Below are 224,222 nucleotides of genomic sequence, written 5' to 3' on the forward strand. Positions count from 1 at the left end.
GATATTTGTGGTGCATTGGGCTCCTGTAACTATACGCAGGGCCTTATTTTGTATAACTTGAAGTGATTCGATCTGATTAGAAGCTATATCATCAAATAGAAAACTGTTGTAATCCAGGATAGGACGGATTAGGGAAGTGTATAGGTTAAGGAGGGTGCTGCGATCAGCACCCCAATCCTTTCCTGCTATACACTTAAGTATGTTGAGGCGCCTAGTGCAACGCATTTTAACGTCTTCAAAGTGATGTTTAAAGGAGAGTCTACTATCTAGTGTGATGCCGAGGTATTTGAACGTTTTAACGTATTTGATAGTTTGGTTCTTTACTTTAAGTTCGGTATCAAATTTAAAACGGGACTTATGGGAGAATATAAGTGCTACTGTTTTGCTGGGCGACAAGACTAGGCCCCATTTATCGCACCAGCTATGAATATCCTCCATTGCGTTTTGAACGGAGGCAAAAGCCGAGTCAATGTTTCTTCGCGTTACCCAAATGGCCACATCATCGGCAAAAATAGAATGCTTAAGGCTACTAGGTGGGTTTTGAAAAAGGTCGTTAATCATAATAAGGAAGAGGGTTGGGGAGAGGACACTGCCCTGAGGGAGGCCGTGATCCTGATTAAGATTGGGAGAAAATGTGTTACCGCATCGTACGTTAAATGTTCTATCTTTGAGGAAATTAGAGATATAATGGGCCATGTGGCCGCGAATACCTGTCTTATGAAGTTTGATCAGAAGGGCTTGTTTATTTACTTTATCAAAGGCGTTTTGAAAATCAATGAAAACTGCAAATGTATACATGTCATTTTGGAAGCCCTTCTGGATGTCATCAATGAGGTGGACTATATTGTCTGCCGTGGAGCGGCCGGACCTAAATCCTGTTTGATGTGGAGAGAGGAGGTAGTTACCTTCTAGATATGCCCTAATCCGTCCATTGACCATATGTTCTGTCAATTTAGCAGCGCAACTGGTTAGGGATATAGGTCTATAACTAGAGGGGGAGGAGGGTGGTTTGGAGGGTTTGAGGATGGGGACGATGGTACTGTTTCTCCAGCTCTCGGGGTACAAATTGTTTTCCCATAGATTATTGATTACTATCAAAAGGTTTTCAAGGCCGGATTCAGAAAGGTTTTTGAAGAAAGGATAGGCTATCTGATCCGGCCCTACCGACGTTTCACCACATCGAGATATGGCGTGTCTAAGTTCGAACAAGTCAAAGTGCTTGTTATAATTTTCAGTATTTGCTGAGTCGAAGGAGAGGGTGTCGAGTGTTGTGTCAAAGCTGTCATGTTGTACTTGTGTGTATTGTTGAGCAGAAGATATTCGTGCGTAATGTTGGGCGAATTGTGTCGCAACTTGAAGGGGAGTGGTGTAGTGGGTGTTGTTAATGTAGAGATGAGGAATTTTGTAAGTTGTGCTGCGCCTTGTCGAAAAAACTCTAATTAGCGACCAGATTTTAGAAAGGGGAGTAAATCTATTAAAGCTGTTAGAGAAGGAGTGCCATCCTTCTTGTTTTGCTTTAAGTATTATTTGTGAAGCATCATATCGGGCCTTCCGGAGGGCATTTTCATGGTAATCGCAAATACATTTGTTAAAGACTCGTAAGGCACGCTTCCGCAGAGCTACAGCTCGATTGCAGTCAGCGTTCCACCAAGGGGCAGCTTTGTTTTCACGTGGGGGGTGGGTATGGGGAATATTTTGGTGAGCAGCAGCGAGAATCACGTTTAAAAAGGTGTTGATGTCAGGGGGAGGGGTGGGAGTGTGTTCATCTATATGTTTTTGAAAGGAGGCCCAATCAGCTTTCTTAAAGTTCCAACGAGGAAGAAATGTAAAATTGGCTTGTCCTGAAGGGACATTAAGTTGATAGTGAATGGGATAATGGTCGCTAAACAATGTATCATCTCCGACGTGTTGAGTGAAAAGTGTCGCGGTGTTAGTGTCTGTGAAGGCCAAGTCGATGACGGAGTGTATGACTTGACCTTGGTTGCGTCTGGTGAAAGTGGGTGTGCGGTTGTTAATGCAAATGAGATCAAGTGAATCCATTATCTTATCAATTAGTGTTCCGCGCGCGTTGTTCGTTGTTGAGCCCCAGGATCTGTGGTGGGCATTAAAATCTCCTAGTATTAGGCAGGGGTGGGGAAGCTGGACAAACAATTGGCGGAGTTCAGAGGAGGAAAAGCGGTGGCTTGGGGAAAGGTACAGGGAAAGGATGGCAAGGTCATGTTGCGCTATTTTGACTTGAGCTGCGACCGCGTTAAGCGTGGTGCGGAGCTGAATTTCGTGGTGCAAGAGGTTATTAGCAATATAAAGGGCCGAGCCGCCTCGGCGGGGTTTTTCATTTACGTTATTTGTATATAAAGTATATCCACGTATGTTAAAGTTGTAATTAGAGGAATCTGAGTCCAGAAAATGGGTCTCCTGAATGGCGGCTATCAACGGTTTTTTATTTAATATATAGTTCTTGAATTCGCCCCAGTGGCTCACTAGAGAGGAAGTGTTCCACTGGAGGACGAATTCATCAGATCGATGCATGTTTTATGTGTGTTGAGTGTTAAACAGATTTTTCACGAGCAGCCGCCGCTGCGGCTCTGGTCTTCATCCCCTCTGACGGGGTTGGGGACGGGGCGCGTGTCGTGGCTCGCGGATGCTGAGTGTCTGCGTTTACATGCTGGCTCGCCGCTGAGGCGGCCTCATCCGTCTCTAAGTCGGCGGGCGGAGAGGCCACCGGACCCACGATTGTAGAGACGGTCTCTGTGTCAGAAACGTCTGAGTCCGCCCCTGTGTCCACGATACTGTCGACCCATGACTCCATCACCATGTTGCCGGTGCTGTTTGGAACCGATTCGTCGTCGCCGCGGTCGCACTGCGCCTGTCCCGGGGTGACAGCCGGAGGACCGGCCGACGTCTCCGTCTGCTTTCCGTCCGGGCTGAGGGGCGATTCAGTCACCCGCTCCGGCTCAGACGCGGGGGTCTCCACAGCCTCGGGCGCGCTCAGCTGTCGACGGACAGGGGCTTTCGGGGTGCGACTCTGGACCGGCGGGTTTTCGCGACTCGGTACGGTGTCCGTGAGTGAGGCCCTGCGTGGAGAGGACGAGAGCGCCGGATATTCAGAGGCACCTGACTCCGAGTAGGAACTCGGCGGGAACGGTGGGGGCGGGGGTGGTGGCGCCAGCTTGGCTTTGAGCTTATTTTTTTGGTACTCCCATGCGGGGCACATCCGATCCCAGGCTGGGTGCGGGCCACCACAGTGGCCGCACCTGTAGAGGTCCCGGTCGCACTCATCGACCTTGTGGCCGGATGTGCCACACTTCAGGCAGTTCAGTCGCTTTGACCTGCAGGTCGTCTGGTTGTGGCCGAAGCTGCCACACTGTCGACAGAGGCGGGGGCTGGGCTCCCATTCCCTGACCTCCAAGATTTCATATCCCGCGTATATAGCCGGTGGGCAGGTAAGGCCCAGAAAGTGGATTTTGATCCTCGGGTTTGGGGTGGGGCCACGCGAGCGGAGTCGAGTGACGAGGGTGACCCCCTGCGGCCGCAGTTCGTGTAGGAGCTCTGTCTCGTCCATGTTTTTCAGTGATGGGGCAAATACAGTGCCGGCCACCGAGTTCAGTTTGGTGGCAGGGCTGGCGGCGACTTCGTTGCCGAGGAAAGTCTGGATCGAAAGGGCCAGCGAGGCCTGAGCCTTGTTTTTAACCCGGATTAAAAGAGATCCCGATCGGACTACCTTTGCGGTGACAACCGGGCCGATTAAGGTGTCGAGTTCTCGTTTGATTCGAAACGGTGACAGACCCTGGAGGGACCGATCAGGACTAGTCAGGATGATAAACGACTGCCCGTCAGGCACGTCATCTAGCGGCTCCCAGCCTCGACCAGGCGAGCCCGGAGAGGAATCTTCGAGGAGGGGGCGGGTCAGGGGAGGGCGGGGGCGGGACAGGGGAGGGGCCATGTTTAGAGAATGTAGATGGTTGGAAATGCGCCGAAAAAAGCGTGCCAAACGCACGAAGAGGGTTGAAAAAACGAGATCTCACAGGAGGCACACCCAAGAAACGAGTATGAAGGAAACTTTTGATGGAGAAAGAAGCAAATTAACAAAACAGAGACGTAACAGTAAGGAGAGAACAGAGAACCTTACCGGTTTGTTCAAATCACGATTTTCCAGGTGGGAAAATGGCCGACACTAAACCGACGCGGACCGAGCGCGGCGCAGCACCGCCGCCGCCAGAATTCAGCAGAAATTCACAACGATGAGGGCCAAAAAGAGAATACCGAGAATGATAATTTCGAGAAAGTACTGGGAAAGCTAGCCAGTAGCCACGCAACAACAATCGCTTAAGATTTCTCTCATATCACACCTGCTGCGCCGCTTTAGTCGCGAATTGCATAATATCCAGCGTAAGTCAATTTCGGTTTCTTGTTGACATTTATTATTTCATTGACGTCATTAAACCCTAGAGAAAAGTAGCCATGACTGAGCCCATGAAAAATTATTTTTCGGGTATGTATATGCTATTTAGCATGCTTATCATTTCACATTCTTTGATCAATGATAAAATATTCTTAAAATGGTCTAAACTCAATTAAAAAAATCGTGGTATGTGTGATTGTGATGTCATACTCATTTCAACCATTTCCGTTAAAAATTAAATCAATAAGCATCCTTGTTTTGAGTCATATATTTTTGATCGAGAGTTGTACTCTGTGAATGGTTTGGTTTTGACTCATTTTTTGAAAAAACTGAGCATATTTTTTTAATTATTAGGTATAAAATCAACAATTTTAAGTTCTACGCCTCAAACAGGAACGAAAATAGCTCCATTGGATAATTGGATTTGTTGTTAAAAAACTGCATCAGATATGCACATTTTGTGGTCTTAACAATCAATTTAATAATTTGACCTCACTTGACTTGACCTTGACCTGACCTCGACCTGAAGTTCATCAAGATTAGTCCATATCCTTAATTGAGTTAGCTCATTGAGTTCCATGAATAAACTGACCCACAAAACCTGTGACGTACATGTCTGTTTCTATATTCCATTTTTGGTGACCTGACCTTGACCTTGACTTGCATGACATTGTATGCAAGGCATCTCGTCTTGGTAGGTACCTATCCAAAGAAGAAGAACACGTTTGGAGTAATCAGTATTAGTCCATTCTTCGCCAACTGCGCTCGAAAGCTGATAATATAGAAATTTGCCATTTTGTACCCTTGACTTCACTGGTCACCCTGACCTGACTTCTGACCTACTTAGGCAAAAAATGGTTCAGAAGGTCTGTCTTGTTGTGCCTAACATTCAGGACAGACCTGGGACTGGGAGGCAGGCGGTCTTCCCGGGTCCAGCGTGACCTCTCGCCAGCTGGCTGTATATAGAAACGCGGTTTAAACGGTCCTGGAGCTCCCCGGTCGGGAACTTGCTGCATTCGAGTTATGTGAAGAACGTCTTATCCACTAGGCTCCACTAGGCCACACGGATGACGATGGATGAATAGCAAACTCGGTGATAACAATGCACATATTGACATTTACAGCTTTTCCATTCTGTTGGCTCTGTTCCAGGTAGCTGATCCTCAGCTGTATTAATTGCCTGGCCGGTTCTACACAGTCATGTCCCAGGTACTGGGCCGGCTGTGTGGCCAGGTGGCAGGAGATGCCTTCGGTCCGGTCGTCCAGTCCGTGGTCCAGTACCTATTCACGGCCGGATCGCGGCCACTGCCGGCCGTCATTGTCAACTCGCCCTACCAGCGCAATGAGGTAAGGGCAGCCTGTGCCAAGCTGCTGCTGTATATTCCCTGTGATGTGCCATTGGTGCCTTGAATCTTGATAATCATCATCTCACGGATATTGTTTCATTTACGGTATTTATCGAACCTGCACCGAAATCCCGTCCCGTCCACTATCATCGGCCCTCGCTATCTTCCACCGCTCCATCCATTTGAGCTCACTCGGGCTATCCCTCTTATCTTAAGTTGTCCGCTCCTCGTAACCTGCCGTCACTCGCTCCGACCCTCTGGTTTCATCTCGCCCGCTCCCCCAGCTGACATCCCCCGCGCTCTGTCACATCTCCATGCTCTGTCTCACGTCCACCTCTGTCTGCAGGTGAAACTGGCGCTGCAGGTGCTGCTGCAGCACCACATGGTGACGTTCTCCGTGACCCGCACCTCGATGGTCGAGTACACCCTCCATCCGGACCGGGTACTGCTGCTCCTTCGTTATGCCAGGTGAGAGATTGCCTTCCCCGCTGGCGCCGCATTGTTAGGGGTTGTGAACTGGCTACGAACGGGACTGATACAGTGGTTATCGTGATGGTTGGGTGCTGATAGGTGCTGGCTCTGGCGATTTCGCAGGTTTCTGCTGTTGATCAAGACCCGGTTTGGCGTGGAGCAGGAGGTGATTCTGGACGAGCTGCTCCGTCAGGGACAGGACTCGGCGTTCCAGCTGGTCGTTCGGGTCACCAAGCGGATAAACGAGTCGCTCGAAGGTAATAATAGTGGTAATTACATTCTCTACATTTTCAGTGTAGAATAAATGCGGCTGCTGAGACGACTTTTTGTCGGTGTTTGGTCTAGGCTGACGCAGATGCCTCATTTCGCGCTGTTTTTGGACGAAATGGTTACTGTCCTGACATCCATGCGGCCAGTAGCATTGGTTGCTATTCGCGTATTTCCAACCGTTTTGGGCTACAAGGCCATGCTTGGAGTACTACTGTATTGGCTACTTAAAATTTCATGACGTCTTTATTGACACCTTAGAATGCTGCTCCTTTGACGAATAAGCATTGGATCTCAAAAATGATAATATTTTGTTACTGTCATTTTGTTGTCCAATTTTTGTCTTTCTTGTCAGCGAAATATCTTTACTTCGTAGTCTTCCGTAGTCAATGCATGCATTGTATACTTGCTAGTTGCTGCCCCTCCGCCCCGCTGCTTTTCCCACAGACTGAACTCCCATTGCTCCCCCTCCCATTGCTCTTTCGCAGAGGGCGGTAAGCGCGTACAGCCCTCCACGATCCGTGACAAGTTCTGTGAGCTGGTGCGCGGCCACTACCTGCAGCGGTGTGCCTCCCTGGCGCCGCCGCCGGACCCGTCGGCTCCCCCGCCGGCCGAGGACGCGCCGCCGCCGCCGCCCGTGGTGGAGGGCGTACCGCCGCTGGTGGAGCCCGAGGGGGAGCGTGCCTTCATGCCGCCGGCCCAGCTGGACATGGGAGCCGTGCAGCGCGCGGTGGACGGGAGGCCCGGCCGGCCGCCGCCCGACGACCCCGTCCGGTGGAGGGTCAACTTCTCGCGGCTGGACGAGGAATTCCGGTGAGCGAGGGTGGGAGACGGCCGCCCTGTCACCGACGAGATGAGGGATATTAAGAAGACCTCGTATTGATGTTGGTGTAGGACGTAGCGCCCAAGGGGGCTTCGGAGACTGACAACGCAGAACATTTGCTGGGAGCATTACCGACCTACCGAGCAATGCCGAATTTAAAGGAATACTGTATAGAAAACAACTTTTGTATTAAAAATCCGTTCGTGATGCTCGTACGTATTTACCTGACTCGTATTTCTGCGGTAAGTGTGGGCTGTTAGCAGCGAGATGGGCTGATGGCTCTCCCCTCCCACCGTTCTCAGTCACCAGCTGGTGCTCAACTCTGTGTCCCGCACCTGCGGCGAGCCGGCCGCCGATGTGATGTATGCAGCGATGGACTGACGGCTCTCCCCTCCCACCGTTCTCAGTCACCAGCTGGTGCTCAACTCTGTGTCCCGCACCTGCGGCGAGCCGGCCGCCGATGTGATGTATGCAGCGATGGACTGACGGCTCTCCCCTCCCACCGTTCTCAGTGACCAGCTGGTGCTCAACTCTGTGTCCCGCACCTGCGGCGAGCCGGCCGCCGATGTGATGTATGCAGCGATGGACTGACGGCTCTCCCCTCCCACCGTTCTCAGTCACCAGCTGGTGCTCAACTCTGTGTCCCGCACCTGCGGCGAGCCGGCCGCCGATGTGATGTATGCAGCGATGGACTGACGGCTCTCCCCTCCCACCGTTCTCAGTGACCAGCTGGTGCTCAACTCTGTGTCCCGCACCTGCGGGGAGCCGGCCGCCGATGTCATGCGACACCTGATGGCGCTGGCGGCACAGACCAGCCGACCCTGGTCGCCCGAGTGCGGCCCCGTGGCGCTCACCGAGCTCAAAGACCGGCTCACGCGGCTCTCCAACTCAGTGCACGCCGACGCAGTCCGCTACTGCGAGCAGTACGTCCGGATCATGAGTGAGTTACTGCGGGCAGGACGTCCGGATCATGAGTGAGTTACTGCGGGCAGTACGTCCGTATGATGAGTGACTTACTGCGGGGCGCGGGAAGTAAACAGGTTTACATGGGGTGCGTCTGCTGGGCTTGGTTCGAATGGTGCTGCCACCTGCCATATAGTAGATAAGCTATGTTGAACTTTGCTGGGCGGTCGGTGTATGACGTTATAGTTTGCCCGTTTCTGAAGTATGTGTACCCGAAGAATTTCTGTTAAAAGTAGAAAGTAGCGGACTGCATATCTCCCCCCTCGTCCGCAGCGGACGGTCAGCGTCTGACCATGCTCCTCCCCTCGCCCACCTCTCCCCGCTCACTAGGCGAGGGCGAGACGCCTTACCTGGTCCGGTTCGGGGACGCCGGCGGCGGACAGTACACCCTCAACATGAAGCGCGTGATGCAAAACTTCGGCTGGGCCGTGGCCGAGAATGTCGTCCAGGAGAGGTTCGGCTCGCGCGCCGGCCGCATATTCCGGTAAGGGTCGGAAAGGGAAGAGAGTTGGAGGGATGGACGGATTATTATGGTAATTGTAGTCTGGCAGGACGAGTATTTTTAGGCTCATTCGATCTGACAAGACTATTTCAGGGCCAGAAGGATGATAGGAAATAGGGGAGACTTTGGTCTGGGCGGGCACACTAGGGGCTGAGCCCATCCAGTGGACACTGGACAGGCCACCCAGCCCCGTAACACTCATTGCACCCTGCTACGGGCTTGCTCCTATGGGAGCTTCCCGCATGAGATGAAATTTCCCGTCCAGCCCGGAACAGGAGGTTGAGGCGTAGGGGAGAAGGATTTGGCTATTCTGAGGATGGAGATGACGGAACGGGTGGAATGGGGTATTCCGTGGCTAGCGACTTTCGAGGTATGGTAGATGTTATGGCTAGTGGAGTCAGGGTAGGGAGAGAAAGATGAGCGGAGGGGCAGAATTCCGATATGCTTGAACGTTTGTCTACTGCTCATGAATCATCTCTGCTTGGCAGGTCGAATAATTCAACTCGATTAGGGTAGATTGTATTAGTTTTAGAAAGAATACTGCCCGTCCAGTAGAGTTGGTAGTCAGTAGCTGGAAGAGCGCTTTTTGGAAGCACAATTTAGTAAATTAATAGATGGATCTTGGCCGATTTGCACTGATCGACTGTATGTGGATTACGTAAGGCCAATGTATGCGTGCCTCCTAATGTTCGGCCTCGCTCAGCTTAAGGGTACTGTCAGCTCATTCTTCCCCAACGGAAGCCAGTAGCGTCCCGAGTAATGACAGAACTTCGTCCATGGACACTCAGGCTGATCCGGTCCAAGCGGTACATCGAACAAGACAAGATCCATGAGTGGGCCATGATCCCGCCCAAGGAGGCCAAGTTGCTGACCTACCAGCTGCACCAGGCCACCTTCGTCAGCGTCTGTGACCTCCGCAAGCCTGGTCAGCAGGTGGCGCCCGGCCGGCTGGTGTTCCTCTTCCACCTGGACTTTAACCACGTGAGTGGGCCGGCGGATGAAGGGGAGGGGAGATAGTTTGGGACTGGGACGGAGATTGGGTGTGCGGGCTTGTGTTGATGTGGGAGTGCAGTACGGGATGTGGTGTGTGGAGAGATAGGATCCATCTGTATGTCGGACTCGGTACTGGGGCTCGCGGGTCTTTGGTCACGAAGCTGGTTACGTGGAAAAGGACAGTTGGATGAGATAAGTCCCATTTTCTTTTCGTTCTATGTGTCGTGCTGATGACATGTTTCACTTGGCGGCACCAGTAAGTAGTAATTAGTATTTCCAATGAAATTTAGCAAAGTTAAGCCTAGCAGTAAAACGACGTTTAGTTCCATGCTTCATATCTATTACAATGCGTGCTCACATCCAAAAATAAGTTCCTCTTGCGGTAACCGCGGTTACGCTCGTCCCCAATGACCTTTGGTCTAGCCTGGTCGATCTTCCTGCCTCTGTGACTTGCTGTGAACGGCGAGAGCTCTGAACAGTGTGCAGCGTGCATCCTGCACACTTACAGCGCGGCTGTGGGACCGCCGGGACGTGGGCGGCGGTAGCGCCGTTAGGGGCACGGTCCGCCCTTTCTGGGGGCGCTCTGCACCCTGAGTAGTTATAGCGCGGCCTCCGTCGCGATTGGCCGGTGATGGAGTGAGTTCAGTCACGGCGCTGAACACACATCCAGGCGGTCGATACTGGTCGGCGCCCGACGGTCAGGGTCAGCGTATTGTACCATGCTATACGGCGGCGCAAGCACGGGTTTAGGAATAAATACTCAATAACGGAACAATGATGCTACTGGATAACGTATAGTTAGGTGGTACAGATTAATGACCACGGGTGGTACGGGCACACTACATCTTGCCGGACACAGTTGTGGCAAATGTGTGGTCAACAGCTCGCTTCACGGGATACTGCGGAATGAATGAGTGACCTTCAATGAAGTGACTAACACGATCCTTTTGCTTTGGAGACGCTGTGCCTGTCGGCAGTAGCAAAGTCTGCACCGTGAAATGCGCTTTGTTGTCCTGTTGCGATTCTGCGATCGCTCTAATCATGTGCATAGTCGGGACTGGTAGGTTTCACTGCCATCCATTTCACATGCGCTCGTCGACTAACGCTTGTCGAGAGCTATTCGAAACGATCCCAGCGTTGCTTTTAGGTCATTAAAATCGTGGCGTTGTGGCCAGTCATTCGCCGGCTCAGTCCATTTATGAAATGGTACCATCCTTGCTGGCGTGGCGAGCTGCTTAGTCGGTGGCTAGGCTGGTCGGCGATAGCCAGTTTCTGCATACTTCCCCTCCCCCTTCAGTCCAATTGCCACCCGTGACCGTGACCATGACGACTGACCGTCCTGCTGGCCAAACAGTGGCAATAGGGACTCGTATAATCAGCATATAGGCCGCCCCACTGGCTACTCAGACATCACATTTACATTCCTCAGTGGCGGCTCGCCTGCGATTCAGAAATGTCCGAGTAGTTGGGTATGTATCGTCTTATGACTTTTGTATGATTTCCTGTGCATTTTTGTTGCATGTAATTGCCAACAAATGACGCTATACAACTTGCTGAAACTCCCAAACTGTATCAGCTCTCGATCTTGCCTCATTTTATGCTATTGCTGGCCAAACGTCGAGTAGTTTTGCGGCTATTTTGGATGCTACGTTCCATATGTCTCCATGCGTTTCAACCTATGGCATTCAGCAAGTGGACGAGGCAAGACATTTGCCGCGACACTACACAAAGGTTTTGTGCGCACTTGACGCAAACATCAATAACTAACCGGTTTCGTGTGCCGGCTCCCCATGGCCGTGTTCCTCGCTCTGTCATTCTGATGGAAAACTGTCACGGGGTCGTCAGTTTGCGATCAAAGGAATTCATCACCGCGTATCAGGAATAAAATAAAGTAGGATGGATGGAGTGGAGCGAGTAGCTAGATATATGTATGAAAGAGCAGGTTCACAAGATTCAAACGCCAAATTACAAATTTTTGTTTCATTTTTCAATTGGTTATTTGTTGCCACCAACAGTGGTCACTGGTCACTTGGCAATGGCAACAGTGGTCAGGTCGCCGCTCTTCGCATGCCATTGCACCTAGAGAGGCTTGGGATCACCGGAACAGTTCCTTTCAATCATATCGATGGTTCTAAGAAAGATAGTTCAATTTGGGTCGATGGATGGTTCCATAGTGCTGTTTTTAACTTTTTATGATTTTACGGAAGAAGCAAAACACTACTGAGGCGGCCGTGACACACAAAATCACTTAGAGCATTCTTGCACTCGATAGTAAAGGACAGGAAGCAGCTAGCGATACGGATGTTTTTCTTCCTGCGCTGCTCGTCAAGCTGAGTCGACTGGTTTAAGAATATCAATATTGATAAATTTGATACTAAGGATGTTATGCTGCGAACCATAAATACCATCACGTCTCTGTTCCGTATGAACGACAAGTCCCAGGGCATCGAGCGGCACCGGCTTTCATTTGCTGGGCTGATCAACGCTTGGGCCACATTACTGGCATTATTTATGACCCTTTGCCTCATCGCTGGAGGCGCGCCTCCCATTTCACGGTTTTGATGGCCACTTTGATGTCGCTATCAGCTGACGTCCAGGCGCACTACCTGATGCCACAGTGGCGTTTTCGCACTATATCTGAGCCCATTGGGTCATTCTGACGCCTCTAATGCCGCAGTTTGGGCCGCTGGGTATGCCAGGAGGGCGTTCTGTACGGGTCCTGCCCAGCCCTGTCGCCGTCGCTGGACGCGTATTCAAATGTCGTGGTGGTCGCCAGGCAGCGGACGGTGCGGCGGGTCACCTCGGAATGTGATTGGTTTCAGTCACACACCCCGGTGTCGCGCCGTTCGGTAGGACCGCCCGTCCGCCCGCCGGCCGGGTTGGCCGCTCCATGAGTCGTTAGCTGGCACGCCGCTGACCGGACGGGCACGCTGGCGGTCCGGTCAGATCCGGTCCGAAATGATGTGGGACCGAACTGATGGGGACACGGAAAGGCATGTTGTGGCGCTCTATCCTGTTAAGGGTTATATCGCATCGGCTTATGGTTATAATTGTTTACTTGAAGTGCTCTCCTGAGTCCCTGACCATCACTTTATCACGGAGTCTATGTCCCAATAGATCTGTTCTGTCCATGCGGTAGTCCATCTGCCCCGACTAGTCCGTGGTTTATTGACCTGTCCGTTCCCTAGCCGACCTGACCTGCCTCTGCTGCGTTGGCCGCTGCTCTACCCTTTGAGTGTCCTGTTCATATCCTAGCTAACCTTCCCCGCCTTGCCTGTGTCCTAATTTTAGCGTGCCCGTCTCTGACCACTTAGTCATCTGACCTGTCTCTGCCCCAGTTGACCTGCCATACCCTGATTGTGTCACCAGCTGACCCGCCTAAGCCTCCTGTTGCGGTTGACCTGTCCGTGCCCCAGCTGACCCACCCTCCTCTCTCCGCGACATCAGCTGACGCGGATGCTGATCGAGACGTGTTACCGGGCGCTGCTCAACATGCTGACGTCCCGCTCGGCGGAGGCCAGCCGGCACCAGCGGCTCTACGACAAACAGCAGCGGGTGGAGACCCTCCTGGCCACGATGAGGCAGCAGGGCGTCGACGACGACCAGATCGCAGAGGTGAGATAGTGCGAGCTGCGGTTGTAGCCGCATCTCCAGACCCAGCGTGTCGAAATCCAGTATGTCTTAACGGACCGTTTATTGGACCGAGTGAGCTAAGTGGATAGCCCACACGATCTCGAGAGTAACAGTCGTTGCTGGGAACGAAACACAATACACAAATCAAAAGACGTATAAATAAGCGTTACCAAACGTACAATAAATAAACGAAAGGGGTGGGCAAACAAAGAGGGCTTAAACGTACCAATAAATGATACACCAAAACAGGCCGTGAGGGGCCCTACCACAGATAACACAGCATCCCTGCGTACTGACATCAAATGAATCGTGACATTTCGTGACCTTTCTTAACATTCGTGACATTTCGTGACATTTCCTAACATTCGTGACATTTCGTGACCTTTCCCAACACTCGTGACATTTCGTGACCTACCGACAAATGTGCCTTCTGGGTCGCTTCGCGGCTAACGTCCATACATCCAGAGGCATCTTCCCAAGCCAGCCTCACATCTCCGACGCCATATCTACGAATCCAGACACCAGTCAGGTCCACTGTCGTTTACCTCAGTGCAAAATATCATAGTCTCGGTTTTAATCATATTGGCGCTGAAACGTCTTATATGAAATTGACAACAGAATATCTATACGAGCTAACAGATCACACATTTTAACGCATCATAGTGAAATACAACTGCTCAGCCACTTACCATCGCTCGCGCAAACACAGACACGACACGACCGCCTCTGCCGCCATCAGCGCGAATGGTCCAGAATCATGGCCGGGCATAGAGCCGGGTGGCACGTCACACAACAAACGAGTACTGAGAAGTATTGCAGAAATTGCCTTCTAACAATACGCCAACGAACAATGAGCCATCGAATATTCAAACTAGCAAATAATCACGCGATACATTTCAAATTGGTCGTTTACGACAATCAACATAGTACAAATGATACAACGGAAAAACGCAAAGTACAGCAAAATCAAGTACAAACAGAGTAAAAGCCATACGAAAATGTCCACCTCTAGGACCATGGGCGATGCTACTCTCAAACCGAGGGGAGGTAGTCCCGGCCGTCCCGGCTCTCCAGGCAGGCAGAGCGGGGAGGCAACCGGGGCAGAGAGAAGAGCGAGCCGGCTTGAGCGGAGCGGCGCACGACTGGGAGCCCGCACCCCCGTTCCACCGCGCGCCGCAGCGGCGCCGCCTACACCCGCCCCCATGTGCGCACCATGTGCGTCACATTACTTATTCTACATGAGAAACACTAACTTCGAGATCGGCCTCTTCAAGACGCTGCTTGCCGTTTTCACCATAGCGGAACGCACAAGACCCTCGCTGTCCGGAAACACCTCCAATACGCGTCCAAGAGGCCATCGACATCGCGGGCTGTTAACGTCAACGACCAAAACAACGTCACCAACAGAGAGGTTCTTCCGTGTTCTGACCCACTTCTGGCGCTGCTGAAGAAGTGGCAGGTATTCCTTTACCCAACGCTTCCAAAACAGGTCGGCGAGATATTGCACCTGCTTCCACCTTCGACCAAAGCAGCTGTCCCCCTCGCTGAAGATGCCGTCTGGCACCGGACCACCACGCAGTAGTAGCAGGTCGTTGGGGGTGAGAGGCTGCAGATCAGCTGGGTCACTTGATACCGTCGTTAGAGGTCTACTGTTGAGCACAGCCTCCACTTCGCATAGAAGCGTGCGGAGCGACTCGTCAGTCATCGTCTGCTCCCTGAGGAGCGCATTCAGGACTTTCCTGATGCTCCGAACTTGTCGCTCCCATATACCTCCTTGCGATGAGGCACCTGGAGGGGTGAACTTCCACGTGATCCCCTCTTTCAGTAAGCAGTCATGAACGCTTTTCTCTCGCAGCTTACGGACTTCTTCTCTCAGCTCTCTCTCAGCGCCTGTGAAATTCGTCCCATTGTCAGACCTGATAAACTTCACTTGACCCCTCCGAGCCTGGAATCTGCGAAGAGCATTAATGAAAGAGCTTGTATCTAGGGTTTCGCACACCTCGATGTGAATAGCCCGAGTTGCGAGACACGTGAAAAGCACACAATATCTCTTCATCTGCTTTCGTCCCACCTTGACATAGAACGGACCAAAATAATCGGTCCCAACTCGACTGAAAACTCCACCATCTGGCGCCGTTCTGTCTTCCGGTAGGTTCGACATCTGCTGTGTCACCACCGAACCCTGAATCTTTCGACATCTAACGCATCTTGACAGAACTCTGCGTACTGCAGAGCTTCCAGACACAATCCAGAACCTTCGGCGCAACTCAGCCAGGACATGTTCCCTTCCAGAATGTCCCTTTCTCTCGTGCATGTCCCGTATAATGAGGTCAGTGACGTGACCATTCTTGGGAAGAATCAGCTGATGTTTTGCAGCGTCTGGAATCTGAGCGTTTACGAGCCGTCCTCCGACTCGTAGAGTTCCGTCAACCACACAAGGATTCAGACGGAACAAACGGCTCGACTTCCTCACTGAACCGGACATTTCTTCAGGAAACGCCTGTTCTTGAACATGTCTCAGAATCGCAGCTTCTGCCATCTCAAGTTCTTGTACGGACAGCCTAGGTGAAAGAAGATCTTCATCACGTGTACCGGACTCCTTCCTGCCGGCTACTCTCTTCTGCAGCAGCTGCTTCCACCGAAGCACCCATGCGACACGTTTCTTCAGCTTGAACCAGTCACTTGTGCTGTTCAGCAGCTGTGCAGTGTAGTCATTACCTTCTGTAGCTGTGGTGGCGCTGACTACGCTTTTCTTGATCTCAAGCTCCTCTGTACTGCCCTGAAGCTGTTGGACTTGTGCCTGATCCGGCCATTCACAGGCGGCGCTCTCGAGGAACGCTGGGCCAAGAACCCAGCGAGATGCAAGAAACGCTGGTCCTGACTGACCACGGGATAAGCTGTCTGCCGGATTCAGCTCTGAAGGGACGTATCGCCACTGGTTAGGACTTGAGCCATCATGGATGACGGCTAACTTGTTGGCCACGAACGTCTGGAAGCGAGATGTGACGTTCTGTATGTAGCGGAGCGTTGAGACGCTATCGGTCCAAAAACACACCTCATCGAAATGCAGATCTGTCTCGGAGAGTATTTGAGTGCTCAATTGTACTGCCAGAGCGGCAGCCGTCAACTCCAGGCGAGGGATGGAGCAGGTCTTCAATGGGGCTACACGGCACTTGCTCATCAGTAGGGATGTCGTAATCCTTCCCGCAGCGTCCTCTACTCGAACGTACCCAACTGCTCCATACCCGACTTCACTCGCATCTGCGAACATGTGCAGCTGGCGACTCCGAGCCTCACCATGCAGTGGGGCGACGCTTCTCGGAACGGAAAAATCTCGGAGGTCTGCAAGCTCTTCACACCACTGATTCCACCGCTGGAGATGAGAGTAGGGAATTGGATCATCCCAACCCAGCTGTAATCTGCACAGGTCCTGAAGCAACACTTTTGCTGGCAACAAAAATGGAGCTCCAAATCCCAAGGGGTCGTACATGGCACTCACAGTGGACAAGATTCCTCTCCTCGAGGCTGGACCACGCTGTACCTCCACTCTGAAGCTGAGTGTGTCATGATCGACATCCCACTGTACTCCTAGAGCTCTCTGCGGAGACAGCACACCTTTAGTGAGGTCCATTTTGTGACTCGGAGCACGATCTGTTTCAGGGAGACATGACATCACCCTTGAGCTGTTGCTGACAAAACCCGTTAACCTGAAACCTCCTCTGGCACAGCACTCACGAACTTCCAGCGCGAGCCCTGCTGCTTCGTCCTCAGTTGACGCAGACTTGAGAAAGTCGTCAACGTAGAAGTTCCTCTGTATGCACCTGGCTACCTCTGGTCGATACAGCCCTCCGTAGTCCTGAGCCGTCCTTCGCAGCGCGAAGTTCGCGCAGGATGGCGACGACGTCGCACCAAACAGGTGAACGTTCATTTGGTAGTCTTCCAACTGTCGAGATAGGTCGCCGTCGGGCCACCAGAGGAATCGTAGCAGACTTCTGTCTCTGTCAGCAACTCGAACTTGGTAGAACATCTTTTCAACATCTCCCATGATGGCGAAGGGTTCCTGACGGAACCGCAGCAGCACTCCGATAAGTGAGCTGGTCAAGTTGGGCCCCTGAAGCAGTCGATCGTTGAGAGACACACCTCGGTAGCTCGCTGAGCAGTCATAAACTACTCTGATTTTGTCCGGTTTCGCTGGGTGGTAGACACCGTGGTGTGGAATATACCACGTTCTACCCCAGCAGGCGTCCAAACTCTCTCTGGACACCTTTTCCGCGTAGTCCTTCTCAATCAGCTCACTGACGAACCCGCTGTAGTCCCTCAGATACTTCTCATCACGCAGCATCCGCTTCTTTAGACCTTGGGCGCGCTGCTCTGCTTGCTGTCTGTTGTTAGGAAACACCTGCTCGTCTCTGAGGGGGACTGGTAACTCGTAGTGCCCGTTGATGAAGCGCGCTCCAGTCTCCACCTTCTTGAGCCACTGCTGGTCCTCTCTAGACAGACCGACGTCCACAGCACTACCATGGTCTTCGAAATCCTGGTTGTACAAAGCCATGAAACTGCGATGGAGATCGGAGCTCTCATTGACAACCCTGATGCGATTCACTCTTACTCTGTCGTTCTCGTTCTGACAAACGCGTCTTGGGCCCTGCACCACCCATCCTAACTCAGTCCGAAGCGCGAACGGCCCACCATCTTCACTTCGTCTTACCTCTAGCGGCTGGAGCGCCTGAGGACAGTTGCTACCTATCAGGAGACCAATTTCAGCATCGATCCGCGCCAAATCAATGCCCTGCAAGTGAACCCACTGGTTTAGATCCTCGCTTGACGCCATGTCTTCTAGTTTCACTGGAATTGTGCTGAGAGTGTACATCGGAGGCATCGCAATGCACGTACTTCCACCCAGATCCGATATCTTGACTCCCTTTATCACACGACTGTCCACTTGCTGATTGTCAACTGACGCGGTAGTCATTGAGAGCTTAACGTTTTCGCCAACAGCTCCGATCTGCTTCAGCAAAGACTCCGAGCAGAACGTCGCTGAACTGCCTCCGTCAAGAAACGCGTACGTCTCTACTTTCTGGCCACCATCAGTCCACATCTTCACGGGTACGATAGACATCATAGTAGATGACGAGTCAGCACACGTCTTGGAAGAGCTCCTCAGCTTCACTCTGCCATTTGTTACGACTTGGCTCGGGTTCTGCGGCACTTCACTACCTGCATGGCCGTCAGAGACGATTCGAACACCGTGCTCTGGCGGTGGTCTGTCGTTGTGCAGTGCTGTTGGATGACGGAGTCTGCAGATTGAGCAGGTTCTCCTTTTCGCACATTCCCTCACCAGGTGACCCTTGCAGAGGCACCCAAAACAAAGTCCCTGCTCTCTGATGAAGGCACTCTTCTCATGAGGTGCCCTTCCTCTGAACTCTTCACATTGGTCGAGGTAATGTGCCTTTGAACAGAACAAACACTTGAGCGATCCCCGCCGCTGCTGAGCTCCTGGCTCGATGACTGTTGCCGATACAGTTTGAACCTTTCTCCGCTGACCTTCCTGTTCTCTTGTCCTGCTGACACTGTGCTGACGACCAAACATCGGATTCGTCTGGATCCTTACTTCTCTCTCGACAAAGTCGACGATATCCTCAAAGCGCGCTCGTCTGTGCTCCTGTTCATGGATATGGTCCGCTAGGCGGCGCCACTGGTCCTGCAGGTTGTAGGGCAGCTTCTCGATGATTTTCCGCATGGTCTTTGGGTGGTCTGTCTCCCTTGCTCCGGGTGATATTCCACTCATTACGTTGTTGCAAGACCTCAGCGTCAGTGACAAACGATCCATTCCTTCCAGATCTCCTGGTTTTACTTGTGGCCACTCCACAAGCATATCCACAAACGCACTCGTGATTGAGTCCTCGTCTCCGTACCTCCGATCAAGGAGTCTCCTGGCTTCCAGGTAGCCCGATCCAGTCGTCATGTGCAGGCAGCCCCTGATTATGTCCTGTGGCTTACCACTTGTATATTGCTCGAGAAAGTACAGCTTTTCTTCGTCGTCATCAGTTTTGGAGGAGATCCGACTGTCGAATGCACGTATAAAAGATCTGTACTTCGTAACGTCTCCAGTGAATATCGGTATCTCAGCCTTGGGCAGCTGACTTCTTTCCAGATGGGCTAGGAGAGCCTGTGTGGAGTCCCCGTGCTGCTGAGCTCCAGGCTCATCCCTGCTTGCTCTCCTTCGTTCACTTTCTTGATTTTGTGCTTTTCTTCCTTGTTCGTATGCTCTTTCTTCTTGTACACGTGTTCTTGGATCTTGTGCTCTTTCTTCTTGTACACGTGTTCTTGGATCTTGTGCTCTTTCTTCTTGTACACGTGTTCTTGGATTTTGTGCTCTTTCTTCTTGTACACGTGTTCTTCTTGGTTCTTGTGCTCTTTCTTGAACACGCGTTCTTCTTTGATCATGTGCTCTTTCTTCTTCTTCTTCTTGTGTCCTTCTTCCTTCTTGTTCTTGTGTTCTTCTTTCTTCTTGTTCTTGTGTTCCTCTTTCTTCTCGTTCTTGTGTTCTTCTTTCTTCTTGTTCTTGTGGCGTTAATGTCTCAATTCTCTTGAAGGTTTCTTCCTTATCAAACTGAGCCAATACACCTTCCCTTGCCAGGCTTTCATCCAGTTCAGCTTGAATTTCCAGTTCCTCTTTCCTTCTTCTCAACTGCTCTTGCATGTCTTCGAGCTCATGCTTTTTCCTCAACGCTGCTGCCTTAGCATGCAGCCCCGCTCTTCTTGCTGCCTCGAAGGCCCGTTCTGAAGCAACTGTGGCCTTGCTTGATGCCCTTGTTGACGAAGAACGGGATGACTTCACCGATTCAGCAGGGCTTCCAGTGCCAGGCCTGGTACCAGACGCATCAAAGTGGTCAACAGAGAGCGACCCACCAGCCTCCTGGCCTGGAGCGACTTCCCGACTACGGACACCCGCCCTGTCTAGCTCTTCCGGAACATCTAGCGGCGGAGCTCCTTCACCAGTCTGACCATCAAATCCTACACCGCCTACACGATCAGTGTGTTCGAATCTACCAAACTCTGTGACAAATGTTGCCAAATCAACGCCTTCCTCTTTCAGGATGTCCTCCAGACGATTCACCAGCACCGCCTTAGGTCCTCTACTATCTTCACCTCTTCTCGACAGCTCAGCCTTCAGCTGATGAACCCTTAGTTTGCCAAGCGTATCCATCTCGTGACCGAGCCTGGGCACAACCAACTACCACAAATCAAATTAGAAAGCTCTTCTGGAAACTGGAACTAATCAGCAACAATGCTATCCTGGAATCTCTATCAATCAACAGGTTGTCCTTAACCCCTTAGTAGATCACCGAACACAAATACAATGGAAACCATACTCAGCATAACTCACACCACAATAAATGATCACACACTGATGCACTAAGTGTCTGTCGCTTCTCAAGATACTGTTCTCTTCGACTCGTTTACCATGAAGGCACACACTTTGCAAGATAGTTCACATTTGATCACCAGTTTGCCTCCAGAGTCACTGTTTTTGTGAACCGTTTATCAGAATGTCACTGCGCCACTGCAAGTACCATACAGCCCGCTTACCCCAAATATCAGCAGAAGTAGAGCACTCACTGATGAGCAGGGGCGACTCAGTCCTCACCAGCACCAGCCAGCAGCAGCAAACCAGCCGCCTAACGAGGCCAGCAGAGCCACCAGCCGGTGTGAGCGTGCTGCGAGGTCCTCCCGGTGGGTGGTCGAGCTGCCTTCACGCGTAGCTGCAGAAGTCGCTACTCTGCCGTGGGCAGCTCGTCGCCGTTGTCGACACTTGTCGCAACTGTAGCCGCATCTCCAGACCCAGCGTGTCGAAATCCAGTATGTCTTAACGGACCGTTTATTGGACCGAGTGAGCTAAGTGGATAGCCCACACGATCTCGAGAGTAACAGTCGTTGCTGGGAACGAAACACAATACACAAATCAAAAGACGTATAAATAAGCGTTACCAAACGTACAATAAATAAACGAAAGGGGTGGGCAAACAAAGAGGGCTTAAACGTACCAATAAATGATACACCAAAACAGGCCGTGAGGGGCCCTACCACAGATAACACAGCATCCCTGCGTACTGACATCAAATGAATCGTGACATTTCGTGACCTTTCTTAACATTCGTGACATTTCGTGACATTTCCTAACATTCGTGACATTTCGTGACCTTTCCCAACACTCGTGACATTTCGTGACCTACCGACAAATGTGCCTTCTGGGTCGCTTCGCGGCTAACGTCCATACATCCAGAGGCATCTTCCCAAGCCAGCCTCACATCTCCGACGCCATATCTACGAATCCAGACACCAGTCAGGTCCACTGTCGTTTACCTCAGTGCAAAATATCATAGTCTCGGTTTTAATCATATTGGCGCTGAAACGTCTTATATGAAATTGACAACAGAATATCTATACGAGCTAACAGATCACACATTTTAACGCATCATAGTGAAATACAACTGCTCAGCCACTTACCATCGCTCGCGCAAACACAGACACGACACGACCGCCTCTGCCGCCATCAGCGCGAATGGTCCAGAATCATGGCCGGGCATAGAGCCGGGTGGCACGTCACACAACAAACGAGTACTGAGAAGTATTGCAGAAATTGCCTTCTAACAATACGCCAACGAACAATGAGCCATCGAATATTCAAACTAGCAAATAATCACGCGATACATTTCAAATTGGTCGTTTACGACAATCAACATAGTACAAATGATACAACGGAAAAACGCAAAGTACAGCAAAATCAAGTACAAACAGAGTAAAAGCCATACGAAAATGTCCACCTCTAGGACCATGGGCGATGCTACTCTCAAACCGAGGGGAGGTAGTCCCGGCCGTCCCGGCTCTCCAGGCAGGCAGAGCGGGGAGGCAACCGGGGCAGAGAGAAGAGCGAGCCGGCTTGAGCGGAGCGGCGCACGACTGGGAGCCCGCACCCCCGTTCCACCGCGCGCCGCAGCGGCGCCGCCTACAGCGGTAGTGGCGGTCCTAATAGGGGACCTTGGTGCATCCCCGTACCCAGGTCACAGCCCTCCGACGACGAGCAACTGGCAGAGCTGGTGAGACGGCGCCGGGAATTACCTCTGCTTTAAGTGGTAATGCTGGAAACTGTTTTTTGCTGAATACATTTTAGCATAAGTTACGTTGCTCCCTTTCAGTTTTTTTTTATTTTTTCATTCTTTGTCCGTTTTCCTTCCTTTACTCGTTCTTTTCCAATAGCGCCTGAAACTACCTGTGATTCCATTTCTGATCGGGCGTGTGGTTATCGAGCTGGGCCGTTTCTCCCGAGCTCCATCACTTCAATCAGGGCGACAGAAGCTGTTACGAACCGTAATACGATTCTCAGTACCAACTCCACTACGCGCTCCGTCGGCTTTGGTTTCAATCTGAGTAGAACTCCTACCAACCTCCGGTGGTCGACTGATGTCCGTCTGACCAGCCCACTCCCATCGGCCTTCCCCGCGCGGTTACTGATTGAATTACAAACGACCGTCGGCTGCCCGAGACCGACGTGCCGAAATGGCCTGACCGACAGCTGCCGGTCCGATTTGGCGCTCATTGCTCCCACTAACTACGGCATTCATTTCGAATTACTTGATTGGAAGTCGTGCTACTTTCATTGCCAACATTGGATACGACATTCGAATGAGTTACGCCGCTCTGAACACTCGATAATTAAGCGGCTGGATTGGCGGTATTGATTGGCGGTAGTCGTTTCGCGTGCACGATAACAACAAAACTGTTACCATATTTTACACAGCTCCTTGTAGAGGTCGGGGACCCTGCCGTTAGCCGGGGAGGGGAGGGGAGGGGTTGCAATGGCTGCTTACCAGTCGTTGGCTGGAGTGCATGTTGTGCAATGAGTCTGTGCCAACCTCGGGCGGACAGAAAGGGGACCGCATCGCCTCCCCTGCCGAATGCCCGTCCCTTCTTCACTCACTTGCACCGGTGCGCTGGGGCACGGATCTCTCTCCCTCCCTCTCTTTCCTCCTTTTGCCCTCTATCCCTTCTCTTTCACACTTTTTTATCGACGACCAGTTGGCCGCTCTGTGCTTTCAGAATGACCGCTGTTCATCTTTCCGTTCCTTTACTGGCTTAACGACTGTCGATCTCCCATAGATTAGGTGCCAGTCACTGCCGACAAGCCGCTGGTATCATTTAAAGCGCTATTAGCGCTCCCACTAACCCAGTCTGTCCGATTGTCCCCTGACTGTCCTGTTGAAACCAGTCTCTGCATAAACCACAGGCGGCTGTCGGTCGACCTGGGACGAACGAACAGCGACTCCGACATACCGACATACCGAATTGTGGTGCCGTCCGCTGGTGCATCACTGACTAGAAATTCCTGTGACATTGTTAACGGATGCATCATGCACGATTTTGTGATATACACTATACAGCTTGCACAATTCTATATCTAGCATGGCTGTAATACTGCAGAAGCGTCATATTGCGTTCCGAGGCGGTGGGTGGCAGGAAGCAGAGTGGCGCAGTGGAAGCGTGCTGGGCCCATAACCCAGAGGTCCGTGGATCGAAACCACGCTCTGCTACGTTTTCGGTCCTGACGGACGAAAATGTTAGGGGTGCGCTGGACTGTTGTATTGTGATAAGTGACGCTCTGTGTCATACCATTTTCAACTTTCAATGCCAGAGAATGCGTTAGCTCATTGTTATCTGCAAACAAATTAGATGTATTTGAGCGTGCACAATGCACATATAGCTTGGTCCGGGGACCCGCGGTCCAGGCAACGCAACAGGAAGTCTGATGATCTCCGGAACAGCACATTACGCCAGTATTTGACGCCTGAATTCAAGTGTACCGGGTGTCGCAATGTTGCTAACCGTTATTTCGCAGATGGCGTTAGTTTGACAGCCTGGGGGAATGCTGTACCGCATCGCTCGAGGCGACGGCACCTTGTAGTAGGTATTCCTGTCAATAGATGGCGTTAGCGACGGCCCGGATTTGACCTGATACAACACCGCATTACTCGGTGTCGTGATCTCGGCAGACATGTGGTTGTGTGACCTGCTGCCCCTCGCTGATAATCCGTCGACCTGCTTTTGACCCCCTGTGAGTTGTGACTCGTTCGCCGCCTCCGTTATGTAGGGAAGGCACCGTCTGTTACCAACTGTGACGCACATGACACTGTGACCATACGAATTCCCACGTAACACTGTAACCCCATGCAACTCACGCTCACGTGATCATTGACCCGTGATGACCCCGTGTGACCTCCATGTGACGTATCTGCACCCTCCCCGCCAGGTGGAGGAGGCTCTGACGGAGCCGGAGCGGGCCGAGCTGGCTCGCGCCGCCGCCGTCACCGACCGGCTCTCGCTGGCCGAAACGCAGCTCGACCAGACCCTGTTCCTGCTGCAGACCTGCCTGCGCTACAGCGCCATGAAGTGATACACCGACCCCACACTGTCGCTGTTATTGTAAAGGAACTGACTTCCTTGGGCTCATGTGTTTGTTATTGGTGTGTACGGGTGTGATTCAGGTGACAATATAGACGATGGTTTGTACTCACGGATTGTGATGAGTGGGTTGGTCGCCACCGAGCGCCAAGGATGCAGAAGCATAGTTGACAAACATGCCGCTTTGGTGCTGTAACTATCCTCTTACGGAGTGACGTTAGCCGCCGCTAGCCGCCGCTAGCTGGACGGGGGCTGAGGGGTTGCCACTGCCATTAGAGCTAACCGCAAGGGATTCAGGGGAAAACAACAACATTTTATTGTCGGTCTGGGTCTTCAGAAATGACGGCATGTCTAGGTGGTGTGAAAAGACGGTTAGTCGGTGGCCATGAAAGGGCATTTTTATCAGTATGGCCCTTAGAGCTTTGTTGTGTCTGAGACAATGCCAGACAATTATTTGCCTACGTAGAAACGGTGTTAGGAGGTTTGAAGGTCAAGGTCAGGCAATAACTAGGAGGTCATACATAAGGTGTGTTGTTACTTTTTCTTAATCAGTTCTGTTTACAAGTAACAAAGGTCGGTGCTCGGTACATGCTATTAATGTCGAGAAGCACAACAAAATTACTGTCATTTGCACTGTTTTCATATTTTTAACGTGCACCGTGATGATATGATAGCTCTGAATACCTTTATCCTGTGTATGGTGTGGCAGTGTCCTGTGTGACATTTGGTGACCTTCAACTGCCATGTGACAGACGGTGTCTTGTGATGGACTCAACTTGAATGACAGTACCGGCTGTGGACGGTATAATGATCCGTCCGACGGGTGGTGGCCGCCTGTTTGCCATTGCAATAATTGATCTGTCGGTCGGACATCCTCTGCACACACTGTGCTATTGTTTTACCGGTAAAGAACACCACTTTTCCTCGCATCAGTACTCAGTTGGGACACCCGTCTCTTGACGTCCCAAAAGGAAGCTTTCTAGTGTGACAGGACTACGCGATCGGACATAGACCACTATATGCCATCTGCAAAGGTATATAGTGGTCTATGGATCGTAGTATTCTTTGGGCCCGTCTTCCTCCAGATGATCTTCATGCGAGGAAGTTTCCTGCTGTACGCCGTTGTCGCTTATAGTGATCTGGCCGGACATGGCGCCTAATCTCCGTGTTAGCGAGCCACCGAGGTGTGTCTGCGCCCGCCGCAGAGCCAAGGCCCAGCCCAGGTACAGCCTACGGGGTTCGAGAAACAAGGTTGTGATTGCCCACAATGCGGTCTTATAACGTGTCTGCTCATCGAGCCTGGGTATCGAGCCTGGAAGCCATTGAGGGTAGGTAATTCGAGGTAGCTTTAAGCGGCAATGATTTCTGTCAGTTTCGCTGACCTTTTGCTCTGTGCGTATTGGTACTATGCAATGCATACTTGTGCGCATGTTGTTCTATATCAGTGACCACTCATGCATTGCGTCAGTGGCTGGACGAGGTCATGACCCCATTCAGTATGCAGTGGGCGCTGTGTTCCTGCTACTGAGCCTGCGTTTACCAATGCACGCGGTGGCCGGTGGGTCGGCTGGTCTCCGTCCGGCGGCGGGGCGTCAGTGGCAATCGGGCGCTCGCCATGGCGGGTCGCCTGCCCGGCCCGGGGTACCCTGTGACCGGTCAGCGCCTGCTACTGCTGCTGCTGATCTGTATCACCTGCTGCCGACCGGCCGGTGAGTCATCGGGATCAGTGGGGTGGTAAATCACATCTGAATCGTCTCTATGTTTACAGTGACAGCCCTGTTTTCAGAGAGAACGGCGTCGCTGGGCTGGTTGCTCTCACTGAGAAATGTCAAAGGACCCAGTGTTGCCATAAATTGTGTTTTGCCGTCTTTCAACTTGTCTTACTTTGTAATGACATGCATGGCGTGGCTTAGATTCGGGCACGGGACTCTGAATTTTCCCGTGATGTTCATTATCAGACTTTCGGTCATTTTTCTCTCGTCTGTGTTGCATATGCATTGCCCTCCAAACGACCCTTTTGTTAGAGGAACTAAGTGATAACAATTTTGGCTACTTATTTTTCGTGCTTGTTCTGTTATGTTCAATTTCTGTTCTTGGTTTTTGTCCAGGGCACTATAACAAACTCCTGAAAATATGCTGTACTGGAGGGTTTCCTTCTTTAAATGTGATTCCTGCTCCTAGATGGCACTGTAATAGACGCCTGAAGTTATGCTGTGCCGGAGGGCTCCTTACTGTAACTGAGATTTGCGCTCCTAGATGGCACTGTAATAGACGCCTGAAATTATGCTGTGCCGGAGGGCTCCTTACTGTAACTGAGATTGGCGCTCCTAGATGGCACTGTAATCCGCGCCCGAAGTTATGCTGTGCCGGATGACATGGCGCGGTACAGTGACTGAGATTGCCGAGGGGGTTCAGCTCTCGTACCTATCCCGTCAATAATAAATAAGATGTAGGACGTGGCACCATATGGCTGGGGTTGTAGGTAAGTAGGTATACATACTCGGATTTATGCGCTGAACGGTAGAGCCATAGAACGATAGGTATGCTATGCCTACCTGTGCGCTGTAATTTCTTTGTCATCACCGTTCCATGCTTCTATCCTCAGGATACTGAAATTCTTCTCCTCCGGGCTGGACAGGCAACTTTATCTCATGCGGGCCGCTCCCTTGGAGCGGCACCGCTGCTCCCGAGGGAGCGCACCCCGTAGCCGGGTGCAGTGAGTACCTTGGGGCTGGTCGGCCTATCCTTCGGGCTGGGTTCAGCCCCGGTGACTCACTAGGGTGCCTGCCCAGACCAATGTCTCCCCCTAATTCCTAACATCCTTCCGGCTTTGCAATGGTCTAATTGGACCGAAAGGGCCTAACCCAACAAAACAAACAAACAAAATTTCTTTGTCTCCCCGCACGTCGCGGAAAGTGATTGTATGATTGCTTCCCTACCTACCCGACTTTGAACACACGCATGCCTACATTTCGCAAACAAATCAGGTGGCCGATCGATTGGGATTTGTTTTGTTTGAACGGGTTGACACTTGACAGGCGTTCACGGCCGGGAATGAGGAAATCGTGATAGCACCCCGCGGATCTGTCCTGCTACAGATAGATGACCTGACAAATTATCCTCTCAGTCTCAATCGTGGCAGGAGATAGGTATTTGTATTAATCTTTGGCAGGGGTGAACAGCGACCGCCTCTCAACTAATGACACCTTATCTTTGCTAATCTGTCCTGTGTCCGGCAGGAGCGGCCCGCGACCGCCGCTCGCTTCAGCGCCGCTCCTGGACACTCGCCCGACCTTCGCTGAGCTGACCCCTCCTCCCTCGGCAGGGGCGGCCCGCGACCGTCGCTCACTCCAGCGCCGCTCCTGGACCAGCGACGGGTTCGACGTGGAGGAGGTACGGCTCAGACAGGCGCGCCAGCAGCTCTGGAACCGCACACTACAGGTGGTCACCATCCATGTGAGTTTGATACCGCTGCCGGTCGGCTACCCTGCGGTCTCACCTGTTAATTAACAGGTGAATAAACGCGTGCTGACCTTTTACCGAATTTGGCTGGACGCTCATAAGCCACGATTTAAATTTTGCAATGTCGTAAATGAGATAATTGTTCTTCAATGTAGCGTTTGAGCTACAGGGTGTCTCAAAAGTTCGTTCACACATTTCCCATGCCAATAAAGCATATAAGAACCGGCCAAAAGTATAAGGTTTTGGTGTCTGTGTGTACACTAGACAAATATGCATGCTTTGACAACTGATTAAGAAGGTTGGAAACCAACCCCTTTGCTGTATCTCCAAAAATATTTGCCCATACCGATTTTTGTTGCTCCGTCAGCTGCCGGAGGCTGATAAAAGGGTACCAGCTTTCAAGCTCTTGCAGGAGAATCCCCTGCACTTTCTGCGTCGGATTTAGTTTTGACTAGCTCCCCGGCAACATCTGATTTTCCCTGAAAGCCGACAGCTTGCATCGGCACCATTCTTGAGTATTTTGTAGGCATTCTCTGGCTCTAACTCCTTCATGAATGACTGGCGCCGACATCCCAAGCGCCATTTTCCTTTTCAAAACGACCCCAGTCCTGAACAAACGGGAAGTGCCAGGAGTAAATTTTTCGCATCATATGGTAGCAGAATGTGTCGGACGTCTGTTTCTCAGACACATTGTGCAAATTTTGCAAATTCCAAGTGCTCGTCATTACCCATGCCAAGACCTTCGCTCGGTTGCGGAGTGTTTTCCTCGGGAGATGTTCTGCTTTGTAAACGGCCCAAACCTGTCCACCGTGTGGTTTTATCGGGATTTTGTGTTTAAAAGAAAATTATTCGCTGCAGATCTGCATCTTGAAACTTCGTTAGATAAAATTTTACAATAACTGACACTTTTGGAGGGTCAGGTGTCCTTGGCATTGACGATTTTTGTGTTATTGTCACCCAAAATTAGCGTTATAGATATTATAAACAATTTTAAATTATAATTTGTCTTTATTTTACGATGACCTGCACTTTTTGAAAATGGGTAACCTCTGTCTGTGACCTTCTTGCCAGTTTTCAATAGTTATGACCGCATTTTCAGCTGCTTTCCGGAACACGAGTCTGCTGTCGTGCGAGGGTCGTTCAAAACGCCGTTAGTCTCGCATGGTTTCGTCCTTCAAAAATTTTAGCCACCGTTTTTATGAGATGATCATCATGTTGCGCTCATCCTCGCCGACACTTAGCCATGTGTCATTTCCGACTTAACCATTCCCATTACTCCTGAAACAGAGAGTTTCACAACATACCCGACTTTGCAACCTACATTTTCGTGCCTAACCCAAGGTCAGAGGTGAACCCTTTTTGTGAGCTCATGAAGGGTCGAATGCACTTGAAAACAATGAGACTGCTTGAGGAAGGTTGTCACCAATGCCCATGCAAAATTTCGACTGTTAATTTCTTGTTGATTCATAATTATTGACAAAAAAGCATGGCTGGTACCTGTGAACGAACTTTTGAGACACCCTGTACATTACATATGATCAAACAATCATAATAGTTTTATAATCCGTTGTGTGGTAAGGCACCAGGCCATGATCGCATTGATTCTACGAACAATCAGTGCTTATGTATTGTGTAACCCAATGTTATTTAGGTTCGACGCCGGCAAGATATAAATAAGTGAACGTATCAACGTGAATGAAGTAAACTATGCACATTGAGTAATCGGAACTTCAAACAATTCATGATATTAATCGCAAAATTCTTGTTGCAAATGAATGCTCGACATCCTTTCCACAATGCATCAAGGGCCTATATCACATCCATTCATTGTGCATCGAATCTTTCGTTTAGGAGGAACGGGGAGCCGAAAGTCGATATGCGACGAATACAGCATGGTCGTCCTCATATGGTTTGATCAGTTTTGTAAAGAATTCCATTGCCTATCAGACATTGTCGAATCCAGAAAGGAGGTATTGGGCGATGCGAGCGGGGGCAATCACCCCAAAAAGTTTCGCAACTTCCAAAAACTTATCAGGTTACGCTTCATTTTCCGCTGCTTTGCAATGGAAATTATCTGTTTTGATTCAAGTTGTAATGTTTGGTTTTCATTAGATGCGAGGAAAATGACAAATTCCCACCAGGCGCCAGCTTCGGACGTTTCAGGGAGGTAAATGCTCCAAAGCCCCTCCTTGGATCCGCTCGTGGCATCAGATACCTCTGTCTAAAATGGAAAATGTTCTGATATAAATGAAGCTATGGCCGTTCAAGCAATTGCCTTTCAAAACGTTTTATTTGCTTCCAGAGGCCGCCGTTTATTATCCTGAAGATGGCCACAGACGGGAAGACAATACTTGACGCACAGGGCTTCTGCTTCGAGATGCTGAATGCCCTAAAGGAAAAGTACGGTTTTAGGTAAGAGCTCACCCATTCTAAGCTAGGACTATTGGCAATTCATGTTAAATTCTTACCCGCTCATACAATGTTAACGACAATATTAGACGTTTTATTAATTCTTAGCATAATTCTGACAATTAAAAGGCGCATTTTTTCGCTTAGGTGAGGACATGGTGTGGAATCTTTAGCCACCTACCACACAAACACCTCACAGTTGTTCAGGGATCGGGAGCGGGACTGGACAGACACCAAATCAATGTGTTATCTTTTGCGCAGCCCTAGCCTGACTCTCTTGCAGGACGGAGCTGCGGCTACCGTACGACGGCAACTGGGGAAAGCGGCTGGAAAACGGAACATGGAATGGCATGGTCGGCATGGTTAACAGATCCGTGAGTTTATATCGACAAACGCTGGGCTTATTGTTCATTATGTAATATGTATGAGAATTGAATGTGTAATCTTATCAAGTTTGTATCAGCACCACATGTATGAAACGAAACGCGAAGAGATATATCTGTTGATAAATTTGGTACGCTATGCAGCTCCTGTAATTTATCAAAAGAGCGAGACATTGGTTTTGATTGATAGACGTTAAAAATGTGTGCAGTAACTAAACCATCCCCGGTTCTGCTCATTTGGTTCGGAGTGTTTGATTCTTGTGTGGTGTTTACATTGGCGTGACGTACATACTTTAAATTTGGCTCCTACATTGCCGCCATTCCGTTCGCGCAGCAGCCACACGGCCGGCTTTGTCAATAGTAACAGCTTTCATGACTGGATGTGCCAGTAGATTTTGCGGTGATAGCCGGAATGTATGACGCCAGGTGTAAATACGTACCTAACTAGCGGGTTGTTTGTCCAGGATTCCCTTGTTGCACCGGTATGCCGTCAGACCTTAGATCCAGGTCAAAGTCGCCTGTTTCATGTCTTAGAGGTCGATGCTGATAGGCAGGTAAATAAACAACAATGAACTCGGCAAACAGTAAATCTTATCGATATTTCATGAGCTATGAATGTGTTCAAATGTGAGTAGACATGTCTCTATGGAATGTGATACCCGAAGTAAGAGTAACTGTGCCATACGAAGCAAATTCGTATTGACTCATATAATATGTATTATGGTTATGATACATGTGATTATGATGCATATGATATTTTCTATTATGCTAATAAAATATATCAAGGGGTAGATCGGCGTAAATCTGGCAAAAAATCGCCCGCAGTCTGATCCGATCCGGCGTGTGTTTCCAGGAGGTGAATCTGGGCGTGGCTGGCTTCACCATCAGCCAGGTCCGCGAGGAGGGCATCGACTTCACCATCCCCTTCTACGAGGAACCCTCTGCCATTCTGATGCCGCCTCCGAAGCCGGGCAGCAAGCTGTTCGCGGTGGTGCGGCCCTTCTCGTGGGGAGTGAGTACAGCACGGGGCCAGGAGGAGAATATCAACTATAACGAAAACTATTGTGCACCTGTAGTCCTATTCCTAAGCATCATCTGCAGGGGATAAATCTGTAAACCGATCCGCTTGAATAACCACTTATAAAGGAGTAAAGGAGAAACGGGAACATGGTTTTAATTTTCCCACGGTCCGCTACACTTTTCGTAAAGATTCTGTTTCCCCGTTCTGAAAATTTTAACGTCTTTCCGGCATGGAGAAATGGAAGAATTCCGCTACGCACCCTAATTCTTAGTTCTGTATTGCAACGGTGAGGTCTGACAGCTGTCATTTTACCAGGGATGCCTACACAGTTATCTCCCTCATAAGTCGTGTTACATAACTCATGCTTTTTATATGTTGATCTAGCATAGGTGTAAGTTATAGCATCAAGAGTGTTCCAAGGTCATAGCGAAGTCTCATGAGACCGTTTGTAGGTAAAATGAAGGCTTAATGTAGAAGACATTGCCAGGGAATAAAAGCCCGGATACTGTTCCGATTAACGCTTTTGACATCCACGTCACTCACACTTGCGTCAGCTGGGCATGGGTCAGATCGCTGCACAATGGTGACGTTCACTTTTAGTCCCCAATAATAAAAACCGTCTACCAGCGCCACGATAGACGGACCTCGCATTCATAAGGCTGCGCCGTGTCGCGGGAACATCTGCAGGCGGAGCTCGGTGCCGACGACGCACGAGCAGATAGCCGCTATCAGGGCCGGCCCGCCCAGCCCCTGGGAACGCGCCACCTGAGCCGGTCACAAAAGGCGGCGTCCGGGCCAGGCCGCCGCCACACCCGCGCCCCGCTCCGACCATGTCCCGTGTGCCGCTGCTCTGGGCCGCCGCGCTGCTGGCGCTCAGTGCCGGCGCCGCCGCGCTGCCCTGCTCGCCCCTTACCTTTGACGAGGATAGCGTGGTGTGCGTGTGTAACGCCACCTACTGCGACACGTTCCCCGAGCTGACGCCGCCGTCCGGCGCCGATGTGCTCGTGGTCACCTCGTCCCGTGGTGGGGACCGGTTCGCCGTGACCAGCGCCCAGTTCGGCCCGGAGGCGTGCCCGCCGGAATGGGTCACCGGTGTCCGGGTGCCGCAGGCCGAGACCCGCCAGCAGGTCAGCGGGTTCGGCGGCGCGTTCACGGACGCGGCCGGCGTCAACATCAACAGCCTGTCTCCGGAGGTGCAGGACCAGCTGCTGCGCGCGTATTTCGCCGAGGAGGGCATCCGCTACAAGCTGGGTCGGGTGCCGATTGCCGGCACCGACTTCTCCGAGCGACCCTACTCGTACGACGACAACCCGGGCGATGAGTCTCTCGAGCAGTTCGCCCTTACCGAAGAGGACTTCCTCCTGAAGATCCCTCACATCCTGGCGGCGCGGGAACTCGCTTCCGACCTGCAGCTCTTCGGCTCGGCCTGGTCGGCGCCGGCCTGGATGAAGACCAACAACGACTTCATCGGCATGGGCTTCCTCAAGACCGAGTACTACCAGCTGTGGGCCGACTACATCGTCCGCTTCCTAGAGGAGTACGTGGCCAACGGGATCCCGATCCAGGCGATCACCACGCAGAACGAGCCGACCAACGGACTGGACTCGTACGGCTTCTGGAACACCATGGCCTGGACGCCCGAGATGCAGCGCGACTGGGTGCGCGACAACCTTGGACCCACCATCCGCGGCAACGCCAACTTCTCCGACACCAAGATCATCATCCTGGACGACCAGCGAATCCTGCTGCCGGACTGGGTGAACACCATCCTGGATGACGCCGACGCCGCTCAGTATGTGGACGCCATCGGCGTTCACTGGTACCGCGACGGGGATGCGCCGGCCTCGCTGCTCACCGACACGCACAATCTGCACCCGAACGTTCCGCTGATCGCCACCGAGGCCTGCGAGGGCTCCATGGTCGAGAAGAAGGTGGCGCTGGGCGCCTGGTCGCGCGCTGATACCTACGCCGCCGACATCCTGGACGACCTCAACAACTGGGTCACCGGATGGGTGGACTGGAACATCGCGCTCGACATGACGGGCGGACCCAACTGGGCCGGTAATAAGGTGGACTCGCCCATCATCATAGACGCGCACGGCGACCAGTTCTTCAAGCAGCCCATGTACTACGCGCTGGGCCACTTCTCGGTGCTGCTGCCGCACGGCACGGACATCGTCGCCATGGAGGATCCGTCCGACAGTCTGAAGGGCGTGGTCGGTCTGCGTGCGGACGGCCAGACGGTGGTGACGCTGCTCAACAGGGCCGAGGAGGCGCAGCAGGTGGTCGTCACGGACGCGACTCGCGGCTCCGTCAGCCTGACGCTGCCCGCCCGCAGTCTGACGTCCGTTCTGTACGCCACTGCCGACTGAGCGCCCGGCCGTATACTGTACGCCATTTAATTTGGCGTTAATTTTTCCAACGACAATTTGATTGGACATGTACCTATCGTTTATAATACAGAGATGAGTTACCTCAGTAGTTGTGGTATTTCTTCAGAAATCAGCATTTAACGGTACGGTAGCCACAAATGCCAGCACTACAACTTATCAACGTATCGATGGGCATTCATTGTTTGCCCATAGATATTCTCGCTTTGTAAGGAACATAAATCCCATTTTAACTCGTTTAACTAAAATGGGCAGCCTGCTTTTAGATTGCTATTGGGTAGATGGCAGACCTTTGATGTATCTTTATTTTGCACATGCGTGAAAATTTGACACAGGTCACTCAAGGTCAGGTCACCAGTTCATGTCCAGTCACAGTGACAAAACTTAAAGTTTTCATGCTCGTCAGAGCTGCGCTGACGGACTTATTTCTTTGTGGTTCCCAGGGATTGATAAGGATGCAGAATGTACGAAACGAATGTCGCGTATTTTCAATATGGTATGCGTGTCCTAAGGTTCGGTCAATTTTGTAACCTCTCCATGATAAGTAGTAAATGGGATAAAATGGAACGTACTTTTTACGAATACCATTCTAAACGCGTCGACAACGTCTAAGAGTATTGAATTGAATATTATTGAATATTTATATTGAATATTATTCAATATTGAATATTTACTCGGTAAATTGGACCCATGACCCAACCTTATAGACCTCCGAGGGCATTTTAGGTCATGAAAGTTAACTAGCAGTTTTACGACAATGACTTTTGATAGAGATATTTTATAGAGCGTAAAAGCACTCGAATGTGGCCACCTTAACGATACAGATCGACTGCGATAGTGCATGTAACATGACCTTGTCCGGTCTGGTCATGACCTCGTGCTTTTGTCAATTTTTTAGTTGCCTTTATTAAAGGTCAAATTATAGTTGATTCGGTGCATCTCGACGAGAAGAACACGGTGCCGATAAATTCAACGACATAAAAACTTAATTGGTTCCTATATATTAAAAGCTATTGAAGATTAAGCGAATCCAAAACGATAAACGATAACAAAAGCGTCAATTTGAACTTTTTTGTACCCTGGATGGTATTGCTACACAATTGGCCTTTGATCAAATCTAAGGACATTCTTCAGAAGAGATTTCAAAAGGCTTTCAAATGCAATTTTCCACTCTATATTCTTTCCAGAGTTATCCACCGATTTGTTAAAAAGTGTCAAATTGGGCAAAAGCTGACCTTTGATGACCTCTGGTGACCTGACCGTTGACGTGACCTAATAATTGCATTAATTGAATGCCCTCCTCCTTATTTTGACACTTCTCTGAATTTCGCTGACCAAGTGTCGCTACGTGGCCCGGAGGTCGAGTTAGTCGGGGGGGGGGGGGGCGTGTTTGGGTTAAAACATCCCCGCGGTCCAGCGAAGGTGGCGCCGAACACCCGAGGCGCTATAGTTAGTCGAGAAAGACAAACCCGAGTTTTTTTAAAGCCGCAATCCAGATTGCAATAGACGATCTTGACAGCTTACGTCACTCTGCAGGCACGTGCACACCGTGTGCCGTGATAGGCTCCTTAGAAACAGATCCGGCTCCTTTCTCATTATCGTGCACAATACAACAGCTGCTACTGTTGCTGCGTCGAGTGTTGGAACTGCACTGGGAATCATGCAGCGTGGGAAATCATGGTTTCTTTTTCATTTGATAATTTGTTAAATTAGGTATGACATTAACGACTATCGCTGCAGCACGTTGCCGTCTACGTTATACCCTGATTGCCGTCTGCGAGTAGACTGCGCCGCCGGCCACCGAAGCATTGGTACAGCCTACCCAGAGCCTCCGTCGCTGTTACGCCCGACCAGTCACACGATAAATAAAGTTGTGCAGCGTAAAGCGGGAGAGCTGGTCAATGACTCAATACTGCCATGCCATCAGATGGGAGAGGTCAGGGCTACGTGGAATTTGGAAAAGCTAGAGGTTTGTGAAGGTACGTGTATGGCGTCTATGGAATAAATAGTCGGTTTTACCAATGATAGCCGGATTACCAGTTATAAACAGGGAAACGCAGGGGCGCGGGAACTACTTTCCGACTGGGGGGGGGGGGGGGGGGCACACCATAATAGAGATCAACCTAGGGTACCCCCAAATCTAGTTTTCTCACCGGTTTTAGGCCACTTATTTTTCACCCCTCGGCTTTTTCAACAAAAAAGAAAACATTTGCAAAAAAAAGTGTGGTATTCCGTCTCAAAGCTGTGGGGGCACCGCCCCCACGGCCCCAGAGTTGGAGGGGGGGGGGGGGGCAAGCTACCCCCACTGCCCCCCCCGGCTCCCGCGCCTATGGGGAAACGTCTTTCGATCCACGCGAACTATTAGGACGTTTGTCTTCCTTGACCTTGTTAAGAATGTTATAAATACCCACAGCCGCGTTTTAAGTCTATTTTTTGTTAGGGTTTGTTATACTTTATAGCATATTTGCCGGTAATGTTTAACCATGGAAATATCATGTATGATTATGAGTTATTACTGTAAAGTGTAAACCATTAAAATTTGATTCAACCGCGAATCAATTGTTTCCTAATGCCGAAGTGTAGGTATAATAGACATGATGATTACCTATCTGTTTGTTTCAGGTGTGGGTGGCGGTTTTGCTGACTCTCCTACTGATCGCTCCGGTGATGTCTTTCCTGGACCATTTCGCCGAGCATCTGATACCGAAACTGTACCCGCACCGGCCTGACGCCAAAGTCCGCTACTTCAGTATTCAGTGGTACATGTTCGGCGGTCTGCTGTCACAAGGTAAACGGAACGCTACACCTATTACATCCTACAGAGAGGGGGGCTTCCGCGGTAGGACAAATCGCTAAATAGACGGGAGAAACAGACGAATCGGCGTAACGCTACATTTTTATTGATGTTGAATGTTGATAAACAGGCCGATTTGGAATGAGCTGAATTGAATTGATGCATTTCTACCTTGGATTTAAGTGTCATCGTTAAAAATTTCACGACGGGCAGATATTTTGAAATGTAAGACGTTAAATGACACGGAGTGTTCTTATACGGCATGAACTTGGCAGATTGCATTTAAAACATACCGTTAAACTAAAGTAACCAGCGTCACCGACAGCTCGGTCTTCATGACGGCTTTATGGACCGGGGCTTGATCAGAGGTGTTACCGATTGGGCTAGCTGTAATTTTATGTTGTTCCGTTCTACACATTCCCATATGTTGGCTCGTGAATAGAATAGATCCGCAAGCCATTCACGAGCTTTGATAGAATCTGTCGTCAGCGGGTGCTTGGTATATCAATTTGTTTGCTTCGATACGCTCGACGGTCACCACTGGAAACGTTATAGCATAGTGTAATAAATAACAAGTGAAGACACTTCGATCATTTTGTGTAATGCGTTTTCTTCTGCCGGAAGTGCTCTTTCAGAAAATCAACGATATCTGATGACGATTGATGACGTTTTCGTCATTGTAGTGCAAAAGTTTCATTCCTGTAGTGAAAACTTCTAATCCAAGAAACTACTATCCAAGCTTGTAGTTATATAAGTGTTGGTTTTAACAGCTAATTCACTTTTATTTACGACAAAACACGGAAAATGAATCCCTCTACACGCAACTTGAAATGCAATACCACTTAAACATAATGAGAAGACCAAAAACCTATTTTTACTACATATCTTTATAAGCTAAGAATGTCTTATTTATGCCACAATGGGTATAGTGTGTGAACACTGGACAGGCACCAATGCCTACACAGCTCGCAATACCTAAGAATTCATGCTCTCTTATCAGGCATATCGTTCGGAAGCTGTGTAAATGCCGACGCAGTGTTAAAATGGGCCAAACAGCTATTCATCAACTGGCATTTCACCGGGCTGACACGCATCGATGTCCCCTGATTTTGCATATTATAATGACACCACAAATAAATATGAATGCATGCAATAGGAACAATGAACATGTGATAACTCTCATTCAGTTCGCGCAATAAAAAGCATAGGCTCTCAAGTCAAAGTGAAGGAAAAGACGGATCAAAATGACTCGTATAATGCAGACTGCTTAGATACTCTACACATTTACTATGTATTTCAGACCCCGTGAGACCCTGTTTTTCGGCGATAATTTCTTCAGTTTTTGTCTAATTGACTTGAAATTTTGACATTAGACATTTCAGCTCAAGCGCCGATTTTCATCAATATGGTCTCTTAACAAAATGTCAATATTTAGAGCACTTGTCATTGGCTCGTAATGCTAATTAGATTTTGCACCCGGATAGAGGCTCGTTCGCTACCGCAGCGGATTGGATGGGAGCGCTGGCCAATCACGTTGCGCCGGGCCCAACTAAGCTCCGCCCACTGGCCGTGGCCGCGCTGGGTCTTTGCCGGCTCAGTCGGCGGCAGCACCGCGGAGAGGTCGCGCGGGGGCCGTGCACTGGAAACATACATGGAATCGACAGGAAGTGCCTGAGCGAAAGCTTGCTCTTCATTTGGGGAGTTGCACCAACTTCCCTAGAACCAACATTAAATAGAGAGCTGAGTCATGCACTATCTGAATATCTGAATGAATGCACATTCTGGCGCCTACTTCATGGTCAGGTTGTGCCACTATTCTGTCACCTATGACATCATGCGAAGCCTCTGCACTACTCGAAAATATTGATATGGTTGGCTGCGTCAATTGTTGTTTCTGAAGACCCTGTTATACCTAACTATGCAGAAAAAAAAACAGAGTAGGATTATTAGTCGCGAGCACTTCCGATTGCCTCAGACATCGCTCTACGAGCTGTGTTCGTTATTCGGGAAGCGTTGAGAAGGGAGCAGAAATGTGATGTGCGATTTATTGCGCATGGTAGAAATGTGACATCAGAATAAGGGAAACAAGCGCATAGGCTAGTAAAGAAATCGCGTCTTTTTGTGAAACTTAAGTAACATTTCAAGCACTCCAATAGTGAGGCAGTAGCGTACTTACTTGCAGGTATCATAATTATTTGCAGTTCAACACGAAAGCCTGGGGTCAAGTCAGTCCGGTGACCTCAATCTAGCCAATTAAAAAATGGGCTAATTCTGAAGGTGTTCAATCACATGAATCCATCTCAGGCATACGCATAAGCATAATATATTTCATATTTTAACCACACTTCAGTTGGTTAAAATATTGTTTACCATGTCTTGCAAATTTGACGTAGGTTGACCGACGTCTTGCATCAGTTCACAGTCAATTGACATCAACGACCTTTTTTAATGACGTTCAATCAAGCAAAAATGCAGTCACTAGCCCTGAACTTAGTATTAAAGTAGATATATCTTTATTGATTGACAAGGTTTAGGTTAATTTGCGATAAATGCAATACCGAAGGCTAGTGCGCTAATAACGAGCGCTAGTTTCTGCTGTATCGTTATTACTGCAACGGCAACCGCAAGGCAGCCACGTCCAATGCGAGCCGCCCCCGTCCGGCATTACGGCCTTGGGTGCGGCGGCTACTGCCCCGTCGGCTCCACGCATCCGACTGACCGGCCAAGGTCACCGCTCCGTCCGCCGGGGGGGGGGGGCGGAGCTTAATGGTCACGTGCCTGTGACGTCACACCTACGTACGGATAGCCTCTACTCCACTGACGGATTTACGGAGCTGATTTTAACATTACGAGGCAACGACAAGTACCCTAACAATTGATATTTTGTTAAGAGACCATATTAGCGAAAATTGGCGCTTGAGCTGAAATGTGCTGTGCGAAAATTTGAAGCCAATTGGATAAATATTAAATAAATTATCGCCGAAAAACAGGGTCTCATGGGGTCTGAAACAAGGCCTCGTCTAACATGTTAACTGGGGGGGCCAAACCCCCGCAGTCATCGGCCTGGCCCCCCCAGTCAGGGCAAAAAGTCACTACTGGGGGGGGGGGCCGGCAATAGCCAAAAGGCAAACGAATTTTTGGCGTCAGTGCACATAAAAGCAAATGTGTAAACGAAACATGGGTGCAATGTGAGCACATTGATACCTACCCGATTACTTGGCCTGTCATCAAGTGTTTATTTTGTTTACCTGACCCTGAACCATTTTTTTTTTTTCGCTCAGCAATACGTTACATTTCGTCTTTTCAGGCGCCCAACTCCGTGTCTCGGATATTCTTTTTTATAAATTTAGTCCGAACCTTTTGAATGGAAGGATTCACAAGGACAGAGCCCCCGCTAAGCAGAGCTTGTTGCGTTGGCCCTGCCCTCTACCCTCCGATCGCGCAATTCATGATCTATGGCAGAATTTAGAGCCCAAAGTTTAACGTATGCACATAGCCGCGCATGGCCGGTCGCCTCACTAACTTCGACTGGTTACGGCCTGCCACCAACCGTAACCATACTCGCCAGGAGGCTCGTAGACATCGAGCGACTCTGTCGCGCTTCGAAATCGAACCCGGACTGTTATAACCGGGACGCGTGCCCTCACCACGTGGAGTCCAACGCTCTACCGACAAAAATGTCTCCTTTACGCAAGGCCGTATATAGCCTTTACGTATCAATCTGTTGTTTCTGTCCTCGGGGCGTCACTTGTTTTTGCCTATCGTCGTCCTCACTATGCGGCGTCCAACTTCTGGCTGGACAGTCACCGGTGTGCGGCTAGGTAGCTGCTAATCGTAATGAAGCAGGCTCCCGTGGTGGTCGTACGTAGGCGCAGATTGGTGGTCTGTCTGTGGGGACGGGAACTGGTTACTGGATTATCTAAAGAAGTCGGCGTGGAGTCCCGGTGGGCAAATGCCAGCCACTTAGGGTCCCAACGGGCCTCAAATTGCACTACTACACGAGGAAATCTTCATTTTTTGTTTAGTTTATAGCCTCTGACGACCTTAATTAACCCTATTCCTGGCGGGGGGGGGGGGCCTCAGGAGCCCCCCCTGAGGTTTTTTGGTTATTTCTCCCAAACGCGTTGAGCTAGGAAGCTCAAATTTTCTGACTTTTCCTAAAAGGCTTCTACGCAACATGTCTGAAAATTTTGAGTTGATCTGACCTCAGGTCAGGTCACCAGAGGCGGTTTGGTGACCCTACCTCAGAAAAGTTTGCAATCACGCCAGAGCTAGAGTTTTTGACCGATCAATTTCTTCTCTTCAGGCTTTAGTTAGGGTACCAGTATGTGCAATTTGTATATCTCGGAATTTTGATATCGGTGACCTAAGGTCAGGTCAGTTTCGCGACCTCCCCATTATAAGTCAATGGGGGAAAAATCAACTCCCTGTTTTTACCACTAAAACGGGTCGGAATGGCCCCATATACCATACATGACTTCATATACGATCAACCTTCACTACCTTGAGGTCTGTTTTGCTGTTGGGCAGCTGTGAGGTCATGTGACGTCATCAAAGGTCACCAAAGGTTTTTGGCCAATAACTCCGTACAGGAACAAGCAGGCATCGGTAAAATCCTTTTTGAAAGGATTGCATTCCCAATCCACATTCCTAGTGCCGAAGTGGATTGCATTCCTACCCGCATTCCCCTTTTTCACTTGGATTGTGATCAAATCCGCAATCCTTTTTTGCAATCCTGTTGTATTATTATGTGCACTAGTGGATCTGGGGGAGGGAGGGGGGCATAGGGCCGTGCTTCCATCCCCAAATCACCCATTTCTAGTACCTAGTATTGCGAGTAATTCCTATCTAAGGCACAGGTATTTTATGGGAAATATTTTTGCCTTAAACACTCCCACATTTAAACTTCTACCCAACCACTGTTTTATATTTTTAAAACTCGCCCTCAAATACGTAATTTTGCCCTTCCTATGTAGGGGAGAGTGGGGTAAGCGCTGGCTGGTGATTGCATGTTTTTTATTTGCTGCTTTCAAAAAATATTTTGGTGTCAAAACATTGTAAATATCAAAGAAGGTAGATAATTTTTGCGTCCCTTGCTATAGTCGTGATAAATTAACATGCGTGTACTGTGTCCCAAACAGTTTGTTTCAGGGCGTAGTTTTATGGCTAACAAATTGTACTGATTTAATGTTACTTCGGTACCTTGGGGTAAGATGCCCCCTGTCCTGATGGGGAAAGACGCCCCCCTAAATCCGTAGGCTGTCCTTCAAGCAGCCCGTCAAATCATTTATTACATACCTGTGATGAGAGACAAAAGCCGATCTGGGACTATTGAGAGTCCAGTACGGTCGGGTGCTCCCCATGCCGATCTCTCGGCCCACACAGCGACTTTTTGGGGCGGCATCTGACTCTGAGAGCCCTTACGACGGCCTCTGTGGGCCACATTATTGGCTCCAGGGCCCCTCACGACATCCTTTGAGAGCTCCCACGTTGGCTCCACGGGCCGCGCTGGCATCTGAGGTCCCCACGATTGGCTCGAGGGCCCTCAAGCATCATGAAGACCTATAAGGGCCCCACAGTGGTCTCCGAACGCCACCACGGAGGCTTGTTTGGCCGCGCTGGACTATGATGGCCCTAACGATGACCTCTGAAGCCCCTTACGACTACTTTTGAGGGCTCTTACGATGACGTTTGGTGTCTACTGCAGGCCCGAAGGGACTACTGATTCGTTCAGGCGATTCACGTGCCCATTTATGTCACTTATAGCGCAGGGGGCATCTTACCCAACGCCATGGGGCGTCTTTCCCACCCTGTGGGGTAAGATGCCCCCTTTCACTTGTTCAGGAAAATGCTTAGTAGCAAAAAAAGTTATCATATTTCAAGCACGAAAGTGTGATATTTTTGGAGAAAAATGATGTCGGCTTCCGCTGAAACTACAAGTTTTTTCTTTCCGATTGTCATTTTCGAATAATATATGACATAGTAAAACCCTGGGCATCTTTCCCCACTCTCCCCTACCTAGTTCATCAACGTATATTATTTTGAGCGTTTAAATTAAAAGCGTTTAAATTATTTCAAGTTTCGATATAAAGCCCTTGATAGCAAAGTACATTAGGCCGATGAAGCCGATCTCATAATTTTCAATCGCAACAAACCATTTCAAAGCACTAATCAAACACAATCCGGATTGGATTGCAAAAATTGGAAGTATGATGCAATCCAATCCGCAATCAAATCCTGTTTTTTGGAATGGATTTCAAATCCAGGTGCAATCCACCAAAAAGGAATGCAATCAGGATTTTGCAATCCTGCAATCACAATCCTACCGATGCCTGGGAACAAGATACAGACGCGTGGATGGTCTCATTGTGTTCAGCTCGTCAAGACGCATCGAATGATATACATGATGACCTCGAGGTCACGTGACCTGAGGTCAACCTTTGACCTTGACCTTTCGAGGTCAACATATATATCATTCGATGCGGATTGACGAGAGGATCACGATGATGCCCTTAGTTTGTTCCTATCTTGACTAATTCGAAAGTTATTCGAGAAAAACTCTCTCCATATCTAGCGCCGCCATTTTGACTTTTTCGACCCCTGTGACGTCATCTTTGACCTGACCTGAAAATGACCTTTGTAAAAATTGTAGATCTTGACCGTGCGTATCCGATGCCGTTTACCGCTTGTCGCTATCTTGCTTCGTTCTCGAGATCTCAGGGGGGGGGGCCGAATCGGCCCCCCCCCCCGCCAGTTTCTTGTCCCGGCGGAGCCCGCCAGGAATAGGGTTAAGGTTGTGTCGGAGATCCACGGCGATTACGGAGAATCCACCTGAGAAGCCATCAGTCTCCAAGTTGATGCATAGGCATTACACTAGACTGAGGGGGCCCTAGTGGGAAAATACTGTCTCAACTCAGATTGACCCTTAAAGCCTGGTATGGATCATATAAACCAGTGTGGGCTACCATAGAGGCCGGCGTGGGTCCAGAAGCTGGTATTAGCCCTCAGAGCTCGGCAGAGCCCAGAGTCAAGCGCTCAGTCTATCAGCGTGTGGGCCCCCGACATAAAGCTCGGCATGCAAATTCCTTAGACCTGGCACTGCCACTCAAACAAACGCTCAACACCGATAAGTGTAATTATTACTGTCTGATGGGGCAATGTGAGGAGGCGAGGCTACAAACTAATATAAAAGCATGGGTCGGATGGCCTATTATTTTTTCTTTAGTTTTCAAAAAAAAAAATGGTGTCAGGGCTAAGATGAAAATAAGTGGTCTAAATCCGGTGAGAAAACAGGATTTGGGGGTACCCTAAGTTTGGCTCCTTCAGGCTCTGGCCCCCCCAGTGAAAATTCCTTAGACGAGGCCCTGGTCTGAAATGCATAGTAGGGGCCGGGACTGTTATGGTGTCCTCTATTTTTGAATATTTTCATACCGGTTCTGTCACATTGCATTCAGTAAGCGACCATACATGCAATAAAAACAGTGGGTTCTCGAGAGTAACGGTACAGTAGGGTGACCCTTTTTGCAACTTTTTTTTGAGAAGCTAGCCAGCACGCCCCTAGATCGACGTGGCTTGATGCCCTGAGCACGAAAATACCATTTTTGACCAGAATTTTTGAATTTGAAAGCCCGCCCCAAAATTTAAAGATGGGAAAATGAGCCTGTTTTTGGCGATTCTCACATTTTCGGTGCAGCTATTCAATAGTTTCTATTTAAAGAGCATAGTGAAATGGCATAATATAAGTTACCACACTAATTCTGCGCCGGCATGGTAAGTTTCATACCTCTACTCCCATTTTACCAGTTTTTATCGAAGATTTTCCGATGAGCTTCGGCCGCCCGTTTAGCTCGAGCTTTCAGAACCGGTCAGTAGATGGCTGCACATTCGTACCATGGACGGGACGCCTGTGATTGGCTCTCGACGTGGTTTGTATTATTATTTCCTCTTCAGCAGAAGGAAACTTGTACATTTCGATGTTTACCACATTTCCATCACATTCATTTCACCTTGCATGCATACTGAAGCATGAAAAACACGCGTGCCCGAAAAACGATGATGCGTTTTTACGCTCAATAACATGTTTTAAAGTGTGTGGATTTTGAGTACCGGCTTTATGGAGGGCTCTCAGTGTGTCTTTTATTGTCATTTCCATATCCGCATTAAAAATTCATATTTTTATGTTTTTGTCTCCATTAGTCTTATATTTTATCCTATATAGTATGGAAATCAGATGGATTAGTAACCTTTTGCTCATAACTAATGTAAGCCAAAAACAAATCCAATTTGTTTTTGTTTGTTTCAATTTGTTTGGATTTGTTTTTGGCTTACATTAGTTATGAGCAAAAGGTTACTAATCCATCTGATTTCCATTATAATCATAATCATGCTCAAAAAAACGTTTCACACCATTCAATCTATATAGTATGTATAACAACTGTTATAGGTATGCATGTTATTCTCTTTCAACCACTTGCGGGAGCACTCAGTCTGTTACGAGGGACATTGCTACTAGCAAGGTAGATGCTTTGTTCAGATTTAGAAAATTGCGGTTCGTCATAAATAAATCCAGCAGCTCTAGGTCACATGTCAGCGCCCGAGGCGCCGCTCGCACGTAATGGGTCAATCTCATAAAGGGCGGCAGTCGCTGACACAGCTTCGCCATGGCGCCAAGGGATGACCGGAGACCAGTTGGAGAAGTTTTTGGAGACCCCGCTCCTGACCGGACTGCCGTGCCATACGCAGTCCACGGAGCGAGCCGTCAAAGTGACGACGGAGGCGGCCGGGCAGGTCAGAGGGGCTCGGCGACAGGACGGCCATGCGCTAAACAAGCTGGCGTGGAGGAGGCGAAACCCAGGACAGGTGGTGAAGAAGAAGTACCGCCCAGTCAAAACCACAGCAGAGAAGGAGGGATAGACAGCTCGGAGAGCTGAATGCACCAAATTCAGCAGCAGACCGGGAGTCGGGCGCGCCGATCGGGGCGACAGGAAAAGCCAGGCACGGACGATAAGAAACTTATTTACTGCGCAAAGACCTTGTACATACAATGCTGTGTTTTCCGTCGTCCCGCTGTGATGAGTGCTGCTTGTCTGGCGCTGTGCGTCCGTCGTATTTTATGTGAAGTATGTTATGGGCACACAGTGCGGTAACTCGTGCAATACAAATCTCATTTGTAGACAATTGTCTTTTTCAGGCTGCACAGCGCCGTTAAATGGCCTAGAGACGCTGCAAACTATCACACTTTCCTGGCAACGTCCATGGGATAATTAGTGTTTATTGTCATAGTTAAAGCGGACACGGTGCCCCAGTGCTCTCATGTTCCATTTCCTAGGTCCCAAAGGTTCCAGAGCCCATGGTCAGACAGCTTTCATTTGCCGTTAGACACGTTACTGGAAACAACCGCGAGTTAAATGCGATTTTTCGCTGAATTGTGTAGTTTTCAAGCTGGAATATATTACAAATGTGATCAAATATAGGGCTAATGGCGACAAAAACATAAAAACATGCCAGTTCCTTCATACTGGAATGGAAACAACACTAAAAGACACTCTGAAAACCTTCCCCAAAGCCGAGACGTGAAGCCCATTGTGCTGCCATCTATGGACAGATCTATGAAACTCGGGAGCTGCGGGCGGCTGACTCTCGTCGGAAAAAAACAGCGATAAAAAGCGGTAAAACGGGTGTAGATGTCTGAAACTTGCCATGCCGGCGCAAAATTAGTGTCGTAACTTATATTATGCCATTTCACTATGCTTTTTAAATAGCAACTATCGAATACCTGCACCGAAAGTGCCAGAATCGCAAAAATATGCTCATTTTCCCATCTTTAAATTTTGGGGCGGGCTTCCAAATTCAAAATTTCTGGTCAAAAATGGTATTTTCGTACTCAGGGCATCAAGCCACGTCGATCTAGGGGCGTGCTGGCTAACTTCTAAAAAAAAGTTGCAAAAAGGGTCACCCTAACGGTACAGAATAGACTGCATGCTGATAGGTACGATGTTCATCATGTTGGAGCGCAGTTAGATCGAGTAGGACTTTCATCGGGCTATGTCACATCGATGTCCTCTGATTTTAAAAATTTTCACGCATTTGATAAGGAAATACGATTATTTTCTTTCAATAAATGCAATAAAAAACATGGGTTCTCGAGTCTATGTCAGTCAAAGGTCCGATCAAAATGGGTCATGTTTTAGGGACGTTGTCAAAATACCCTACACTTTTAGGAGCCGGTGGTCTTATGATGTCCTCTGTTTTTGAATATTTTCATACCGGTTCTGTCACATTGCATTCAGTAAGCGACCATACATGCAATAAAAACAGTGGGTTCTCGAGAGTAACGTTACGGAATAGACTGCATGCTGATACGATGTTCAGCATGTTGGAGCGCAGTTAGATCGAGTAGGACTTTCATCGGCCTATGTCACATCGATGTCCTCTGATTTTAAATATTTTCACGCATTTTATAAGGAAATACGATTATTTTCTTTCAATAAATGCAATAAAAAAACATGGGTTCTCGAGTCTATGTCAGTCAAAGGTCCGATCAAAATGGGTCATGTTTTAAGGACGTTGTCAAAATACCCTACACTTTTAGGAGCCGGCGGTCTTATGATGTCCTCTGTTTTTGAATATTTTTATACCGGTTCTGTCACATTGCATTCAGTAAGCGACCATACATGCAATAAAAACAGTGGGTTCTCGAGAGTAACGTTACGGAATAGACTGAATGCTGATACGATGTTCATCATGTTGGAGCGCAGTTTGATCGAGTAGGACTTTCATCGGGCTATGTTACATCGATGTCCTCTGATTTTGAATATTTCCACGCATTTTATAAGAAAATACGATTATTTTCTTTCATTAAATGCGATAAAAAACATGGGTTCTCGAGTCTATGACAGTAAAAGGTCCGATCAAAATGGGTCATGTTTTAGGGACGTTGCCAAAATACCCTACACTTTCAGGAGACGGTGGTCTTATGATGTCCTCTGTTTTTGAATATTTTCATACCGGTTCTGTCACATTGCATTCAGTAAGCGACCATACATGCAATAAAAACAGTGGGTTCTCGAGAGTAACGTTACGGAATAGAGTGAATACTGATACGATGTTCAGCATGTTGGAGCGCAGGATCGAGTAGGACTTTCATCGGGCTGTGGGCTGTGGCACATCGATGTCCTCTGATTTTGTGTGTACCAAGCCATTCTGTAAGAAACTGGGATTATTTACCTTCATTTAGTGTAATAAAAAACGTGGGTTGTCATGTCTAAGTCAACTAAAAAATCCATTATGACGGGGCATGGAAGACGATGATATAGGCTGAGGATAGCGTTCAATGATTTAGGAAGTGACGTTTTATGACGTTTTATTACGTCATACTACAGCGTGAGTAGCTACATAGCCCACTCCCAGCTGAAGAAAAGTTGTTACACGAGTTTGCATTATAAATTGGTGAAGTGTCTTCACTTGTTATTTATTACACTATGGTTATAGGTACCCAACTAATCGGTGGACATAAAAAGTAATGAAAAGCTGGCGAAGCTCTAGCCTCTGGCTTGTCTAACCGCTATTTGTCGCTGCGCTAGCAGTGTTTGTGTGCTGCCTGCTGGACTGCAAGCGGGCAGACGATACCGACCCGCACCAACAAGTCCTGTCTCCGCCCTAACCTGTCTCTGCCCTGACGGCCGTGTTACCTTGGATCGCAGGCGTGACAGGTGATACGGAGTGCCGGACCAACACGTCCTGTTTCCGCCCTGACCTGTCTCTGCCCTGACCGTGGTGTTATCTATGACCGCAGGCGGACAGGTGATACCGACCAACACGTCCTCACGGGTCCTGCTGGGCGTCTGGTGGCTCATGGCCATCACCATTATCGCCAGCTACACAGGTAAGTCGCCTGACTGCTCACACGGCTAACTATGTGACCATGGGCTCGTGATTACCTGAGAGATAGCCTTGTGCGTAGACCGTAGACGGGTGGCAGTCTCAATACAACAAGCGGGTATATCACTGCGCAGTGCGCACCATGCAGCACACATACTAACAACTGACGGTCCTTTATGGGCGGGCAGTTATTTCTCCGGTGCTATGAACACCGGCTGACGACACCAGCCGATGACCCCTGGAGGCCGGGCACCCTAAGATCCCAGCTGACTGCAGTTCTGCGCCACAGGCACGCTGATCGCCTTCCTCACTGTGCCCACGGTGACGGACAAGATCAACTCGCTGGAGGACCTGACGTCCCAGACGGAACTGCGCTGGCGGTTCCGACGAGACACGGCGCACGACAGTCTGTTCAGTGTGAGTGAGGGAGGTAGGGAGGGAGGGAGTGAGTGAGTGAGTGAGTGAGTGAGTGAGTGAGTGAGTGAGTGAGTGAGTGAATGAATGAGTGAGTGAGTGAGTGAGTGAGTGATTGATTGAGTGAGTGAGTGAGCGATCACTGGTCATGAAGAGAGAGAAATTCTTTGGTAATTTATGAGAGTTCCGGGAGTTTTTCACGGGTCTGATGTCAATTTTTGAAGAACGATGCGATGTATCGCATTGCATACTAGGAAAAAGGCAGGTAACATTTCTCTATCTTCTGTCTTGGTCAGAGTCAGATATATAGGTATATGCGTCGTATTGTTGTTTCACCTCATCATTTCTGCGTCTGACAGACGTCACAGTCGGAGATATACAGGAAGATCGGCGCGGACCCGAGCAGCCGGGTGGCATCGGATGACGAGGGCATAGCCGGCGTGCTCAGCGGACGCTACGCCTACATCAAGGTCAGGCACCGGCGGGGAGCAGACATCAGGGGAGAAAACTGGGCCCGGGTCTGGGTAAATACAACTACGTCTGGGCGGGAAAATGTCAAAGGGGGCTAGGTCGAGTTTTCTCGGGTAGACCGAGTCAGGAGACGGAACGGAAGCGATGTGGATGGTCAGGAACAGTTTGGTGACGGGCTAAGACACACGCTGAGCTCAAATACCTAATGGGTAGTAGGTCACTGGGCGTTATCGTTTTAACCTAGGATGGCACGTATGTAGAGTGGAGGGTGGCTCAATGAGCCCGTTCGGTAATTTTGTTTCTAAATGAAGTCGGCAGATTGTTGGTACTTAATTACCAATAAAATAACTAAATAAAATAACTTTTTTGCCATCGCAGGAGAAGTCGTACTTGGACTTTGTGCTAGACGACGACTTTCGTACGACTCGCCAGTGTCGGCTCAAGATCGCCCGCGAGGAGTTTTTCACGGCCGGCTTCGGCTGGATACTGGAGACTGGCAGTCCCGTGCGGGACCTCTTCAACTGGGAGTGAGTGATCAGTGGTCGTACGTAACCGGAACCTTTTCAACTGGGAGTGAGCCAGTAGCCCATGTATCCGAAATTCCTTCAATTATAGGTAGCTCATGTCCAGAATATCGCTATAACTAAAAATGGGTTAAAAATCATCAGTCTGAAAGTGAGACCGCCAGGGACTGCAATGGATTGCCCACATAGGAAGATAGAAAACTGGATAAAAGAATGAGTAAATGAATGAATGGAAAAATGAATGAATGAACGAGTGAATGAATGAACGAGTGAATGAATGAACTAGCCTGTCAGGGATTTAAAACTCGTTGGGCTCCTGTTCATGTCTTGTGTTACATATTTGTTGTCTAACGCCAATATCTTACCCCAACTACCGCCGGGTTCGATATTAATTGAATCTGTCTCCCTAGGTGATGTGGCCATTACGCTACCATGGTTTGATCATGACATCGCCGTGACGCGACCCGTGGCATGACAGTTACGTAACATGGCGCAATTATAGCGTAACCGTGCATTGTAACGTCATTGTGACTGACCCTTGACATCACTATGACGCCGTCCTGCCATGTCGCCGCCGCAGGTTCCTGCGTATGTCCGAGTCGGGCCTGTTCAGTAGGTGGCGCTCCGAATACTGGCCCAAGCCGTCCAACTGCAGCACCGGGGCCATCTTCACGGACGTCACCACCAAGCCGCTGGTGCTGGAGGACATCGTCTCCTCGCTGATCCTCTACCTGATGGGCACGCTGCTGGCACTGCTGGTGTTCCTGCTGGAGAGGCTGGTCAGGATCGGGCCCGGTCGGCAGCGGGAGGAGACGGAGAAGCGCCGCCGCGGGAAGGCGGCGGAGGCGGGCCGATGGGCGCACCCGCACACAGTGCGCCGCTGGCACGGCCGCTGACACTGAGAGTCGACACTGTCGTAATACCTGATAGTGAGTGTCGGTGCTAACTACCAGAGGCACAGAGAGTCAGTGCTCTTTAGTCATTTTTGCCACACCAAAATATGTGTCTGTTGTGGCAGCACTACTGACAGTGGACACTGATGTGACGCCAACCACTGATGTATTTACACCACCACTGTCACTGATGGCGAGTGTTGACACTTTCCATGATGCTGGAAGTCGATCTAAACTCCTGGCCGTCGTAAGAACCGTTCTAAAAGCTGGCCGAATCTATGTCTGAAGTATGTCCCCTAATATTGGAAGGCAATAGGCATTTAAATCGGTACTCGGCACTAACATTGGACTCAAAGTGTCGAGTCTCAACGTCTCTGGGATGTCAAGATGTTAACTCATGCATCGTTTCGTTTGCGTCATCAGTACCTCGCACAAAACTAGATCTCAGCTGTTGTACCGTGAAATGTTTATCGTAATATGAATAAATGTTACAACGTTTAGGTGCAGATAAAGGTCTTGTTTGGTGATTATGCTAAAATAGTTCAACTTCGGTTTTGTTTGTAGTCACTGCGTCATGATATCGTATTTCATACCGCCTCCTTCCTTCACAATGTTGTTTCAACACGGTACCGCTGCTAAAGAGAGAAGCAATACACATTGTCACTGATTATGGTTGCACATGCGCTTACGATATAACATCTAAATGAATGACTTAGCTCTTGATTTGGAACTGAGTACAACCTAAGCGACCACGTGTCCATGCAGGGAGAAGTGTAATGTCCTCGCTACACCCCCCCCCCCCCTTCACCCCTATGAGACGTAGGTTCAGACTTCAGAGTATAGTCATTAGTCATCATTATCACCGGTATGGCCGGGGTGGTGTTTCACGCATGATAGCAGCACGCTGCTAGTACACGCTGCGCATTACCGGTTATTACCGGTTGCGCCACCTCTGCCCTCCAGCAGTTCCGACCATCACGTGGGCCAGGCCAGTGACGTCACGAGCCGGTCGGCGACCCCAGCGGTCGCCGGGCTCCGTGCTCCGCTCCGGCCGGCGCTGGGACGTGGCTGGAGCCCGCCGCAGTGAAAACTCAAAACACGGCGGTCGGGGGCGGCGGCGCAGTGCGTGACGCAGCGGCGGACGGCGGACGGTCGACCTATCGACTCCGATATCCTGCCTTACCAGACCGAACAGCTGCACAGATGAGCCGGAGTGACGGGTGGACCCGCGCGGCGCGATGACGGAGATGAGAGACCCGGTGTGAATATTTTGACGGCCGGTGAGCTGAGTTAGCCGCTGCGATGGCGGCCGGTGGGGCGCGACAGACTCCGGAGGCTATTGCCGATCAACTGCTGGCCAAGTGCGGGGAGCGCGCCGACATCCTCATCGACTGCGTGCTCTCCAAGGCGCACCATTTCCACCCGGCGGTGAAATGGACGCGTCAGGTGACCGTGGAGCAGGTGCAGCTGGGGCGCCGCCTCTGGGACCGGCCGCTGCTGCAGCTGCTGCAGCTGAGAGCTGCCAGCTGCAGCTGCTCGCCGCTCGGCCGGCTGCGCGTGCTGAGTGCCGTGCTCTCGGGCAGTCAGATGGAGGGCTTCGGTGACGTGGAGGCCACACTGCGGCTCGACTCTGACTTCGACACCATGTTCGAGCTGGGACCGGTGCAGTGGGCGGCTGACGGCGCCGAGCAGACGGGGCCGAGACTGCGGGCGGTGCCAACCGCGAACGCCGGCTTCGTGCGGCTGCTGCAGGAGCCGCTGGAGGAGTGTAGGCACACCGAGCCGCTACCGCTGAGCGCCGCTGACATCCGGCGGCTGCTGCAGCTCTCAGCCGAGGTGCGCCGCCGGCCGGGGGACACTCTGGGCGCCAGCGGACCGGCCACGGCGCTCACCTCCAACAGCAGGCCGCGGCTGGCCGGATCCAACGACGACGACCTGGTGCCCTGTCTGCGCGCGCCCTGGTGGCCGGCCGCAGAGTTCGTGACGCGCCGCCGCACCCGCGACTGGCCGCCGGCGGCCGTCCGGCGCGAGATCCAGCAGTTCGGCGTGCACCTGGTGCCTACCGGGTGTGCCGGCAGCTCCACCGAGCTCTCCGAGTGGCGGCTTTCCTTCTCTCGGGCCGAGGTAGTGGCCGCCTGGCACCTGACTGAGCAGCAGCGCTGCTCCCTGATCGCCCTGAAGGCGTGCAAGGCGCGCCTGGGGCCACACGGCAAGGGCGTCAAGTCGTACTACATGAAGACAGCGCTGTACTGGCTGTGCCAGGAGCGGCCCGCCAGCGGCTGGGCCAGTCCAACGCAGGGCGCGCGCGACATCCTCGACTTCCTGGAGGAGGCAGTGACCGCCGGCCGGCTGCCGAGCTTCTTCTGGGCGGAGATCAACCTGCTGGGTCGCACCACGGCCGAGGAGCGCGAGGGGATGCTCGGCACGCTCAGCCTGCTGCGCCGGGAGCTGCCCCGGCTTCTGCTGGCCGCCTGCGCCCAGCTGCACATGCGCACACTGGGCCCGGTGCTGGTCGCTGCTGGCCAGCCACTCTCAGAGCACCAGCTGCGCACCTGTCTGGCACGCGCCCTGGTCCTCGAGGCCGTCATCCTGATGGCGTCGTTCGGCACCGGTCTCATCCAGAACCAGGACAGTATTCAGGTGACGGTGCCAGTGCTGGTGCGCGCGGCGGCCGCGCCTGAGCTGCGGCGTATGTGCTGGCTGGCGGCGGCGCTGGTCGGGCCGCAGCTGCTGCTGCTGCGCGCGCTGCTCGTGGCGCCGCCGGAGGTGGCCGGTCGGGCGCGGCTGAGTGCGGACGGCGCCGGCGGGCTCCGCTGGGACGCGGCGCCGCTGGTGGCGCTACTCACTGACGACCAGTGGGCGATGCTGGTACGCCGGCCGGCCGCCGTGGCCGCCTGGTGTCGGCACCACGGCACGCTCACCGCCGAGCTGAACACGCCGCGCGGCCGCGCCGACCTGTTGCTGAACGGGCCGCTGATGGAGCGCGCCCTCCGCGCCTGCGCCCCAGAGTTCGTGGCGGTACTGCTAAGGTCCTCGGAGCAGCAGCGGCTCAGTCAGCGCAGCGTGGTGCCCAAGCCACTGATATCGCTCGCCGAGGCGCGACAGGAGGCCACGGCAGACTACCACAGCGACCTGGCCGGCAGGCTGCGGCGCGCGCTGGACCTGACAGAGGCCGCCGCCGAGCGGCTGGCCAGGGACTGGAGACATGACCACCGGCGGTTCTGGAGCGACCCGGCCACGGGTGCCGAGTACGAGAGAATCCGCCGCTCAGTGCCTAACGCCTGGCAGCTGCGTCAGTACGTCACCGGCGGACCGGTGGCGGCGTCAGCGACCACCTGAGGGCCGGCCCAGCGACCAACTGAGAGCCGGCCTGGGGATGTCTGAGGCCGGCGTAGTGGCGAGTGTCTTCTGAGGTCCGGTCCGGCAGTGTGGTGAGTGCTGTCTGAGGTCCGGTCCAGTCAATGTGGTGAGTGCCGTTTGAGGTCCGGTCCGGCAGTGTGGTGAGTGCTGTCTGAGGTTCAGTCAATGTGGTGAGTGCTGTCTCAGTGTAGTGCCGCCTGCCATCTGGTCAATGTGGTGAGTGCTGTCTCAGTGTAGTGCCGCCTGCCATCTGGTCAATGTGGTGAGTGCTGTCTCAGTGTAGTGCCGCCTGCCATCTGGTCAATGTGGTGAGTGCTGTCTCAGTGTAGTGCCGCCTGCCATCTGGTCAATGTGGTGAGTGCTGTCTCAGTGTGGCGAGTGCTGTCTGAGGTCCGGTCTTGTGTGACGAATGCCGTCTTTCAAACTTCAGCTGTCACAAAACGCAGTAAATGTGTGCCGAAATGTGTCCGTGAACCGCATCCTTGCAGAAAAACGGAAACATTATGACTCAGCTCGCATACTCAATGGACTGCTGACGGGTGTGAACATTTGATATATATCTCTTGGTCTGCTCGAATGGATGGCGAATCGAAAAGGCTAAAGGTATGGGTCATGGGAATGAGCGCGAAACAGACATGGTCGCATGCCAAACCCTTGCAGCGAGCGCTATCTCCCAAGACCTACTGGACGAGTTGAAATAGTGCAATATTCGATGATGGACAAAAAACTTTTTTTTTTTCATTGAGATGGAATAAAACTCGGTTGGTACAATGGATTATAGGCTGTGGTATAGGAAAGCGTGAGAGTCGCCAGTGCGTTACTAAAGATAGTTTACGCAAGCATGTTAAGTAAATTACATTAGAACAGCAAGGATATTCACTGTATTTATCATCAAAACATGTACAATTGTCTTGACAGTAGGTAGGTACCATAATAGCCCAAGTCTGACAACGAACAAAGTCATTCGTCTTAGACCGAGTAGAGAAGTGCTAAGTGGCCATACTTTCGTGAAGCGACGGCCGGCGGCGTTCGAAACTCAGGAGAAAGGACGGTTCCGCCCTGTACTCACCCCATAGGTCACTAGCCAGGCGCGCAGTCACCACTCGCCACTGGGCATAAAGCAATCAGCACCGATCATCAGACAGCGTCAACAGTTTCGTGTCACCGAACTCCTAGTCACCAGTCACCTAAGGGTAGTGTCGAGCGGCTATCGTCCCGTCACCGGCCTCCCCTCGCGGCGGGAAGGGAGTGGCACTTCCTGGCCGGCCCCTGGGGTCCGCTGCCCTCCTCCGGCGCTGTCTCACAGGTCAGGTAGCAGGTGACGCTGGTCTGCTTGGTGTAGGTGATGCCGTTGCCGACATACGTCTCGGTGATTACCTTCTCGGAGACGGCAGCCAGCGCAGGGCGGGAATGAGCGGTAAAGGTCCCTGAGGCCGAGACAGAGGGCGTATCGCGGGGTGGAGCGGTAAAGGCCCCATAGGCCGAACCAGAGGGTGCAGCGCGGGGTGGGTCCAGTTCCGTCTCCGCAGTCGTATCAGCGGGGAGACCAAACGGCGCAGATCGAGGTGGATTCGTCCCAGTGGCAGCCGACGACCCAGATGGCGTAAAACGAGGTGGGTCCGTCCCTGTCGCCGTGCTGAGTCCAACTGGGACGACGTGTGGCACAGACCCGGTCAGCCCACTGCAGGGTGCGGCAGTTGTATCATCGGTAGTCCAGTCGCCACCCCGGGTTGAATGGTCGGTTGTCTCGGACGGGCATTGCCCTGAATGGACGGATCGTGGGAAATCGTGTAAAATGGTTGTCAAGGTGGGTGGACACTGGACAGGCAGCCTATTGGCGGAGAACCGTGATGCATATCTACTACACATATAGTGTTGAGTGTATTGCAAAAAACAAAGAGGGACCATATCGCATGACCATTTCATATCCAGTTTGACACACAGAAGATGGCCGTGCTACTCACCCTGATCGGTTGCTGAAGTGTTCTCCGGATTCCGCTCAGAGATAAGTACCTTCTGCACCTTGCCGGGCGGGACAGCAGAGGTCCGAGCCGGAGACTTCTGAACATGTCCGAGTGTGGAGACTGGCCGCCGCGACACCTCCGCCGCCGCAGAGCCCCTCGATGACGCCAGGTAGTGGTTTAGCAGCGCCGCCTCGGCGTCATCGAAGGCGTCATCGTCTGAGTCTGAAGCATTTAGAATAGAGCGAGACGGGAGTTATTGCGCAAAGCGGGATAAGGGGATCCCATGATTCCATGAATCTGAGAACGTACTGCAAAGTACAAAGTGGGGCGATGGGGCGATCTATGTATTCGTAAGCATCGTGTACTTGTGCTCTATAGGAATCAAGATATCGTGCATGTAATCAGCTTACTTTAAATGCAGTACTTAAACGATACCTCTCGTAGATAACGTGCACAAAGTGTTTTACGAGAGTTTCAGTTCAATGGCCAGGCGACTCGCACTCGAGTAGCACAAAGGTTGATTGCACACCGCTACGACAGACCGCGTGATTAGCCAGAATCAGAATTTATAGCGTAAACATAAATAACGGTAGATACCCATCTGACAGTGATATCTTGAATGTTCATCTAAAACGGTTTTCTGTACAGATAAACTAAAGCATTTACATCCCTTTCGGTATATATTCCGGCATCCGGGCAGAGCCCACCCACCTGAGACGTACGACGAATGTCGATCCCGCAGCCGCCCAGCCGGCGGTGGTGCACCCGCTTCAGACCCGTGCCAAGTCACCCTGGAACTGTCGGCCGACCGGGCGGGGGCGGCCCGCTGGCGCAGGGGGCACCTCTTCACGGCATTCCTGCGCGCGATGCTCCTCCCGAACTTCCCTGTTTCGGCGCGCTCCGAGTCTACAGTCGGCCGAGGGGCGCTCATGCATGTTAACTCATCAGGTCCCTGGAAAATCGTCAGGATTAGAGGTGACGGTTTCACAGACTTCGTAACGCTTATCATACTCATCATACTCAGACTTATAATATAAAAGGTTCCAATACTCCGGGTCGCGCAAACATGAACAGGGCAGTTCAGTACCTCAGTGCCGTGTCAGCTCTAGCAAAAACACCCATAAGAACTTAGTATGTCCTTCGCTTCAACTAGTTATCAACGATATGCATGACAATAACGCATACAACGTACCATCAGAACAAAAGTCCAGTCAGATGTCGGCTAGTGCGACAAACTTACCCTGATCGTTGCACAGCCCGCTGATCCCTTCAGCCCGGCGTCGTCACTAGCTCACACCGCCGGCAACCAACACAGACTGGCTGAGCACTGTGAGCAGTCACACCGATAAACCCAATCGACAAGTCTGCACAGATAGCCTGCACAGTGCACGAGGCGGCTGACCTTTGAACTGACCGCGACACTATCGTCAACGAGCAGCGGGGAAACCCTTAGGGATTTGTTTGAGATATCGGAAAACACTCACCCTTCGCTTTTCCCATAGGTCTTACACATAAAACGGAAAGCTGCCCATTGTTTACCGTATATTAGTACCTCAAACTGCACCCTTCTTCATCACAATTATCAGCAATGCTATAAACAATGGATAACTTCATCCATCACAATTATTGCTCATCACAGGATAACCCGCACAAATAGATGGGGTAAAAACCTTACTTCAAACACACATTTCATCCCCGCTGAAACAAATCGATTGTTGTAGGATGCTCGATATGTAATCGTAAGAAAATATCATCATTTACATGCATAATATGCATCCAAAGGCCGGAACGACGCTCATTCAAAACGTCGCAAGAACAGCACTGACCAATAAAACCCGACGTCAAAATTCGCCGTCGAAAGTGATTGACCCTGACGTGTATCGTGACAGAAGTCAACAAGGACAAAAATGAATCACTGCTGCTAACCTCCACCATATATCGACACCTTTTTTTTAACCCCACATTTGTTCTCCCATGAAGTTCGGACAAGTTGTTTAGAAACCTTCAAAAAAAGGTACAGTCACTCGATTTTCTCAAGTTTGTCTGTCTTGGCAGATCAAGCAATGCCAGAGCAAGCTTACGAACACACAAATTTGATCAGGATCGGACGATTGGACACTTCTAAAAAGAGATCTTTCGTGCTTCCCGGAAATTCACCGGAGAACAGATGTGGGGTTTAAAAAAAGGTGTCGATATACCTGATTCCTCAGCACGCCAGGTATACAAAGGCATCAGTATGCCTCCATCTAAAAATAGTCATACTTCTAGTGGACAAAAATGTACTGTACCGTCCTACGTTCTCCGCTGGACGAACATAGATTTATGCGCAGATTGCACAACTGCAATTATGACAATACACATATGTTTTAGAGCTACTGTTTTAATACTTAACAGTAATACTTTTGTGGTCTAATAGACTAGACTAGACAACGTTACGATTCTTCGCTTATGAATACTTTTCTATCAAGTTGCTTAGAACAAAGCACCATGTTCTAATTGACGACTAGCTCGTCCCCGAACCTAATTACCTTCACCTTACCACTTGGACTAATTCCGACTAGCTAACTACGTCCTGGTCCCAACCAACACTACCGTGGCACAAGTACCCGCAGGAGAGGAACGCCCGTGTACCTCATACCGCTCACTCGACAGAATATCGTCAACGGATCACACAATCTCAACTTATCAAAATATCGATGCATCAAACTGACGTGATCAGACAGTCTACGTACCACACACACCACCCCAGACCAGCCACACAATCCACCCTCTCCCTCCTGCTCCCACCCCTCCGCCTCCGCAGTCCGCCCGAGCCAGCCGCTCACGCGTCGTCGCGCCGATACTCACCGCTCTTGCCACCCGACTTGTGCTCCAGCCGCACGTCCGTGATCTGGATAGCCTTGCTGACGGCCTTGCACATATCGTAGACGGTGAGCGCGGCGCCGGCGACGGCCGTCAACGCCTCCATCTCTGCGCCCGTCTGGCCCGTGCAGATGACTTCCGCGCGCACCTCGACGGCGTGCCGCTCGGGGCACAGCGCGAGTCGAACGTGGACGGCGCCCAGCGGCAGCGGGTGGCACAGCGGCACCAGCTCAGCGGTCCGCTTAGCGGCCATCACACCCGCCAGCTGCGCCACGGACAACACGTCACCCTTGGCCACCGCGTTGGCCTTCACCAGGGCGAACGCCTCGGGGCCGAGCAGAACGACGCCGGAGGCAGCGGCGCGGCGCCGACTCACGGGCTTCTCCGAGACGTCAACCATGGTGGCGCGGCCGGCCGAGTCGGTGTGGGTCAGCCGGCCGGCGGACGGAGCGGGGGCGGGGGCGGGCGGGCGGTCAGTGGTGGGCTTGGGCTGCTCCGCCGGTCGGGCGGGGGCGGGGGCGGCGGGCTCGGGCGGGCCGCCGCCCCTGCCCCCGTAGTAGGCGCGGTACTGGTCCCAGTAGTCACTGTGCAGCGTCTCTCCCGAGCGGCGCCGCTGCTCCCCGGCTGCCGTTCCCGCCGGCCGGTCCGAGGCGTCATCGCTGTACTGTCGGACGGCGACGGCACGGCGGGCGGCGGCGGCGGGCGGGCGGAGCAGCGGCCGGCCCCGGCGGCCCGCGCCTGCCGAGCAGAGACACAGAGACGGTCAGCACACAGCCAGACGGGCCGGGACACAGGTGCCATCAGCAAAACAAACAGACATCAGCTGTGCCAACACACTATTGTGTCACTTTTATCCACCGAAAATGTCAGAAAAACGACGCAGCGAAGAGAAAGACCGCGTCCTATGATGGCCAGACAGGTCGGGGAAAGAAACGGGACCAACTAAAATACATTTGAGCATGTTGATTGGTAAAATTATCTAGTAGAGCTAGAACAATTTTTTAAGGGGGGGGATTCCTCATACGCTGAGCCTCCATTTACCAAGGCGGCAATTTCACTAAAAAAGGACAACACACCAGATAGCCCCGACATTCCTATCCAGCTTTATCGATAAGCACTAAAGCCATGCACACCAACAATATCACAAAACATCTGAAGCTTGACAGCTGCAAAATTGTTAGGCATGCAGAGAGAGGAAAGGTGCAAGGCAAAAACTAGGAAGCAGGAAAACTAGCTAGCGAGACTGCGATACACTCACGACGAGACAAACTAGCGAGAAAGACAGAGGAACATTCTACTAGGTTCAGCAGGGTCAGCGGTAGGCCAGTGAGCTCAGCGAGGTCAGCGATAGGTCAGCAGGGTCAGCGGTAGGCTAGTGAGCTCAGCGAGGTCAGCGATAGGTCAGCGGGGTCAGCGACAGGCCAGCAGGCTCAGCGATAGGTCAGCCGGGTCAGCGGGGTCAGCGACAGGCCAGCAGGCTCAGCGATAGGTCAGCCGGGTTAGCCGGGTGGCGAGGGTGTCTCCGCTCTACTCACGCTCAGCGGCGGACCCGGCCCGGGACCGCGCTATCACCCACCAATGAGGATCATCGGCCGGTTCTTCATGGCCGCCAGGTCCAGCATCCCTGTCGGCGGGCGGAGAGCGATCGTCACATCGTCACACTGCAATAATTAGCCACCATCGGCATCGTGCACCATCATCATTCTAGTAACAGTAGCAATAGCAGCAGCAGCAGCGGCAGAAATAGTGACCGACAGGCGGACTACCCATCCGTCCACCTGCTCCCTGTCCGTCACTTCTTTTCCGTCTACGCCTTAGCTTGAGTCCGTCTACCTTCTGAAGATATGTCTGTCCGTCCGACAGTCCGTTCGTCTCACTCCTACTCATCAGTCATGTGTTCTTTACGCTCGTGCCTCCTCTCGAATTTCTGTCTACCCCTGTGTCAGGCCATCCACCAGTCATTCCTGCGTGCTGCTTAGTGTCGTTACCTGCGTGCTGTTTCTTTTTCCGTCCGACGGCGGCGCCGACGATAGTCATCAGCTCCTCGTCCGAGCTGCCCTGGCGCAGCGCGTCCCTGTGGCGACGACACAACATGGGTCAGAGCGAGGTCAGGGCCGAGTCCAGCAAAACTGAATCCAAATAAAGCACAATGGATGAGGTGAAAACCGAGGTCATCACCGTTAAATCGAAACACGGGTTCAATGTGAAATAGGACTGAAGTCAGTATGGGAAAATACGCACGTAGGTCACGATACATGTCAGGGCAGAAATTAGTGCACGGAAATTAAGAGGGGTTAACACCATTGTCAGCATCAATATTGCATACCAAATTAAGCACCAATAAACACTTGCAAAAATATTTCAAATAAAACATATATTAGGCAGCACGATTAACAGCAGCCGACTGTCCTGATGTCCTCGCACCCACACACAAACCCGACATCAACCGACCCGCAGCAGCAGCCGACTGGCCTGAGCCATACACCCACACACACCGAATACCCAGCGGAGGGTGCCCTGACCTCCGACTGACCTGAGCGACACCTCAGAGTTGCCGAACAGGCACACCTTGAGGTTTCCGTCGGCCGTGAGTCTCAGCCGGTTACAGGTGCCGCAGAAATGCTCCGACATGGAGGTGATGAACCCCACCTGGCCCACCCAGCCGGGCGCGCGGTACGCCTGGCGGACACAGCGGGCACAGAGGCCGGTCAGATTAGCACAGCAGATAATGGGTGTGGCAGTGCCCTCCTCCTCAATTATGTGTTAAATGCTTCTTTGAAATTGGTTTTACCGACAGGCCACCCTTTCCTGTGTCGTTCTGGTTATTCCCCATCTGTGGCGAATCACTACCCCGATCTATTATCACTTCTGACGAACTGTTATCCCGGTCTACATATACTAATTGGAGCAATATTGTCATATTTGTCTCAGTCATTCTTCCCGCCCTTGACGTATCCTAGGGTCCATCACTGACACCACTTTGGAGGTTTCGTCTCGGCTATCTCCCCACCTTGAACGTGTCCTTATGTCGCTATCTATCCACCTAAGACGTGTCGCTGTCTTGGCTATCTGTCCCCACCTTGGACGTGTCGTTGGGCCGGTCGGCGATCCGCTCCAGGTCCGGCCAGCGCCGCCGCAGCCGCTCCACCATCTCTCCGTACGGCACCATCTTGCGGTCGTTCCAGCGGTTGCCGTCGAACGGCATGTACTCGATGAAGCGCACGTCCAGTCGGTACGTTTCGGCCAGGGTCGCGAAATCCTCCAGCTCTTCGTCGTTGACACCACGCATCACGACGCAGTTGAGCTGTTGGAGGGCAAGGGGCTGGTCATAACAACATGTTCATCCGTCAGAGAAGGGCAGTAGGGTCAGCATATATCATCTGTCGCAGAAGGCAAGTCAGATAAACACACAGTTCAGTAGGAGAGGTCGGGAAAGATGAGCGCAACGCAATTCAACGGCTTGTTCAAGACCGGGAATCCGATGAAATAAAGGCATAACACAGCTCATTCGCAGGTGGTCAAGTAGGGACTAAATACTGCCAGGTCAGAATATCGCTACACAGATAAACACAGACCAATATCCCTCTCCCAACTCCGTGCACCTCTCCCTCACCTTGACCGGGTCGTACCCGGCGGCCAGGGCCGTCTGAATGCCCTGCCAGACGCGGTGGAACCCGCGCCGGCGGCTGATGAGCTCAAACTTGGCCGGCACCAGGGTGTCCAGGCTGATGTTAAGCGCATCCAGGCCGGCGGCCTGCAGGGCGGCCAGCCGGCGCGCCAGCACCACGCCGTTGGTGGTGATGGCCACCGACCGGATACCGGCCACCGTCTTCAGGCCCGCTGGGGAGGGGAGGGAGGGAGAGAGTCAGCATACACAGGTCACCGTCTTCAGGCCCGCTGGGGAGGGGAGGGAGGGGGAGAGTCAGCATACACAGGCCACCGTCTTCAGGCCCGCTGGGGAGAGAGAGGGAGGGGGAGAGTCAGCATACACAGGCCACCGTCTTCAGGCCCGCTGGGGAGGGGAGGGAGGGGGAGAGTCAGCATACACAGGTCACCGTCTTCAGGTCCGCTGGGGAGGGGAGGGAGGGGAGGGTCAGCCCTCACACCGGCCACCGTCTTCAGGCCCGCTGGGGAGATATGGGACGGTGAGAGTTTAGAACGGTTGCCGTCTTTAGGCCAGCTAGGGCCGGTGGGGGAGAGAGGGGGCAGCTTTCTTTCACGCCGGCAACCGTCTTCTGCAGGCTCACTATGGTGAGAGACCCGAGGACAGAGAGCACACACTTCAATACAACACGACTACCACTTCTGACAGGGAATCGGCGACTAAAGACCGCGCAGCTTTCGGAATCCGGGCGATAACCTTCGTGCTGGCGCGGAGTTTCGACAAGCCTGCCGCGATCCCGCAGAGTGGGGCTTCTGACGTCTGGGTGGGCGGTTCCAAAGTGGCAGCCGGGCGGCCAAGGCACTGCTGACAATGCCACACGGAGAGAGCTCGCGCCTGTTGGATGGTCAGCTTAGCGCAGGACGTGTGCCAGCGCTGGCCGCAGAGGCTGCAGGTGATTGCGGCCTTCCTTGAACTCCGGCTTCTGCATGCCTGGCAGCTGAGCGAGGCAGTTAGCTGGGTGGTGGCCGGTGGGCGGCTGCGTCCGATTGCTGTTTGTCGTTGATGAGCATTTTCGTTAGTTGCTTGATCCCTTCTTCTCTTGGGCTTTTTCTTTCTCGACGCGGTGACCCAATTTCCGTCTCTGGGGTCAAAGCCCTCGATTGGTGAATCAGAATCATCAGTATCCATTTATGCATCTTATCTTTTCCCAAAGCGGGATCTTCTTTTGATAGTTGACACGAGACACAAATGGAAAAATCAAAGGGCAAAACCTTTCCAGACCCGATGCGTTTTTTAGAAATTAGGTCAAAAATTGACAATATTTAGGCGTTTATACTGTGTAAAACGATGACTAAAAAACTATGAAAATGTGACCAAAATATTCTATGTTAGAATAGGAACATTTTTATATACATCACACGGCGTAGAAAATAAGTAATTACGTTACGGCGAACTAGAAAGCGGGGCATCTGCGCGCACGTCCGAACCCTTCGAGAGTCCAACACGTACACACGACTACCTATTTACCATAGAGCTGCCATAGGGCGTGTCTGAGATATCGTGATTGGGGGGTGGGGAGGGGTACCGAAGAGCCCACCGTGGAGCGGAATTACCGCAGGGATGTTGCACGTACCGATGATGTCTGCGAGGTCGGCGCGCACCAGCGGCTCGCCGCCGGTCAGCCGCACCTTGGTGACACCGGCGGCCGAAAATAGACCGGCCAGTCGGATCACCTCGTCCGTAGTCAGCAGGTGCGAGCGCTCCGTCAGAGGCACGCCGTCCTCCGGCATACAGTAGGTGCCTATGGAGGGGGAGGGGGGGGGAGTCAGGGGACGCCTTCCTCCGGCTTACAGCAGGTGCCTAGGGAGGGAGAGGGGAGTTAGAAGCTCGCCATGCTCCAGCATACTATGGGAACTACGGCGGGGCGGAGAGTCAGCATTCCTTCCTCCAGGATACAGTACATTCCTCAGGGGGAGAAGTGTACTGCTCACATCTCATTAGGGTGTGTGCCTTTAGTTGAACATACCACACTCTGTTGGTGAGAGCATGTCCGATATGCCATCAAGGATATGCCATCAAAGGTCGCACACTGGCATACACTCAATGCTACAAAAGCTTACATCTCAGGTTGCAGCGCTCCGTCAGAGAGATTCGTAGGTAGTCATGAAATCGGCCGAAACTATCTGTGAGGAAGTCGCTAAGAGGGGCCACTTCCTGCGCCCGCAGTGCCTCCAGACGAGCATTCTGCCACAGAAAAATACAAAAAGTAAAATGCACTTAACCATACTAAGGTCATAATCAATGGCACCACAAACTTAGACAAACACAAGGCAAAATGAGTAAGCCCTCTGGCAATGGTGAAACATGAAAACATGCTCCAAGAGGATTGTTCATCAGAAAATTAGAGGTAGTCCTATAGGCATAAAAGATAAATACAAACCTTCTTTTGTCCTTTTGAGCCTGACAGGCTTCCTGATATTGTTCTCGTACTAATAAGACCTTGACCAAATAGATGGTTCTTCAAATCTATTTGTCGCAATAGCTGGCCACAAACTGTAGCTTGAGACCTCATCCTGAACCTGATGAGAGAGAAAAAGGCAGAAATAGCATGATTGAATACCATACCGTCAAACTATCCCCATGAACACAAACCCTAAATTCACATGAACCCTGAACTGAACTCGGCCACCGACCACAGCCAGGGATATCAATATACCCAGAGCTAGCAATGTTAGCATAAATGTAATTGCATACATGTACAAAACATTGTTTTAAACCAGTCAGGGGCCAATTGGGCTGATGAAGGCCAGTCGGTGACAGTAAGCTCACAAAGGTAAAATGCAAGTCATTATGAGTAAGCATTGTAACCGCTCGGAATCAAGTGTGAAGTTAACCAATAAAATATAACCCTGTTTAGAGCCATGACCCTCTAACTGGCGCTATTCCACCATCAGATGCAAAACCAATGCACAAAAACTACACATAATAAGCAAAAATACCAAATTCCGAACCAGCCGAACCAGCCCTCACACCAACACATGAATCTCAAAACACGATAAGCATATTCCAATTGTGTTGAGCGGTCTTCGTGAGAGCGGACGTTTATTTTAGTAGTCGTAAGCCACCAGTCTTGTAGATTGTGCGTCATTTTTTGCCCTTAAATATTATTGTTTTTATTTTGCTGACGTAATCGATTTTTGCCATGTTTTGAGTTGTCCTTATTTTTGCAAAATATCTAAATTTTCAAAGGCGAAATTAATGAAATACATCTAAAATATCTAATATTTTGTATCATGTTTATCTAAGGTTATGAAAATGTAACACTAATACTTAGAATAAATTTATTTGATATTTTCTCCGATTTCAATGATGTCATTTTAACTATGATTATATTTTTAAGTCCCGATCTTGCACAAGCCCAGCCTAAAAGAATCACAACACAGCGGGGAGAGAGGAGGAGGCTGGGGTAAGAATAATAGCATTTTTTTATTTAGTGGGTAAGGCATCAGATGAGAGTATAATTTTATGTAACTTATTTTAAAAGTGGTTTAAAGATGTGTTTTGCTTTAATATTAGCCTGTTTTGTTGGATTGAACTTTAATGAAAACTGAAATTAAAGTCTTGGGGTTCTCTACAACATTTACAACCCTCAATTCTTGATAAATGATTTTAAGGAATGGTGATTTGTTTTTTGATGTTTGATACTTTTTGTTCCCAGGTTCTATGGAAAGAGAGGGCAAGAAGGAATAGTTTGTTTGCCAATAGAAGGCAGTTGTGTGACAGCTCTGCCACACGACCAGTTGCCAGCGGCAGCATCTCATCATGTCCGAGACCTATGGTGAGCTGGGATGAGACGTGTTTGGGTTACATCTGCTGTTGGTACCAGAAATGCAGGATTTTTAAATTAAAAATGTTCACTGAAAAGTGCACCGTTTAAGGCTGACAAAGCAAGACAATTAGATGCTAGTTTATAATGTGCCATGGGTTAACACTTATCTCTTCTGGTTTTGTGGCATCTTTTCATTTTTCTTTTGGGGGAGGGGTAAGTGACTGTTTCCATGAATCCTTCTGCCTATATTATTGTTCCTGAGCAAATCAAAATGACTTAGATTTTATTAAACCTTAAGTCTGTTGTAGGAAAGGTAATATTCACCTATGTTTGGTCAACTATGTCCAAATTAGCTGTGAGAGAACACTGAACAGGGGCTGCAAGTGACAAATGAGGAATGAGCTGTATTCTGTACTCCTGTAGTTGTGTAACTGTGTTTTGTCTGGCTGTGAAGCAAAAACAGGAGACCCATCCTTGATGTGAATATGAAGTATTCCAGGGGTGTTGGTTTTCAGGCCTTTATCTATGCACTTTTTGCTTTGCAGACTTCCTCTTCAAGTTTTTGGTGATTGGAAGTGCAGGTACAGGAAAATCATGCATCTTGCACCAGTTCATTGAAAACAAATGTAAGTACTACTGAAATATGTGTTCTAACTTCTAAGAGTCCCTGCCATTGGGGAAATTTACTGTTAGGAACAGTAGTTCAGTTCTCAGTTGTAAATTTATGTGAGAAGTAACATTTCAGGCTTTGAAGGTTGTCTACACAGCTAGTTACTGATTAATTTGTACTGTAGTCTCATTATTTGTTGTTGAATGAGCTTCAACCCTTGGCATTTGGTTTTATATTTCCCAATAATCTTGATTTTTTCTCTTTGTGTGCCTTTTTGTCTTTTGATCATGTGTCGTGAGTCTGTGAAGGGATGACATTTGTCAGCAACTAAAAGTTGATGTTATATAAATGACAATAATATTTTTGTCAGTGCATGATGTAACAGTAACCCATCTTTGTCAGTTAAGCAAGACAGCAACCACACAATTGGCGTGGAGTTCGGCTCGAAGATAATCAGCGTCGGTGGCAAGTCCGTGAAGCTGCAGATCTGGGACACGGCCGGCCAGGAGCGCTTCAGGTCGGTCTTTGTTCTGCCCACAGTCTCCTCTGGTGGTAGCTCGTTTCAGTCCCCACTCCCCGCTGATCTTGGTCTCAGGGCACTCTTCCACCCATTGGCGGCTGGGATCGTACGTCAGAGGGTTTGACAGACTTCTGTCTCAGCTGTCGAAAGCTGGTTGTCTGGCGGCGTTACACCAACCGGGGGTTTGTCGACTCCTGTCCCTGGTGAGGTCAAAGACAGCTTACAAAGGCAGAGCCGGTGATCCGTAGGTGATCCATACGACGTCCGCCGATTAATGCCGTCCCTGCCTGTATGGGCGCAAAATGACCTTTGCAGTCGGCGCGCCCTAAAGCCCCAATAAACAAACAAACAAACGGTCCCTCTCGGCTCTCTGTGACCCTTTTTACATTCCTCTAGCGCCCGTTGTCCTGATACCTACCCACAACTGAGCTTCGAGTCTGAAATTTCGGTCGAACTCCGGTCTAAGCGCGATATCAGCGGTATCGTCGCATACCTTTGGTCTGGAATCGGTAATAATGGCATCACATTTACATGATTGATGATTATTGATCGGTTGTCACAAGGGAAGGGGCCAAGGATATCTTTATGAATTATGAATAATTCATAGGATGCCAAGCATCAACTGAGTTATTTTGTCCTGGTAACCTGTCTGAGGTTGGTACCTGGTACCTCGACTAACCGCTGTGTGTTGACCCTACCAGGTCGGTGACTCGCAGCTACTACCGCGGCGCGGCCGGCGCCCTGCTCGTCTACGACATCACCAGTCGTGAGAGCTTCAACGCTCTGTCGGCCTGGCTGACTGACGCCCGCTCACTGGCGTCGCCCAACATCGTCATACTGATGGTACGGGCCGCGTCCCCTGTCCCGCTGTTGGCCACACAAAGGGGACCGCGCTAGGCTGTATCCGTGAATTGGTCACTTAGATAGGAGCTAGGGAGCGGTACTTATACTGATGATGCAAACCGGATGGTGTGGATGGAGGTAAACGGTTTCTTCATTCTGACGCTTTAAGGACTTGAGTCTTCTTGCTTCTCTCACGAACTACCGTCTAGCCAATTTATACCCTCCTGCCAATCTGGACACAAATCCGTAAATTCATATGCCCAGTCTACTTTGCCTGTAAGCTGCACTCTCTGACGTACCCGCACCCCTGACCGACTCGCACGCCCGGCTGGATCGCAGGTGGGCAACAAGAAGGACCTGGACGCCGAGCGAGAGGTGACCTTCCTCGAGGCCAGCCGGTTCGCGCAGGAGAACGAGCTCATGTTCCTGGAGACGAGCGCGATGACCGGAGAACACATCGAGGAGGCGTTCCTCAAGTGCTCCAACACCATCCTGGCCAAGATTGAGACCGGTGAGTGGCTGTGTGTCGGGGAGAAAGCTGAGGGTTCTCGGGGTTCGATCTATTTATGTATTGCAGGGTATGCTGTAAATGAGAATGCAGTTGGCAGCATCGAGCTTGAGGAGTTTGACAGATTGTCGCTGTTTTGTGTGGCCTATGGCGATGGGGATGTGAGCTGTTATTTTAACTTTTTTTTCTCTTCATTTTGTGCGAATTGAAATCAATGCCGGACCGGTTCTTCGGTCGTCATTACTCGTGACTACAGTTACGCCTTAGAGGTGTTCGGTAGTGATGCCCGGCGTCCGTTCCGGTAAACGTGCGCCCTTTTCCGTCCTGTGACCATCCCGGTCCGCTGGCAGGCGAGCTGGACCCGGAGAGGATAGGCTCCGGTATCCAGTACGGCGACCACGCGCTGCGCCGCCTGAACCGCGGCTCGGCGCGCACCTCGGCCGGACCCGACTGCGCCTGCAAGATCTGAACAGGACGGCGGGACGCACCGCGCGACGGGCGGCGGCAGGTGGGGCTATCGGGGAACCCACCCGCCCTGTGATTCTACACAGATGTTTATTTTTAATGTCGGTAGCCGTGTTTGTTGTATGATTTGGCCGGCCCGGTGGGCGCGCGTCTGTTTTGGAGCGCGGAGTCGCCGCTATCGTCGGTGCGGCGGTGTCCGGTGGTGCGCCATTGGGTAAGTGTCGTTCTCCGAGGATGTGTGCCTTCTCTCCTCTCGGGGTGGACGGCCGAGGCGGGTCGGGGCCGCGCGCGCTGATCTCTCGGCTGGGGCTCCTGCGGCCGACGGTCCGGCGGCTGCCGCAGCAGGCGTGGATTGTACCGTACTGCACACGCCGAGACGGTACGGCGGCGCGGAACGGTCTATAGACAGCTGGCTTTTAATTGTATCGCTTTAAATGATGTTGCAATTCCGCGGGGCGTCTTTGTGGAGCGCGCCGCAATAATTCCTTAGTGGTGATATATTTACACGCGTCTTGCGCTAGGATATTTGATGTGTTCACGGTTGCCGTGAGGTCGTATAAGTATTTATCGTAGTCTCTCACCCGGCCGGCCGGCGGCGGTAGTGTGATGTCTGCCGGCGGCTTCCCGCACCTGCACCCGTCCCTGCCTGTGTTGTAGCCGCGCCCCGCTGTGTTCCGTCCTCTCAGTTCTGAGCCGCATCCTGCTGGAAGGAGCGGCGCCTGTACGTTTGTACAGGCCTGCCCACGGCGGCAACAGTCAGTCGGGCAGCTATTTCTGCCCAGCGTGCGTCATCCCCGTCGCCTCCCCCTTCCCTATCATACACTGGCCGCTGTGCCCCCCCCCCCCCCCGCCATGTTCTCGGTCGAATTCATTGGCCGACCGGACGCGCATTGCGCGGCGTCTGCGATTGTCGTGAAGGCAGAAGCTAGTTCTTATTCCTGGAGACGGTATGGTAAACTGCCTAGGTCGTGGGGTTCCGCTGTTGTCGAGGACCGGCGCCCTTCCTTGCCCCATACCCGGTGTTCGCGGCGCCTATCACGCTACTCAGTCTAGTCTGATAATATATATCACTGACCGATCCAGTGTGTGTGGTGTCTGCCCCCGACTGCCCTGTACGGGTGTCTCCCGCGCCCCGCGGGGTTAAAGTCATGGGGATAAAATAACATGGTTAACAGGAGTGATGATCAAAGGCAGGAGTGATGATCGTGCCTTTGACGAGAACCGTCCGTCTCCATAGCACAGAAGGAAACACATATTGAATTGACAAACGTGGTTGTGTATTAACCGCACTTTCAATGATAAATTACAGAGAACTCTGTAAAAATCGACGATGTGCATGATGAACGAGTCGTTGGTCGGAAATGCACGATACAAAATGAGAACATGAAACATGTAAGGAACAGCATGTGACTAGTGACTGTGGAAGCTCGTAGCAGAACAGGAAGCGTATTTACGTGAACAGCCCTGACTAGGAATCTCCCTCGCGCTCACGCGATACAAAATTGAACATGAAATGCGTGATGGACGGTAATGCTTGATCGGTGTCGAAATCTCGATGAAAGGAAGCACATCATTGTTGATTAGCGTTGACTAAAAAGCGTGTCTCATCGCTACACCTACTGGAACTACTGACTACCTCTGGGACGGCACAAAACGAGATCATCGCCAGCTCTTACTCAAACCCAGTCCATAAGTCGGCTTGAAACAAACTCCACCAGCCTGAACTTGGACGGAAAATTCCTGTCTCATTCACGGACGAGTTGTGATTCAGGTTACTCAGGCTCAGACGGGCTGCTACACGGCATTCGGTAGCCTGTCCCAAGGACGGACAACTTTGCCAGAGCGCAGTTACACTCACGAACTGCTGTGCGACAGCCCGGTCTCAGCCGGACTGCTCCACCATAGTCGTGTCTCAGACAGACTGCTCCACGCCTGTAGGCGGCGGTGGCTGGAAGTCGGGCACCATCTCGCGCACAATCCTGCGCAGCCGCTCCTTGCGGGCCTCGATGGCACGCTCCTGCTCCAGGGCTTCCGGCAGTCGCCTCCAGCGGCGCAGCACGCCGGCACACGTCAGTCTGGGGTGGAGAGGGGTGTAGATTAGAGTGTTGGATAGGAGGAATATATCAAACTGGGGTGGAGATAACACGGGGCAAGTAAGGCTGTGCACCGTGGTAGATCAGGCTTGGTTGGACGGGGATGGTCAGGTTGGAGTGAGCAGGGGACAGTTTGTACAAGCTCACGGTCAAATCAGGGCGGTAGCTATAATACAGTTAGACGACAATGCGTATCATTACAGCCGGTGACAGCTGTTGGCCGGTTTGCATGCGACATTCGCGTCACAGACTAGGACGGCCATAAACTCACCGCATAGAGGACTGTCCTCGCCTCACGTCAGGACCCTCACCTGACGTCACAGAGAGCGGCGCGCTGCATCTGCTGCCGGCGCCGGACGCGTCCCAGCGCCAGGCTGGCCTGCCACGTGCGGAGAGCCGCCTGTAGACGCTGCAGCTGACACAGGTCGGAGGCCGCCTGCGCCTTCAGATGCTGCTGGTGCACGTACTGAAAACAGAAGGGGAAAACACATCTGCTGCCAACAGAAGCAAACGACAGGGGAATGTGGAGCACGCGCCTTACCAACTGCAGGCCCACCATGGACATGTAACAGACCCAAAATCAGCATTTTCGCTGTTATAACGTCCAGTTTCACATTTATCCACTATATTAAATAGGTTCACTTTAGATGCCCTTTACTATCTGAACGTCAATAGTTGACTCGATATTGACTCAATACTGACCGTTCTCTACTACCCAAACCCGAAGTCTAGCAGTTTCCTTCTATCCTACCGTCCCACCCTCACCGATTCCCCCAGCCTCACCGTTCGCCAGCGTCCGAGTGCCCAGGCGGTGAGCCGGGTGCGGTACCAGTCCCGGGCCGCCTCCTCGCGCTCAGCAGCCAGCAGAGCCCGGTGGTGGCGCCAGCGGTGCAGACAGCGGCTCAGCAGAGTGGAGCGCGCCCACCGCTCGGCAGACGCCTCCAGATCGCGGCACCGCTGCCGAACGCGCGACCATGAATCCGTCAGAGTTCGAGACGGTAGCCAGCCGCGCAGAAGTTCACTCCGAATGTGTAATGTTCATGTAGCTCAAGTAGCGAATAAAACGGTCGTAGGCATTGTGCAGACACAGCATATCATTGTATGGTGATCAGCAGATAAATAAAGCCATGACTTTAGTATCTTGGTCGCTATATAGTGTATGGTGATATGATGTTAAGTACCTTTGCAAAAAAGAACGGAAAAGAAAATCCTATCTCAGATCGACCCCAGATATCCGTTACTGGATGCCTACCTGTGCGTATCGGACCAGGGCGCGGAACACGCGTCGGACCAGCGCGTGTCGCCGGAACTCGTCGGCTATCTGGTGCCGCTGCTGGAGCAGCTGCTGACCGCGCAGCTGGCGGCGCCGCTGCTCCTCCTGGCGCAGCCGCCGCTGACGCAGCTGCTCCTGCTGCTGCTGCCGCTGCCGCCGCGCACATCGGACCAGGTGGTGAGCATGTATAACAAGCACAATTACTGAACACAATGAATGAAACTTTGCCTTCAAATGAAAATATACTGTTGACAATCTTACTGGGATACAACGCACCAACGAGGTACACAATTTGAATTACCCTCTTGCACTAACCTCAAGGGTGAGTTGACGCTGAAACTCCTCATGCCGTAGTCGTTCGGCCTCCCTATTGGCCGCCTCACGCTCCTGTCGGCGACGGCGGACCTCCTGCTGGCGTGCTTTCCTCTCAACAGCTCGCAACTGCAGCTTCTCCTGGTATGAAGGATGTGTCTCAGCTGATTCTGGGGATGTAGCCACTTTCCCTGGCAGTCGAGTGCGCATGTTGCTTCTTGCATTTATCAAAAAGGTATGGAGATGTGGAGCTTGACGTAACTCACCCTCGGTCCGAGAAGCAGTCAATGGTTCCCTGCAAGCAGCCTTCAGGGCATGCCCTGCCATGATCTCTGCACACAGGTCAATGGATCCACCACTGCTGCTTGGTGATTGTGGATGTTCATGGTTAGCAATGCTCTGGACCTCTGGGTTGAGAACCTGTGGCTCAGGCTGTTGGAGTGCTTCCAAGTGGTCTGCTGCAGCTTCATTGTAACAAGCTAGCTGTGGAGAAACCTGTTGGTCAGATGCCTGTCCATCAGTCGGACCGATGCCAGGAGAGCTGATTTGATGCAGCTCTAATGGGAAAGAAGACTGTCCCTGAAGAGTGCTTCCCTGGCGAGAATGGCCAAGGCTTTCAGCTTTCACGTTATGATCCCCTAAAACTTGCTGTTTCAGCCGAAGCACAAACTCTGAGATGATCTCTGGGTCAGTGAGGCGAGATCTACTGGAATCGAGTTCATCCATGATAAACTTTATTACCGCATTATGATGCCTCCTCACTAAATCACAAATTTCAGTAGGAATTTCACACGTAATTCGAGGGCCTTGCGTAATATGTAACGGAAGTTAGCAGGGATTCAGCAGGGGTTCAGCAGGGATTCAGCAGGGATCGACGGCCCCTACGATTTCGCTGAATTTTGGTGGAGAGGTGCAGAATGGTGTCCTCTATCGAAAATCCTAGTGCCAAAATGCGGGGAATCCATCAGGGGGGCCACAAATCCCAAAAAACAGTATGCCCTCAGGGCACAATCGACGAACTTTGAAAACCCTACTTCTAGCCGTCAAAACAGCTAAAAATGCACGTCATTCGAAAGAGGACAAAATTTTACATGCAACGGTACCAAATTTAGGGGGCTAGCGCCCCCCTGAACCGAACAAAACAGCTTCAAATATATGGGCCCGGGAGTATGCCCTCGGGGCATAAATAAACGTTTTCAACAATTTCAGGACTATAACATCGACAAAATCCAGCAATATGCACATCATTGGAAAGAGCGTAATTTCCCAAACAAAAAAACCCAAGTAACATTTTTCGATGGGGCCCACCTGGGGCCCACGGGACCCAATTGAAATTTGGGGCCCAATGGGGCGGCTCCTACGATTTTCTTCAAAATTGGCACAGACACTCTCCTGGGCCCCCTCTTCAATCTGGCTGAAGAAACCTACCGGGGAATCCAAAGGAAGGGGCCCAAAGAGGGCCCCAAAGAGGCCCTTTCTAAGTATTGCCCCTGATTTCGCGACCAACCCCGGCAATATGCACATCATTGGAAAGAGCGTAATTTCCCAAACAAATAACCCAAGTAACATTTTTCGATGGGGCCCACTTGGGGCCCACGGGACCCAATTGAAATTTGGGGCCCAATGGGGCGGCCCCTACGATTTTCTTCAAAATTGGCACAGACACTCTCCTGGGCCCCCCCTTCAATCTGGCTGAAGAAACCTACCGGGGAATCCAAAGGAAGGGGCCCAAAGAGGACCCCAAAGAGGCCCTTTCTAAGTATTGCCCCTAATTTGGCGACCAACCCCGGCAATATGCACATCATTGGAAAGAGCGTAATTTCCCAAACAAAAAACCCAAGTAACATTTTTCGATAGGGCCCACCTGGGGCCCACGGGACCCAATTGAAATTTGGGGCCCAATAGGGCGGCCCCTACGATTTTCTTCAAAATTAGCACAGACACTCTCCTGGGCCCCCTCTTCAATCTGACTGAAGAAACCTACCGGGGAATCCAAAGGAAGGGGCCCAAAGAGGGCCCCAAAGAGGCCCTGTCTAAGTATTGCCCCTAATTTCGCGACCAACCCCGGCAATATGCACATCATTGGAAAGAGCGTAATTTCCCAAACAAAAAACCCAAGTAACATTTTTCGATGGGGCCCACCTGGGGCCCACGGGACCCAATTGAAATTTGGGGCCCAATGGGGCGGCTCCTACGATTTTCTTCAAAATTGGCACAGACACTCTCCTGGGCCCCCTCTTCAATCTGGCTGAAGAAACCTACCGGGGAATCCAAAGGAAGGGGCCCAAAGAGGGCCCCAAAGAGGCCCTTTCTAAGTATTGCCCCTAATTTCGCGACCAACCCCGGCAATATGCACATCATTGGAAAGAGCGTAATTTTCCAAACAAATAACCCAAGTAACATTTTTCGATGGGGCCCACTTGGGGCCCACGGGACCCAATTGAAATTTGGGGCCCAATGGGGCGGCCCCTACGATTTTCTTCAAAATTGGCACAGACACTCTCCTGGGCCCCCTCTTCAATCTGGCTGAAGAAACCTACCGGGGAATCCAAAGGAAGGGGCCCAAAGAGGGCCCCAAAGAGGCCCTTTCTAAGTATTGCCCCTAATTTGGCGACCAACCCCGGCAATATGCACATCATTGGAAAGAGCGTAATTTCCCAAACAAAAAACCCAAGTAACATTTTTCGATGGGGCCCACCTGGGGCCCACGGGACCCAATTGAAATTTGGGGCCCAATGGGGCGGCCCCTACGATTTTCTTCAAAATTGGCACAGACACTCTCCTGGGCCCCCTCTTCAATCTGGCTGAAGAAACCTACCGGGGAATCCAAAGGAAGGGGCCCAAAGAGGGCCCCAAAGAGGCCCTTTCTAAGTATTGCCCCTGATTTCGCGACCAACCCCGGCAATATGCACATCATTGGAAAGAGCGTAATTTCCCAAACAAATAACCCAAGTAACATTTTTCGATGGGGCCCACTTGGGGCCCACGGGACCCAATTGAAATTTGGGGCCCAATGGGGCGGCCCCTACGATTTTCTTCAAAATTGGCACAGACACTCTCCTGGGCCCCCTCTTCAATCTGGCTGAAGAAACCTACCGGGGAATCCAAAGGAAGGGGCCCAAAGAGGGCCCCAAAGAGGCCCTTTCTAAGTATTGCCCCTAATTTCGCGACCAACCCCGGCAATATGCACATCATTGGAAAGAGCGTAATTTCCCAAACAAAAAACCCAAGTAACATTTTTCGATGGGGCCCACCTGGGGCCCACGGGACCCAATTGAAATTTGGGGCCCAATGGGGCGGCCCCTACGATTTTCTTCAAAATTGGCACAGACACTCTCCTGGGCCCCCTCTTCAATCTGGCTGAAGTAACCTACCGGGGAATCCAAAGGAAGGGGCCCAAAGAGGGCCCCAAAGAGGCCCTTTCTAAGTATTGCCCCTATTTTCGCGACCAACCCCGGCAATATGCACATCATTGGAAAGAGCGTAATTTCCCAAACAAAAAACCCAAGTAACATTTTTCGATGGGGCCCACCTGGGGCCCACGGGACCCAATTGAAATTTTGGGCCCAATGGGGTGGCCCCTACGATTTTCTTCAAAATTGGCACAGACACTCTCCTGGGCCCCCTCTTCAATCTGGCTGAAGAAACCTACCGGGGAATCCAAAGGAAGGGGCCCAAAGAGGGCCCCAAAGAGGCCCTTTCTAAGTATTGCCCCTATTTTCGCGACCAACCCCGGCAATATGCACATCATTGGAAAGAGCGTAATTTCCCTAACAAAAAACCCAAGTAACATTTTTCGATGGGGCCCACCTGGGGCCCACGGGACCCAATTGAAATTTGGGGCCCAATGGGGTGGCCCCTACGATTTTCTTCAAAATTGGCACAGACACTCTGCTGGGCCCCCTCTTCAATCTGGCTGAAGAAACCTACCGGGGAATCCAAAGGAAGGGGCCCAAAGAGGGCCCCAAAGAGGCCCTTTCTAAGTATTGCCCCTATTTTCGCGACCAACCCCGGCAATATGCACATCATTGGAAAGAGCGTAATTTCCCTAACAAAAAACCCAAGTAACATTTTTCGATGGGGCCCACCTGGGGCCCACGGGACCCAATTGAAATTTGGGGCCCAATGGGGTGGCCCCTACGATTTTCTTCAAAATTGGCACAGACACTCTGCTGGGCCCCCTCTTCAATCTGGCTGAAGAAACCTACCGGGGAATCCAAAGGAAGGGGCCCAAAGAGGGCCCCAAAGAGGCCCTTTCTAAGTATTGCCCCTAATTTCGCGACCAACCCCGGCAATATGCACATCATTGGAAAGAGCGTAATTTCCTCAACAAAAAACCCATGTAATATTTTTCGATCGGGCCCACCTGGGGCCCACGGGACCCAATTGAAATTTGGGGCCCAATGGGGCGGCCCCTACGATTTTCTTCAAAATTGGCACAGACACTCTCCTGGGCCCCCTCTTCAATCTGGCTGAAGAAACCTACCGGGGAATCCAAAGGAAGGGGCCCAAAGAGGGCCCCAAAGAGGCCCTTTCTAAGTATTGCCCCTGATTTCGCGACCAACCCCGGCAATATGCACATCATTGGAAAGAGCGTAATTACCCAAACAAATAACCCAAGTAACATTTTTCGATGGGGCCCACTTGGGGCCCACGGGACCCAATTGAAATTTGGGGCCCAATGGGGCGGCCCCTACGATTTTCTTCAAAATTGGCACAGACACTCTCCTGGGCCCCCTCTTCAATCTGGCTGAAGAAACCTACCGGGGAATCCAAAGGAAGGGGCCCAAAGAGGGCCCCAAAGAGGCCCTTTCTAAGTATTGCCCCTAATTTCGCGACCAAACCCGGCAATATGCACATCATTGGAAAGAGCGTAATTTCCCAAACAAAAAACCCAAGTAACATTTTTCGATGGGGCCCACCTGGGGCCCACGGGACCCAATTGAAATTTGGGGTCCAATGGGGCGGCCCCTACGATTTTCTTCAAAATTTGCACAGACACTCTCCTGGGCCCCCTCTTCAATCTGGCTGAAGAAACCTACCGGGGAATCCAAAGGAAGGGGCCCAAAGAGGGCCCCAAAGAGGCCCTTTCTAAGTATTGCCCCTAATTTCGCGACCAACCCCGGCAATATGCACATCATTGGAAAGACCGTAATTTCCCAAACAAAAAACCCAAGTAGCATTTTTCGATGGGGCCCACCTGGGGCCCACGGGACCCAATTGAAATTTGGGGCCCAATGGGGCGGCCCCTACGATTTTCTTCAAAATTGGCACAGACACTCTCCTGGGCCCCCTCTTCAATCTGGCTGAAGAAACCTACCGGGGAATCCAAAGGAAGGGGCCCAAAGAGGGCCCCAAAGAGGCCCTTTCTAAGTATTGCCCCTAATTTGGCGACCAACCCCGGCAATATGCACATCATTGGAAAGAACGTAATTTCCCAAACAAAAAACCCAAGTAACATTTTTCGATGGGGCCCACCTGGGGCCCACGGGACCCAATTGAAATTTGGGGCCCAATGGGGCGGCCCCTACGATTTTCTTCAAAATTGGCACAGACACTCTCCTGGGCCCCCTCTTCAATCTGGCAAATTTTGAAGAAAATCGTAGGGCCGCCCCATTGGGCCCCAAATTTCAATTGGGTCCCGTTGGCCCCAGGTTGGCCCCATCGAAAAATGTTACTTGGGTTTTTTGTTTGGGAAATTACGCTCTTTCCAATGATGTGCATATTGCCGGGGTTGGTCGCCAAATTAGGGGCAATACTTAGAAAGGGCCTCTTTGGGGCCCTCTTTGGGCCCCTTCCTTTGGATTCCCCGGTAGGTTTCTTCAGCCAGATTGAAGAGGGGGCCCAGGAGAGTGTCTGTGCCAATTTTGAAGAAAATCGTAGGGGCCGCCCCATTGGGCCCCAAATTTCAATTGGGTCCCGTGGGCCCCAGGTGGGCCCCATCGAAAAATGTTACTTGGGTTTTTTGTTTGGGAAATTACGCTCTTTCCAATGATGTGCATATTGCCGGGGTTGGTCGCGAAATTAGGGGCAATACTTAGAAAGGGCCTCTTTGGGGCCCTCTTTGGGCCCCTTCCTTTGGATTCCCCGGTAGGTTTCTTCAGCCAGATTGAAGAGGGGGCCCAGGAGAGTGTTTGTGCAAATTTTGAAGAAAATCGTAGGGGCCGCCCAATTGGGTCCCAAATTTCAATTGGGTCCCGTGGGCCCCAGGTGGGCCCTATCGAAAAATGTTACTTGGGTTTTTTGTTTGGGAAATTACGCTCTTTCCAATGATGTGCATATTGCTGGATTTTGTCGATGTTATAGTCCTGAAATTGTTGAAAACGTTTATTTATGCCCCGAGGGCATACTCCCGGGCCCATATATTTGAAGCTGTTTTGTTCGGTTCAGGGGGGCGCTAGCCCCCTAAATTTGGTACCGTTGCATGTAAAATTTTGTCCTCTTTCGAATGACGTGCATTTTTAGCTGTTTTGACGGCTAGAAGTAGGGTTTTCAAAGTTCGTCGATTGTGCCCTGAGGGCATACTGTTTTTTGGGATTTGTGGCCCCCCTGATGGATTCCCCGCATTTTGGCACTAGGATTTTTGATAGAGGACACCATTCTGCACCTCTCCACCAAAATTCAGCGAAATCGTAGGGGCCGTCGATCCCTGCTGAATCCCTGCTGAACCCCTTCTGAATCCCTGCTAACTTCCGTTACATTTGCGTAATTCAAATTCATTCAATTCATACGCGGCACATGGCATATGAAGAATGTCAATATTTTGAAACACTTGCGTCGTGTTTGTAGAAGCTGTTTGGTACTTGACCATACAAAACACTTCGTGTGATACGCAAACTTTAGTCATGCCCCAAAACACATAAGCGAAGCGATAGTAAATAATCAATCTATGATTTATTGTGCAAAAGTGCAACAAAACATGATGCAAAAAAGAACATTATTTGTATAACAGTCCCAAAAGAAAGTACTCAGAAGTTGCTCAAAAGTACTATGGCTAGTGATGAAGAAAACATGAAAATTCTGCTACCAAATCTCCTCATGGAAAGATTTTATTGACAAAATATTGTATTTTTCAAATGATATCGAGTGAAATGCAAAATTCTGACTGATTTTAAGGATCAAAAGATGAATTGGAACAGTTAAGTAAAGAAAAAATATTAGCTCATTGAAGAACCACAGAACACCGGGTTAATAAAATGCAAGAATTGGACAGGTATAAAGGCTTCCCTGTATTTCCAAATCTTGCCACACCATGAAACAAATGTAAACAAAAGCCACGGTGACAAAACGCAAACGACGCAAAGGAGTGCGCCGTCTGTGTTGGTGTGTGGTGCGCGCGGTAAATTGTAGGTTGGTAGATGGTGGCAAGGCCGTATATAGGATGGTGGGTTTTAGGTTGGTAGGTTGTAGGGTTGTGGGTTGTAGATGATGGCCATGATGGCCTAATTGGTCTGATGGTCAGCACTGGGCAGCCTAATTAGCTAATCATGATATGCATTTCAGACATTGTGACAATATGTGCTTTTGTTTCAGAAGATATAAGTGCTCACTTGAATTTTGGAAAGTTAGCAATACCAGCAAACAGTGTAAGACAAGAAAATGCTGAACTATTTCAAGATATTTTCAAGGACCTGTGGTTTCAAGCCACACCAGAATTCATTGGCGCAATGCTTCAGAGCATTGAGCTCATCAAGCTCTAAGTACAGTCAGGGTGCTCCTGTAACTCCTGTGCCTGAGATTACAGAGAAATATCCCCATCTCAAAACCCACAAAGACATCTATGACTTCAGCCTAGAAAATGTAAGCTATGAGCTGATCATATCATGCTCTGCTTAAAGTGTGCTGTAAGAGATCACTGGGTAAAAGTATACATTGAGTCCGAGTGACTGTTAAAAGATAAAGTTTTCATATTCTTACATTATTTGACATCCTGAATCCAAAAATGATACTTATTTGTCTTGGAAATAACAGAAAAAACATAATCAAACCTGACCTAACCTTACCTATTTCAATTTACCTACAACCTACCAACCTACAAACCTACAACCTAACCTAAACTAACCTACAAACCTACCAGCCTACCAACCTAAAACCTACAAACCTACAACCTAACCTAACCTAAAACCTAAATTTTTTGCTGTTACATATTTGTATCAACAGCGTCACAATTGTCCACTCGGACCTAATATATACTAATACTGACCAGTATAGCGCCTTTTGGGGCGACTAACGGAGCGAGCGAGGGGGTGAGTCTTGCACGTGCGAAATTTCGAGGGGGTACCTCCAACTGACTTGTGCACGGCACCCTACTGACTGGTCTCTAGCGATGTGCCAAATTTGGGCACAATCGGCCCAGCCGTTCTCGAGATCTGGAAGCGGCACCCTGCACGTGCGCACGTGCAAAATGGGTCCCAACTGACTTGTGCACGGCACCCTAGTAACCTGTCCCTAACTGTGTACCAAATTTGAGCGCAATCGGTCGAGCCGTTCTCGAGATCTGGAAACGACCCCTGCACGTGCGCACGTGCAGCGGCACCCCAACTCTGGCACATGGATATGCAGTGCCTAGTGGGTGCCTACCTACATGCCAACTTTCAGCGCAATCGGCCAAGTAGTTACCGAGATATTGCAACAATTACAAAAGTGACACCTCTTCGTTTTGCACGTGGCACGTGCATAAGGGGTCACCCACATGCATCGGGAATAGTCCAATACTTGGTAGAAGGAATGAAGCTACCCTACAAAAATTACCGCATGTAAATCGGTCAAGTGGTTGCTGAGATATAAGCCTCGCAAAAGCGTCCGCACGGCCGGCCGGCCGGCCGGCCGCTCATACTCAGAAATTTCCGTTATTCTACGTAAGACTCCGCTCGCTTCGCTCGCTCCGTAATCACTGTGGCCTCATGCCTGTGTTTTATGCTGCTTTGTTTTGCCTGCTTGGAATGTGTGTTTGAACCATGCCATGCTGCTTCCACTGCCTGGAATGCACTGCTCCAGAAGTCCTCAAGTCACCTGTATGGTTGTTCCTCTAGCCATCAGAGTTCTGGGGTGAAATAGCCAAGTCATACCTCCAATGGATGGAGCCTTTTCACACTGTCTCAAACTGTGACCTGCCAAATGGGAAAATCTCCTGGTTTCAAGGTGGAAAGCTCAATGCATCTGGTAAGTATGTCTAACTCACTACTGCATCATCACATCAGCATTTTACTACATTGTTTTGCAAATGTCTGCAATGTGAGCTATGGGTCATATCCTTTAACCCTCGCGGGCCCCGGGGGGGGGGGGGGGCGAATATTTGCGATAGCTCCCGAACGATTAGGGATAGGAAGGCGAAACTTTCAGTACCTTTTCTCCCATCCATTTGACATCTGTAGTAAAAAATTTGGACCTAGCCCCCTTGATGATGTCACAAGGTCGATTTTTCTAAACCCCTGCACGGCAAACTTCGGCGTCACAGACGCAAACTTCAAATAGCTGCTAAAAATAGAGTTTTAGAGATAAAGACAAATTACGAAAACGGTTGTGTAGCGTTTGACCTAGAGAAAAATAGAAAAATAGTTTCGGTGACCTGAGGTCAGAGGTCAGGTCAACGACCCCGAAATGTGGTTTTAGTTTTTCGCAAATAACTTCGACAAAAATGGTCCTAGAGCTACAGCAGTGGTACCATCGCATTCGCCTTGTCAAGCCGCGTCGAATGATATATATTTTGTTTGGAAAAGGTCAAATTTTATGTTGAACTCATGTGACCTCGAATGACCTTTGGTTGACCTTGGCACATGAAAGGTCGTTCATGATGAATTTGTATCCGCTGATCACGAATCTGGCATCTATTTTCCTCTAAGCTTTCATTTAGAGCTTCTGGATGGCAAAATTTTCTTATTTATTATTACTAACTTGAATCAGTGAAATAGCCTCTAGCAAGGATACTCTTCTGTGACCTTGACCTTTGAGCAGCCTTGTATCGTAAGATGAACCACAAATAGGGGACTGACTAGGGTGGCCCGTGTGCTCCGCAACGCGAAAAGGGATATTTTCGATCGGCGGGTGTTCGGTTGTTCTTGTGTCGGTTGGGTTATCTATCCATTTCGGTCGATTGCTTTTTGACGGCTAAACGTTTTGGTTTGTGGAAAAAATATCCACCGCATCGAGGTGCCCGTGTCTGATAAGCATGCTTTCCACTTCAGAATCTGTCAAATGTGCTTTATAATTGAGGTGCGTAGTTTTAAGACAAATGAAAGGCGTAGATAATTTTCGCTAAAAATCGTTTTGCAGAGGTTTAAAACATTTATATTTTTAAGAATACTGTTGCTTGTCATGCAAACGTGATGATTGGATCTTGGAGAGAATTGAATGCTCTTTCTAATGATAGCATTTTCAATTGTCAAGCGTATCAGGTTAAGCAGCAAATCCCGTGTATCTTTTTAGTGGCACATTGTGGACAAATACCATTTTAATTCAGCGATTTTTCCACATTGTTTTTGATCAATTAGCTGTCCACAATTTTTCCATGAGAGGCGGTACATTTCTCTTGGCAATTGACGTTGTTTCAACTCTCTCAGTCTGATGGTCACGGGAAAATAAAATAAAATCCAAAATACGTCTAAAATGGCACTTTTTGAAATGAAATTGCCCTCACACTTGCACGTGGCGCGTGCCACCCCTGCACCGCACACTATTCGATTGCCCGTTCGATTCTCTACACGATGCTGTTTTCCCCGTGCCGATCGGGCGCACGGCTACCGAGATATTGCACGGGGAACGGACCCGTGTCGGGCAAATTTAGCCATTTTCGCCCGTTTTTGCCAGCCGATTTATACATGTAAAGTCTATGACGCGAATTTGCACTTTTTGGGCACGCGCCACGCGCTCGCTATCGATCCGATCGAGCCGAGACCGCTCAAAGGCACGTTGTCCATCCTTGTTCTATAACTTGCGCAAATTTCAGCGCGGTAGGTGCAACGGTGTGACCTGTAACCCGCGCTACGTAGCACCATGTCGCGACCTTCGTAATAGACAGAAACTACGCCTTCCTCAAATAGTAATATAGACAAGCGGCTGCGCCACTTGCTTTGCTGCGTGGTAGGAAAAATTGTGGCACCAGCCAATTTGCTTTCGAATGGTATTCGATTCAAATTGATGTGTCGTTTAGAAACATAGATATGGACGGATATGTGAAGAGAATTTAAAAAAGAACTGTTCTGAGGCCTTTGTTGGATGAAATTTGGCTGATACGGGGTCAAGACAGGTCAAAGGGGTCAGCCCCGGTCACTTTGGGTGAGGCCAGGTCACAAAGGTCACCTCTCGTCCGATGGGATCAGCCCGGGCCACTGTTCAACTTTTGCCTCCACCACTACCCCTTCCCCTACCACTACCCCTACCACTACCCCTACCACTACCCCTACCCCTACCCCTACCACCGCATCTACCACTACCACTACCCCTACCCATACCACTACTACTATCCATACTCCTACCCCTACCACTGCCCCTACCACTACCCCTACTACTACCCCTACTACTACTCCTACCACTATCCCTACCCCTACCCCTACTACTACTCCTACCACTACCCCTACCCCTACCCCTGCCACTACCCCTACCCCTACCCCTACCCCTATCCCTACCCCTACCTCCTACCACTACCACTACCCCTACCCCTACCACTACCATTACCTACCACTGGGTCATGTCAGGTCACATATTAATTGGATCCAATAAATGTTTTTAAAAATCAGAATTTAAAAGATCTTCTAGCCCCGCTCCTATTCGTGCCATTCCATTACCCTTAATCGATTTTGTCGGAAGTGGCGCTTTGTGACAAATGTGGCGTGTTACGGCAAACGCGGTGCATTTTCACCCGGTGATTGAGCATGCATCTTTGCACCAAATTGCACCCATATCGGACCATATTTGACAAAACTGTGCGATTTGCGGCAAAAATGAAGCCCTGAGATAATTGTTGCGCATTCCGGCAAACACGGCGCATCTTACCTGTTGGTTGAGCATGCATCCTGGCAACAAATTGTACCTTTATCGGACCATATTTGACAAAACTGTGCGATGTGCGGCAAAAATGACGCCTTGTGACCAATGTGACGCCTTGCGGCAAATGCGGTGCATTTGTTGATTCCTATCACAAACAGTACCCATTTAGCGACAATCAACACATTCCCTCGCCACTTTTCATTCAAATTAAAAACTTGCCCATCCGCCAATGCGAGGCACCCGCCACCGATCGGCATGCATTTAGTCCACAAAGTTTGTCGACCCCGGCTCTCAATGAAGATCTACGAACCGATCAAAATTCCATTGGCGTTCTTCCAGCGCGCGCCACGCGCGAACCGTGCACCCCAGCGAGTGGAAACCTAGAAAAGGCGCTGACCCGCTCTATCACCTAGAAGGTGTGCAAATTTCAACCTCCTACAACAAACCGTCTGCCCTGTAGCCGTAACAAATTGAACCCACTACACGATGTGCGGACACACAGACTCACAGACTCACAGACGGATTCTGTTTGAATAGTAAGTTAGATAAGCCTCAAAACATTTCAAAACATTTTGGAAGTTAGCACGCAAGATGTACGAAAAAGTGCAAAGTTTGAGGTCAATTTTGGGCGTGACCTTGACCTTGACCTTTGATTATGAGCACATTTTCGGAATCCTCAGATTCTCTTCTTTCGTTTGACACCCAATTTTGCCGGTTTGATGCATCCTGCCGTTCTCTAGAAGGCTTACTTTGAGATCACTACACATGTGCCGGTTTTTGCCTTTGACCTTGACCTCTGACCTTGAAAATTGACCTGAGGTCAAAAATTTTAGGTGCCCTAGAATCGTCTCGTAAGGACCTTTCGTTTGGTATCGCTTTTGTTTGCGTAGCTCCCTTATTTACGGAGTTAGACAGGGGGGGGGGGGCGAAAAACGCCCCCCCCCGGGCTGCGGTGGTTGGGATTACCCCCCGGGCCCGGCCGGGTTAACCACAGAACTTTTTGTATGGTCACAGACAATGCCCTGCATGGGATAGCAACATTCATAACAGGCCATGTTTGTATGTAATATACATATGCATATTTTAGGTGTGCTGTGTTGGACATATTTCTGCCAGTTGAATGCACGCTTGAATTCTGTTCACAGTTAAGAAAATTATTATTTTCAGAATAGTTTTCACACAAGTTTGGAGTCCCCTTACCATTTTGTTTAATCAATTGTCATTTGTTCTGAATTTTATATTTATCAACTTGGTATTATGCCCATCACCATGGGCCAATTTAAGTTTGGGTTTTCAACTATCTCCAGGTTCTACAACTATCTATAGGTATGAACTGTTTGCACCTTTCTTTTGAACCAGTATGTTGCATTGGCCATCTCTGTGATGCGCAATGTACATTCGTGAATGAGTGTGATACTACTCAGACAGTATGAACCCACCTGTTGCTGTGTGTGACAGTCAACTGCGTGGACCGGCACATGCGCTCCATTCCCGATCAGACTGCGCTCATCTGGGAGCGGGACGAGCCGGGCACCGAGCAGCGCATCACCTACCGGCAGCTGTACGACCAGGTGGGCCGGCTGGCCTCCGCACTGCTCCAGCACGGCGTGCGGCGCGGAGACCGCGTGGCCATCTACATGCCCACCTCGCCGGCGGCCGCCGTGGCCATGCTGGCGTGCGCGCGCATCGGCGCCGTCCACTCGGTGGTCTTTGCCGGATTCAGCGCGCAGGCGCTCGCCAGCCGCGTGCTCGATGGTAAGTACCGCTGATCAATGATCATCCTTAGTTACATCCAAACACTGTTCCCGTCAAAAAGCATAGCCTGTCACCCTCAGTCATCACTCGTATGGTACGGTAACCGACTGTGCGCTCACGGAGTCAACACTTCAGGCTCGACTGCAACGGTTGCCTCGGCATTCGTAACTCTGACCAAAACCGTGCCGCGGTCGGTAGGACTCGAACCTACGCTCCCAGAGGGAATCTGATTTCTAGTCAGACGCCTTAACCACTCGGCCACGACCGCTCGGCGGTGAGGGTGTGCTCGGTTTGCCACTGCCACAACTTGTGATTTGTTCCCATTCACGATTGGGCTGTGACGTAATAATGACAGTTGGCATGACACTTGACCCAAGTGGGAATGCTATTACGCACCTCTAACCTTTCTCGGATGCCTCCAGCCTCCCGTAAGCTCATGTATGTTGCCATGAGTCGACCTGCCACTTCTCAAATCCCAACCCTCCGAAGTCCGATTTCCCTTCGTCATTGGTCTGTGATAATGTGATAGTATGCTATTTGACTAATCGTTGCTGCCCTCTGACCTCCCCCTATCACCTGTGACTTCTTTCATGGAGTCGCTGACTTCTGTGATTTCGTTTGATTTTCAATTTTATTCAGCGACCTCCGAATACCTTTTCTCTATGACTTCTCGCCTCCTCCCGTTGACCTCTTTGTCCCCCCCCCTGACCCCGTCACGTAACCTTTGACCTCTGACCCGACCCTGTCCCTTCCAGCCGGCGCGGAGACAATCATCACCAGTGACCAGGCGGTGCGCGGCGGCAAGGTGATCGAACTGAAGCGTATTGTCGATGACGCCGTGCGGGAGTGCCCGTCCGTCAAACGGGTGTTTGTGGCCACAAGGACCGGCGCAGAGGTGCCTCTCTCCGGTATCGACATCCCGATGGAAAAGGTACGGGGAGGGTCAGGGTAACATGAAAGAACATGTGACTTGTGAGCTCTGTCTGTGTTTGGGAATAGTGATCATATTCGCTCAGTTTATCCGTTCAGTCCCGAGTATGCAAGGTACGAGTATATCGCGGTATGACAGCTGTAGTCATCTCACCAACATGGGTATACCACGGGTAGTGCTGCAGGTGAAAGCCTCTCAGCTGGCCCCTTCGTCAGTCAAGAGGCCTTGGTTGTGGTGTTGGAACTGCAAAAACATTGGGACGCAAAAACTGGCGGTCTTTCGTAACCTTCTCACCGTGAGGCGGGCGTTCGGATCGGGCTCGACGTGAGAGTGCTGGTATAGCGGCGGTAAAACGCTCGGTAAAAACGGTCGCTGGCAGCGGCCTCCCGCTGGTCTGCCAGACATCTACTGCACCGGGATGCCCCGAGCAGTTAGGGAGGGAGTATCCGGGTAGCTCGGATAGACGGACGTGGCGACCAATGAAAACACACGAGAGGGTGATCTTTGGTCCCTCTTTAGTTACATGCTTCCCTCTGCTCCATGGACAATGCTATAGGGATGGGGAAAGGCCGGGGTGACCATTTTTCTGACATCCCCCACCTTTTCTGTGTTCTTCAACATTATTTCAACAGACAAAAGCACTGTGTTGTAGTGCGCCTTCAGTTGTTCGCTTTCGTGTGCCGCTCAACAGTGCCCCCATTCCCGTCATCAATTCTCACAACTGCCGGTCTGTGCGTGCCCCCAGGCGATGGAGGCGGCCCCCGCCGAGTGTGAACCTGCCGCCATGGACGCCGAGGACTTCCTCTACATGTTGTACACCTCGGGCAGCACAGGCAAGCCCAAGGGCCTGGTGCACAGCGTCGCCGGATACCTGCTCTACTGTATGTTCACGCAAAAGGTGAGTGAGGTCCGTGACCTCGTGGGTCACGAGAGGTCGCAAGAAAGAGCCAGCGCGGTCGGTAGGACTCGAACCTACGCTCCCAGAGGGAATCTGATTTCTAGTCAGACGCCTTAACCACTCGGCCACGACCGCTGTGAGGGGTGCCATTTGGACCATATTTCTCTGCTTGTATGAATCTACAAGGAAAGTCGTTCCTGTCCGGGCCGCTATGGCTGTTTTCCTCGTTTGTTGTGGCTGTGGTGCCGTCATTCCACGCTGGCCGGGCTGTGGAGCCACACCGCAGCCCCACCTGACGGAGACGCGCGACCGACGGTCAGAGTGGGCCTTGTCAGTTTCACTGCTGTCAGCAGGCGTCATCTAATGTCGCTGTGGCACCGTGTCGTCAAGGGATGATATATCGAACGATACCGAACAGCCCAGGAGAGCCGGGCCCAACAGGACGGGCTTAGTGAGGATGATAGGACTGTGTCTAGAGCACCGACAGGCTTACCTGGCCGGACACTAATTCCAGTCAATCGGGCGCTCAACCACACACCAATGGCGCAGCCCGGAGAGACATGCATATTACATTTACTTTACCAACGGAGTAGTGCAGGCCTCATTGGGACGTCTACCATGACCAAAAGGCCACGGTCATAACATGTCAGCGTGATCAATGATCATGCGATAAAGGCGACAGCAAACATCCATATACCCCTTTATACGGTCTTACATGAACCAAACATACAGTAGAGCAGACAGACGCCTAGATAGCAGCTGTCTGCATTGATAACCCGTATGACCGCGCCATAATTCCAGACTTTGTCGACGGTAGGGTTAACACCGTCTACACGAACGTAACGGGAGTAAACCTGATAACGTTGCAAAATTGTTGATTCAATGGACATCCCGAGAAGTGAGAATTGTGCGATTACGGTTTTGTTTATTCTGGTGCTTTTCCCATTACCGATGTTAGTGCCTTTGAATATCGGATGATTGAACTGGAACTTGTTCGTTAAAACTTGTATGTGCAGAATCGCAATTTTACGTTTTTTTCCTGGTTTTAATGTGTCTAATTTGTTTGATAAGGGCGTCACAACAAAGCCCCGATAGTCTAGACAGTCTCTATCTGGGCCGAGGTACCTTGCGTCTGTGTTTGCACAATCGCTGTGCACTTACTGAGATTGCCGAGGAGCCTAGAGGATTCCGGTGATCTCGATAAAACTATCATTTATTGTGAATTGATGAGGCTGAATTGAGGCTGCTGCTGCACAGTGTTAGGGCGTGTCGTGGTATACGGAGACTCTCGAATGAACAGCGAAGCTTTAGCACCTTGATTGGTGATCCCATCCGATTTTCTCTGGGCCGTCCTCCATCGCCCTGCTGGAAAGTCCTCTATTCTTTCTACTCTGGAGCTTGCTTCCCTTGGCTCTCTTTCTATCCCCTGCCAGCACTGATGTCTGTCTTATATGTGCTGGAGGGCGCTTTCAGTTTATCATGGCTGTTTCCTCCATTCTATTTCGTTGTGCCGCCCCAACCGAACCAGACCCGTCCAAACGGAGCAGCTCCCACCGCCGCGCCGCGCCGTCCGAGCGGCTAGCCGCGGTGGTAGCGGGCGGCGCGAGGTCGCCGACCTGCCCGAGTTGTGCAACAATCAACCTCTGACCGCACTCACCGGCCCTCTATAGAGCTCAGCCGTCTCCACTCATACTCTGACGCCCAGATCAGCGCCCCGCTGTCAGTTGTCACCAACAGCGGCAAATGCGGGGCAGCTGACCCTTATACTCTGACCGTGATGACCCAGTGTTCCGCCCAGCTGAATGTGACTTCAGAGTGGTGCTGTTCGGTGTGTGTGAGATTGGTCGGTTGGCTAGATGAGAAAGACGCAGAGATGCGGAGAGTGGTCATGACACGGCGTCGGCTGAACGGGCGAAGAAGGGAAATGCAGCCTGCTCTGAGCTTTTTACAGCAGCAGTACGGGCTCAAACCAGCCTGACCCTGGCCGAAACTGACTGGTCCTTGTTATTATGAGTGCAGGACAGTGGCCTTTGGTCGGTCACATCTCGTCACAATATTCCCGAAATAGCGGCAGATATTGGGATTTGTGTCGCACTGCCAGCAATTCTGATTCTTGACGCACTTACTAACCTATCACTATGCAAACACACTTTGAGGAGGCACTCGACGCTGGAGTATCCACTCATCGACATCAAGTTGAACAGTTTGACGTCAGTACCTACCACTTAGCAACAAGCAAACGCACTCGGCCATGGCACTGCGGCTCTTGGTATTAGCTTCGGCTGAGAATGTTACTGACAGGAGCCGATGCTTGAGTCGATAAAAACTGCATATAATTGCTCCCTCAGTCACTTGCTCAGTTATCACCTAAGTCGGATTTACCTGTTGTCCGCTACCACCTCGCTCTGAAGAATAACGGACGGTGTCTCCGGCTGCAACTTTCAGTTCATGTGTGTGTAGGGGGGATGAGGGGGGGGGGGGGAAGTCGTGCCCTTGACCGGCTTTGGCCGGCGCGCCCACCAACTTGTCTGTGTTTGAATGAACCTCTGAGCACCTGATCGGTGCGTGCAAGCTCTGGTATGCAATAGTTTACACACCCAAACCGGCCGGCGGCCTGATATGGTCACTGGGCAGTGAGCCGACTGTATGCTTTCATGAGGCGGACGGGGGGGGGGGGGGGGGATCTGTGCACCTTTCCAAACTTCATCGGCGTTAGAAGTACCAGCTTTGGCAGCTAACAGGTGGAGTTGAAATATGCAAAATAACGAGGGGCTGAGTAGTCAGTGAGTTCTCCATATACCGTGGCAGTCAGTACGCTCCATGACTGTTATCACTGTGGTTCCGTGAAATCACGAGCGGGGACCTCTGGCGGTGTTATGGCCTCAAAATCGACATTGGTGGGGGCTCGACAGATACTGGACCACCAGATTATAACTGCAGAGTGCAGACCCAGATGTAAACACCTCTGAGTCAGCACCCCAAATTTTGGGATCATTTCCGACCGCAGTCCGGTGCCACGCCTGCCATGCCCCGATCGGCACCGCCGGCCCTATAAACAGTGGCCGCTGGGGACTGCAGCCCGCCGCGCCGCCCGGTCCGTGTCCGGTCGCCCAGAGGCCAGACATGGAATCAGTCTGTGTGGCCGTTCAAATTCAAACCGCCAGCAGGGCGGGCCGGTAGACTTACAAACACTAGTCTGAAGACGGATGACTTGCAAATGCTGCCTCACGGGCTCAAGGCCAATATCAGGGCCGCGCTTGGCACCTTTCCGTCAGCATCGTTGGAAAAGGAGAGTGTGCTACTTCTGAAAGAAGTTCACGAGGTATCTGGCCACAGAGAACCACCGGCCACGGCCAACTATCATCTTGGGCGGTGCTGATCCCGATAGGCGCTCCTGAGACGACACTCGGCGTCGGTACCGCGGCCAGCGGACAAACGGCGGACAAATTAATGAATTAGACAAATGAATGCTCACTATCGTTGGGTGTTGTGACGGCGCTGATATATCTGTATGGTTGCGTCCTCCGTTTGTAGACAAGCCCATTGCCCACTGATGGGAACTCCATCGGACAAGCAAGGTAAGAAAGCGGTGATAGTGGTGTAATTAACAATAATAGCGAACTTTGGGCCTTGTTTTTTTCTATGACTGGCATTGCAGTTGGTGGCATGTGGCCACTTAAATCTCTTTGTCGTGTGTTGAGTCATGAAAATAAGACAAACTTGTGACAGCATATTGGTTGTTGTGACCTCACATATCGCCGTCCGTTCTGATGGCGGTGAATCGGTGTGGGTATCCGGAGCGGAAATGTGTGCTGATCCCGCTGTTGACCCTTCTGAGCTAGTTGATGACCTTGCGTTCCCTGTCCCCCCTTACCATATCGGCAGCAAGTGTTTGACCTGCGGCCCGGCGACGTGTTGAGCTGTGGGCTGACCCGGCGTCCCCCTTCCCCTGTCGGCAGCATGTGTTTGACCTGCGGCCCGGCGACGTGTTGAGCTGTGTGTTGACCCGGCGTCCCCCTTCCCCTGTCGGCAGCAAGTGTTTGACCTGCGGCCCGGCGACATAGCTGACCCGGCGTCCCCCTTCCCCTGTCGGCAGCAAGTGTTTGACCTGCGGCCCGGCGACCTGTTCCGCTGTGTGGCTGACCCTGCGTCCCCCGCCCCTGCCGGCAGCAAGTGTTTGACCTGCGGCCCGGCGACATAGCTGACCCTGCGTCCCCCGTCCCCTGTCGGCAGCAAGTGTTCGACCTGCGGCCCGGCGACCTGTTCCGCTGTGTGTCTGACCCTGCGTCCCCCGTCCCCTGTCGGCAGCAAGTGTTTGACCTGCGGCCCAGCGACGTGTTCGGCTGTGTGGCCGACATCGGCTGGATCACCGGTCACAGTCACGTGGTGTACGGCCCGCTGGCCACCGGCGGCACGGCCATCATGTTCGAGAGCACGCCCGTCTACCCGGACCCAGGTCGGTAGAGTACGTACCTTCTGCCCGGACCCAGGTCAGCAGAAACCCTGCCCGTCTACCCGGACCCAGGTCGGTAGAGTTACGACCAGTCCGCTCGTACTCAGGTCAGTAGAGCTTCGACCAGTCTACTTGTACTCAGGCTAGTAGAAACTGCTGTTTACCGAGATCTAGACCAGTAGACTAGAAGCCCTATACGTCTTCCTGGATCGGGGTCAGTTGAGTTCCTGCTACCATTCTACCCGGACCCAGGTCGGTATTGGCGCCATACATTTGGATCCAGGTACGATGCTTGTGTGTATATATTCAAGTCACTACTGGCCGGGATCGTATGTATCGAATCGATGTCTCGTATCTACATGACTTCTGTCTGTGCCCGGCAGGCCGGTACTGGGAGATGGTGCAGCGGCTGCGTCCGACCCACTTTTACGGCGCGCCCACGGCACTGAGACTGCTGCTCAAACACGGAGACAGCTGGGTCACAAAGTGAGTCAAAATTCGCTGACACCTACCCGCTATACCCCTGCAGCCTGCCCGTGTCTGAACTCGGATCTCTGACAGAGGTCTTGCACTGTCTGTATGCTGTGCGTAAGTGCCTTTAGTTTTGTTACCACATCTCAGTTATCATTGTGAACTGATTGTTGTGCTCCACAATTTCACCGCTCACTGTGCCACCGGTCTCAAAAACGAGAAATGCCCGCTTATCCTCACGATAAAGGACCTGTCCCTCACAGCTAATCGGATTGTCCTCTGCTGGCGATGACGCTCTCCCCGCTGCCATCAGGTATGACCGCTCCTCCCTGCGCGTGCTGGGCTGTGTCGGTGAGCCGCTGAACCACGAGGCGTGGCAGTGGTACAATGATGTGGTCGGCGACAAACGCTGCTCCGTCATCGACACCTGGTGGCAGACCGGTGAGTTACAGATTCAGAAGGAACTATGGTCGCCGGGATGGGATATGGAACTAAGTGGATAGTTGCAACCCGTTGCTGTCTCCGTCGACAGCTGATACTACTGGCGTCTGTGTATCTTATGCAGTGACGGTACAAACAGCCACAGAGATGCTGTTCCGATGTTTAGTGTGTATTCAGAGTCAAACTGTATTCTGAGCGCCTGGACATAACGCGCTTTTGTCTTACTTAGCAAGAATGGGCTTGTTTGCTTTCTAAAGTCGCGTTCAGCCAAAACCTATTAGACTGAGCAGTGGGCTTATGCCCCCAGAATCATTGCTTGGCCGCAGCCTGTTACCGGACCCGTATCCTGACCTGACGTGACGTCCTCTCTATACCTACAGAGACGGGCGGCGTGTGCCTGACTCTACTCTGGGCCCTGTGACCTGACCCGAAGCCTGACCGGGTCCTTACTATTACAGAGACGGGCGGTGTGTGCCTGGCTCCGCGTCCGTCGGCCGAGGGTGCCGAGATCCGGCCCGGCATGCCGATGCGGCCCATGTACGGCATCGAACCCGTCCTGCTGGATGAAAAGGTACGGCTGGCGAAGACACCCGTATAGACACCCTACAGTTCAAAGCCTCATCACCGTAACGGCTTGTACTCAGAGCGCGCACTATTTCTGCAATGTGATACTCCGTTTGTTTGATACCCTCTGGTCATGCTGGTCGATTCTGTTGACTTCCATTCAGTCGTCTACCCTGGTCTGGTTCAATTTTCCTGATCCTCTTTATGATTCACCTCCACTTGTCTTCGGACCCGTCCTAACCCTCCTCTGATACATCCATATTCCATACCCCTCAACTGAGCCGCCCATTTTCCTCCTCCGACCTACCCTTTCCTCCCATCCACTAACCGTCCGTTGCTCTTCCTCTGACTCTCTCCATTTATTAACCCACCCCTCCCCTCCGTGGACAGAACAATGAGATCTCTGGCGAGGACGTGATGGGAGCGCTGTGTCTCAAACGGCCGTGGCCAGGCATGGCGCGGACCATCTACGGCTCCCACCAGCGCTACGTCGAGACCTACCTGAAGCCGATGCCGGGATATTACTTCACCGGAGACGGCGCGCACAGGTCGGTGGGGATGAGTCGAGGGGACGCGCCGGTCTGTTGTGAACCACGGCATGCGCTGCCTGAGCCTGATCCCCTGAGCTGTAGTCACCACCTCATTTGCCGCCATGGCGCACTCTTTTGGGTGTGTTGCTAGTCTAGAGCTCGCCGCAGCACCATCAGTTAATGGGCATTATTATCGTACGCGCCCGCGTCGCACGATGTCGCGCAATGTCTTTTTGTAGTCCCCAGCCTGCCTTGTTAGTAGTTTGGCTAGTCACCCCTCACCCCTCCCCCACCGTGGCTGTATGCTCTGTTGCATTGCAAAGCGTGCCAGTGTTAACTCTAAAGCCATCACTTGGCCAGTTTTTGTGTGTCTGCGAGCTGCCCTGCCCATTTTTGGCTAGTCAGTCGCCAGTTGTGCCTTTCTCCCTGAGTGCGCCACTGTCCGCCGCCCACCCTCGCTGAGTACGCCACTGGCCGTGTTGCCAGACACCCCGGCGGCTATTACCAGATCACCGGCCGCATGGATGACGTCATCAACGTAACCGGTCACCGGCTGGGCACCGCCGAGGTCGAGGATGTTATGGTCAGTGACCGTGGGAGGAGAGGGGGATCGTTAGATATATTCTCATGCAATATATTTTCTTTTTCATAACAATCAATGCAATCAATGGTGGTTGTACGAGTCACAAGTCTCGTGCATTCCCAGCCTTGGCCATGAGCGTCCCGTCTATCTATCCGGGCTGTTGTGTGCCCGCTGTCTAACCTTCCGTCTGTCACTGAACTCCTCCCCGAACACTTTGACAGTCATCGTACTGCCGACTAACAGCTATCTGACCTCCGTCTGACACTCACTATTGCGAACCCTCTGATCGCCCTCAGGACGAGTACGAGCCGGTGGCCGAGACGGCTGTGGTCGGATTTCCGCACGAGCTCAAGGGCGAGGGTCTGTACGCGTTCATCATCATGAAGAACGACGTCACGGTGACTGACCAGGAGGTCAAGGACACGCTGAAGGGGCTCATCAGGAACAACATCGCCGGATACGCCGTGCCCGATCACATGCTGGTGGGTGGTGAGAGGCTGCGTGTCTGGGCGCACGTGCAGACAAATGTAGTGTTAGTGCGCTATTTTATGCTTAGTGCGCACCAAGATTCAATAAGAAATATGAGGTCTTGACGCACGCCAAAGCAGACAGCTGGACAGACTGACGCATAACCATATGAATAGACAAAAAAGTCCGACAAGTGGACAAAGATACAGTATCACATTGGGAGGGCTGGCGACTCTAGGGACCACCCCCGAATGGGGCAGCCTTTGGCGAAGGTGGGCAAGCTAGTTAGCCCATTAGCATTTGTGCGCCGTTCCCACCCCTTCCCAGTTTGACCGTTTCGCCCAAGGCCCTAAGTTTCGCCATGTCCTCAGATCGTGCCCGGTCTGCCCAAGACTCGCTCCGGCAAGATCATGCGGCGAATTCTGCGCAAGATCGCGGCGAACCAGCCGGACGACCTGGGCGACATCTCGACGCTGCAGGACCCCTCGATTGTGGAGCAGATCGTCCAGCTTCACCGCCAGCAGGTTCAGTAGTATCCCGCAGCGCCAGGATAGGAGGGGAAGAAGTGCGACCGGAGGTCCCACTGGGTCGCCAAGTAGAGGCTTTCCACTGGCCCGCCAACGCAGATGAGTCTGAGATCATTCCAGTTTGGTCGATGTGTCAGGAATCGAGCTGTATGGATTGTGTATAGTCCGGAAAGGGTACAGACGTGGTGTAAGTAGATGTTATGCATAGTCCAGGGAAGGGTGAGGGTGTGGGGAGCGTATGTGTGCAGGGGATCGTGATAGGTGAAATATGGTGGCCTCCAACGATGGAAGGTTATTTTGTCTATATCTTTTCCAAGAAGAGCATAAGTGCAATGAAGAATGACGTCTTCCTTTTGTTAGCTGTTACAGCAGTGTTAGTCTTCCGTCTAGTGTCTTAGCCAGGGACCAAGGTGTATGCATGTCATGTGCTGTCCGTTTCTAGGTGTGTGAGGTTTAGCATCAGTCAATGGTGTCGCACTACGAGTGTTTTACAGGTTCTATTACTTACCACAGAGACAATATTTGTTATGCATAGTGTTTGTACCGCTTCATATGTATACTATGCAGCATGCGGCACTGCTTCCACGTTCAGTCAATATTCGCGCCGCCCAAATATTCGTCCAATGCCTTCCCATGTCATGCCGTCCCGACTTCTTCAGACGCCGGCTGGCACCTGCTCGAAAGGACCAAACACTTCGGTCATCTTTGCCTGTAGATGCGTGGACCACATTTCAACTCTCAGTACAAACATGCACGCCCATGTACAAATCAGCATCCAGCTGTCTTCCATGGGGGTCATATTCAGCCCTGAACTCCAAGTCTCCAAGTCCGGACGGGAGATTTATATTGTTCGTCAAACGAAATGATTCAAATGGTCCGAAATAGTCAAAGCTGGTCCAACTCTGAGTTAGGCTCGAGAGGCTAGGTCAGCCTCAGCTGTTTACAGCTAGGGCAGGTCAAACGAGGTCGCTGGCAGGTCACCTGTTAAGTGTTTACTACCCTGCCGAACTGGCAGCGATTCCCGCCTCCATTTGTGATGGCTAAGAGCAGGGCCGCTCTGTCCAATCGTTTACACAAAATAGTGTGAAGTGAGGTGATAATAATGCAGTGGTGCCACCTCGTCGTCCAGTAGCAGTGTACGCCGTATTTACCAATGTCACTCCACGGCCGGCTGCCGAGCTCCGTTTAGACGCGTGTGTGGGAGGTCGTCGGGGGGTGTGATCGTCCGTCTGACCCGATTCATGGGCCGTGTGTCACAGTGTGTTGTAGGAGGGCCAGACTAACAGGGATGGCCAGGTGGCCGCATAACGTATTTACGTGACAATACAGTGTCTTTGCCATATTATATCGTGTTGTTTCTTCATCAGACTGTGTGGTGGTGGTCGAGAGGGAGACTGCGGATCCGCGTTATCCACTAGTTATCCATTAGTTGAGGTCCTGGCACAGAGAATCATCCCGTGTATCTTAGGTACAGTTAACCGTTCAGAGAATAGTAGTCAATGCTTTATTCAATGCTTCATCACGTCATGAGCGTCATGATTCGACACCAGCACAACAGCAACAATCATCACGCCCAACGGCATCCTGGTACGTATTACATACCACCGTTTACGGGCATTGACATTTTGTCTTTTCAAGAGAGAAAAATGGACGGACGTCCACAGCTGCACACTGAGTGCACACACCACCTCTAAACATTCAGCGACTATAATAACTCAGGAAGAACGTGGTTGTTAATATGCATAATAAAATGTTCTGTAAATGTAAAAAACAACGCTGTCTACTGTAAGAACGGTCAAATATATGTATCTTATAAACGTGCACGGAGACTCGAGATGACAGCATAATTGCTGGGGGCGTGTAAAACTGATAAAAGGCTTTGTAAAAACGATGAGGTGTAACGAACCCTGAGTTGAGAACTGTTAACCAGCAGCAGATCTAACATCACTCAAAAACCCAGATTCTGGGCATCCGCAGTAACACAAGCACCGAGAGTCATACGCCACTACGCACAACCGCTTCCGAACGCCGTCGCCGTTTCACTGCCGGCCGTCAATGTTTAGACTGCCATCCGTTCAGCCCGGTCCGCCATCCCACCCGGCTCCTAAGTCCTACCGTCCACCGCTTGTCTCCCCACCCCACATTCCGCTACCTCCGTCCGTCGCCGCTCGCTGAGCTACTGAAGTAGAAGTCGATGCCGCGCCGCTGGCCGCGTCCCGGACCGCCCCCTCCGCCGCCCCTGTGGCCCCCACCTCTGCCGCCGCCGCCCCTGCCGCCTCTGCCACTACCGCCGCCGCGGCCCCCAGGTCCCTGTGAACAAAATACGATCAGACACACATTGCACACAGTCTTAGCACAGATAGCACAACAACAGACACTACGATTAGAGCCAGATTTCTCATAGATGGCTCCAAAGTTAAGAGACTAGCCAGATGCATGGGAGACACATGCTGGATAAGCATGGGGCATTAGGAGTCTGCATTGTCAAGAAATGTCGCTCTAAGGTGAAACTGTCAAACGATCGATCCCATTGGCTGACTGCACCATGGTGCGGTTTGAATCAATTACACTGATAAAAGGTGATATAGTTCAGAATCAGTGAGTGAATGTGGGTTAGTGCCTAGTGGAAAGGTATTCAAACCAGTGAGACTGAGAGGATTGAGCCGGCAGTACAGGTGCCGCCACCTACCGCTGATCCGGGCACGTGCCGCTGCCACTCGGGAGCGCGCACCATGGGCTGCGGGTAGTCAATGTCCCGGCGCACAGACGGTGTCAGCGTCCACGGCATGTGGACCCGGCCGTCCGGTACCGAGCGCAGCTCCGTAACCCACTGACGGACGTAGTCGCCCTAGGAGCAGAGAACAAATATAGTCACTGACCGCACCCACTGATGGACATAGTCGCCCTGGGTGGACATAAAGCAAACGTAGTCACTTCGGCATTCACTGACGGACATAATGCCCTGGGAGAATAGAACAAACACAGTCACCGGTCCCGGCACCCGCAGACGGACATAGTTGCCCTGGGAACATAGAGCAAACATACATAATTGCATAGTCATCAGTCACAGAAAATGTAATCAGCGAGCGCCTGAGCAAGCCATAACTTATGTAACTATAGTCGAATGAAAAATGTCGAGAGCTCTGGATAGGACGCAGATAAGTACCTGCGGGTCGTAGTCCATGGCCTGTTTGATCATGTTGAACTTTCTGTTCTCTCGCGGGTCGTTCCCGATGCCGGCCGAGTAGTTCCAGTTGCCATAGTTACTGCACACGTCGTGGTCCAACTGAAAGACAAATGGTCATATTTATTGGCTGGCACGTTAACAGAGGAACAAGGAAACAAGACCGACCAACGACAGCGATAAGTCAAGAGACGCTGGACAAGCAGTCTTCACCACCATGCAACCCCCTCCAGTGCCTTAATGACCAGCTGCGACTCAAACCACTCGGCGCCCAGCCGCCAGCCCACTCTCCCTCCCCCTCCACATACCAGTTGTGACACAAACTACCCCCCCCCCCCCACTGACCAGCTGCGACTCGAACCACTCGGCGCCCAGCCGCCAGTCCAGTCCCCCCTCCCCCCCCATCACTGACCAGCTCTGCGACTCTGTCACCACTTCCTCCTCTACTGACCAGCTACGACTCGAACCACTGCCCCCCCCCCCCACACTCACTCGCTTGCGACCCAAAACGCCCCCCCCCCCCCCTCCACTGACCAGTTGCGACTCGAACCACTCGGCGCCCAGCCGCCAGTCCAGTCCCAGGTCCTTGGTCAGGAAGCTGGCCACGTTCTGCCGGCCCCGGTTGCTCATCCAGCCCGTCAGGCGCAGCTCGCGCATGTTGGCGTCCACAAACGGCACGCCCGTCATGCCATCTGTCGGGAAAAGGAGAAAACTGTTAGTTCAGAGTTGTTCGCCACAGCGCTAGCTACGGTTCGGCTGCCGTGGAGGGCAGGTTCAATGAATGAACGTGAGGAGAGGCTGAACAAATAAACAATCGATATGACCTTTGACCAATGAAACTCGTGGAAAATCTTTTGCAACTGAACAACAGATCCGCAGGCGTTGAGATGCTCGTAACAACAGTACACGAAGTAACTTAGGTAGCAGGCTAACGCAGTAGGCAGTAGATCCTCATGGCGGGGCACCTACAATTAGCACCGCCATAAAAAAGGATCCAACTCTGGCGATCCGCGTCAGAAGCAGGCTCAGCAGATCTTAATATCCAGACTGGCGTAATGTACTGATTCATATGCAGGTAGGCTTAGAAGTTAGCAAGGACGCCCAAGGTGAAGCACAACTACCGGCAGTAGGTGAGATCGCGTGTCGTCGAATCCGTCACCGTCCCGGTTTTCCAATTAGTCACCCTGTGTTTTTCTGTATACGGACACAGACTGAGCCGGTTTTGTGTGCCGTTAGCCAGCTCGGTATTCATGTCCCGTGTCCGTGGGGTGTCTATCCTTTCTCCTGACCCGTTAGCACCAGTCATACCTAACGGAAAGTACTGTCAACAGGGCCGGTCTGTGACACACGTGTCACACCAGTCAGACGTCACACCGAGGCGAGAAAACGAGTTGATTACGTCAAACGAGACAAAGGCCTTTTGGTACCCCTTAGCTCGACACCTTCGTCCTTCAGCCTAGAGCATCGCTTGAATATGCATCTAGAGATGCTGACGAAAATATCCCCGGGGGCACATAAATAACACGGCCGAGGCCGGTTCGAGCACGCCCGATTGCCCTGCAATAAATGGTCGCTGTCGATGGCTGCACGTCCCCGTCACACTGATAAATTGTCGGTGGCGACGTGACGGAGCGTCGGTCGTCACCGGCGGCGGCCACACCCGCCCAGCTGTCGTCAACAGCAGTTCATCATCGCCAGAGGCGTCAGTCAGCAGCCTTCAGCAGAGGACAGACCAGCGGACATCAGCTGTCTGAAGCCGTCAAACAGCAGCCAGCAGCCGCCAGTAGCAATCAGCAGCCGACAGCAACCGTCAGCGACCGTCCATCATCGTCAGAGCTGTCAGTCAGCAGGCCTCAGCAGGGGACAGGCTAGCGGACGTCAGCCGTCAGAAGTCATCAGCAGCGGACAGTGATAGTCAGCAGTCGCCAGAAGCGGACAGCCGTCAGCATGACCGTCAGTAGCAGACACCAGTCAGCAGCCGACAATAACTATCAGCAGTCGGCAGCCGTCAGTCACCGCCAACAATGGACACAACTCGCTGCCAGCGGAAAGCAGCAATCAGAAACGGATATCAGTCGTCTGCGACACTCAGCAACTGTCCGTGGGCAGTGGACAGAGGGCGTCACCGTGATCATGGACGAACAGACACGTGCTGACCAGCGTGTGACTCATCCTAAAACGAACAGGTCCGTGAGACGGAGCCAATCCGGTCAGCGCCGGTCATTCCTTCCCTTCGTCCGACATTCGCGCTCCATGATATATCATCTTTTCCACAAGCAATGTCAAACAACATTGAAGGCCGAGTGAATGACACAAATAGCTTGCATCTAAAGAACTACATTTCTTTCATTTGACATATAATTATTACCAGCTGGATCTCAGAGATGCGGGGCCGGTCCCCGAGTTTCCGTGTCAGGGCAGTCAGGACAGAGGAGGTCTGTGTCGGTCTGGCGACGGGCCCATCGCTGTGACGCCCGAGCGAACCCCATTAATCGCACCGGGTTGACTCCAACGGACTCCACTGACTTGAGTCCACCGGACTCCATCAGACTCCTACGGAGGAGCCGCAGCACCACAGCGCCGGTCCTATAGTAGTGCTGGAGAGCGAGGCGAGCTGATATCGTAGTGAACAGACTGAGATAGAGCGGAACTGAGAGACGGGATGCGTTGTAACACTTGTAACAACAGAAAAAGTGTACCAATCTGCCCTCCCGAACCCTGCGAGCTGCGCGGTTTCCCTGACCATGTCTGATGGTGATGGTCCTCAGAGAAATTCGCTAGCCGCCGGCGTGTGGGAGGAATTGAGTGTGAATTGGAAGTCCACACATCCCCTTCAACTTCCAACACACAGACGAAGGGCTGGCGACCGGGTGCAAAAATATGCCTTGACCTTGCCAATCGATCGACACCACCAGCAACCTAGGTGCCTGGCTGTGACCGGACCACCCGGGTCATAGACAGCGGCAGTCACCAGTCACCACCGAGCCGGAGCGATGCGACTACCGCACGCCGTCATTGGTCAGGGGCCAGAGGTCGTCAGCTGCAGCAGCCAGGTCCGACGTCAGGGGACCCTCGAGAGCTACAACGGCCGCCAAGGTCAGCCAGGTCAGCCAGGGTCAATCGGAGTTCTTCGGTCAGTCTGGATCAGACGGGATCAGTCTGGGTCAGTTGAGGTCAGACGGGGTCATTCAGGGTCATTCGAGGTCCTCCGGTCCGTCGAGGTTCATAGAGGTCCACCGAGATCAGCCTGGATCACAATTGTATCAGTCTCGGCCTGTGGTGCCCATTCGTGCCCAGTCGAGGTCAGCAGGGTCGCCGCCGGACCCCGCCCTGGTCCTTGGATCGGTGACAGACCCGCCTGCCGCTGGGCGCCGCGACAGCCTGAAAATAGTCCGGCCAGAAAATAGTGCCGGCGCCAGCGTCCACGTCGGCCAGAGCCCCCCCCCCCCCCCACGTGACATGACCACTGACCCCCTCCCCTACCTGCGGTCGGGGCCAGGGGCGGCCAATGTCACGTACTGCGAGCCGCGGCCAGGACGGCGGGCGCGCTGTCAGGATCCGTCCCTACAACCAGGCCTTCCTTACTAAAGCGTCGAACACAGCCGCATTTGAATACATCACGAGCCGTATATGTATATTCATCATCATCATCATCATATTTATTCAGCATCGCTTGTGCGACAACAAAGAAAACATTAATCAGTATAACATGTGAGAAGCCTAAGTAGGCGGCGAGCTGCCTCGCAGTTGCCCTGCAGGACAAACTGCAGACTGTCCGCGAGGCCGTTCGGCATGCGTGCGGCACATACGCGATCCGAGTCCACAGGACCACCGGCTGCGAGCTCCATCACTGCCCTGAAGCTACTATTACACCTGTTATAAATGTGCTTCAGTATTGCAGGTCAGTCAGCAACAATGGGCACATCACAGAGTAGATATACTACAGCAGCCAGTGGCATTATCCAGGCCGGATCACATCCCTCCATGACAGACCACGTAACCGGGACCGGGTCAGGGAGAGGAGGCCAGTGCCACCACGCCAACAGCTCAGTGTTTTTGTCACGGTTCTTATAAGTCTCCAGATTGACTCAGACTCCACATGGCTGACTCGCACTGAGCTGGGTAGAACGGATGAACGGCACTACAGCACAAACTTGGCTGCACTAGAACAATGCGAAAGCAGACAGCACTAGCAGCGTATCTGATCTGCGTCCTCTCGCCTTTACCTCCAGAGCACATGATGATGCTCAAAATTAGCCACTCCATCATATCTGACGCTGTATGTTTTGACGAAGCACTACAAGTAGCGTTGGGACAGTGTCTGACTGAAGATGTATGTAAGATGTGAGATGTATATGTTGAGTACCTACTGTGTGACCAGCAGGGATGCTGTAGCACTGTAGCAGTACCCAGTCTGACCCACCAGCCGACACGCAGTGCCCATCGAGAGCATCACCCCCTCAGCACGGCCGGCTGGAGTCCTGGAGTCACACGTCAGGACAGGGCAGTACCCTGTCCAGCCATAATCAGTCGCTGTCTCCAGGCCACTGACAGGCTGGGGCGGAGACGGACCGGGTGGGGGTGGGGGGGGGGGGGGGGGTGCAGGGTGCGGCGCTGAATGTTGATCACCTTGGTCGGTCGCGTCGGGCCGGGCGTTTAGCATCCATATGGACAGACCCTAGTCACCAGGCCGGACCGGTCAGTAACAGCAACGACCACCAGAAGGCATAGCCCAAGTGACTGCTAGCAAAACACTCCAGGCACAAAACTCGCCGCACGCTACTATCACAAGTCAACAACCCAGAGCTCTGTCTCCGCTGTCTCATTCCAAGCAGTCGTCCAGAAGCCTCCCCGAGTCGTCGGACCCGCCGTGCCACCTACTGCAGGGAGTGGTCCAACAAAGGGGCGGAGTGGTCCAACAAAGGGGCGCGGCCCCGTACCGACCACAAACAAACACTGTGGCCTGAGCTGTCCAACAAGCACGCTGGATCGGCGTGTCAGCCGCCGGGCCGGAGAGACCGGCCAGGCTGGCAGCCGCCGTCCATGGTCACTCCCCAGCCGAGTGGTGCAGGACTACAGACGGACGGGTTGATGCAGAGCCGAGTACAGGACTCGACTGCACCGGCAAGACCTGAGCTGGTGTTGTCGGATCACTGCTGAGTGCTGATTTATCAGGGCTGATCAGTGATCAGTACATGGTGATGACTTAAAGGAACTGGTCCTACTGACCAGACATGACGCCACACTGGCACGCATATAACGCCGAATGAAAAAGTCAGTAGAACAGCAAGGATAGTATACGGAATGACTTGCTAACGAAACGTCCCGCACGTAAAATAAGAATGCATGTAATATTAGTGGAACTATTACTATGTAAAAGGCAGAACACTGCCCAAATGAGGCGGGAGTAAGTGGTCCGTTGACGTGACTGCTCGCGGGAGCGTCATGCAAATGAAGCCCAGCCTGACCTGACGACAAACCGGTACGTGTCACACTATATCGATCACGTGACCATCCTGGCGTCAGTCGGGGCAACACTGAGCGTGGCGTCTGGCACTCCTTTCCTTGCCAGGAACCCATTTACATTAACGGGCACGGTCGAATGCTGAAGGTTGCAACTTGCCAGCCTTGCAGTGACTGGTCCGGTTCCTTTCTCCACGGGGAGGCATCCGACCTTAGGCACTGGTGTGGGAAAGTTTGGTTTGAAGCCAACAGCAGTGAACTCGCTCAAAATTGGGGAGAGGAGCCAAAGGAAAAGACAGGAGTAGAAAAGGAGAGCGAGAGGATGGGGAAGAGGGAGAGAGACAAAAAGTGAGAATGTGCGTGGGGAAGTGAGTGAGCGCGTGTGTGCGTGAGAGGAGAGAGAGAGAGAGAGAGAGAGAGAGAGAGAGAGAGAGAGAGAGAGAGAGAGAGAGAGAGAGAGAGAGAGAGAGAGAGAGAGAGAGAGAGAGAGAGAGAGAGAGAGAGAGAGAGAGAGAGAGAGAGAGAGAGAGAGAGAGAGAGAGAGAGAGAGAGAGAGAGAGAGAGAGAGAGAGAGAGGAGGGGTGGGATGGGGGCGTGGCAGCGACAAAGTCACATGACTGGTCTGACCGTAGATATGACGTCAGTGTTTTAATAAATAAATAATCCCTATTTTGAATCATTAGATTATTAAAGCATAGTATATGACCCGGAGGTGTTCGCCAATAGCTGCTGGTCGCGGTCGTTTTTTTTTTCTGGCTGAAGGTCGGATTTTTCTACGTCAGCGTTTTGGCGACAGTCTGCCGGGCTGAGCGTGCCCACAGTCCCGGCATTTTTGGAGGGGGCGCGGCGGTCCGGTGGGTTGGCAGAGCCGGCTGGCCGAGTCCCCGTCCCGACTCGTGCCGTCCTCGACCGGCCCTGGCTCCGTCCACAGCCGCGCACGACGGGAAGCCTGGCGGCTACTGTGTCCGCCGAGGACACGCCTGAAGTTGTGTCCTGGCCCAGCTCACACTACTCGGTGCCAGGGTTAAGCCTAGACTGGTGTAGGAGGCCGCGCTTCCGCTGATGCGCGGCACACCGGCCTCCACATGCTACCTTGACTGACACTGGGGTGGGGGCGGTCCCAGTCCGTCATCCGTCACCAACACGTGCCCGCCACATTTGACGTCAACGACCGCTCTTCTGGCGTCATCAAGCGTCACTGTAGGCGTCACCGGGCCGCGCCTATTCCTTCTGGCAGTTAGTAACACCAACACGGGCTGCGTTGGGATATTAGACTGTAAGCCTGTTGTCTGAGGGCACTCACTGCACAGTGCACACACACACCGTATAAGTGCTATATGCAGGCGAGAACCCAGACTCCATCGGCACACTGACACTGACAGGGGCGATGACAGTGACAGAGGCAGTGGCCGTGAGGGTGACAGGGAGAGTGACACCCCCAGTTCCGTCGTGGCCATGCGGTGCCAATGACCATCAACTTCGGTGACAGGTAGACGGTGCCATCCACAGAACCTACACAGTACACACAGACGAGTCCTTGCCAAACGAAAAAAAAAACACGGTAGTCAGTGGGTACGTACGCAATGTGTGTAAAAGGGACAGATGAGTTGCATAAAAGGGACATAGACGTAAAAGCGACAGGCGAGTTGCAGACAGACGAGACAGGAGAGTTAAAAGGACGCAATCGAGTTGCCAAATGCCATGCGATTTTTTTTTTGTCAAAGATGCGTGCCTACACCAGAATGCGCTTCATTCAGATGGTAACAATGTATTGACGCATCGGAAACCCTCCATGGGTATTTGCAAAAAGTCTCAATTTACGAAGACATCCGTTTGGAAGCCATTGCAAGATCCTTCAATTAGCTGCTCTGGGGCCCTTCAATTAGTTCTGGATGTTGAAAGGGAGCCGAGTTCTCTGCGACTGACGCGCGTCCACAAACAATCAGCCACCAGCATCAACAGGCCAACACAAATAGACGCAAGTCGAACAATATTAGCCAAATATTGACGTCCAAACAGTCCGGTGTGTGTGTTGGCTCCCACACGACGGCCGCCGTCCGCAGCCGGCGACCCGCAGCGGCCGTTCGGTGGGCCCGGTGACACTCGGCGGCTGAATCGGACCGACGCGACGGCCGGCCAGCTGCCAACGCCAGCGGTTAGGTGAAGACAGACCGCGGCCGCGACACGAACCGCGGCGGCGACATGGACCGCAGCGGCGACAGCATGACTACGGCGGCGGACTCAGAGATGGGAGGATAGGGTATGACGGTATAGCGAGAGAGGAGCGGGACGAGGGCTAGGGCGAAAGGACTGCGAGCGCCGAGCAACACTGGGACGAGAGGATAGGATGCGACCAGTCGACCGAGCCGGGACAGTTACATCATCCGAGCCGGGGGCCGTCACGTCTTCTTACCCTAGTTTCTTACCCTACTCCCTCCTCGTAGCTCCCCGATTAGCTCTAGTTTCTTACCCTACTCCCTGTTCGTAGCTCCCCGACTCTTGGTGGGATGACCATCAGGCATAAGCAGAACGGCGGCCTTCCGCCAGAGCCGGTCACCTAACTGCCCGTCTCTCAAAGTCAGTCCTGACAGGCCGGCCGTCAGCCGGGGTCAGCCGAGGGCGGACGCTAACCGATGCACAAACACTGAGCTCGGCACCGTACGCATTAGAGCCGAGCGGGCGCGGCACTGAGTGGATCCACAGCCGACGGGGTGAGCCGTGACTAAACACACTGCACCGTGAACGGATCAGACCCGGCAACCACCTTCGACGGATACGGGATGGTGACCGGTGAGGGCAATTCACCATTGTGTATCTCAAATATCCGCTGTTGGAACTTGAATAACATGACTGCACTGCAGTGCAGTAAGGAAGGTGGTTTCAAAACAATGCTGAAAGGCGTATGGAGTTGGGTTATTTGAGCTTAACCAGAAGCCGGCTGTTTCAGAGTAGCAGGTGTTTGGACAGTGGAGCCGGGTCATCGAATGAAAGCAGATTAGAAAGAGCAAGGTCATCGAGGAAAGAGGGGACAATGGGAGGCATTGGTCGGACGATATGCGGTGAAGTAAGCAGAGATTGAAAGAAAGGACGGGTAAATGTTGTCATGGGACAGAATAAGTCCGCAGAAATTAGGGACCGCCAGCCAGTCAACCATCCAAGAGTCGGTCACTAAAAGAATAGAGCTCGACGTACCGGTCCCGTCCTCCCGGTCTCCATGCTCCATCACCCTCTACCGTCCTCCGGCACCCGACAGCGGCTGGCTGACAGCCCAGCGGGCCGTTTGAAGCGGCGCACCGAGCGCGGCACGGCCGTCCGTCCCGTGTCGCCGCCGATCCAGCCGTGAGCCGCACACCGGGCACGGAGCCAGCCCGCTCCATGGACGGCGGACGTCCAGTGGGGCGGTCTGTCACACTGTGGGACCGTCTGTCATGGTATGGGACCGTCTGACACACTGTGGAACAGCTGCAGCTGGCACGAGCCTCTTGCACATGCCGGCACGGAACAGGAAGTCGGACCTTCACACGCCCCGAGGTCCGGGTCAATTCAGAACTGAGAGCACACAAAGGGACAGCCCTCACACGTGGCCAAACCGCTATCCATCGCGGGTCACTGAGCCCTATTTGCCAAGCACAATGATCACGTCAGCCATCAATGATAGCTAGTCAGTGTGCAGTGTGCAGCCCGAACCCCTTCATCACTACAAGTGGTGTATGGCCACACTGACTCACATAGGGGACAGACTGAGACAGAGAAAGACAAACGGTGACGCGCGCCGCGCGCCGGGACCGCCACAATCGCTCACCCATTGTCTCCGGCGCGCCACGAATGCAGCACTGCATTCTGGCAGTGAGCCAGGCGGGCCGGAAGGCGGCAGCCGGCAGCCACCGCCGGATGCCGGCTCGGCATAGAGACGCCGACGGCGGAAGGAGGGACAAAAGGACGGACGGTAGACGACGATCTACGCATGGTGACAGAACGTCCCAAAGCGGAACGCAGCTGGTTGCAACACTTGCAAGTACCGATACAGAACAGCGTCGTTGAGGCACTGGAATAATCCGTGATCCGTGCCGTACTGGACCATATTCTGCTCCACTTTCGATACACTATCTTGATTTTACGAGCGGCAGCCTGAATAAAAATAAAGTAATTAAAATCATTGTTGGCGTACCAGATCAGCATTATTCACCGCACACGTCATGGGAGGTAAGCTGTGAGTAAGCTGGGATTCTTTATGCATCGCAGCTGTTTATCCTGGCCGGGGCTCGCCGAAAATTAGAACCGTCCGCTGCCCGCCCGTCATAACATCCGTCACATGCTGCCGTCAGCGACACAACGAACGAGTTGCAACACACCTCACAGCTCTAAAACAGCACGGCAAATTTTCGACATGCCGCTGGGATGGGGTGAGCGCTGAACAGTGATAGTGGCGGGCGCACCAGCGCGGACGAGCGGTCCAGACGTCAGCCGCCACCGTCACAACATCACCCAGATTCTCGTCCAGTGTCCACGGCGGTCCACCAGAGATCACCCAGACATCACCACGTTACTTACAACTCACAAGTGCATCACCACTACCACCCAAATCCTTCTCAGTTCGCCATAATGTCTTTTCACCGACCACCACAGCCTACAGTTTACAGCCCTCAGTTGAAAGCTCCCACCTTGAAAGCTAAACACAATCCACGAGTCACAGTTTGCAGTCCCAGCGCGTCACAACCCACAGCTCAGAAGCTTTCATTACAGCCCACAGCCCCCACCTGTCACAGTCCAAATCCCTCGCCCCCACCCCGTTCCCCGTGTCGGATGACGGTGCGGTGTCCGGTAGCGCTCCACACGCCCCAGACTCGGCACGTACCGGGGTCACCAAACCACCGCGGGCACGGGTCAGAAGCTCGCCCACGGCAAAACGCTGAGGTAGGCAGGAGGGCTGACAGCCAAGGGACGGACCGCAACCATCGGTATGACTGCTGAGGACCGGCAACGGTTGCCAGTATGCCAGCCACGCGAGCAGCCACTGCCGGATCCGCATTGTCGCCGACAAAAAACAACTGTCACTCGGGCTAAATTTGGAGGTTGCAGCATTCCCGTGAAGAGGGAGGCGCAAACACTAAACAGCCACCTGATATCTTATGGCATGTGTTCTCCTCCAAAAATGAGCTCCCGCAGCCAGGCGACACAATGTCCCCTCTTGACGTCAGGCTAAGCGGCGCTGCACATGATGGCGTGCCTTCCGTGACGCCACTCGTACTAAAAGCGCCGACCACCGGTCTATTTGGTGATGACGATTAGGGCTTTACTATCGACTAACGACACCTGCTGCATTGTGCCGGCGTCAGGGGGCGTGTAGCTGATAAACTATCACACGGACGCCAATAAAGTCGATTGCACGTGCCGTTAGTGGGCGGCCCGAGCCGAGGCCGGCTAGTTGGATCCGAGCCGAGGCCGGCTAGTTGGATCGACTGAACCCGGCCGCACAGAGGAGCGACTTAGCTGTCAGGTCGAATATTCAAGCGCTTCAGAACGAATGTACTAGAAGGCGGTGGACAGTGGAAAGTGGACATGGGTGGACTCTGAGCGCTAGCGGTCACCGTCAGCAGCCATTAATCAGCAATCAGCGGCCAGCAGCCAAGAGTGGATAGCCGACACATTGCGCTGCTGCTTTCAGGCTAGGTGATCATTTGACCCCACTAGACGCTTGTGACTGGTAACGAAAATTGGTTTCATGTTGTATCGTGAGGCGCGATGTGTTGTGCCGTAATGAGACACGATGTGCCGATGTATTATAAAACGGAACCAACTGACCGGCCAAAACCCAGGCAAAGTTCAGGAGGCTCTTCACCTAACCAGCACGGGGCACGCTCCAAACTCAGACATGGACGCCTCCGCGAGCATCCTCAGTCGCTGCACCACGAGCGTTTGTCACGCCACCTCATGATCGGGATGATTCAGACTGGGGCTGCTCTAAAAGCGGCTGACTTAAGCTCGTAACTCGTCCGACGAGACAAGCTCCTACGGGGTGAAGGTAGAGCTGGCCGCGGCTGGGGAGCTGACGCCGCTAAGGCAGGGTTGGCTAGCACGCGAACAACGGCGGTCGAGGGAAAAGGTCGCCTTCTCAGTCAGTCCCCTCCTTGGTTAGTCGCTTCCCAGTAGCGCTAACCCTCCGGTACCCACAGACAAGACAGCTGGCTTTACCGCACCGCAGTCGTCATTCGTTCATCGCTACTTATTAACCGCTTCTTGGAAGACAAAATGTTGGGACAGAATCGTCAGTCCCATTGTCGCATCCTCTCCACTTATTTCCTCTAACGGACCCTGTTCTGTTCTCAGTACACTCAGAGTCCAAACACTCCTTGTTCATCCATCATCCATGATCACGAGCAGCCCGGAGTCAGCGGTCGCACGCCCCGACCTACCCCGTTCAGTCCAGACAGCGACCCGACCGACCGACCGACCAACCGGGCGGTGGTTTTCCACGACGTCCGCCGGCGCGCCGGTGCGACCGCTCCGAGGGCGTTAACCGCTTCTGGGTCCGGCCATTCTACAGCCCACCTGAGGCGTGCCGCGGTCCGATAGCCGCCTCCAGACGAGCCGTCACCCCGTCTGGGAGCGGTCCGTCCCTGACAGTGACCTTGAGGTCACCCCGACAACAGACAGACACGGGAGCAGACAGCGCCCGCAGAGATGCCCACAGACAGCTCAGCGCAGTGCCGGGTCTCAGCGGCGGGGCTGGGAGTCACCTGAGGGGGCGACCAGCTGATCGGGAGGGGCGGGGGGCGGCGCCGACGGCCGGTCCGACCGCGGCGGCGGCGGCGGCGGCGGCAGTGGCTCGTGGCGACCGGTGGGCGGCGGACAGAGGGACCGGCGGAGGACAGAGGGACCGGCGGAGGACAGAGGGAGGCAGAGGACGGGAGGAGACCCCGGCCACTGCTCAGACTCAGGTGAGAAGTCGACTGGGGTCAACCCGGTATACAATATTTACTTATACGGCGCTAGAGTAAATAGGAAGAAAAACTGTTCAACCGTTAAACTGAACCCCACCAATTTTATTACAATATACGCGATGCTCGTTAAAGTGAACAACTCACAAATGTTTCTACATACGCGCACCCTTTGTCAGATCGGTTCTGGTATGACTGGGACGTTTATCGGGACGGTATCCCAGTTGGTATGCAGTTATAAGTCGTCTGCTTGTTCGCTTGACCGATGCCATAAATAATAAAACGCACCTCGTGTATTTTCATGTACCGCCAGATAACAGTTTAAATATGACTTAGCTGCCAAAGGGTTGGACAAAGAAACAGTAGAATTGAGTCCCCTGTGTTTGTTACCATACCGTTTCCTTCCAAACGAGTTGAATTGTGTGTTGACTCACGCTGTCTGCGGCGCTAAACAAAGATGGTCTGACATCACCAAAACAGTTACCTGAAGTCACGGCGGCAGCATTACGTAGGTGAACCGTCCTCGCTGAGCACAGCAGGCTCACACACCCTGAATGCGACGCCACGGTAACTAAATGATGTCTGCGTCATCACCTGTCTTCCAAAACGGATCCACCCCTAGATACAGTCGTCTAGCGTCACCGTCATTGAATGTGCTCCGGAATGGGCTCCTTATCCAGCAAGGATTGGTGATGGATGGACAGTATTCTAAGCAGCATCCATTGAAAATCAAAATGAAACAACTACTTGACATCGAGTCCCCCGTCCTTTGCAGCCACGGTTGCAGGCTTAAACATATTTACTCAGAGCATATTTAGCTTTCACCCCAACACCGCAGCCTCTATACGCCTCTCATGCTCCCAGTCATGGTGGACGGTGACCGCTCCCTGTCCTGCACCGTGGCCCACTGTCCACGCAACCAGCCCCTGCTAGATGGTTGGGGGAGATACAGAGGGGAGAGATACCGAACCGAGACTGATACGTCTTCATCGTGAACGGTGGATGAACCGCATTTCCGGACAGGTGGCTTTGTTCTGAATACGGCACGCTACCTCGGATTTACCCCAGCGCTCTCCAGTCCCCACCCGTGAGTCAGACAGGAGGCCACCCGGTAGACACTCCCCTCGAATAGACCGCAGCAGATAAGGCAGGCATGGGGCTCCGAATCGCTCGCTATGAGCCGCATGAGATGTAATGAAAGCCTCCCACGACGCCGATCCGCGTCACACCTCTCCACCGAGACCGGTCGTATGCACTGCATGGGCCCAACACCTCGGTATCCAACTGAGGCACGCTGGTCGGAATTTCTTGCCCTCATGGCGACACATCTCTGCTGCCGAGTGACGTGCCGTAACGAGCACCATGATTTGTGGCGCTGACAGAGTTAGAGATAGAGGCCAAGTATGACCGGATAATCACTAGAGAGCGAGTGTTCCGGTACGCGCTTCTTTATTTTTATGTATCCGTGACCGAGTATCGAACACCTATCTATTCAGCATTCACGCAGTTAGAAGAAAGGGAGAAAAATTGACTCAGAAGAAGTCTAATTATCCCCAGAAACACCGTGCGAGAACCAGTAAAACTGAACCTGAATTTGATAGCAAACGTTCATTAGTGATACACCAAGGGGAAACGTATTGACGAATCGACAGAATATTGGTGAATTCGCCAGACCTCAGCCATCGATTATTGACCCAGCGCATGACCTTCAGGCCGACTCTCCGGCCTCTTTCGCGGTCTTCAGACACCATAAAAAAGACTATTTTCGGCCAGTATCGTGTCTCCTCTACTGATCTTTGACTGGGAGCTGTACGCTGTGCAACGCGGCATCAGTTGACCACGCCCGTTTGCGTTTCCCTTTCAGTTCGAGAGGAGCAGTTCCCTCCCCTAACCCGTGGGCAGCGGCACTAACTCAGCGCTAGCAGCTCGCACCCAGCGGCAGCCATGGGCAGTGTGGACATGGCCGAGCTGTTCAGCCGCGTCGGCGAGGAGCTGCGCACCCAGGAGGGCAGCCGGATCCACCGGCAGCTGCGCGAGGCTACCAGCGGCTCTGGTCGGCTGGCCGCCCTGCTGCAGCTCTCCGCCATGGCCGAGGCGACACCCCAGGGCCCCGGTCGGCTGGACAAGTCGCGGCCGGCCGCCACCGAGTGGCTGCTGCGCGAGCGGGACGCCGGCTCCGACCAGGAGCGGCTAGCGCTGCTCAACCTGGCCGTCCAGTTCGCGCCCACACCCGGCTCCGAGGAGCAGCAGCCGCTCGAGCTGCGCGACCACGGCCAGACGCTGACGGCCGCCCTGCTGCGCCGCCAACACGTGCTGCACGGCTGCGGCCGGCCAGAGGACCGCGCCGCCAACGCGCTCTACCTGAGACAGCTGCGAGACGTGCTGCCAGAGGCCACCAGCAAGAAGTTTGAGCGCGAGCTGGAGTCTGTGCTGGCGGCTGCCGACGAGCAGCCGGCTGCAGACGAGGAGCGGCCCTTCAAGCTGCCCAAAATCTACGGCGGGCTGCACTACAAGCTGAAGCGCACGTCGGCGCTGGTGAACCCGGCCTACGTGGAGGGCAAGGGCCGCTGCCTGGTGGCCAACGAGGACATCCCGCCCGGTGAGTCAACATCGCTGCTCTGTGACACATCAGCTCACGGCACATATGTATGTACACACTAAACATAAACTAAAAATCTATTGGATACTGGCATAGAATCCAGTCCAAGTAAACCCGATGAGCAGCTGGGCTTACGGGGTCTCGTAACGCCCCTATCGTTTAAGAGCACAGAAGATTGTGCTCATTTTGCGCGAGTAGTTGGTTTGATGTGAGCCAGTCGTCAAAATATGCACGATAGAAAGGAAAAGAGGTATCTTACGCGGAATCTCACCGCCCAATACTACCGTGCTCTAGCTCGTATATCGGTGTATTCTGACCGGACTCTGACCGCCCCGTTCCGTGTGCGGCAGGCTCGGTGCTGATCACGGACTCGCCGTACGCCTGGGCTCTGGGCTCGGACCGGTGGCAGACCCACTGCCAGAACTGCTGCCGGCGCACTCTGGCTCCGGTGCCGTGCACTCAGTGCGCCGCAGTCGTGTTCTGCAGCGCCGGCTGCCGCCAGGCCGCCTGGAGCCGTTTCCACCGCGCCGAGTGCGGTATTCTGGAGCACCTGCGCGGCGGCGGCCTGACGCCGATGGCTCTGATGGTGGCGCGCACTGCGCTGACGGCCGGTATGGCCCGGCTGCGGCCCTACCTGGCCCGCTGCGACTCGTACGACATCACCGACGTCGATCCGGCCGCCGTGTACGACTCGCTCGAGTACGACGCCGTGTTCGACCAGGTGCCCAACAGCGCGTTCCGCTCGATCCTGGACGCGATCCGTCGCGGCACGCTGGCCATCTACCTGCTGCGCTGCCTGCTGCTCACCGAGCTGGCCGCGCCGCCAGCTGAACTCGACGAGCGCCAGCAGCTGCAGCTGGCCGCCCTGCTGCTTCGACACCTGGAGAGCTGCGCCTGCAACGGCTTCCAGCTGAGCGAGCTGGTGCCGGCCGAGGAGCTGGGCCGAGACGCTGACGACGAGCCGGAGGCCGTGGAGCTGGGCGGCGCCGTCAGCGCCACCATGAGCCTCATCAACCACAGCTGCGACCCCAACATGACGCGCGTCAACCACGGCCGACACCTGATCGCCATCACCACGCGGACCGTGGCCGCCGGCGAGGAGCTCCAGGACAACTACCGGGCGCTGTTCCACGAGGCGCCGCGCGCCGTGCGCCAGGCAGCGCTGCTCGAGCGCTACCACTTCACCTGTCGGTGCTCGGCGTGCCGGCTGCACTGGCCCATGTACGACCGGCTGTCGGCGGTGGCGCCGCGCGCCGCCGTGCGCGACCTGCTCGAGACCGGCGCGCAGTCAGAGTCAGACGGAGAGTTCCGCAGCGCCGCGCAGGCGTTCGCCGCCGCCGCCCAGCTGGTCGAGGCCGACCACGACGACCCGCTGCAGCCCAACCGGCTGCTGGTCGACTGCCAGGGCTACCTGACCCGCTGTCTGTGGCTGGCCTACCGACTGTGAGCGGCCAGCGGGAGAGGATGGAAAGAGAATCGTCAGACAGGGCCCGGACAGAGGCGGCGATCGATTGCGAGCGGCCCACGGCGCCCGGCTTGGTGAGGAGCTGAGACATCACCTGTCCCAGACAGAGTCATGAGACGAGCTACCGCTGGCAGAGCGAGATCAGCAGGAGATCGTTACACCCCTCTAGGGTTAGACGACACCCCAGTCGTTAGTGATCCATGGGCGAGCGGCGCCCGAAGACATGAACTAGTCCCTCGATGGCTGTTACGCCGTCTCGGCGCGGCGCGCGATGTGCGGAGTATAGGTGGGGGCAGCTCGGTGAAGGGGAGCTCTAGCCGTGTGTCTCGACCGGTGTCTCTCCGAGGGGCGGACGGTGACCCGGTCGGACGGATCCGCCGCCGGGGCGGTATGTAGACGCCTTGGAGCGGCGACTCTCATCCCCGGGCCGGTCGAATGGTCCGCACCGGCCGGTCAGTCAGCTGACGGGCGGACGCCGACCTTGGCCGTCAGCTGAGCGCCGCATGGCGTGACCGAGCACCGGCGGCCGCCCGGTCCGCCCACTGTAGACGCCGGAGCGCAGTGCAATAAACGGGCCCGCGGGGCTCACCGAGCCGCCATCGAGACGGTGTTTGCAAAACCTGACGTGATAGGGGCGGAGGGGCAGCTCTGAATAATTGCCACCATGCAGCCGAGATTTGACAGGGGAGGGAGAGGGGCTGAGCGGGCGAGTAGCGGGGTGAGCCGGCTCCACAGGGGCGCAGTCGTGCGAAACGGACATTTGGAGCTCAGGTGGGCAAACAGACACGTGAAACACCAGATGCACCATTCTGGCGCCCTCCCAACGTTTCTTACATCTATTATCTGAAGCCATATGCAGGTGACAGGTAGCTACCACTCCGGTCCGGCTTCAATTCTTGTCCTTTTATGTCTCCTTTTATTTCTCTTCATTTCAATTTCTCTGGCACATGCCCACTGCCGTCTCCCGTCCGTCTCTCTAGTACACTTCCGTCTCATGCCTCATGTCTTCTTGCATTGTCGGAAATCTCTCAAAAGCGCGTGGGTGAAGGGATTAAACCCCATCCCAAGCCCGTACCAAGTGATAACCATCCAGCAGAGCGCTGTCGCCGGGCTGATTCTGGCGGCTCTCAGTTTCAGCACAAGACAGAGGTCGTCCCGGATGCGGTCCAGTTTTTGTCTCCGTTTTATTTGGGACTCCGGTCAACCGTTGAGCAGTCTGCAGTCGGCCGACGGGCGGTCCGAGCGGCAGTAAACGAGCGGGTCGCCAGAGAGACGTCTGTGTACTAACTAACGTCGGCTGGGGTCGTTACGGGTCGCCGAACTCGACACAACGGCTACAGTTGATGTCAGCTGTTCCCCTGACTGGGGTAATCCTCTTAGCAAGAAACACTCACAAAGGCGGCGGATGCACAGGTCGGGTTAAAAGCGACAGACGAATCGGGCAGGTGTGGGGCAGCTCGTCTCTGCGGAGTATTCGGTTCACATTTTGACGTCCTGCAGAGCACCACAACTTGAGCTAATGAGTGGCTGTTTCTAAAGCTAGACAACCGGGAACGGACGGTCAGGGCTCGAGCTCCGTCCTGGGACACCAAACACGACAGCCATACGCGCCAACCAGCTCGATTTTCGTATAAATAATTTAAAAAAAAACTGGTAAACGTCGCAGGCTGCGGTAGACCTTCGCCGGAATGTAATTATAGTTACATGTTATGTAAGCATATTTTGAAGTTTGACGCAGCTTCAAGTATTTAAAAAAGCTATTTTGAGTTACATGGAGTTAAGGTAATCCACTATGCAGCGCAGATGCAAGCGATGTGCGTCGCCTCTATTTAAACTCCCGGGCTAAACTCAGGTGGAATAACTCAGGCGGTCAATGATTGGTCAAATATAACAGCGCATGGGCAAAATAAGAACCTCAATTAGCGACCAATCTTTGACACCAAGGGAACTTGCTTTGGTCGTGAGCTAAGGACATGCTACCAACTAGGTATACATTCCAGATGTCGCATTGCAGGAATGAAAACAGAACCACACCGCACGTCTCCGTTGTAATCCGACGGACAGCTAGACACAAACCTGAGCCTCCTCGCCATATTTTTGTCGACGGCAGACCGGAGAATAGCACCATCGACAGTGGCTATAACTCATGATGACGGCCTTATAAAACCCATACGTGGCGTTCTCCGAATAATGAGAGGATTGACGACGCGGAGCTGCAGCCCATCCGCCATCGTCAGCCGAAGTCGTTCTGCCGCGCCGCGCCGGGGCGGCGCCGTCGCCGTCTATCTCGGTCTGCCTCTCTGACCCCGGTCAATGATGCGGCCGTTAGGGCCAGCGACGGTCTGAGTACCGGGTAGCAGACGGGCTTGGCTGGACAGTAAAGCTGTTATGACCCAGACGGTTGACCTTGTCACGTCCAGGCGGTGCAGGTCATAGAATCGTCACAGGATTCGGCAGACCCAAACAGCAGAGCTTGCTAGACCTAGACTACAACGAAATAGATTAATCCAGGTCGAGCTTCACCTGACCCAGGCGGTAGCGCTCGCCTAATTTAGACAGTAGAATTCGCCTTACCATAGTGTAATAAATAACAAGTGAAGACACTTCGATTATTTTGTGTAATGCGTTTTCTTCTGCCGGAAGTGCTCTCTCAGAAAATCAACGATATCTGATGACGATTGATGACGTTTTCGTCATTGTAGTGCAAAAGTTTCATCCCTGTAGTGAAAACTTCTAACCCAAGAAACTACTATCCAAGCTTGTAGTTATATAAGTGTTGGTTTTAACAGCTAATTCACCCTTATTTTCTACAAAACACTGAAAATAAATCCCTCTACACGCAACTTGAAATGAAATATCACTTAAACATAATGAGAAGACCAAAAACCTATTTTTACTACACATCTTTACAAGCTAAGAATGTCTTCTTTATGCCAGAATGGGTATAGCGTATGAACACAGGGACAGGCCCCACAGCTCGCAATACCTAAGAATTCATGTTCTCTTATCAGGCATATCGTTCGGAAGCTGTGTAAATGCCGACGCAGTGTTAAAATGGGCCAAACAGCTATTCATCAACTGGGCATTTCACCGGGCTGAAACGCATCGATGTCCCCTGATTTTGCATATTATAATGCATTCAATAGGAACAATGAACATGCGATGACTCTCATTCATTTCGCGCAATAAAAAGCATAGGTTCTCAAGTCAAAGTGAAGGAAAAGACCGATCAAAATGACTCGTATAATACAGACTTTGTTTAAATACTCTACACTTTTAGGGGCTGGTACTGTTATGGTGTCCTCTATTTTTGAATATTTTCATACCAGTTCTGTCACATTGCATTCAGTTAGCGATCATACATGCAATAAAAACAGTGGGTTCTCGAGAGTAAAGTTACAGAATAGAGTGAATGCTGATACGATGTTCAGCATGTTGGAGCGCAGTTAGATCGAAGAGCACTTTTATCGGGCTGTGGCACATCGATGTCCTCTGATTTTGAATATTTTCACGCATTTTATAAGAAAATGCGATTATTTTCTTTCATTAAATGCAATAAAAAACATGGGTTCTCGAGTCTATGTCAATCAAAGGACCGATCAAAATGGGTTATGTTTTAGAGACGTTGTCAAAATACCCTACACTTTTTAGGAGCCGGTGGTGTTATGATGTCCTCTGTTTTTGAATATTTTCATACCGGTTCTGTCACAATGCATTCAGTAAGCGACCATACATGCAATAAAAACAGTGGGTTCTCGAAAGTAACGTTACGGAATAGAGTGAATGCTGATACGACGTTCAGCATGTTGGAGCGCAGTTGGATCGAAGAGCACTTTCATCGGGCTGTGGCACATCGATGTCCTCTGATTTTGAATATTTTCACGCATTTTATAAGAAAATACGATTATTTTATTTCATTAAATGCAATAAAAAACATGGGTTCTCGAGTGTATGTCAATCAAAGGACCGATCAAAATGGGTTATGTTTTAGAGACGTTGTCAAAATACCCTACACTTTTTAGGAGCCGGTGGTGTTATGATGTCCTCTGTTTTTGAATATTTTCATACCGGTTCTGTCACAATGCATTCAGTAAACGACCATACATGCAATAAAAACAGTGGGTTCTCGAGAGTAACGTTACGGAATAGAGTGAATGCTGATACGATGTTCAGCATGTTGGAGCGCAGTTAGATCGAAGAGCACTTTCATCGGGCTGTGGCACATCGATGTCCTCTGATTTTGAATATTTTCACGCATTTTATAAGAAAATGCGATTATTTTCTTTCATTAAATGCAATAAAAAACATGGGTTCTCGAGTCTATGCCAATCAAAGGACCGATCAAAATTGGTTATGTTTTAGAGACGTTGTCAAAATACCCTACACTTTTTAGGAGCCGGTGGTGTTATGATGTCCTCTGTTTTTGAATATTTTCATACCGGTTCTGTCACAATGCATTCAGTAAGCGACCATATATGCAATAAAAAACAGTGGGTTCTCGAGAGTAACGTTACGGAATAGAGTGAATGCTGATACGACGTTCAGCATGTTGGAGCGCAGTTGGATCGAAGAGCACTTTCATCGGGCTGTGGCACATCGATGTCCTCTGATTTTGAATATTTTCACGCATTTTATAAGAAAATGCGATTATTTTCTTTCATTAAATGCAATAAAAAACATGGGTTCTCGAGTCTATGTCAATCAAAGGACCGATCAAAATTGGTTATGTTTTAGAGACGTTGTCAAAATACCCTGCACTTTTTAGGAGCCGGTGGTGTTATGATGTCCTCTGTTTTTGAATATTTTCATACCGGTTCTGTCACAATGCATTCAGTAAGCGACCATACATGCAATAAAAACAGTGGGTTCTCGAGAGTAACGTTACGGAATAGAGTGAATGCTGATACGATGTTCAGCATGTTGGAGCGCAGTTACATCGAAGAGCACTTTCATCGGGCTGTGGCACATCGATGTCCTCTGATTTTGAATATTTTCACGCATTTTATAAGAAAATACGATTATTTTCTTTCATTAAATGCAATAAAAAACATGGGTTCTCGAGTCTATGTCATTCATAGGACCGATCAAAATGGGTTATGCTTTAGAGACGTTGTCAAAATACCCTACACTTTTTAGGAGCCGGTGGTGTTATGATGTCCTCTGTTTTTGAATATTTTCATACCGGTTCTGTCAAATTGCAATCAGTAAGCGACCATACATGCAATAAAAACAGTGGGTTCTCGAGAGTAACGTTACGGAACAGAGTGAATGCTGATTGCTGATACGATGTTCAGCATGTTGGAGCGCAGTTACATCGAAGAGCACTTTCATCGGGCTGTGGCACATCGATGTCCTCTGATTTTGTGTGTACCAAGGCATTCTGTAAGAGACTGGGATTATTTACCTTCATTTAGTGAAATAAAAAACGTGGGTTTTCATGTCTAAGTCAATTAAAAAATCCATCATGACGGGGCATGGAAGACGATGATGTAGGCTGAGGATAACGTTCAATCAGTTCAATGATTTAGGGAGTGACGTTTTATGACGTTTTATTACGTCATACTGCAGCGTGAGTAGCTACATAGCCCACTTCCAGCTGAAGAAAAGTTGTTACATGAGTTTGCATTATACATTGGTGAAGTGTCTTCACTTGTTATTTATTACACTATGGCCTTACTTAGGCGGTAGAGTTAAGTAGGCCCTCGCCTGGCCTCGCCCTTATCGATCCCCAAGTGACCCACCTTTCCACCGATTGAAGGCCTCCATGTCGTTTTTCCAGGGCACCTTTTGTTCTGCAGACCGGTCAGGTGGAAGAGACGGTTACCGTACTTGAGAGCCACGAACCTGGGACGGAAAGGACAGACGGCGGTGATAAGTCATTAATAAGTCACAATTAATTATTGAACCAACAGTGACTGCAACAGTCAGTCACAGTCTATAGACCAACCGGCCAGTAACTGCCAGGAGCATGGCAACGTCCCACTCCCGCCCATCCCGACCCGAACCACTGAATAAACGATGACTTTCGGCTCCTTCCACCGACCTACGACGGACAACGCGATACGCATAGAAATCCCCATCAAACATGTAACACACAGGCACCTTGATAACAGTAAAAGAGCGGATGGCGGTCGGTTCGTAACTGACCTGAAGTAGTCCCTCCAGAGCAGCTCAAAGAGCACCCAGTAGGTGGACTTATTGGCCGTCCGCTGTTTCTCGTATCGGCCGATCTCCGAGTGAATGTAACGCGGCGACAGACAGCCCAGCGACAGCCTGCAGACGGAGGTAGTGGTAAAAATCTCAGACAGCGCAGTAGAGATTTTAGGCACTATCACTTCAGACGGTGATCGGTTCCGTGGGCGGGTGAATTCAGTGTCGCCACTGTAAACGTGTGAGCTGAGACAGCAAATATAGCTACATGTAACCAATTGGAAAGGCAGAGCAATACTTGAACATTAGACACCCGCAAACTCCGACCCTACACTCACAGTGTGAGGCTCCACAGAACAATATAATCGGTACCAACGACACGTAAACCAGCACAGGTCGGTAAGCAGCACTAGCAGTCAGAGTTTGCGCCGTCAGCCCACAGAGGGCACCGCAATCAGCCGGCAGATCACCCCTCTAACCGCCCACAGAGGTCGCACTACACGCTATCGACCGCAGCCACACTCACCATGGACTGAACTTGGTCGAGTAGTCCTCGCCGCTGAGTCCATTACGGGTCTCCTTGTAGGTTGCCACGGCGTCTGTTTCCCAGAGGTAGTGGTGCACGCGGGCCAGGCCGGACGTCTCGCCTCCCGGCCAGGGGAAGGCGGTGCGCGGCTCCCCGGGCGACTCCCCCTCGGGGAGGCCGAGGTCAGCCGGCGCCGGCAGCGGGCCGCACTCGAGTCCGTCCGGCAGCGGCCGCAGCCGGTCCGGCATCTGCAGCGGCGGACGCACGCGCCCGCCGCCCTCCACCGCCTTACGGAACTGCGTGTACACGTCCGGCGTCCTGGGCGGAGGGGAAGCACACGGTCAGTGAGAGCGGGCAGGACGAGACGGCAGGGAAGGGGTTGTGAGGGGGCAGAGAGCAGATGGCAACACTTGAAGTTCGCCACAGTGGGCGCTCAGGGCAACCGAGGAAGGCAGGACCGGACCGAGCGACATTGTTTAAAATATACAGAGGGCTATTAATAACCAAAGCGAGCCATAAATATACTCAAGTTTGACAAAGTAAATAGTGGTATTACAAAAAACGTGAGCATGCAGAAGTGACCTAGATAATCAGCCCTTCTAATTGTACAATTGGCTGAAAGCAAATACCTTACGGTAGCCTGCGTTATGGACCTACTGGTTCACGGCGAACGGCAGGTCGTCGCGATGGTAGAGCGTGGCGCCCCAGACGGTGTGGACGGGCACACCGAGCGCGCGGCATCGCTCGACCAGCGCGCGCTCCACGCACACCTCCTCATCGGTGGCCTCCTTCTGGAGTACCAGCGAGAGCTTGTGACCGGCCAGCGCGGCCGCCAGCTCCGGCACGGCCGTCTCCGGCGTGCCGGAGCGCACCACCAGGCCGCTGCCGCGCTCCGCCAGCCGACCCCGCAGGTCACGCACGCTCTCCAGCAGGAACCGCGACCGGTGAGCGCCTGTCTTCGGGAAGCCAAAGTGGTGTGTCGAGGCGAAATGACGCGGGTCGAAACAGTACAGTGGGACCACCAGCTCGGCAGAGTGGTGTGCCTTGTGCAGTACCTTGGGATGGAAAAAACTCAGGTCAGTATCAGTTACGGACATTGGTGATCTTATGGGTTATAAGTACATCTGACAACAACAGAACCTCATGCAATAGCATTAAGTGTTTGGTAACAGAACAAATAACAATAATGGCCTGGGTGCTTTCACGAACCCCATCGCAGCAGCTTGATCTCCTGAGTCTTTACCTCGTTATCAAGGTACCGTAGATCATTTCTAAGAAGAGCAATCGCAACCTTCTTTCCAGACATCTTGTCTTGCAGTTTGTGATCTCAAATATTAAGCTGCAAAAGGACCAGCCTGAAACAAGAATACATCATAAGGTTAAGCAAACATACTCAAAACAGCTGGGAAAAAGAATTTATTAATTAAAACAATACTCAATTACTGACTATGTTTTAACTATAACTGCATGTCGCAGCTTGGAGTCTCCAGACGTCTCCAAAATAGCCAAGCTGAGCCTCTTAGTCTTATGCTATGTAACAGCAGCACACAAAAACAAGCCACCAGGCATAATGAAACAGGAAACTGATGATATGCCTACTTCTGAGACCACCGGAATCATCTTAAGGTTCTGAAAATGTTCTCAGTAACGTTACCACACAGATAGGTACAATCAATTCAATAATTTCCAGCAGCTACTCCAACGACCCCCTCACCAACTTACAATCACAACCTGAGACCACTTCGCACGCGTTGTTATTACATAACGCCACCACAACACACATTTCTAGACATTGTTTTGTCGCAATATCGCTATAAGCGTCAAAAAGCCGAATAAATAACTGCTACTAAATTATGTTTGTTGGTGAGGGGCACAAAAGGCAGTTGAAAACTTTAGAAATATTATTATGAAGGTCATAAAACCTATGCAAGCAATATTTCATTGAAAAATAAAATGGACTTCGGATGCGTATGATAGCCATTAAAAGGTATCATTTTACAACAGACGGTTACACAAACACTGTTTCAATTTTTATCTGGCACTCCAACTCGATTTATCACTTGGAGGACTATACCTACTTAAACAAAACTTGAACTATCACTTTATGGCAAGATCGTGGGCGCCCCGGGTGCATGCCTTGTCGCTTGTGGTCGACGATTACGTCAACTGAATCGATCACTGCCCAGATCTAGGTACCCAGACTGCTGCTGTGGTAAGGGTTATTTCCCATAAGCAGCATCTTGTGCAGGATAATACCTACCTTCTTTACCCATGGAATACCCATCTATGTAACATAATTGGAATTAGGTGATATCTGCTAATTCGATATGCCTAATTAAAGTAGGCAATCAACCAGACAGGAATTGGGTCATTGAACTCTGACCTCGCCCTCGGTGCACGGGCGGTGCACCAACGGACGAACGCGGTACACCTCGTCCCCCCTCCCCCATCGTCAACTATTGATGTCATGTAATGCTACGCCACGTTACACGATACCCGTAATTGCTTTGTGTTCATCCGATGGGCGGATGCAAATCTGAACTGTAGCGCTGTGACAGTGTCTCTCAGGGACGACGAATGTGCACATCATCCCTGGTACAGCACTGTTGGCCGGCGCAGTGCGCACCAAAGCATAGTCCGAACCGCGGCCCTAATGTGGTGGGGTGCGCGGCCGACGGCGCCAGTTTCGGCAGGCCCGTGTTTCTAGTCGTCTCCATGGAAACCGCGTGCCACTACCACCGCCGCTGCCACCTCGCGTGCCTGTAACATCAGGAAATGTGCGACGGAGGTCCTTGGCCCGGCTGTTCTGAGCTCTAAGGCACCTTACCCGAGGCTGACCTCTCAGCTCCTGGTCTCTCTGCCGTCTGCGTGTCAGTCTCCCGGCTCTCGATCAGCGCGGTCCGGTGGGTCACGTGACGTCACGTGCCAGGGGAGGCCCGGACGCACCTGTTCGTGCAGCGGCGGGTCAATGGATCGATTAGCGGCGCTGGAGGTGCCGTGATGTCCTGACGAGCCGCCACAGACGTGCTGCGGCCGTCGGACCGAGCTAAAGCAGTGTACAGACGGAGACTCGGCAAGATTACGGACGGAGCTGCTACAGTGTACGAACGGAGTCGCAGCGCAAGGACGGAGCTGCGACAGTACACGGACGGAGCAAAAGCAGTGTATAAACGGAATCAACGCAGCGTACGGACAGAGCTACCGCAGCGAACGGACGGAGTTGTCGCACTGAACGGACGGAGTTGCGACACGGAGCGGACGGAGCTGTGGCAGTGTGTGTACCGCGCCGAAGTGTACGGACGGAGCCGCTGCAGCCTACGAACAGAGCCGCGCCAGGTTACGGGAGAGTCAAGGCGTTGTCTTCCTGTACGGTGATCGGACTCGGAGTCTCCGCACACAGTCTGTGAGGGACGTTTGGAAACTGTCATGGAGCTGCCACCGACACTGCCGCTGATGCTGCTACTGCTGGCTATCTGGATACCAAGGTCAACGGCCAAAGTGGTGCAGGGCCATCTCCGCACCAGAGAGGTATGTGACGCCTATGCTCAAGTCAGTGGTTCGGTGTTTTCTTTTCTATATAGAGAGTAGAGGTGCCGGACCGACTGCCGCAGTAGCATAAAACTTCAGTCACATTTAACCTCAGTGTCGAGAGCCGGCTACGTATCATAGTTACATACGGATTAAAAAGTGCCAAAAACGTATTCATGAGTAACTTCTTGGCCAAGCTGAACATGTTTTAGACGATAGTTGCTATGCACTAAACGATTTGAGAACGAGATGATGAGAGAAGGAAAATAAGCGAATTTGGCTGAACTGATCGAAGCAGAGTTATAGAATGGACTCAGCAACGCGGGTAGCATGATGAATTTACTGTGCAATATGCCAACATGGCGGGTCATGACAGCGAGCTTAGTCTGCGTTTGATTGTCTCAGCGTCACGAAGAACACATAATGATAGATAAAGCTCGCAAGCTCAGCGTCTGTACGCCTGAGAGGATGCTGTGCCGTATACCTACCCATTCCTGCCTTACCGCTGTAGTTCTTTCTCCTCTCGCTAGACGGCAGAAGTGAAAACGCCTGACAAGATGCTGTACCGCATAGCTCATTCCTATCCTATCGCCGTAGTTCTCTGTCTTCTCCCTAGATGGCAGAAGTAAAACGCCTGACATGATGCTGTGCCGCATATCCCGTCCTCGCTGTGGTTCTCTCTCCTCTCGCTAGATGGCAGGAGTAAAACGCCTGTAAGGTTGCTGTGCCGCATTGCACGAAGCGGAGAAACGCGGTTACGGCGGCATAGAACGACGTGTGATGGGCCTTGTTAAACATATTTTCAATGATAATCTCAGGCCAACACTTTCCAATGTCCTATATTTATTTATATATTCCCCACAGTGTTTGTGAAGGCACATAAATATTTCATTGCGTCGTGTAAAAGTAAAATAACACGGCATATTTGATATTAATTTTGCGTTGGGACAAGTCTTTCATTTTCCAACAGTAGCTAGGGCAGCCAGAGAGCGGCAAAAATAGAAACGGCAGCTTTGTCAGTTGTGACCATAGCGTCGCAACTCGCAAGGATCTAACCTTCAACCAACGCTATAATACGTTATGCCCGTTTAATCATTTAGAAATTCACCTGAAGTATCGGCAATTGACGCTCAATAGATTTTATTGATGAAAAGAGACAGGTTGACTGTATAAATGCAGCAAAGACCTTTCGTCAATCGTTACTCTAAATCATCATTTGTCGTAAATCGTTAACCGTTAAATCGTTATCAAATATCAAGTTAAAATTACACATTAATTGCCCGACGTTTCGCCCTAATTGTCGCCCTTGAGAAAGCGAATACAGCAAAAGGTCAAAAGGTCAAAAGGTCAATTTATGTGTCTAATTTTAACTTGATACCTAAAGATTTAACGATTAACAATTAAGGATATAGATAAATGACGATTTAGAGTAACGATTAGCGAAAGGTCTTTGCTGCATTTATTCAGTCAGATTTACATATATTGCTTTAGATCTACCAGCTTTTGATGAAGTGGGTATCCTACTCGTGGAAAATGGACTCCGAATATGTAATGTAGGTGCACATTCAACAGCGATCAGAAGATTGATGAGCTTAAATGGAGCTTACATGGAGTGCTACTGCGCAGTAATAATAAATAGGAGCTGAGGCATAGCATCAACATCGAATGTCAGCAGCATATCCGTGGTTTGTCACTGCCTTCATGACAATAATGCGGGTAATATCACAGTCATCGAGTCGGGTGGGACAGCAGCATTCGCCTGGTCATGGTGGTGACAATAAGCCACGAACAAAAGGCCCCAACCATGTCATTCGCTCATTGATCAGAAACGGATTTGGTCATGTCAATGTTTTCGTGTTTGGATAATGAACAATTCGTTCCTGACGCAGCTTTTACTGTACTTAAGTGGGTGCCCGTGACGCTATTCCCGTTTTCCGGTTTTGTTACAGCAATGGGCGTTTCTGACGAGGTTCTGCTTCCTGTCTGGAGAGGGCAAGTTTTCCTATCAGATAGAATACGATGCGGTAAGTAAAACAATAAAAACAATTGCATTTACTCGGGTAGAACAAAGCATGAACCACAGAATTTGAGCCATGCGATTAAACCATGCTCACCAGATTCTATAGTATCGTGTCGTTATGACAGTACCGGTACAGACTGACAATACCCGTGTTTCTCTTGTTGCAGAAGTACGCAGTGCAAAAGCTGCTGCTCTATTACGACACAGACGACCAGTGGCCAGCGATCTACAATACGGGAAAGGTATGACTATGTAGGCATTATGTAACCCATAACTAACGCCGAGGAAAAGAGTACAGTCCCAGGAAGCCGACGGCAGCCTCGCCCGTATAGGGGGGGGTCGAACGGACCCCCTCGGTTTTTCACGAATAACTCGCGTAAAAAGCGGCCGATCGCGACGAAACTTTCAGTACCCTCGCGTTAATCAATTTTACACCTACCCTAAAATTTTCGTGACCCTGACCCTAATGACCTTTGACCTGTGACCTATTTTTCGAGACCATGTTTGGCCGGAATCGCGATTCGGCGTATGTCGGCTCGCATTAGCGGCGCGTTTGCAGTCTTTTCGTGGTTTTAAGCGTTCAAACATGGGATATGATGTTGCTCCCATGCTTTAGGGTGGGTGTCAAGGTCACCGGAAGGTCAGGTCAGGTCATTGACCTTTGATGACCTCGGTTCACTTTTTCGAGTTTTACATGTTTGTAGGCCAGTGTTTTGAGCTGAATTCGAATTTAGCAACCATATGAACATTTACGAAGTAGTTTTGGTGCCTTTGTAACATGTTACGAAGCTGTCAGAGGCGGTTGCCACCTACTACGAATACCTTTACTGGTTGACCTGACCTGACCTGACCCGACCTGGCCTAAATGCATGAAGACATCATCTGTGTTCAAATCTAACATGATAATCCTGATCAGCACCCCGAAAAACCCCATAGCAGCCACGCTTTAAGACTTTCTAACAGGTCTCGATTTTCCCGACTTTTGGGTCATTGACCTGACCTGGAAGGTCAACCGATGACCTAGGACCTTAAAATTGGGTATCATCGGCTTCCTCTCGTCACGGGCAACACGCTAGTTTTTTCCGCGAAGCTCTAGCTCGATCAGGGGCGAAACGGCAAGGGGGAGTCCAACGGACCCCCCCCCCCCCCTTATACGTTTGCGGCTGGAAAAACACCAATACGGGCGAGGGTTAACCCTCGCATGTGTAGTGGTTCGGATGGACCACCACATGGTTTTTCGCGAATAACTCGCGCTAAAATCGGCCGATCGCGACCAAACTTTCAGTACCGTCGAGTTAAAGGGACCCTCCCACCTTCAAAAAAGTTAATGAATTGGCATGAAAGTAATGTCGCTCGGTTCAGAAAGAGCGAAAACGAATATCTACCAAATTTCACCGAAAAATATTCACCGGTTTTCAAGATATTAGACTTTTACTTTTGTTTACTTTTTTGGGATCTCCGCTGTTTCTAGCGACTTTATTTTAGAAGTGCGGCGTTTGCGGCAGATGTTGCGCGCAAATAGCATATACCACCGCGTGCTACAAAACGTTTTAGTCAAACATTTAAAAATCGTTAGATATCTGCGCTGACGTCACACATTCAGAGGGGTATACCTAAGCATTAGCCCCTCTGAATCAAAATGCTGCAATTTTGAAATTCAATATTTCCGATTTAAGGCATTTCTCGATGTTGTGAGTGCCGAAACCGGTAATTGTGAGCCAGGGACCCCATTTTGGCTATCTCAACTCAAATCTAATGTTAAGGTGGGAGGGTCCCTTTAAACCATTTTACACCTACTCTGAAAATTTTATGACCCTGACTCAAGTGACCTTTGACCTGTGACCTATTCCTCGAGGCCATGTTTGGCCGGAATCGCGATTCGGCGTATGTCGGCTCGCATTAGCCGCGCGTTTGCAAGCTTTTCGTGGTTTCAAACGTTCAAACATGTTGATTCGATGTTGCTCCCATGCATTAGGGTGGGTGTCAAGGTCACCTGAAGGTCAGGTCAGGTCATTGACCTTTGGTGACCTCGGTTCACTTTTTCGAGTTTTACATGTTTCTAGGCTAGTTTTTTTAGCTGAATTCGAATTTAGCAACCATTTGAACATTTACGAAGTAGTTTTGGTGCCTTCGTAACATGTTACGAAGCTGTCAGAGGCGGTTGAAACCTACTACGAAAACCCGTCAAGACCCCTACTGGTTGACCTGACCTGACCTGACCCGTCTAAATGCTTAAAGACATCATCTGTGATCAAAATTAACACGATATTCGTGATCAGCACCCCGAAAAAAACCCATAGCAGCCATACTTAACGACTTTCTAACAGGTTACGATTTTCCCGACTTTTGGGTCATTGATCTGACCTGGAAGGTCAACCAATGACCTAGGTCCTTAAAATTGGGTATCATCGGCTTTGTCTCGTGACGGGCAGCACGATCGTTTTTCCGCGAAGCTCTAGCTTGATCAGGGGCCAAACGGCAAGGGGGGGGGGATCCAACCGCCCCCCCTTACACGTTGAAGCTGGCAAACGTCGCACACGTGCGAGGGTTAAATATGCATAAGGAACACGTATGTCGTGTCGTTCTCTCGTGCCAAGCATACTGCGTGCTGCTCACTCTCTACATTTGAGGAATACAAGACTAACTTGCCTTGTTAGCGAGTTGCGCTAAGTCATTACTACTCCGTACGACTGTTCACTATGAATGCTAATACGGAACAAAACCCGTTTTGTCCACGCATTGGCTTGAAGTGATCCTCCAGAACGAACTCGATTCGACAGACGTATCTTGTCACAGTTATGTTTTGTCCTATTTGAATGTGACAATCCCACCACACCACCACACGCATGACGCGGTGTGCTGTTTCCCATTCCCTCAGACGTGCTCGGAGAAATTGTCGGTGCTCAGTGACCCGATGCGCCACCAGTTCATCAACCTCAGCTCCCAGCTCAGCACCTTCAGTGGCTGCGAGATGAGGCGTGAGACGGGCCGCGAGCCCACCTACTTCTGCGTCGGCAACCGCACCTTCATCTCCTCCAGGGAGCGCTGGTGGTTCATAGCCGTCAGCAACTGCGACTCGGAAAAGGTCGGTATAACTACCACTGGTGGTTCATAGCCGTCAGCAACTGCGACTGGGAAAAGGTCCGTATACCACTGGTGGTTCATAGCCGTCAGCAACTGCGACTCAGAGAAGGTCGGTATAACTACCACTTGTGGTTCATAGCAGTCATTAACTGCGACTCGGAAAAGGTCGGTATACCGCTGGTGATCCATAAAAGTCAGCAAGTGCGACTGGGAGAAGGTTCCTATCATAAAACGTTATTGGTCCATATCCGTCATTGCTGCAGCTGAGAAAAAGTTCACGGTACTGCCCTGGTAAATTCGGAACATAATTTAGACCGCAGCTACATTGGGTTGAGCGTAGCACGCACCGAGGGTGTCCGAGTGCTCATTCCGTGTGCTGGAGGCGGAGAGCATCGTCACTGTGATAAACCACCCATTACTGTCGAATGTGGTGCTCTCGCTAACATCTGTTATTTCTGTTTCGTCCTCAGGTGCACACTCATATCGGTCGAATTTAGTTGAATAAAACCATTGTATTCATACTACAACTTTTGGTACCACAGTCACGATAAGCGCAGAAAGCACTTAGAAGAGACCTTTAAATTTTCAGGATGACATACCTCGAACCATCTCTGCTCACTTGCTGTTTACTAAGCATAAGCAGCTCGACTAGTGCCTATAATTGTGGCAGTCGTACACTGAAAACAATTTAACCCAAGGCCCGCGAGTAAACCGGTGTTTTGCAGGTACCCCTATCTATCTTACTATTTGAACAGGATCCATCTGTTTGTTTGTTTGTCTGTCCGCCACGCCGTGTAGTGGGTTCAATTTAGCCGGCCTACAGGGCAGACGGTATCTATCTTACTATTTGAACAGGATCCATCTGTCTGTTTGTCCGCCACGCGGTGTAGTGGGTTCAATTTAGCCGGCCTACAGGGCAGACGGTATATCGTAGGGGGTTGAAATTTGCACACCTTATAGGTGACAGAGCGGGTCAGTGCCTTTTCTAGGTTCCGACTCGCTGGTGTGCACGGTTCGCGCGTGGGGCGCGCCGGAAGAACGCCAATGAAATTTTGATCGGTTCTTATATCTTCATTGAGAGCCGGGGTCGACAAACTTTGTGGACTAAATGCATGCCGATCGGCGGCGAGTGCCTCGCATTGGCGGATCGGCAAGTTATTAATTTGAATGAAAAGTTGCGAAAAAATGTGTTGATTTTCGTTCGATGGAAACAGTTTGTGATACGAGTATTCAAATGCACCGTGTTTGCCGCAATGCGCCACTTTGATGACAAGGCGCCATTTTTGCCGCAAATCGCACAGTTTTGTCAAACATAGTCCGATATGGGTGCAATTTAGTGCCAAGATGCATGGTAAATCGCCGGGTGAAAATGCGCCGCGTTTGTCGCAACGCGCCACATATGCCACAAAGCGCCATTTCCGACAAAATCGAGTAAGGGCAATGGAATGGCACGAATTATTCTGTGACCTGACATGACCCAGCGGTGTTGGTAGGGGTAGGGGTAGGGGTAGGGGTAGTGGTAGGGGTAGTGTAGTGGTAGGGGTAGGGGTAGGGGTAGGGGTAGGGGTAGTGGTAGGAGTAGTAGTAGGGGTAGGGGTAGTGGTAGGGGTAGTAGTAGGGGTAGTAGTAGGGGTAGTGGTAGGGGTAGTGGTAGGGGTAGTGGTAGGGGTAGTGGTAGGGGTAGGAGTATGGGTAGTAGTAGTGGTAGGGGTAGGGGTAGATGTAGTGGTAGGGGTAGGGGTAGTGGTAGTGGTAGGGGTAGTGGTGGAGGCAAAAGCAGAACAGTGGCCCGGGCTGATCCCAGCGGACGAGAAGTGACCATGTGACCTGGCCTGACCCAAAGCGACCGGGGCTGACCCCTTTGACCCGTCTTGACCCCGTACCTATCACCCAAATTTCATCCAACAACGCCCTCAGAACAATTCTTTCTTTTTAATTCTCTTCACATTTCCGTCCATATCTATGCTTCTAGATGACACATCGACATGAATCAAACACCATTCGAAAGCAAATTGGCTGGTGCCGCAATTTTTTTCTACCACGCAGCAAAGCAAGTGGCGCAGCCGCTTGTCTATCTTACTATTTGAACAGGATCCATCTGTTTGTTTGTTTGTCTGTCCGCCACGCCGTGTAGTGGGTTCAATTTAGCCGGCCTACAGGGCAGACGGTATATCGTAGGGGGTTGAAATTTGCACACCTTCTAGGTGACAGAGCGGGTCAGCGCCTTTTCTAGGTTCCGACTCGCTGGGGTGCACGGTTCGCGCGTGGGGCGCGCCGGAAGAACGCCACTGAAATTTTGATCGGTTCGTAGATCTTCATTGAGAGCCGGGGTCGAAGAACTTTGTGGACTAAATGCATGCCGATCGGCGACGGGTGCCTCGCATTGGCGGATGGGCAGGTTTTAATTTGAATGAAAAGTGGCGAAAAAATGTGTTGATTGTCGCTAAATGGGTACAGTTTGTGATAGGAATTTACAAATGCACCGCGTTTGCCGCAAGGCATCACATTGGTCACAGGGCGTCATTTTTGCCGCAAATCGCACGGTTTTGTCAAATATGGTCCGATATGGGTGCAATTTGGTGCCAGGATGCATGCTCAACCAACAGGTTCAGATGCGCCGCGTTTGTCGCAGTGCGCCACATATGCCACAAAGCGCCATTTCCGACAAATTCGATTAAGCGTAATGCAATGGCACGAATAGGGGCAGGGCTGGGAACACTCTAAGTCTGATATTTTAGTACTGATTGGATCCAATTATTCTGTGACCTGACATGACCCAGCGGTGCTGGTAGGGGTAGGGGTAGGGGTAGGGGTAGGGGTAGGGGTAGGGGTAGGGGTAGGGGTAGTGGTAGTGGTAGGAGTAGTAGTAGGGGTAGGGGTAGTGGTAGGGATAGTAGTAGTGGTAGGGGTAGTAGTAGGGATAGTAGTAGGGGTAGTGGTATGGGAAGTGGTAGGGGTAGGAGTATGGGTGGTAGTAGTGGTAGGGGTAGATGTAGTGGTAGGGGTAGGGGTAGGGGTAGTGGTAGGGGTAGTGGTAGGGGTAGTGGTAGGGGTAGGGGTAGGGGTAGGGTTAGGAGTATGGGTAGTAGTAGTGGTAGGGGTAGGGGTAGATGTAGGGGTAGGGGTAGGGGTAGTGGTAGTGGTAGTGGTAGGGGTAGGGGTAGTGGTAGGGGTAGTGGTAGGGGTAGGGGTAGTGGTGGAGGCAAAAGCAGAACAGTTGCCCGGGCTGATCCCAGCGGACGAGAGGTGACCTATGTGACCTGGCCTGACCCAAAGTGACCGGGGCTGACCCCTTTGACCCGTCTTTACCCCGTATCAGCCAAATTTCATCCAACAAAGGCCTCAGAACAGTTCTTTTTTAAATTCTCTTCACATTTCCGTCCATATCTATGCTTCTAGACGACACATCAATTTGAATCGAACACCATTCGAAAGCAAATTAGCTGGTGCCGCAATTTTTTCCTACCACGCAGCAAAGCAAGTGGCGCAGCCGCTTGTCTATATTACTATTTGAGGAGGGTGCGTCTGTCCGTTACCGAGGTCCCGACTTGGTCGTGCTTTGCGTGGACTGCAGGCCAGACCGTTGCACCTAGCCCGGTGAAATTTGCACAACTTATAGATCAAGGATGCGCGACGTGCCTTTGAGGGGTCTCAGCTCGATCGGATTGATAGGGAGCGCGTGGCGCGTGCTCAAAAAGTGCAAATTCGCGTCATAGACTTTACATGTATAAATCGGCGTGCGAAATCGGGCGAAAACGGCTAATTTTGGCCGACACGGGTCCAGTTCCCGTGCAATATCTTGGTGACCAGGGGTCCGACCGGCACGGGGAAAACAGCATCGTGTAGATGATTGAATGGGCAATTGAATGGTGTGCGATATAGAGGATAGCACGCGCCACGTGCACCGGGGAGGGCAGTTTTGTTGAAAAATTGCGGTTTTGGGCGGATTTTGGAATTGATTTTATTATTAGGTGACCGTTTAACAGAGCGAGTTGGAACAACGCCTGTTGGCAAGAGAAATGTACCGCCTATCATATAAAAATTGTGAAAAGCTGATTGATCCAATTCAAGGTGGTACGAATCACGGGAGAAAATGGTGTTTGTCAATTTTGTGCCACTTTGTTTATCAAAATGGTTTTACTCCATAATCTGATATCTTTGGCAGTTAAAAAATGGCAACGTTGGAAAGAGCATTCAATTCTGTCCAAGGTTCAGTCTTCACTTTTGCAGGATGAGCAACAGTATTCTTAAAAATGTTAATATTCCAAACTATTACATTGTCATTTTTAGCGAAATTCATCGATGGCCCTCAAAAGACTTCACGCCAGTTTTCGAATCATTCTTAAGCAGAACGCATGATAATACGACACGGGCACCTCGATGCGATGTATCTTTGTTTTATTACAAAATGCTTGGCCGTGAAAAAGCAATCGAACGAAATGGATACCAATCAAATCGACACAGACCAATCCAATACCCACGGGTCAAAAACAACCCCTCTTCGCGTTGCGGAGCACGCGGGTAACCCTAGTCCGCAACCATTTTTAACCACCCTCCCAGGAGTACAGTAAGGTCCCATTGCAGTGTAGTCGTCCCTGCTCTTAGCGGACTTGTTCGCTGACAACGGTTATATCCGCTCAGAGCAAGTACGACTACACCGCAATGGGACCTAGCACTACTCCTGGGAGGGTGATTAAAAATGGTTGCGGACTAGGGTTACCCGCGTGCTCCGCAACGCGAAGAAGGGTTATTGTTGACCCGTGGGTATTGGGTTGGTCTGTATCGATTTGGTTGGTATCCATTTCGTTCGATTCCTTTTTGAAGGCCAAGTATTTTGTAATAAAACAAAAAAGATACATCGCATCGAGGTGCCCGTGTCGTATTATCATGCTTTCAAGAATGATTTGAAAACTGGCGTAAAGTCCTTTGAGGGCCATCGATGAATTTCGCTAAAAATGACAATGTAATGGTTTGGAACATTTACATTTTTAAGAATACTGTTGCTCATCATGCAAAAATGATGAGTGAATATTGGACAGAATTGAATGCTCTTTCCAACGGTGCCATTTTTAATTGCCAGAGATATCAGATCATGGAGCAAGACCCGTGTGATTAATAAAGTGGCACAAAATTGACAAACACCATTTTCTCCCGTGATTTGTACCACCTTGATTTGGATCAATCAGCTTTCCACAATTTTTCCATGAGAGGCGGTACATTTCTCTTGCCAATAGGCGCTGTTCCAACTCGCTCCGTTTAATGGTCACCTAAAAATAAAATCAATTCCAAAATCCGTCAAAAACCGCAATTTTTCAACCAAAGCACCCTCACGGGTGCACGTGGCACGTGCCATCCCCTGTACTGCATATCATTCGATAACCTGTTCAATTATCTACATGATGCTGTTTTCCCCGTGCCGATCCGGCCCACGGTTACCGAGATATTGCACGGGGATCGGACCCGTGTCGGGCAAATTTAGCCATTTTCGCCCGATTTTGCAAGCCGATTTATACATGTATAGTCTATGACGCGAATTTGCACTTTTTGAGCACGCGCCACGCGCTCACTAACGACCCGATCGAGCTGAGACCCCTCAAAGGCACGTCGCTTATCTTTGATCTATAAGTTGTGCAAATTTCACCGGGCTAGGTGCAACGGTCTGGCCTGTAGTCCACGCAAAGCACCACCAAGTCGGGACCTCGGTAACGGACAGACGCACCCTCCTCAAATAGTAATATAGATAGGGGTACCCGTAAAACACCGGTTTACTCGCCAGCCTTGGGTTAAATTGTTTTCAGTGTATGTAGGTCCGACGTACAACCCTGACTGACTCGCCTGATCCGTCGCAGGGTCTCGACCTGAAGTATGACTTTCTGATGACTAATGGTCCCGAGGAGAACTCCTGGTTATACCACTTCTCAGCCGACGAAATGTGTAAGTGTCCGTCAACATGCATGGGTAACAACTAAACAAGGCACACTAAAGCAAGGACTATCATACACGACACACTGTTGAACTGAAAACCGCTTGTGCCTGATTGGTTACAGTTCATCAGGCTGTAATTACAACACATCCATAATTAAAGTATTAAAATTGCATCACACAATGATCTCAAACTAATTACGTATCATTTCTTAATTACGTTGAAATTAAACAAATGTAGATCATGTAGAGCGTCAGAAATAAGGTAGGCAAAACCAAACGGGGATTGACGATGCTGATGATGCTGATTGTTTTTTTGGGGGGGAGGGGGGCTTAGGGGGCCCGGGGTAAGGTGGTCATCGGCGACCATCAAAATACGGGGATTGAGAGTTTATGTGCGCCTATGCCGGCAGATATTCTGCGGACCAACATATGCATGCTGTGCGGCCAGCTAGTCGTCCTCTTCGCAAGCATCATCTTATCCGGTAATAAATCATTGCTGGAGTAAACAAAGGCATACCGTTGATTACACACACGCTTCGGCCACATCGATATCTATCCAAAAGCACGGCCCTCATTGCTCACAAAGAATACAGCAAAAGCGTTACCGGGAAGTGAGTTTGTGTCGTAACTAACAACACACCGTTAAAGTGCATCGGTCTGTGCCGTCTGGTTCATACGGCGTCATAAGGGGTTCATGGACGTAGTAGGGTGAGTGCAACATCGGCAAGGCCCCTAATCTTTCGATGGGAATGCACACGGGTAATTTTGAGGCCCACTGTCGGACGGTATTGAAGATTAGTTTTGATTACAAAATTTGTTGGACAGTAGGTGCATATTTATTTACAGTACTAAGTACGCATTTTATTTTATTATAGTACGTATTTTAGACAGAAATACCGAGGGCATTTGTCAAACGGTATTACGGTTGGGTCATGCTGGACCGTCTGGCGGTCGTTCGGTACGGTTGGATTGTTCGACCGTGTCCGAGCGGTGGAATACACCCCCCGGTATCCGGTGTAAAGCATATTGATCGGGCCGAGTGCCCGCTGTCAGTGCCGCTAGCAGCATAGCCTCGCCCACTTATCACCGACGTTACTAGTATCGAGCCATGCGGAGCGAGCTCGGCCCACAACGTAAAACGGAGCACCAACGAGTGCCTGTCGGCGTTGGTAGGCCCCAGGACCATAGAAATATGCGCGTTCCATCGCAGTTCCCCTTTCATTCATGACGAAATCCAGTTACCCCTCATCAAGGACGTAAACGTAATGTGTCCTTATCTCTTATACCCAGCAGCAATTGTCTGATATTTAACCACAGCCCCAGTACCAGCCCCTCCCGATATGTGACTCTCACCTCCCATCCTGACGACCGGCAGTGGAGCTGAGGAACCGGGGCCTGTTCCACACCACCTACAAGCTGTTCATGGCGTCGCTGCTGCTGCAGACGGCCGGCCTGGCGCTCCTCTGCGCCGCCTACGCCCGATACGCACAGGACGGCGTCGGCCTGCCAAAGTCCAAACTGATCGGTAAGGAAACTTCTGTACCGGTTTCCCTCGATGGCCTTAGGAGATTCAGGAAGACGGCTCCAAATGATCGATACAACAGGATGGTCAAAACTGAAAACTTACTTTGAAGCGGCTGCTTTATTTGAACGGTGGTTGCTTTGTACGTATGACCTTTTCTCTCTGTGTGATCTGTTCCAAGATTACTCTTCATCTGCCCTGCGCAGGTCGTGTTCTGGAGGCTGGCAGCGACTTCACCTTCCTGCTTCTGCTGCTGCTCTGCGCTAAGGGCTACACCATCACTCGCGGGAGGCTGCGGCAGGCCAGCGCCATCAAGCTGACCATCTTCCTCGCCCTCTACGTAGCTACCTGGGCCGTGCTCTTCGTCTACGAGCAGGTGGTGAGTCCATGAGACCGACGGGGTCAGCTCTGCGCACTGCTGACGAGCGGCGGTCGAGCGAGAGCGATTGTGGCGTACATAATTGACGAGCCAGGTGGTGGCCACTGGGCTTGTCTGCCGAAGGTCGGTAAGCCGGATCGACCAGGGGATGCGGTCGATGGCAGACCAGCGCGAGCGGTCGGCAGTGTTAGTGGCCAGGCTGTCAGCAGTTGGATGGCCGATGGCAGCCACTCAGTGCCTTTGAAGTTTGAGAGTCCAGGGCCCAAGTACCTTTGGACACTCTGACTGTCCGCGGCAGCCGTGAGCGCTCGATCCAAACAATTCAGCCCACACATTTCAGCAACTGCTGTTCAAAAGGTTTCAAGAGCGCTTTTGACGGTTATGGATTGCTGGATTTTTCGACAAAGGGTTGGCCGGTCCAAGCTTTTGCCCAACTGTTCAGGCGTTGAAACACAATCCGTTGACAATCGAATGTGAAAAGACATGTTTTGTCTTTCGAAATCGTTACTAACGATGAACACTCCATGTCCCATGACAAGCATTGTTGTAGGCTAGCGACAAACCAAAAGTTTGTCGAATCCACATTTTATTTCATGTGCGTGCCAATCTGAGCTCTGAATGCGCATGTTCAACGTCTCCGTGCAACCCTGGTTCAGGCAGTTGTGCTCTATGACATTGATGCGAGGCTCAGGCATCGCTCTGTCACACTGCTGGTTTATTTCGCGTGTGTCACGCAGCCATTGACCAAGCAAATACTGCATTAAAACGTAACAATTCCGCTAATGGAGCTGTACATATATAGCCTGCCAGGGTGACTGCGGAGTCTGGAAATACGAACCATTGTGAGCGCTAATTATGCGGCGCGACACTCGACAGATCGAAAGATTTCATCAATCCTCAAACAGCGCGGCGGGACGAGCGTCCGAGCCTCTGAGAATGTATCGCCAACAGTTCCAATTCTCGCTCGGGAGCAGTTACAGCGACCGATCAGATCAGCTATTTCTGTGGCGATCGTTACGTGACAACTGAGACTCTATTAAAAGAAACGAGTTTTCGTCCCAGATCAGGTGCTGCCCCTGTATGTGTTTGTGCCCCGTGTGCTGCGTTTTTTCCACGCCCAAGCTAATGTAGTTAAGGTCTCCGCGCTGCAGTTTTTCGACCTCGGGTACGGGGTAGGTGCTGTACCTATAATGTCTCTGTGCCGCAGTTTTTCGACCCCGGCGAGGTGCTCTACCTGTACGAGTCGCCCGGCGGCTACGGCCTGATGCTGCTGAAGCTGCTCGGCTGGGCCATGTTCATCTACTCCACCTCGTTCACCATCAAACACTACCCGGAAAAGTGGAGCTTCTACCTGCCCTTCTCCATGTACTACACCGTCTGGTGAGTGAAGCATTGTGCACTGGTGGGCACGTTTATAATGCCATCGATTTGACGAACTGGCGTTTGATGACTGATAATGTCCGATACAACACTTCAACGATTATCGACTTAGGCCCTGGAAACATCAAAGCTCGGCCGTTCAAACCGTTCTCGGAAAACAGCTTCAAACAGCAGAGCTGTTTTCTGTTATTAGCGTCAATGGATCAATGTCAACGACAGTCGACAATGTCGAAGCCAGCACGCGGCACACATTTCAAACGCATACTTGCATACGAGCAGACTCTGTATCGAGTATCGACCACATGCAGATACTAAGACGCTAACCCTTTAAATGCTCATCACAATATGCTAGCGAGACCATCCAGCAGAGGCCACCAAACCGGATCGTAAATCGTATAACCACACCCGTGTTGCCGCTGGTCTGTCAGGTTTCTCTCGGCGCCGATGGTCATCATGTGCTCCAACTACCTCATCGACAAGTGGGTGCGAGAGAAGGTGGTCAACGGCGTGGAGCACGGCATCGCCTGGTGCGGACAGGTGTTCTTTCTGGTGAGTCAATGTAACGGATCGACCCGGTCCCGGGGGACCAGTCACATACCCAGTTCTGGAAAATACAGCCGTTCATGGGTCGAATCCCTGAAATGATTGTGTTATGCTTACACCCGATGCGGAAATCTCCAGTCGCTAATGCGCTTTGCCGTTGTTTCCAGATTCTGACGCGTCCAACGGCGGCCAACAAGAACTTCCCGTTTCACGTGCGGACCTCCCAGATCAGCATCATGGAGCAGCGCCCGAACGGTACGTGTTCCAGGGCCAGTAGTGGAACGGGGTGCCAGAGGCAAGTGGCATTTCAGAGGTCAGTGGCAGGTGCGTCCTGTGTTAGCGGTGCAACGGTGCATGCCAACGGTCGGGCCAGCGGCAAAATCAATGAACGATGCAATACTGAAATGCAATCCCCTGAAATATGCGAGCAGTGGTGCCCTGGGGAGCTCGGTAAAAGAATACGCTAACAAACTGATGCATTTCTTTTTCTTAAAAATGGTCTTATTTTGACATTTTCAGTGAACAAGTGAACAAGTAAACTTTACGGGTTTCAATGCTCACACTGGACCTATCCAGGTGGATTTGCTTGCAGGATTGTATTTGAAACCCCGCTACTCTCCGCTTTTCTCAGGTACGGCCGGCAACAACAACCTGGACCACTTCAGCGCGCACCCGTACGCGCCCAGCGCGCCGAACGGGGGTCCGTGGCGCGGCGCCGACCGCCAGAGCACGCCCACCGAGCTGTTCGTCATCTCGGCGCCGCAGATGATCGTGAGTGGACGAAGCCGAGGAGATGATGTTAGGACCGCCTGCTGACCCGTTATACCAAGTTCCGTCCAAGGCTATATAAACTGTTCCGTACAACTTCCATGTTTCCCATGGGAAAACTTTCTCGACCCACAGGGCCAAATTCTTAACGTCGGTACCAATTCTCATTTGCATCAACCTTCGATTCCCTAATCCCTTGTAATTTTCACCCACTAATTTTTTCCGTTTCAGCCGTCTGTGCCCGGCGACAAGCCGTACATCAAACAGGATGCCAGCTTTCCTCACCAACGAAACGGCAACGTACTGGAGAACTGACAACGCTGCCAGTGATACCGAGTCGTCTCCTAACACAACGTCACACAAGCCGCGGATAACGTCACAGTATAGTATGATACCAGCTGCAAATGACGTCGACTCTGAGACACTCGGTCGCCAGAGGCCGATCTTGAATATAGTTTTCGGCCAACAGTTTAGAGCTCATGACGAACGATGATGATGTTTTAGGGCGCCTTGACTGCGGTGGTCATCGGCGCCCAAACTTAAAAGCTCAGAATCCCCAAACGGGGTCAAACCAAGTGGTAGCGGTTTGTAGATGGTCAGCATATTCAAGATTTGTCTGACATTCAGACATCGCGCTCAGCGGTTCAGAAAAGAGAACCACTCGGCACACTCATTGGCCATTGCGCTGTGTGCCGTGACGATTTATGGGTTATCGGAAAAGACAGGGGCCCTGTCTTTTCCGATAACCCATAAATCGTCACAGGGGACTGGTCACTTATAGTCGGCAGCATTTTGATATGATAGGCGTGATTAAGTTACATGTGATGTTGTTCGTCATTTGTGCACCTTTTTTCACAATATGTCGTGATTGGCGTGGATGGGGCATAGACGACATTTATAGGGCTGTGCCCGACTTGACGTTCTTTAATCGTAAAAGCCGTCCGTTTCACCCGTCCGCTTTCGCAGTCGTTTGACATACTGCGACATAAGTAAGATGTTCTTGCATGCACCTAACGATATGTGCACTGGTAGGTGGTTGTAGCACACTGAATACGTAACATCAAAAGTAACGTGGCGCTGGAGATGTGTGCAATAAAAACTCAATTATTGCGCAATGATGCTATGTTGGTTATGGTGAGATAAACCTCAAGTGTCGTACTTTGGATATGTGCCCTGTACTGCCACCAATACAACACGAGCACTAAGCGAACGAGGACGCGACCGCGAGATGAAATGAAAAAATCCCGGAAACGCATTACTCGGGAAAGGATTTGAACTTTTGAAGAAAGCCATGAACCACTCAGCTCACTTCCACGATGTGCGCAACTGCGCACGTCGCACACCAATCGTCGTTGTGATTGCATCAGACGCCGGTGACGAGGCCACTTTTTGTGCGCTCTTCTGCCAAGGACAGGGGTATAGCCGCAGGGGGCGGGACTCTGTATACGGTAGGGTCATCATGACGAGCCCCCCGCTGCTGCCGGAGCAGCGGTGTCATACATTCACCGGCCGCTCATACGTTGTGATACGTTGTGACCATGAACCCTTGGAGAAACTCCACTCACGATAGGAGTTAATGGTCTACAGTCTACAGTCCCAGAGCACTGTTTGACCAGCAATACAGTCGTTATCGGTCGAGATGGTTATTTTTGCTACCATAGGATAGGATGCGCCCCAGACCTACGTGGAGTGCCTTTGGCGACGAGCCAAGTGCTGTATTTTTTGCAAGTCATATCCTCATGGGTCGTCGGGCCGAGAGTGGCGCACAGTGTGACCAATCAACCGGTTAAAGGAGAAATAGTAAGGACTTATTAAAGGAGCCCGTCGTAGTAAGTCCCTGGCAACAAATTGTTGAGATGGCGTACCCTGCTAAGTTTTGTGTTTAAACTAAGACTAATGCCCTAGTAGCTTTTATGCACATAGCGGATAAGAGCCATCGTTCGAATCAGCGGAACAGGCAGAAACGAAATGCACTTCCATCACAAATTAGAAAATCAGAGATGCGGCAAAAAAAGCAGAGCAGCCTTAACAGTTAACATTATCAACCTTGCTCCTCGAATCAATAAATGACGCTGGAAACATAGAGGAATTTTGCAGCTCAATTTGTTTGCGTTAGTTCGCCAGCCATTACACCGTGCACCGCTGTGTATAACTATCGTCTCGAGGAGAGGCGGCGACGGCAGGCGGCAGTCAGACAGCAGGGCCGTATCCACCGGCGCGGAGCATCAGGGTCGCTGTGCGGAGCCAGTCAACGAAAAGGGAGCCGGTCTTGACGAGAGACCAGGTAAGCCATATGCTTGGAACAACTGCCGAGTTGCGGTGCCCTATTGCCACTTCCACTTGTTTGGATAAGGCCCATGAGAAGGTTCCGTAATCCGTATATTTAATGATGCACGAGTCCACGACAAGCAATCGAGCAGCGAAATTAATGGCTACCTGTCCAATTCCCGAAATTGACGATATTTGCATCTCGGCGGAATGGGACACGGATCTCTAGCAATCACTAAAATCAGCAAAGCAAAGATGATCAAATATCTCATTCGACGGCCTCCGCTCGCCGGTCGAAGACCGTCATGAGCCGGTACAGTCACGTCCCCTATCAGTGTCGCCCAGCTGACAGATGACGCCACCCCCGTTGACAGGATGGCGTCACCCAATGAGAACAGGCCGTTCCCGTTCAAGCTGTTGCCGCCGAGCGACGATGTCCAGCAGAGGGTGGCGCGGAATTTCGTCGGGTTGCCCAACGGCCTGGTGTCGTGTAACCACTGGGGCTACAAGTCGGCTGCCTCGGCCACCGACCGGGAGCTGGAGGAGCTCTATAACCACCCGCTGGACGCGCGGGATACCTGGGTGGTGACGCCGCCAAAGTGCGGCACCAACTGGACGCTGGAGATGGTGTGGCTCATCGCCAACGACCTCGACTACGAGCGCGCCAAGGCGCCGCTCAAACCGGACAGGTGCGCGTATGTAGGACCTTTCTACGTCGCCGTACGTCACTGACCAGACCTGTCCAGACGCCTGCTCTTTTTCAGCCATATAAACAGAATTCGGTAGACCGATAACTGAGCAATAAATCAGTAACTAATCATTTTACCAGTCAATAGGATATGCTGCGAAAAAATAAAGCAGATTAGAACAGTGCCATGGATATGCAATCCACGGCCCAGGACTTCGTCTATGCCTTGCCTAATCGGGCATATTCATGACCCCAGGTCCCTTCCTTCCCAGGTGGAGCTTCATCGACTTCCACCTGCTGTCGGATAAGGCGGTGAGGGCCAAGCTGATGCCTGCACGCCCCGGTGGCGGCGGTCCGTCGGGCAGCAGGCCGCCGGCGGACGGTGTCCAGGTGCGGCCGTCACCGGCGTTCGTCAACACCCACCTGCCCATGTCGCTCAACAACCCGCGCCTGCTGGACGTCTGCAAGGTGGTCTACGTGGCCAGGAACCCCAAGGACGCCTGTGTCTCCTTCTACAATCACTGCCGCCTGATCAAGATGGTCGACTTCACCGGAAACCTCGAGGCAAGGGCCTTAAAGCATGGGCATACATTGGCATAATGGAGGGATAGTTCTATCGGGAATACCTGCCGCAATGGTGAAAGCAGCAAGGAAAGTAGTTGGCTTAGGCTGCAAGCAAGGTTAATGCTCATTTAATGCGTCTTATTTTGGAGTAGAAAGTTGTAGAAAGCTGAGAACATGAAATCGGGCTACATGCCCTAAAAGTAAATCGCGTCTACCACTTGTGACGTGCGGCTTCTTTCGCAGGAATTCATGGAGATGTTCATGAACGGGGAAATCATCGCAACCCCCATCGTCGACCACATAATTGAGGCATGGAATCTACGACACCACCCAAACATGTGCTTCCTCTTCTACGAGGACATGAAGAAGGACCTGAGGGCGCAGATCCGCAAGGTGGCCACCTTCCTGGGAAAAACGTTCACCGACGACCAAGTGGACAAGCTGGCGGAACATCTCCACATCGACAACTTCAAGAAGAACCCCTACGTCAATATGGAGGGGGGCAAGATGGCGGGTTTCATGTACCAAGACCGCGGGAACTTTATCAGGAAAGGCAAGACGGGCGACTGGAAGAACCACTTCAGCCCCGAGATGACGGCCAGGTTCGACGCGTGGCTAGAGCACAAGCTGAGGGGCACTGACCTCACGTTCGTGCAGGAGCTAGAGCACCAGGACTGACGAACTAGGCACATACGCCGATTGGCTGTGCGAAAGGGAGAAAATGTACTCTAGGCCCAATCATAGCACGAGTCAGCGGCTTGGACGCGGTGCTGCCGGCTACGATGCAATTTTGTAATCTACATACAACATCACCGGGCTATACTATAACATACCTATTACCTATACTATAAAGTATGAACGGCACCTGATTGTATATGCTACTACCTACCTACAATAAATGCAACGTTTTTGGCACAGTTAAGAACTGTCCGAAAAATTACACCAGCGCCTCGAACCTTTCAGGGTAGGCAAACACCTCAGCAATTAAAAAAGTACCTACAATTAAAAAAGTTTGGGAGTGAGATAGTGCAAGTGATAGGCACCTAACGAGCTACGGAGTCTTCAAGGAGCGACGGAGCACATCATATTCGAGTGCAAAACGATAAACGGATTAGGATGGAAGCACAAAAGTGATAATTTTACAGTTTAACAAGGATGTTTCGACCTCACAAAACCATTTCGGGCAATGACGTGGAAAGCATTGGGCTGAAAAAGCCATCGATAACCATTCGGTGCGTACCTATACATCAGGGCCTCGGCTAAGGAATTTTGACTGGTGGGCCACTTGGGCAGCGACATGGACTGACCTTCGTAGCCATAGCCCCCCCCCCAATTTTCGATTTCTCCCCAGATTTCGGCCACTTTATTCTGCAAAAAAAACGTCAGGATGGCATTCAAAAAATGTAAGAAAAAACGGGGCTCGACCCCCCCGACTCTTCAGAGAGAGAGAGAGAGAGAGAGGAGAGAGAGAGAGAGAGAGAGAGAGAGAGAGAGAGAGAGAGAGAGAGAGAGAGAGAGAGAGAGAGAGAGAGAGAGAGAGAGAGAGAGAGAGAGAGAGAGAGAGAGAGAGAGAGAGAGAGAGAGAGAGAGAGAGAGAGAGAGAGAGAGAGAGAGAGAGAGAGAGAGAGAGAGAGAGAGAGAGAGAGAGAGAGAGAGAGAGAGAGAGAGAGAGAGAGAGAGAGAGAGAGAGAGAGAGAGAGAGAGAGAGAGAGAGAGAGAGAGAGAGAGAGAGAGAGAGAGAGAGAGAGAGAGAGAGAGAGAGAGAGAGAGAGAGAGAGAGAGAGAGAGAGAGAGAGAGAGAGAGAGAGAGAGAGAGAGAGAGAGAGAGAGAGAGAGAGAGAGAGAGAGAGAGAGAGAGAGAGAGAGAGAGAGAGAGAGAGAGAGAGAGAGAGAGAGAGAGAGAGAGAGAGAGAGAGAGAGAGAGGAGAGAGAGAGAGAGAGAGAGAGAGAGAGAGAGAGAGAGAGAGAGAGAGAGAGAGAGAGAGAGAGAGAGAGAGAGAGAGAGAGAGAGAGAGAGAGAGAGAGAGAGAGAGAGAGAGAGAGAGAGAGAGAGAGAGAGAGAGAGAGAGAGAGAGAGAGAGAGAGAGAGAGAGAGAGAGAGAGAGAGAGAGAGAGAGAGAGAGAGAGAGAGAGAGAGAGAGAGAGAGAGAGAGAGAGAGAGAGAGAGAGAGAGAGAGAGAGAGAGAGAGAGAGAGAGTAGGGACCCACAACCCTCTCAGTGGTGATACTCCCGTGGTGCACATAAAATCGCACAAGCACGGAATATATAGTCTACGACATATCGTAGTACATATCGACATATCGACATGTCGTAGACTATATATTCCGTGGCACAAGTATGCACACAATATTGACGCAGATTATAAAACTTTGGACGATAACACGGCCGTGAGTGGATCGCTCGCCGACTAGTTGGAGATTCGGAAGCGGTCGGACGGGATCGGGCGTTGTTGGGTGGATCGGGAGGAATTGTGAACAGCACGAGTGCAACTTTATATATAAAGTGGGTTGTAGCAGGAACCCCAAAAGGGGGTTGTAGCAGCAACCCCAACATCAGTAGCGGCGGAACACCTTCAATTAAAGGGGGGCACTGCCGACTTTTGGTCCCATTCTTTCCATGCAACGCCCATAGAGCTAATGTTAAAATGCCAAAATCAAAGGGGGGCACTGTGCCCCGGTGCCCTCCCCGTTCCGCCGCCTATGCCCAACATCTCTGAAAATGATCATTAACCCTCGCCCGTAAACGGCGATCTGCCACCTTCGCCCATGCAGGGGGGGGGGGGGTTGGTGCGACCCCCCCCCCTTGGCGTTTGAAAACGGAGCGTCGTAGAGCTTAGCGGAAAAGACCAACGGATTGCTCTCGCCGAGATCTCGCGATTGGTGGTATATTTTTTGGTCCTAGGTCAACATTTGACCTACTTTTGACCGGTCAAAGGTCAAATTTTCGGAAAAAATAGACTTTTTCAACTTTCCGCGGCGATTGCGGCAAAACGGTGAGAGATATCGACTTAAAACCTTCACTATCGTATTCCTTGATCAATTCTCTATCGTTTGGTATGTATTTCGTTTCTCTAGCTCTAAAAATGGCGCGTTGGGAGCGCCGGAAGTCGGCAAGGTCACAGTCGGCGGCAGAAATTAGAAAAACCAAAATTTAAATTTTTGAAATCTGATTGTATTTTTGGATTTGGGAGGTCCATTTGCTCCCTATAGAAGCTAATATTGCTGCATATTCCCATTGAGGTGACAAGAATTAGCAAAATAGTGGTTCGGGCGCTTTTCAAAAATAGTACCGGACGCTGTTCCTCTTGTGACGTCATAGCTCCGTGACCTGACCTGACCCGGTCAAGTTTTTTATACCATATGATAGCCAATACTTGCCCCAACATGCATGGGAAGTTTCATCACGATCCATCAACCGATGTCCGTACCACCGGCAGGAAACCTCGGGCGTTGGCACTCAGTTTGTGAAAATCCGGCCGGAGGCTGTTCCCTTTGTGACGTCATAACTCCGTGACCTGACATGACCCGGTCAAATTTTTTTTTATCAAAAGATGCGCAAGGTTTGCCCCATAAGGTACCCAAAATTTGGCGGCGCTGCGCGCCGCCGTTTTTGCACTATTTCCGAAAAAACCTCAGGGGGGGGGGGGGTTGCACCAACCCCCCCTACATGGGCGAGGGTTAATAAGCCTATTGGTGTCGCATGGAAAATAATTGACTCAAAAGCCCAAGCGCACTGCGCAACCCTGATATTTTCTTTAAAAAAACTAAGTTATATACACGTTCACTTCTGGTGAACAGTGTCCCAAATTCAGATTTCTCTTGGGTGTCTGAGTGGAAAATTCGAGCCACCCAAAATGTGAGAGTGGAAAATTATCCATTCTTATTCTTGAGTGTCATCTTCAGCCCAAATGAGAAATTTTGGAACGCTGACTGTGAACGGTTCGAAATTCGTCCAACTGGTCAGATGTGTGACTGCAAGCATCATACCGGTCGTGAAGACGCATAATATCGCTTACAGACTTCGATCGGCTGGAAGTCGCCGACACTACCTCTAGTTTGACTCTGGCTTATATCGTGTCTATCGGCGAGCCGTCTGAGATCGCTCGCATGCTTATCCCCGACCGTCTGAACTGGTCTGTTCTTTATTCGTAGTTTTTCTTGTAACCGACTGGTCTGCGGCAGATGCTATATGTGACTGCAACCACTCGATCGATCGGAAAGCTTGCAAGAACTCTCGCAGACCTCGATCAGCTGGAAGCCGCCGACACTATCTGTACTTGACAGAGGCAGACGTCTTTCGCGATTATTGCATAAAATTTAAAGCCTCGGTCACATTTCACCGGATTGGACCAACGGACGAGAAACGGACGAGAACTGTCAGCGTCCGGTGATGTCCGTTTGTTTCCGTTGGACGTCCGTTTGTCATCCGTTAATATCCGTTCCATGTCCGGTGGTGTCCGGTTGAGCACACCGGACACCACCGGACATGGAACGGATATGAACGGATGAGAAACGGACGTCCAACGGAAACGAACGGACATCCCCCGGACATCACCGGACGCCGTCCGTTTCTCGTCCATTGGTCCAATCCGGTGAAGTGTGACCGAGGCTTAGTCCACTTAGTCCACTATAGCTCACTTTTTACCCTAAGAGGATATGCAAACAAGAGGTTGATTTTTTTTCACAAGAATATGTTTCACCGATGGGTACTTTACAGCCTGAAAATGTACAATAAGATCTGCTAATTCAATTTGAAATATGAAAAATGTGAAAACTTAGATTTTTCGGAAAATTACTGGTGGGCCAAATCTTTGAGGCTGGTGGGCCATTTCGGGTCAGTGGTGGGCCATTTGGCCCACCAGTTAACATGTTAGCCGAGGCCCTGCTATACATTACAGCGTCTCTCAACTGCATAACCACGCCGGCCGCTTGCGGCTTGGCTTGCCACGCGGGACAGCCCGGAGATCGGACGGCGTTCAAATGTTCGTCAAGGCAGCCCATATTCAGCCCAGATTCAGCCCCGATTCGGGACGCCTCGGATCGACTTGACCCTCGCACGCAACAGAGCCCCTGCGGTAGAGTTTCAAGGGGAGTGTCTAAAAAGCAGACGAGATTAGCAGACGAGCCCATGCTCAGTAACTACTGGACCGATTTTGATAATTCTTTCACCATTCAATAGCAGTGAACTTATATAGGTGCCGTTTTTCGTTTTTTGGCGATTGGTTCACTCTGACTGGACCAATCGGACCAAAATGGTCCAGAACCATACACCCCCTTAAAAGCAGACGAGCCCATCCTCCGAAACTACTGGACCGACCGATTCCGATGAAACCTTCACCATTAGACACGCCGCGGTCTGAAACGGTGCCGTTTTTGATAATTTTTTATTAGTCCACCCCAAGTGGTCCAAATCGTTCCAAAACCCCTAAAATCTGTTGCAGACGAGCCCATGCTCCGAAAATACTGGACCGATTTCGATGAAACCTTCACCATCAGACGCGCCGTGGTCTGAAACGGTGCCGTTTATGATAATTTTTTGATTGGTCCACCCTAAGTGGTCCAAATCGGTCCAAAACCCCTAAAATCTGTTGCAGACGAGCCCATGCTCCGAAACTACCGGACCGATTTCGATGAAACCTTCACCATTAGACGCACCGTGGTCTGAAACGGTGCCGTTTTGGATAATTTTTTATTGGTCCACCCTAAGTGGTCCAAATCGGTCCAAAACCCCTAAAATCTGTTGCAGCCGAGCCCATGCTCCGAAAATACTGGACTGATTTCGATGAAACCTTCACTATTAGACGCGCCGTGGTCTGAAACGGTGCCGTTTTTGATAATTTTTTTTTATTGGTCCACCCTAAGTGGTCCAAATCGGTCCAAAACCCCTAAAATCTGTTGCAGACGAGCCCATGCTCCGAAACTACTGGACCGATTTCGATGAAACCTTCACCATTAGACGCGCCGTGGTCTGAAATGGTGCCGTTTTTGATAATTTTTTATTGGTCCACCCTAAGTGGTCCAAATCGGTCCAAAACCCTTAAAATCTGTTGCAGACGAGCCCATGCTCCGAAACTACTGGACCGATTTCGATGAAATCTGCACCATAAGACGCGCCGTGGTCTGAAACGGTGCCGTTTATGATAATTTTTTGATTGGTCCACCCTAAGTGGTCCAAATTGGTTCAAGAACAGCCCAAAAATGCGTTTTCACGTAGTCAACCGATGAGCTGGTTTCCGCAGCGCGGAGGTGCACTAGGCCCAATTAGCATGCATTTTTGCTCTAGTTTGGAAAGCAAAATGCATGACAATGGGTTTGGGGCACCTCCGTGCTGCAGAAATCTATTCGGACTCTGACAAAGTACATAACGGGTTTTAGGCATTTTGGACCAATTTGGACTACTAAGGATGGACCAATCAAAACATTATCAAAAATGGCACCGTTTCATACCACGGCGCGGCGAATGGTGAAGGTTTCATCGAAATCGGTCCAGTAGTTTCGGAGCATGGGCTCGTCTGCACTCTGCAACAGATTTTAAGGGTTTTGGACCGATTTGGACCACTTAGGGTGGACCAATAAAAAATTATCAAAAACGGCACCGTTTCAGACCACGGCGCGTCTAATAGTGAAGGTTTCATCGAAATCGGTCCAGTATTCTCGGAGCATGGGCTCGTCTGCACTCTGCAACAGATTTTAAGGGTTTTGGACCGATTTGGACCACTTAGGGTGGACCAATAAAAAAATCATCAAAAACGGCACCGTTTCAGACCACGGCGCGTCTAATGGTGAAGGTTTTATCGAAATCGGTCCGGTAGTTTCGGAGCATGGGCTCGTCTGCAACAGATTTTAGGGGTTTTGGACCGATTTGGATCACTTAGGGTGGACCAATCAAAAAATTATCAAATACGGCACCGTTTCAGACCACGGCGCGTCTAATGGTGAAGGTTTCATCGAAATCGGTCCAGTAGTTTCGGAGCATGGGCTCGTCTGCAACAGATTTTAGGGGTTTTGGACCGATTTGGACCACTTAGGGTGGACCAATAAAAAATTATCAAATACGGCACCGTTTCAGACCACGGCGCGTCTAATGGTGAAGGTTTCATCGAAATCGGTCCAGTATTTTCGGAGCATGGGCTCGTCTGCAACATATTTTAGGGGTTTTGGACCGATTTGGACCACTTAGGGTGGACCAATCAAAAAATTATCAAAAACGGCACCGTTTCAGACCACGGCGCGTCTAATGGTGAAGGTTTCATCGAAATCGGTCCTGTAGTTTCGGAGCATGGGCTCGTCTGCTTTTAAGGGTGTTATGGTTCTGGACCATTTTGGTCCGATTGGTCCAGTCAAAGTGAACCAATCGCCAAAAAACGAAAAACGGCACCTATATAAGTTCACTGCTATTGAATGGTGAAAGAATTATCAAAATCGGTCCAGTAGTTACTGAGCATGGGCTCGTCTGCTAATCTCGTCTGCTTTTTAGACACTCCCGTTTCAAGCAAGGCTAATAACCAAGTTTCAAGCACGGTATATAGAGAACGGGGGACATTCACATGTGCGACAATTCAAATTTGCGACACGCACGCAGGTGCTACAAATCCAAAAGTGCATCAACGAAGAAAGTGCGATTCGACGGAGGACCTAATCGACCAAAGTTCTACAAAGTGCTGCACTTTCATTGGCTGGCGCAAGGCTGGAGCTGGGCGGAGGCGGGCGAAGCGCTGGCCAATAGGAGGGAGTGTCACAGCCACAGCTAACTCGGTACTCTCTCTGCGGCCGGCCGGGACGGCCACGCCGGAGCGCGGCAACGGAGCTCGGACGGAGGGGAGGGGGAGCCGCCGCGCACAAAAATAGCCGCACCTGGCCGGTCCGCGCGCATACCTGGGACGGGGACGCCGGCGTGGACAATACACATTCCAGACGCCGCCGTCAAAACAGGGGGCCGGTCTCGGCCCTCCCAGGCTGCGCGGCGGCGGAAGGGCCAGGCGGCGCGGCCGGCCCGGTCAGGCCGGGCCCGGGCGGCCGGCGTCCTCGCGGCCGGCCGGTCTCTGGCCTCTGCGGTCTTCCGGCTACGAGCCACAGCCGGTGAACATACATAAGCATTCATACATGCGGCGGTCACATGCTGTTTTTGGCAAACGATTTCAGCGAAGGAAGCAGAAGACGGTGAATTTCCCAGAACCTGCTTTTTAATTCTTCATGTTATTTTTAATGCAAATTTGCAACGAAACGCCATGGAAAGCAAAAGAGATCGTTTCAGGCAAGATAAAAACATCTCCATTATGAACTTCCATATCATGATATGTATTTTAACCCGCGCACCGACGGGGGTCTGCGCCAACTTCGTACCGACGGGGGGGGGGGCGGATGACCGCCCCCTCCCTGAGATCTCGAGAACGAAGCAAGATAGCGACAAGCGGTAAACGGCATGGGATACGCACGGGCAAGGTCTACAATTTTATTCAGGTCATTTTCAGGTCAGGTCAAAGATGACGTCACAGGGGTAAAAAAAAATCAAAATGGCGGCGCTAGATATGGAGTTTTTCTCGAATAACTTTCGAACTAGTCAAGATCGGAACAAACTAAGGGCATCATCGTGATCCTCTCGTCAATCCGCATCGAATGATATACCTATATATATATATATATATATATATATATATATATATATATATATATATATATATATATATATATATATATATATACCTATGTTTAATGTTGACCTCGAAAAGTCAAGGTCAAAGATTGACCTCAGGTCACGTGACCTCGAGGTCATCATGTATATCATTCGATGCGCCCTGACGAGCTGAACTCAATGAGACCATCCGCACGGCTGTATCTTGTTCCTGTACGGAGTTATTGGTAAAAAAAAAACCTTTGGTGACCTTTGATGACGTCACATGACCTTACAGCTGCCCAACAGCAAAACAGACCTCAAGGTAGTGAAGGTTGATCGTATATGAAGCCATGTATGGTTATGGGGCCATTCCGACCCGTTTTAGTGATAAGACAGGGAGTTGCTTTTTCCCCCATTGACTTATAGGGTAAGGTGCCTAATTAGCGACCCTTTCCGATTTGCGACCTACCTCCCTACAGAAAAACTGGCAGGAGAAAACGGGGTAAAATCATCGTCAAATGGTCAGCCATACTTTGGTTACCAACTTAAATTATTTTCCGGTCGTCGATGTTTCTGGTGGGACGTTTCAGGTGAGTTTAAATAAAAATGACGAGTTTCTTATCCAAAACGTGTGTGTTTGGGCCCTCTCTGACGAAAAGCGATGCACATTAGGATGATGCACCTTTTTTATTCTTAATCGACATTCCTTTTTTAATTGATTGCCGTTTTCCCATAGTGAATCGCTCAACTGTGCACAGCATGGCGGTTAAAAATGTGTCGCAACTCATATTTCCTATTTGCGCCTGACATGGTCGCAAATAGCTCAAGAAGGGAAAGAAAGGGGAAAAGAGAGAAATGAAAATGAGGTGTTGCTGAAGCTTGCTATGTGTGGCAGGGGATGCCAAATATCGTCACCGACTGCAGGGGTGCCGAATTCAGCGCGGACCTCGAATATCATACAATATAGCCCGCAAAATTTGGGTTTCCGCCTTCTTTTCGCCTTCGGTGCATCACGTGATCAGTTTTTACTTACGTAAATGTGTTGGATAAACGTTCCTGTTCGAGTGATTGAGTGCTTTGCCTATAGGTTACCTTTTTTGAGATCATATTTCATCTTTTTAGGCGTCGCATTTTTTGCCATTTTTAATATGGAGAAACCCATAGACTTATTAGCGACCCTCCCCGGTCGCTAATCGGGAAGAGTTCCCTATTACCGTTTTTTTGCAATGGTTTGCCAAAATGCTCATTACAAATAAGTTAGTGAATATTGAGGCAGAAAATGACTATATTTTAATAGAAAAATGAACGATCTCTCCGAAAATCAAACCAGTAACACAGTGGCACCTACAGAGCGTGAGCAATGACGGTTCAAATTAAGGGGGTCGCTAATTAGGCACCTTACCCTAATGGGGAGGTCGAGAAATTGACCTGACCTTAGGTCATCGATATCAAAATTCCGATATACACAAATCGTAGGTACTAATGACCTTATAACATCCTGCGACTTTCAAAGGCCTCCGACATCTACTGTAGCTGCATGGCACGGTGTCAAAGTTGCAAAAAAGTGACTTGAGGCTGAGTCATTCAAATTGACCTGGTGACCTGACCTTAAAAGTTAGGAGGTTCAATCTTGTACACCATGTGTAAAATTGATGAGAGAATAGTCGTGCCAAATTTCGCGGCGCTACGCGCCGCGGTTTTCCCGCTATCTACGAACAACCTAAGGGGACGGATATCCGCCCCCCGTCGGTGCGCGGGTTAACCCTCGCCCATGTAGGGGGGGGGGGGTTGGTGCAACCCCCCTTCCCTGAGGTTTTTCTTAGCTACACGCCGAACCGTTTCAGATAGCCTGCTCAAATTTTCAGTACCCTATGGGGCATCCTTTGCGCAACTTTTGGCATTTTTTTGTCAAGGTCATGTCAGGTCACGGAGTTATGACGTCATAAAGGGAACAACCTCCGGCCAGATTTACGCTAAATTGGAGATTGCTTCACATTGGTATAAATGCCGACTGACCTGACACACTGATGGATTGTTTTAGTATCATAACTGGCTGATTTGACATTGGCACAATGTCCGTTGACCTTTTCAAGGTTACTAAAGGTCAAGGTCAGGTCAGTGACCTCGGTTGACCTGTAATGACTTCTTGCACTTGTATGCCTTTTCGGGGTATTTTGATGCCCTGAATTCGAATTTGCTATCCATTTCAGGCATCGTCGGTTGTTTCTTGTAGTTCATTTTGGGTCAGGGTCAGGTCAGTGACGTCACACGCCTGACGTTACCCAATGCACAAATGACCTTGCAGACTTCTGATGCTCCCAACGCATCATTTTTATAGTTATGACATCGAAATACACACCAAACGATAGAGAATTGATCAAGGATCACGATAGTGAAGGTTTCAAGTCGATATCTCTTACCGTTTTGCCGCAATCGGCGCGGAAATCTGGAAAAGTTAGATTTTTTCCGAAAATTTGACCTTTGACCAGTCATAAGTAGGTCAAATGTTGACCTAGCACCAAAAAGTATACCACCAATCGCGAGATCTCGTCGAGAGCAATCCGTTGGTCTTTTCCGCTAAGCTCTACGACGCTCCGTTTTCAAACGCCAGGGGGGGCGCACCAACCCCCCCCCTGCATGGGCGAAGGTGGCAAAACACCGTTTACGGGCGAGGGTTAATAGAAACGTCCGGAATCGGAGTCGGAGTTGGAGTCGGAGTCGGAGTCGATTTTTGAAGCCGGAATCGGAGTCGGAGTCGGAGTCACCCTAAAATCCATCGACTCCGCAGCCCTGAGGCAAACAACTTTTACTAGGCAAAGCTTTGCTACTGTACACTGCACAGCAGTGAATACCAGGTCAAAATGCAAGCATTTTCCTCAATTTGGAGAATATTTATGGTATGCCCCCTTTGCTACGTCCGAGACCACCTTTCGGGATCCGTCTTATATGATTCAGGCACAGTTTTCTCGCTTGGAATTTGTCAAGAGGTGACGCCTGCTTCCGGGCTGTTCAGAAGTGCCCCCTGTTCTGGGTTGTGGTGTTGCCCGAAACGGCACGAACCTTTCCCGATCGATGCATTTTTAGTAAATGGTCCACTAAGCGGCTTTAGTCCAGCGGCTTTTCCGCAAGTCTAGTTAACTTTTTTAATATTTTGTCCCATCCATCATGTCTGATTACGGTGTAAAATAGAATAGGCATTAACTACCGGGTTCAATTAATAAATCAATTTACCTACTCTTCCAACAGGCTCGATCCATAGCCGATTATCCAGTAGGTGCAGGGCATTCCTATTTATCATGGTAAACGACGCATCCTTATGCACGTAAAATATAGTAGGGCATTTCCTTTGTAATCACTTGCCTATCCGAGAAAACAATTATGAAACAGCAACTTGCATATAAGTTCCTGAGAAAACTGATCCTTTTTCCACTCACTGACAGACACATCTTATCATGCGTCGATGAGCTATTAATGTTTGGGAACCGATTAGCCCCTTGTCAGTTCTGTAAAAAGGAAAACGGTCAAGGAACGTGATATCCGCGGATATCACGTTGTTCAGTAAAAGGCACAATACGCGTATTGTGCCTTTTCTGAACATTCATTTGGGCCCTGGTTCCTGGAGACATTGTGTCAAAATTTTTAGATCCTTCATTGGGCTGAGCCGTGTCCGAATAGCTGGCGAATCCATGGGGTGGATATGAGGGCATTTGGATTTTGGGGGCTTATGTCATCGCCCTCCCCGCAGCCACAGCGCCGAACTAAATAAAATTTGCCGTTTATTTTAAAAGAGAGAAAATAAATGACTGTTATTAAACAAAGCTCGATTTAAAGGGAACAGCAATGCATGAGAAATCGAAATCCGATGATTTTTTTATTTGAAGAAACTGTTGTGGCATGCGCCATTCGTAACGTCCGAGACCGCCTTTCTGGATCTGCCTATGGCCTATGCTTCAGGGACAATTTCCCGGGAGCGTGTTTCCGCTTATCTTCGGCGCTTAACGACTGATTCGCCGCTGATACAGAGTGTCTCCTATACATCTGACACTTTTTAAATGTATCTAGGTACCGAACAACTCAACAAAAAATGTTTTCAAGCACACGAAATTAAAGCCCATGAATTTTTATTTTCATCCATGTCATTTAACTCACTTGCAGTCATCATGCTTTTCGATAGATAGCATAAAACCAATACCATTGATTTTTTCGCTTCTTAGCTGGTTATTGAAACGCAACGTAATTTGATGCGTCACTTTAAGTAGACCCAAGACTCCTTCAAGTGGCAAAATATTGCGGCAAGCTGATAGATTTAGGAATGAAGGAAGTTGAAAATCTCCATGGTATGGCTGGCTTTTGGCAATCACCAGAGCTGTTCACGAGATCAACGAGGAGACATGCGAAAGAGCCATCCCATCAGGTGTCGTTTTAAATCGACCAAAGGCTCCTTTAAATAGCAAAATATTGCGAATAGCTGATAGATTTAGGAATGAAAGAATTGTTGAAAATCTCAATAGTCAATGGTACGGCAAGCTATCACAAGGGCTGTTCACGAGATCAGCGAGAAGACATGCAGAAGGGCCATCAGGTCTGTTTTGAAGAGTGGAGCTGTGCGGTGTGCCTCGCTAAAAAATGGGAACATTTTGAGCACGAGCTCTTAGGAGCAAACGATGTCCATGTGAAGATTGTAACACGTCTCACTTAAAATAAAACTGTTTTTGCTACATTATGTCGTCTTGCACTTGATCATTTGTCGAATGGTTCAAAAGTTAAGGCAAATAAAAAACTGTGTCAAAAAAGGTCACGTGACCTAAGGTCAACTTTTGACCTTTCGACCTTTCGAGGTCAACATACATATGTTTCGATGTGGATCGACGAGAGGATCACGATGGTGATATTAGTTTGTTCCTAGCTGGGATACCTTGAAAGTTATTCGAGAAAAACTTCATATATATGTAGTACCGCAATTTTGACTTCCTTTTTGCTCCTGTGACGTCATCTTTGACCTGACCTGAAAATGACCTCAGTAAAAATTATAGACCTTATCCATTTGTACCCTGCACCGTTTACCGCTTGTCGCTATCTTGCTTTATTCTCGAGATCTCGCTGTCGCTCCCGCTCGTAATAATGGACAGGTCATAAAAATGACCTGACCTGAGGTCAACGTAGGGCGATATCCACTTTTTATTTTCGCATATGACCATTGCTAAGGCTTTAATCGTCATCAGACAAAATTGCAACTTTCAGTGGGAAAAATATCAAGGTCACTCTTCGAAAAATAGGTCAAAAGGTCACGTGATCAAAATTTTCAAAAATTGAAAATCCGAGATAGCCAAAATGTTTGTTGGTTGATTGTGAGTTGAACCATATAAAGTTTTTATCGTAGAAAACCAATAGTTTTTGAGTTATAGGCCGCCAAACATAGGGCTGCAGCGCGACATCCAGGAATTGCCCGAGGCTATATCTCGGAAACCGTTGTTCGAAGAAAAAAAATTCTTGCCACAGCTGGCTTCCCCGCCCATCACAACCCATTAGACCAATTTTAGGCAAACAATAAAATATGAGGGTGCAGGGCACTTGTCGATTTGTTGTGGAACGCCCCAGGCTAACAAATTGTACTGATTAAATGTTAATTCGGTTATCGGTACCTTGGGGAAAGATGCCCCCTGCCCTGATGGGGAAAGACGCCCCCCTATTTCCGTACGCTGTCCTTCAAGCAACCCGTCGAATCATGATTACATACTTGTGATAGGAGACAAAAGCCGATCTGAGACTATTGAGAGTCCAATACGGTCGGGTGCTCTCCATCATTAGCGTCGCCACGGGGGGGCAAGCGGGGCAGCTTGCCCCCCCAACCTCGGACCGGGCACCCCCTGAGATCGATACAGATCCGATGAGATTTTGGAGTCGGGAAAAAATGGGGGTACCTTTCTGAGAATGCCTGTGAGGTCAGATCGTTCAAGCCAGAGTCGGTGTCGCAGTCGCCAACATCGTCAAAACACCGACTCCAGACTCGGAAGTGTCAATACTGTGATTCATTTCATGTTCCTCGTTGGTTCTTTATTACATTTTATAGCTGATTTTCATAAGTTTTGAAGTGCTGATACAAAATTTGCGTTCAAAGCGTGACACTGAATCTTCGGGCCTTTCTCAACTCTCGTCAAATGTCTGCGACAGACTCAAGTACCGTTCAAGTGCCACAGGGCTCATGACTGCTTGCTTTTCACACAGGCTCCGAAGGAGCTCCACTGAGCTCTAAGAAGCCCTAAGAGGGCCCAAACCGGCCTCTGAGAGTCCCACTGGTGTTCATATTCTCTGAGGGCCCATACAGGGATCTTTGAGGACCTTACACATGCGTAGACCTCTGAAGGGCCACACGGATCTTTGAGGATACTTTCAAATATTTCTGAGAACCTTAGGCCTCTGATAGCTCAGCCGAGCTTTTGAGGCGACAGATTTTGCTGAGCCCAAGCCTGCAGTTTAGGGGTCACGACTCAGGTGTGCCTCTGAGGGTCCCAGCACATGTTTCTTATGTCCCTATGTAGGGTCCTTAGGGATTCGACACAGACCTCCAGGGTTCACACTGCTATTTGAGGGCTCCCTGCTCACCCTGGGCCTGGTCTCTTAGCGCCCGCCGCCGGCGCCACCCACACTGGCTTCTGAGGGTCCCACCTTGGGCTCGGAAAGCCCTAAAGCACCACATATGTACACTTAACTATTTGGGGTGACCAGCGCCGATCTTCAGGATCCTAAGCAGGCTTCTGAGAGCCCACACTGACCCTGAGTGGCCTAAAGTGGCCTGGAAGTCCAAAGCCTATCGCTAAAGGATCCCTTGCCGCTATGCCGTGCGAAATGTTGGTTCCGTTAAACGTCTTTTCTTCGCGTTTGCAGCGCTTCCCTGCACACGAAAAACGAGAAACTTTTTGTTCACACTACACCTCCTCTCACTGGAGCAAAGATGAATTACTTCCGATTCACACTTCCGACATTCACTCTCCGCTGAAAGCCCAACGTAGCTTCAATCGGCGGCTGGGATAAGCCCTATGCATTTAACGTAGAACCTCTGCAATCTGCATGCATGCGTGAATGAAAGTTCCAGCAAGGTGATTCGATTAAGCTGTGCGTTTAACCTTTTTTATGATCATGAGCGACGAGCGTCTGCACAGGGGCTCTCCAGAGTGCGTCGGCAAGCGCAGCCATTGTGATTCTACCGGTCGTTTTTTGTTCAAAAATTTAAAAAATTGAATTTTCTGTAAAAAAAAATGGCAAGTCATAGCTACAAGGAAAACCTTGTCACCATCGTATTCCTCGCACCATTGCGCGTTGAATGATATGTAAAATGAATGAGTAACGACTGGAGGAAGGCAAGATTTAACACAAAAGTTGATTTTGCCCCCCCAACCGAGAATCTCTGGCGACGCCTATGCTCTCCATGCCGGTCTCTCGGCCAACACAACGACTTTTTGGGCGGCATCTGACTCTGAGAGCCCTCATGACATCCTCTGTGAGCTTCATTATTGACTCCAAGGCCCCTCACGACATCCTTTGAGGGCTCCCACGCTGGCTCCACGGGCCGCGCTAGCATCTGAGGTCCCCACGATGGGCTTGAGGGCCCTCAAGCATCATGAAGACCTATAAGGGCCCCACGACGGTCTCCGAACGCCACCATGGAGGCTCGTTTGGTCGCGCTGGACATGATGACCCTCACGATGACCTCTGAAGCCCCTCACGACGACTTTTTAGGGCCCTTATGATAGCGTTTAGTGTCTACCGCAGGCTCGAAGGGACTACTGATTCCTTCAGGCAATTCACGTGCCCATTTATGTCACTTATAGTGCAGGGGGCATCTTCCCCAACGCCAGGGGGCGTCTTTCCCACCCTCTGGGGTAAGATGCCCCCTTTCACTTCTTTGATAGCAAAAAAGTTATCATAATTCAGGCACGAAAGTGTGATATTTTTTGCAGAAAAAAATGATGTCGGCTTCCGTTGAAACTCCAAGTTTTTTGCTTCCCGATTGTCATTTTCGAATAATATATGACATTGCAAAACCCTGGGCATCTTTCCCCACTCTTCCCTATCATCAAATAAAACACTGAAATGAATTCATAAAATGAAGATATTTGCTGTAAAAGAGATTATGTGCAGATTTGGTCAAATTAGGTGCATTCGCCGGATAGCCCGTCGTGAAAACGCCAGCCAGCAGTATAAATACTTCGGTAGGTATTAACACCAGTCGGACAGTGTTTATACCGACCGGGCATTATAATTGATGCAACTCAATTTTCCCTCACGTGCCATTTCAAAACTCGGGCAAAATCAAAACTAGCCTACAAAATAGTATCTATTTCCATGTAATGACTAATGCTTCGTAGGTAGGCCTGCAGTGGTCTTTACCATTGCAACCACGGGGGGGGGGGGGGGGTCGGTTGGACCCCCTGCCGTTTGGCTTCTGATCGAGCTATAGCTTAGCTGAAAAAAAAAACGAGCGTGTTGCCCGTGACGAGAGGAAGCCGATGATACCCAATTTCAATCCTCGCCGGCACAGGCCATTTTGCGTCCTTCGACGGCACGGGGGGGGGGGGGTAAGACCCCCCTCAGTCTCGCGTTTGGCCCCTGATTGATCTAGAGCCTCGCGAAAAAAAAACATCGTGTAGGTCATCACGAGACGTAGCCAACGGTACCCGGTTTTAAAGTCATAGGTCAAATAGTGACCTCTGAGGTCAGGTTAATAACCCAAAAGTCGGGAAAATCGGGACCTGTGAGAACGTCGTTAAGTGTGGCTGCTATGGTTTTTTTTATTTCGGGGTGCTGATCACGAATATCATGTTAGTTTTGATCACAGATGATGTCTTCATGCATTTAGACCAGGTCGGGTCAGGTCAGGTCAGGTCAACCAGTAGGCGTCCTGCCGGTATTCGTAGTGGATGGCAACCGGCTCTGACAGCTTCGTAATGTGTTATGAAGGCACCAAAACTACTTCGTAAATGTTCAAATGGTTGCTAAATTCAAATTCAGCTAAAAAAAACTAGCCAGAAACGTGTAAAACTCGAAGAAGTGAATCGTGGTCATCAAAGGTCAATGGCCTGACCTGACCTTCAGGTGACCTTGACGACTACCCTAATGCATGGGACCAACATCATATCACATGTTTGAACGCTTGAAACCACAAAAAGACTGCAGGGGTTGCATCAACACCTTGTGCCGGCGAGGGTTAAATAGGTACATTCACCAACGATGCCTGAGCATGGAAATATATACCTACCTATCCTGGATCTATGATCTAAGATCTAACGATAAACCAAGAACAAGGGTGAATGATCCGAGTGGATCCCACAATGTGCAGCCTGTGAAACAATGCCGAGTTATTGTAATGAGAACAAACTTGACACATCTTCATTTTGAATTTTTCATGTGCACTGGGAGCTACGCGAATGCATTGAAAGTATCCGATGCTTGGAAGAAAAGATGCAACTACCCAACTAAAATTATCTCAGGTTAATTGCCACAGCGGTTTCTAAGGTACAGACCTGTCAATTCGGATTCGGCTAGCGGATTCGGATAACGGATTTGGCGTGAAAAATAAGCCATAAAACATGTGTCGCATGCCCATGTAGCAGAAAGTGAAAACCGTGACCTTTCGTGACCTGACCTGACCTTGACCCGTGCTTAGTATGACCCTTATACGCACATGGTATCTTCACTAGGCCTTTGAGGTCATTTTTGGTGAGTTTCGAGCAGCAGCTATCGATTCCGCTGTCCGTAAGCCTCATCATGCAAAACCCCAGAATTTGACCTTTGACCTGGCCTGGACCCTTTAATTGTGTTTACTATAAGGGTAACTAGTAATTTCATAGGGAAACGTCCTGAGAACGATACCAGGGGAAGTTTTGTCGGAATCTTTAATTCTCGCAATTAAAGGGTTACGTGTTGCTACTAACGATCAACAATTTTATGACGATTGAGTAACGATAATGCAAAAACTGCATTTGCTTTCTCAGTCCAATTTCATCAACACACTTAGCTATGCCTATTATGTTTCATGTTTGGTTTCGCGCTACAGTGAGGTGAAACACTTAAAAAATATTTCGGCCTCATCCACTTAACTACCTACTGGTTCATTGGTTTGTACACGGCAGTGTTCCGATGAAGATAAAATGACACTTGTTAATTTCTATTTAGCTCCTACTATATAACTGCCTGTTTTCTTACACTTCATAGACATAAACAAACGTCAAATCGTCCCAGAATTTGCAATCCCATTCTTTCTCTCGCCCCGACCCCCTATACTCTACCCGGCCCAAGCGGGTCCGCCCGCGCTCCACGTGGTCCGGCCCGGCGGCTGGTGCTGTCCTCCCCTCATCCGTGCCGCTGAGCTCTGAAGCGCGGGTGCCCTAAAACCATGAATCACACCCACCCGGCCCGAGCGCCAGTAGGCCCGCATGGTCCGGCCCGGGCGGGTCTGGCGGCTGTGGATGGCACCGGCCTCGTCCCTATCGCGTTGTTGAGGAGTGTACCTGGCAAAGCACAGTGGAACGGGCAGCCTCATTGGTCGACCGCTAGCCAATCAAAACCGTCGCTTTTTTGAACCGCCTAAGGGCCTAATGGCGTCAGGCTCCCTGTAGGTCTTAATCGCACTTACGAGCAGTCGCACTTCTGAATCTGTAGCACTCGTGTAGTATTTGCACTAATGAACTGTCGCATATTTGATATACACCCTAGAGAACTAGGTAAAACCGGTTTGCCGCTTCAACACTAAGGTATTTTGACCACTATTTTCAGCTGACCTCTGCAGTCCAAAAAAGAAAACTATGCCACAGATTTCAATATATTTTATTATTCAAATATATATTTTTGATAAATGTACAGAGAGCACAGCTTTTCAAAATCTGTAAAGTAACAACGAAAATAAATTTTTGTCCAACTCCGCCATTTCGAAAATAATGGTTCTAAGGTTTTAGGGGTTGGTCAGGGACAACATTATTTTTCTACTCTTAAAATTTAAAATCAAAAATGAAAAAGTAATATCATGGGCAAAAATTGTTTCCTTGAATTACAAAATCAGCATAGTGCTGAACTTCTCAGCTCACCGGACCTGCCATTGTTCTACCACAAATTATCGATTAATATCAGTAATGTGGGGTTCTAAATATGGTCAGAAAACATCAAATTTAAATTATCTTTCAGAATCTGTGCATTATGTTGCCTTTTAAATGTTAAAAACTGAATTTAGATGATGTTGAATACACAGCCGCCATTGGTGTCCTTGGTCACCCTGTTCCACTAAATGTAGTATTTTTCAAAAACTAGCCTATGGCAGTGTCTAAAACATTTACTAAAATTTACAAAATTGTCTACACTATTAGAAATCAGAAAGTTTAAAGCTCTATGACCTCTGGCATTTTGACAAATTACTTCCGAGTCTCGAACTTAGATTTTTGAGAACCCAACATTTCTGAACGAAATCATTGCATCTTGGTCAAACTGTCAATCATATGCTTTTAAAAGTTCTTTATTATAACCAAAATTTAATTTTCTTTCCAGATATGTATATTTAATTGCAATTTAGAAGGTATTAATTATATTTTTTGGTCTAGAATGAATTACCATTCATGCTGCTGAAGTTTACACTATGGAAATTAACGAAATATTACTAAAAAACAAGCCTATGGCGGTGTCTATTTCAAGATGAATAATATACAAAATTCAATTGTCTATTTGTTGATATAAGTTGTAAAGCATGATGACCTCTGGCATTTACGAGGTTTGGTGTTGAAAACTGCAGACCATGATTATCACCCACAGTTGCGCACAGTTTTCTGTACTGCTTTCGCTAGCAAACGCCAGTGCTTGCATTTGATTGGTTTAATGGCGTTTCTTTTGCTAATTGAGAACACTCTTCAGTTTTATTTTGGTTTTTGCATTGACCTAAAAAAGACTAGACGCGCGACTCCCATTGGCCCGGCGCCCGGCCGGCCGTTCCTGTCTTGCGACACTAGCGCCACCACACGACTGGGGGCGTGAGTTAGCATCGTAATGCTAAGGCTATGGCGAAATATCAAACTTTGGATGCGGATGCTGATAAACCTGTTTGGGTTAGAACATTTTAACCTTCACAGATGCATTAAGTAGTCAATTATGTATGCTAGGGAACAACAAAACTTGATCGGCAACGTTACAGCCCCATGGAACAGGGCCGATCTCGAAGCCTTATTCCACGGTTTGGGAGGTGAACGACGGGCTTCAGGCGGTGCAGTATTTATTCTAAGTACGTTCTTTGGCAACCTGGGAACGTGCATCGCTGTCTGCTGTTGGGAGACCAGAACGAGACCAGAAAGCAGGAGATTCTGAAAGAAAGCCAGCCAGCTGACCGGCCACAGCGCTCAACTCCGCTCAACTCAAACAGCCATACATCGATACATACATCTACGCCGCGCTCCGTCGAGATACTAAGGTGTCCGGCAAATTCAAGTTAGATTAAAGAGGCGTTTCTCAGTAAGATCCAGTCACTTACACTGTCACACAGTGTCTGTAAACTAGTAAGCACATGCCAGGAACGAATCAGGCCAAGGCGATTCCCTTGACTTCACAATGAATTACATTTGTTAGTGTCAAAGACCGTCATCTAACAGAAAGCAGCTTCCCGGCTATCACCCACTTTTTCCCGGAATATTTCATGTCCTCAAAAAAAAAGAATAAAAGTACACGACACTGAAAATTGACACTAAATAAATTTTGGATGGCGGACATTTCACATTACTGCTACATCTCACGTACAATTTTTTCCAGACGAAAACTCACAAATTGGTGGATAAAGCGAAACAGCGAGTGAAATCACGTAAATATCAAAGATAGCGAAAACGACAAAACACCAACTATGCATACAAAAAAAATTAAATACCACCTACACTATTGAATGCACATACTCATATGGCACATATACTTACTGCCGCGCAAACAGCACCTGCTTGTGCAGATGATGCCTCACATGGGCACTGGCCATCCCGCTCAGAGTGATATAGTGGCCGTAGGCATGCAGCCGGACGCGCAGGTACCGGGCCACCACCTGCTTCAGCAGACTCACTGCGTGGCATCCACCTGCGCGAGGTTCAAACATGTGCTCCTGCACGCCAGGGAATAGCTCATGACTGCGCTCAGTCATAAACTGAGCGAGTACGGAGCACTGAATCCTCAGAGACAGGTTCTCCTGTCCCATTTCACCGCACCTTCTCAGCGCAGTCAGGTGCCGCTCTGATGACGCAATGATTGCGTACGTCGACGCCGATGGGACGAGAAGGCCCCCGTTGTCTCGAATTTCGACCAGCCTCATCACTTCGCGTGATGGCGGATCTTCCTCGTTACTGAGAAGTGCACCTATACACTCTCCACACTTCACCACGCTGCCCTCTATCAGCTTACGGCACACATAGCCAGCTATGTAGCCGACAGAGTCGTCCACAAACGCAGACCGGTTGCCGGGCGTCATGAGGACATGCTGCACTACCGCCGGCATCGGATCACCTGCACCGAGTGCCGAGCGCTGCCGTTGTGGGCGACGGATCTGCAGCAGACCGACCTCGTCGTCGTTGCCGTTGTCCTCGTCAGCTGGTGCCGTGCTGTTGCCGGTCGCAGATGGCGAGATGAAGTTGTGGAGAGCCAGTCTCCGCAGAGCGTGCTGCAGCTGCACCGCGTTTGGGTTATTGTTAAACCCACCCATGCGCCGGATACGGCTGAACAGCAGCTCCACGTGATCCTGGCTCATCTTGTAGGGCAGGACGTACGCGAAGCCCTCCTGCTCCAGGAGAGCCTCGCTGACGTCCAGGACGGACTGCGCGGCGAGGCAGAGGCCCAACACAGGAGTGGAGCGGCGCGTCTTCAGCACCGGCTCTCCGGATGCCGTCTGCAGCCGGAACAGTGTGGAGCTGAACTCCGCCAGGAACTGACGCCGGAGCCTGAAAAGGGTTGAATAAGTCAGGAACCCGAAAAAAACGGGAGCTGGTTTAAACGACTCTAATTCCAGGCAGGAGTCAGAGTCGGTGATTTTTTCGATTCCGACTGTAGCGTGACGCAAGGATGAATGTGAGCCGTATAAGTGTGAGTCAGCTTCAGCGTCGAGCTGTGAACCGGTGACCCAGCGTTGGTCATAGCCGCCGGCATCTGATGCCGGCAGGGCCGAGTTACACCCTGCAAGTAGCTGGGCCGGGCATGACGTATGGGAGCATGATTGGCTGGTTATGATGTGAGATATATGACGTATGACAGCGCGATTGGTTGGTGATGATGTGAGATGTGTGTCTGCGAGCTGTGGATGTGCCAGGAGGGGGATTGTGAGTTTAGTTGGCTGGAAGGTGTAGAGGAGAGCAGAATAGATCTTCTTCTTGTGCTGGACGGTGACTTTTAAGTCAGTACGACAAGCTATTTCGGCCTTCTCGACTAAGTGTTGTGATTATGTCTGACGTAGAAGAGGGCAGTGGTGCACCGGTAGCTGGTACCAATACCATGGAACCAGAGTTTCCTGCGCCTGCATTCGATCTGCGGGCAATACCGGAGTTCGACGGCAGCGGTGACGTCGTCAGATGGCTGGAGCAGGCGACACAGCTGTGTGCCCTGCGTCGTGTGTCACTGGCCGCTGTCATACCCACACGCCTGAGGGACCAGGCGTACGAGGTGTGGGCCACCCTCTCCTCCACCGAGCAGCGGGATGCTGCAATCGTCCGCCAAAAACTGCATCGTGCATTTGCATTGGGACCCGACGCGGCTATGTATGAGCTGTATCACCGACGTCTACAACCGGGCGAGTCTGTGGATGCCTACCTGGGATCAGTCAAGCGGCTGATATCCCTCATAGGTTCAGTGTCCAACGAAGTGATGACGACGCACTTCCTGCAAGGTCTGCCGCCGGAGGTGCGGCTAACAGTACGTAACAGTGCTGGAGATGAAACTCTCTCCTTGGAGCGAGCCGTCGCCGTCGCTAGGTCAACGTTGGCGATGGCGGCCAGGGAGAGAGCGACTGCATCGGTGGCTGTCGTCCAGCCGCCGCCATCATATGTACAGCAGCAGCGGGGAGCCAGAGGGACGGGTCGCCGTCCACCACTGCGGTGTTGGACCTGTAACCAGGTAGGCCACATCGCCCGGCTCTGCCCAAACGGGCACGGCGACGGCGCTACATCAGCGCCACGGGCTCCGCCGTCGCCAGCTGCCGCAGTGACCCAAGAGCCCCCATCATCGACATCAATGTAAATGGGCGCAAGTGCCGAGCACTCGTCGACACAGGGTGCAGCGAGACAGTGGTGTGGAAGGGCATGGTGTCCTGCTGGGAGCGGAGTGACGCCAGCTTGGTCGCTGTCAACGACAGCCCGGTGCTGTGCTGTGGGCGGGCTGTGGTCAGCCTTGGAGTGCGCGGGGCGACAGTGAGTGTGCGGGCGGTCGTCGTACCGGCCCGGTTGCTGGGCGTAGACGTGTTGCTGGGCATGACCGGCATTGACGCCCTGCAGGGCGTGAGTGTAAGTGGAGGATCCGTTCGCTTCGGGAGCGACAACCCAGTTGCGAGCGTCGACACGGCTGCTGTGGTGCAGCGTGAGGCCCCGCCGGAGCGGGAGGTGTGTCGAGCGGTCGACACGGCTGCTGTGGTGCAGCGTGAGGCCCCGCCGGAGCGGGAGGTGTGTCGAGCGGTTGACACGGCTGCTGTGGTGCAGCGTGAGGTCCCGCCGGAGCGGGAGGTGTGTCGAGCGGTCGACACGGCTACTGTGGTGCAGCGTGAGGCCCCGCCGGAGCGGGAGGTGTGTCGTGCGGTCGACACGGCTGCTGTGGTGCAGCGTGAGGTCCCGCCGGAGCGGGAGGTGTGTCGAGCGGTCGACACGGAGCCGGAGCTAAGGATTGACGAGACTGACTTCACGGCTGTGTTCGATGATGTGTGGACAGTCCGTTGGAAATGGGCCGGTGGCGTGGCTCCGCCCCCGCTTGGAAACTCGATAGCTCAGTACGGTGTGCCGAGTTGTGCGCGTGAAAAATTCGATGCAGAGCTGGCGCTGTGGATTAGTGAGGGCTGGCTGCGCGAATACGATGAGACGATGTACGGTCCCGCACAGGGATTGATCCCGTTGATGGTGGTTACTCAGGCAGCGAAGGACAAGGTGCGGCCGGTGTTAGATTATCGGGAACTCAATCAACACCTGACACGTCACACAGCCGACGCTGACGTCTGCGTGGAAGAGCTGCGAAGGTGGCGACGTCACGGACGCCGGGTCGCTGTCCTGGATCTGAAGAAAGCTTTTCTTCAGCTTCGTGTGGACCCGGCCCTGTGGCCGTACCAGACAGTCATCGTGCAAGGGCGGCGGTACTGCCTGACCAGGGTCGGCTTTGGGCTCAGTATCGCGCCTCTGATCATGAAGGCTGTGGTCAGGAAGGTGCTCGCACAGAGCCCCGGGTTGGCAGAGGCAGTGCTGCCTTACGCCGATGATCTGCTGGTCAACGAAGCGGTGGTCTCGGCTGATGAGGTTGCCGAGCACTTCGCTCGATTCGGGCTCACATGCAAGCCGCCGGAGCGGGTCGCGACCGGTGCACGTATGCTGGGCCTTCGTGTCGCCGAGAGCGACGGGCCGGCACTCCAGTGGAGTAGGGACGGGAAGTCACCAACGCAGGCTCCACCCGTGCTAACGCGGCGATCTGTCTTCGCGTGGGCCGGCCAGCTGACATCTCATGTGCCGGTCGCAGGCTGGCTGCGGCCGGCCGCTGCATGGATGAAGCGGACTGCCAACCGCCTCAGCCCGGACTGGGACACTCCGATCGTCAGCGAGGAACTACAACGTGAGGTGGATGAGGTGTCACGGCGGTTTCGAGCATGTGACCCGGCACGCGGCCAGTGGTGTGTGACAGGGACGAGCGTCGTGGTGTGGACCGACGCCAGCTCCATCGCCCGCGGTGTCGTGCTCACTGACCCTGACACGGGCGCCATCATCGAGGACGCGTCCTGGCTGCGTGCCGAATCGGAGAGGGACGTGCACATCAATATCTCAGAACTGGATGCCGCTCTCAACGGTGTCAACCTGGCGGTAGCATGGGGCTTCCGTCGCCTGACGCTCCGGACAGACTCGGTGACGGTGCACCGCTGGCTGAGTGACGCGCTGTCGGGTAAGGCAAGGCTGCGAACCAAGGCGCAGTCCGAAATGCTTATCCGACGGCGCGTGGCTGTTTTCCGTCAGCTCGTCATCGAGTACGAACTGGAGGTCACTATCGAGCTGGTCGCGTCAGCGGTCAACCGTGCTGATGAGGTGACGCGGGTGCCCAACGCCTGGCTGCAGACTGCCGACCAGCCAACCACTGATTCGTCCAAAGCACAACCGGTGGCTGTCGCTGCCATCACAAGTGCCTCAGCGAGTGACATCCGCACCATCCACGAAAACATCGGTCACCAAGGAGTGAGGAGAACGTTGTGGTACGCCCGACGTGAGCTGGGGGTGAGGCGGGTGTCAAAACCAGCTGTGCGAGACGTGGTCAGACGATGCCAGACGTGTGCCTCGATTGACCCGGCGCCGGAGCGCTGGCCCGGTGGGTCACTCGGAACAGAACGCACGTGGGATCGCCTGGCCATGGATGTCACCCACGTGCACGGCCACCCATACCTGACGCTGGTGGACTGCGGGCCGTCGAGGTACGCCATATGGCGACGGCTTCGCCGGGCAGGAGCTCTGGAGATTGTGAGTGAGCTGGAGAACGTGTTTCTAGAGCGTGGAGCCCCGGCGGAAATACTCACGGACAATGCGACAGAGTTCCGTGGCCGGGTCATGTTAGCGTTCGCGGCTCGCTGGGACGTATCCATCCGGTTCCGCGCTGCCTACGAGCCCGGCGGGAACGGCATCGTCGAGCGCCATCATCGTACCATCAAAGTGATGGTGGCCCGGCAGTCCTGCTCCGTTGCTGAAGCAGTCCATCGATACAACGTGACACCGAAGGATGGCAGTGACCCGGCCACAGCTCCAATCAACGGGGTGCTTCGACACCCTGGCCGAGACGTTGACGTGACGCCCCGCAGAACCTCAGACGAGCCTAGTGACGCCCTGCCGCTGAAGAAACCCGGTGTATACCAGGTAGGGGACAAGGTGTGGGTTCGGCGGCGGGGCGACCGATGTTTTGTAAAGTCAGACGAGGGTATTGTGACAGGCGTCGTTTCGGCCCAGACAATCGAAGTCGATAATGTCCCACGACATGTGCGAAACCTCCGACATCGGTTGACCGTCCCTGAATGTCCGAGGCCAGGGGCTCTGCGAGCGCCAACGGTGGAGTGGTCTGATGACAGCGAGTGTGATGGCGTGTGTGTGTCGCCAGCTCCGAGTGATGTGACGGAGTCGGACACGCGGCCGCCCAGCGTCGCTCAGTCCCCGGACCCCGATCCACCGACCGGGTCCGATGTGTCCGCAGACGAGAGTGAAACGTTCGTGCCTGCGACGCTGCGGCGTGGTACGCGTGTTCGAAGAGAGCCGGAAAGATATGGCGATGGTGTGCCAGAGGATGTAGTTGATGCGTTGATTGAATGACATGTAACATGTAGAGTAATGTGGTTCTTCAGAACCAGGGGGTGATGTAGCGTGACGCAAGGATGAATGTGAGCCGTATAAGTGTGAGTCAGCTTCAGCGTCGAGCTGTGAACCGGTGACCCAGCGTTGGTCATAGCCGCCGGCATCTGATGCCGGCAGGGCCGAGTTACACCCTGCAAGTAGCTGGGCCGGGCATGACGTATGGGAGCATGATTGGCTGGTTATGATGTGAGATATATGACGTATGACAGCGCGATTGGTTGGTGATGATGTGAGATGTGTGTCTGCGAGCTGTGGATGTGCCAGGAGGGGGATTGTGAGTTTAGTTGGCTGGAAGGTGTAGAGGAGAGCAGAATAGATCTTCTTCTTGTGCTGGACGGTGACTTTTAAGTCAGTACGACACCGACTCCGGACAAATTAACTACCGACCACGACCCCGACGCCGCAGCCTTGATTTAAAGTACTAGCAGCTGATTTCGAACACCTTTGATGCAAAACAAATGTGAAAGACTGACAAATAAGCAAGACAAGCAATTGGCACGATATGAATATTTCAGGGCATCGTGGCAAACAGGTTACTTCAAAGCTATATTCAGGCAAAAATGAGTCAATGCAAATGGTCTGATTATTGCTGGTTAATGTTGAAGCACAATGATAGCAACAAAAAAATGTATCCATCGCTTTGAATCCATCGCTACTCACGGTAGGTTATTGGCGGTTACAGGAGCCTTGAAGCCCTTGCCATAGATGCTACTGCCGTTCAGGTAATCGAACGCCTGGTCGATCATCAGGATGAATCGGGCCGTAGCTTCAGCTCCAACGAACTGGTGATGGCCAGATTCTGCCATGTACAGCAGGGCATTGCCCACCGAGCTGCTGAACAGCTGAGCCGCGAGTTTTACCTTCATTTTGTTTTTCTTGTACTCGATGTGGAGGCGAGATAGCTTATTTGCAGCTCGGATGCCCTCCCTCTGTTGAAGAGCGTACAGCGCCTGTGAAAAAACAAACCAAAATTATTTTGATGAAGAACGTCGGCAGCCGGCCTGGCAGTCAGATTACTTCAATGCTACTGCCTACTGCTATATTAATGCAAAGCTGAGTGAAAGGTCTGGTCATTGCTGGTTAATGCTTAAGCACAATAAAAGCAAAAAAATGTAAATGACACTGTTGACAGCATCCTGATGGGTGGTTACTGGTTGTGTTATTGCTGATTATTGTTTTAAGTACAACAACTACAAAATATACAAAAAAAATATTCACTACAACATTATGCACAGTATACAAAAAAGCTGGGTAGTGGTTAAAATCAAATAAACCCATTTCAGCAAGTCCGCTGATTAGCGTTAATGCTCACCTGTACATACTTCCAGGATATCTCTTCGCCATCCAGAAGCAGCATTTTCTGTTCACCGAACAGGTTCCGCAACAACTTCAACATGTGGACGACATCAAGGAGTATGTGTACCTTTTCTCCTGTAGCAGGGTGCAGGAAGAAGTTGTTCCTGATGGGAAGCTGGAGTTGTCCCGGCTGCATATTCTGAACGCCCAGGTGAGCGAACATCGTCATGTTGGCCTGGAGACCATCTGCCACAAGCGTCCTAGCCTTCAGACCTGCTGAGTTCAGGGCACGTAGGACGGTCTTGGTCAGCTCAGCCTGCGTCTCTCCCGTCAGGTGATCAGTTAAAAAGTACGCGACTGGGTGGCGCCACACCCCCTTCAACCCAACGGCCATGAACACCATGGCATTTGTGGCCAGTCTAGAGTCTTCCACATCACCTGCTCCCAGGTCGACATGGCCAACAAACTTGTCCTTGGGCTGGGAGTACACTTTTGCCTTTCGGATAGCCATCTCATCTACCATGAGGCAGCAGTTTGGGTCGATTTTCTTCGAGGCTACTTGAGAGGCCAGGGTCTGTAAGACCTCGTCGAGGACACCGACTTCGCATCCGACGCTCCTTGTCCACTCTTGCAGCGAGGTTACACCAGGAAGGGAGAAGTTCTTAGCGAGGAACTTGTACGCTCTGGGAGAGTAGTAATGTAGCGTGAGGCAGAGCTTTTTTATCTCCTCGGAATATCTTCGCCCACCACGCTTTTTGCGACCACCGTTCACTACTTCGTTGGCAAATAGCTCTGACACAATTGGATTTTCAAAGCGCGCACGGATGCTGTCCAACAGGTTAGCATCCATCACCTGGCTCTCCTTGAGTGCATCCAACGTGCTTTTCAGGCACTTCAGCCGCCTATCGCGTCTCTTCAGTTTTTGACGCAGCTTCTTTTTCTCATAGTTTAGCTGGCGAACCTTGGCCACCATCTTCTTCATTGGACTGTGGATGTGGCGCTCTGCCGCACTAGAGGAGTAGCTGTGGTCCAGCAGAGTCGGCTGGAGCTCTTGTACAGTGGGCTGCTGAGGCTCTTTGGAGGCAGTGGACTGTTCGACCTCCTCCGAGACAGTGGGCTGCGGGAGCTCCTCCACAACAGTGAACTGCACAGGCTCCTCTGAAACTGTGAGCAGCTGGACCTCCTCTGGGACCTCTTCTGAGGCAGCCTGCTGCTGTTGCGACTCTGATGGCCCGGACAGGCCGGACATATCTGTATTCCTAAGCAGTACCCGTCTCACTCGCTTGGCCTTGGGTGAAGACAAGCTGGCACCAGCTCGCTTCAGGGGACTTCTGCGTTCAGCTTGACCGCTTTTCCCTGGGAACACAAACCAAGATGGGATGGTTCCCTCACGAAGAACTCTGCGCTTATGGCTGGGACGAAAGTCATCTTCAGAGAAGTGATCACTGCAGAGCATGGCAGTCAGTGATGGCTTCCATGGCCTTCCGTGATCTCCTCGTCGCCGCACTGCAGCCATCCACTTTCTTAGCAGCTTTGGATCTTCATGAGGAAACCTGAAAGAAAAGAAAACTGTTTTAAGCCTGATATCTGAAGTCTGTAGACATTACCTATCAAACAAAACTGACAACATGTCAGTAAAAATATATAATGGACATTATAGACACCAGGACATACAGCAAGAATCAATACTTAGAACGTATTTTCTTTTATATTATTTATTCTCTTGATACTATAATTTGTCTCTCTGTATCAGATTAATATACTGGTGATGTTAATACGAAACACGTTTGTGTTAACAATACAGAGTAGGTAGATTGTAATGTTGTTTGTTATACTTTATATGCTATATTACAATTGCTCTTTTTAGTCAATCATTCCATTCAAGCTTAAGAAGCTTAATAAGAAACCAGAACAGATGGCAGCTGTAGGATAGGACAGATGGGTTTACTGTTGTAATACTGACACTGCCCAAGCTTTGATTTCCGTGATCAGGCTACAGCAGTTGAGCTTAGCCCATCTATGATGTTAGCCCATCTATGATGTAATGTCCTCAATATAAGTCCTTTTCAGCCTCCTTATAGACAAAGCAGATAATGCAAACAAATAAAAGTTAGTAGGTAATCAATTTAGTTTTCACATTTTTATCCATAATAAATCATCAAAATATCACTTCTTGGACAGCAAGAAGCTAAAAAAACAGTCTGAAAAACATGGCAGGGTTTGACATGATCTAACTGGGGCGGCTCTGAAAAAATATGGCATCATTCAGGGATTTCAGGCCAGTACCTACTCGAGATAGGGCAGAACACATGGAAAGCAGGGCAAGTGTGACATAGATCGGGTGACAAAGGTACAATTTTGGGTAGGCTAACAGATAACTGAGGGTAAACTGTCCTTTTGACAGGATCTGGGCTGCCCAGAGATAACTATCTCGTCAAGCCCACTGCCCACGGCCACGGTTTTATGAGAGGCTACGCAGTAAGCACGCGTAGTTACATTTCCATGAATGATAAGAAAAAATTAGATTTGCTTTTACTTCATATGACTATTCTTACCAAAACACACATTTCAATTCCCTGTAAAAAGCTTAAATCTTTCTGATGACGGATCACTGTGCTTGTAGGATCTTGTGATTTTTACGTGGTATTACTTTGCTGGTTAGGTATCACTTATCATTAACCACATCACTGCTTTTGCCTTTTCCTAACACAATATTGAATTTTGAAATAATGTGGATTCTCAACTGATGGCTATGAGTCTTTCAGGTTAGGTTTTTATGTGATTTGGGTTAATTGGATTTAGTTATCTCAAACTGTTTCCAGTGTAGAAAATTCCTCCTGATGGCAGCAATCAACAAGGTAAAAATAGCATTATTGTTCAGAAATACATGAAATTATACTTAACGCATCTTAATCTATCATTCTCTTTCTCAACTCAACCGAATTAATAATTAGAAATATGTGTTTCAATTTATGCCGAAACGCAGCACGCCTGACGACAATAACGGCGCAGACCTATCTTTAAAAAGAAGATCCTTAAAAAGCTAATTCAGGCACATAAACTTACTTGTGGAACGACAAAACGGTGCCATGCCTGGGTTGACCTCCTTGCCTCTTCGTGCACCCGATCGCAGAACAACTTTTCGTCATTTCCGAGTTTTAGCAAGACCGCTCACCAACGGGAATACGACAAACAACGGTGAACGTTTGCCGCAGGCCGACGAATGCCCCCCTGTCAGAATGACCTTGAGTTTTACAGCGTTGCCGGGCGGCACGTTATGAAAAGTCTAAAAGTGTGTCTAGACTTCTAGAGGTCAATGGGTTTTTGTGTATTTTGTTGATTTTGTTGTCGGATTTGGTGGTATTAGGCAAGGTATTAGGCCTATATTAGGCATTATTCAGTCACACAGTTCCCGTGGTATTATGGTAAGCAATTTTAATGTTTTATTGTGATAGGCTACGTGTGCCAGATTGGGTGATTTTGTTTTAAGTTTTTGTTCTATGGTTTAGTTGAGATGCAAATCACCAGTGCAGAGTTTGTTGCAAGGTCAAGGCGTACCTACATTGTTTGTTTTTATTGATTTGTCATGCCTCAATTACCAATCCTTCGAAGTATGTAGTCTATCGCAAGTCTTTATAAACCTAATACCTAGACTCATTTTGTGCATCTGCTCTCTCTTTGCGCGCTTCCATGGTGTTCTCCCTCTCGATTCCATCCTCTTCTTCTCCGCGTATCAACCCCCTGCTTCGGATGGCCATTGAGGTAGGTGCCTTTGGAGCTTGCAGCAATGAGCGTTAGAATTAAATTACCAGAAATAAATGATGCTGTGAAAATTAATCAACAAAAGCTGACAAGGATTAGCTATTAAAATATTATATCACTAAAAAAGTATATTTGTGTAGCTATCATGAGATACATGTCCTGCCCCTCTGGCCAATCCTGGTCAATCCTGCTCCGGGTTGTACAGACAACTACCCTATGTGGGTAGTTGGGTACCCTACCCTCTCAGCCATGTAGAAGTATGTACAGAGAATGTTCGCCATGCTCTCAAAGATCTCGACCCTAACTCTGCCATGGGCCCCGATGGAATACATCCACAGGTGTTGAAGGAATGTGCTGATGACCTCGCCTACCCTCTACAGATTATATACACGAGATCACAGAGAGAGGGACGACTACCCTCTTGCTGGAAAAAATCCCTAGTTATACCTATTTTCAAGAAGGGCTCCCGGTTTGATCCACTAAACTATAGACCTATCAGTCTGACGTCTGTTGTGTGCAAAACGATGGAACGCCTGATTTGCACGCAGATACGTAATTACCTGGAAACGAACTCACTGCTGACCTCAAACCAATTCGGTTTCAGGGCTGGCAGAAGTACATTGGACCAGCTACTCCTAGCTTATAACACAGTGTCCAAAAACATGGACCTTGGTGGCGTGACTGACGTCATTCTCTTCGATTTCAGTAAGGCGTTCGATGTCGTCTGCCACGATCTCATGATAACCAAACTGAGATCGATTGGTTTGACAGGTGCTCTCATTGACTGGATACGTTCATTTCTCCAGGGCAGACAGATGCAGGTGTGTGTGAAGGACATGATAAGCCAACCTAGGGTTGTCAGCAGTGGTGTACCGCAGGGCTCTGTCCTTGGGCCCCTGTTGTTCCTGGTTTATATTGACGGCGTAGCATCACAGCTGAGAAGTGAATATAAAATTTTTGCAGATGACCTGAAAATTTATGCCTGTGTGAAACTTGCCCCAGGAACCTCACCAGTGTTATCCTCTGCCCAAGTACAAAAAGACATTGATACACTGCAAACCACAGCAGCATCGTGGTGTCTGAAAATGAACCCAAAGAAATGTGCAGTTCTCCGCTTTGCGAGGCCCCGCGCTAACTTGCCTTCACCGGTGTACTTCCTTGATGGACAGCAAATCCCACATGTAGATTCTCACTCTGATCTTGGTGTTACTGTCGACTCGCAGCTTAAATTTCACGAGCACATTAGGACTGTTGCACACAAGGCTAGCGGTCTGGCCCATAGTTTTCTTAAGTCTACCGTTTGCAGGTCTCGCGCATTTATGTTGTTCTTGCTCACTACTCATATCCGACCTGTTATAGAATACTGTTCATGCTTGTGGCATACAGGTTATCTGAAAGACTTGCGGGTCTTAGAAAATGTTCAGAGGAAGTGGACAAAGCGAGTGGATGGAATGAATGGATTAAGCTATGCAGATCGCCTACAGTCCTTGAACCTGTATTCTGTCCAAGGGAGGCTCATTCGTGCGGACTTGATACAATGTTGGAAGCTGTTTAACGGTAGATCGTGCCTGAGTCCAGATGACCTGTTCGACCGCCCTCCACAGGAGCGGACTAGGGGCCACTGCTTTAGGATTTTCCCCACTCTCACCCACACAGACACTAGAAAGCGCTTTTTCTCTGTCAGATGCATTGCTGTTTGGAACTCACTGCCTGAGGATGCTGTCCGTGCACCTAACATAGCTAGCTTTAAGAAAATGATTGAGGTACATGCACGTAATAGCCTGTTCAGATATGATTGAGGATGAGCAGTGCTGATTTTGTAAGTAGTTATAGGTATGTAGGTTACTTCCTCGTAGCTAAGCGTGTAGAAATGTGACTGTGTTCATCTGACGAGCTTGTGGAAGACGCACAATACCAGTCAAAACTCCCAGGACTAATGGTCAAGAATATCACAACTGGGCTGGCGCGTCTGGCATTCAGGGTTCCTTCCAATTCCTTTCGGTCCTTCCACCTTGCCTTTTCTTTCCGACACAAATGGGAACCCAACCAGGTAAGAGAACCAGGTGGGAAGCCCGAAGCTCCCCCAGGAGTATGGCCATAATAGCTGGGTTTGGTGAGTGTCACAGGACTGATGCTGATGCTGATGATGTGGTCGGGCTGTCACCTTTGCATCGGTAGCCCTATAAACACAGGTCGGGGGGGGGAGGGTATTAGTAGGATAAGCTTAGGATGTTGGTTAAGCCCTTTCCTCGTCACCCGCCTTTGTCACCAGTTTTCTCCTCAGCCTCCAGAGCTGGTAGAGTCCATCCTTGTTCTGCTCCATCTCTTTTCTATCATCGTTAAAGAGGAATGCTTCCAGTACCTCGTTGGGTTCTTCCACGTATGGCCTCAGTAGAGCTAGTTTTCATTGTCTTTCTTGTGTTAGCTTGGTACACTCTAGCATAAAATGGACTTCATTTCCTTCTTCTTTTCCACAGAGCTTAATCACCGTTATCACCTCATCCACCGTCTGCTCAATGTGTGAGGAATACGGAGACAAAGGCTGCTTGATAATTAAACAAGTTCTGTGCTTTCTCAGGAAGTCAGTACTTTGTTAGATATGTGATGAGTTTAACGTAGACAATTGCAGTCTTATGTGTCGTTGAAACTAAAAGTCTTGGAAACATAATAAGCTTAGCATAACATTCTGCCATTGTGTTCATGTGGCTGGCTTTGTCGTTTCTATTGTAGGTACTAGGTATGCTTTGTGGATTCTGAGTTTTGACCATATTATCTTCCACCAGGCTCATTGCTGGCAGTGGTTCAGGAGACAGTCGTTCGATTCCAGCTGTAGAACGTCACCTGCAGGAAGTAGCATTATGATGGCCAGCCACGTGGCGCGTGTATCCAGCCACATTGTCCAGAAACCATCACATCATCTCCAGGTCAGTAACTGTGTGACTGTGGACCAGTCCAAGGCGTCCACAGACCACAAGGTCATGCTGTATCGTACCACGTCACTAGGTCAGTGACGTAATGGCATTGTGTGACCCGTCGCCGCGTCCTTATAAGGACCACTCACCTATAGGTGGGTGGCTCGGGAGAACTTTTTGTGTTGCCGGGATGGGATGTCTGCTAAATGCGGGTGCCGCTGCAAGTGTCGTGACGTATGATGGGTCTCAGGTTCGGATTTCGATTTGTCGAGTGAGATGTGTGTACAGGCTAATGTAATGTTATTATAGCTGAGTGTGCGACAGGAAACGTTAATCATGAGCTGTGAGTCGTTGTCGCCGTGGCTCGTAGTGGTATTTGACGACCGTCGTGACCTGTGACGGTCACCGTGACTGCTATGTGATGGTCGCCGCGGCTGGCATATGACGGCCGCCGTGACTTCTATAACGGCCTTCGTGACTGAAACGTGACGGTCGTCGTGATGTGCCGCGACTCGCTGCTTTACAGGTCACTGGTCGCGGGTGCTCGAGCTGACTGTGTCTTCAACGGCTCCACGGTGACCAGCGCCGCCACCGCCGAGACCATCCGATTCCTGAAATGATAATGGCCGCACACGAACAAGAGGCTCTATGCATCTAGTTGCGAGTCAAGCGCCATGCTCAGAGGCGTCATCCGAAGAAGGCCGCACAGTGCACTTTAGGCTGAGCTCTGGTGTAGTGCGCGCTGACGGATAGGATGAAATCACGGGCCGGCCATCAGATTTCAGTGCGGGGATCAAGATGGTCGGAGCCGACGTGGCTTGGTTGATGGTGTGTCAGGGTCAGGGGTGGAGAAATAGGCCGAGTTGGGGTTGCACGGGCGCAGCAAATCCGCCGCCGCCCTAGCGGTGACCTTGACCGCCGCCGTCTGGTGCGGCTCCAAGGCCAAGCCGGCGCAGCCGGCGTGGAATTGGGAAGGCTCGTGCTACCCCAACTCGGCACAATTGTCCACCCCTGGTCAGGGTTGATTGAAAGTGGAGGCGAGACGACCGGATGTAAAGGATACACCGATACGGGTCTCGACGTCGTCTCGCAATTTGTGCTATGTAATATGACGGTTATGCCGTGGTATCATTCACTCTCGATGCGCTAATATGTAGTAAATAGGACAGAGACTGGAATTAATATTATTATATTTGGATGTAAGGGCCAGGTTTTGGCCAGCGCTATATTAGAAATCGTGAGCGTGCTAGTTGCAATCAATCGCGCGCTTCTTGCTGAGCATCTGTGAGCGAAAAAATACTTTCTCTGGAACGTTCGTCGTAAAATATGTGTATCTTTGGAATAAGTTGTCAGAACATGAATGCATTTTTGGTGTCCACTGCAGCTGCTGTTCTGGAACAGAAACATACCGAGATCGGCTGTGTATGTACTATGTACGCTGTGGCAAAATCAAGCAGCCGGGCCATGAGTCAAAAGCGATATGTGAATTAAAGTTGATATATTTCACATTTTAAACAACTAAACGCCTGCGATCACTGGAAAGTAAATAAACAATAGATACCCATGTGGCTGTCTTGTCTGGCGTGATCCGAGACTCTCTCTCTCTCTCTCTCTCTCTCTCTCTCTCTCTCTCTCTCTCTCTCTCTCTCTCTCTCTCTCTCTCTCTCTCTCTCTCTCTCTCCCTCTCTCTCTCTCTCTCTCTCTCTCTCTCTCTCTCTCTCTCTCTCTCTCTCTCTCTCTCTCTCTCACTGTTGTTGCTGACGCACAAAAGGACAACACGGCCGAATCGCGACGATGGAGAGCACGGAACGATGCTGGTGACTGGCGGACCAGCGAAAACAGGAAAGGAGATGAATAGCTCTAGCTCCCGTCTGCGCGCGGAAGGGCGATGATTGGCGCGGCTCGCAGACTCCATTGGCTCATCAGACTGTTGTTGGTTTTCTCCCTCCCCTCCCACAGGCGTAGCCAGGTAGCTAAGTTGTGCGCGGAAGCGGGCGGCCAGAGCGGTGCTAGGTGTCGCCCTCCCAGCCACCGGGCAGTGCAGCTGGACGTGCCCCGGATGGTCCGCCTCTGATCTCGGCACACTCGGCGGAGTGCGGCCGGACACTCCATGGAGTTGCATAGCGTCGATAGGCCGTATGGTGTCGCTGTCGTAATTATAAACCCGTAAGTAGAAGGTTGAAGCAAGATATAGAATGCTTCTCTTTACATTTAATATCGCAAAGCACAGCTTTATGCGCTGGCTACGATATGTGCGTGTCGGTTGCGGCTGTGATCATCGAAGAAATATATGATTTATAAACGTTTCTTGATCATAGAATGATAAAACATAGCAATATTTGCCTGTTGCGAAGAAAACTCCTATACTGCCGCTCTATCGTCCGGAATTATTCGTGTTTGATTACGGCAATTCCGCCACTCTATCAGCTGATTTTTGTTTCCGAGTCACGTGACCAACCGGTGTCTCCCTGGAGAACTGTTTCAAGTTTCAAGTCTCCGATGCGTCTCGAATCTGAGCTGAGACCGGACTGAATCCGGGCTGAATTATATGGGCTGCCCTGATGGACGTTCTACAGTCCTGGGACAGTCCACCGAGCCGTCCTAGCTTCTACAGAGCCTTGATCCTAGCTATCAACTGGGGGGATGAGGGGGCTAACTCCTCATCATGGGGTGGATACGATGATGCGCCATGCTATCTATGGTCGTATGTATCACAAAAAAACGCGATAGGAATATCAATATGAACACGACGGAAGCAAGGAACACTACGCCAACGGTCTATACGGAGCACAGGCGGTGGCCTTGCCCAGTTCAAGCGCCGGAGAACCGCAGGGCACAGACGTAGGCAGGCGAGCTTCAGTGCACTGTGCAAGACGCCATACGGGGCTTCAGTGCAAGTGGGCAAAATCCCGTGGGGCAGTTTTGAGGAGGTGTTGGGTTGGATCATTAACCATCAAATGACTGGGGAAATGGGAAGTGGGGGGGGGGGGTAACGAGGAGTTATCATGCAAACTTACCGTGTCAGTTTCGTCGCCTCAGCACGTTACGGCATCGTGGTACGTTAGAGTGTATCGATTTGAGGGTTTTTATTCCAGATTGAGAGGAAACTGTCAGATAAAGTGGCGCTATATATTTTTAAGTAAGAAAAACACAAAATCGGTGTCCTGCGGTCAGTATTCTCTGGTCCGCGCCCACTTCTTTGAGACCATCTCGCCGTAACACGGGCTCCTATGGGATAACCTACTAGCGACATCTAGAATTGTAGGTGGCGCTAGCGTCGGCATGGCGTTTAAACACAGTTTGTGGTGTCTGATGCTGATCTTACTCACTCAATAGCGTTTGTTTTCCTTATTTGCCCATAATAATTTGTTTCAGACGTCTAGTTTAACAACTTCAAATGACAGTTAGAGGTTCCTTTGACATACTTCATAGTATAAAATAACAAAACACACAGGGAGTGTGGAGTTTTAGCTACACATGTGCCTATTTTGCCCTAGTTTTGCTCTCGGCTCTCGGCCTAGGCCCTGTTCTGTCTGGGGCAGATCGAAACCTATCTTATACCTTGGTGTGTATAGGAGAGCGTTACATGCGTTGGAAGGCTTGAATGGACTTTGAATGCCCATATCTGTATCATTATCATTAACAGTATCAAACCGCATCTATGCACTTTTCTCCTACGCTATGTTTTCGTGCTGTTCTCATGTCTCCTGTTCTATGATCACTGTATGTTTGTCTGGGTCACAAATGGCCATTGCTTTTGAGCAAAGTAATAGAAATACCCTAAAAACTAAAGTGCATTGCGTACACCAGTGCCTATCGCGCACCAGCCCAGTTCACCGTCAGTTAGCAAAGAGCTCTTCATTTAGTGCCTGTGACGCTTGAAACGGCTGAGCGGCAACAGAGGCAAAGTGTGTACGGCACATGAGTCAAATAATAGGATTCTGGATTATGTATGAACTATGAAAGCAATGGTGAAAGGTATTTTATTAACTCGGTTGGCGCGGCGGAGAAGGACCGACGTAAAAGTCGGTCTCGTCATTGGCCTCGGCAAGTGCGCCGAGCAGGGCCCGAACTTGAGCTAGCTACAGCAGGGGTCATATCACGGACTGGTTGACAGTCAATCTGTGCCGGTGACCGGGCTCTTACATGTGATCCTGTATTAAAACACCGCAGACTCACGAGTCCTGGTTGACTGTAGCCGTCTCTCGCATGCGGCAGTTCAGTTTGGTAGTATGCCTATTCCACCTACATAGACGCACCTGTTCGGGTACAGATAGTGCGCTGTTCCGGTACAGACGGCACCCGTTCCGTGCTTCCATCCTCAGGATACTGAAATCCTTCTCCTCCACGCCGAAACCCCCTCCGGGCTGGACAGGCAACTTATCTCATGCGGGCTGCTCCCTTGGAGCGGCACCGCGGCTCCCGAGGGAGCGCACCCCGTAGCCGGGTGCAGTGAGTACTTTGGGGATGGGTGGCCTGTCCTCTGGACGGGCTCAGCCCCGGCGACTCACTAGGGTGCCTGCCCAGACCAATGTCACCCCCTAATTCCTATCATCCTTCCGGCTCTGAAATGGTCTTGTCGGACCGAAAGAGCCTAACCCAACAAAACAAACAAACAAACAAACAAATACAGACGGCATCGCCGGGTCTCGAGGGGACCGGTGACGGCACTGTCGCCGCCGTTGGTCGCGGTGACACGGGCGGCGGGAAAGTCACCAGACCTGCACCATAGTACGGTGAATGGTTGGGCCTTCGCCGGCAGTAACTATTTATTTGGGATGCGAGCTGTATGTAATACTACCAGCGCACGATATTCACCGTGTTCGCCGCGCGGTAAGAGAGGAGCCCACGGCAGTCCGGTAGGATAGGCTGAGTTGTGACAAGTTCTACCCCGAAAGTGACCACCTTTGGGGCACTGAGGGACCGCTTGACGTGGCCACTCGTCGGTTTCGGTTTCACCTACTGGCTACTAATTTTAACAGCAGACGTTCGGAGACTGCTAAGTGGGTTTGTTCGTTATGCTTGGTTACGGTTAGAGCCTATGGGTTAGTCTATTCGAGAACATTAGGGCCGTGGTATGATGAATAAATGAATTAGCGGGGAGAGGGCAATATCAGAATAAAGTCGACCATCGGGCACCGGCTGTGTGCCGCAGCGTCTCAGTCAAAAGACACCATAATGGCTGCAATGCTCTGAGTCAGGCTATGCTGGGATGATAAAACACGAGAGGGAGAGGGCAATGTAAGGTTCAATCAACCAAGGCTCAATCGGTTCAATCAACCACTGACGACTAGTCCGCTGTACTGCTGGGACGGCATTTCAGCGCCGGGACATACTGTTTTGACGGCAAGTCACAACGGGACAGACTAGAGCATACATTTGTTGAAATGGTCACTCCGAAGCTGACTTTCATCGGTTGTCTGCTAGGCGGACCGTTAAAGGGACCCTCCCACCTTCAAAAAAGTTAATGAATTGGCATGAAAGTGATGTCGCTCGGTTCAGAAAGAGCGAAAACGAATATCTACCAAATTTCACCGAAAAATATTCACCGGTTTTCAAGATATTAGACTTTATACCACCGCGTGCTACAAAACGTTTTAGTCAAACATTTAACGGACGTTCGAGAGCCTGATGACGTCATCAGATTCCCGTAATGGTTAAGAGATAGGGACCACGCTGGTCCCACCCTGCAAGTAAAGGGAAGAAATTTCTTGAACACCATAAAGCTGCGGGGGTTGCGACCAGGATAAATGGTGGTTTCTGAGCCTGGCCGCAAACTTGGCTATCTCAACTCAAAACTAATGTTAAGGTGGGAGGGTCCCTTTTAATCCGGAACACGGAGAAGTGCAAGCAAGGATGATGGTGAATTAGTCGTAAGATAGGACAGAAAGCAAACTGGCTCACCAGTCACCAGTTACCGAGCACCTGACCAGTGTCCACTTTGACATTTGGTCGCTGGTAACACAATTGTACCGGCTATATGTAGTCCTTAAAGTACGATGCGGCAGGAGCTCTATTTACTTGTTCGTGTTTAAGAGCTCAGGGCGCTAATGCATAGGTAATGTGTATTGTGTTATGTGTGATAATGTGTGGAAAGCTATGCGTTTGCAATGGAAAAACACTTGCAATGGAAAAAACAGCAATATACCCACACCAATGATGTAAAAAAAATGTGCATAATTTAATCCGAATGGCTTTTTTTACGTTTACAGATGTCTGAAATTAAGTTAGAGACAGTCTGGAATCACTGCCATCTAGCGTCAAAAGGGGAGAACTGAAGCTTCATCCTACGTCCGCAGCAGTTGGAATGGGGTTTACAAAAACCGTTCCAGGTCAGTCAATTTTGAGTTTTGAGGAAAGTGTTGCGCCCAGATATTATTTTTATGTCCTTGCGCCAAATAATATGCCAGTTTCCTTGCAAATTTCGGTTATCGATACACTCTAGTGGTACGTTGCCTGTTATGAACGGGTAGGCCCAAGGTAGGCCTTGGGTAAATCCAACAAGGCTATGTAAACCGAAGGCATCTGCGACCAATGCGACTGTATCATGGCTATATCAATATTAATCTTGGTATAACCGAACTGTATCGAAGCTCGGGCATCCGATCGAGTCGAGAGGCGGCAGATCCTGGCAGAATTCCTCCATAGTCCATTGCAATTTGCAAAGCAAAGTCGTGGACCCAGAGTCCAGTTGTATCCAAAACCCTGTCCAAATCCAACGAATAACGATGGATATATTCCTTGGATTGCGTCGGATATCAAGGCCATCTGACGCATCTAGCCTAGCGGAAATATATAACCCGCTATACATGGCCTAAAAGTCCTAAAACGGTTGTGCAAGGGCTATATTTGGCCCAATTTGGGCCTTAGTGTAAACGCTCGTAATGTTCATTTACCTTCGCGGTGTTTTATACGGTTTGTAGATTTGTACCACTTGTCGCTTTCCAAATAAAGAAACGTCATTGGGCTGTATGACCCGTAATCTTGGTTCGACCTACTCGCTAGTCCTAGGCGCTAGTCCAAGTCGATGTTTTTAAAATTTAGAACCACCATAGTACTAATAACTACTAAGTAATTATACTGATTATCGTTATCTTTGTGGTGAGCTCTAAAAAATTTGTGTTTAAACAACTAATCCTTGGCGTGCGTTGGTTTTATATCATATGTCCTCACTAGTCTTTTTTGATCCCAAGCCAACTCTGATAGATAAACAAACTTGACCGGTTATGCGGCAAATGCGGTGTGCTGGTTGTTATTGTGCTAACTTATACGGCCTTGGTTGTGCTGCCGTTGTTTTGCGTTGTTGGATGGTTGGTCATTTGTTAATTTTGGGGTAATTTGTTCAGTTGGGTTGTTTTACCGCTGTTTTACCCGTTTTACCATGCAGTCCCTGGTGTTTATCTGCAGCCGTTTCAGAGATGTCATTTGTATCCGTCTTTATCATTATAGGTATCATTGTGGGTTCAGGGACTTGCACAGACAACAAGAACGGGTGAAGGGCGCGTTTATCGTTGGACATATTTATATTATAAATTGGGAAATATACCACTTAGTTTAGGAACGTTATAACTTTCTTTAAAAGGACCCTCCCACCTTAACATTAGATTTGAGTTGAGATAGCCAAAATGAGGTCCCTGGCTCACAATTACCGGTTTCGGCACTCACAACATCGAGAAATGCCTTAAATCGGAAATATTGAATTTCAAAATTGCAGCATTTTGATTCAGAGGGGCTAATGCATAGGAATACCCCTCTGAATGTGTGACGTCAGCGCAGATATCTAACGATTTTTAAATGTTTGACTAAAACGTTTTGTAGCACGCGGTGGTATATGCTGCTTTGCGCGCAACAAGTGCCACACTTTCAGCTGCCAAACTATTGCTTCCAAATGAAGTCGCTAGGAACAGCGGAGATCCCAAAAAGTACACAAAAGTAAAGGTCTAATATCTTGAAAACCGGTGAATATTCTTCGGTGAAATTTGGTAGATATTCGTTTTCGCTCTTTCTGAACCGAGCGACATCACTTTCATGCCAATTCATAAAAATTTTTGAAGGTGGGAGGGTCCCTTTAATATTTACCTTGGTAACTATTCTTCAATTTGTCTGTTGCTTGTTTTGTGCCTTGTTATATGTTCACTTTGACTTGAAATAATCAGTCTTAATGAGCTGGATGAAATGTGTCATGTCATGTTGTCTGAGTCTTCCTAAGATCATTGAACTTCAAAGTAACCATCTCAAGTAGCACTCAAGTAGTATTACCAAGTGCAATGCATGCCGTTCCACTGGCCTCACTAAATGACTTGCTGTAATTTCATGTCAGTCAGGCTAAAGGCTCCTGTGGCATTTGTACCTTGCTGTGCTAGGAAAGCTTTTTTACCATGACTTTTTTCTTTTCCAGAAATCTATCTTCACAAGGCCTTCTAGAAATATCAAGATGAAAACGCTTGACACAATCACCTACTCATTTTCCATGATGGACAATGGGGCGATTCTCCTTTTGTTGGTATACTTTGTATCCTTTCAGAAGCTGTGCGCTTGCACATGGAAATTGTCATTGTGGTGCATTGCCCATTATCAATTTGTTACCTTTGCAGTCGCAGTGATAACTTATGCTTGGTTTATGAGGAGTTTATCAATATTGATATGGTTTTTGTGCTAAAAATATATGTACAAAGATGACTCATTTTTATATTGAAAATTCACTAGACATTCTGAGTAGACATTTTATTAGGTACCTATAATAATCAGACATGCATTGTTTATAAGTTGTTTAAGTCAAAGAAATTTCAATAAGATGTGCAGTTGTGTGAGGTTGAATGTTTGAAGTCATCATTGTGTGCCTTGACTTTATAGCCTTAAGTTACTACTACCATTTATTTTCTTAACCTACTGTCCTTCAGCTGATAACATTGTCTGATCTGGAGTGTGATTACCTGAATGCTAGAGAGTGCTGCAGTAAACTGAACTGGGTGAGTGTTTGGTAATTTGGTACCATTTACCCAGTAGTCACCTGATGTGCATAATTTATTTAGTTCTGAAAGGTGATCTGTTTGTGGGAAAGCTTATATTCTTTGTAATATGCTACACTGATTCTATTTATAAACAATTCACATTTGTATTACATGTGCCAAATATGTCTATGCAGAGCCTCCTCTGAAAATTTCGTTTGGGATGAGGGATTGCGAGGCAAATAGTGGTGGTGAGATGTGGAATCAAGACGAACTTGGAGGAGCTTGGAGGAGCAACGGGAACGATTTTTTGAAACGAGAGGAGGTTAGAGGAGCTTGGAGGAGGTTAGAGGAGCGACGGGAACAGACCCATTGTCCACCATTTAAGCTATTCTGCTGTTGTACTGTGTGACTAGAGATTTACATCTCAATATCAAGATCCTAGCTAGAGTATGCAAGCATTCACTTGACTGTGTGTTGACCAAAATGAACAACTATGAATCCCAGGCCTGGCATATCGACCAGGATAATAATCCCGATGTGTGACAGTATCCACTGCCCCGTTTTACACGGTGACGCTGCCGGCCCTTCCAGTGGACGCCGTGGCTGCTCGGCGGCCAGGCGCTGCTCTCGGTGGTGCTGCTGTTCTCAGGCCACTGGCTGCTGTGGCTCCTCAATGTGCCCGTCCTAGTCTGGCTCGTGTACAGGTTAGTTCCTATATATGGCCTTGGGTTAGTTAAGACTTGGGTGTGTTAGTTGGGACAGCTAGGTTAGTTAGGTGTGTTTGTCAGGTTAGCTAGGCTAGTTAGGTGCGTAGGCTGTTGAAAGTAGGCCTGACATGCATCGTGGCTCACCTGTGGCAGTTTTGAGGTACACTAAGAGGTCACTTTCGTGATGTGTGTCAGTTTGGATTCATTCTGTTAGGTGTCACAGGCAGTACTAGCATCGAGTGATCAGATTGGACCCTTTGTCGTGCCGTGTGCCGCAGACAATGGTCGGTGAGGCCGGGCAACATCGGCATCTACGATCCCGCCGACATTCTGAACGGCGGCCAGCTGCAGCGGCACACGCGAAACACCATGGTCTTCATCACGTTCTACCTCATCTTCTTCTTCGTCTACCTATACCTGTGAGTGCCGCGCTACCCGCCACACTGGATGTGTGCGGAGCGCCGCCGCCAGTGCGCTGGTACTCCCGTAAGGTTTGCGGAATCCATCGGATCAGTGTGGGACCGAATAACTTGCCCAATTTCTGCATTTATGATGATTTGAGCACGTTTTTAAAAAGTTGTTATATTCATAATTATGCTCAAACTAGCCATAGCCCACCTCCAACGAAAAAAAAAGTTGTTATAGTCTGGTAAGGCCTACTAAATCACCATTGTCTGCTGCTGTGACCCAGCCCAGGTTCATGCTTCATGATACATTGTAGAACTCAGCTTGGTACTGCAAGAATATATTTAAATATTAAGCAGTAGTTGGTCTTGGAAAGAATAGCATGGTGCATTATCAGCCTAGGGAAGGAATGCTCCAAAGCTCTGAAATATCATCAACTCATCAGACATTTTCTGCTTTTCTGATCCATGTTTCACGGGCTTCGCCTCTCACCTTCTCCAGGGAGCATCATACAATACAGTTTACCCTGCCCTGACGATTTGTATTTGTCCAGAGATGTGTTGACTAACCTGCCCTGTCCCCTTTTCACGGCCAGGTTCATCTTAGCGCTGCTGCAGACAGATGAGAAGCCTCCGCCACCGATATACGAGCCACGCCACCTGTAGGACCGTCTGGGAACTCTGAAAGTCGCCGCTGCCGCTGGAGGGCGCCAGCAGCTGCGGACCATCCTAGTCATGGATCGCCGAACGGTATGGGTCGTCACGGATGTGGCTGGTTGTCATGGTCACTGGGACCATGTTGCCATGGCGACTGTGGAGTTGTTTGGTCTGTTTTGTGATGAGGCTGCTCCGTCCGACACGAAGCAGCAGAGGCGGGTGGGATGGGCGGGAGGCGTGGCTCACGTGTGAGTGTTTTTGCGCAATAGACACTGGGCAGGGATCTGGCGACCATCGGGGCCGGATGGGATAAGGCGTTAGGTACGGAAGGGAATGCGATTGAATCATGATAACACGCTACCAAAGTGCCGCTGTGACCAAACTGAAGTCAGGGTCCCTTTCAATAATGATAATAAATGACCGTTGATGTGTTCTGATCAGCAGCGATCAGTTTGCGGCCAATTTAAGAATATCTGCTTTATATTTGCGATCAAAGCTTCGGCAGCTAACTTATAAGAAAGAACTGGCATGCCTTTAACTTGGCCATGTTATTCCTGCGTTCATTCAGACAAAAGTGATCGCTCAAGCAGGCTAACAGTCAGCTTAGCAGGTATCTGTTTTGTCTAATTAATTTGTGTGCCAATATTTTGTTTTTACCATATCCGTTTCTGTTACGGTGCCTGCTGTCGATGACCCTTTTTGAGCCTTCCAAGGATGTCTGAACAAAAACGGTCGTCAGGGCGTGCAAAAACTGCTTATGCCGTGCACACCCTGTGCCATTCAAACTCGGAATGTTCTGGGTGATGAAAGCTGCTGACAGTTTTAGGAGCGGTCCGTTCCGAGAATATCCTCTGTCCGTTAGACATAGGTCATGTGATGTTCAATTGTGGTATGATTTGATACGAATTGAGCTTAGCGGCATCGCAATGCGTCATCGTTTGCTGTTGTGTTTCACGCAAAAAGGTTTGATGTCTCTTATGTAAATGTGAAGTGGGAATGCGGCCCGTGAATGTGGTTTGAACGTGATCTCCCCGCTTTCATTTAACTCAGTTTCCAGAAAAGAAAAGTGTCATTGACGAAAGAGCCCACCTTCCTATTTCGTTAAGGACGTTCGATATGGAACACTCGTGTCTTTGTGCAGTGTGCACTGTTCTGCGAGTGTATCTGCCAGCTCAACCGCTGCCCGAGTGTCTGACAGAAGGACCGCCCTCTGAATACACCATCTCTCCATTTTTAGCCCTGCGTATGCGAATGTGCGCTGTATATGCGTATATATGTATGAGCGGCATGCGTATATATGTATGGGCAGCGCGCTGTCCGGTTATGCGGCTCACTGAATGTAACGCCTGGTGCCGCGGTGCTGTATGAAAAATTACAGTACCTACCGCCGCACTGTCTGAATAGCGAGTCGGTAGGTACCCGGATGTGATCTGGCACCGTTTAGCGACCTAAAGCCTTCTATTGGACTACTTCCATTAGTATGGTGGTAATGTTACGACAAACAGAAGTCATTAATGTGTGGAATGGTACGGTACGATGACCCTGAGTCCTATGTTGCACTTCACTGGTACAACGGTACTGAGACAGTACCATGCGTACTAATACCGTACAATGACCCTGAGCCCAGTGTTTTGGTACTCCATTGTTTCGATCGTAATGTTACTGACGTCGCTATGGTCTAGTCTAGTACCTTCAGTGGCCCTGAGCCCACTGTTTTGATACTTCGCACTATCGGTGATCGAGTTCACCCGAGGCTGACCACTGGGTGTGACTCGGTCAAATCACGAGATCGCCGTGTCACGGAAGCGGGCTGCGGTTACCTGATAACGGTAATTGGACGAGATATTATCACCGGCGGACCCCCGACCTTCACAGGGTGATGGACCTAAACACCACTGACCGAGTGACTGTAGTTGATCCCCGGATAACGGTAACCCAGTCTTTGTCAGTCTGTATGACAGTCTGTCTGTCTGTCTGTCTGTCTGTCTGTCTGTCTGTCTGTCTGTCTGTCTGTCTGTCTGTCTGCCTGTCGTCGGGTGACTGTAGCCTGCCGTCACCCTACTGTCGGCAGCCGTGTGCTGAGCACACTTTGTCACTAAGTGACGCTATAACGGATAACCCAGTATTTGAGCGGGTGACTAACAGGCGGTTACCGGCGGACGTTATCACAGAGACTGGGACTGGGTCACGGTAGCACAAAGTCACTTGGTGACGGCACCCGTTGGTTACCGGGTGACGGTAACAGGGGATGACGTAGCCGCGCGGCGGTCAGTGGCCGGCCTTGACGGTCGGCTGCTATTTCAAGCTCGCCCAGCTGGCCCAGTGCCAAAAATGTGGCCCACTCCGGCCTCTCCTTTCCCGGGGGCCGGGGGGGGGGGGCGACAGACAGCCGCCGCCGCAGTGGGACAAGCAGGCGTCATCGGAGTGTGATGAACGCCAGCGAGTGACGTCGCCAAGAACACATGTCGTACGTCAGACGTCGCGGAGCCAGCAGGCCACTGACAAACGGTCCGGCGCAGACAGAGCTCCTTCCATCGCGGGTCGCCCCGGCCCACCGATCGCCGCAGGCTGGGAAACCGACAGTGGTGACTGACGAGCGCCCACAGCCGCCGTTACGTAACAACACACATTATGTCCATGGGGTGATGTGGCGGCTCGTAGCGACCGCGGACAACAGCGGAGGAGCGAGTGCCAGCACCTCATTGATTCCATGTTCGGCTATTCGGGGCGTCACTGCCAGTTTCCGCTTGGCCCGTGTTTGTCCGTTGCCCGAGGCCAGAATGGCCATGTGTCACACGCAGGCGCCATCAGTTCTATTCAGGTGGGCCAAGTGGGCCGTTTTGAGCAGCGCTCCCGGCTCCGTGTATTGACCGTCTGTGCACATATAGAGAGGCGGCCAAACGCTGTATTGAGCGGCCCCGCGTCGCCTGGGAGCGCACCGTGTGGGTGAGCACGTGCTGCGCTGACCCGGCGACCCGTCTCCGAGCGGCAGTGCACGTCACCGGCGCCTGCCCGGCAACAGAGGCCGGCATGGGGTCGAGGGGCCATAGCAGGGCGAGGGGCCGGCATGGCGGACCCGCGCGGCGCGCACCGACCGGTATAAGGAATGCAACCCGACCCAACCCGACCCCAACCCGATTGATAACTCGATCCTGGTCCCGACCCGATCCAACCCCGCCCACACACGACCCGATTTGATCCGGCCTGAACCGACATGACGGCCCAAAGCACAAGTGGCGCTTCTCGATGTGAACGGATCATCATCCGTTCATTGTTCATAGTCGAAGATCGCAGCCGCGACGAGAGGTAATATGAATTTAAAAACGCTTTCCGCTCATTTCCTTCCATCAGTGAAGAAGCTTTCCATTTCATTCACCAAGTTTTCTATTCGAAGCCTGTCATCGCAGTGAACGGCTGTTCATGGCCAGGGAGGGACGTTTTTTTATACGCCGGCTGTGTCGGTTTCTGAGAAAGGACGACTGGTATTCGGCTACAGTGGGTCAGGTCAAGGTAGCCCAAACCATAAGACTGGGTGCCTGGGTACAGAGGCCAGAGAACACCAATTGACTGCCAATGGGTTCGGTGTGGCTCAGAACGAGACACTTAGCAGGACGTCATGTTAGGGCAGGTCAGGTCAACGGTAGCGGCACGCTAGGCGAGGTCACAGGCAGGTCTTTCCAGGTCAAGAAAGGCGGGTCTTTCTAGGTCATTGTGGTGGGTTTTATCAGGTCAATGCTGCTCCGGATCTGCCCAGCGGGTTTCTTCAGGTCAGCAAGGCGGCAGTCCAGTCCAGCGGTTCAGTCTAGGTCATTAGGTACAGTGGGTTGGACCAGGTCAGCGCTGCTCCAGGTCCGTCAAATGGGTCTCCTGAGCCTGTCTTACTGTCTAGGTCATTACGGCGTGTTGCCTGTTGGACCAGGTCAGTGCGGCTCTAGGTCAGTCCCGCTGGTCTGCCCGGGTCTGTGCAGGTCAGTCCGGCGTTTTTTTCAGGTCAGTGAGATTACAGGTCAGTCCAGCACTAGGTTTTCTCCAGATCAGTCCGGCGGGTTTTCTCCAGGTCACGTGACAGCGCCGTGGTGACAGCGCCGCGCGGTTCGGCTGAGTCGGCGCGCGCGCCGGCCGTTCTGTTTACCTCTGCAGCGGGGCCGACCGGCCACAGCCCCCCACACGACACACACAGGCCCGGCGGCGGCCGGCGGACGGGCCCGGCGCGTCACGCACCCGTCGAGTGACCGCGCCGCGCGCCGGCCAGACCGCCGAGCGGACTTACAGACCCAGTAAACTGACATTTAGATGGTAGATTAACTGGGCGAACAAATAGACCCAGGAAACTGATATTTAGACGGTGAATTAATTGGGCGGACATACAGACCAAGACCACTGAGCTGAAAAAAAGACCACCGTACAGACATCAAGACCACCGGACAGGCATACGGACACGCTGGGTAACTACAGACCACTGGACGGTCACACAGACCCACGGAACAGAACAGACCAGACCACTGGACGAACATACAGACTACCAGACACGGCTGCGCAGCTATGGTCGCATCCACTGAGCACTGACCCATCAGTCTCACTAATCCAGCGCCGGGGGTGTTACGATGCCCTGACCCACGAGTCAAACTGACCCACTGACCCCTGGACGCACCCTACCGTGGACACTCGGGTCTTACTGTGAGTCTGTGCCTGTGGACACTCAGGTCACCCGGATACCCACATTGACAGGTCGTACAGCCCCTATCTGAGGTCAAACAGTGGTCGTGGCTCCTATCTGAGGTCAACCAGTGGTATACACAGCACACCGGGAAATCCGTGTGAAGAAGCATGTCCGCGAACGTCATAGCGATAACGTATCGGCGGATGGGTAACAATAAATAGATGTTTTTTTAGAATGAGTTTCTTTGCGTTCTTTAAGTATGCACTATGCATCTAATCCGCGTAAGCTAATAAGCTAATCTAATCAACTTATCGTGCTTGGAATGCAATTCAATTCGGTCAGCAATGCTGCGCTGGTTGGCTTTCGTTCACACAGAGGGGTACCTAGGTAAAACAAGGAGTTGACGGCCGATTGCCTGTTGCATCACCGGCGTTATATCATATCACCCGACCGCCTGTGACTCGATAACGGCCCACTCAGTGGCTGAGGGGCACGGCCACTCAAGGACCGGCAGATCCTATCCGCTGCACAAACTCACTATCATCCGCATATCTGCTAGTTCCCTACGGCCCGTGCTCTTCTTATCCACCGGGGCACTGTGTTATGCCCTACCTACCGCGGCCCTCCGTTCTCCCTTATGCACCGCAGCCCTGCGTTCTATCCTATGTCCTGTGTTAGGTCCAACACTGCGGTGTCCTGTCCACCACCCATGCCTTCTGTCCAATGTCCTCCGTTCTGATCGATCCACCGACTCCCGGCTTCCTTCCCCATCGCCGAGTCTCTGCCTTCCGTCCTCTGTCCCGACCTATCCGCCGTCTCCCTGCGTTCCGCCCTGTCCTTGAGTTCCCGGCGACTCGTCGCAGACGCTCTCCGTATTTGGAAGACGCCGGCCGACGCCTGTGCGTGCCGCCTGTGTAAATATTTACACGGCCAGCTGCATCGTTATTCGCTATATGCCCTTGCGACCGACCTCGTGGTCGAGGATGTGCCGAACCCCGCGTTCGAGTGTGCGCACGCCGAAGTGCGCCAGCGGACCGGCGCGGTGGAAGGGACGCCCTCAGTCTATTGGTAGGATAAGGAATGCCCTCAGTCCTCCATGATTGTACTCAGCTTTCAGTCCAGTGTGCCCTCGTCCGAAGATAGAGATCTCTCAGTCCGGTGGAAGGGGCGCTCTCAGTCCCCAGTCCGGCGGAAAGAGACGCACCCAGTCCGGTGATGTATGCGGTTTATATAGCCTTGATATATGCGACCTAAGTTCAGAGGAAGAGACGCCGGTCCGGGATGGGGACGGTCTCAGTCGGTGGTTCGGACGCCCTCAGCGTTGTGTAAATCGCAGTGCAACATCCTGGCTGCAGTGACAGCTGGGAAACGAATGATGAACAGCGGCCGACGAACCATTCCGTGTCGGTGTGTGTGGGGAAGGGGAGGGGGTAATCTAATCAGGAAGGCACACAGGTGCCCAGAGTCCAAACAGCGGTCACAGGAAGTGTAGGTTGGGGCGGGCCACCGATCGACAAGGGAAGACACGCTGCCCGACAAACAATGGAGTCAGGGCACCTTTGGAGGCCGTGCCGTTACTCGACAGCACACCACTATAACATCGGAAGTGAGAACATGACTGGAAATTTCCACCTTATCCGACCGCCTCCAGGACATTTTACCAGCTGACAGGGAGAGGATCGCACCTCAGTTCGGATCGCGCCGCTCCTGTCGAGGTCACGCCACCGCTCCCATTCCGTCCTCCGCCGTCCCCGACTGGCGGCGGACCAGCTATTTACGGGTGACGTCATGAGCCCGTGGCACTCCCGTTATGTAACCGATGACTATTGGCACGGTTACGTAACAGCCCAGCTCAGCTGTAGCCATGGCAACACCCGTTCATGAGAGGACGCACGGGGATAATATGCTGACGAGGCGTCGGCTACCGGTCGGTCCGACCGTATTGACGGCGCCGGAGGCTGCAGCCCCGGCAATGATTGAGCGGGCTCCGCGCGACCGCCGACACCTGTGCCGGGGCGGAGGGCGGCGCGGAGCCAGGAGCAGCCCGCTGACGCCACTGTGACGTCATAGGGATGAGCGTCAGGTGTCAACGCTGCCGGGCTCAGCGGCGCGTCGGCCCGTCCTATCGGCCACCACCGTGCCTCACAGCCAGCGCAGTGCCGGTGTCTCCCGCCTTCTCTTCTGCCTTCGCCCGGCACTGGCCGCCAAAGGATCCCGCTCGAGCCGAGAGCTGATACATCACATGGCTAGCGGCGTGGAAGAAAATGGACCAAACCATGCCCAGTGAAGGCAGTCAAAATAGGATGAGAAAAGACCACGAGAACACTGCAGTTTTCACCGAAACACTGCAAGAGAGCAGGGATTGCAGGCATTCTAGTAGTGTATATCCCGTGTTCCAGCACTAGCCCCTAACCGGGTTTGTCATACCGCCAAGCTACTCCGAGCACCGCGGGCCTGCCCTCGCACACTCGAGTGACATTATTCGTAAAATATATTCTCTAGACAAGAGGGCCGTCCCATGTCTGGGTTGCAGGCCTCTGGGCCAGGGCAGTGCTACCCTGCGGCCACTCCGGCCCGCGGGCTGCCCTGCTCGAGCCGACATATTGCACAATACAATGGCGCATGCAAAAGGAGAAAGCCAGAGATAAAGAGGGATAGCGAAAAAAGATCTAGGCGCGCGGGCGGCAGTGGGCAGGCCGACCTGTCGGGTGGTGAGTGTCTGCCCGCCCGGTCCGGCGGAGAGTCCCTCGGTGCTGTGCGCGGTCGGTCGGCCTGCCCGCCACTCCGTGAAGGACACACCCGGCGGGATCCGCGGCGGCTGCCAGTCACCGTCACCCGGCCGAGCGGCGGCCGGAGCCGTCCGAGCCGCCCGGGCGGGACCAGCCCGCTCCCGGGCAGACGCTGAGAGCCGAGAGGAGTGCACCAACAGCGCCAGCCGGCGGCCGGCGCCGGCCCGCCGACCCACACTCAACACTAACGCGATGGCACGATAACAAATATCCGGCTGGTTGTACTTGAATACTGTCTTCGCGGCGGCGTCGGCGCCAGTCCCTCCGACAGCCGCTGTGCAGCGCTCTCACCACCGCCCGACGACGCAGCTCCCCGTCTAAAAACACACGGGCGCCGCGCATTTCAGCTCACTCAGCACTCACACCGACACGACACTGCAGTCCACGCCACCGGCACGGTCTCACTCGGTCCTCCCCGGCTCCGGGGGCGGCGCGTCCCTCCTCCGAGTCCCAGCGAGAGCCTGCGGTCAGAGGACGTCCCCGGGCGGCGACTGAGCGTCCTCGGCCGTCGGCCGGCGCAGCCGCGTCACCGCGTTCACGGCCTCCATGGGCAGTCGGGACGGTTCGCTCAGGATGCTGGTGGTCTTGGAGAGGTCGCAGAGCGCGGTGGTGGCGCGCCGGCGGAACTGCACCAGGCCGCAGCTCTGCTCCTGCCAAGCCAGAACCGTGCGGCACAGCTCGTCCACGTTGGACGTGCTTACCGAGGTGCTGTAGCTCTCCAGCAGCGGCGGCAGCAGCTTCGAGAAGACGAAGAAGCGCCAGTTCTGCAGCGTCCGCTCGCGGATGTAGTTGTCGAACATCTCCTGCGTTTTGCTCTGTTTGGCACGCGTCACCTGTCGAAGGCAGTGCGGTCAGTGTCAGAATACAGGAATGCGTCATCTTATAAGAACATGGGTAGATATCCAACCAGACATCACTGCTCAAAGATGAAAATAACATTCAGTATTAAGTTCGCTAAAAAAACTATCCATTTAGCGGTGATTCATTTTCAGAAATCTGGGGAAAATCAAACACGTAATTTGATACGAAAATACACAGATTTTTCGATAGCATGGTCAGGGTATCAGCCAGGGCTATCGGTCCGCCCAAAACTGAGGCCAAGTCAGCTGATACCACCAAATCGATTCACACTTATACCAAATAGGTCAGTGTTCAGACAACCTGAGATGCTGGTTTGACTTCCTTAGATCACGGAAACTTCTGGTAACCTCGTCTCGAACAATTGGTCGCTTTACAGGACCATAAAGCCTTGACACAGTTATTGTTTACAAATGAACCTGAGCGCACTCTATCGTTGAGCACGCCGGAAGCACGTGCGCAGGGTGGGGGGCCGACCCGAGCCTATTCCGACCGTACAGAGGTCGGTGGGAGCCCACAGCTGCGGCGGACTGCAGCGCTCCCACGGACAACTGGGCTGGGGCGGCCGGCCGACCAGCCGCAGCACCGGCCTCGCTACAACACGGCAGAGCGGTCCCATCGAACCCACCGCCGCGGTCCCACCACCCACCACAGCCGACCGGTCACAGAGGCCCGCACTCCGGCCCAGTCCAGGCCCTTTGGCGGCTGCTCGCAATGCTCGGCACTGCTCGGCACCACGTGGTCAGTTGCCGGCCGGGATAACCTCTGGACAGTCACGTCACCACAGCGGCCGAACGGTCGGCGATTCCAAGTCAGCGTGCCCCGTGGCCGGGCCGCAGCGACAAACATTTACATACCCCGCGATAGTGGCGAGCACAGCACACGGACGGAGAGGGTAGGACCGAGCAGGTGGCAACGGACGGGCAGCTGGATCACCAGCAGTCTGACTCACCGGCGCTCCCGTGGCCGGCAGCATCGCCTGGCAGTTGTTGATCTGCTGGTTGAGCCGCTCAATCTCCTGCTTTAGCTCGTCCGCCTCCGTCTGTTGACAGCAGAGAGAAAGTTAGAGACGAGGAGGCAGTCACAGGTCACAGACGTACTGCCATAGGCAACAGCAAACAAACATAAATAGGTGGGCAACAGGCATCAGAGACACATCATTCAGCCTCTCAAAATCAGTGACCAGCGCCATCAACTATATTCAGCCGGAGTCGCTGTACAAGTGTACAATGCATATTGCATACGTCTCCCGGAGCATTAGCCCTGCCATCAGCCGTGAAGAGATTCTATCTCGATACAGCAAAGTCTCGATACAGCAAGTGGAGCCCCAGTGGAGCTCGAAGTCTATTCAGCCCACTACACGACATGCGTTACACAGAACCATGCATATGCTCAGTGAACCACAATCAGTGCACCGATGTGGAAGCACAATGTCAATGTGGTCACCGGCACCTTGGTACCCGAGTTCAGACTACAGAGAGCGGTGCTGGTCAGTGGACGACAGCCCGCCTGAAAATAGGACGATCTACAGCCTTTTAAGATCTAATAGATCTTTTAGCCTTTTAAGATCACGAAACTATGACATGTTGCCATCAAATACGATGAATAAAATAATTTTTATTTAAGGTACGGTCGAGAATGAAACCCATGACATAATCTGCGTAAAACACCTATTAAAACTTGCAATCACAATACTTTCCGCGATTCCAACATCTGTAGTTTTTGTCAGATTTATTGGATATCCCTAGCACATACGCCTTGATCTTTGAACATCTACTTCTGAAAAGAATGCGTGAAAAATACCGTAGCTCTGTAAGAGTGGGCTCCCAGCCGGCAGTACGATTCTCAGCAGTCAGCTGATGTTTTCGATGACGATCCGCCCCCACAGCTGGCCCGAGGGAGCGTCCCATACATCAAACAGCGTCTCCCCGGGGTAGACGGCGGAGCTCCGCCCCAGTCTCCTGATGGCAACCACCAGGGGCCGGGTTACGCAATGAGTGGTGTGGGACGAATATACCAACTGTGGACCTATCTGTCAGGGAATGCGCGCAGCTGACAGATGGGAAAACCAGCCCAGACCATAAATGTGTTTAACACGAATACATGTTTTCCGAGAATATCCTCCGATCGAACACCACACAGATGGCCTGCGTCTGTGTTTCGGCCGCCGTTTGAGCGCGCGGCGCAGCAGCGGCGGCGGCAGCGGTTTGGCCTTGAACACGATGCATTGTAATGGTGACGCACGGGGGGCTCGCCAGTATCGGATGACCGCTAAGCCGTCTGTCCGCACGCCCACCGGCCCGCGATAGCCGGTGTACACCTGAGCCGCCCGCGCGTCAGCCGTGACCAGCTCAGACGGACTCCGCTGGCCCAGTCAGCACAGCACAGCTGGTCACAGGCCGGGCAGTCTGTGCCCCTCCCCTATCCCCTTCCGGCGGTGGCCGTGCCACGCCCACCAATCCGTCCTCGGCTCAAGTCTGATAGTACGCCAACGGTGACACAGTCTGCCAAACCCTCCATCTCCTCTCTCAACAAACACAGTGCCGGGCTGCAGCCGGCTGCGTCCCAGCCCTCCGCCCCGCCCCGCGGCCTGACCAACCTGCACCCGGCCGGTATCCCAACACTCCGCCCCGCCCCCGCAGCATGACTAACCTGTAGTCGAGAGCGCTCCGTCTTCAGCTCACTGATGTACTCGGCTCCCTGGTGCAGCATCGCGGCCTTGCTGACCTTGGCACTGCTATTGTTCCGCAGTGACGGTACCAGGCTGTAGAGCACGTCAAATCCACTCTTGATGTTGCCGCGTCGCTTCTGTTCCGCGTTGATGTGGCAGGCACGTCTGTGCTCCTTGTAGACGCCGCGGCCGGTGCCTGGCTCTGGCGGGGACGGCACAGGAGCCGGCGGAGACGGTAGCGAGAACGAGCCCACGGATCCGGCCGGCGACTGGAGCCGCGGCGAGGGCGCCGACATGGCCACCGATCCCGGAGCCGACATCGACATGGAGACTGGCGACGACATGGACAGCGAGCGAGCCAGGGAGGCGGGCGCCGCCATGGCCCCTGACCGAGTCATTGAGACGGGCGCCGTCAGAGACACGGATCGGGCCACCGACACGGGCGGCGCCATGGCCATGGTGACTGAGGGTGAGGCCGAGGCGGCGATGGAGGCCAGCGCGCCCTGGTTAATCTGGCCGGTACGGCTCGGTGTTAGGAGCTGGGTGAGCATGGTGACCGGCTGGCCGCCGCCGCCTGACGACTCCGCGCCGAGACTAAGCAGGCCACGCGCGCGAGCAACGCTTGATGAGTCGCTGATGGAGCGTTCCATGGCGCCGGCAGCGCGCGCCCGCTGAATCTCCGTCAGTGAGTTGCGGCGCGGCTGCTGGTGACGCGGCTGGCGCACCGGCGCCGCCAGCGTGGTCACGGGCTTGTCGACCGGGCGGGCGGCCAGAGGACGGGAGGATAGCGAGCGAGTACGAGCCGGCGCCGGTGGCGGCGGCTGGGGCGGCGGCGGCGGAGGCGTGAACACCGCGTCCGCTGCCAGAGGCGCCGAGTTCACCATCACTGAAGACGCATAGCAGCTGAGTGTGGCCGGCGGCGACTCCAGCTGCAGCGGCGGCTTCGTGGGCGGCGCCGGCGGCGGCGGCGGCGGCTGCTCCAGCAGGATGGGTTCCACCAGCATGGGCTGCACGGTCGGCTCGGGCGGCGGCGGTGTGTGCACGGCCGGCAGCGGCGGCTCAGTGGGCTCCTCGTCCACGGTCGGCAGTCGGCTGGAGAGCCACTCCTGCAGCGGCTCCAGCGTGTCCATGATGTCCAGGTCGCTGAGACTCGGCTGCAGCTGCACCAGACTCGGCTGGATGAAGTCGGCCACGCCGACGCGGATCTCGCGCGGGTTAGGGAAGGTGTACGGCTGCTGCATCAGCATGTCCATCAGGCCGTCGGAGAAGTCGGTCAGGTCCATGCCGTCGGGGCCTGTGTCTAGCGAGCCGGCCGGCGAGAACGACCAGTCGGCCGGCGGCATCATGCTGCGGCCCTGCGCCAGCGCCTGCTGCCGCTCCACGCGGTTCTTGTTGAAGATGCGCCACTTTTTGTACTCTGCAGTCACCGCCTCCGTCTTGCGCTTCCAGTACTTGCCCTCGAGCACAACGGCCACTGGCTTGTGCTGCTCGCCCTCCGCTGACGAGGCGAAGTGACAGACGCCGCGGTTCTGCTTCTTCACAAACTGAATGTGCCAGCAGCGCCAGATGACATTATTGAGCCGGATCTTGTCCTTCATGTTGAGCTTCATGCCGCGGAACGAGTTCCAGCGCGGGTTGGAGATCTGCTCGCTGTAGGCGATCGTCAGCGTGTTGAAGAGCTTGGTGAGCGAGCTGTCGATGTGCACCGAGTTGGGCGAGTCCTGCTTCACCACCTCGCCCGAGACGCTCTCGTCGCCCGAGTTGGCGTCATCGAGGATGGGCGCGTTCAGGCGCTCCTCGAGCTCCTCCTCCTCGCGCAGGAAGTTGGACACCATGAAGTGTCCCGAGTGGATGGACTCCTTGGCGGAGCCGCGCGCCGGCACCGGCGGCCGCACGGGCCGCGGCGCCAGCACCTCTCCGAACAGACCCATCGACTGCAGCATCTGCCGGGACACGGAAACACACGGCGTCAGTCAGGGCAGAACACACACAAAAGCACACGACAGTCAACGCAGGGGCACAAGGCGCCAGGGCAGTACACACACGAGCACACGGCAGTCTACAAACGGACACAAGGCACCACAATCATACATACACAACAACACACATTGTCCGATTCCACAGGCTACGCACGAGCACAAGGCAGTCTCTCAGTCTACACACAGCCATACGGCGTCACAGCTACACATAATGATACACTATTGACACATCGTTAGTCTCCGCAGGCTACACAACAACACATAGCAACACACTCACAAATGGACACACAGCATCATTCAACAAACGAACACACATCGTCTGGCCGACACACTCACAGACGCACGCGGCACCGCCGGCTCAGCAGGCCCCTCTGGCGGGTGTCGCCGGCAACTGTGACGTCAGGGGGGCCGTACCGCTCGCGACAGGCCGGCAGGGGCGGCGCGCGGCCCGCGACCTTGGTAGTGGTTCGTGATGAAATGCGCGGCCGGTTGGCGTCATTCATGAGCATTGCGCAGCGGCTGGCCGGTGCTGCCGCCCGGGGCAGCCTACGCAGCGACGGGCCACTGCACTGGCCGGCGGTGGTATCTGATGTCGACATGCAACCATGTTTGGAAACCGGTGCCTTGGTCGGAGTCGTACTGTATAGCGGAACATGAGTTATTGAGACCCGCGGCGGATGGAGCCATTACAGCGCAGTGAGAGAGGATGGGGCTCCGGGCGAGTGGTTACAGCTCTACGTGAGAGCAATGTTAAAACAGGTGGTCGGGGAGACTGGAACACGGGGGATGACTCTGAGTTGAAGCAGGGGGCGGGGTGCCACGGCACCGAAACGAAGAAGTGGGCGGGGCAAGGAATGTCAAAGGGGCGGAGCAGAGGCCGAGCAGCGTGTGGGACAGGGGACAGGCCGAGACACCTTAGGAATGAAAGCGGGGTCAGAGGATTGGACGAAACATGACACAGGGAGTTGAATAGGGGAGAGGCCGAGGGACAGGTGATTGCTCCGACATACTCGTAGAGCCAGGAACAGGGGTTGACTCGGTCGGCTATCCCCCTCAGCGGGCCTCACCAGTGAACAGAGAGCAGCAGCAGCGTCGTCGTCGTCGGAGGGGCCAGCCACAGATAACCAAACGGGCCAACGTCAACAGGCGGCGGCGCGTCGGTGCTCAGCCGCCAACGGCGCCACACAACACACTGCGCCTCACCCCGCGGATTAACTCCAACCCTCACAGCCCGGCGGTCCCGCGCCGTCCGCACGTGCTCTCACTGGGCACCCGGCCGGCGCCAACGGTCCTACCCCAGCGCTGCGCGAGCGGCGACTGGCGGCGCGGTGCAGCAGCACCCGGAGCACGGGAGCGCCGGCGGCGGCCCGCGCCGAGTCGATCCCCGTCCAAAGTCCACAGCGCGGCCAACAAACCGGGAGGACCGCGGCAGGCGGTACGGTAGAGGACAGGTGCACGGTGTAGTGCTCACCGATGCACTAAGCGGGGACGGTGATCAGGCGGGTCACGTCGGGTCACTGGCGCCTCTCCAGACCATCAAAGGTCGGAGTGCACGCGGAGACGGTCACCCCAGCAGGGGCCCACAGGCCCCCATGATCCCGGAGCCGGCCGGGTGACCATCCACATTCCAGGACAAAGGGCTCGTCCTATGACAGCCAGCGGTCGGTGCCGCCGCTGCCGCCGCACCGGCCAAGATCCACAGATGGAGGCGCCGCTGCCGACCAAGGCCAGGCCGGCGGCTGACGCACGCAGCGCTGCACCCGCGGCCCTGCGGCGGCGGCAGCGGCGGTCCTGCGCACCACGCACCCCCGGGTGCCACACTGCCGAATTGTATACAAGGTGCCAGAGTTCGTCTGATGCAATCCTACCGATTACCACGCATAATTTCGCATCGTATTTCACCAATATGTAAGTTAGGATAAGAGACAGGGCATGTAGGATGTTAACCATCACAGAAAAGCAGAACCGATAAGCATGCATGTAAATATATAGCGGATCAGCAGTCTCATAACTATGTAGCCACAGTTCTTCTTTATTCAGGGCATTGGTAAGACTGGGCTCAGTGCTCGAAATAAACCCACATCCCAGCTCGTCGGCCCAGGATCCCCAGTCGGTCAGGGCTTTTGGCACATGGCACAGGTCTGCCACTGACAGCGTTGTTGTCAGCGCCGAGGCCGAGCTCGGTCGGCCGGGAGCGGCCCACACACGGGCCCTTATCGGGGCCGGCCGCGCCCCACCGATAAACGCCGCCCGAGTGAGCTGGGAGCTGCGAACTGGGGGCAGCCCGGCACAGGGCGAACTGAGTTCAGCCGGGCCCAGAGCGAACTGGGAGCTGCGAACTGAACCCAGCCGGGCCAGAGCGAACTGGGAGCAGCCAGAGCCAGGAGTGAACTGAGTTCAGCCGGGCCCAGAGCAGGCTGGGAGCTGTGAACTGAGTCCAGAAAACCCAAAAGAGACTGGGAGCACGGAAGCGACCCAGGTCGACCCCGTAATGACCTGGGAGCTGGAGATGGCCCAGTTCGGCCTCAGAGCAAACTAACAGCGGAGAGGTAAGCCTGATAGGCACCTCCTTCCCGCCCTTCCGCCGGCGGCGCAGAGCATACCGCCGCCCCGCCCTCACCAACAGGCTGTACTCGCACTACCGCCGCCGCTGCCGCGCGCAGTCCCGCCGACCGTTCGGCAGTCGCTGTGCGGCTCCGCCGACCGTTCGTCAGTCGCTGTGCGGCGCGGCGACCTTGGCAGCCGACACGCAGCGTGCGCCAGCGGCAGTGCGGAGCCACGCAGCGCGCCAAGGACAGCAAAGGCGGAGCGGCCCGCCCACCGTCCTTACCGCCAGGCCGCGGCTCCCACCACAGACCAACAGCCGACTACAAACCGGCGCAGTTTATAAACAATTCACCGCAGCACACGCCACCAACGCACTGTTCAGTGTCCAGAATCGGGTGCCCCGCCTCAGACGCAGCCAAAAATACACCACAGCACTGACCACATCGGATCTCGGACTGGTCTGTGCAAGCAACGATGAAAATCTAAAAGAAGACGTAGGGATGAAGGCAAACGTCACAGTCAGTCACCATGAGAAAAGCTATAATTGGCAAAAGCTTTCATGCATCACTCATGTAGATATCAGCCAGAAATAACTCCATGAAAAGCAGCCACACGGTCTGACTGCCTAGCTACACACGTGCCTCTAAACATGGGCATAACATACGTATTACGTAACACTCCCACCCTGAACACATGTGTAGGAAGTAGAGTGTTTGATATGACTGGGCTGCTATCGCTACGCTCCTTGTGTTCTACTCCAAGAGCGTGACACAATGACCCAATGGCCTGACGAGGCCAGGCGACAGTTTCGACACGCAATTCGGGTGTTATCTAACCCACGGCTGGTCTTGTTTCGGAATCTAATAATATTAATTACGCTCTCTATGAGTGCATGTCCCGTCAGATAAAGCTCAGCAGAAGAAATGTGCTGGGAGCGGTGCACTGGGGATATGATCAACTCAAATAACTGCGCTGATCAAATAACAGCGATACACATCAAAATGAGCCAAGTTCACGCCTCTCGTTCGACCATTCCAGGAAACTGTATGTGTGCCCTGAGAAATAATGTACTGCTGAAGCCAGAACACCTTCACATTTCCTTGTGCCGCACAATCCGCTTAGAGTGCGAGCCATAAAACGCGCTGGTCGAGAGCAGTGGCCAAAGCTACAAGTCACCGTCACACCATCATGATATCAAATAATTGTCAGATAAGATTTGTGCGCCAAGTGCACAAAGCGATGTTCTTGTGAAGAGGACACAATGTTCACAAGGAGGGCCTTACCCTTGATGCTATGATTGCTATGAATCCGGAGGCTGGCGTGGTGGGTGAGAATACGACGATGAAAGAGGTCAGTGACGAACCAAAAGCTACAAACTTCAGATTTTACAGCACTCCACCAATCCATGCCCACAAGACCCCAGCTGACAAGATTTTCGTCCACGATCGTACTGAATACAAGAGAGAACCATGATGAAACAATAATATGCGGCAGTTCTGTGGCCTGTTCACCAGTATCGCTCGAGGTTATTTTGATCATAGTCCCGAATCTGCCAGTGAGCATCGGATGGGTGATGTGGAGCGGATACGAACCCACTGGACCGTAGCACGTAACCCACCGGGGACCGGTCCCGGCGCTCTCAGCCGAGCACGCCACGGCCCGACAGCCGAGCAGTGACGTCACCGGGGCCCATGACGTCACCACTGGACAGCAGGAATGTGGCGCGTAGTACGTTGGCCAACACCAGCGTGTTGCTCAGTGCACATGGGACGTGTCGCCGTCCGGCCGGCCGCGCCTGGCCGGCCCCAGCAGCTGCTCCGGAGCTGGCGTCCCAGCAGCTGGCGGGGCGGGGGAGCGGGTAGGTATACTTGTCACCGATGTGGCCCAAAATATCTCGAGAGCACTGTACGTCACCGATTGATCATGCCATCACATAAGGACGAACGGCTCGAGTCGCACTACGGCCGTGCTTCCGAGGCCGTTCCGGAGAATCACGATCGTCCAGGACTCGCGGAGACAGCTCTCGGCTCGAGGGGGGGGGGGGGGGAGTGCGGAATGGGGTCATATCCTCCTCTTCTAGACCCGATGACAGTGACAGACGCCCATGACAAAGCATTCAGCCGATTTTAGCTGCTCCAGGTGGCTGGATCCGCCAGTGTCGGATCATACGGAGTGAAGTCGCTCACAGAATTTTAACGGCTTCGCAATGACGTAAAACTCAGACGATTCCCGTCCGATGAAGCCAGACGGCGGGTCTGTGAGGGAGTCATGCTCAATGCTCATGTTCCCGCGGGTGTTATTGGCGAGTAGCGACTCGATACTTGCTATGGGACTCTGCGCCGACCGACCGAACGCACTGGCCGCATTGATTGGGCTGACACAGGCAGCTACCGACGGAGGATATCCCCTAATACGCAGTAGGTAGATGGGAAGCAGAAAGGCAAGTGATGAGGGATTCGTATCAATAGGACCGAGTCCCCATATGGCATCCATATTGCTCGGACGACAAAGGGCATTCTCTAGATATGGAGCAAATCGTTCGCTAGACTCCACAGGCAATAGGAGCTGAACAGCGAACACATTTCCAGAGACATATGGATTGGCTCACGTCGCAGTAGACAGCGTGTCACACTGAAGAAAGGCCCGACGCCACTGGCTGGCTGTGACGATGCATTAATGAAAACAGCAAATATAGACTCTCTACCATCACCCCACCCCCATGGGAGGTAGCGTCCTAAGAGGCTGTTGTTATTGTTTCCCAAGTTACTGCCGGAGAAATGCATATGGCAGGACCGTCAACGTCGCCGTTAAGCGCCGCCACCACAGAAGACGTCACATTGGTCATATTGGTCAGGACGTCAGTGGTAGATTGGTCAGCCGCTCTGATGGGCTGACCAATCTACTACTAGTTACTAATTAGCAACACCGCAGTGCGCACCGGTCACATGAAGACCGGCCAGCACGTGGTGGTCCCCGCCCATCTACGCCAGAAAACCAGTGTGAACGACAACATGCGATATTCATGTGTACTCAATGCTCTGAGCACCTGTGGCGTTGGTGCCCTTAAAAAAATAAAATAACGAAACAGATGTGTACGGAAAAGCACAGCGTACCGACCAATATCAACAGCTTGTTTCCCACGGAGGGCCGCTATATGCTGTCTGTTCCGTTTTTCGACAGTCCTATTCAAAAGGCGATATTCGGCTCCATGTCATGAGCTGTGAAGACTAATGAGCCTCAGGCCAAACTAAGCATCACTTCCATGAAGGTGACCTGAGGAGACAACCTCAAACTTGCCTAGCCATGAACATAATAATCAAAGAACTCTGCCGCATTGGCTGCCTGGTGTTGCGGGCTCTCATCGAGAAAGAAGCCGACGTCGTGGCCGTCATCAACCCATTCATCAACCTCGACTACATGATGCACAAGCGGAGGCTCTACCCGCGGCAGCTTCAATGGGGAAGACTAACGCCAAAATGGGCAGTCTGACTATTGGTCACTGATGGCAAGACCATCCTCTTCAAAGAGACGAAGCCGAACCGAAAAACATTCCGTGGTCGAACGCGGGGGCCGAGTACATCGTCCAGTCCAAATGAGTATTCACGACCATAGAGAAGGCGAACGCCCACTTCGAGGGCGGCGACAAGAAGGTGGACTGGTCATCCCGGTGCCCTCGGCCGATGAACCCTTGTTTGTCTGCGGCGTCAACCTGGATTTGTCCGACACGAGCCCCGAAAAAGGTCTCGAGCGCCTCCTGCACGACCCAATGCCTGTCGCTGCTGGCCGATGTGGTCCACAGCAGCTTCAAGATCGTGTAATCGTTCAACATCAGGTAGTCGTAAAGCAGGAGTTTTGACGCGGCATAGCACCAAATTCTTTTTTTTTTTTTTGCAACCAAGGAGAGGCGTTATATACCCAGAGCTGCTTTCTAATGAAACCAAATCGAACCTTACCAAACCTGACTTAACCTTGCCTACAACCTGCAACCTAAAACCTAGAACCTACTACCTAAAACCTGAAACCTCAACCTAACCTACAGCGCCTCTCCTGTCCCGACTGGAAAAATGCTTACTACCTACGTTGGAGTCTTCAACAGTTGCGCTGCGGCGAAATTTCGGCGCAACGGTCTGAGCGCCAATACTTTTTGCGGTGCTATGCCGCATCTTGCGCTTAAAAACACACAATGTGGCAAAACTGTTCATACTTCACAGCACCTCATATTTGCACCAGCAGCAATGGAGCGGATGCAGTGGTATAAAGACAGCAGAAAACAATTAAGGCACTTATACACACTTTAATTACAAGACAATACACACTTTAATTACAAGACAAGCGAGAACGTAGACATCATACAGCAAATAAAAAATATGGTTTGTGGGTAGCTGCCATGCGTGATATGCATTAAAACTTCACATCATCTTGTGTGCGGAGAACTCTTGTGCAGCTGTCTGCAGTCTAGTCTGTCAAAGCTTTGCGTTCCGTCCCGTGCCCATAGACCTGCCTACCTTACTCCAGTATGGGGACTCTTCCCATCCCCCGCGATAATCGTGTGATGACACGCGACACCATCGGCGGACACTAGGTGCGGCGGTCGCTGTATGTCACGATGGGCGCGCGTCGTCTGGAGGTGTCGCTCCCAGAGCGCTCGATCCATCCGGGCTCGGCGACGACGGAGAGCAGGGTGCAGTCCACTGTAGTGCGGTGCACCAACGTGTCGTTTGACTGGCCCCCATCCATGCGCTGGCTGGCCATGACGCTGTTCAGCGACTTAACGATGGTCTCGGGGCCACCCTTAGCCAGTGCTACGTCCAGAGTTATGCACATGGGCCTTCGCAGACGAGAGTAGAGGCCTTCCTCTGTATAAACACATCAGATCGGCTCCTGCTCTTGCAGCCCTGTTTCCACCACATTTACGTTCTCGTCAGTCACCATCTGCCCTAACGGTGAAGGTGTACCGGGATTTGAACCCCAACGAGAGGCCGTCCTCACGCGAGACGCTCAAAGGCTGTCCAGCTGGCCAGGTCTGCAGGTTCTGGCTGCCCTCTGGCACAAAGCACTGGCACCTTATGGTCTCTGCCTCCGGGGAGGACCCGTACATCACCCGCTCAAGGTGCCAAGGTGCGATTCCAAGGTGTTCAAGGGCTCCTTGGAATCGCCGATATGTCGGGACAGCTGGACCGTACTGCTCGGACACACGTGCGACGGGCCGCCGACGTCATCGTGCAGTACAGCGAACTGCAGGGGCATCACAGGGAGCGCCTCGAAGATGACCCGATTCAGCTCCACGTCAAATGTGCCAAGTCACAAAAAATTGTGTTCGTGAACCTGCCGAACCATGCTGAAGTTCTCTATGACAACATTTATTTTTCCAGTCGGGCCTCTCCTTGGTTGCAAAAAAGAAGTGTGTCACCTGCTTCACTACTACCGTGCATCATTTGATAGGTACCTACTGCTTTTTCGCAGATGGTGCTGGCCATCCCCTGACCCCTGGTACCCTGCTGGTACCTGACCATAAATCATAAGAAAACACAACAATGAAATTGTTACATGTGACAGCCTCACTAGACAGTTAGTCACCAATCATACCAATTATCAATAAGCGTCAAACGAACACCAATGCACACTTCATTTGCGGTAGGTACGCCCAAATTATTGGGCTATAACCATGGGAAAAATAGGACACTGGATTATTCAAATCAATACAATTCTAAAACAAAATTGTGACATGTCACACGAACACATTCTCAGCTGTGCAGTTACAAACAAACTTCAGCTCAAACACGGAATTGGTAAATGGTAAGTGTTGTGTTAAACATGATGGTCTATATCAGTTGGTGACATACCAGGGAAATAAGCTAAAATTAGAGCGCTCTATTTATTGCTCCTGCCCCATGTTGAAGAGATACCCCTAAAAGCGTGATCTTTTATCGGCCCTTACGCAGCAAGGCAGTAATTCTCAGACCGGTGGATGGTATCAATAGAAAGAGAATGCATCAAAGATTAACATGAATTAATAAAAATAACATTAAAATGTTAATTAAGCGTGGAAATTAGTCCCAAACATAAGCTAATTATTGCTCCTACCTCGGCGACGGCGCTCCCCGCAGTCAGCGGAGAAGCTAAAATAAAAGCCACCATCCTCCTCCGTAAGTCAATTTTAGAGCGGCCGAGTGGGCCGATGCGGGGCCACCAAACTGAGGTGAGACGCGGCTAGCAATTGCAAACCGCCATAGAAATCAATACGTACAATATGGGATGATTACTCTGAAGCTGGAGTGAAGGCATGAGTAGATTGCAAGAAACGAAATGCATAGATTGGTTGAATTATGTACAATAGGCACAGCTCAGATGAAGCCATTTCTATGATGTTGACATATGACATAACCCTTCCTCTCCTCACCTATGACCTAAGTGCATTGGCAGTTACCGGCATAGTTTTTGAGCACGAGTGTAATTCGCCATCGGGCCGCAATGCATGTTGCTAGGCTGCTGCAATTACAACGAACATACGAATACTGCCTTCATTTGTAGACGTTTGTTTTTTTAGGCGGTCTTTGACGTGCAAGGGGGCATACCTGTCGACAACATGAGTTTCTCCGAATTTCAAAAACTCCCAGAATTTCAATTCCTTATGCACTGTTGTAGGTACAGCTATGTTCACAAGTTTTCGTTTCCTCCTGTTCTAGAAAGGATGATATTTGTCGATTTCGTGCGTCGCTGATAGGAGGGTGCGTTTAATAATTAGGCCCAACGCTTTCTGCATCCGCGAGTACCTTCAAAAGGGAACAACAGTTTCCATTTATTACACTATGGGACATGTGACAAAATGACAACTGGAACACGCATGAAACGGAGCTCATATCCCTAAAAATGTCTACAATCACTTCTTTTCTGACACTATTAGCAAATACCATCTCAAGTTGGGTGGTTGACAGACAGTCAATGGAGATCTGGGGAGACTGAGTGATGCCAATTCACCACTTAACTGATAATGAGGGCCGAGGGAAGAGAAACATGCAACATGCACAACTGACAACTTGACAAGTGACAAAACACTACCACTATTGCGCAGTGCACAACAAATTACAGCAGCTAGCCCAAAAAATGCTTTTGGTGGCTAATTGCAAAACGAGTCACTAATAAATGTCTTAGTTGCAGCTGAACACTGCACAATAATCACACTGTTCACACATTGAGTGAGATGCCACAGGTGGTTTGAATCACACTTTGATTCAACTGCAAATCTGAAGTGTTGTCATGAGGTTCATGCCTCCATGATCACAGCACTTTGGTTGTGGTTGGCATAACACTTGTAGTCTGCAGAGTTCCACATGAACTGCAGACACCTCATCTGGTGGTCTTCATGTTGCTCAACTTCTTCAGGAGGCAAATGTCGACCACCCAGCGGAAGCATGGTCCTGCAGAAAAGAAAGGTAATGCATAAGGTACAAACATTATCTGCTGAAACAGCCCCTTCAATTGGCTGTTATTAAACTTTTAACATAACATAACAACATGTATTCCATGTATATTACATTTGTTGAAGTAAAATACTGCTGGCTATTTCAAAACCAGAAAATGTAATTATATTGTGGCATAATTCACATGCTCAGCTATCAGTATCAAATAATAATTAATTTAATATTTGGCATATTCTATATAACACATTCATGGAATATTCTACTTCACGTCACAAGGACTCACAATCTTTCTGTTGGGTGTTTGATTGACGCATTAACTAAGTTTGTCTTAGGTTTTCTTATTGCAAAAAAAATCATATTGCATTATTGTATCAAAATACTGCCAGCAATAACAAAACAAGAACATGAAATGTCAATGAGCAATCCGCCTTTCCTAAAAAGGGATTACTTTGAAAGGAATTTTAGTTTCTTTTCAGGAAAAGGAGAAATGATTATCAGGTAATTATCAGAAAACCACTCAACCAGCAAGTGGCTGGGTGGTTTCACAGCAAACATCAAGCCAAAACATATACTTACATTTATCTAACAATTGAGCCATTTGACTACTACAAGGATATGTGAGCAAAATAAGAATCCAATTATCCTATGTTGACTTCCTTGCAAAGTTTATGCCTTATTTTATGAAAACGTGTCACTAGAATATGATACTTATCATCGAATATTATTTAATTTACGATTTATTTCGATCGGAATGCACATGGAGTCCCGCGCCATTTTCGTCGACGATGAATATGATCGTGTTTCATGAAGAGATAAGGGGTTTCAATGGTCTTTCAAAGCAATAATTTGATGCAAAAATTTGTAGGAAATAATATAAAGCTGGTTCAAATGGCCATCAACCATTTAAAACACCGAAAATACTCACAACTCCGTCCCGACGACCACGCAGCGCCGCGCACGCCACACTACTGGCACAATGCCAAAACTGCTGTCACAGCGGAAATGTTTTTTTTCTCGATTGCAATTGTGGAATTATTTATTAAACAGAAGATGATCTTTCCGAAAAACCGACTGATTTCATACACAGATGCATGGAAAATAAAAAAATCCCGGTAAGTTTATTTGTATTGTTTTGTCGATTTTGACATGCTCCTAGTTTGCAGCCATATTTCGATATGTTCTACAGGGAGTTCAGAATTATTTCAGGACCAATCTTTTCCTCATTCATTTTCCCGTCGATCATGAAATTTTTAGAGCGGAACAATTAGTTTCCAGGCGGTCCGAGCGGTTTTCGTGAGAAGGGTGCAAAAATCGGCGTCATTTTTAGAGCCTCGACACCAGCTCAACACAGGACCCTATGGGAGACGGTGAAGTAGCGGGAGCAATAAATAGAGCGCTCTTATTTTAGCTTATTTCCCTGGTGTGTCACCGACTGATATCAATATCAAAATAGAAAGTAAAACTCGAAAAAGAACTCACTTTTTGCACTGCTGCTCAGCTCCAGCTTGTAATGAATAAGAGGTTCAGACAGTGTCGAAATCCATCATAAGCCTGAAAATCTGTGCCCCATTTACTTCTCAAGATTTTTTCATTGTAATGCACCACCGAAATCAACCACCTTCTCCACCTGCGCCTGATAAAAAACAACTAATAACAGCACGCACATGAACTACTTTTTCGCAAAGTTCCATTCAATTCAGTATCACCGGTAGACCCATCACCTTATAACCGAGCTACCTAAAACCCGCTACAAAGCTCCTGTGTTGAGTCATATCAGCGTGGGATTGGAAAGTCTATTTTCATGATAACCTCTACCTCTACTGAAAGAGGTGTTACTGAAACGGCCTGCAACAAATGTGAGAAAAAAAGCAAAGGAAGCTTTGATTTCTTGTCAAGTTTCTTATAAAATACTTTATTTTTTATTTTTGTACGTTTTTGAAGTATTTGCCGACGAATGATTTCCCCAAAAGCAGGACTTAAAAGTGAAAAATTGACAATTCCGCTAGGTGGAGGTAAATGTAAAAAGCTTTAGTACATTTCTGGCGATATAGTTACGATATGTTGCGCAGCTTTGTTTTTTGACCACGTGACAATAATAGTAGGTAACGATTATAATTGGCGGGGCTGGAGGCTCACATGGTAAATATGCAAATAAATGCCTAAATATGTTGCTGTGTATTGATGAGTGTCTTAGATGTTGTGTCAATACGCTCGAAGTACGTGAGAGCCCTTATTGAGAGCTAGGGCTGTGGTGGGAGCTCAAGCTGTGAGGCTGAGGCGGGGCGGCGGGGCCTATGTTCTAGAAGAGCAGTTGCACGGTTGCCCGTTTCATAAACTTTTTGATAAATCCATCCATTCTGCCTGAAGATTGATGATACATTTAGGTGCATGCGTCCCTGTGTCTTGGTGTGGTTCATATCTTATCATATTCATCATTGATCATCATGATCCCTGCGTACAGAAGTGGATCAGGATAATTGAAAGTTCAGAATCCCGAGTCTAGTTTTGGATTTTGAAAGTGGCCGGCACTTGCCCCCCAATTGAATTGAAGCCCTCTCTTAGGCAGACCCTGCAGAACTCAGTAGGCAGAACTATGGTCATGAGTACCCAAATATAGGAACGTTCCCATTTTTGGGAACGGAGTTCCCAAATATGGGAACGGGCGTTCCCATTTATGAGAACGGAAGGCAATTTTTTCGGCCGTTCGCCCACTAAAACTCAAAAGTGCATCACGTCTCAAAAAAGTGCACGCTGATTTAAGTATCTACTAAATCTCCATGAAGTTATCTTTAATCTGACCGTGGAACAAGGAAATTGACCGTGGAATGATATTTTTAATGATTTTTTAAAAATGACAGAATGGTGGAAATATGGGTTATACGACATTTAACATGCAATTTTAAGGAAAATGAAGCATTTTTTACATTTTGAGGTCAAGTATAATAATTTTCGCCTGGTTATGAAATTTCATTCTAGCGACACCAGATGCTGACATATGCAAGCGAACACGCGGACAGTCCCGAGGTAATATTGTTGACTTTTGGTGTCGGGGTGATCGACCGCGTGGAACGTCAGTGATTTTACCGAACTACTGTTGTTAACTCAGTTTCAGTGGTTTAAAATCATTCAGCTGTATTTTATCAGCCCTGAAAGACATATTTTATTTGGATGCTAGCTGTTTAGCGTTGTTTTATAAGCAGCGTCATGAGCGTGGTTTTTGTCTTCGGCGTTTCTAAGCATGATCGTTTGGGGGGAATTTCTCTGATATAGGTCGCTCTGTGTGGCTTATTTATAATTTTTATGCTGATTACGATCATACCTCGTGCCCATCCTACCAGGCCTTTTGCCACTTACACTCATTAAAGGGAGATAATGACCTTTTTCCACAAAATCTGAGTTAGGATCATTTTCTGACAAAACACAACAAGTTATAATGTAAATTAAAACCATTTTGCTCAATGCGGTACCTTGCCGCAAATATCTCAACTTGAAGTCACGTTAGCGGGGAGCGCTGAAAATGACCGTTGAATAAGTACTTACATCACTTTTTGGTACTTGCATGTAATTTTGTAAAATGAGCGTATTCCTTACATTTGATCTTCATCACATCTAGTTAGTTAATGGTCGTCTATAGTGCCTTCAAAAGATATTCATGGTTTGGGGGTGGTTTATGTCTAAATTTACGCAACTATTTTTCCTGTTCATCATCTGAGGCCATATGCTGCTATTTTAGTAGCAACGACTCAATTTTGAATCGGTCCCGCCGACTGCACAATAAAAGAAGATAGATACAACACTTTTGCGGCATCACTGAAAAACTTATGCAGTACTGTTATCAAAATTCTCATAACACCGTTCGACAAACCTGAAGTCTTTTTGAAATAAATATGCTTGTATTTTTCGCTTCAGGCTCTGAGGCCAAAATAATGAATTTCGTAGTCGCAATCGCAAGATTTGGCTGCGTTTCTGGCGCATGCCGTTCATTTGTGGCGCAAAATAATACTTGGAAACAAAGAAGAGTAGGCACTATGTACGAATCTAATTAATTCTAAACCGAATTAACTCTAATTCAAATTAGAATCCTTACAACCAAGCAACGACAAGGCGATAACATAAACAAAAACCCAAGCGCCGCTGTTTGAAACAAAAGCGCCATATACTGCGACTTTTTTTATAGAGAAGGACAAGAAGGACAACGCATTTCGGTGGGTGTTACAAGTACTGCAAGTACTGCTTCTTTTTTGCAAAAATAAAAACCTTTTTCACATACGAAAATGTGCTAGGAAATTTTCATATTTTATAGAAACTACAGTAGAAATAGTATAGATGTCGAGTAATTTTTATTAAAGAAAAAAGAAAGCTCATTATCTCCCTTTAAGAAAGGAAAAAACTAGATTTTCATTGGGACTAGGTGTTTTGGGACATGCCTAAGAGCTGGACTTTTTGCACGCGTTCCCCGCCAGGGGGCGCCACTGAGGAAGCACCCTCTGACGTCACGATAAAACTGCGCGCACTGTGCGCACGGTTCTGTAAGCAAGTAATATAGTGGTGGTTTCATGGTGGAAATTAGAATAAGTATTTTGACGTTGTAAAATTTCAAGCCGTTTTTGTGAAATTTATTACTAAATGCATTTCAAAAGTATTTATTTAAAGTGTGAAAGGAGAATAATTAGAAGAACATGCATATTTTTGCTCCAATAGCTTATTATGTGAGACATGATCGGTACTAACGGGTACTTCTAAGAAGTAGTGAAGAAGTACCAAAGCGCCTGCTCGGCTACGATCGTCAGCTGTCCTTTGGAGCTGGACTTCAACGCTGTAAAAAAAATATGTGCTGAATTTATTTTTAGTTTCACCAAAATATAAGCAATTTATCATTTCCTTTTCACTTTTGTAATTATTGTTGAGTGAAGAGACATGTTGCTAGTTCTGACAATATAAATTATTAACTAAAAAAACGAAATGCGACGGTAAGTATCTGCTACTAAATTATCACTTTAACCAAATACATGGAGAATCTTGCTACCATTGCTTATAAAACGTGCTTATCAATACACAAATGTTTTATTTCAGACAAGAAGGATTTATTTGCCTGAAGTCTTACGTCATGTGCTACTGCTTTGATTCCAAAGACGCTCTCCGGGTCGGGGTAATTTAGTTCTTCATCGATCGATAAGAGATTTTGATTCCATTGATATCCAAATTGATAAGCTCGGCACCATGGAGTAAGGGCGTCCCCACAGGGGTGACGCAGGAAATATGAATGGCGTTTACACCGACAGTAGTTTCCCACAGCCGGCAATGGGAATCTCCTGTCGGTGTAAACGCCACTATAGTCCCATCCAACTCAAACACTGGGGAATATCCCCGCACTTTTGAGGACGGAAATCTATGGACCTGCTCGAAAAATAGTGGATAAAATACGGCGAGCTTTCAGTTTTATGGTTGGGTCTCCCTTCCGAGGCACATATTTACGAGGGATATTGGGTCATATTCCCCCGGCGTCCTGATGATCGGCGCCCAGCTCACCGTCGAAGGCGCCCTGATACGCGGCACTGCTATCTGTGAAGGTGCCCAGGTTGCTGCCGCTCGAATTTTGGTCGCCTACTTAACAAAACCTCCGTTGGTGCCATCTCAGTTTCCTCGAGGTCAGGCAACCTTCACACGCCGTTGGCTACCTTGGCTGGCCGGCGACTCGTTCCCCTCGTGGCGACGCTCTTGACATCCAGTCAAAAGTTGGAGTGGCTGGCGCCCCCAGTGGGGGCCGGGGAAGGGGCAGTGGGCCTCCACGTTGCTCTCTTCCCGAGCCTATGGTGACTTGGCTCAACTCTCCTCAATAGAATCTGGATTCTGCACGCTGTATGAACATGGGCGTATTGTATTGTATTGTATTGAGCAATCATGAGCGATCCACATTCTGAAAGTGCGTGGCGATTACTGCTCAGACACCACTACGGACAATACGGACAGTGGGTGTGACAATCAGTAGTGCCATTCATATAGAGGGTGTCATATATGAGCGGAGAGGCAACAGTACAGCTGAGCGGAGAGACAACATTAAAACAACAGTACAGCTGGCGTTGCATGGAGCTGCAGGCAACCGGACAGCGGAAGCTTGCGAAAAATAAACAATTTGTCACTTCAACGTATAAACAATAGTATAAAAAGCAGCATAAACACATATTCTCATGGTCGAACCCATGCACTAGCGGCTCACGGCGGGCACAGGCACGCAGTGCGGTAGCGGTACCGGATCACACGTCATGGGCGTTGTCTCAGCATAGTTTGTTATGAGCGGAGAGGCAACAGCACAGCTAAGCGGAGAGACAACATTAAAACAACAGTACAGCTGGCGTTGCATGGAGCTGCAGGCAACCGGACAGCGGAGGCTTGCGAAAAATAAACAATTCGTCACTTCAACGTATAAACAATAGTATAAAAAGCAGCATAAACACATATTCTCATGGTCGAACCCATGCACTAGCGGCTCACGGCGGGCACAGGCACGCAGTGCGGTAGCGGTACCGGATCACACGTCATGGGCGTTGTCTCAGCATAGGTTATTCGCAATCTAGTTGAAGCCTAAGAAGACGGCCAGTGGGGTCTCACTGCTGCTGAGGCGACCTCGGAGACGATGCGTCGCCCCTCCTGTCGGCGACCTGCGGTGAGCAGGACTCCAGATAGCTGTCTGGCACGTTGCCGACACTGCCAGACGCTGTCAGCAGGCCTCACTGCTGCAAGTGATGTGCAGATGGACGCCAGGTGACTTCGTCTGCAGGCGATTCCGGAGACCGCGGCCTCACCAGGCAGCGCCACCTGCATCGCCATGTCGGTGTTTCTAGAAATGGAAAAATAACAGTATCGGCGAAGGACAAGCAATACAATGTATTCTGTTTTCCTCTCTTGCAGGTATACGCAATCTACAATTATCATTGTTCCTATTTCATTCAACGGAACCTGAAAATTCCATATTGGCACATTGTTTGATTAAATTTGTGTAGTTGGGAACAGGGGCGACGCCACGGTGCGACGACTGGAGGGGACATTGACCATTTTGGAGGGGACGAGGACCATTTCAAGTCGATTCTTTCCATGCAACGCCATAGGCGTAATGTTAACATTTTAAAAAGTGGAGGGGACGAGATCCCCTCCGTCCCCCCCCCCCCTGTGGTGACGCCCTTGGTTGGGAAGCAGATTCTGATTGTTTGAAATACATGTTTGGCTGAACAGTGCGGAAAATATTTCATTGATCACTATAGCTGCAACAAAAATACTGAGACAGAAAACATTTGCGCTTACCTGGCTCCTTAGTCAGTCCCGCACAACGGAAGTGGTACCATTTATCGCAGCCATCGCATCCGACCATCGGTGCTGCACTGATGCTGCTGCACTCCCCACATTCCCAGTACCTTAGGAGCGTCTTGGCTGTGAAAAGATTGCATGAGTCATGGCGCATACATGAATAGTAAGATGTTTTATATGTTTAACATCACATAGCAAAGACACAACAGCTGGGAGTCGAGTGTAAGGACTTTTGACAATGGTGTTTGAACTCAGTGGGGTGAGGTTTGGTTGGTCAAGAGTGGTCATTTTTAGCAATACTGTTTTTGACTACAGCTTTGCTAAGTATGACTACGGTGATGATGCCATAGTAATCAAATTTGACCACCATTATACCAATTTTGCACCCTGGTGGAGAAAACACAAGTTTCAGGTTAAGGGAAGTAAGATAGGAAAGTTATTCCGGCAGTTCTTAAAAGAAGACAAAGAATCTTGATTCTGGCTGTTGTGAATGGGGGTCCAAGGTTGAACAGAGCCAGCATTTGGCGCTGAAATTCAAAGTTTTGAACACAATGAAAAAAGATGCTTGATATCACTATAAAAGTTTATTTCAGGGGGAAATGGATGCATTCACGTAAAAGCGCACAAAAGTACTCTAGCAAAGTGGATTACTTAGGTACTGAAAATATCTTGCCAAACCGCTGTTCAGAATATCAAATCTGACAAACAGAATTTTCAATGGCCATTAAAATAATATCATATCACCATTTTCCCAGTGAGTGTTGTCATTTTAACTTTTATGCTAGAAAAGCTTTGCTAAAAATGACGCTTGACGAAGCCTCATCCTACTGGGCTGTCTGACATGTCTCCCTGTAAAAAACATGTGGCCCTTATATTGTATATATGATGAATATGTTAATAATGCAGAGAAAACACAGTATAAATTATACCCAACGAATGTCGTCGAATACTGAAGTTACACATTTGTCTTTTCTGCGGAGCATTTGTGTCTGCCATTTACCGCACCAATGTTCGCCAGCGGTGGTGACTTTTCCTTACCTGCTCACGAAACGTCACACACGACATGACGTCACCCGAAGACGTCATCAAAAAGTCCAGCTCTTAGGCGTGTCCGTGTTTTGAGGGTGTAACATATTCAGCGTTCCCATTTTTGGATACTTCTTGTGCTCGTCAACTCTCGGTGATTAGCAGACAGGTGCTTGACATGTCTCCCAGTGTTGCCAGGTCTAGAGGTAAACCTCCAGATCTAGAGGTTTTAGGGGAGCGTTTCGGGGCTCCTGGAGGTTTTTGAAAAATGCCGGATTCTAGAGGGTTTTCTAGAGGTAATCTGAAAATTCGAGAAAAGACAATTAGCATCAAGGTGTCTTGAGAACTATTTAGTTACTTAATTTCATGTTATTGTATTGCATGCTTAAACACACTTTTTACAGATTGATGGAAACGAAAAACCTACTTTTGGCTTGTTCACTATTGAGGCTCTGGCCGCCGGCTGCAGCTAAAAGTTCTCGATATACCGTGGGCACCAAGGCTATGTAAACGTGGGCACCAAGGCTATGTAAACCTGGTGCCCACGGTGGGCACCAAGTCCACCAAGTTATGCGGACAAATGCGAAGGCATGCGAAGGATGAGTGAATTATCTTGATTGGGGATACAACCGGGTGTTTCAAAGCCCGCTGCCAGCTGCTGCCAGCGCGCTGACGTCACACTTTGGGCTGGGTCTGTTCCAGTCGCACTTCCTAACACCTCTAAACTCCTCCAAGGGCAAGATAGAGGAGGTTGGA

General features: G+C 51.0%; 15 protein-coding genes and 3 non-coding genes across 46 annotated transcripts; 10 read left to right on the forward strand and 8 right to left on the reverse strand.

Annotated features, from left to right (window-relative positions):
* The first annotated feature begins 4,490 nt into the window (after positions 1-4,490).
* Positions 4,491-24,968, forward strand: LOC122383657 (DNA-directed RNA polymerase III subunit RPC3-like). 7 transcript variants are annotated; one of them, XM_043370316.1, is made up of 10 exons: positions 4,491-4,588; positions 5,555-5,749; positions 6,095-6,216; positions 6,343-6,476; positions 6,975-7,299; positions 8,032-8,249; positions 8,603-8,756; positions 9,563-9,755; positions 13,215-13,382; positions 24,709-24,968. In XM_043370316.1, the coding sequence occupies exons 2-10, from the start codon at positions 5,603-5,605 to the stop codon at positions 24,850-24,852; spliced, it is 1,605 nt and encodes a 534-aa protein (XP_043226251.1). In that variant the 5' UTR covers positions 4,491-4,588; positions 5,555-5,602; the 3' UTR covers positions 24,853-24,968. The 7 variants fall into 7 exon arrangements, with proteins under 7 accessions (XP_043226251.1, XP_043226248.1, XP_043226253.1 ...); XM_043370313.1 differs by lacking the exon at positions 4,491-4,588 and adding an exon at positions 4,629-4,702; XM_043370318.1 differs by lacking the exons at positions 4,491-4,588; positions 24,709-24,968 and adding exons at positions 4,629-4,702; positions 22,416-22,457 and having other exon boundaries at positions 13,215-13,399.
* Positions 13,319-22,406, reverse strand: LOC122383656. Of its 4 annotated transcripts, XR_006256871.1 has the most exons (4): positions 21,912-22,406; positions 14,090-21,728; positions 13,816-13,906; positions 13,319-13,519 (listed from the first exon to the last, which is right to left on the reverse strand). XR_006256871.1 is itself a non-coding variant. In XM_043370312.1 (3 exons), the coding sequence occupies exon 3, from the start codon at positions 20,608-20,610 to the stop codon at positions 14,635-14,637; it is 5,976 nt and encodes a 1,991-aa protein (XP_043226247.1). In that variant the 5' UTR covers positions 20,611-21,341; positions 21,638-21,728; positions 21,912-22,406; the 3' UTR covers positions 13,966-14,634. The 4 variants fall into 4 exon arrangements, 2 of the variants coding, with proteins under 2 accessions (XP_043226247.1, XP_043226246.1); XR_006256870.1 differs by having other exon boundaries at positions 13,321-13,906; XM_043370312.1 differs by lacking the exons at positions 13,319-13,519; positions 13,816-13,906 and having other exon boundaries at positions 13,966-21,341; positions 21,638-21,728.
* Positions 23,921-23,992, forward strand: Trnam-cau. The gene has a single exon. It is a non-coding gene; the product is annotated as a tRNA-Met (tRNA).
* Positions 24,969-25,793: 825 nt separating the features above from the next.
* On the forward strand, positions 25,794-52,169 carry LOC122383659 (glutamate receptor-like). Its single transcript, XM_043370320.1, has 11 exons — positions 25,794-26,569; positions 28,186-28,316; positions 30,625-30,734; positions 31,015-31,105; positions 31,968-32,126; positions 37,148-37,313; positions 49,114-49,203; positions 49,489-49,616; positions 49,973-50,083; positions 50,463-50,611; positions 51,189-52,169. Exons 1-11 carry the CDS (start codon positions 26,476-26,478, stop codon positions 51,502-51,504), a joined length of 1,545 nt encoding a protein of 514 aa, XP_043226255.1. The 5' UTR covers positions 25,794-26,475; the 3' UTR covers positions 51,505-52,169.
* Positions 32,916-34,613, forward strand: LOC122383660 (lysosomal acid glucosylceramidase-like). The gene has a single exon (XM_043370321.1). The coding sequence runs from the start codon at positions 32,966-32,968 to the stop codon at positions 34,505-34,507; it is 1,542 nt and encodes a 513-aa protein (XP_043226256.1). The 5' UTR covers positions 32,916-32,965; the 3' UTR covers positions 34,508-34,613.
* Positions 52,170-55,726: 3,557 nt separating the features above from the next.
* On the reverse strand, positions 55,727-58,154 carry LOC122383661 (mucin-2-like). The gene is made up of 4 exons (XM_043370322.1): positions 58,066-58,154; positions 57,537-57,777; positions 56,826-57,047; positions 55,727-56,624 (listed from the first exon to the last, which is right to left on the reverse strand). The coding sequence occupies exons 2-4, from the start codon at positions 57,754-57,756 to the stop codon at positions 56,080-56,082; spliced, it is 987 nt and encodes a 328-aa protein (XP_043226257.1). The 5' UTR covers positions 57,757-57,777; positions 58,066-58,154; the 3' UTR covers positions 55,727-56,079.
* Positions 58,155-58,350: 196 nt separating this feature from the next.
* Positions 58,351-66,375, reverse strand: LOC122383632 (GTP 3',8-cyclase, mitochondrial-like). Of its 6 annotated transcripts, none has more exons than XM_043370263.1 (10): positions 66,324-66,375; positions 65,732-65,870; positions 65,412-65,538; positions 64,925-65,092; positions 63,301-63,527; positions 62,767-62,991; positions 62,221-62,366; positions 61,676-61,761; positions 61,264-61,311; positions 58,351-60,425 (listed from the first exon to the last, which is right to left on the reverse strand). In XM_043370263.1, the coding sequence occupies exons 1-10, from the start codon at positions 66,329-66,331 to the stop codon at positions 59,647-59,649; spliced, it is 1,953 nt and encodes a 650-aa protein (XP_043226198.1). In that variant the 5' UTR covers positions 66,332-66,375; the 3' UTR covers positions 58,351-59,646. The 6 variants fall into 6 exon arrangements, with proteins under 6 accessions (XP_043226198.1, XP_043226196.1, XP_043226197.1 ...); XM_043370261.1 differs by having other exon boundaries at positions 66,291-66,344; XM_043370262.1 differs by having other exon boundaries at positions 65,412-65,535; positions 66,291-66,336.
* Positions 66,376-66,471: 96 nt separating this feature from the next.
* LOC122383635 (ras-related protein Rab-4B-like) lies at positions 66,472-71,144 on the forward strand. 2 transcript variants are annotated; one of them, XM_043370269.1, is made up of 7 exons: positions 66,472-66,757; positions 67,010-67,129; positions 67,666-67,746; positions 68,133-68,247; positions 68,952-69,093; positions 69,433-69,604; positions 69,952-71,144. In XM_043370269.1, the coding sequence occupies exons 2-7, from the start codon at positions 67,114-67,116 to the stop codon at positions 70,068-70,070; spliced, it is 645 nt and encodes a 214-aa protein (XP_043226204.1). In that variant the 5' UTR covers positions 66,472-66,757; positions 67,010-67,113; the 3' UTR covers positions 70,071-71,144. The 2 variants fall into 2 exon arrangements, with proteins under 2 accessions (XP_043226204.1, XP_043226203.1); XM_043370268.1 differs by lacking the exon at positions 66,472-66,757 and adding an exon at positions 66,765-66,788.
* Positions 71,145-71,321: 177 nt separating this feature from the next.
* Positions 71,322-74,901, reverse strand: LOC122383634 (trichohyalin-like). The gene is made up of 5 exons (XM_043370267.1): positions 73,748-74,901; positions 73,412-73,582; positions 72,943-73,116; positions 72,471-72,625; positions 71,322-72,141 (listed from the first exon to the last, which is right to left on the reverse strand). Exons 1-5 carry the CDS (start codon positions 74,468-74,470, stop codon positions 71,979-71,981), a joined length of 1,386 nt encoding a protein of 461 aa, XP_043226202.1. The 5' UTR covers positions 74,471-74,901; the 3' UTR covers positions 71,322-71,978.
* Positions 74,902-81,033: 6,132 nt separating this feature from the next.
* LOC122383636 (acetyl-coenzyme A synthetase 2-like, mitochondrial) lies at positions 81,034-98,695 on the forward strand. Of its 6 annotated transcripts, none has more exons than XM_043370272.1 (14): positions 81,034-81,090; positions 81,278-81,544; positions 82,777-82,906; positions 87,188-87,484; positions 88,240-88,415; positions 89,161-89,313; positions 93,622-93,769; positions 94,150-94,252; positions 94,551-94,678; positions 95,137-95,249; positions 95,633-95,790; positions 96,259-96,355; positions 96,652-96,837; positions 97,195-98,695. In XM_043370272.1, exons 2-14 carry the CDS (start codon positions 81,344-81,346, stop codon positions 97,354-97,356), a joined length of 2,052 nt encoding a protein of 683 aa, XP_043226207.1. In that variant the 5' UTR covers positions 81,034-81,090; positions 81,278-81,343; the 3' UTR covers positions 97,357-98,695. The 6 variants fall into 6 exon arrangements, with proteins under 6 accessions (XP_043226207.1, XP_043226211.1, XP_043226209.1 ...); XM_043370276.1 differs by having other exon boundaries at positions 81,034-81,067; XM_043370274.1 differs by having other exon boundaries at positions 81,034-81,067; positions 81,281-81,544.
* Trnas-aga lies at positions 87,671-87,752 on the reverse strand. The gene has a single exon. It is a non-coding gene; the product is annotated as a tRNA-Ser (tRNA).
* Positions 89,367-89,448, reverse strand: Trnas-aga. Its single transcript has one exon. It is a non-coding gene; the product is annotated as a tRNA-Ser (tRNA).
* A 145-nt stretch (positions 98,696-98,840) lies between the features above and the next one.
* LOC122383651 (cryptochrome DASH-like) lies at positions 98,841-125,381 on the reverse strand. The gene is given in 11 exon segments (XM_043370297.1): positions 98,841-99,660; positions 100,040-100,198; positions 100,517-100,636; positions 101,069-101,226; positions 122,741-122,785; positions 122,788-122,843; positions 123,147-123,272; positions 123,676-123,993; positions 124,333-124,730; positions 124,919-125,030; positions 125,345-125,381. Coding segments are annotated over 10 exon segments (1,605 nt in total). The 5' UTR covers positions 124,982-125,030; positions 125,345-125,381; the 3' UTR covers positions 98,841-99,498.
* On the forward strand, positions 112,818-117,602 carry LOC122383650 (SET and MYND domain-containing protein 4-like). Its single transcript, XM_043370296.1, has 3 exons — positions 112,818-112,935; positions 114,800-115,534; positions 115,885-117,602. Exons 2-3 carry the CDS (start codon positions 114,880-114,882, stop codon positions 116,979-116,981), a joined length of 1,752 nt encoding a protein of 583 aa, XP_043226231.1. The 5' UTR covers positions 112,818-112,935; positions 114,800-114,879; the 3' UTR covers positions 116,982-117,602.
* Positions 125,382-127,075: 1,694 nt separating the features above from the next.
* On the forward strand, positions 127,076-143,383 carry LOC122383652 (transmembrane protein 145-like). Its single transcript, XM_043370298.1, has 13 exons — positions 127,076-127,203; positions 129,153-129,227; positions 129,391-129,465; positions 132,102-132,308; positions 138,157-138,241; positions 138,643-138,714; positions 139,608-139,757; positions 139,961-140,133; positions 141,341-141,513; positions 141,942-142,062; positions 142,224-142,311; positions 142,688-142,827; positions 143,056-143,383. The coding sequence occupies exons 1-13, from the start codon at positions 127,102-127,104 to the stop codon at positions 143,137-143,139; spliced, it is 1,545 nt and encodes a 514-aa protein (XP_043226233.1). The 5' UTR covers positions 127,076-127,101; the 3' UTR covers positions 143,140-143,383.
* A 1,626-nt stretch (positions 143,384-145,009) lies between these two features.
* On the forward strand, positions 145,010-147,354 carry LOC122383620 (sulfotransferase 1C2-like). The gene is made up of 4 exons (XM_043370234.1): positions 145,010-145,108; positions 145,467-145,781; positions 146,053-146,344; positions 146,588-147,354. Exons 2-4 carry the CDS (start codon positions 145,468-145,470, stop codon positions 147,020-147,022), a joined length of 1,041 nt encoding a protein of 346 aa, XP_043226169.1. The 5' UTR covers positions 145,010-145,108; position 145,467; the 3' UTR covers positions 147,023-147,354.
* Positions 147,355-187,284: 39,930 nt separating this feature from the next.
* LOC122383662 (protein cornichon homolog 4-like) lies at positions 187,285-193,449 on the forward strand. 8 transcript variants are annotated; one of them, XM_043370324.1, is made up of 7 exons: positions 187,837-187,841; positions 187,940-187,941; positions 189,893-190,006; positions 190,395-190,463; positions 191,037-191,149; positions 191,431-191,571; positions 192,153-193,449. In XM_043370324.1, coding segments are annotated over exons 1-7 (510 nt in total). In that variant the 5' UTR covers positions 187,837-187,840; the 3' UTR covers positions 192,223-193,449. The 8 variants fall into 8 exon arrangements, with proteins under 8 accessions (XP_043226261.1, XP_043226259.1, XP_043226263.1 ...); XM_043370326.1 differs by lacking the exons at positions 187,837-187,841; positions 187,940-187,941 and adding an exon at positions 187,285-187,303; XM_043370328.1 differs by lacking the exons at positions 187,837-187,841; positions 187,940-187,941 and adding an exon at positions 188,393-188,409.
* Positions 193,450-199,349: 5,900 nt separating this feature from the next.
* LOC122383666 (carbohydrate-responsive element-binding protein-like) lies at positions 199,350-216,861 on the reverse strand. 2 transcript variants are annotated; one of them, XM_043370332.1, is made up of 4 exons: positions 216,618-216,861; positions 203,173-205,134; positions 201,473-201,562; positions 199,350-200,495 (listed from the first exon to the last, which is right to left on the reverse strand). In XM_043370332.1, exons 2-4 carry the CDS (start codon positions 205,132-205,134, stop codon positions 200,130-200,132), a joined length of 2,418 nt encoding a protein of 805 aa, XP_043226267.1. In that variant the 5' UTR covers positions 216,618-216,861; the 3' UTR covers positions 199,350-200,129. The 2 variants fall into 2 exon arrangements, with proteins under 2 accessions (XP_043226267.1, XP_043226268.1); XM_043370333.1 differs by lacking the exon at positions 216,618-216,861 and adding an exon at positions 206,238-206,484.
* Positions 216,862-224,222: the final 7,361 nt, after the last annotated feature.

Source organism: Amphibalanus amphitrite, unplaced genomic scaffold (genome assembly GCF_019059575.1).
Source record: "Amphibalanus amphitrite isolate SeventyFive unplaced genomic scaffold, NRLGWU_Aamphi_draft 000169F_arrow, whole genome shotgun sequence".
Classification (NCBI taxonomy): domain Eukaryota; kingdom Metazoa; phylum Arthropoda; class Thecostraca; order Balanomorpha; family Balanidae; genus Amphibalanus; species Amphibalanus amphitrite.

Excerpts from the sequence above, each read along its gene's own strand:
- LOC122383661 (XM_043370322.1), bottom strand. The coding sequence starts at position 57,756 with ATGAGCGCCCCTCGGCCGACTGTAGACTCGGAGCGCGCCGAAACAGGG. Across the intron at positions 57,048-57,536 it reads ACATTCGTCGTACGTCTCAG|ACTCAGACGATGACGCCTTC; the intron begins GTGGGTGGGCTC and ends TAAATGCTTCAG. Across the intron at positions 56,625-56,825 it reads CACTTCAGCAACCGATCAGG|GGCAATGCCCGTCCGAGACA; the intron begins GTGAGTAGCACG and ends CCGTCCATTCAG.
- LOC122383634 (XM_043370267.1), bottom strand. The coding sequence starts at position 74,470 with ATGGATGAACTCGATTCCAGTAGATCTCGCCTCACTGACCCAGAGATC. Across the intron at positions 73,583-73,747 it reads AGCGTCAACTCACCCTTGAG|CGGCAGCAGCAGCAGGAGCA; the intron begins GTTAGTGCAAGA and ends GCGCGGCGGCAG. Across the intron at positions 72,142-72,470 it reads GCCGCTCTCTGTGACGTCAG|ACTGACGTGTGCCGGCGTGC; the intron begins GTGAGGGTCCTG and ends TCTCCACCCCAG.
- LOC122383652 (XM_043370298.1), top strand. The coding sequence starts at position 127,102 with ATGGAGCTGCCACCGACACTGCCGCTGATGCTGCTACTGCTGGCTATC. Across the intron at positions 132,309-138,156 it reads GCAACTGCGACTCGGAAAAG|GGTCTCGACCTGAAGTATGA; the intron begins GTCGGTATAACT and ends GATCCGTCGCAG. Across the intron at positions 142,312-142,687 it reads CATGGAGCAGCGCCCGAACG|GTACGGCCGGCAACAACAAC; the intron begins GTACGTGTTCCA and ends CGCTTTTCTCAG.
- LOC122383636 (XM_043370272.1), top strand. The coding sequence starts at position 81,344 with ATGCTGAACTATTTCAAGATATTTTCAAGGACCTGTGGTTTCAAGCCA. Across the intron at positions 94,679-95,136 it reads CGACACCTGGTGGCAGACCG|AGACGGGCGGTGTGTGCCTG; the intron begins GTGAGTTACAGA and ends TTACTATTACAG. Across the intron at positions 95,250-95,632 it reads CCGTCCTGCTGGATGAAAAG|AACAATGAGATCTCTGGCGA; the intron begins GTACGGCTGGCG and ends CTCCGTGGACAG.
- LOC122383659 (XM_043370320.1), top strand. The coding sequence starts at position 26,476 with ATGGCGGGTCGCCTGCCCGGCCCGGGGTACCCTGTGACCGGTCAGCGC. Across the intron at positions 32,127-37,147 it reads TGCGGCCCTTCTCGTGGGGA|GTGTGGGTGGCGGTTTTGCT; the intron begins GTGAGTACAGCA and ends TGTTTGTTTCAG. Across the intron at positions 50,612-51,188 it reads CGGGACCTCTTCAACTGGGA|GTTCCTGCGTATGTCCGAGT; the intron begins GTGAGTGATCAG and ends TCGCCGCCGCAG.
- LOC122383632 (XM_043370261.1), bottom strand. The coding sequence starts at position 66,331 with ATGTGTTGGTGTGAGGGCTGGTTCGGCTGGTTCGGAATTTG. Across the intron at positions 65,539-65,731 it reads GCTCAAAAGGACAAAAGAAG|CAGAATGCTCGTCTGGAGGC; the intron begins GTTTGTATTTAT and ends ATTTTTCTGTGG. Across the intron at positions 65,093-65,411 it reads GGAGCGCTGCAACCTGAGAT|GCACCTACTGTATGCCGGAG; the intron begins GTAAGCTTTTGT and ends CCCCCTCCATAG.
- LOC122383666 (XM_043370332.1), bottom strand. The coding sequence starts at position 205,134 with ATGCTGCAGTCGATGGGTCTGTTCGGAGAGGTGCTGGCGCCGCGGCCC. Across the intron at positions 201,563-203,172 it reads CGGAGCGCTCTCGACTACAG|ACGGAGGCGGACGAGCTAAA; the intron begins GTTAGTCATGCT and ends TGCTGTCAACAG. Across the intron at positions 200,496-201,472 it reads TGCCGGCCACGGGAGCGCCG|GTGACGCGTGCCAAACAGAG; the intron begins GTGAGTCAGACT and ends TGCCTTCGACAG.
- LOC122383656 (XM_043370312.1), bottom strand. The coding sequence starts at position 20,610 with ATGGATACGCTTGGCAAACTAAGGGTTCATCAGCTGAAGGCTGAGCTG.
- LOC122383657 (XM_043370316.1), top strand. The coding sequence starts at position 5,603 with ATGTCCCAGGTACTGGGCCGGCTGTGTGGCCAGGTGGCAGGAGATGCC. Across the intron at positions 8,250-8,602 it reads GCAGTACGTCCGGATCATGA|GCGAGGGCGAGACGCCTTAC; the intron begins GTGAGTTACTGC and ends CCCGCTCACTAG. Across the intron at positions 13,383-24,708 it reads ACGACGACCAGATCGCAGAG|GTGGAGGAGGCTCTGACGGA; the intron begins GTGAGATAGTGC and ends CCTCCCCGCCAG.
- LOC122383660 (XM_043370321.1), top strand. The coding sequence starts at position 32,966 with ATGTCCCGTGTGCCGCTGCTCTGGGCCGCCGCGCTGCTGGCGCTCAGT.
- LOC122383620 (XM_043370234.1), top strand. The coding sequence starts at position 145,468 with ATGGCGTCACCCAATGAGAACAGGCCGTTCCCGTTCAAGCTGTTGCCG. Across the intron at positions 145,782-146,052 it reads GCGCCGCTCAAACCGGACAG|GTGGAGCTTCATCGACTTCC; the intron begins GTGCGCGTATGT and ends CTTCCTTCCCAG. Across the intron at positions 146,345-146,587 it reads ACTTCACCGGAAACCTCGAG|GAATTCATGGAGATGTTCAT; the intron begins GCAAGGGCCTTA and ends CTTCTTTCGCAG.
- LOC122383650 (XM_043370296.1), top strand. The coding sequence starts at position 114,880 with ATGGGCAGTGTGGACATGGCCGAGCTGTTCAGCCGCGTCGGCGAGGAG. Across the intron at positions 115,535-115,884 it reads CAACGAGGACATCCCGCCCG|GCTCGGTGCTGATCACGGAC; the intron begins GTGAGTCAACAT and ends CGTGTGCGGCAG.
- LOC122383635 (XM_043370269.1), top strand. Across the intron at positions 68,248-68,951 it reads GCCGGCCAGGAGCGCTTCAG|GTCGGTGACTCGCAGCTACT; the intron begins GTCGGTCTTTGT and ends TGACCCTACCAG. Across the intron at positions 69,605-69,951 it reads CCTGGCCAAGATTGAGACCG|GCGAGCTGGACCCGGAGAGG; the intron begins GTGAGTGGCTGT and ends GTCCGCTGGCAG.
- LOC122383662 (XM_043370324.1), top strand. Across the intron at positions 190,007-190,394 it reads TCCTTTTGTTGGTATACTTT|CTGATAACATTGTCTGATCT; the intron begins GTATCCTTTCAG and ends ACTGTCCTTCAG. Across the intron at positions 191,150-191,430 it reads CTAGTCTGGCTCGTGTACAG|ACAATGGTCGGTGAGGCCGG; the intron begins GTTAGTTCCTAT and ends CGTGTGCCGCAG.